Genomic DNA, 288358 nt, shown 5'->3' with positions numbered 1-288358 from the left:
CAGAACTTGTTTAAACCTTCTGTTTTAACTGCCCTTTTCTGACACTGTTCTAGCAGAAAAGAAGAGTTTGTCATTATTGCCCTGGAGTAGAAGTCCAGGTTCCCCACTTGGTTCTTGCTGACACTCAAGTAGGGGGTTCCTGTTATTCTGGCTCCACATTAAGCTACCCCTGAAACCTCCATTGCTGACAAGAGTAGGATTGCCTTGTTCCTGCTTCCAATGTGGCCTCTACCAACACCATGGAGGGGGGTGGTCTCATTACAGTGGGGCACTGGTGAAAGTCCTGACTCTACATTATACTTCCTCTGACATCCCCCTACAAGAGAAGGTAAGCAATGCCTCATTACTGCCACACTACCTATGTGTCGCTACTGACACTAGTGGGAGAGGGAACAGGACTTACACTACCTAGCAGGAATATCCCAGTTCCCTACTGTCAGCTTTCTCTGGCACTTCCTTGACAGCAGGTCTTCGGTGCCTCATTACAGCCTGGTGACAGTGGAAGACTAGGCTCCCCATTCTGCCTTTGCTGACGTGGATTTGAGGTAAGACCAGATTTTCTGTTGTATTTGCCTGCAACAGAATGATTATTGTTTAAAGGTTTTCTGTCTTGCTAGTTTGCCCTTTTCCTGGGGCTTTCTTTCCTTGGGACTTTTTGTGATTGCATCTGTTAGCATTCCTGGATTGTCAGCTTCTTTAACTCCACGTCTGGGATATATGAAACAAAAAGAAAGCAGAAGAGAACTCACCAACATGTCACGTTTTGGGTCCAGAGGTCCCTAGTGTGTCTGCCTTCTTTTCTTCACCTGTCAGGGCCTACTTATGTATGTGTTATGTATATCATCCAGAATTTTTAGCTGTGTAATGCTATAGACTGAATGTTGTATCCCTCCCCATTCATATGTTAAAACTCTAAGCCCCAGTGAGATGGTATTTGAAGATGGAGCCTTTAGAGGTAATTAGGTCATGAAGGTGAAGCTCTCATGAGTTCCACTCGAAGAGACACTGGAGATGCTTGCTTCCTCTCTCTTTCTACCAGCTGAGGATACAGTGGGGGAAAAAAGTGTCCATCTGCAAACCAGGAAGTGTGTTCTCACCAAGAACCAGATTGGGCAACACCTTGATCGTGGACTTCCCAGATTAGAGACCTCTAAGAAATAAACTTCTGTGTTTAAGCCATCAAGTCTATGGTACTTTTTTTTTTTTTTTAAAGATTTTATTTATTTATTTATTTGACAGAGAGAAATCACAAGTAGATGGAGAGGCAGTATGGTACTTTTTTAATAGATGCCCAAGCTGACCAAGACACATGACTTTTGAGGCAAAGTCTGAAAAGGTTGTGAATCTTCTGCATGTCTATCTTAGGATGCTTGCTCCATCTACTCTGAGTCCACCATACTGGGAAGCCACAAGTAGACACTCCAGTCAACCATCATAGCCAGGTTCCCAGCCAATAGACAGTATTAAATGTGAGCCAAAAAGTCAGCATTTTTGGCTATCCAGTCCAGACAAGCCTTCTGATAGAACTTTCAGCCATAGATAATAATATCTAATTGCAAGTGACTGAGAAATTACTCAGAATTACTCAGCTGCATTATTTCTGAAATACTTGCTCACAAATGCATGAGTAAAATAATTGCTTTTTTTTTTTAATGCCTCGAAGTTTTGGGGTAATTGAATGAGCAGCAATAATAACCAGAATACTATTTTCTAGAAGGAAAAATTGAAGTAATGGAGATTATTTGACTTTCTCAAAGGACTTTGGCAGTTTTTTCTATTACTGCTAAAACAAATTACCACAGATCTAATAATTTAACACTCATTTATTATCTCACAATTCTATAGGTTAAGGTCTGATATGGGTTTACTGGGTTAAATACAAGGTGTTGACAGGGCCATATTCCTTAATGGAGGCTTTGGGTAAGAATTTACTTCCAAACTCATTTAGATTGTTGCCAGAATTGAGTTCCTTGTGGTTGTAGGACTGAGGTTTACATTTCCTTGCTGGCTGTCAGCCAGGGGATGGTCTTTGTTCCTAATGGCTGCCTAATCCCTTCTCATGCTTTCCACCATGAGGCCCCCTATAGTCCTTGCATTTGAGTCCCCACATCTCAGATTTAGTAGTGTTGTTTCTGCTCTTCTTGCCCTTCAAATCTCTCCCTCTCGCCCTTCTGCTGCATCTGTCTTGCTTTCTCTTCTGTTACATATCTCTTCTGCTTCTAGCTGGAGAAAATTCTCTGCTTTTAAGGGTTTATGTGATTTGATTGGACCCACCTTCATAATCCAGGATGCTTTCCCTATTTTAAGGTCAACTGCAAAGTTATGTTTGCAGAGTTTCTTTGGTCACTTAAGGTAGTATATTCACAGGTTCTGGGGATTAGGGCATGGATATGTCCAGAGTGAAAGGGGGACATTATTCTGCTTACCATAGCACAACTAGAAAGGAAAATAGAACTCAGGTATACTAGCTCTCACCATTTGTGTCTGTCAATTTCTGTAGGGCAGAGCTAAATAACCTCCCTAAGTCCCTTCTGGTCAACTTTCTTAAATCTACCCTCCTGATATTTTTTGCCATCTCCCAGAATGATCTGTGATTAAGCCCAAGGCCATAAATTAAAAAGAAACAAGGTTGTGTTCTGAATACAAATACTTTAATCCCTGTGGCTCTGTTTCAGTCATATCTGTCCCCACCTTCCAGAGTGTTTAGAAAGGATCTGGTCATTCAGCATGTGACAATAGATTGGTAACAAGGAGAAGGAGAACTGGAGAGAGTAAAAAGGAGGGGATGGGGAAGACTAAAAGGAAAATGACTAGAGAAGAGGGAGGGAATAGAGGAAGAAGAAGGAGAAGAAGGAGGAGAAGGAGAAGAGAAGGAGGAAGAGGAGGAGGAGAAGAAGAAGAAAAAGGAGGAGGAGGAGGAAGAGAAGGGAGGAGGAGGAAAAGGAGAAAAAGAAGGGAAGAAGAGGAGGAGGAAGAGGAAGGAGAAGAGGAGGAGGAGGGATGGGAGGAGGAGGAGGAGGAGGAGGAGGAGAGTGGGCCAGGGAGGAGGAGAAGGAGAGGGGGAAGAAAGTCGTAGTATAAGGAGGTAGGGAGACGAGAGAACAGCCAGCTGATAAGATGCTATGGATCTTCTATCCACACATCTACCCAACCTGGCTGATAAGAGGCACAGACACACTGAGTGGACATAAGACCAATGCTAGCCTTTACAGAGTCTGTGTGACAATCAGAAAAGGCAGCCTGTCTGGGCAGATGCAGCACATGATTTGGCAAGTGAAGACCAGGCTGAGTTTCAGCCCTGACTGTGCCAGGTGCCCTTGGGAAGACACAATCTACATAGCTGTATGCAGTGCTCTGATAATGGCCTCCACAGACAGCTGCCTGCCCACTGTGTGTGTGTGAGGTACAGCATTAGCATTAGGCTCCTGGCCACTCTCACCAGGAACCTTCTCCTGCAATGTCTAAGGAAGATCTAAAGGCAGACAGGTCTTGCCTGGTTACAGACTGGATCAGAACTCTTCGATCATAAATCACCTCCTCTCCAGCCAAAAGAAGTCCCCAGTCCCCTCTTATGTTTGTCATTCTTCCTTGAGATTAGTCACCAGATCAGTTATTAAAGAAAGTAGAGAATTAGAGAATCTGGCTGTCTCTCCAGAATCCTCCACATTTACAAGAGGTTAAATGGCAGGGACAGTCCGGTCCTTGCTGGTTATTTCCTTTGAGACAGCAGCCAGAAGGAGGGGTGGCCGTTGAGGCAGGAAGGAAGAATAATGTTGTTGTTTAATACTGCCCAGCTCAGCAGATGAAAGCCTGCAGGCCTTTGGCTGAAGATAGCACAGAACGGGACAAGCAGAGCCAAACTTCAATCATTTCTCATCAGTGTTTACATCAGTGAGCCCTGGGCACTGCCCTGCTGGCAGCCTGGGTTCTAGTAGCTGTTGGCTCATGGCCTGACTGAAGAGAGATTCCAGATTTTGGAGGGAGTGGAGGGAAGTAAGAACAACATGTCCTGTTCACCCAGAGGGTATGGAGGCCTCTAGAGAGGCCAGAGGTACAGGTCACCTGGCTTTGGGTTGATGTACCCTCCCAGATCCAGTGCACATGTGCCAGGACAATCTCAGATCAGAGATGAAAGAGGCCTTACAATTAGGATATGGTTCAGTTTTCTGATTTCAGCTAGGGAAAATGGGATCCTGTCCATTTTATAGGTAAGCAACCAAACCTGGCCTTACCTTGGGATATATGGCTAACAAATAGATTGAAGGGAAAGGAGGGTAAGGTAGAAATGCAGTCTTTTGTCCCCACTGGTCCCCTCTTGGTAACACTTTGGCAACCTGTCCAACCTGAACCAGCATGAGCAGCACTCTGGAAATAATGCTTGTCTGTTTGCCCCTTATGTATCCCAACTCCTTTGTGGGAATTGCCAGAATCTAGTAAGCCTATTATCCAAGGCTCAAGTGTGTGGTGTTGATTATTTAAGGGAAGTCATTCCTATTAAGAGCCAGAATAGCCAGGGAGAAAGTAGCCATGGAAAAGAGATTTAATTCTCTGTAGGACTTGATGAGATGGAGAAGAAGGAAATGGACATTCATTTGAGGAAGCCTCATTTTTTAAAAGCATTTATTCCATTTATTAAAGCATTTATTCCATCTATTCCAGTATAAATGCATACAGTGCATACAATGTATGTACATACTATACATACATTGTCCCATTTAATCTGCACAGCAACCCTCAGAGAGGCATGAATTGAGGTAGCTTTATGGATGAGTTTAGGGCGTAAGCCTTATTTAGCATTGTTAGCCAATGAAGTGGAATTGGCTTCAAAACCAGCAGTTGTCCCCCTGAACCCCTATTCTTAACCCCTACACTATCTGCTTCTCATGGCAGAATAGGAGAGATGAGAGTTCTGGGAAGAAATGGGGAGAGGATTTGATTGGCAGATGGGTGAAATCTACATATATTTTCTGTGCTCAGACATGGGTTAGGTGCTCAGTACTTCTCTGGGCACCCGCTGATCTAAAATTATACTAATTTTATAGAAAACCCAGCTGTAACAACATAAATGAGATCCCCCAAATTCAGTTTTGTATTATCTAGGGTGAGCTCATTGTGAGGTTTATGAAATGACCTGGATGAGTCTGCTCATCACCCATCAGCCCTATTACACTCAAATTCCTATTATGATGGGTGTGGTGGTTACACTATTATTGTTTATTTGTCCGTGTCCTTTATTAATTTGTATGTCTCCTGGGGGTAGGAATTGCTAGTATGTAGCTCCATAAAGTTCCTCAGTAATTAAACTGAGTAAACTCTCTCCAGTTCCCTCAGTCCTCTCAAAAAGTTCTCAAGTTGAGTTAGTTAAATCAAATTATTTTGTGATGATCGTTTCACAATATAATATATATCAAGTCATCACACTGTACACTTTAATCTGACACAATATTTGTCAATAAAGCTGGAGAAGAGGAAAAAGAAAAAACTTCATCCAAAAGCGTTTTTTTCTAAATTATTTTTATTAACATATAATGTATTATTGGCCCCCGGGTACAGGTCTGTGAATCATCAGACTTACACACTTCACAGCACTCACCATATCACATACCCTCCTCAATGTCCATAACCCAACCACACCACCCCTTTCCTCAGCAATCCTGTTTGTTTTGTGAGATTATGAGTCTCTTATGGTTTGTCTCCCTCCCAGTCCCATCTTGTTTCATTTTTTCCTTCCCTACTTCCCAACCCCCCTGCTCTTCCTCTCAAATTCCTCCTATCAGGGAGATCATATGACAATTGTCTTTCTCTGATTGACTTATTTTGCTCAACATATGTTCCATCATTGTTGCAGTGGCAAGATTTCATTTCTTTTGATGGCTGCTTAGTATATATATATATATATATATATATATATATATATATATATATCACCTTCTTTATCCACTCATAAGTTCATGGACATCTAGGTTCTTTCCATAGTTTGGCTATTGTGGACATTTGGGTGCACGTGCCCCTTCAGATCACTACATTTGTATCTTTAGGGTAAACACCCAGTAGTGCAACTGCTGGGTTGTAGCTCTATCTTCAACTTTCTGAGGAAACTCCATGCTGTTTTCCAGAGTGGCTGCACCCATCTTGTATTCCCACCAGCATTGTAAGAGGGTTCCCCTTTCTCTGCATCCTCTCTAACATCTGTTGTTTCCTGACTTGTTAATTTTAGGCATTCTGATTGGTGTGTGGTGGTATCTCATTGTGTTTTGATTTGTATTTCCCTGACACTGAGTGATGTTGAGCACTTTTTCATGTCTGTTAGCCATCTGGATGTCTTCTTTGTAGAAACGTCTGTTCATGTCCTCTGCCCATTTCTTGATTGGATTATTTGTTCTTTGGGTATTGAGTTTGATAAGTTCTTGATAGATTTTGGATACTAGCCCTTTACCTGATATGTCATTTGTGAATATCTTCTCCCATTCTGTCAGTTGTCTTTTGGTTTTGTTGATTGTTTCCTTTGCTGTGCAAAAGCTTTTGATCTTGATGAAGTCCCAAGAGTTCATTTTTGCCCTTGCTTCCTTTGCCTGTGTGATGTTTCTAGGAAGAAGTTGCTGCAGCTGAGGTTGAAGAGGTTGCTCCCTGTGTTCTCCTCAAGGATTCTGATGGATTCCTGTCTTATACTGAAGTTTCATCCATACATTAAGTCTATTTTTGTGTGTGGTGTAAGGAAATGGTCCAGTTGCATTCTTCTGCATGTGGCTGTCCAATTTTCCCAACACTGTGTGTTGAAGAGACTGTTCCCCCGCCCCCCCACTGGACATTCTTTCCTGCTTTGTTGAAGATTAGTTGACCATAGAGTTGGGGGTCTATTCCTGGGCTCTCTATTCTGTTCCATCGATCTATGTGTCTGTTTTTGTGCCAGTACCATACTGTCTTGATGATGACAGCTTTGTAATAGAGCTTAAAGTCCAGAATTGTGATGCCACCAACTTTGGCTTTCTTTTTCAACATTCCTCTGGCCACTTGGGGTATTTTCTGGTTCCATATAAATTTTAGGATTATTTGTTTCATTTCTTTGAAAAAAAATGGATGGGATTTTGATAGGGATTGCATTAAATGTGTAGTTTGCTTTAGATAGCATAGACATTTTCACAATATTTGTTCTTCCAATCCATGAGCTTGGAACATTTTTCCATTTCTTTGTGTCTTCCTCAATTTCTTTCATGAGTACTTTATAGTTTTTTGAGTATAGATTCTTTGCCCCTTTGGTTAGGTTTATTCTTAGGTATCTTATGGTTTTGGGTGCAATTGTAAATGGGACTGACTCCTTAATTTCTCTTTCTTCTGTCTTGTTGTTAGTGTAAAGAAATGCAACTGATTTCTGTGCATTGATTTTATATCCTGACACTTTACTGAATTCCTATGTGAGTTCTAGCAGTTTTGGAGTAGAGTCTTTTGGGTTTTCCACATTAAGTATCATATCTTCTGCAAAGAGGGAGAATTTTAATTCTTCTTTGCTGATTTGGATGCCTTTTATTTCTGTTTGTTGTCTGATTGCTGAGGCTAGGACTTCTAGTAGTATGTTGAATAGCAGTGGTGAATGGACATCCCTGCAGTGTTCCTGATCATAGTGGAAAAGCTCTCAGTTTTTCCCCCATCAAGAATGATATTCAATGTGGGCTTTTCATAGATGGCTTTGATGATATTGAGGTATGTACTCTCTATCCCTATACTTTGAAGAGTTTTGACCAAGAAAGGATGCTTTTTCAGCATCTATTGAGAATATCATACGGTTCTTATTCTTTCTTTTATTATTGTATTTTATCACATTGATTGATTTGTGGATGTTGAACAAACCTTGCAGCCCAGGAATAAACCCCACTTTGTCGTGGTGAATAATCCTTTTAATGTACTCTTGGATCCTATTGGCTATTATTTTGGTGAGAATTTTTGCATCTGTGTTCATCAAGGATATTAGTCTGCAATTCTCCTTTTTGGTGGGGTCTTTGTCTAGTTTTGGCATGAAGGTAATGCTGGCCTCATCAGCCAAAAGAGTTTGAGTAAAGTTACAAAACATCTAGGCTCAAGGCTCCTATTGTCCCCTCAAATGGTTAAACTCCTTTTAAGAGTTTAAAGCAGTAATTTGAATTCATATTCTGGGACCCAGAGAAAATCTCTGAAGTGGCATTTCTTTCAACCAGTAGGTCCAGAAACATTTATGCATTGCAAAGATGGTAAAACTTCATCCTTTGAAATATCCCAAGACTGGTAAAGTTTGCTTTAAACCATATACTTAAAGTCTCATGATTTCTAAATTTGGCCAGAGAAGCATTAAGGCATGATTTAAAGATAAATAAGGAAAATCTCAGAAACCCAAGGTGGACAGACCTACTTTCCAGGGTCAGCTTTTCCACCGATTCTGTGACTTTGAATGAGCTGACTAACCTTTCGAAGTCTTAGTTTCATCATTATAAAATGGAAGAAAAAAGTAGAACACATCACAGGTGGTTGTTGTGAAATTTAATTGAGAAAATACATGCAAAGTATTTCCTGGAACAAGTGTGTCCCATAAACGTGAAAATAGGAGGTAAAATAAGCAGGATTGCTTTGGGTTTTTTCCATTCAAAGGCTATTTGTGTGTCCTAGGAAGAAGTAGGTGGCACAGTGGGTGGTTGGTTGGAGGAAGTACTGTGGTCTGTTTGCTGTGGGACAACCATAGGGAGAAGCTGTTTCAACAGGTTGCATGAGTCAGTGCAGGGAATTGCATAGGTATTGCTGTGCCTGAATGAAATTCACTGCTCCCCGTCCCACACCATTAAGGTGGAGCCTCACATTTTCTCTGATTAGCAGTTTTCCTTGTTTCTTAATATAGAAACCTGTTCTGTGAATCATTACACCACTTTATGAAAGACCTGAAATAGTCTACTCTCAGAAAAAAGCTTCTTTTCTTCCCCTTCAATTTTCCTTCTTGTATCTAGTAGGCAAGCCAATACTTTAAAGTGCTTTAATGTAGGGAAGGACTGACATTAATAATTCTCAGTGAATTCCACCTTCCCAAGTATTCACTCTGAAAAGATGTTGCCCTTGGAGACCTCCTGAAGTATTGGGTCATGGTAAACATAGGTTTGATGCTTGTTGAATGAACCTGAAGGCTCCAGATGTTGTTCTAGCTAGTCAGTTGTTGGGGACATTTGGATTTAATATAAGGCTCTTCATGTATAGTGTATCCAATTACCTGACATCTATCAAGGTCAAAGGAGTTATCTGTGGGATCAGGGTGGCTAAGGTGATCTTGATGAAGTGCCAGAAAATTTCCATATCCTTGACAAAGGATGGCAGCTCTTGATGTACTGATGGCTTTTGTGTAATGCCCAGTATCTCATTGATTTTTATCTATTTGTGGTTGGTTAAGTAGATGAGTCTCAACAAAAAGTTACAATATTATAACTTTCAAAGAATGTGGTGGAAATCATGTAGAGGCCAATAAGAGTAGCATGAAAAATCCAGAACAACATGGATTGGACCACCTATGTCTATGGGTAGTTAGCTTGTAGTGAGGATGAAGGTGTTTTTGGATGAGATTAACATTTGAACTGATAGACTGAATAGAGCAAATCACCTTCCATCATGAGAGTAGCCCTTATCCAATCAGTTGAAGGCCTGACTTGAACAAAAGTACTGGCTTCCCTGTGAAGAGAGAGAACATTGCCACTTGATTGATTTAGTCGGGATATTGGTTTTTCCCAGCCCACAGACTTAGATTCTTCCTGGATCTTGGATCTTGAATATGTTAGCTTTCACACTTGAACCCACGCAATTGGCTCTCCTGGTTCTTAAGGCTTTGGTTTTGGACTGAAACTGCGCATCAGCTTGCTTGAGTCTCCAGCCTGCCCATGGCAGAACTTGGACTTCTCAGCCTCCGTAATCATGTGAGCCAATCCCTTATAGTAAATCTCTTTTGATCTATGTAGATATACACTGATAGCCTCTTGGTCCTATTTCTGTGGAGAGCCCTGACTAATAATACACTAGGTAAATTAAACATGATTTTGTTTTTATTTATTCTGTTCAGGCATTTGATGAGCCATTTAAATTTGCTTTCCCACTTTAAGTAACTGCATCCCAAACTCTGGCCTGCTGCCTAACTGTGAGCTGCTATTACAAGAGGGAACTAGGAAAAAGAATATAGGTTTATAAAGATAAATTTATACTACCCCTTAAAATCCTCTATTTGAGAATTTATATGGATTTTTCTTTAAAAGTTTCTGTTAAAAAGTTTTGTATACGACAAATTACAAATTAGGTCTCCAGCCTGCAAAGTGTGAGTGTGAGAATGTGTTTGATCAAGTTTATGAATAAAGGTTTAGAGAGTACGTGAAAGAAGCATTAAATTTGAGAATCCGCCACATAAGAGTTGCTTTGAGGTCTGAAAATTAGAGTTAAGTCAAGTTAAAAGAAGTCTTTTAAGAGAGGTTGTCACTAATCAGTACCAATGCTTACCTGGGCACCAAACACATATCTCAAAAGAAACATTTTAGATTTCTTCTTCATCATCTGTAGTACCCTCCCCCACCATGCCTTGAGAGGCAGAGGGACTGCCAACATGAGGAAGAGATGGAAGGGAGAGGAGCAAAACAGGGGGGTAACAAAGAGAGACTGGTAATTAAGCATGCTTTGACCATGCTTACATTTCATCTGTGTACAGAAAAATAGAAGCTGTCTGCAAATGCACATCACATCCCAAGGGCATAAAGAAGGAGCAGCAACAACCATAAATAACCAGAGCAGCAAAAGTGAGGTTTTTATTTTTTGTTGTTGTTGTTGTTGTTTTTTTTTTTTGCCACCCTGTCTTCTTTCCTCTCCCCAGCCACCCTTTCTCTATGAAAGAAATTTCTTTCTAAAGGTGTATCTTTTTTTTTTTTTTTCACCTGTTTCTCCCAGTAGCTCCTCTTTGCACTTTCATAGTAAACTGGCAATGGAACATTATTCTGAGTGAAATTATTTCTCAACATCACGTTAATTTTGTTTTGTATTTAAATGATACATGTGAGCATATGCATGTACTTCACAAGCCTTGGATGTAGTTCTCTTGTGTTCTTTAGTAAATTTGGAAAATTTCTTCATATTGATCTTGTATATTTGTTGGAATCATTCCTTACTATTTTATTTGAACAAATAGAAAATCAAGCAATATTCTTAATTATGGGAGCTTGGCATTCAAAAGACATTAATTATGGGGCGCCTGGGTGGTTCAGTGGGTTAAGCCACTGCTTTCTGCTCAGGTCATGATCTCAGGGTCCTGGGATGGAGTCCCACATCGGACTCTCTGCTCAGCGGGGAGCCTGCTTCCCTCCCTCCCTCTCTCTCTCTCTCTGCCTGCCTCTCTGCCTACTTGTGATCTCTCTCTGTCAAATAAATAAATAAAATCTTAAAAAAAGATATTAATTATGCTCAAGTTTAACTATACATTTAATATGATCTCAGTAAATATATTAATAGATTTGGGGGGCACCTGGGTATCTCAGTCAGTTAAGTGTCTGCCTTTGGCTCAGGTCAGGATCTCAGGGTCCTGGAATAGAGCACTGCATCAGGCTCCCTGCTGAGAGGGGAGTCTGCATCTCCCTCTCCCTCTGTCCCTCCCCCTGCTCATGATCAATCTCTCTCAAATAAATAAATATGTAAAATCTTTAAAATAAATAGATTTTGAAGGAGGTAGTATCTGCTGAAGGGAGGGACTCACAAGCTGATTTTAAAGCCTAAATGGAAAATTATTCCAAAATTTCTATAAAAATTATTTAAAAATACAAAGAAAAAAATTGAAAAGGAAGAATGATAAGGGAGAACTATTATATTGGATACAAAAATGTATCATGAAGCTACAGGAAAGTTGAGCTTGCTCTTGAGTAAACACAGATGAATGAAAAGAACAACAAAGTCCAGAGACACATAAGAATTTCATATTTAATGAAACTGACATCTCAAGACAATGAGGAAAAGATGGATTTTTCAAACCAGCAGTATTGGAACAAGTAGCTAGATAACTGGGGAAAAAAAACAAAACAGTTATTAGCATGATTTAGCTGCTACTGGCCCTCTTAGACTACATAGCCCAAGAAAACAATGATGAGTTCTCAAGCAGGAGTAAAACGGAGAAAAAATAAGAACAAAAATTCCAGACAGAAGGTGCAACTAATTCCCACCTCTAACTAGTAAAATATACAACTGAGATAGACTTTTAGTGATTAGGACCAATTACAGCTAAACCTCCTGACAAGGAGCAAGTCAGCATATGGCCATCAAACCTGGTTGCTTAAACAACTAATTAAGGTTTTAAGTAAATCCTTTCAGTTATAAAAATTGCTCAGGGAAAAGAGGAGACCAAAGGTGTGGCTGTCCCCATGGAGCCTGAGTCCCTCAAGGTATCTTTTGGAGAAGAATGGGGGGCATAGCTATTGACACTAAGAGTTCTGTATCCAGTTCCAATGCATGTTGGGGGGGATGGGTTCCCCCACATGTCCAAGCAGTTTTTGGACACTAGCTGGGTGACCTACAATTTAACTCAATTCTGACATTGTCTATCTGGAGACAGCATCAGATTCCGTAGGTTAAGAGCTAGTCCCACAAGACTGTCCCCACACCCCTCACTTCAGATGCCAGTTGTATAACTCCAGGTTGTTATCTGTACTTATAAAAGACTGGCTATAAATCAGAGGTTCCCACCATGACCTTCTTGGGGTTGTGCAATTTGCTAGAGTGGCTCATAGAACTCAGAGAAACATTTTATTTACTAGATTACCAATTTATTATAAAAGGATATTACTCAGGAACTGCCAGCTGGAACTGATACATAAAGCGAGGTTTGGGAGAGAGCTGGAGCCCTCTCCTGGTGTGCCACTGTCCCCAAATCGCCACATGTTTGCCAACCTGGAAGCTCTCTGAAACCTGTCTTTTTGGATTTTTATGTGGGTTTCATTACACAGGCATGGTTGATAAAATCAATTGGCCACTGATTTAACCTCCTGCACCTTATCCCTTCCAAGGAGGGGTGGGGTAAAACCTTCTAATCTTTCAATCACTCAGTTAGTTCTCCTGGCACCCAGTGCTCCCATCCTTGGGTGCTAAACAAAAATTATCTCCTTAACATAAGACAGTTTTACTGCATTCATTACTTAGGAAATTCAAAGGGTTTTAGGAGCTCTGTGCCAGAAACAGGGACAATGTTTCTTATTAGTCACAGTATCAGAGGCACATAGAGCTAATTGGAATAAAACAGATTAAAAGCCAACTATGTTTTTAAGAGAGCTGTACTGTCAGGAGAGCCTCTGTTATACTAGAAGGGATTCTAGCTTCATTGCCTAAAGACACAAGCTTGGTTAGCACCTCATCTGCCATCCAACTTCACACAAATGTTTCACTGTATCCCATCAACCACCTCTGTTCTTTTCCAATAAGTTTCCTTGTTTCCCATTTGCCAGACCAGAAGTAAATGCTACAGACTTTCAGATTTCTCTTAAGAAAGACTCTGTCCCACTCTTGGTACCTTTTTCTGTATTAACTTAAGCTAATTTACACTGTACTAACAATTTCAGGATTTCAATTACTTAAAACAAAGAAAAAAGTTTATATTTTGGACACATAGCATATTTTAAGCAAATATTATCCACCACATCTACCGATGGACTTTAAAAAAAAAAAGATTTTATTTATTTATTTGAGAGAGAGAGAGAGAGAGATCACAAGGAGGCAGAGAGGCAGGCAGAGAGAGAGGAGGATGCAGGCTCCCCGCCGAGGAGAGAGCCAGCACAGGGCTTTATCCCAGGATTCTGAGACCAGGACCTGAGCAGAAGAGAGATGCTTAACCCACAAGCCATCCAGGCACTTTAATTCTTCCCTGGATATATTTGTATAGATATTGTATTTGTATAGATATTGTACTTGAAAAATATATTTGTATCACTTGGCACACCAGCAAGCATATTTGTAGGTTATATTTCTAGAAAGACAGGCATACGTTGGAGACACTGACAGTTTAGTTCCTTCCCACCACAATAAGGTGAATAGAGCAATAAAGCAAGTCAAATGAAATGAAATGAAAATTTTGGTTTCCCAGTGCATGTAAATTTATGTTTACACTACAGTCTACTAAGCATGCAATAACATTATGTCTAAAAATACAAGGTACATTCCTTAATTAAAAGTACTTTATTGCTAAAAATTGCTAACCATCATCTGAGTTTTCAGCCAGTTGTAATTACTGATCACATATCACCATAACAAATACAATGGAAAAGTCTGAAATACTGTGAGAATTACCAAAATGTGACACAGAGACAAGAAATGAGCAAATGTTGCTGGAAAAATTGGCACTGATAGATTTCCTTGATTCCTTGATTCAGAGTTGCCCTAAACCTTCAACTTGTAAAACATGCATTATCTGTGGAGCACAACAAAGGGAAGTGCAATAGAAGGATGGATACCTGTAGAATGGCTTGGCCAAAGGTTACATGCATTTTAAAATTTGATACAGAATTACTAGATTATAGGGGCGCCTGGGTGGCTCAGTGGGTTAAAGCCTCTGCCTTCGGCTCAGGTCATGATCCCTGGGTCCTGGGATCGAGCCCCACGTGGGGTTCTCTGCTCAGCGGAAGCCTGCTTCCCTTCCTCTCTCTCTCTCTGTCTGCCTCTCTGCCTACTTGTGATCTCTGCCTGTCAAATAAATACATAAAATCTTAAAAAAAAATACTAGATTATACACCCATTAGCTGTATAGGAGACTCTCTGTTTCCCCCCTAACTACAAAAATATTATCAATTCTTTTGATTTTTTCTCATCTGAGGGGTAAAAACTAACTTTTCCCCATTTTTATATATCTTAGAACTATTCATATCCTTTTTTGGTTTATTCCTGTTTGCCCATTTGATTCTCTGGTTGCGTTCTCTTTCTTACTGATTTATAAGAACTAATTACATACTCAAGAGTCATTTATGATATAAATCAAGGATATTTTTCCTATTACTTACTTATATTTGGATGCTGTTCACTGTATGTTTTGCCATGAAGAATTTTCCCCCCTTTTTAGGTAGTCAAATACCAACCTGTGTGTGATGTCCAAGTGATGGTCTTTCTTTACAAAAGGTCTTTTTCATAAATGAACATATTATTTAAAGTATACAGTGGAAACAACTTTTTTTCTTCTAGTATTTGTAGTTTCATATGTTGTTTTAAAATTTGTAATACAGTTAAAATTAATTTTGGGGTAAGGGAGGGATACATTCAATCTCTAACTGGTAATAATATTGAGGGTCTTTGTAGGTGATGATTTGGTGGTGGTGCAGCAAGGCATAGTGGAACCCAATTTTCCAATGAATATATTCTTGTAATTCTGACTTTTGCATCCCGTTTATATGAAATTTACTAAAATTTCACTGAAATAAGTAAATTCATTGTTGTTAGGAAAAAAGGAACAGGGAGGTAAAGAACTCCAGTCAAATATCACCCTAGAGGGATATGGAAACAATGTTGTCAGATCTTCTGATTTTTCAAAAGAAGCTGAAATCTGGATTTCCCTGTGAAATCCCTGATGTTTAAATGTTAGCAACCAATTCAGAGTTTTAAAAACACTGCATGGGCCAAGCAAAACACATGTGCAGGCCAGATGGGACGCACAGGGTGCCAGTTTGAGACCTGTGGTTTAGAGATTCTCACCCTTGGGGATACATTTAATTGCCTTTTCGATGGGCCACTACAATATAGAGTGGTCAGCTCTTATCACATGTATTTTAGCTGATTTTTGCTAGCCTAGTCTTTCTAGTAAGCTACAAGATCCTTGAAGGCACTGTATACAGATTTTTGAGGTCCCCATGGCCTAGGAGCATCTTGTACCTAGTTGATATTTAACATGGGTTGTTTGTTGAAAGAATAAATGGAGAAATGTTTGAACTCCACTGCACGCGGACTCCCTGCCAAGCATCTAAACAAAGTGACTCAGGGTCTCAGAGGTTACCTGATTCAGACCATTCCTTCTTTTTCACCCTCATGGCAACTAAACCTCTGTACCCTACAGGGATTTTGTGAACAGGTGGCCTTGTCCACGGATGCGAGTCTTGGCCACTAGGTGTCTCCCTTTGCCTAAAGCACGATCTGAAGCCCTGGGGTCAATTGGCGGTTTGCTAAACAGAAACACTTACGCAAAAAAGAATGTCTTAATCTTAGGCCACATCTTCAGATATTTGTCCTCAGGAGGAAGTTGAGCACAGCCACAATGTCAAAGCAAAAATGCCCAGGCATAGGATCAGATTTATTTTGTTCTGGGAGAGCTTCTCACGCACAGGAATTCTCCCCTGGAGGACTGAGTGACAATCTGTTGGGTTTCAGCCTCTAATTCTGCAGACCCTACGCTGGTCTTCTGGAGCCCCCTTTGGATTTTTCTGCTGTTATCGGCCAACGGAGAAGTGCGTCTTACTGTTAAGGGTCTGGGGTTCTACAACTTGCATTGTAAAAGCAGGATTCTTCTCAACTGTGTCAGATCAAGCTTCACTGAGGCTGCCCTGATGCGCATGCGCATTTTCCCACATCTCCTGGCTGCAGGGGCACGTGTTCCCTTGCCTGCAGCAGTGCCTTCCTTGCAGCCCCAGGAAGGTACCCCCAGCTTAGACAGGAGGATGCTTGATACTGTGTAATTCTCATCTTAAAGACAGGTAGACGGAAGAAAAAAAAAAAAAGCAAAATTAATTGCTTTTATTGTCCATGGCTTTCTCGGTGTTAGCTCTGGCATTCAGATACCCTACGCTCTGAACTGATGAAAGGCAATATTGCAATTTTGCCTGGTGCTGCTAAATTTGCCAGGCCTTGGATTTTAGTGACACTGGAAGCTTCCTTGTTGGACGAAATGGAGAGGTGGAATCTCTAGGGCTTTGGTGGCTCTGCAATTTACTATGCAAGGTTCAGATAAGAATGGTTGTCTTGGGACGCCTGGGTGGCTCAGTTGGTTAAGCAGCTGCCTTCGGCTCAGGTCATGATCCCAGCGTCCTGGGATCGAGTCCCACATCGGGCTCCTTGCTCCGCAGGGAGCCTGCTTCTCCCTCTGCCTCTGCCTTCCACTCTGTCTGTCTGTGCTCGCTCTCACTCTCTCTCTCTCTGACAAATAAATAAATAAAATATTAAAAAAAAAAAAAAAAAAAAAGAATGGTTGTCTCATTGGCACCTAAAACATAATGTCACTTTTGCCTTTTCTTTGGTTATTTTGCATGGGTTGGATACTCCTGTTTGCATTTCTCATCTGTATTTGAGAAGTAGCAGAGTACAGAATTTAATATATCACAGACTTTGAAGGTGGGCTGGCTTGGTACCCTGGCCCATCATTTGCTTAGCCTCTCTTATACCTCCATTTTCTCACCTGTGAAATGCAGTGATCGTTGTAGTGCCTCACAGGTTGCTGGGAGTATAAAAGCACATGGACACTGATCAGAACAGTTCTTGGAACATAGTAAGTGCTTAGTAAATGAGAGCTGTTACTAGGGGCTTGATCATTGATCCCTTCTCTGGTTTTCTGTCCAGGCCAGAGTTCATGTCTATAGATTGTTACACTCGTCTCTGATACCAATGGGAAAAGTTTTCCTACAGTTTTGTGAATTTTCCCTCTGTTTATTTGAATGTACTTTATTTTAAGGCTAAATAGCATTTACAATTATTATTAAATACCACCTCCCCCAAACAGTTTCTCATAAGTCCCTTCGACTAAGCTTTATCCTCAAATAGCTCAATAATTCCCTGTCCACCTCTTTTTATTTTAGTCCTAGTTCTGAGTGTTAAAAGACTATATCTTGCGGTGCCTGGGTGGCTCCGTCATTAACATCTGCCTTCAGCTCAGCTCATGATCCCAGAGTTCTGGGATTGATCCCCGTATTGGACTCCCTTCTCCACAGGGGACCTGCTTCTTTCTCTCCCACTCCTTCTGGTGTCTTCCTTCTCTGGCTGTGTCTCTCTCTGTCAAATAAATAAATAAAATCTTAAAAAAAAAACCCTAAATCTATTATGATAAAATCTTATCATATTAGTTAAGAAAACTTTCTTGCTATAATTTACATTTTATATTCAATTCTTCTTCTTTCTACGGTTCCTTTTAGGGTTTAAAAATATATATACCTGAAATATTTTCCTTTCCTTTCCTCTTTCTTTCTCTCTCTCTTTCTTTTTTTCTTTCTTTCTCTCTCTCTCTCTTTTTAGAGAAAGAGAAAGTAAGAATGAGTGGGGGAAGGGGCAGAGGGAGAGGGAGAGAGACTCTTTTTTTTTGTTTGTTCTTAAAAGGGAGAGAGACTCTTAAGCAGGCTCCACACCCAGTGTGGAGCCCAATGCAGGGCTTGACTTCACAACACTGAGATCATGACATGAACCAAAATCAGGAGCTGGATGCTTAACAGACTGAGCTACCGGGCGCCCCATACCTGAAATATATTTTTTAAGATTTTATTTATTTATTTATTATTATTTTTTAAGATTTTATTTATTGATTTGAGAGGGAGCACCAGAGAGAGAGCAAGCGCAGGTGGAGGGAGGAGCAGAGGGAGATGGAGAAGCAGGCTCTCTGAGGAACAGGGAGCCCAATGCAGGGCTTAATTTCAGGGACCCTTGAGCTAAAGACAGACACTTAACCGACTGAGCCAATCAGGGGTCCCTAAATTTTTTTTTTAATTTTTATCTATTTAATTACATATTTGAGACAGAGAGAGTGAATGTGAGCCGGAGCAGGAGGGGGGAAGAACAGAAGGAGAGGGACAAGCAGACTTGGCACTAAGCCTGATGTGGGGCTCGATCTCCTGATCTCCTGATCCCGAGATCCTGACCTGAGCCGAAATCAAGAATCGGATGCTCAACCAACTGAACCACCCAGGCACCCCTCAGATACTTCTTACTGCACTGAATCATTTCATAATATGGAATGAAACACCTAAAACAGCTCAGGGACCGTCTCACTCTTGAGTCACCATATCATTCAAGGTGACCAACTGTGTCTGCAGCCCCGGCTTAGACTGAGGCAGATAGAGGGATAGAGACTGCTGCTGGCTCCAGCCCCTTTGCATCCCTGGCTCCCCTTTGCTCCTGCTAAGGCCATGAAAAGACCCAATAGCTGTCCCCTTCGGTTAGGATAAGATAACAAGTCATAGCTCCTGCTGAGACAAGAGAAAAAGACCAGAAGCTTATCTGTTTGAATAAGAAAAGAAAAAGAAACGGTCCCCTGGGGTGATTTAGCACTCTCCTGAGACCCCTCCGCAGAGATTATACTGCCACAGGAAGGGGCCTTTTGGCCTTGGGAGACCCTGAAAACTTTCCATTACCATCCCCCATCACCCATAACGATAAAAACTCACTCCTAACCCTGTCGGGTGCTCAGCTTTTGGGAGGGGATCCCACTGAGCCCGCTGGTGATAATAAAGCTTAAGCTTTCCCTGCTTTCCTGGGTGCCCCTTGAGTTTCCTCGGTCACTTCAGATTTTCCGCAACAAGATCTCTGAGACCAAGGGCACAGAATGCCTAGCATCTCCGATGGATATACACTGTTGTCCAGAATCCTCTTCGGGTTCACCTGCTGACCTCATTCAGATAGCACCTCCACCCAGTGATAAGATGAGATGAAATTTAGGAAATGAGTTCTAATACTATGATTCTGTTTGCCAGTTCCTTTCTTCAGGGTCTCAGGTTTGTTGCTGTTTATTCCTGTAACTCTTCTCTTTTGCTGGGAAACCAAGCGGTCGGACTGTTCGGGAAACCAACAGAAACAAACAGATGACATGGCAGGTCTTAACATGCTCCTGCAGCCTCTGGTTTTCCTCCTTGTTCTCTTGGGCATCTACAGGATGCCAGGCCCTGCCTAATCAAGGAAGCTCTGTGGTCAGGATTACCAGGGAAGAGATGTAAAGTAGACCAGATGGACCAAAACACATTTATTTACCTGCTTTTGTATGCTCAGGTTAATACCTTTTTCCAGGTGAGCGTGTGTGAGATTTCTTAGCAGAATTATACCAGAGGAGCAAGCCTTCCTCAACTCTGCCGTCACGGAAGGTCAGCTCTTCTTGGGCACAGAACAATATGTCGCAATAATGCCACAGTGCTCAAAATCCATGTTGCTTTCTTTTGGTCTCTGTCTTCTGCAGGGAAGGGAGAGCCCCATAACCTGACCAGGAAGTATAGAGGAATTCAGCATCTCATATGTTAGTAGGTTATTAGGAGGAAACTAGAAGGGGATACGTGGCTTACTGGTGAGTCATCAGTAATTCAAAAGCACACCTTAAACATTGGGCATACACTATGATCTTCTTCCATTAAATATGGAATCAACAAGCAATTAAATATATTCATTTCTTTGGATTCAGCTCTTCCCCCCAAATCAATGTGCTCAAGAAATTATTAACGTCTATTGGTTGCCTAATTTTCTACTATCTGCTAAAACGTTTTTGATCTAATAAGACACTGTAGGGATCCCTTTGTTTCCTTGGGCCATAGACCAGCCCTTAGGAAGTTACTGGGCTTTAGAATACAATGAACTGGAGGTCAGTAACAGACCTTCTACTTGAGGTTCAAGGTTTCCCCACTTGAAACTCCACAGTGACTGGCCATTTTGTCTGCCTTACTGCTTCCCTTTATCCTTGTCCAGTTCCACAGTCACTTTCCTCCCTAAGTCATTGGTAGATTATTAGTCCCATTTTATAAACACACTGATACTAAGGTATCAGTCAGTGACTTCTGTGCTCCTACAGGCACTTAACGATTTTATATAGTTAATAGAAAAAGGCCAGCACTGAACTGAAAAGACAGCATCTAATCCTAGGACTTCAGACACTGGATCAACTGAGCGAAGTTCTTCCGGAAGCTCTCCATTCTCTGTGTTTGGTCTCCACATATAACTGGTGGATCAGGAAAGAGGCAAAATCCTACAGAAAGAGCACAGAGGAGAAAGGAATTAACTTGATTAACTTATGAGATCAGCTTTATTCTACCCAGGTTGGTGGGAGACAAAGGCTGTTGATGCCTTTGAACAGTTAGGGATGGTCATGTAGGCCTTGTTCTCCTGATAGCTTTTTCCTGGATTCCGACATGAGCATGAAAAACTGTGCTAAAAACCAAGTGGCTCAGCTGGAAACAAGAGGGTCACGTTGTGTTTGGGCCCTCTTAGCACAAAAGGTCTTCAACATGAAATTATGGGCTCCAATCTTATTTGGAGTATTGTTCACTCTATAAAAGATTTCTATTCCAGTTTAGTGCTCTGAAGATCATTTTCTCCTTCCTAAGAAGATGAATGTTTCCTCTTTTGTGATAAGAACAATATACCTGATTAGCTTCCCTTTCTCTTTGAATGCTAGGAAGCTCTGTCCCTGAAGGGAAGTTTCACATTTATAAAATAGTGTAGATATCTCATATTTGCATTATTTTTCTTAATTGATGCTCTACTTTTATAGACTTTTTAAAATAGTTTGTGTAGTTTATATAGAAATTTTGTAGTTTGTGTTTCCTTATTTCTATTCTTTTTTTTAAGGATTTTATTTATTTATTTGACAGAGAGAGAGAAGAAGAGAGAGAGAGAGAGAAAAGCAGGAGGAGGGACAGAGACAAAGGGAGAAGCAGGCTCCAGAATGAGCAGGGGGTAGGTGGGGGACTAGATCCCAGTACTCTGGAATCTTGACCTGAGCCTAAGGCGGACTCTTAAAGGACTGAGCCCCCCAAGTGCCCTCCCTATTTCTATTCTAATATAATTTTTTTTAGTGCACTGGCATTGTGAGCCATCCTAAGTCATTTGCAAAACAGGGAGTGGCTTAAGGCCACTTCAAGTCATTTGTAATACACACAGTGTTAGTTTTCATACCAGATGGGTACTTAGGTAGGAAAGAAACATTTATTGAAAAGTTGAATATACAGAAAGCATTCACCTTCAGCATCTACACTGTTACTCTGTTTCGACAGTCCTGGTTCCATGTTATCCCACCAGCGGGTCTGAGCTTCCTTTGTCTGGGAAAGAACCAAGTTGGGGTTCTTCAGCTTTGAGAGCAAAAGCCAGAAAAGGAATAATAATATGGACCTCTCCTTTCACTCCACTGGTATTGCCCACCTCCCCCAACTGGAATGATACATGAAGGTCACATTCCTTCTGCTTTATGCAGGTGACGGGGTGGGGGGTTAGAGGGGTGGGGGGTGGTGTCCTGAGGCTGGACTCAAAAGCTTGACAGAGCAGCATTTTGCAGCAGACAGATTTAGGACAGAAGTGTTCCGCATTCCCCTAGAGCATTTTTCTCCCATTTTCCTTTTGTGGTTTCTGAAATCTGTTTGTGTCAGCGGCAAGAATCATTAGGTCTTGGGCTCAGAGCTCCTTCCTCTTACCGGCCTGGTATTGACTCCACATGGGAGGGAGAGTCAGCAGAAAGGTATTTCTCTTTTCCTTCTGGAAGGGGGTGTGTCCTAGGCTTGTCTGCCTTCAAGGGCAGCCACAGGAACCAAGAGTGGCTTAGATGTCAGTGGATCTGCAGGAGAGCCCAGGAGCAGCTGTTCAGATGTTAATTAGCGATGTCTTTCGGAACATCATTAAGAAGTGATTGAACCCCAAGTACAGTGGAGGAAGGGCTTCCAGAGGCTGTGAGGAGAGGAGTCACCAGGTAAGCCCGACAGCTGTGATTTGATGCCTTAGAATGTGTATGACTATCACCAGTATTATCTGTTACTTTGAGATACCCTCCCCCCCGCCCCAGGTAAAACTCTCATTTCAAGATCCCATTTCTGGAGGAAGGTTGAATAAAGGAATAGGGAAGGAGAAAGCAATGAGAAGAGAGACAAAAGAGTTCATCCTCGTGGTGACTGTATTAACTGAGGTGATTTGCTGGTTCTGACTACAGGTTTTCTGACTCAAAGCACACAGTTCTCTCTATGCCTTAGAACGGAGGACCTCCTGTTCCTCAGGTGTGTGAGGTAGATCTACTGGAATAAAGAAGGAGCCACCAAGGATACTTGTTAAAAACATCAATTTCACGACTGCTGCTGGTCAGTAATACATTAGCTTTAGCAAACTCTTAAAATAAAAATATGCTGGGGCAGATTCAGTTTATTTTTACTTTAGATGAATTCATAAAGCTTTGCTGAACCAGTATAAATTTGAGAAGTACTTTCCAACTTAGCTCCTACCTTGGACTCAGAAAAATCCCCAAATCGGCCCTTATAATCATTTCTCCTGTTCCTTCCCAGTAATAAATACAAAGTGATACCCTGTATTTTCTGACAGGCCTTGAAAATTGGCAGTTTTTCCTTTTCCTTTTCTTTCCTTTTCTTAAAGAAAAATCCATTTGTGTAAACCCAATATCCTAGATGTTGGGAAATTACTGAAGAAAGTACACAAAGAAGATCAAAGTGGAAGAGATGCGGAGAAATGATGCCTGTGGATTTTCCACAATGATATCCACTAAATGAATTCTGATAATAACACAGATAGGTGGGAAATTACAGGTAGAAAAGAAATAATAAAAATAGATAAACATATATTTTATAATTTATTCAAATATTAGCACAGCCTTTTATGTTCTTTCCCTGTAATAGAACCACTGCTAATTATCCAGTCATAACCAAAATTCAAAACAGTATTACAAAATGGCTACAGAAATAACACTTTATTCAACTATTAGCAAGTAGAATGGTAGAACGTAGAATGTAGAATGTAAAATGGTGGCAATAAGCATCGAGATTTAAAGTAAGATCTAAATTAAGATTTGAAATGTGTGTATGCATACTGATGCTTCTCTGGCTGTCTTGCAGACCCTTCTATTTTGTGCACAGCCACACATTGATGGGAATTACTCTCTAAAAAGGGAGTAAATTTAATTTCTTTCTCAAGTAGGGATAGGGTTACCATTATAGGATTTATCTCTTATTGTGCTGAAGGTAAGGGGGAACACCAGACTTGCACCCATACGCCCTCTGATGTCATAATTAAATGAATGCAACTGTTCTCCTAGAAAAAAATAAATGAGCGCATTCATTTAAACTAGGGTATAAGCGACTAATTTTAGTACTTTGGTTGGGAGTGAAAGCAAGCTGGAAGCAGCAAGAGGGTCCAGGTTATTGAAGGTGAAATGCCCAAATTCCGAGACCCCCCCAAAGACGACCACCAGAGTCCAGAGTCAAAGCCAAACAGCAAGGGTCGTTCATTACAAGTTCGAACCCGGACCTCCACGCACTCGTTACCGGTGACGCTAAGAGGTCCCGAGATCGGGATCACAACACCTTTTATACATTATTTTTGGGGAGGCAGGGACTTAGCATACATCATAGTATCTTGTAACAAATCGCCACATACCGCGGGAAAATCATAAAGCAACTCTATAATATGACTGGCGCGCTACACAGCGGGAAAAGGCTGGGAACAGATTATTGGTTAGGTCAAAGGGCTGTCATTCTTTGAACTGCTTGGTTGGTGCTGCTAGGGTATGTGTCACCTCAGGATTGGTCGGGGTCTCCCTGTCAAGCCAGGGGGCGCCAGATGGTTATTATCTCTTGCACCCAGAGCCAGGTTGGGGGTCCGGGAGCAGTCATGCTGTCATGTCCAATTCTGGGTGGGGGTTTCTCTGGTACCAGATGGCTTGTTATCTCTCAGCCCAGAGCCGGGTGGGGGTCCGGGATTGGCCATTCTGTCAGGTTCAGTTCTGGGCAGGGGATGTGTGGTTACAGAGTGTCTATAGAAAGTCTGCTGGTATTTTTCCATCTCCTCATGGGTTAGCAAGCGAAGGTATAAAAGCAGAAATAGTGGTAATGGTCATGATTTTATTCCCTAAGCTTCTCAAAGGGTGTCACCAGTGGTAGGGGTGTGTCACGAGGGTGAAGAGCTCAGAAGATGGACAAGTGGCATCCTTGGGACAGTTTCGCTGAATTCTCAGTTTTGCTGAATGCCACTCCTTATGAAACCATGTTCCACCCAATCCAAACATGTATTTGCAGCTTTAACAATATTCTACCTTGTTCTCTTTCTAAAGTTCTTTGGCAGGAACTACCCATAACTCCAGAAAAGGGGAAACCCTGTTCCCAAACATGGCAGAGTTTGAGTTGTGTGCGAGCAGGGAAGTGCTCACGGGATGTCCAGGTCTCCATGTCCAGTCTGAGACAAGCTAGAAACCTGATCTTAATAGTTGTGAAAATAATCTAGAAACTTGGGGGGATGGTGCAAAAGGTCTATAGCATCATGGACTGACACATCATCTCTCACACGCCCCGCTGGTTCCAGCCTTGCTGAAATCTACAACCACAGTGTCCAAACCCATGGAAAAGGGAAGTTTTCCTCCCACACCCCTCCCCAGCAAGCCACAGAGAGTGTCAGAGGCTCCTGTCTGATAGCAAGTGGAAACCTGGAATTCTGCAATGTTGAGAATGAAAAGCCATGAGAATTAATAAGTGGGAAAGTGCCCTGGCATTTCCTGGAGTTGAAGTAAATTCCCCGTGCACAGTTGGTTGGGTAAATGGTATGTAAAGAGGAAAACAATGGTGAGGTATGCAGCCCTCAGACTGTGCACACTGGAATTAAATCTTGTTGATGGGGCTTCTCAGGCCCCCGTGAGGTCTCCAGATCCTCAGTTCTAATGTCCAGTTTTGATCTCTGTGGCCTACAAACCTTGGAAACTCTAGTTTTTTCATTTTGTTTTAAATAAAGCCCTTTAAAATGAAGACTTTAAAGTCCAAGATAATTTCCTTGTTTGCTTTTTTTATCCTAAGATAACATTTAAAAAAGCTGATTGTAGAAGTCCCTTGATTGTTTAGGGATAAGCAGGCATTACTATAAATTAGTGGTGTTAGGTAACTTGTCACAATGGAACAGATCCACACCTGCAAAATTTTGGGTAAAGAGACTTTGTATTAAGCAGATTATATTTTCCATGAAAACCCTGCATACTTGTGTTTGTAGTTTTGCTCAATTTTGCTTAAAGACTTCCCTGTGCTTAATGTCTTAGAAAATCAGGCTAATTGTTTCTCATAAGAAACTTAAGGATATAGTTCTTAATCATATAACACTGTATGATGTTGTTGACCAAGGTACTAATTAAGTAAATAGGAGAAAAAAAGACACAGCAGTAGAATTTATACATATTGAAGTCAGAACTTTATTATACAATGAAGGTGGCCTTTAAAACTGATAAAGAATTATCAAGTTATCTTGTTAAAGAATGGTTTAGTCAAGAAACGTAGTTGGGATAATTGGTTGTTCATTTGGAGGAAAATCAAAGTAAACACTTATTTCATACCAAAACCTAAAGTAACTCCAGGAGGATTAAAAGTTTAAATGTATTTTAAAGTTAAAGAAGGTTTAGAAGAAAATATATGTATATTTTTACAGTCCTTTTATAAAAAAAATTTTTGAGCATGATCCCTAGTTTAAAATACATAATGGAAAGGAGTGACAGATGTGATTTCATGAGCTCTTGTGCAGAACACAGGAAGTTAAAAAATTTTTAACAGAATTTATAATGGAAGTGACAAAGAGCTAATATCCATGTTATATAAAAGTTCCAAAGAAGCAGTTCTTAAGAAAAAGGAAACATTCCAATAGAAAAACTTAGAATAGTGACTTAAAAAGTCAAGCCAGAAAAAAACAAAAAACAAAAACAACAAATGACTAATAAACATCTGAAAAAAAAATGGCATACTCTTTGAGATAATCAGAGACATGGAAATTAAAACAATTAGACAAAAAATTTGTCTTTTTGTCGGCAAACATTAAAAAAGGTACTGGGGACAGTGTGATGACATTGGCATTTCTACGCCTCCCTGGAGTGTGTAGCTGGGTACAAATGGGAGGGCATTTGGCCATGCTGATCAAAATTTAAAAATGTGTGGACCTTTTGAAGCAGCACTTTACTCAAACCTGGAAAAAAATCCCAGGTTGCCCAGAATTAAGAACCCACAAGAAGAAGCTTAACAGGAGGAACATTTGAGGGCAGATTATAGGAGTCCAAATAACGAACCTGCCACCATAATGCGTGTGCTCTTTATCTGAACATAGTGTGGAGCCTGGAAAGCTTTGGAGTATGGACTGACATAATATTTGCAGGATAGATGGAATGCCAGGAAACTGGTTCTCTGTCTAGTAGAATAATTTAGGGAATATGATTGGGAAACTTAGTTTTATTCATTAGGAAGCTATGATGAAAATACTGTTAATAGGCATAGGGAAACAAAGAAAGAGTGTCTTTTAGTATACTTGAAATAGTTGAGATTTATCGGTCTAAGCCTTGAATGAAAGTTGGATATCAGTTTTACTCTTGTTTAGAAAGGTTACCCAAGAGGAGCCTGTAGCATCTTCAATCTGACAATTAACATAGAAGATGCCACAAACGCTATTCTCTGTTCTTTCCAATAGGCCTGATAAAGTGTGTTTTCATCCTTAGACACTGACGACACACATTTGCTAGGAGGATAGATTTGAAATGTATATTCTTCTTTTTCCTGAACAAAGAAGTTTTGTAAGGAACTCGGATGGACATTAGATAAACAATCAGGACCTTATTAAAAATCATATCCCAAACAACAAAAGGCACTGGCTCAGAGTCCAAGAGAAATATTAGATTCTTCAGGGAGAGAAATTTGAAGAAATAGTTGATAAATTCTTTTTATTTAGAATTTAAAGTCTACCCTTTTCATTTTCGGCAAGCGTGAAATGGAAATAATCCCCACTTTATTTACAAGATTGCCAAAATAACCAAAGGGATACATATACGAACATTTAGTGAATTACAAAGAATTTTTCTTGTTTCTTATTATGTAACCTAACCATCACCTCCCTCAAGAGCGATTCAAGTACTTTTTCAAGGGAACAATCTAAGAGGAAGTTCAAATTCCATGGGTTTTTACCTGTTCTAAGTAAGCAGAGTCATGTGGGGAAGATGGGAAAGAAACCTGACCTGGGGATTCCCGGTAGGCTGGGTCCCCACTGCTAAGCGGAAGGATTGGCTGGAAGAAACAACTGGCACGTTCTCTGGAATGCCATTAATCGTCCTTTAAGAGCTTGGTACTAATGTTGGCTCTACTGAACCATGAATGACAGGAGAATATCTTCAGTTATAAGGGGTTGGAAAAGAGCCAGCCCCTGAGGCTGGCAGTCAGGCTCTTACAAAGGGATTGAGCTGAACTTGGCTGTGGGAAATGAACTCTACCAGCACATGGGAAAAAGTGTTGGGTGATGAGCTAAGAACAATAGATCATCCTGTATCTTTGCTGAGATATAAAGTACAGAACCTTTGTTAGTGGGGAGCACACAGCCATGCCAGGCTGACAGCACCAGCAATAGGAGAAAGTTTTGTAGCCAAAGTTCCCACGAGTGAGAAAGGACACACAGACTTGTAAAAAATATTTCTCAATTTGGGGATCGAAGGGGATCCGGTGAAGATGTAGGGTCACACAATGACTCTGAAGGGAGATCCATTCAAGGAAATACTGCAGGGTTTAAAATAGGGAACAGGGGTGCCTGGGTGGCTTAGTGGCTTAAGCCTCTGCCTTCAGCTCAGGTCATGATATCGGAGTCTTGGGATCGAACCCCACATCGGGCACTCTGCTCCGCGGGGAGTCGCTTCCTCCTCTCTCTCTGCCTACTTGTGATCTCTCTCTCTCTCTTTATGAAATAAAATCTTTTAAAAATAAAATAAAATAGGGAACAAAGAGACCCCAGCCACCCAGCGGATGTCTTCAGAAGTGGGTCTGGAGAACAGCTTTTGCAGTTTCCCTTACTGGGTGGAGCTAGCGTGTGTGAACTGCCCGTGCTGTGAACTCCCCCACGTCTGGCATAGTGCCTGGGAAATTGGAGGCTCTCAATATCCAAATTAGAGTTTAGCAGATTGGTAAAATTAGAATTTAGCATCCTGGGGAAGGAATGACAAGCTAGGTCATTCCTTTTGTCTCATCCAGCCTTATGATTCTAAGATTTTTAAAAACCACACCTCTCTTCTCAACTCAAGGACTTTATTCTTAGTAGGTGCTCAGCGCATCTCAACAGATAGTGCAGAATTATAATAACCAGTTTGAGGAGAAAACAGGTATAAACCCCAGGAAAACATATTACCCTTTCCCAGCTTAGATGTAATGGCTGACAGACACTAAAGAAAAGAATAATTAAATAATTAATACCCAAAGAGAAACTGGGAAATGGGCATAGAATCTGAATGTGAGTAGATCTGAGCTCAGCTTATACTATTGCTTATTTTATAGAAGAGAAAACTGAGTTCCAACATTTTTTTTTTCCCTTTAACTTTCATAAGTTCTGACCCATGGGAGACAAACCTGGGGCTAGGTTCTAATTCATCTAGCTCCTTTCTGTTACGTTGCTACAACAGAAGAACACTAAAAACATGCTAAAATATAAAACATGTGCTTTAAATTGTACTACACACTCATATTTATATAGATACTCACAGATTTTCGGTAACTAAATTGTAGTTCTTCCAAAAGAAGGGTGTCTAGCTGAAGATTCACCAAACCTCCCAATATTTTTCCAGATGTGAATTGGTTGTCTTTTCTGTCCCCACCTACCTTTTCACCTGACTTCTACTAGATCTGTCCACTTAAAGGAGCATAAAGAAACTCTTCTCAAAGACAAAAGGCCCAAGGATTCCTCCACAAAGACAGAACCCAATGAAAGTGTTACCAAAACGTTATAAAATAAAACGTGAAATAAAACCAAGCTTTTATAGGTCCTCTGTTGGTAAAAACAATCGGTTCTATTTGAGTCATGATGTCCTTCAGATCCTAATTGAAGATCTGCTGTTTCCATGACTGTGTACATGCAGACGCTCGCATGTGTGTGTGTTATGCCCCTGTAAGTCCAAGACAGAGAGGAGGGAGACAACTATATTGGGAATTCTATTTATAGAGGAAGAAACAGTCCCATAAATATTAGTGCCAGGAAAGCGGCCCAAGTGTGCAACAGGGTCTAAGATTAGAATGTTGCTGCAAATGCTGGGAAGTGTAGGTGTGAGCAGTTCCAACTCAGCACCACTGTTGATAAGGTGACAACTGTTGACATGAATAAATAATATTTGGAGCCCATAAATACGTAACTGGAAGAATGGAGAGACAATGGACAGCCTTCTCTAGAGGCGTAGTAGCAAATCCTAATGATTGTTCTCTGCAAACTGAAGGACAGGGATTATCAAGAATGAATTCACTTGAATGAATTCAAGGAAGTGAGGGGGGGGGTTTACTGTGGCCAAGCCTTCCCACTGCAGCTGGTGCCAACACAGCTGTGGGTCAGGCATCATCGGCCCCCAGCTGCCACAGGGCGAGTGATATAAACACAGGTACTCTGATGTCAACAACAACTCCTCGTCTGCGGCAGGGGCACACAGATTCTGAGAAGGTTTTTAATAATCAGGACACTTTCCGCTTGGAAGGAAGTGCTGAAATACCCTGAGGATTGCCTCTAGTAAAGTCAAAGTTAGGTAGAATTTAAGATTACCCTAGGCACACACACACACAGACACACACACACACACACACACACACACACACACACACATTTCTTGATATCCACACTGTCCAGGACTCTCTTTTGAGTCAGATAATTCAGTTACTGTAACAATGTATTTTTATTACCTTGTAACTGGGGTCCATCTTTCCATTTATATCGTGTTGGCCATTGACCTGGAAGCACCTTTTATTTGGTGAGCTAATTTGATTCACAACTGAAGTCAAATTCTGCACAATTCAATAAGTAATTATAAATAATAGTGATGAATTTAAAATTTAGTAATGCTAGTATGAATCGCTAACCATAATTGAGGCTTACCACCTACGAGACATTGTTTTAGGTATTGTACATGCAATAATGCATTCAAATCTCTGAATTAATACCATTTCCTCCATAAGACAGATTAGTAAACTGAGGTATGGAAAGCCTGAGAAAATGTCAGGGGACGCCCACTTGATCAATGTCAAAGCTGGTACCTGAGCCCTGGGCAATCCAGGCACAGTGCTTGGGTCCCATTCGTCTTGAAACACTATTTTCCCACCTTTGACTAGTTGTCAAATAGAGGATGCCCGTTTACAAGTTAAATTTGAATTTCAGAAATACGACAGATAATTCTGAGCAATGAATATGGTCTCAAATATTGTGTGGCACATACTGAACACTAAAAAAAATTAGTCATTTACCTGAAATTGAGTCTTCCCACCTTACCCCAGAAGGAGGTGCATGTACCAAGGAAGCAAAGAAAACATTTTGATTAGTTTGAGCTTTGGTTCCAAACGCCACAGTAGAATCCAAATCACAGGCTTGGCCTTGGAGCTGAACTCCTGTTTTCTATCCCAGAACCAGTCTAGAGTAACGATTCTTAAACTTGCCTAGAGGTCAGCATCCCTCGGTTGCTTTAATTATGCACCTGGCTGGGCCTGGCCCGTCTAAGGTTTAGGGTGGAATGGGGGCACCTGTATTTTCTAATGAGCTTCCAAATATTTCTTTTCTCTCCCTCCTCTTTCTTCCCCACACTCTCCCCACGCCGCCTTCCTCCTCCTCCTTTTTTATAGTCCAGCTATTCATGATTGGCCTAGAGAGCAGTGACCGGGAATCACTGGTCTGAAACCCTGACCGTAAGTAACAATTTGTCATTTCTAGCAAGTCCAAGGAGACCACCCAGAATACACCCTCCACATGGGAGGCAGAGGGGATAAACAAACCAAGAGTATGAGAGAGCGTTTCCTCACAGTGCCCAGGCTGCCATCCAGGCCTCCTTGAGTTGGGTTTACTGTCTCAAGCCTAGACAACATGAGGGAGAAAGAAGGTTTTTCAGAGAGAGAGGGACTGAGAGAAATGATTGAGAGAAAGAACCGTAAAAGGGCCAGGCCTCTCATTGGGAAGCCTCCCTTCTCCTCCCCGGCATGAGGAGAAGATAGGTCACACCCACATGCATGGGTGGGCTCCAGCACTAAAGACCATGGTCTAAACAGTGCTCAGTGTCAGGAACTTACATTAAAACGTTTTCCCTGAAGTAGAGAAAAAGTGAGAATATCTTTTAACTAATTAATTAATTAATCATGCAAAGATTTTCTTTCTTTCTTTATTTATTTGTTTATTTATTTATTTATTTGACAGAGAAAGATCACAAGTAGGCAGAGCAGCAGGCAGAGAGAGGAAGGGAAGCAGACTTCCCAGTGAGCAGAGAGCCTGATGAGGGACTGGATCCCAGGACCCTGAGATCATGACCTGAGTTGAAGGCAGAGCCTTAACCCGCTGAGCCACCCAGGCACCCCTAAATTTATTTATTTTTATTATCTATGTTAGTCACTGTATAGTACATCGTTAATTTTTGATGTAGCGTTCTGTGATTCATTGTTTGCATTTAACACCCAGTGCTCCTTACAATCTGTGCCCTCCTTAATACACATCACCAGGCTAATACATCCCCCCACTCCTCTTCCTCTAAAACCCTCAGATTGTTTCTCAGAGTCTGTAATCTCTCATGGTTCCTCTCCCCCTCTGATTACCTCCCCTTCATTTTTCCCTTCCTTCTCCTAATGTCTTCCGTGCTATTCCTTACATAAATAAGTGAAACCATATGATAATTGATTTTTTCTGCTTGACTTATTCCACTCAGGATAATCTCTCCAGTCCTATCAATGTTGATGTAAAAGCTGGGTATTCATCCTTTCTGATGACTGAGTAATATTCCATTGTATATATGGACCATATGTTATCCATTCTTCTTATGGATAAGATGAATGGATAAGAAGGGAACACTCTTCAATTTCATAAAATCCATTCTCAAATTTCATAAAATTCATTTGCTGAAGGGCATCTTGGCTCCTACCACAGTTTTGCTATTATGGACATTGGTGCTATGAACACTGGGGTACATATGACCCTTTTCCTCACTACATCTGTACCTTTGTAGTAAATCTCTAGTAGTACAACTGCTGGGTCATAGGGAAGTTCTATTTTTAATTTTTTGAGACACCTTCACACTGTTTTCTAAAGTGGCTGCACCAAGTTGCATTCCCACCAACAGTGCAAGAGGTTTCCCCTTTCTCCACATCCTCTCCAACATTTGTTGTTTCTTGCCTTGTCAATTTTTGCCATTCTAACTGGTGTAAGGTGGTATCTCAATGTGGTTTTGATTTGAATTTCCCTGATGGCTAATGATGATGAACATTTTCCCATGTGTCTGTTAGCCATTTGTATGTCTTCTTTGGAGAAGTGTCTGCTCATGTCTTTTGCCCATTTTTTGACTTGATTATTTATTTTTGGGGTGTTGAGTTTGAGAAGTTTTTTATAGATCTTGAATATCAGCCCTTTGTCTATAGTGTCATTTGTAAATATCTTCTCGCATTCCGTGGGTTGCCTCTTTGTTTTGTTGACTATTTCCTTTGCTGTGCAGAAGCTTTTTAACTTTAAGTTCATTTAAGTTCATTCTATTTAAGTTCATTTTAAATGAACTTTAAGTTCATTTTTGCTTTTGTTTCCCTTGCCTTTGGAGACATGTCTTGAAAGAAGTTGCTGTGGCCGATGTTGAAGAGGTTATTGACTATGTTCTCCTCTAGGTTTTTGATGGATTTGAGGTCTTTCATCCATTTTGAGTTTATATTTGTGTATAATCCAGTTTCATTCTTCTGAATATAGCTGTCCAATTTTCCCAGCACCATCTATTAAAGAGGTTGTCTTTTTTCCACTGGATATTTTTTCCTTCTTTGTCGAAGATTATCTGACCATAGAGTTGAGTGTCCATATCTGGGTTCACTATTCTATTCCATTGGTCTATGTGTCTGTTTTTGTGCCCGTACCATGCTGTCTTGGTGATCGCAGCTTTTAATATAGCTTGAAATCAGGTAACATGATACCCGCAGCTTTGTTTTCTTTTTCAACATTTCCTTGGTGATTTGGGATCTTTTCTGGTTCCATACAAAATTTAGGATTGTTTGTTCCAAAACTTTGAAAAATGCTGATCGTATTTTGATTGGGATGGCATTGAAAGTATAGATTGCTCTGGGCAGCATAGGCATTTTAACAATGTTTATTCTTCCAGTCCAAGAGCATTGAAGGTTATTCCATCTTTTTGTGTCTTCTTTGATTTCTTTCATGAGTGTTCTGTAGTTTCTAGAGTTTAGATCCTTTACCTCTTTGGTTAGGTTTATTTCAAGATCTTATGGCTTTTGGTGTTATTGTAAGTGAAATCGATTCTCTGATTTTTCTTTCTATAGTTACATTGTTAGTATATAAGAAAGCAACTGATTTCTGTGTATTGATTTTGTATCCTGCCACATTACTGAATTGCTGTATGAGTTCTAGTACTTTGGGGGTGGAGGCGTTTGGGTTTTCCACATTAAGGATCATGTCGTCTATGAAGAGAGAGAGTTTGACTTCTTTGCCAATTTGAATATATTTTATTTCTTTTTGTTGACTGATTGCTGTTGCTGGGACTTCTAGTACTATGTTGAACAATAGTGGTGAGGGTGGGCATCCTTGTCGTGTTCCTGATCTTAAGGGAAAGGCTCTCAGCTTTTTCCCATTGAGAATGATATTTGCTGTGGGCTTTTCATGTATGGATTTTATGAAATTGGAGAATGTTCCCTCTATCACTATACTCTGAAGAGTTTTAATCAGTAAAAGAGGCTGTATTTTGTCAATTGCTTTTTCTGCATCAATTGAGAGAACCATGCAGTTCTTGTCTCTTCTCTTACTTATGTGTTCTATCACATTGACTGATTTGCAAATGTTGAACCACCGTTGCATCCCCCAGGGATAAATCCTTACCTGGTTGTGGTGGATAATCCTTTTAGTGTACTATTGGATCCTATTAGCTAGGATCTTGTTGGGAATTTTGGCATCCATGATCATCAGGGATATCGAATGAATGAAATTCTCATTTTTGATGGGGTCTTTGCCTAGTTTGGGGATCAAGGTAATGCTAGCCTAATAATCTGGAAGTTTCTTTCTGCTTTGATTTTTTGAAACAGCTTGAGGAGAATAGGTATTATTTCTCTTTTGAATGTTTGGTAGAATTACCCAGGAAATCTATTAGGTCCTGGATTCTGTTTTTGAGAGGTTTTTGATCACTGTTTCTATCTCATTACTGGTTATTGGTCTATTCACGTTGTCAATGTCTTCCTGTTTCAGTCTTGGTAGTTTATAGGTTTCCAGGAATGCATCCATTTCTTCTAGGTTGCTTAACTTACTGGCAATAGCTGTTGATAATAATTTCTGGTAATTTGTGTTAGTCATGATCTCTCCCTTTTCATTCATAATTTTATTAATTTGGGTCCTTTCTCTTTTCTTTTGGGTAAGTCTTACAATGGTTTATTGATCTTATTAATTCTTTCAAAGAAGCAGCTTCTAGTTTCATTGATGTGTTCTACTGTATGTCTGGTTTCTAATTCATTGATTGCTGCTCTAATTTTAGTTATTTCCCTTCTTGTGCATGAGTTAGGCTTAATTTGTTGTTGATTCTCTAGTTCTTGAAGTTGTAAAAAATAGTTTGTGCATTTGGGATTTTTCTATTTTTTTGAATGAGGCTTGGATGACCATGTATTTCTCCCTTAGGACCGCCTTTGCCATATCCAATAGGTTTCGGACTGATGTGTTTTCATTCTCATTGATTTCCATGAATTGTTTAAGTTCTTCTTTGATTTCCTGGTTAACCCAAACATTCTTGAGCAGGATGGTCTTTAGCTTCCATGTGTTTGAATTTCTTCAAAACTTTTTCTTGTTTCAAAAAACAAAACAAAATAAAACAAAAACAAAACTCTTCTTGAATTCCAGTTTCAAAACATTGTGGTCTGAGGATATGTAGGGAATAATCTCATTATTTGGTATGGGTTGAGACCGATTTGTGAACTCGATATGGTCTATTGAGGAGAAAGTTCCATGTGTGTTCAAGAAAAATGAGTATTCTGTTGTTTTAGGGTGGAATGCTCTCTCTCTCTCTCTCTCTCTCTCTCTCTCTATATATATATATATATATATATATGGTCCATCTGGTCCAATGTGTCATTCAAAGTTCTGTTTCTTTGTTGATTTTCTGCTTAGATGATCTATTGCTGAGAATAGAGTGTTAAGTTCTCCTACAATTAATGTATTATTATCAATGTGTTTCTTTATTTTGGTTAACAGTTGGCATCTGTGGTTGGCTGCTCCCATGCTGGGGGCATAGATATTTACAATTGTTAGATCTAGTTCTTGGATATACCTTTAAGAATGATATAGTGTCCTTCTGTATCTCTAACTACAGTCTTTAGCTTAAAATCTAATTTATCTGATATGCAAATTGCTACCACAGCTTTCTTTTGAGGTCCGTTGACATGAAAGATAGTTCTCCATCCCTTCAATTTCAATCTGGGTGTAACTTTAGGTTCAAAATGAGTCTCTTGTAGACAGCATATGGATGGGTCCCGTCTTTTTATCTGATCTGCAACCCTGTGACGTTTTATGGTAGCACTTAGGCTATTCATGTTGAGAGTGATTATTGAAACATATGATTTTATGGTCATCGTGTTGCCTGTGAGGTCGTTGTTTCTATAGATTGTCTCTGTAAATTTCTGTTCTATATCACTCTTGGGGTCTTTCTCCTTTTATAGAATCTCCCTTAATATTTCTTGTGGGGCTGACTTAGTGGTCATATATTCTTTAAGTTTTTGCCAGTCTTGGAAGCTCTTTATCTCTTCATCCATTCTAAATGACAGCCTTTTCAGACAAAGTATTCTTGGCTGCATGTTCTTTTCATTTAATACCCTGAATATGTCTAGCGAGTCCTTTCTGGCTTGCCGGGTCTCTGAATTTTTCCTGTGTTGAGGGTTCCTCTTCTTAGTCATTCTATTGAGGGGTGGTTGAGAGAATATATAGAGTCCAAGTTATTGACCACAAACCAAGCAAGATGTGCCTGTTTTAAAGGGACCTTAGGATTGTTCTTCTTGTTCTTCTAGCTTGTCTTCTGGGGGAGGGGCATGCCACACTATTACTCAGGCAATGCTATTTGGGCAGAGTTGACCTGCCCCCTTTTGGGGTGGGGAGTGAAAACTGGTTTGGGCTCAGTGAAAACTGGTTTGCGGGGGCTTTTGTTCTCGGTGACTTTCTTTGGTAGCTTTCTGACTCTCTTCCAAAAGTCAGAGCAGAAGTAACTGAGAGACCTCAGCCTGTTCTTCAGTAAGCACTGTAGGCCACACTGACTTCATTTTTGTCTATACTGCTAAAAAACCACAGTGTACTAGCTTGTGTGCCCTACAGCCACACTCCCAGCCTTCATTTCCAGGCTCAGGCACGTCTCTGCCCTTTGTGCTTCTAAAACTGCCAGCCACCCCCAGTTCACATGTGTGCCCCACAGATCTAGGTTTCATTCTGGGGGGCTGCCCCAAAGTCTGCAGGCAGTTCCCAGTGTGAGAGGATTTTGCCCTCTGGTACAAGATCCCAGAGGATCCCTCCCCCTTACATTTATCTTCTGATATCTGCCTGCAGAATCATCCCTCAATAGAATGATTTCAGGGTAACAGTTATGCAGACAATGGCTATGTTGGAGAAAACCACTAGTGGAAAAATAGATTCTCTAAGGGCAGAAAAGAGAACTTATCTGGCAGAACTTAAAAATGCTATCAGTGAGATCCAATCTAATCTAGATACTCTAACAGCTAGGGTAAACGAAGCAGAAGAATGAATTAGTGATCTAGAAGTTACTGTACCCAAACCTCTGTCTCAGAACAGAGAGTGGTGTTCACCTAAGGGGAGATGGGAAACATAAAAGTTGTATGTGTTTCATTGCTTGCTTTTCATGCTTCCCTAGAAAGCCCTGGAAAGGCTCTCTGCTGACATGTATGCCATTTCTGTGGTATTCTTTATCCTGTCTCTATCATCTTTTTTATTTTCTTGTAGATCAGAGAGCAAAGTGTGGGGTAGTACTTTCAGGCATGGCAGGGTTTTATAAGGGTTAAGGTATACCTGAGAAACAAGGGAAAGGCTGGAATGGAGGGTCCACCTTTGCATTTTCTGTGCTGCTAATCAAGAACACTTATTCTCGTGGTGGGTTAGTGAGTTTGGGAATTAGAGATTTTCATTTTTTCCCATGGAGAGGCCATAAGGATGCATTCCTTCATTTCTGTCAGTGCTGTCCAGTACAACTTTTCAAAATAGTATTAAAATGCCACATAACACAAATGTACCATCTTAACCATTTTTAAGTGTGCAGTGTCAGTAGTGTGAAGTATATTCATGTTGGGCATGATATCTCTGGAACTTTTTCACCTGATAACATTAAATAACAAGTCCCTGTTTTCCCCTCCTCCAAGCCCTTGGCAACAGCCATTCTACTTTCTATTTCTATGAGCTTGACTTCTTTAGATACTTCATAGAAGTGGAATCATACAGGATTTGTCTTTTTCCAATTGGTTTCTTTTTTAAATCTAATGCCCTTGAGGTTTATCCATGTTGTATCATGTGACAGGATTTCCTTCTATTTTAAGGCTAAATACTATTCCGTGACTAATACAACTTTTGGCAATAATGGAAGTGTTTTGGAGTGCCTGGGTGGTTCAGTCAGTTGACGTCTTGATTTCAGCTCAAGTCATGATCTCAGGGTCGTGGGATCAATCCCTGTGTCCCGATCTCCACTCAGTGTGGAGTCTGCTTGAGATTCTCTCCTCTCCCTCTGCCCCTCCCTTTGCCCTCCCCCTGTGCATGTCTTTCTCTCTCTCTAAATAGTCTATAAATAATCAATCAATCTTTAAAAAATAAAAATAATAAAAATATAAAATATTTAAAAATTTAAAAATAAAAAATATCTTAAAAAATAGTGGAAGTGTTATGTGTCTACACTGCCTGACATTGGTAGCCACTAGCTACATGGCCACTAGCTATTGAGCCCTTGAAATGTGGACAGTGTGACTGAGAAATTTCATTTCATTTTGTTGTAATTAAAATTAAAATTTAGATTGTCATATGTAACTGTAGGCTAGCATATTAGACAGAACAGTTCTAACTTACCATGATTTTAAATTTTTGTTGACACCAAATAACCTGGGTATATGCAGTTAATTTTGTGACCATAACTATGTGTTGAATTTTGTCCAAATTATTCTGATAGAAGCATAAACAAGGATAATTTGTTTATAATTACATCAACTATAAAGAAAGAAATTTGCTGGATTTGTTCATTATTATTTTTATGCTTAAGCACTCTGATTCTATCCTTATATTCATGGTTCTAAGGATCTTTGGTTATTTTAATGCTTGTTTTTCCTGAGATGAAAAGAAAACCTTGAAATATAAAAAGGCTGGATGTCAAATGCATTTGGTTGCAAAGTTAAGCAAGTCCTGATTTTAAAATAGCCTGTGTTTAGTCAAATGTGATCTTCGAGAAGAGAGCTCTTGAGCAATTTTCTAGGCAGTTTGTAAAGATGGAAATTTACGACTTCTGCTACTGGAGTGGAAGTAATGGTCTCTCAGGCTATATACTTGAAGTAGAAAAATCATCAATCACTCAGGGCTTCTGATACACTCAGTTAGGCCCTACCACTGTACATTTTTAAGTTTTGGCTTGAATTACTTGTTTTTGTGCCTCAGCCTTGCATGGTACATCCGTTTTCTAGCCACAGACTGTGGCCCCAGTTGTTTATGCTGAGTCCAGGAGAAGGAGGGAGGCCAAATGAAGATGCAAGTCCATGTGCTCTGGTTCATCTCTTTCTTCATCCTCATTGAAGGCCAAGATGGCTTCCTGGGGGTGAGTTGGCATATGCCCTGTTTTCCCTCTCTACCACTCTTCTTCTCCTCCTCTGTACTTTGAAAACCCATCAGGCTCTAGGCCACTGGAACTACATAATTTAATAGACTTGGCATCAGAAGCCTGGGTTCTTGTCTCAATGTGATCCACATTAGCTGCGTGTAACCTTAGATAAGCAGTTTCATCTCTCAGAATTTAGAGGACCTAACTACAAAATAAGGCACTCAGACTGAGCCATCTAGAGAACTCCACTAGCTCAGCACATTTCTTCCTATTGTTTATTTGACCAAGGAAAGACATAGAGATTGACATGGCCAATCCTTGGACTCTCTTTCCTAACTACACTCACATTCTTGACACTTTTATCTAGGATCATGGTTTTAATGTTCTTTATACCTTGATGGCACCCAAATTTACATCTGCATCTCAACCTTCTCCCCTGAACTCTACACCCATGTATCTACTATCTCTGTGGTATCTCTAATTGGGTGTCCAATAGGCCCCTTAACTGAAGATGTCCAAAATTAAATTCTTAATTTATTTTTCTCCACCAAACCTGCTTCTCCTTTCCCATCTCAGCAAGTGGTATCATTGTCCTTCTGGATGGTTGGGCAAAAAAAATGATTTTCATGTTTGACTCTTTCCATAATCCATATCTAAACCATTGGCTCTTGTTTCATTTTGCTTTGCTTTATCTTTAAAATACACCAATAATTCAAACATTTCTCACTCCCTCTATGGCTACCACCTTGATCCACACTTTCAGTATCTCTCACATGTGTTTTTCAATAACTCCTGAGATGCTCTCTCATTGCTTCTGTGCTTGTCTATTCTTAACATGGCTACAGGATTGAGCCTTCCAAAAAGTAAAGTAGAGCACTCTCACCTGTGTTCAGAACTTTCTGGTGGGTTCCTATCTCATTCAAATAAAAGCTAAACCATTGCCCTATAAAAAATCTACACAGCCTACCTCCTCGGAGATACTCTCTGACCTCATTTCCTGCCCCTCTCCTCTTACCCACTTCACAGAGCTACTCTGACCTCCTCACTCAGTCTTCAAATGCCAGGCATATTCTTAGCCCAGGGCCATTGCTGTTGCCTCTTCCAGGAAAGTTCTTTTTCTAGGGCTCCTCAATTCCCCACCTCCTTGAGAATTGTGCTCAAAAATTGTCTCAGGGAGGCCTTTCCTAGCCACCTCCCCATCATCTCTACCTTGGATTTTAGATCCATAATTTCCATTCATCCAGGAGATCCAACAAGGCCTTAGGAAGCCCTGCCGTAATTACTCTTTTCTTTTAAACAGAGAAATGAAGGCATCAACACAAGAAGAGGACTCATTGTTGATAAGAAAAAGCATCCAGGTGAGCCTCTCTTAGAGAGTGTGGTACAGTAGACCCTAATGCCAAGGGACCAGGGTTTCAACCTTAGAGGTGTTTCTGACTGGTTGTATGATTTTTTAAAATTTTATTTATTTGACAGAGAGAGAGAGAGATCACAAGTAGGCAGAGAGGCAGACAGAGAGAGAAGGGGAAGCAGGCTCCATGCTGAGCAGAGAGCCTGATGCGGGGCTCAAGCCCAGGATTCTAAGATCACGACCTGAGCTGAAAGCAGAGGCTTAACCCACTAAGCCACCCGATCCCCTGGTCGTATGATCTTTAACACACTATGAAACACCTCAAATCTGGGAAATGAGACAATCCCTACTAGCAAAATATTTGTGAAGATTAAATAATACATAAAGGCATGGTATCCTGCTCCATACCTGGCAAGTAGCTATTCCATACCCTTCCTTTCCTTCCTTATCTCAATCCTAACCATGTAATTAGTGGATACAACCCTCAGTGTACTAATAGGTTGTGTTCCTAATTTAATTTGTTTTTCTGATGTTTCAATCACTGAATGTATTTCTTCATGGAAAGAATGATGCAGACAGATGGTTGTTAGATTCCTGGGTCAGTCCACAAAAGCCTTTCTCCAGGGCAGGGATCTGTCATACGACAGTGTGCAAATAGTGTCATTGAACTTACCACCACACAAGGCTGCAGTTCTCCAGAAAATGAAATTAAAAATTCAATTTGGAATGCCATGAAAACATTTTCCCTGACAGTAAAAATATAGTTGGCATTTAGTGAGCTCTTCCTAGGTGCCAGGCACTATTTTAAGTGCATTAGGTGGATTAAATCCTTACAATGACCCTCTGATTTAGGCACAATGGTCATCTTTATTTTACAGATGGTGAAATTAAGACACAGAGCTAAGGAATTGGAGGAATAATTCAATTCTGGACAGTCTGGCTCCAGGACCAGCGCCATGCGCCTCTGACACTGACCATTTCCCCACTTCTTACCTGCTTGGGCAGTGGGAGCAAGAGTCCCGTTAGCTTTCTCTACTTGGTGTGGCTCCCAAGACCTGGGACAGGTTCCAGCCTGCAAGGAGAGGGGAGAGGAAAAGAGGGGCTGAGATTCCATGAAGTGAGATGGTAGAAGTTATGGCAGACAGAAAGCTCTTGTCCATGTTATGAGACATGTCAGACTCAACCAACTTCCTGCGGCCCTCTTGACTGCCTTCTAAAAAGTCTAGGAACTGATCCATTAATTTCCTTCTCTATAAATTTCCCTTCTGCCTGGCTCCCTGGGTCCCTAAGAACAGGGATGGTCTCAGAGAAGCTCCCCATCTCATTTGTCCTTGCAGAAAGCTTGGATGTCTTGAGAAGTCTGAGACTTCTAAGAGATTTCACCAGTGGCAGTCAAAGGAGACCCAGGATAAAAGGATGTTCACCTTTTCCCCCTTTTTCTCTGAAGTCCTTACATTCCTAATCTGAAGTGCATAGATATGTTTGGGATGATCTGGAAATGCCATGAAATCTCACATTGTGTTTCATGCAAATGTGCCTAAATGAGTTCTGGGAGGGAGAATACTACTAGAATTCATGGTCTCCTGAGCCTAGAACACATAACAACAAAAAGTGCTGTTAGGGAAACAAAAGGTGCTGTTCAGGAGTGATAAGACTGAGAAGGGGGTGCATAAAGTCTCAAGTAAGGTTTGGTTTGGTTTGGTTTTGCTTTTGCATTTCATGAAAGGTACTCAAAGTTGGCTAATTACTGAAACCTCTTTACAGTAGAAAAAAGTGGCTCTTTGGAGAGGAAATTGTGAGACTGGAGGTTTTTTGTTTTTGTTTTTGTTTTTTTGGTTTGTGTTTTTGTTTTGTTTTGTTTTGTTTTGTTTTGTTTTTTAACATCCTTCAAGGAGGCTGGAGCTGGGAGAGCAAGAGGCAAGAGTGACTAGGATTTTCTCACCTCTTCTCCCTTGGGTCTTGATGCCTGAATCTTGACCTTGGATACATCCTGAGGAGCTATGTAAGGTCAGGAGGGTGATTGATGCCAGGATGGGTCAGGGAGAGTGGGAGCCCCTGGCCTGTCAAATTGGGAGAATAAACATAGATCAGACACATATGAGGCTATCTGCAAGTTTTCCTCCAGATGCTCATTTTTACTTAATGATTGGCAGAGCAGAAGTCAGTAACAAGCACCATGGCAAAGCCCATGACCCCCAGATGACATGTGATGAACACTTCCTGGTGGCTTCCTTGGCAATATTTCTCTTCCAGACTGAAAAAGGAGGCTCTTGACTATCTTCCTCTCTTTAGGCCCAGTCCAGGAGTATGAGCTGCTGCTTCAGGTGGCCTATAGAGATTCCAAGGAGAAGAGAGACATGAAGAATTTTCTGAAGCTTCTGAAGCCTCCATCATTATGGTTACAGAAACAAGTGAAGATTATTAGAGCAAAGGCCACTACATGTAAATCTCCCCTCTGGGGACTGGGAGTGGAAGGGGGAAGGTGGGTAGTAAGGATAGGTTAGGTTATGCTATGGAGACAGTCATCCCCAGAATATCTGTGACTTGAAAGAACACATGTTTTATTTCTTCTTCACGCTCTATCTTTATTAAACTTTGGCAGTGGGGTTTTGTTGGTGTGGTCACTTGGGAATCCAGGCTAATGAATCACACGCTATCTCAAATATACCCAGTTGGAGTCAAGAAAGAATAGAACACGCACGGGTTTCACACTAGCAGTTGAATTCTCTAACTCAGAATTGACACACATTAATTCTGCTCACAACTTATTGACCCATGTTGGTTTCATGGCCCCACTCAACATCAGGGGGCCAGGATATGTAATCCTACTATGTGCCCAGAAAAGAGCAAGAAGTAATTGACAAACAGCACTAATAATTAGAACGCTCGGTTTCAGAGACGTTGAAAGATTGTCTAAAGCAGTAGTTCTCAATGTGTGGTGCCCTGATTAACAGCAGTAGTATCAGGGACCTTAATGGAAATGCAAATCCTTAGCCCCATCCCAGACTTACTGAATTAGAAATTTTGGGATGAAACCCTCCAGGTGATTCCCAAACATGACAAAGCTTGAGAATCATTCACTATATATCATAATGCATATTTTTGCAAAAATGTCTGATGGCTTTGTCCCAATTTTATTTATTTATTTTTTTTGTCCACTATAAAGGAAAGCCTTTGGATGGGTGTTTTAGGTCATTCAGTGGGAATGAGCATACAGATTTGACTGATGGAATTTTTCATCATCTCCTCAGTTTTGCCATCTTGCTTATGGGATCTACCTGAGAATGGTGGTAGTTGGGTAGGAGGAGCCTCCAATAAAATAGTGGAAAAATAATTTCTAGATCTCTCTTAAATAACTTTCAGGTTAGCACACCCTCTTCTGCTTCTCTTTCCCATTCCAAGGACTATCTACTGGTCATCCATCCTTCTTTTGGATGCTAGACCCAGCCACTTGATTTTACGTTTGGTATCAGGCTCAGAATCTATTAGGTTGGACATATCCTTACCTTAAACATACTGCCACCATAGTTTTATCCTTCTAGCTCTTGGTGAGACACACTTGGTTCAGATTCTAAGTCAAAGCCAAGGATGAGAACTCAGCGTGGGTCAGTTATAAACAAGATCCTGTGAGACCAAGTTCCGTTTTTTTTTGGTGCAGACTGTGGCAACCAGAATGGGGTTTTGCAGTGTGCCTGTGAGGATGGCTACACCTGGTTTCCACCCTCATGCCTTGATCCCCAGAAATGCTACCTTCACACAGCTGGAGGGCTCCAGAGCTGTCACTGTCATCTCAACAACCTTACCCACAGCATCAATTTCTGTGAAAGAACAAGTAAGGTTGGAAGGGTGCCAGGAGGAGAGCTCTGGTGTGGGGGAAGGAGGGGGGTGGTTCTCAGGCCCAACATGCCACAGGGAGGGAACTCTAGCTTCTCACCCACGTGTTAACTCTTTGTCTCCCTGAGCAGAGCTAGTGTTTGCAGGGTCACCAAAGGGCAATAACAATATACCTCACTAGGCTTAGCAGGACACAGCAAGAAGTTCACAAGTATAGAAAATTCAGAAATGCGAATTGACATTTGGGCATCAGTTCAACCTTCATCCAGCTCAGCTCTGCAATTCTATGATTTTATTGAGATGGAGGGGGATTCACAGAAATCTCAAGTAGGAGAAATGCTTGAATAAATACAATTTTTTCCCTGCCTTCTTTGCATTGCTTTTGCCAATATCGATTTCTAGAAAAGGAAAGTCTAGAGGTGTGAGAGCAGAGAGGAGCACATAATTATTATACTGAAATATATGTTCTAGATGGACAACAAGTATGTGTACTGAATGCATTACCAAAACAAAACAGAAGGTAAAGGTCTAGCTTAGGAAACCAGTGGAAGCTGAGGGAGCTAAATCTCCTTCAGTTTATGTTCAGTGGATGAAAAAGTGAGCCAAATGACATGGGCTCCAGGGCTTGAAGGACTTTAGGAAGTTTCCTCGAGGACTACATCAGTTCTCTTGAAACTCTGAATTTTGGTAGAGCTGTGCAAAGAGAGGGAGAATGTAAAATAACTCAGATTTCCTGGGCATTCCTGGTTCCCCTTCCCAGGACCATGCCAGTTCATGAAGGCCACACATATTTATTAGATGCCATCTTTACACCCAGATCTGAGGCAAATTATGGGAGGACACAATGAAGCATTTCTCTCTCCCTGTCTGAATTAGCAGCCCAGTTGGCGAGGATAGGCTATAATACAAAAAAGAAGACAGTGTAATTTCTTCAATAAATTTGAATGAAAGTCTACCTTTTGAAAGGTCTGTGTCTGATGCACCTTGAAGAAATAAAAAGATGGATCAGACAAGGATCACACTGTCTCCCCAAAGTGGAGTGGGTTCTTATAAACATGAGAAATGCTCATAAACAGGTATGTTGGTACAAGGGGTTGTAAAGAGGATATGAAAAGAGTACTGTAGGAATTTAGAGGTGGGAAGGAATCTTTGCATTTGGGGAACAGGAGAAGTCTTGCAGAGGAGGTCCATTTGCCTAGATCCTGAATGCAGGATAAACAGGGTTTGTCTATATGAAAATGAGCTACAATCGATCCCAGCACAGAAAAACACCAGCAATGGGAAAGCAAGGGGTATGTTGGAGTTAGCAAGTAGTGTTTACTGCTTTCAATGCCTAGATGGGTGCACATTTCAGTGTTAAGTAACTGCCTTTCTTAACCACATGTAGTTGACCACACATTTACCTACTTAAAAGGTTGCCTTGATCACCAGCACCTTCTCATTATATTCCAAATCCACAATTTAAAAGTCTAGTTTTGTGTACACTTCCTATACTATTTTAGGTGAACATTCACTACAAGAAGAAATTGAAATACTGCTGTTGAATAGATGGGCTTTAAATGTACTGCTATAATTTTATGCTGTGATAAATTCAAGTGACTAATTTTTATATCTGTAAACCTTTTTTATTTCCCATAGAGGTTTGGGGCACTTTCAAAATTAATGAAAGATTTGCCAAAGACCTTTTGAATTCATCTTCTCCTTCATACTCCAAATATGCCACTGGAATTGAAATTCAAGTAAGCACTTTCTACTTTCTACATAGGAAATTGTTGGCTAAACATGAGTTCAGATGTTTTCAATTCAGCATGTTTATTTAATACATATTCTTAATTATTCACGTTCATTGAGTTATTACAGAGCAGTTAATCACATTGCCCACAACTTACGTATGTTGAACATTTTCTTTCTGGGAGAGTTTTAGCCGTTGACTTCTTTCCATTTCTCTTGTGTTCACTTTTGCTCATTTATGTGAGTCATATTCTAGCAAGACTTCTTGGTTATTTTCTGTTTTTTATTTGTCAAAAGGAAATTTTTCATGCTCTAGGCTCAATTGTCAGCATTTTGGATTTGTTCCATAAAGCAGCCTTGCTTGTTAGGGGCTAAACAGAGTTACTGAACAGAATTCTGGACTATGTAATGAAGTCACAGAAAAACTAAATCACTGTCTTTCTATCTATAATGCTGATTCAGGTGTCATTTTCACTAAAGATATACACAAATACTTTCTAGATATTCAGCTTAAATTCATATGGAAATGTAGGGCTTATGTTTTTGAAGGAGAAAACAGATTTTGGAAAAATTTATATTATCTGGCACCCAATCCCTTATTCTAAGCAATTGATTCTTCAATTCTAAGCAGTTGGTTAGCATCTTTATTAGTCAACTCAAAAATAAATGACGTGTGTGTATGCATACAATTGTCAACTGTCATTTGAACTGTGTTTGTATAATATGCCTTTACCTCCTGTGGTATCTCTTTCTTTTCTTCAGTAGTTCTGTTGGTTTATTTATTGTCTGCATCAATTTTTTTGCTAAAATATCTTCCTTGTATGGGGACAAAAATCAACATATTGCCCCTTTTTCTCTTTATAAGCTTAAAGAAACATTCAAAAGAATTCAAGATTTTGAGTCAGTTCATGTCACCCAATTTCGGTAAGTAACACAATGGCCTTAGAAGGACATCCCCAGAGGGGTGCCTGAGTGGCTTAGTCAGTTGAACACCTGCTTCTTGATTTCAGCTCAGGTCATGATCTCAGGGTCCTGAAATGGAGCCCTCTGTTGGGCTCCGAGCTCAGCAGGAAGTCTGCTTGAGATTCTCTCTCTCTCTCCTTCTGCCCTTCTTCTTGTGCACTCTCTCTCTCTCTCTTTCAAATAAACAAATAAATCTTAAAAAAGAGAATGGCATCTCCAGAATTGTGCAGCCATCTTACAGAATGCCAGTCCTATTCCCAAATCACCTTGACAAACAAAAAAACAGGGAAGAACAGGTCTTTCTAGTAGGATTCTTACTAAAATTGGACAAAGTCTGTGATGCTTCTCAAAGTCAGAAGAGGAAACTTAAATACTGAATGGCATTCTCCAAAGTATAGATCAGAGGCTGGAACTGCAACCCCATAGTTGCAGAACTTGGGATGAAGCAGATCATGGTATGCATATATGGGAATGGACGAGGGCTGGAGGTAAGGGCTGTGGGTGCAGAGGGGTGGTTCTTCTCTGTCCACAAGCACAGCGGGGTATGATACAAAGATACAAAGTTGTATAATTGGGAGCCAAGAGGGAAGCCTGGGGGAAGCTATCATATTTTTGTATAGATACCATGTATGCACCATAGCTCAAAACCCAGTAGGCATTGTCTACAGCAAATAAAGAGATATTTAGTAAATTATCCTTTTGTTTATGCTTTCATTCCAAAAGTTATTTGGTTAGCCATGTGTGCATTGATACTATGAATAGTCTGCTTGATAGAGGAAGTGGCTTAGAGGTCAGAGAACTTGACTTCTTGTGTATATATATTTTTTCACGGTTAACTTATGGAACAGCTATAGGAAATTTTCAGCAGCATTGCTATAAATATACTGTCCTGGATATTAGCCTTCTGGTTATCTCATGTTCTTATATAAAGGCCCATGTGTATAATTTTCTTTATATTTCAATGCTAGGAAAGACACTGCTGCTTTTTTCTTATACCAAGTTCTATTTAATGAATTATATTTTCCTTTCTGACCTTGCAGTCACTGAATGCATAGACACACTTGAAACTCACAGTAATTTTTATTCAATATTCATATTTTTCTTTACATTGGCCCTGGCTTCCTACTTATATTTCTAACACATATTTCATTTCCTATATCTTATGAGCTGACTCCAATATTTGTAAATAAAATTATAAAGTAGGCATAAATCTATGAAATGCAATTATTTAGGTTTTACTCTTTATGTTTATGATTTAAAGTAAATCTTAATCTCTTAGTGTCTCAATTTGCTTCTCTGACCCAAATATCCAACTGCCTCCACCGGATTTTCTGGTAGGCATGTCAAACATAATGTGTCCAAAACAGAGGTCATCCCACTTTTCTCCTCAAACCTTTTTGTCCCCCCTCAAAACCATCAAGCTACTTCTCCCACTGCTTCATCCATCCCAGTTACAGGGACACCTAGTGTCACCCAGAGTGAGTGTTGCACACACTCAGACCTGGAGTCATCCTCTATCATCCTCTGTCATCATTTTTTATTGAGGTATAACTGACATACGGCATACGGCAATAGCTCAGGCCTTATGCATACAGTTTCATAAGCTTTGACAGATGTTTTTACTAGCTGCCTTTTAAGGATACAGAACATTTCATCACCGGAAAAGTTCCCTTGTGTTCCTCTCCAGCCAATTCTATGCCCACCCCTACCTCCCACCAGAAATCACCACTGCTTTTATTCGTATCATCGTAGGTCAGTTTTGTCTACCTAGAACTTCACATAAATGGAATCGCCCAGTGTGTCGTTTTTGTGTATGTCTGGCTTCTTTTCCTCAGCATGTCTCTGAGCGTCATCCTTGTTTTCGGAGTGTCAGGGGTTCTTTCCTTTTGCTATGGTTGTTTTTTAAGATTTATTTATTTTAGAGAGGGAGAAGGAGAGAGGGAGGGAGGGAGAGAGAGAGCGGGGGGCAGGGGGAGAAGGAGAGAGAGTCTTAAGCAGACTGCACAGTGAATGGGGAGCCCATCTTGGGACTCAATCTCATAATCCTGAGATCACGACCTGAGCTGAAACCAAGAGTCAACACTCAACCACCTGAACCACCCAGGTGCCCCTGGGGAGGGGGACAGGGGCTCCTTCCTTTTTATTGCCCAGTGCTATTCCTTTGTATGAATACACTGCAATTTGTTTTTCTATCCCTTACAGTCTTTTCTTGACTGGTTCCTTTCTCCATTCCCAGCATCCTTCACAATTCCCGTGGCTCAGTCTTCAAGTACAGCTTGACCACTTCTCCCTACGGGTACTGCCCCCAAATTCAAGTCACCATCACTTCTTTCCTGGTGGGTCCTCCTATTTCCCTGCTTGCCCCCTTCAGCCCATTATGCAGCAGCCAGAGTGACACTCTTAAGCAGTAAACATGAGCATGCCTCTGACTTTTCCTAAAGAAAGAAACCTTTTAATAAAAATAAAATTCAAACTCTAACGCCTTATCTGATCCACCTCCTGGCCACTTACCTAATATACCCTACCATTTCTCTCCTGCTCACTGAAACTTAGTTATGCTAAAATGAATTAATCAATTTTTGTCTTCTAACTAAAACTGATTTTATTGAATTCAATAAACTGAATTCAATTTATTCTCCCTAGGAAAATTCAAACCCACTCTGAAGCCTTTCTGCATTGAGAAACTCTGGTTCTTGACCTGGCAGCAGGTCTTCAAATTTGTTTAACTCACAGGCATTTTCCTGCCTCAGGACCTTCACACATGCTGGCAAACTACATTGATGTTCTTTGTAATTGTAGCCTTTTCTTCGCATTGTTTAGGCCTCAGCTTTCACCCTCTGACCAGCTTTATTTAAAGCGGGCCAACAAAAAAAAAAGTCACTCTGTAAAGCGGGCCTCATCCGGACACCTGGGTTTCTCAGTTGGTTACGCATCAGACTCTTGCTATTGGCTCAGGACATGAACTCATGCATCTTGAGATGAAGTCCTGCCTCAGTTTTCACAGTCATCTGGGAGTCTGCCAGAGATTCTCTCCCACTGCCCCCCTCCCACTCATGCATGTGCATGCTCTCCCTTTCTCTCTCTCTCTCTCTCAAATAAATAAATAAATAAATAAATCTTTTAAAAAGTGGGCCCCATCTCCACCTGCTATTCTATTCTTATCACCACATCTGTCTCGCGTAATACTTAACTAAACACATAGATATATTTTTTATATACAATTATATAATTACTTACATATGATAATTACTGGTTTCTTGCTTGCCTTGTCTTCTCTGCTAGAGTGTAAGCTCTATGAAGGCAAGGACAATACCAGTTTGATGTCCCCCCATGGCCCCAGTGACATGCATACACACGGCAGGCCCCGAGTGACCGACTGAATGAATCTCATTTTTTTTTTCACACAGTCATTCCAATGATGGAAGCATCATTGTCGGGTTTGAAGTTGTGGGTTCCAGCAGCACATCTGAGCTGCTGTCAGCCATTGAACAAGTGGCCGAGAAGGTGAAGGCAGGACTTTACAAGCTGTTCCTGCTTGAAGATGGCTCTTTCAGAGTATTTGGAAAAGGTAATTCTGAATTCCCATCCCCCGCTTAGGTTACAGGAGTCCTCTACTTAGTAGCTCATTTGTGTCTTCAGGAAGTAGACTGGAAATCTTTATGATACAGAATTGTTGTAAGACTGACTGAGACATAGGCAGTGATTTTCTCCCCCCACCATGATGAAACTCCATTTCAGTCTCTGATTTCAGATCCTTGCTGACCAGCGATGTGTTCTCCAGCTCCCAGGTTAACACTGTGGAGCACTGAGCTCTCTGCAGGCCCTGATGGAACTCACTCAGCAATAGTCTACTGCAACACATGCTCCAAGAGCCTTGGGGCTGACATATTCCTAAATCATAATCCAAGGAACCAAAGAAAGAATGCATTTGTCTAGATCTTTAACACACACACACACACACACACACACACACACACTCTCTCCACAGACACACACAGACACATGACACTCTACTACTTTTCTTCAGATTTTTCCCTTTCTTTTTTACATTCAATCTTAAGCCTTGTGCACCTGAATATGAGCCACTTTCAATAACATTTATTCAACAGTATTTACAAACTGTCTAGGCACTTAGGATGCAGTACTGGGAAAAACAAGCGTACCTCAGAATCCTGGAGGATCTTCCCTGCACAGTTTCCTTCTCCTGGTCCCAATCACAGTCAAAATATACTACCGAGGGCCAGCTGTGGGTGTAACTAGTGGCTGGTCACAACGTGAAAAGCTTTAACAAAGGGCAAAAAGTTGGGTATGTCACTCTAAAATGGCAGCTGTCCAATTTGTTACCATATCATTACTGCTATGTTCCATAGCTTCTTGCAGATTTTCTGATTTTCTGACATTTCCTTACAGAATGAAGCTCTTTCCCAAGAGTGATCACACCCTGTCTTTTTTTCACCTGGTGCTTATTAGTTTATGGCTCACTAAAAGCAAGACTGTTGGCACAGTTCAGACAACTGGAGGGCAAGGGGCTGGCCTTGGGGAGGGCATCAGAAAGGAGAAAGGGCGTTGAGAGGGATGAAGCTGAGCATCAAGGACCAATTTCTACTCCTGAATTTTGTATGGGTTTTGTCTCTGGAAACATGAATTCTACAGCACTGCCATATGCTTTGTACAAAGTGCCAGGATATTGACACATTTTTTCTTTTTGTTTCCATTTTTCCTCCCAGCCCAGTGTAACAGCATTGTCTTTGGATTTGGGTCCATGAATGATGAGTATATTCTTCCCTGTAGCAGTGGCTACACTGGGAACATTACAGCCAGGTGCCAGCCTTCTGGGTGGCGGATCCTCAGGGAGACGTGTGTGCATTCTCAGCTGGAGGAACTGAAGAAGGTAAAGCATCTGCGTCTTGTGTTCTTAGTTTCACCGTGGGCATCTCCCAGTGAGCATGGCTAGGTGGAGAATAATATATCAGTTTGTCTCATTGGTCAGTGCACAGAAGTCAAGGCTATTATCAGACCTGGTAATCATAGGCACTGTTGGAATGAGTAGCAGGGTCTAGGTAGAAGCCAAGAGAGACAGAAAAAGTCAGAGTTGATGGTTCCATTGGGGAGGGAGCTATAGAGGAATGAATCAGTGCCGAAGATGTCTATGATAGATGGTAAGACAGCAATTAAGCTGGTCTTAGAAGTCCAGAAAGCCTGGAAAACAAAGATCCAAGTAGAGATGTGAGTCAGCTCAGTACGAGTGAGGATGTACATATGTCAGAAATTTGGGCCGGGAGTGGCTCAGACAGAGGTGTACCAAATACAATGACAGAACTACAATGGATTTTAAGGGTCATCTGGCTTATCAACCTGTTTTTATAGATCAGGAAATGAAAGACTAAGAGGCTGATGGTCCCTCTGGTAACAGTAGTGTTGAACTAGAAACATGGTCACTTGATTTCCAGTCCAGAACTAGGAATTCCACATGACATTTTTCTTAGGAAGGTTCAAGTTCTTAAGGCAAGGCAGATATAAGGAAGGAAGGAAATGGTGAGGAATTCGAACTCAAGTCATGGAAAAGAGGGACTCTTGAGACTGTGTTGCAAATAGATGTCCATATTGAGCAGAACTCCTCTCCCAGCCAGGGACCCCACTATTGCAGATGAAACTCAGAATGGTATTTCCCAAGGGACTATAGAATGTTTACTGCTTCATTCTGAGGTTTTTCCTCTGTAAACTGGATGGGGGAGATTGGACCAGATGGCTTCTGGAGTCTATCCTTGTTCTTGCTTTCTTTGTGACGGTTCTAGACATGGACCATAGCTGGGACTTGCCCAACCCAGGGTGTGAAGGCAGGCAAGTCCCAGCTCAAAGTAGAGAACACAACAGTGAGCTGAGAAGAGCAAAAAGAAATACAGATGAGGGTTGCCTGTTTGGCTCAGTTGGTTAAGTGTTCAACTCTTGATTTTTGTTCAGGTCATGATCTCAGGGGTGTGAGTCTGAGCTCCTGTCAGGCTCTGCACTGAGCCTGGACCCTGCTTTAGACCCTCTCTCTCTGCCCCTCTTTGTCCCACTCATGCTCACACTCATGCTCTCAAAAACAAACAAACAACCCCCCAAAAAAAACAAAAAACAAAAAACCAGATGGGTTCTGGTTCTTGGGTTGACTTGTTTTGAATGGAAAAGACTGTCCCTTTTTTGGTGGCCTTCCAAGATAACTCAGTGTAGTGGAAACAGAGCGGAGCCTCAGAGAAGAAGCAAAACTCCAAGCCAATGACAAAGTTTAGTCAGATTTCCATGCATGTCCCTCTATCTTCTCATCCTACAAGGATTTCTCAGCATAGCATAGTTGATAAAACAGAATTTAGTACCAGGAGACACTAACTTTCCACTTCCTCGCTGGGTACTGTTTGGAAAGTCACTGAATCTCACTGAATATATATTTCTGTATAATTAGGATAATAATTTATATGAAAAACAAACATCCCATTGTTCTCTAGAACTTAACCATTTTTATTCCTAGAATTTCAGTGTGATCACAGGCAATGCTACCGAGACAGCCGTGTCATCCTTGGTGCGAAATCTTTCTGTTGTGATTCAGCAAAACCCATCAACCACAGCCGGCAATCTGGCTTCAGTGGTGTCAATTCTGGACAACGTCTTGTCTCTGTCACTGGCGAGCCATTTCAAAGTGTCCAGTTCAACAATGGAGGTATGTTCTGTCTGTCTGTGTTTATAGGACTTGCTTTAGAGGCTCAGTCTTTCAGGAGGAATGACAAAAACCCGAGCTGAAATCTCACTAATGGAAAAGAGGCAAGGGGTCATAGGTCAATTGTTGTATGAGACTTATTGTGTCCTCCACAGTGTACCAAAAATTCTTGGGATTAGTTATGTGAGTTCAAAGCAAGAGGGGGCTACCTCTAGGCAGGCTTAGAGGAAGGTGTGAGAATCTGCACCATATGCACTGTGTGACACCATATGATACCATATGACAACATATGACACGTGTTCACTGTTTAATGTCTTTGCAGTTGTCTTTCTTGTGGCTAAGAGCTCTGACTTCAGTAGTGTGTATTTTAAGAATACCCTCTTTTTGACTGGGGTATTCATGATTTAGTCTGGTATTTAAAAATTAGCTTAAATTTTATGCAAATAAAACTTGCTTACTAAGAAATGCAAATAGACAAAAAAAAAAAAAAGATATGTAATCTGGTCACCCTAGAATAGCTACTGCTTGCATTTTAGGTATCACCTCCAGTGCCTAGAAAATGAAAAGTAGTACATAGCAGGTACTCAATAAATACTGTTAAATGAATGTCCTTCCAAACATTTTGGATGTGTGCATTCTATATGTTAAAGTATATTATATTTTTGAAAAATTATATTATCGAATTGTATGGTTACATATCACACGATTATACTTTAGCTATATAAGGTGACATTATGTTAGAGATGACATTAAATATAAATAAGTTAAAACTCTGTGAACCAAAGAGAAGATGATCAAGTTTTTTTTTTAAGCCTGACTTTGTGTTGTTTACAAGAGACCAACTAAAACAAAATGACACAGAGAGTCTAAAAATAAAATGAAGGGCACAAACAGAGCAGGCAAACAAACCAAAAGAAGACAGAGGTTAGAGGGCAGTAGAAGAAGCATGCTATGGGACTCAGGGCCAAAAGCTGCAGAGGGCTCATTTAGGGTAAGACTCTGTCAGAGTGATGATGACTCTGAGGAAGAATGCCTGGGAACCAGAGCCATAAGCCAGAGACAGGGTCCTGCTGGGGAAAGTGGCAGCTTTCAAGGTCTTGTTTGGAAAAGGAATCTCTTCAGCTGAGACTGACCCTTAAAACCCACAACAGTTTGATGCTTCTCAGTCACTTGTCCAGTGTTTGAGGATTTTTGCTTTTGTATTCTCTTTTGCTTTATATTCTCTCCTATTAATTCATAAATTCAACTTGGATGTCCATGACATGAATTTAGAACTTCTGATGTTAGCAAAACAAACATAATGTTGGAAAGGAGTTCAATTTAATGTCTCACTCTCTGAGCCTCAGCTGGAGCAGTAAGGCAACCATGTTTGTCATCACTGTGGAAGGAAGTGAGCCTGATAGAGCACACACCACAGGATTCTTTCTCAGCCTTGCTAGAAACCCAGTGTGCATACAAATGTCCTGGGGAGATCACTCTGGAACTTATATGATTCTGCTGACCCTAGTTTCTTAACCCAAAACTTTCACTGCGCAGTGACTAAACTGATTTTCACTGATACATTTGCTATGGTCTTCAACTGGGCCAACTCTTTAGGCAATTGTGATATCCTTAATACTAATGACTCTCCCCTCCTAGTCCTCTTGAGCTGCTTATTCAAAACACAAACTGATTTTCATCCTTGTATTTCAGGATGTCATCAGTATAGCTGACCACATCCTGAATTCATCATCAGTAACCAACTGGACGGTGTTACTACAGGAAGAACAGCATGCCAGCTCGCGGTTACTGAAGACACTGGAAAACATCAGCAGCCTTGTACCTCCAACAGCTCTGCCTCTGAATTTTTCTCGGGAATTCATTAACTGGAAAGGGAGTCCAGTGTCCCCAAGCCAACTCAAGATGGGTTACAACTATCAGACTGAAATGTTCCCTCCAAATGCCTCCATTCCCATAAGAGGCCGTGTGTTAATTGAGTCAGACCAATTCCAGCGATCCCTTCCAGAAACCATCATCAGCATGGCCTCGTTGACCCTGGGGACTATCCTATCTGTTACCAAAAATGGAAATGCTCAGGTCAATGGCCCCGTGATATCCACGATTATTCAAAACTATTCCATAAATGAGGTTTTCCTGATTTTTTCCAAGATAGAGTCGAATCTGAGCCAGCCTCATTGTGTGTTTTGGGATTTCGGTCTTTTGCAATGGAACAACGCAGGCTGCCACCTGGTGAACGAAACTCCAGACATGGTGATGTGCCGATGTACTCACCTGACCTCCTTCTCGGTACTGATGTCCCCCTTTGTCCCCTCTGCCATCATCCCTGTGGTTAAATGGATCACCTTTGTGGGACTAGGCATCTCCATCGGAAGTCTCACCTTATGCCTGATCATTGAAGCTCTGTTTTGGAAGCAGGTCAAGAAAAACCAGACCTCTTACACACGTCATGTTTGCATGGTGAACATAGCCCTGTGCCTCCTGATTGCTGATGTTTGGTTCCTTGTCGCTGCCACTGGAGACTCCCCCGTAAACCTTTCCAGAGTCTGTGTAGCTGCTGTGTTCTTCATGCACTTTTTCTACCTCTCCTTGTTCTTTTGGATGCTCACACTTGGCATCCTGCTGGCCTATCGGATCCTCCTCGTATTCCATCACATGGCCATGCCTTCGATGATAGCCATCGGCTTCTGCCTGGGCTACGGGTGCCCTCTCATCATATGTGCCATCACGATTGCTGTCACGCAGCCAAGCAATGGCTACACAAGGAAAGACGTGTGTTGGCTTAACTGGTCCGATAGGAGCAAACCCCTCTTAGCCTTTGCTGTTCCTGCACTGACTATTGTGGCTGTGAATTTGGTGGTGGTGCTATTGGTTCTCAGGAAGCTCTGGAGGCCCACTGTTGGAGAAAGACCCGGTCAGGAGAACAAGGCCACTATTGTCCGCATGGGGAAGAGCCTTCTCATCCTGACCCCTCTGCTGGGGCTCACCTGGGGCTTTGGCATAGGAACAATAGTAGACAACCAGAATCTGGCTTGGCATGTTGTTTTTGCATTACTCAATGCATTCCAGGTGAGAACAATAAGAATAACTTCTTCTTTTTCTTCTTCTTTTTTTTTTTTTAAGAATAACCTCTTACATCATCAGGTGACTGGGAGTAATTATAGAGAACTGAGGTTGGTAACACCACTCTGGATGCTAACTCATCTCCCATTGCCTGCAGCAGGTCTGTGAGCAACACTGCCAGGCAGCAGTGAATCCAAGAGAAATAAACAAATAACAGAATCTGTATTTTCCAGCAGGTATTACTGAAGCAGAGTATTAGACTTGTTCAGGAATCCATCCCAGGATTTTAGATGTTTGAGTTTATAAACCTAATGTTAACCCTTTTTGCTGCCAGCTCAGCCCTCTTTCTCCTGGGCAGACCTCTGCAAAAGCACACGAGGAAAGGAAAAGGACTCAAAACCACTTGTTGACTCTGAATGGTTCACAGGATGTCTCCAGAGCACAACAGAGCAGGAGCTGACAAACTGTAACCAGCGCTGTTTTTGTCAATAAAGTTTTTTTTTTCCTTTTTTTGTTTTGTTTTGTTTTGTTTTGTTTTTTTTGACAGGCAGAGATCACAAGTAGGCAGAGACGCAGGCAGAGAGAGGAGGAAGCAGGCTCTCCGCAGAGCAGAGAGCCCGATGTGGGGCTCGATCCCAGGACCCTGGGATCATGACCTGGGCTGAAGGCAGAGGCTTTAACCCACTGAGCCACCCAGGCGCCCCTGTCAATAAAGTTTTATTGGAGCACTGCCATGCCCATTTGTGTAGATATGGTCTGTGGCTGCTTTCTTTACCTTGGCAAAGTTGAACAGTTGCAACTGTACCTCCTGAGAAGCCTAAAACACGTCCTATCTGGCTCTTTGCAGAAGTTTGCCTACACCTGCTGAAGAGCATGGGTTTTACATTTCACAATCGAAGAGTGTTCAGAGAGTAGGCAGAAAAAGTAATCTTTTGGTTTCTGTGAGTCTGGAAGAGAGTCTTTGATCTTGGTTCAATGAATGTTTGCTCGTCACTTCTGCATGATGTCTCAAGGAAGGGGTGGTTAAAGGCTTGAGCTGTGGGGTTAAATAGGTCTGGGCTCAAATATGGCACATTGTCAACTGTGACCTCTGAGAAATATTTAATCTCTCTTTCAGTTCTCTCGTCTGTTAGAGAGGGATAATATTATTACTTATATCATAAAATAATTTACATGACATAATTTAGCTCTCAGCACTGTGCCTGGCATGTAGGAAGTGCTAATCCATCTTCTAAAAGCAACTGGTTCTCCACCTACTTTTAGCACACCAGCGAACGTTTCATTGGTAAGCGCAAATGGCGAACCTTGAGAGCATATGCCTAATGGTGGCAGGTGTAGGGAGCTTTTGCCGAGAGCAGCTCCATGGTGAAATGCTGTAGGAATAGGCACCCACTGGGGGTGCTCTGACTGGGAGAAGGATCTCATAGTCCAAGAAAGCCTTGGCCAAGGGTTCCACAAGGACTGGACTTGATAGCAAGGGTGCAGATAGAATAACCCTCTGCTGAGGTTTGGACCTCAGTGCCTGCAGTTGTCACAGATTCACGTTCACTCCATCAATGTTGATTTAATGCCCACTCTAAAGGAAGACTAAGCTATAGAATATATTTGTTTGGTGTTTAGGATGACACAAAAGGGAAAAGAATGTTCCATATACACTTAAAACCTTATTCACTCATTTATTTGTTTGTACCTTCAAGAAAAACATTTTTTTTTTTTTTTGAGTGCTTTGTGTTATACCAGGCATGGTGGAATCAGCCAGTGTCCTTGCCTCTGATGAGTCCACAGACTAGGAGAGAGACCAGCAAGAAAATAATGTTGGGTGATAGAATAGAATTACACAGCCATGTTTTCTTCTTTGGCGGAGAAAAGACCACACAGGTGATTTCTTTCTTTCTTTTTTTTTTTTTTAAGGGTTTTTTCATCTTATGTTTTGGAATGCTCTTGGACAGTAAGGTAGGTGTATTCATTTCTCTCTTCATCTCTTTATTCTAATGCACGCGTTAGAATCCTTCAGTTCTAGGCTCTTATTCACATATAAGAGGTGAGACCTGAGTACTCTTGTCATCAAATTCTATAATTTTATAAAAGTCAGTGAAAACACTCACTGTTGATAAGAAAATATATAGAACTAATCACCACATATAGAATGTGCTGATAAGAAAACAATATAGAACCAATCACAACGTATAATGTGAACATTATAGAAAAAAAGGGAAATTGTTCTTACTTTTCATTTTGCTACTTTAATCTATGGTTTGGCAATCATCAAAGAGCAAAAAGTACATCCTGCTGGGGTGATTCTCTTTTCCTCCTTTATTAAATGTAGCATTTACATAGAATATGCTGAAGGATGTATCTACTTCTACATTCCTATGGTAAATATAAATAACTTTTAACATTAAATAAAATCCCTAAGGAAGGATGGCCAATGTAGGGAAAATTATGGAAAAAAAGTCTACATAAACTTGTTTCATTATTTTTCCCAAGGGTCGAGGAACTCTATTGAGAGAGGTAAAGAGAGAAAGTAAGCTAAGCGACACAGACTTTGTTTTTAATAAGAAGATAAGAAGATTTTATAATTAGCACAATTGTAGCACGTACACAAAATCCCTGTTTACAAAGAAGCAATTTGCTGTTCTTGGTTGGACTAAATAATTCTCTCAATGGCCCCATTCACATGGTTAGGAAACTCTTTACTTCAGAGATAAATTTTAATTTAGCAATTATTGCCAATTACTATTGTCTAGAATCTGAATTATTATGGTTTTTGGTATTATTGTTCTTTGTTTAATCCTAGGTCTGTTTATAGGTAAAGCAAACAAATAAAAGAAATCTTTTCATCAGATAGCCATGCTGATGGTCTATTAAGGGCTTCCAGGAAATACCTCTATTAAGTAACAGTTCCAGTCTGCAATTTTGTTCTGCATTTGTCTAGTATGATTGTGTATGTGCCTCTTCTCAGTATTTCTTTGTTGCCTTCTAGCTGCGACAATTGCTGTTCAGCAAATTGTCTCCTTTAAGCTCTTGGAAGCAAGCATCCAAGGTAATTATCTCCTGCTGCCACAGGTCCAACGCATGAAGTTCCGGTTTCGCACTTTTCTCTGTATGCAGTCGCACGGCGAGCCCACTTTTGTGTCATCCCCCTGAGCCTCTGTCGCCATTTTATTTCTGCTCCCTGGCATGGTGCCCAGCACAGGGTCACTACTCATAACGTTGAATGAGTGAGAAAATGAACAAGGGAATGAGTGAACGAGAAGCCACGGAAAAGTACAAAGATGCTCAGGCACTGAGGTCTGTGGGTGCTGTGGTGGGCAAACAACCTTTGGATGGTGTCATCTTCTTTAGTCAGACTTGCCTTTCAACATCTAGAGTCAGTGAGACCCTTTTCTCTGGCTGACTTTTGGGACCTCCTATAGATCATTTTGCCTTTGCAAAAGGAAAGTATGAAATCTTGGTCAACTTTTTTTTTTTTTAAGATTTTATTTATTTATTTGAGAGAGAGAGAATAAGAGAGAGTGAGCATGAGAGGGGGAAGGTCAGAGGGAGAAGCAGACCCCCTGCTGAGTAGGGGACCCTTTCACCCCCACCCCCCAGTGTGGGACTCAATCCTGGGACTCCAGGATCATGAACTGAGCTGAACGCAGTCGCTCAAGCAACTGAGCTACCCAGGTGCCTGGAATTCTGGTCGACTTCTAATCTGTGAGATGTTCTCTGAGTTTTCCCTCTTCAGCTGGCATGGCATAACTGACTCAATCCCTTGCAACTTGAGTACTTAAATCTACCAACTGAGACATTTGGATGGAGGCAGAGGATTCCTGGTTTGTTCTTTCTCATGAAAGTCCAGTCCATAGAAGGAGTGTAGAGTTAACAACAGACGCCCTTATGTTCAGATTTTGTATTTTTGAAGTTGGTTTAGATTTCTGCCCTTCGGCAAAACACTGAAGGCCTTTCAGAAGGAGCTCTACGGCAAAGATTTCTGTGTCTGATAAAAAATCAGCTGACTTAAGTGCCTGAAGAGCTACGTGGGTGTTTAGAGATTTTTACAAGGGGCACTATAATCTTTTGAAATAGTAATTTTTAAAAATTGAGGAAATTAACCTTTGACCTTAAAAATTTTTCCAGGGTCTGCGTTTCCTCATATGGGCCTGTGCTGTGAATTAGGCAGCATGGACCCCCTCGCCAGTTGACCTGCCCTGTTATTTCTGACTCAGTCAATGATTGGCTGAGTGATCTTAGGGAAGTCACACGGTACTGTTCAGTTTGGGGTTTTTTCCCAACTGTGGACATTAACTGTTGGACTCGTTAATTCAAAGCAGAGGTTCTGACTTTCTATAATTTTGAATTTATGTCTTGAAGAACTAAAATCTCTTGAACAGAGAATATGAAACTAATAAATCAGTCACTGTGCTTAAGAAAAGAAAGGAGCTACAGTCTATGTGTCTGCAGTATAGAAAAACCTGACCCTGATGGTGAGACAGGACACCCCCTGCCCTGCCAGGAAGTGAGCATTTTTCTCCTTTGAAAACCAAAGAAAGAAAAACACCCCAAAGTAAATTAAAATGAGAACAAAAGTAAGGATGCCCAGCAGTGTTTTTTCTCCGTTTCTAATGTCAAGTGTTAACACGTTCCTTTGCATCTTCTAGATTTGTACTCCCTTCCCTATGTCATTTTTAAATCAGATGATAAAAGTGGGACTTTGTTTTCAGGTTAGGTGGCTCATTTGGGTTAAAATAAATGCATATTTGGCAGAAGAGAAGATGGGTATTTGTAATTTTCTGAGGGAGTTTGAGTGTAAAACAGGAACCCAGATTATAGCAGTTGAGGAGAGAGAAGGCAAAGAAAAGATACCTCAGTAGGAATGTTCCTGTCAAGAGACTCGTGAGAGAAAAGAGAATGAGGGTGGAAACCAGACACAGATTCGGGACCAGCAGCGATGGTAGAGCTGAGTCACGAGGATGTGCAAAAGTCCATATGGTGGGAGGGATGAGCCAGCAAAGAGAGTCTTAGAGAGTCTGAAGACAACTGGGGGGGGGGGGTGGCTGAAGGAAGAGGATTCCTGGAAAGGCAGATGAAGTGAGTAGACTGAAGATAGAGGGATCAGCCTCTTCCCCGGACACAGGGAACTTCAGTCTGATGCAGATGGGGCAACATGGGCAGATTGGGTCACGGTGTGAGAGAATTCAGACCTGGACACCTTTTTGTTTTGTTTTGTTTTTAAAGTAGAGGAGAAAAGGCTATGCACTAAGAGATGGGAAATGGATGGTAAAACAGGAGTCTTAAAAGCAGTGAAAATTTGAGTTGTTGGCTGAAAGGAATGAAAGAAGCCAATGATGTTCTCCGTAAGGACCATCCCTCAAGGCACCGTGACACTGTATGGACCCACAGTGTGGTTTCTCTCAAAATCCTCTCCCTGTTGGGGGCGCCAGACCCCTTCCTAGCCCTTCCATTGTCCCCGGCTAAGTTCTCTGTGACTCTTCTCTGAAAGATAGACACTGGTGACCCCTACAGATTCTCTCTCCAGAGAGAAGAGGTTTATTTGTTAATGGTTCCAATGACTTGGGTCCTGTTATTTGACCAACAGCTTAGCCCCATGTCTGAAGATGCTGCTTTTCCCCAGACTGTGTAGAGTCCCTGGGTGTCTTGTAATCTAAGATTGTTCTCTCCAAATGGGATGAGATTCAGTTTTAAATGCAATGATGATGACTATAGAATTTGTCTTTAGGACTACAGTATTATATGTTTACTGAGTCCAAACTTACAGAAAATCAATTACTTTGCTTTAGAATTTTTAGACATTTCTCATTCCTGTCTCTGTGGTAATTCCCCCCACTACCCCAGGGCTCAATGTGGGATAGCCATTTATATATTTCAGTGAAAATTAGGAGTTATCATCAGGCTGCCCACTGCATATAATGAGAACTTATTTCTCCCATCTTGATTTAGCTTCCTTATGACATGGACTGTGGCAGGAAATGGAAGCTCATTCTTTCCAATATTCCTAGTGTCTAGCACATGGTGGAACTCAATAGGAGACATTAAATTAATGAATAAATCAATTATCGAATAGACAAAGACACAATTTTCTTAAACTTCCACCTTTCCCCAAAAGTATGATTTTTATTTAAATATTTTATTTCCATTAGAAAATTCAGTTTTCAAAATTTTGAACTCCGTTTAGCCTCTGCTCCAGTTACTAAAGGATTATTCACAAAGGGATTTGAATGCTAAGATGAGTGAGAATAAGGCAATTTATTTGAGACCATTTTTATAGAACTATTGTTTTTTCTCCATGGGTTCCTCTTCTAGAGATAAATGTGTAAACCAAATAAATTTAAGCATGAACGTACAAAAAGATAATGCCTTCCTTAAAACTATTTTCTAGTTTGTTGTTAAAAGTTGTGAGAATAAACAGGAACAAAAGATTCACTTAGAAATATGTTCTTAAGCATTTTAAATAGATTAAAGCCAGAGAAGGGGTAAGAAAGGAGTACTCTAATTTCTTGAAAAGAGAACAGGGCACCACATAAGTGAAGTAAAGAATCGCTAATGACATTAAGATGTCAGGAAATGCGGAGCGTGACTCAAAGAATACTATTAATGTACAAATGACTTGTTTTTCTTTGATGCAGCAAGACTCATCAGATGTGTCTGCCAAACCCAAATTCCCAAAAACTTTCAACCCATTGCAGCACAAAGGTGAGTTAACAGTAAGCCAAAGGTTAACAAAAAATAGAAGAGTGTGAATATATCATAGGAGGAAAACTGAAGGGCTACCTTTAAATTTATTTTTATTTATTTTTTATTATTTGAGAGAGAGTGTGTGAGAGAGAGAACAATGGGGGGAGGTAGGGGCAGAAGGAGAGGGAGAAGCAGACTCCTCGCTGAGCAGGGAGCCCAATATGGGGCTCAACCCCAGGACTCTGAGATCATAACCTGAGCTGAAGGCAGACACGTTAAGTGAGCCAACTGAGCCACCCAGGCACCCCTGAAGGGCTACTTTTAACAGCCTCATGGGAGAAGTGCAGGTGTATCTGCTGGTCACGTTTCTGGAGCTCATCGGGATGGTGCTCAGGGCTAACAGAACATGGTGGGGAAGTTGATGCTCATGGAGACCACTATTGTCCCTTTTAATTTCATCACTTCCATTCAGTCACTTAGACATTCTATAAATTGGTGACATTGATTGTCGAGGTCATGGGGTGCGGGAGTGTGGTCAAATACCAATTGTGTCACTGGAGAGTGACCCTTCTTGTGCCACCTGCTGAGCAGTGGGCATGGGCTATGTGTTTGTGCTCCATCAAATGTACTCTCCTGCCTTAAATGTCCCCAAATTCACCAAGGTGAAGCCATCACCTGCTATGGGTGAGAAAGCACTGTCCCCTCCACCTGGGACATGCATTGCTTTTATACTCACATATTGGATATTGCTAAAGTCAATGATATTCAGCTCCTGGAAGACTGTTATGTATGTAAGCATTGAAGATTGTTGTCCTATGCCTGGAGGAGAAGAGTGGAGCATGGGGGTGAGGAAAAGTCACTGCATGACAAGTCAAGCTGAAGTCATCTTTTAGTGCCTGAGTTCCATTTCCTGTTAAATTATGTTAATATCTTTATTAAAGCAGGGAAATGGGCCATTCATTTTAGATTGTAAGCAAAATTATTTGACTTCCAAAATAAAGTTCAAGGTTCTGAACTTGAAACAGCACTTCCCTCCCCAAATGTTCAGCATGCTCACCCAGAAGACTTGGGTCCCATTATCACTGTCACCAACCAGTCTGAGTGCTTTTTACAAACCTCTTAACCTTTTGGATGCATGTCCCTCATCAGTAAAATGAAAAACAAAGAGATCATGAAGTTTCCTTCTAGCAATAACATTTTATGATCTCACATCTACTTTATCTCATTTTCCACAGCATCTGAAAGATGTGATGCTTCTCTTCTCAAATGAGAGATGTCTGACAAATGCACGTCTCTTTGGCATTAATGAAATACTGCCTGTCAACCAATTGCCTTCTGTAGCTTTCCCTGCCATCTTCCTGGAACTGGCCAGACTTGCAAGGATTTGCACAGGCTTATTTTCATTTTGGTCTCATGCTTGATTCCGACGTAGAAACGTAACTCTTATCCTCTTTTTCCTCTCATAGGCATTTATGCACTTTCTCATGCTGGAGAATCCTCAAACGACATCATGCTAACTCAGTTTTTATCAACTGAATAAGGCTGCGAACCATAAACTCAAGAAAAATTTTTGGTTGCAACTTGACATTTAGAGCTAAATGTCAGTGAAAAAATTAGCTCAATCTTAAATGGAATTTTTTGGTTTAGGAGTCTGGAATAAAATAAGAAGCTTTCAGCAGCTTCATCACTGCTCTTTGTATCTTCAGTTAAATGGAACGATTTATTTCCATGTGGTTTGATTCAAAGGAATTGCATCATAAATGTAGAAAGTAGGTTTTATTGGAAATCACGTCAGTGGTACCAACTTTTCACTGCTACAACCTATGATTTCCTTTCTTATAAAATAGCATTATTCAAGTGACCTTTCCAGTTATCTGAATTGGAGTAAGAAAACTTCACGAAATCACCTTGGATAAACTGATGGGCCATGTGTACTTTCTATCAAAGAGTCATTGGTGCAAATTTCCTAGAGAAAGGGCATTTACCTCCCCAATTTTTCAGTTGAATTATATGCTTATTTTTGCCTTTTAGGTATAGTTACTTAATTTTGAAATGTAATCAGAAATCAAATGAAAAATTCCATTTCAGACAGCCTTGTAGGAGTTAGTTGGGAAGTACAGTAATATTTCATAAGTAATACAACCTTTTTCAGTCTACAAGGTGCTTTCATCTGGTCCCCAGTCCAGTGAAGTGAGGTGTTCAGGCTGATCTAGAGCAGGGATGAGGAAACAGATGTTCAGACCAGCAGAGTGATATGTGAAGACTGGGAAGCCAGTAAACGGGCCCTGGGACTTTTAAGACCTGGGGTCCCTAGTCCAGTTCTATAGCCCATAACAGTTTTTGGAAATCACTTGCAACACTAACAGAATTTATAAGGTCAGATATTAGATTCAATACTGCCATAATTCTCTCTGTGTAAGAGGAAAACTGAAGGAGATTTTGGTTGTCTATGGAGCTACCCTAATACATCCCGGTTTTCATTGTATTTTGGGATTCCTTGAATCTATAGCCAATGCCACTGTTGGATGAAATATAATACAGCAAGCAGAGAGACACTATATGAAACAACATTTCCTTTCCACACTTTCACCCCTTGGGCTCACATGAGTTTCAACCCTGATTGCTGGACCAGAAGAAAGGAGCCTTTTAATTCAATCCTGTTTCCAGAAATCTTAGAAATCCTAGAAATCTGCACAGGTAGTGTTTCAAGTAAGTGTCCACTATTCTAAGTGCCTTGCCTATAGTAATTCATTTAATCTTTATAATAAGTTTGTGAATAGAGAACATGAGTGTCCCTGTTTGACAGCTGCAGAAAAAGAAGCCACGAAGAGGTTAAAGACTGTGAGCAGGGCAGCATGGATGGTGAACAGGCAGTGCCAGCACAGTAGCAGTGGATGTTGAATTATAATGGGAAGCAGGTTGTATAAGTCAGACTAGAAGGAAATGGCATTGTTTATGTACTTGTAACTAGGATCCTACACTCTTTGGTCTGTAGAATCCTCTAGTGGTCTTGCATCATCTAGTTACTATTTTTTGTGTTGCCCTGATAGCCTGAACATTACAAGATGAAGTCATGTTCACTTTTAATGGCTCTCTACAGTAGTATATTAACTCAGACCACTGTAACAAAATACCACCAACTGGGTGGTTTAATCAACAGAAATTCTTTTTCTCACAGTTCTGGAGGTTAGGACATCCATGATCAAGCTGTCTTTAGGGTTATTTTCTGATGAGACCACTCTTCCTCATAGACTGCCACCTTCTTGGTGGGTCATCACATGGTCTCTGTCCTCTTAGAGGACAGAGGTTTCTGGTGTCTCTTCTTCTTATAAGAGCACCAACCCTATCAGATGAGGACCCCACCCTGATCACCTCATTGAACCTTAAATGCCTCCTAAATCGCCTTATCTCCAAATACAGGCACATTGGAGATTAGGGCTTCAACTTATGAACTTTGCGGAAACACAGTTTGGTCCATAACGATATCTAGAGTTCTTATTTGTCTCTTTAATTGAAATTAGGATTTTTCAACATGTCTTCCTAGTCATTTCTTAAAGTCTCCAAGGGAATGATGAAGGACAACCTGACAGTTTCATCACACAGGGCTTCACAGGCTGTGTAGTGAAGAGGGTGCCCCTCTCCTGCCTGCGCTATTAATGGTGCTACCGTAAGTGGTCTAGGCCATAATCTGCACGGTCATTTGTGATAAACCTGACTAGGCCCACCCAGCTTTGCCTCCCTTTCTTGTTCTGCCTTTCATACATTCACAGTTGCGGCTTACAGAATCTCTTTGGTGAAACCTCAGCCCCACATCTCTCTCTCTCATGGACATTCCAATGTCCCTCCCAAGAATTCTGATCCTAGATGTCTCTAAGGCTCCTGATGCTCATGGTGTCAGAGTGACTCAGGGTAGCTTCCTCCCCATCTCTGCCTCAGTTTGCCTGGGTATATCCCCAGGCAGCAGTTCTGTCTTTCAGGCTAGAGAGGTCAGATGTGAGTACCAGCACTTAGTCAAGAGCAAACCCATAAAGGTCAAACTCCAGAGTGGACAGTCTCTCCCCACATTCTTTCACTCTTCTCCTCCTGACAAGAGAGGAGATGTAGATGCATTTTCATAGTGCCCATTTGGAGTCACTGTTGGAGGACGGCAACAGAGTATGTGAATTTGTGCCAAACATTTGGTACTCAGGCCAGGCTCTTTATCAAAACATGTCCTACTCAGGGCAGTGCATCTTGAATTCAGTCCCATGGACACATTGAACATTCAGTAGGCATGTTCAAGTAGGGCAGAGAACAGATTTCTGAATGGGTCATTTTAAGAGTTATAAAGTCTGAAGTATCTGTTAGTCTCCCAACACGAGTAGCCTTCATAATATTCAAATGGAAAGGAAAGAGGGATTTCTAGTTAATGGTGGTAGATGAAATAGGCATACATACAGCAAGCGAAAATGTAAGGTTCCCCGTGGCACCAAGATGCAGCACACGTGAAATGCTAAAATGAGATAGTCAAAGGAAATGATGGGGGAACCAGTAGATGGTTTCATACTCTACAGAGATGAACAAATCAAAAGAAAAAAAAATTTTTTGAGAATTTCCTTGGAGAAAGCTGCTCCACAAACCTTCTCGTCTACTCCAAAAGGTGAGAGAAGAAGAGATGCTTGTCCCTTGACAAACTTAATGAAAGATTTCTCTGCCCTCCCTTAGATCACATGGCTGACTGGGAGGAGGAAAGGAGGGTTCTGATGCTTGCCTGGAACTGGGGCCATAGCTCTTAGCAGTGGGATCCTGAATGGTCTCTGCATTGAAACCAGTCTCCATGCCTAGGCTTTGGCAGGTGAAGCGTGTCTGTGTGCTTCCCCTACATGCGGTGCATGGTGAGACCAGCAAGTAAGAGAGAGACAATATGGGTTTGGCTTGAGTACTGTGTGACATAGGGCCACTCAAAGTGGTGGAGCAGCAAGAAGGTAGAGATGAAGCCAGATTAGGGGACAAGGAAGGAGTCCTAAGTGAGCACACAGAATACAGATGAATTTGCATGAGTTGAAGGAATTACATGTGAGAGAGGTCAGGGATCCGAAATTTCTGAAGAGCTCCCAAATGCACCTTCCCTTATTATCCAGAGAAACCTGACACTGTGTGAAGGCAGCCCAGTCTTGTAACAAGTCTTTCCTGAACTTGAGAGAAAGGAGGTCAGAAGCCTCAGTGCCCAAGATGGGGTAGAAGGAGCATAAGAAAATCTAAGCAAAAATGTCCATCAGCAAAGCTGTGCCAGTGCAAACAGTCAACCCAAAGCAGGACTCTGTTGGGGGAGAAGAGAAATTTAACACAACATTATTTGTATTTATTACTATTACATGAGATTGGACATGCTCATCACCAAACTGAGAGCATGTTAGCTATTGAAAGTGACCACAGTGCTGCGTTGGGCAGAACACGTTGGAGTGATAACTGGAACGTACCGGGTGGGAAGCAAAGGCTTTACCCACTCAATTTATTTTATAAGGATGATTTTTTTAAAAAGTGTGTTTGATCACATCATATGTCGTGTTTCTCTAACCCATTGATTACACACAATATTCACCTCAGCTCCTTCCCCAAATGCTACTAAAAACAATCAAAGAGTCCGAAAGAGTAAGACATTGCAATCGTTGCTATTGTGGAATTTAAAAATTGCTACAAGCTTACAAGCTTGAAACAACACATGTTTATTATCGCACAGGTTCAATGGACCAGGAGTCCAGGTGCAGCTAACTGGGTCCTCTGCTCAGGGTCTCACAGGACTGTAATCAGGGCTGCATTTTCAGCTGGAGGCTTGACTGGGAAACTCCAGCTCCATCAAGTGGTTGATATAATTCATTTGCTTGTAGTTGTGGGGATGAGAACCTTGAATTTTTGCTGACTGTTGCCCAGAGGACACCCTGAGACCCTAGAGGTCCTCTCTACTTCCCTGCCACATGGGATTCTCCTACATGGCTACGTATACCCTTATGCCTGCAAGAAGAGTCTCTTACTCCTGTCTGCTTTTAAAACAGAATATGGCATGAGGTAATCAAGGGAGTGACAGCACATATTTCTACCACATTCTATTGCTCAAAGTAAGTCACAGGTCCTGGCCACACTCAAGGAGTTGATAAGTGAAAATAGACCCAGGGTCTCTCAAGCGTTTGTGTCCCTCCAAATTCATGTATTAATACCTAACTCCCCAGCTGATAGTAGTAAGAAGTGGGGCCTTTGGGAAGGATTTGGATCATGGTGGTGGAGACTTTGAAATGGGATTAGCACTCTTTTTAAAAAATATCTTATTTATTTGAGAGAGAGAGAGAAGGAGAGAGCACAAGCAGGAGGAGGGTTAGCAGACTTCCCACTGAGCAGGGAGCCTGACACAGGGCTTGATCTCAGGACCCTGGGATCATGATCTGAGCTGAAGGCAGACACTTAACCAACTGAGCCACCCAGGTGCCCTGGTACTAGTGCTCTTATGAAAGACTCCACAGAGATCCCTAGCCCCTTCCATCAAATGTGGACAAAACCCAAAGTTGGCAGTCTGCATCTCAGAAGAGGGCCTTTGCCAGACCTGAAAATACTGGCATCCTGATCCTGGACTTAAAGCCTTCAGAACTATGGGGAATAAATATTGTTTATGAGGCACTCAATCTACGGTAATATCAGCCTGAACCAACTAAGACAACACCACTGTGAAATTTCAGGTCACAGAAGAGAAAAAGAAGACCCAAAGATTTTCATTGGGAAAAAAAAAAAAAGGTTTTGTGTGAAAGATCAAAATCAGAATATTATCGAACTCTTCACAGTTCTATTGTGAGCTAAATAACAATGGAGAATGGTTTCAAAATATTGAGAAAAAATTATTGCAACCCAGAAGCAATTAAGTGCAAGGAAGAAATAAGATCTCTTCAGACACAGAAATTCTCCCTAAATTCTGCAATTCTTCCTTTCCCAAAAGCTGTTGGGAAATAGACTATACCAAATGTGGCAATAAATCCAGAAAGAAAAAGATTGGGACTGCAGAAATGACAGATGTAAAGATGTGTTAGAAGAGAGAGCAGAGAGCCTCCAGGGTGGGGATAAAATGACTTGCTACCTGGACAACCGCCTGGGGCAGATCCAGGTTGGATCTGCAGGAAGATCACTCAAGAAGATGAAAATAATAGGACACCTAATAGATCCAAGTGTTATTTAGAAGAGATTTACACACCTGGGGGGGTGTTGGGATTAATTTTTGATGAGAATACAGAAATCCAAACAAATGGGGAAAAAAGTGTTACATCTTACAGAATCAAAATGTGCAGAAAAAAAAATTAAACATATCATCTAGCTCAGCTATGAATAGAATATACAGAATACCAATCACGTAAAGTGATTTTGTTTTAACCAACATAATAACAATATAAGTATTTGGGAATAGGATGTCTAGCTGGGAAGATGGCAGAAGAGATCTAAATCTTCTTTCTTTGTGTTTGGAAATCAGTTAAACTGAGAAAACAAGATGTAACACTATAATCATGAAACTTAGAAATATGGAAATAACTATCACAAGAATAAGATAAAATAATTAACAGATTTTCCTGAGAAGCAGGAAATCACAGTTTTTTGAGTCCTGAAACCATATCCATGTAGCCATGGTTAAATATAAATAAATGTGGTGTTTGTGTGTGTGTGTGTCTAAATTGGAGAAGGCATGAGATATCTTAACGTTGGAAGTCCCCTTGATTCATTTCCTTGATTTCAGAGGCCCCAGGGCTGTCCAAACTCATGCTGGCCAGCTGCTTCAGGTCTTTGAGATGCCTACAAGACCTCCAATTTGAGATGTCAAGGTGGCTGCTGGGTTCACTAGTCTATTGGGCTAAAGATGGTGCTTAAAGCTATAGGACCCAATGAAATCACCTAGTGAGTACAGGGCAGAAGTGAGGAAGTTCAAGAACTGAGCCTGGGCATCATCATCTAGACATAAAGAGAGGAGGAAAATCCAGGAAAGGCAAATGAGAAGGAGCAGCTTGTGAAGTAGAAAGGAAATCAGGAGAACGGGGCTTCCAAACAATTTGAGAGAGATTTCAAAGATGCAAGAGTCAAGGAAGATAAAGACCTCGACATGCTCATTCCAATCTTGTGTCAGGATATAAGAATATAACAGGCATGCAGAATAAGAAATCCCACTGTTGGAAGGTTTCACACTTAATATAGAATGGAATCGTGTTTAGACTTTGCCTGGTGGAACATTGGATTAGCTCTTCCAGATCTGTAACTAGAAATTTTGTAAAGATTAATTTTCTCCAAGTTGCTCTGTCTCTTTCAGAACAAATAAAGGGGCTGAGGAAGCACCTAGAAGGTCTCTCAGACTGATGCAGATTTTAGCAAGATTCCTAAATCTGTGTCCTTTCAAGCGATTCCGTAGTGGAAAGAGAGTTTGTCTTTTATTGAGAAGGTAGTGGGCTGTGCTGTACTTACCTTTCTCAAACTTCAGGGGGCGGACTCTGACCAAGAAATAATCCTGGACAAATTGCTCAAAGCTTCCATACACCAGACATGCACTCTGGAATCTAGGGGGAATAAAAGGTGTTTTAATCCAACTACTCTAATTAGGAAAAATTTGCAGTGTTTCTGCTGTGTTTTGTGCAGTAAAAGAGATTAGGGAGCTAAGAATATAATAGCTCTGTTTCCTGGGTTTATGCCCAAGGGTGCTGGTGAGGAGTGAAGGCTGCCTGTCTCTAAGCCAAGCAAGAATTAGCCACGGTTGGCCCGAGACTCCCACCTGCTAGAAAGGCAGTATTTTATTTAAATTTAGCCACATCGACGGGATATCTTTGGGTGCTTTGGGCAAATTCAGAGTTAATTCAAGAACGTGGTACAAAATAGATTGAGAATGTTCTGGGGGTTTTGGATGCTTCTCTTCCTTCAGGAGGAAGTCGCTTAGCATATCTTACAGTTTTGTCAGAGACTAGCGGCACACTCCGTGACTGAGCTATCACTCTTTACAGATTCCATTTTGTACCTAACGTCTTAGGGACAGATGGAACAAAACAACACGAACAAACATCAAACTGGCTGTATTTAGAGCAGGTATTTACTCAGCCCTCAGAGCTTCCTCGGGAAGGATCAGGCCACTTGCAGGGCACTCTTCCACCCTCACTTGAGCACCAGCGCTCATCTTAGCGCTCAGCGTGATATGAAGAAAGAATGGAAGAGGAAGCAGAAACTAATGAGCCTTCTGTATTCCAGTTTCTGCACTAGACTCAGCATAGATGACCTCCCTTGTTCCTCAAAACAACATAGCAAATTATACATCAATTTCCTCTCTTTAGAAGGAGGTCGGGGCTCAGGGTTTGGGTAACCTGCCTGTGGTGAGAACCAACATGGAGGGAGGAGAATCTGCTCCAAGGTGTCCTACTCTGCCTCACTTCCCTTAGTCAGAAAGTCTCCTGGCCTCCATCCACACAAGGAACAATGGTGCCTGATGTTTTACCAACAGAGATTTACCCCTTTGGGATCATTATTGGGCCCCCGAGGCTGTCTTTTAAAAGTGTACCATGGCTGGGATACCTGGGTGGTTCCCACGGTTAAGTGTCTGCTGTCGGCTCAGGCCATGATCCCAGGATCCTGGGATCAAGTCCCGCATCAGGCTCCCTGCTCAGTGGAAAGTCTGTTTCTCCCTCTCCCTCTGCTTCTCCCTCTGCCTGTGCTCTCTCTCTTTCTCTCAAATGAATAAACAAAACATCGAAAAAAGTTTAAAAAAAATAAATAAAAGAGTACCATGGTACCAAGATATCATGATGTTACTTTTCCAGACACTTTATTTCAGATTCAGTGAGGTTAGGGGGAAGGGCTGGGGCTTGAGAAATAACCCAAACCATAAGCGAAGAGTGCCCTGTTCATAGATGACAATGAGTTTCCCCAGAATGGGTCTGCATTTCACCTTGCTTGATCCCAACCAACCGAGCTAGTTACGTTTCCTTGATGGCGTCCTTGGGCGGATGTAGAGGGTTTTCTTTGGAAAGGAAACTTCCTGAGGCCAAGTCTTCAGCTGCCTAGGGCATTTCTCCCAGCTTCAGTTCCCTTTCAGTAAAACTACAGAGCTGCATTCATTAGATAAGCTCAGAGAATCCAGCCAGTCCTGCCTTTCTCTGATCCTGTGTCTCCTCTAGGTCACATGCTAAGAGAAGAGAAATTTATCACCAAAGAGTACCAGCCCGAGTGGGTTTGGCAGGACCTTATCTTGCTGGGTAGGAATCATAGATAAAGCATTGCCAATAGCTACATTTATGCCAACCAGATGGGAGGCAACACCCCTTTGGAATTCTGACCTGATGCTTGAAACCAGAGCAGAGGAGCGCCCCAGTGTGATGTGTTGCCAAGGGACACATTGGCTTTGTGGATAAGATTTCCTGGTTCTTAGATGTCAGCCATGTTCCCCAACTGGGCAGGAGCAAGGCAGCTGTGAATTCCATGACAATGTGCTGCTGGGCACTGCCAAGGACAACTCTTAGAGGCATGAGAGCTTTGCTGGCCCTGGCGATAATGTAGGTTTGTTTTCCTGAAGCTGCCTGGGTCCAGGAGCTAGTTCCACCTGTCCTCAGCCTCACCTGATGGTGGGGACCGTTATACGACCTCCTTCCCCATCGACTTTGAAAAGGAATAAAAACAAAGTCACATTTACAGAATCACTTGCAGAATTTACCTTGACAGTTGTTTACATGTGGAAGTCTGCCACAACATGAGGTGCCCAAGCCCTGCTCTCTCTCAGACCAGAGTGATGATTCTTCAAGTGTGTTCCCAAACAGCAGTACCAGCATGACCAGGAGCTTGTGAAAAAGGTTGTGTCCCAACCTTAGGACAGGCTACCTTATCTTCCTTTGTTTGTAAAATGGGAAAGATCCAGGGGTCACCGGAAGGCTCAGATCAAGTCTGTAAAGCAGCTTGTTTCGTGCCTATGTACTATAGGTGTTAAATTTTCTTTTTCCTTCCTTCCCCAAATTTTAAGAGGATGAAGGTCAGTGTGCCAGGGATTTAATCAAGCAAAATATTCATATGGGGACGCTCTATCTGGATGGCTTAGAAAATACTTGTTTGGGGAGGGCACCTGGGTGCTCAGTCAGTTAAGTGTCTGCCTTCGGCTCGGGTCATGATCTCAGGATCCTGGGATTGAGCCCTGTGTCAGGCTCCTTGCTCAGCAGGCAGTTTGCTTCTCCCTCTCCCTCTGTCTGCTGCTCCCCCTGCTTGTGCTCTCTCTCTCTCTCGTCAGATAAATAAAGTCTTTAAAAAATAAATAAATAAAAGGGAAAGGAAAGACCAGAGGAGGCCATGGAGGAGAGGACCCCATTATGTATATTTCTTTTTCTTATTCATTATCCTATAGAAAAATTTAATGACTCTTGATCTGTCAAAAGAAAAAAATCCCTAGGCAAAAGAAAGCTTTTAGAAAGAAGATTACTAAAGAGTTACAAACCAGAAGAAAGTTTGAATGATTTTATTTTGTTAATATAAAACAGACTTCAAAAGTGTATCAAAGGGCATTACTATAACTTCTAGTTAGGATTCCAAATGTGCAGTGCTCAGTTTCCTAAATTACAGGATCTTTCTAGCTCATCTCTCTCTCTGCCTTTTGTTTTCTACTTTAAGGAAGACCAACCAGCAGCCTCAGAAATCTTTTTCTGGGCTCTCTTGTTTTCTACCCCCGCCCCCAACAGATACGCATTGTCCTTACCCTGGCATGGCAGGTGCTGGGAAGGGTTTTGTAGCCCAGTAATACACATTTTTTTTAAAGAGTTTATTTATTTATTTGATAGACAGAGATCACAAATAGGCAGAGAGGCAGGCAGAGAGAGAGAGGAGGAAGCACGCTCCCCGCTGAGCAGAGAGCCCGATGTGGGGCTCGATCCCAGGACCCTGGGATCATGACCTGAGCCGAAGGCAGAGGCTTAACCCACTGAGCCACCCAGGTGCCCCCCCCCCCCGTAATACACATTTGAGTGAGTGTTGAAATAAACCAAACTTTACATTCCAAGTATAAGCATGAGAAGAACTGGAGGTGTGACAATGAGGTAGCAAGACTGACTCTTTGTTCTTCAGAAAGGAATTTTAACTTGTATTTATTTGCTCAGTTGAGGACATTGACTATGGCGGCCAGAAGGACAGACTCTGAACTCCACATTTGCACTCACTGTCTTCTACTCAGCCACGTGTGCCTGGCAAACGATTCAGCTCCTGCAAGACCTCATTTTCCTCGATGGTAAAATTGAGGCGGTGATGGTACCCGCTCACAGGGAATTAAAAGAATTAAATAAAATAGTGCGTGTAGCACAATTCCTGGAACATAGTATGCGTTCTGTATATGTTAGCTCTTCTTACTTTTAGCTTTTATTTTATTATAAATATAAAAAGTATATAAGATAGAAAGTAAAAAATCCTTTCCTTATTATACTTTTGCACCCCCCCCCCAATACCCCATCCTTCCGAGAAATAATCATTGTTAAAAATTTGGGATGTATTTTTTAAAAACTATCCTTGCCCACAAAGGGGGCCCCCTGTGTGTCTTCTCCCTTGTAAGCTTACATTTGATGTTTATTTCAAAAATTCACATAAAGGAAGTTTAGAAATTTTCTATGAGATTGAAATAGATAAGAAATACAGAGGGAATAGATCTTGTAGGTTTAGAACTTTAGAGCTATACCTGATTTTCAAAATAAAGACTGCCTTGTTTTACATGGCTACTTATATCCATAAAAGTGGTCTGGATGAATTTCATTTTCTCAAAACCTTCCCGCCCCTCTCAAAGCTGCTGATTTTGTTATCATAGCAGATATTCAGAAGATTGGGATGCTGACCTCGAAGCTAACTCCAACAGAAGTGTTAACTCCCCACCGCCTCACACACACACAGAAACACACACCCTACCTCCTCCCATCTCCATGCCAGGCCCAGCAGGGCAATCAAGTCCCCATTCCAGGTATTAACTCTGGGACTCCCCCTCCAGAGCAGCTGGTAAACCAGTTCACAAGCAAAAATACATGGTGAACATAGATGTAGGCAATGATCAGCTTTTCTTTTTTTTTTTTTTTTTAATTTGATAGACAGAGATCACAAGTAGACAGAGAGGCAGGCAGAGAGAGAGAGAGGAGGAGAGAGCAGAGAGCATTGATACCTGGCTCAATCCCAGGACCCTGAGATCATGACCTGAGCCGAAGGCAGAGGCTTTAACCCACTGAGCCACCCAGGAGCCCCTGCAATGAGCAGCTTTGATCAAGACCTGACATCCTCCACACCTTGGCAGGAGACAGCAACTTCGACCGCCAAGAGGTCAGACTTCATTACTGCATCCCAACATTTTCTTTGCAAATGCTTCTTCTGGATGAACTAATGTACGGTATACGTGGCTCAGTTATCTTATGACATTTCCAGGAGGAGGAGGAGGATTAGTAACAGGGAGACCAGAATAAGGCATCAGACACACACACAGACACCATTCTAAGACCTAGCTGTGCCTCCTGGTTGGACATGTGCCTAGGTACAGGTATATTTTCCTTGTGCTACCAATGACTGAATGTTCATGGTGATCATCTCTACCTTGTCCAGAAAGAGTCCACTCAAGTCGACTTACTAAAGATCAGCACCACATAGACTCAGTAAGCATTCTATTATAAATCTTCTGAGTCCCATTTACATGACTTTACACAGAGAGTGCCACTTACTCCTCCTTATAATTATCCTCTCAGTTCTATAGATGAGGGAACAGAGACAGAGTTTACCTAAAAAGTAACAACAGAGAGTTTTAAACTCAGAAACTCTTGCTCCAATACTGTTTTTCTTTCTGCTCCCAAACTACTCAAGATCCGAGAATCGCTAAAACGCTGGTAAGAGAGAGATTACCAAAATGCCTTATGATAGTTATCGCATTATTCTACTTTGATTAATGTCTTTCTGTCAATTGTTGATTTAGCCCTAGTCAGAAATATCATCATTTTAACTACTGAAACACTGACCACAGAATTCGTAGTTGGTGGTCTTCTGCTGGGTCTACCTACATCCTTCACGGGATGTGTACCCACGCCAGAGAGCACAGGATCCAATCTTTGCTTCCCCAACCTTACCTTCCACAGTCCGTGGACAGACGAGAATATCGAGAAGGCTGAATGTCCTCTGAGGAGCGTGAGGGCACACTCAAAGGCACCCAGGCTTCTAGGCTGAATATCCTGAATGGGAAGGTAATGTGGTTCTTCTTGCCCCAGGGGAGGAGTCAAAATGTGGGTCACCCAAGCCTCGGAAGTATTCCATGTTCATTCTCTGCCCTTTTCCTCAGATCCTGGGCACAGGGGCGACCTGCCAGCAAACAAAGGAAAAACAAACACATAAGTAAAAATCCTTCATTGGGTGTTGGAAAGCATGAAGGCATGAGCAGGAGAAAAAAATGCAAAAAGACAGAGAGGACAATGATTTATATTCTTACTGCTGCTGAGAGTATGTGGTGGAGAAATCACAAAGGGTTTCACATTCCTAGAAGAAAAACAAAACGCAGATATCGAAGGTTACTGTATGGAGGGCATGAGCGTTTCCTGAAAGGCTTGCGAGACCACACAAGAAGAAAGAGGTCTGTATTTGGGAGAATCTCTTTATTTCCTTCTATGTGTCAGAAGTTAAAGGTCTGGGTGGAAGAGGTGGAGAGCACGAGAAGATGAGGACAGCGTCATTTTCAGAAAACACAAATATCACAGTTACCCTTAGTTTTAGGATAAGGAATAAAACATGGTCTCCTTTTTATTCTCATCTTATGAATTGACACATCAACTCATTTCATGTTTTCTTAGGGCATTTCCTCCTCCTGAATATATCCTGTAAATCTTGGGACAGATCCTTTCTTTGCATTTAGTTGCAGCTAAATTCGGGAATTTGACTAGACTTGAAGCCATTATACACGACAACCTCTACCGCATATTCTCAATCCTCAGAGGGAACACGTGACACAGGAAAAATAAATAACCGGCTCGTTTGTAAAGGGCTGAACACTTTTGTGACCTTTATTAACACTGGTAGTCATGAGAACTTTGGAATGAGGAATCAAACTTCATTCTTCTGGGCCTGAGTGGGGAGTAGGTCAGCTTAGCAAAGGACATTTAGCTTCATGCACTTCTGAAGGGAAAAGAAAGAACACTCCTTGAGGTTTTTGTGGTTTTTTTTTTTTTTTTCACCTTTACTCTAATGGAGAAGTGGTCTGTATTTTCAGCAAACACAACTGAGACTAGTCCATTCAGGAAAACAAACATAACACTCACTCTGCAGGTTTCTAAACATGGTTCTGCTTGGAAGTACACAAACCTGAGACTCCCTTTGAGCCTTTCCAAGATTCATTCATTCACCTACTCCACAAAAATCTGCTGGGCTCATAGGATGGGTCAAGCACTGTGGTAGGTATTAGGGATCCAGTAGGGAGCACGACGAACGAGGCAGGTGAGGTTCCCGTCCATATGACATCTATGTGTTGCTCACCCTTCCTGCATTTCCACAGTCTGTCAGCCCATCACAAGCCTACAGCTTTGCAGCTTGCCTGGTTAATTTCTTGCTGTCTCCTAACCTCTGCCATCTTGCAAGGTGTTATTTGTATGGATTTGGAACATATAGTCCCCATCGATAAACAATGTAACCACTCACCATATAATTTCACCCACCTAAAAGCCCACCCCTCTCTTCCCACTGTAGCAAATCTCCTTGGTTCTTCAAGATGCTCATGGCACCCACATCCAATGGGAAGACATTCCTTCTGCTCCTGCCTCTGTCAGTTCCCCTCTCCTCTGAAACCTTGCAACACTCAACTAGGCTCCAAGATGTTCCGGGGGTGGGTATTTACTGCATCCCTTTTCTACATTTGCTGTTCTTTGTCTCCTCTAATGTCGTTTTACACGCTAGATGACACTCCTTCACAGCAAGGACTGTGCTTTATTCTTTGATGGTAGCTAGCTCATTGTATCAGATTTGCATATGAATTCTATACACTTGAAATATACATTTCCATTTTCTCATTAAAATCTTTTAATAATTGAGTTATGTTCTGAATCATTTGCATATATATCCTTTTAACATAGTGTAAGTTCCTGTTATGTCCCAAATGATCTGGTGCTGTGGGGGCTAGGAAGGAAATTGACAACACAATGTATGCCCTTGAGAAGTCGTATTTTCCAAAATGAGTCAAGAAAGGCCAAGGAACGATTCAATGACTTTGAAATTAAAAATAATCCTGTGTCGTAATTCTTGATTCTGGTTATCAGAAGTTGCGCGCGTGTGTGTGTATGTGTGTGAGTGTGCCTTCATGAGTGGGTGTGGTGTGCATTACACTTAGTTGATAAGAGGAAAGGCTAGCTTTAGCCCTATTTTGGTCAACTTTTATATTATGCTAAAATTGTCTACCAGAAAACCAGGCCATTGGATAAAAGCTAAAAATGATTCAGTTGATCATTAGATGTTGGAAATGTAGACAAGAATCCACTAGAAGACAGCCATATATTTTCTCAACACTGACCAATTAACCTGTGAGCTGGATTTAAGTAATTAGTCATTCACAGATATTTCTTTCTTCGTGTAACTTGAAAAATGGGCACCACTCTGGTCAAAATGATTTTTCTTTCTCTATTGTTTATTTGTAAATCTGGTATAGGAAAAAAGTAGCTCTGTGTGTGGCAGAAAAAAATATGGTCAAGAAGATGAGGAAAGTCCTTTCATTTAATGTGACTCTGTATCTACCTTAACACACCATGATCCAGAGCCCCTCACACCTCTCTGTTTTCCTTTTAAAACAGATGAAGGCTTCAAGTAGCTTTTTGGTTATTTTCCCATCATGATTCTCTCCACTGTTTGCCAAGCCCTCTGGACAAGCCAAAATGAAAAGCGTTTCCTTCTTGGTGGTTGGTTGGTATGTGGACCTGTGTTTGCGTGCACTTGTGTGTACACTGCCTGGCTTATACTAGGGATCTCAAAGCCCCTGGGCTTTGAATGGAGCAGAAAGGTGGAACTTGTTTTTGAACTTAGCAATAACAATGTTGACTTTTGGAGTGCTTGTGAAAACCCCCAACTCTGCATGGAAACAACTGACTTAGATACTATACACAGCAACTGAGACAGTCACTAGGAATGTTGCCACAGACAACTTTGAAGGGTCCTAGAACCAAATCATATTTGGTTCTATTTCCTCAAATAGGATATGCTGATTATTTCTATAGTCTTTTTTCTGAGGTTACGGTGTTTTCCACTTTGCATCTCTGTGTTATACTTGTATTTATTAAAGAATATTTATCATTTACTCCTTCAGTCAGTCATTTTGGTCAATGAAAAGAAACATGTATTTTCATTTTGTTCTATTTTTGTCATTATTGTGTTTTGCTTGTTTTATTCTAAAACAAATCTTAAAGCCAGAAATAAGGGTAAAGTACCATGAAATCACTGAGGATGAAATATGGAAACCCCACCATCAATTAAGTATCTCCTGAAGATGTCTGTCCTGCCTTCCTCATGTCTTGGATAGCAATGTAATGTGCCTTTTGAACATGAGGATTGAAAGGAGATCTGTGGTCAAACTCCAAAGTAAATAGAAATCGGAATCAGATTCTGTGTCCATACGGTAACAGACACTTGAGTCCCCATCCTACTATTACATCCTGGGATCCGGGTGTGGCCTGGAAGCTACAGGATAAGATCCACGGAAGAAGGACGGTTTTATCGTAAACGCCTTACCTCACACCAATTTTCTGAGTTTCTGGATTGGAACATGCTAGAGCAATTGGTTTTTTGTAGGGCAAGAAGACACCTTTGTCATTATGCAGTATCTTCTCCTTTATATGTTTCTTTCGGGCACCAGATTCCCAGCCCATTGGATGTAGGTTGTATATATGGCTCACTCACCTGTAAGCCCCTGGTCCTAACAAATTCTATTAGATTTGTTCTGTGAATGAAGGAATGAAAGATTACATTTAATAGGCAGAGAAACAGAATTCGTACCAAGAAACTCTCTTCTCCGTTCGAGTGACTTTCCAAGGTAAATTTCCATCCTTTGACTTTAAACATTGACATGAGGCCGGGTATGGGGATAAAGATAACAGGAAGGAAGGACACATCTCTGTTTTCCTGTAAGGAAATGCAAAACTTGAATGGGAGAATAAAAAATACGTTTCTTGGAAACTGAAGGTGACTGAAAAAAAAATCATTAATGCAGAAGAATATAAATATATCACAGTTGAGCTAAAAGACATCACACAGACACATGCACGCATACCCCCAATTTAGAAGACCTACATAAGACTATGCTCTGCAAATTTCCCCATGTCATAAGTTTCAAAACATAATTTTAATGAGCTGCATGCTCTCCCATCACGTTGTTGTGCTGGATTTAATCATTTAACCAACCCCTCATTTGCAGGGCTCTGGAGTAAAGAATTAATCTTACCCCAAAAGAGGTTTGGCCTTTACTTTGGCTACTGGGAAATATTCTTTTGGCTTCTGGAATGTCCTGCCTGATAAGGGTGTCTTTGTTTACCTTAGGGATTTGTGCCACACTGTGCAGTCTAACAGTGTGATTTATGACGGAGGTTTTAGGGCCATGTGGCCTCGGTTTTCCCTCCGGAGGGGCTGAACACAAAGTGGGACATGCCACACTGTCACACAGGTAATCAATCATGTATTCGTGCCTGAGCCCCAATAAAAACTCCAGACATCCAAGAATCAGTTGGCCTTCTCAAGTTGGCAATACTTTGTCATATTGTCACACGTTGTTGCCAGGGGATTTCACGCTGACCATGATTCTACTGGAAGGAGACAAACAGAAGCTCCCCATTTGGAATTTTCTGGAACTCTGCCCTAGGCATATCTTCCCTTGGCTGACTTTCACCTGTACTCTTTCATTATAATAAATCATTACCATAAGTATAACAGTTTTTGGTGAATTCTGTGAATCCTGGTTTTGAATTATCAAACCTGAAGTTGGCCTTAAGAATCCCCAGACTCTGCAGTTGGCATCAGAAACAAGGGTGATTTTGTGGTCTGTGCTCCCTAATTCCCCAGAAGCACAATTTTAAGTTCCTAATTCCCTTTAAGTTGTCCATGATTTTTAAATGAAAGATGGTTTTAAAAGAGCATTTTTTAGAATAAAGGAAAAATTACATTAGGTATGTGTCATTTTTAATATGTATTAGAGAAGTGAAAAAAGTACAGCTCTTAGAATTAGGAAAATAAAACAAATTGTTTCAACTTTTGTAATGTAAATAATATAGTAATACATAGTATGCACATATGTTTGTATCTTTCACCTTTTCCTTTCCTCAGATTCATAAAAGTAGAATTAATGAAATAAAATGCCTGGGCATCAAACTTAGAAAAGTGGAAGCATTTGAATGTGTAGCATGAGAAGGGGGAAAGAGAAAAGGCAAATGCATGGAGGCAGGGAGGCACAAGATTGTTTGAAAGTCAGTGAGGGAATGATCTCAGCTGCACAGATGAAAGCTTGAACAGGTGAGTATTTGAGGAAAAGGATTAAGAAGGTGACTCCATGATGACAGGCCTTCCAAGAGTCTAGCTGCCATGAAACCTCATTGCACAAAGGATTTGAGGGAGCTGAAAGCCCTATAAAAGGTTAAGCTTAAAAAAGTTGATTATTTCAGAACAACCAGAGGAGGTTGATAGCAAGCAGATTATATGTCATATGGGTAGAATCCAGACTCAGAGCCTAGCCTTTAAAGATTTTATTTATTTATTTGTTTATTTGAGAGAGAGAGAGAAAGAGAGAAAATGTAAGCGAGTGCAGGGGGGAGCAGAGGAAGAGGGAGACAAAGATAGAGAATCTGTCTTAGAATCTCAAGCAGACTCCTCACTGAGCACAGAGCCCAGCACGGAGTTTGAGCCCAGACCCTGACACCATGACCTGAGCCGAAATCAAGAGTTGGAGGTTCAACTGACTGAGTCACGCAAGCACCCCAGATCCCTCTGAAGTATTTGATACTTAATATAAGGGTAACGACTAAGACCTCAAAAGTCTTATAGTCCTTAGGCACAATTTGAAATAATGCCAGTCTTTCTTCTGAAAATTAATTGTAAGAAAATCTAAGCTTTCCCATGAGAATGGATTAACACTTTTTTTGTTGTTGTTTATTTAGAGATGGAGAGAGAGTGACCAAGGGCATGGGGTGGTGGCAGTGCAGAGGGAGAAAGAGAGAATTTTAAAACATTTATTTGTTTATTTATTTAGATGGAGAGGGAGAGAGATAATCTCAAACTGACTCCCCACTGAGCATGGAGATCAACACAGGACTTGATCTCACAACCCTGAGATCATGACCTGAGCCAAAAATCAAGGGTCAAATGCTTAACCAACTGAGCCACCCAGATGCCCTATACTAACACTTTTAATGAAAGCTTCTAACTAGTTCCCCAGCTCCCAGGATAGACTCTTGCACATAGCAGGTACTTGATAAATGTTATGTCAAGAAATTAACAGATGGACAGGTGGGTGGATGGGTAGATGGATGGATGGACATCATTATCCAAATTGTAAACCTCGGATCGGGGAGGATATACTTACTTTCCAAAAGTAAGTATGGTGTTCAAATATTGTGAGATTTCCAAAGATTCTTTTCCAAACAATTTGAGAAGATTGATGGAAATTACTAAATTTAAGAGAAAATGCTCAATGGGTCTAGAAAGTGATGGGAAAAGATGTGTAGCTTCCCTGTGATTTCACTCATTTCTAAGGTTCACTACCAATGTAGCCCAGAAAACAGTTCTCCTCTCTAGGTACTCCCATTAGGGCCAGCTTCACTGGTGTGTGAACTGTGAGTTGCACAGAGTCCTACATTTTGAAGGGCCCACAAATGGATTAATGTTCTGCTATCACTGTCTTAGAATTCTTTGAACCAGGAGTCCACATTTTCACTTTGCACTGGGATATGCAAATGATGCACCAGGGCCTGGCTCCTATTGCCAGGTGATTTCCCAAAGAGGAACTGAAAAGCTGTCAACAGTGGCTAATTGCTTAAAAACACCTCAAAGTTGGTGTAACCACCTGAAGAAACAAATAGCATCTTAACAAAACAGTTTTCTTTACTCACACTAACACTTCAAAATTTACTAAAGAGGTTATTTTAATAGTGTTCTCCCTCTCTTATCTCTTCGTGTCTGAATGACTTTCACTCTGTGTTTCTCTAGTCTACCTTTTCAGATCATTAAGCCAGGCTTTTAAGCATGGTGCAGTGATTAGAGTTTCTGAGAAGTCCTTAAGGTCAAACCTATTATCAACATAGCATTAAAATATAATTTGCCTTTTTTACTCTCATTTTCTTGTATTCAATAATGAGACTTTCCAAAGACTGCATGACACGTGATAGAAACCACAGGTTGAATACAGAAATAAGTATGAGGATCCAGCTTTCTTCTGTTAAACATAAAGAGATTTGCAAAAATGTAAATCAATGCCACTCTTGTCACTCAATTTGTTCTTGCTTTGGAAAACATAATTATTTTTCATGAAAATGTTGTTTTTGTTAACATGTGATGCATTGATTATTGCCATTTTAAATGATTTACCAAAAATGAAGAACAAAACTGGAGGTATCACAACCCTAGATTTCAAGATATACTACAAAACTGTAGTATTCAAAACAGTATGATACTGATACAAAAACAGACACATAGATCAATGGAACAGAATGAAGGCCCAGAAATAAACCCATGCTTATATGGCTAACTAGTGTACAACAAAGGAGGCAAGAATATGCAATTGGAAAAAGACAGTCTCTTCAACAAGTGATGTTGGGAAAAACTGGACAGCTACATGCAAAAGAATGAAATTGGACCACTCTCTTTAAATCATACATAAAAGTAAACTTAAAATAGATTAAAGACCTAAATGTACTACTTGAAGCCATAAAAATCCCAGAAGAGAGCACAGACAGTAATTTCTCTAACATTGGATGTAGCAACATTTTTCTAGATAGGCCTCCCCAGGCAAAGGAAACAAAAGCAAAAGTAAAACATTGGGACTGTATCAAAATAAAAATCTTCTGCACAGCAAATAAAATAATCAACAAAACGAGAAAACCATCTATTGAATGGGAGAAGATATTTGCAAATGACATACCCAATAAGGGATTAGTATCCAAAGTATATAAAGAACTTATATAACTTAATACCAAAAAATAATCCAATTTACAATCCAAAGTACAATAGGCAGAAGACATGAAGAGATATTTGTCCAAGGAAGACAAACAGATGACCAATAGACATATTAAAAGATGCTAACATCACCATTCATCAGGAAAATGCAAATAAAAACCATAGTGAGCTATCACCTCATACCTATCAAACAAGTATTGACAAGATAAGGAGAAAAGGGACCCTCATGCACACTAGAGAAGCTACTATGGAATACAGTTTGGAGCTGCCTCAAAAAATTAAAAATACAGTTACCATATGATCCAGTAATACTATTGCTGGGTATTTGCTTATTCAAAAAGGTACATGCATCCCTATGTTTATTGCAACACTGTTTACAATAGCCAAATTATGGAAGCAGCCCAAGTGTTCACCCATGGATGAATGGGTAAAGAATATGTGGCATACACACGCGCACACATGTACACACACACGGGATTACATATAATGGAATATTACTCAGCCACAAAAGAGAATGAAATCTTACCATTTGCAACATGGATGTATCTAGAGAGTAAGATGTGAAGTGAAGTAAGTCAGTCAGAGAAAGACAAATACTGTATGATTTCACCCATATGTAGAATTTAACAAACTAAACAAATGAACAAAGAAAAAAAGAAATAAGAAACAGATTTGTAAATACAGAAAATAAACTTGTGGTTACCAGAGGGGAAATGGGTTGGGGGATGGGGGAACAGATGAAGGAGATTAAGAGGACATTTATCATAATGAGCCCTGAGTAATGTATAGAACTGTGGAATCAGTATATTGTACACCTGGAGCTAATACTGTGCATTAATGCTGAACATTAATTATAATACTGCACATTAATTATACTGGAATTTTTAAAAAATACAAAAATAAAATGAAAAAATAAAACAAGATGAATTATCAAATAATTTTTACATTTCTGATTTAATTCCCAATATGGTTAATATTGATAAACATTAAGAGTACAAGAACATCAGCACAAACAAAGGCTCTAATTTTTAACATCAGGAGTTCCCAAGACTAGTGAGAGTAGCACTAGCTTTGACAAAAGAAAATGTTTCCAGAAAAACTTGCTAGGAGAAAATGTATGTCATCACAATGCTTCATTTGGACTGATAGACTTTTTTTTTTTTTTGCACTGTTAGCGTTATGGGGGGGGTGGAACTCATTCAATCGAGCTCTCTAGATGAGTGACTTATTAAATACTTCCTCACTTCATAGGCTAGAGAATAAAAATGTCATCAGCAGACTGTGCTTTTCCTGGAAGGTGGAAGCCTGAGAGCCAGGAAGAGACAGCCAGAACCACATTTGGAACCCAGGTCAAGTTTAAAGTGCTCCTACTTTGTGCTCCTAAGTAACCAGAGAGAAAATTCTCTTCTCACGAATTCGAGCCCCTTAACCCTAGACCTCTGTCTCAAGGGAAAGCTGTGTCTCCTCTTTTGTTTTCAGGCTCAGCTCTCTCTTGCTTTCTGAATATATTTCAAAGGGTTTGAGAAGTGACGGGTTTAAGGACTGCGTGAAGAATAGGACTGCTTTGTATAAGAAAGTGATACAGCCTTGAGTTTCCCAATTTGCATAAGAGCAACAGCATGTCCAAATGCCGGCTGCATCACTTACTGGGATGGGAGACTGACTTTGGGCAAATGTTCAATTTTTTAGAGCCTCACTGAAAATGCACATCCACACCCATCTTGAAAAGTGGTAATGAGCATTAAGTAAGAAAATATGGTATACATGAAGTGCTTATCAGTGTCTGCTTTGCAATATATTATAACTATTCTAATTGTAATCATTTATATTAAAAGAATATATAAAGCATTGTTCTTCATTTTATATCCAAAAAACATGCTACTTCATGTTAAATAGACTTAGAGACCGTGTCTCTAAGTCTATTTAAAAGTGAGTAGCGGGGGCACCTGGATGGCTCAGTGGGTTAAACCTCTGCCTTCGGCTCAGGTCATGATCTCAGGGTCCTGGGATCGAGCCCCGCATCGGGCTCTCTGCTCAATGGGGAGCCTGCTTCCTCCTCTCTCTCTCTCTCTCTCTCTCTCTTTCTCTGCCTGCCTCTCCACCTACTTGAGATTGAAATAAATAATATCTTAAAAAAAAAAAAAAAAGTAAGTAGGGGCACCTGGGTGGCTCAGTTGGTTAAGTGTCTGACTCTTGATTTTGGCTCAGGTCATGATCTCAGGGTTATAAGATCAAGCCCCGAGTCAGGCTCTGTGCTTAGTATGGAGTCTGCTTCAGATCCTCTCTCCCTCCCTCTTCCTCTCATTCACTCTCTCTATTTCTCAAATAAATAAATAAAATCTTTTAAAAAAGTAAATGATAACTATAATGATAATTACAGTCAAAAGTGTTGTATTGAGCACCTACTACGTGCTAGAAACGAATATAAGTACTTTTACATATATTAACTCATTTGATCTTCGCAACAATTCCACTGAGAGGTTTGCAGCACTTATCCCCATTTTATGTGTGAGGAAGCTGAGGCACAGAGCAGCTTAGAAACTTCCCCAATACCGCACGTGCTGTAAATGGTAAAGGTAGGCTCCCCTGATGGGCAGCCCTCTCCCTGCTGTATACACGATTCAGCCCAAGGTCTAGTTTTTCATTTTTCCTAGGGGAAAAAAAGAAAAACACCTTCCGAAGTCAGGACCTGTGCCTTACATGTCTCTCTTACCTCTTACAAAACTGAAGGCACTGTACACAATAACTGTTCTTGAATAATGGATTCTATTTTGATGTTATATTCAAATTTTAACTTGGGAGAAAAATCTGATTTTCAAAAAAATATGTTTATTAGCCTTAATAAGCAATTATCAAAACTAAACTTGTGAATCTTTAAGCTTCCCCCAACCCCGTACTTTGTCCATATATTTCTCATTCCTAACAGCCCTGGTTTATTCCACCTCTGAATTTTGCTCACCATCGTGATGCACATTCCTCTCTTTAAACATTTTTTGTGTGTGTGTGGTCTCATTTCTTCCTAACTTTGTATTCTCTATACCTCTAGAACCAGATAATCAACAGCTCCCAAATAATAGCTGACATAAAAGCATCAGAACCATCTTTCAGACAGAATAAAAACAGCCTTTATGTTTTCAGCAACGGACACCTACTTCTTTGAAAGCCTAGTTCTCTTTGAGTGTTTACCATCCTATCTTTTCAAACCTCCTTAGAAGAACTCAATTATTGGCCGTGTTGTCCTTCTTAAAGCAATGTTGTTTTTCCCAGTCTGTGAAAATCAGCCCTTACAGATTCAGTAACACTATCTTTCTCTTCAACAGCATGTTCCCAGGGGGCCTTGCTTCAAAGTGTCAGGATGAACCAGTTTCATCAGAAAGTGGCATGGCCTTCTCCTGAATTTCAAGGCACAGAAGCTGTAGTGCTGGGCTTAAGGTTGGTGCAAAGGCTCTTTTGTGACTTTTTATGGAACAACAGAGGATTCAATCCTCATAACAGGATTTTAGAACTTGAGTTTTTATTATATTTTCTTCCCCCTCTTTATATATAAAATTATTCATCCTATCCACAAAGCACCTGCTTGTCTGCCCCATCGATTCATCAGTTTTGAAGTGGGTAAGTGAGAGGGTTAATGTCAGTTGCCTTGGTCATTCTCAGCTGTCTTTAGGCTGGGAAAGAATAAAATATCTAAATTATCCCACCCATTAAAAAAAAAATTTTCTTCCAGTTAAAACCATCCCCAATTCATCGGAATTACAGTTTTTCCCTTCACCCTCTAATGAGTAGCCAAAGGGCTACTACCCTCAGCAAAATGCCTGGTGCTGGGGCATCTGGGTGGCTCAGTGGCTTAAAGCCTCTGCCTTCAGCTCAGGTCATGATCGCAGGGTCCTGGGATTGAGCCCCACATTGCATCTGGCTCTCTGCTCAGCAGGGAGCCTGCTTCCTCCTCTCTCTCTCTCTCTCTCTCTCTCTCTCTCTCGGCCTGCTTCTCTGCCTACTTGTGATCTTTGTCTGTCAAATAAATAAATAAAATCTTTTAAAAAATAATGCCTGGTGCTCATTCAGTCAGCATGTATGTGTGAATAGAGTAAAATTTAAATACAGTCAAAATTAACTTTGAAAAATACCTTCATGAGGCATACACAGCTATCTAAAAGCCCATATTGACAGACAGGTCAGACTGGGACAAACACAACACAGTGTCACAGTGAGTCCATCATGGCCTGTGATTTCTCAGGGTTAGAAATGATGGCTGTGTCCTACCTGGTATCGGGAGCAGTAGTTGACTTTCATTCAAGGACTTTGTGATACGAGTAATGTATCTCTTAATCCTAAAAACACAGACAGTGTGGCAAGAGTCACACTCACTGTCAGAGGAACATGGGCACCGAGCAACAGAGGAAGTGACCAGCCTAAATCTTCCTTCTCCAGACCCTCTCCTTGCTTTTTGTGACAACTGGGACAAGAATATAAATAGACGCTCACAGAACATATGTCCCTACATTTTTTGAAGTTATAAATCAAGCAAATAAACTGTCAAATAAAATGTATTTCATCTTTCTTCTTTGACCAGATGACTTTCATCATAATGGCCTAGAGGGAGGGAGGGGCGCCTGGGTGGCTCTGTCGATAACTGTCCCACTCTTGACTCTTGATTTTGGCTCAGATCATGATCTCAGGGTCGTGAGATCAAACCCTGTGTTCGGCTCCACACCTGGTATGGAGTTTGCTTGGGATTCCCCCTCTTCCCCTCCTTCTGCCCCTCCTCCACCCTGCTCACAAACACACTGTCTGCCTCTCTCTCTCTCTCTAAAAAAAAAAAAAAAAGAAAAAAAAAGTGGCTGCATGGACAGGTTCAAATTGAGAAATTTTCAGACTCCTTAAAGTTTTGTGCCAATGTGAGGCAGTGAAGAGAGAGGTCATCCTCCAACCACACCTCTCCTTAAAGGGCCCAAGGGACAAACCTATCCAGAGCCCATGACCCATACTCTCTAGACTTCACCACAGCAATCCAGGACCCTGGAACTCCCTGCCAAACACCTCACCCTAGCTTTCTGGGCTTGTGTAGCCTTTGTTACCAGAATGCATTGTACAACTGGTGTGCAGTACCCCACAGGGTGACCAAGCGTGTGTGCTTAGAGTCTAGATGCGCTAACCTGGATAGTCATACCCTTTTGTGTGAGGTCCCCTGTGGAGCGGGAAGGGGACAGGAGCGTGCGGTGGAGGAGGACACTCCTGCTCAGATCTGGGGGTCCTGTGCCCTACTGACTTATTAGGAGGCCTCTGTCAATTGAGCGGGGTGGCAGTTAGAATCCCCTCAACTATTTAAGTTCTTCTTTTTTTTTTTTTTTTTTAATTCCTCTGTGGTTGGTGTGTATTTGAATCAACCTAACTTTGTTAGATGTACTACAGATCCCCATGAGATGGGGTTGAGGGGACAAAAGTGGTGCCAGTGGAATCTGAGGTGTAGGGAACTTCCCGCAGTCTGACTGGGACAGCTGAGGTATCTCCTTAGATCCAGACTCTACATGAATGGCTTCTACTGCCATAGCTTAGGGAGGAATCTGGGATTCTTTCCTGATCTCAAACACCAAACTGCATCTTCCTTTCATATTCTCCTTCTCAGGAAATGTCTCCATCATTGGTCTCCTCAGTCCCTCTAACCACCTCGGGCCTGGTCTTCAGCACCTTCTACTTCCTCACCACACTCTCTCCCCACCAGTCTACTACCAAATCCTTCTTGCCACCCAAATTTTTCTCACATCCTGTCCCCCTCTCTTTAGTTCAAAGAAGGGCCCTGGAGATAAATGTACAAAGCCTGGCACCATGTAAGCCCCAGGTGCTCCAAGTGAGCTCTGGGTCTTCCTGGCAGTCCCCAGTGTGGTCAAGGATTGAAGAACAGTTCAAGGTTGTAATGTTCTTGCTTTGTTCCATTGTTTTTTACAGGTGTGTTGTACTGTTATTTCTGTAAATATTTTGTATTGTGTGAGAACTGTGTGATAGGGTCCTGTGTAACTCACACAGATAACAACGGACTCTAGACAGTTAAGATTTTTCATTTTATATTTAACATTACAGGTCGTGCTGTCTCAGAGTTTCTTTCCTCAAACTAAGAATGTTACCTAAGTGAAAATAGCTTTCTTTTCCAAATTTTTACAAAGTCCCCAATGTATCTGTGAATCCTCTCTTTTAAAACTTACTTTTCTGAGACTGATCTGTATGCGGAAAATCAATTTTGTGTTGGTCACAGGTATATTTCCTGATGGCTTGGGTAAATATTTGCCTTCATGTTTCAGAGGGGTAGGAGCAAAGTGTTGAAATAAAGGTATCACTTGCCTTCGGTGTGAATTGCCCTAGTAAATCTCAAAATGTTTACTTTCTTGACGCAGGGACTTCTCAGTTTGGACAGGTGAATCACATTTTATCAGGAGGTGTCTGTACTTTGGAGGCAAATGAGAACGTTGGAGAAAATAGTCACATTGGTGGAACAAGGATGGTATTTAGGAGGAATGAATTAATTATCCTCCATTAACAAGAAGTCATATTTATGGCTTTGCAAGACAATTAGTTTTAGGGGAAAAGATCACTTCCACTTTTCCCAGGCTCGGGCTCTGCTCTTTCTTTTTCTCTTTCTAGAGGACAGAATGTCCCTCAACATGAAAACAAGCAGACCAGGTAGGCAAAATATCTTAGAATATTCTCATTTAAACAAACAGGAACAAACATCCTTAGGGGGGTTTTCTCTAGTTTGATGTTAGAGTTCCGGTTGAGATTTTTCAAACAGAAGTTTTGAAAACAGATATACCCCACAGTCTCTTACCCTTGAAAAGCCGTAGTCATTCCTTTTTCTGCAGGTGTTTTCATGCCCATGAAAAACTGAGATCTTTTCCTGAATCAGCAATTAGATTATTACCCTTGTGTGTGTTCTTTCGGATCGGTCTGCCTAAACTAGAGATGCTAGTAATCAGTAATAACAGGCATAACTGTGTACGTGAATATAGACATGGAACGGGAGTAGACGTGAAGCTTCTCTGTACATTCAAAATTCTGGATTCTAGTCCAGTTTTTGTCTTCAGGGAGTAATGTATCTTAAAACCAGTCATTCCAACTTTCTGAGGTCCAGGCTTCCCACCTGTACAACAAGAGAGGTGAACTAAGGTTAAGTTCATCAAACATACTGCACACATGTTGTCCTTTCTCCTCCTATGTCCTTGGCAGATACTGCTAACCCATCACTGATCTCTTTACAAACTACGTAGCCTTGACTTTGTAATACATTCCTTCTCAACTAAATGCTATAGGCAACTGCTACCAACTGACAAATTGGGTAGACTTGGTATGCTGAAGATGTGATCCATTCATTACTTCAAGGCTAGATATTATCTAACAGCTTTTTCAATCCAAGATCCTATTTTCTTGTGTTAACAGAAGAAATCTTGGGAAAAATTTTAGTATAGTCTGTGGAAATTTTAGTGTATAATTTAAACTTAAACAACAGTATGCAGAGTGCAGGAAATTTAAAAAATGCTGGTTTAGTGGGTGGATGGATGGAATTCTCACTTTCCATTTACAAATCTACTTCACTCTTTCAAAATTAGCTTATTAATACCGGCTCGATTAACTTACAGATGCTCTGAGCATCATCTGTGTATGGAAATATTTTGGGGTCTCTTTTTTTAAGTTTTTATTTTAAGTCCGGTTGGTAACATATAATGTTGTATTCATTTCAAGTGTACAATATAGTGATTCAGCACTTCCGTACATCATCGCTGGCCCATCGTGTCAAGCGCATGCCTTGATCCACACCGTCTATTTCACCCATCTGCCAACCCACCCCCAACTCTGGTAACCCTCTGTTTGTTCTCTGTAGTTAAGAGTCTGTTTTCTGGTCTCTCTCTCTTCTTTCTTCCTTTTCTCTCTCTTTTTGTTTCCTAAACTGCTCATGTGAATGAAATCAGTATTTGTCTTTCTCTGACTTATTTCACTTAGCATAATACTCTTTAGCTCTATGTCATTGCAAATGGCAAGATTGCATTCTTTTTTATGGCTGAATAATATTCTGTGTGTGTGTGTGTGTCCCCTTCCGCATCTTGACTATCGTAAATAATTCTGCTATAAACATAGAGGTGAACATATCCCTTCAAATCAGTTTGTTTTTCTGTATTCTTTAGGTAAATACCCAGTAGTGTGATTGCTGGATTGTAGGGCTGCTTTATTTTTAACTTTTGGAGGATTCTCCGCATTGTTTTCTATAATGGCTGCACGAGTTTGCATCCCCGCCAACACCACCATGAGTGCTCCTTTTTCTCCATATGCATGGCAACACCTGTTGTTTCTTGTGTTGTTGATTTAAGCCATTCTGACAGATGTAAAATGATAATTCATTGTAGTTTTGATGATTCTAAGTGATTATGAACATTTTTTTAATGTGTCTGTTAGCCCAACGGATGTCTTCTTTAGAGAAATGTCTGTTCATGTCCTCTGTCCATTTTTAAAATGAATTATTTGCTTCTCTGGGTGTTAAGATTTGTAAGTTCTTTATATATTTTGGATCCTAACCCTTTATCTGATATACCATTTGCAAATACTGGGTCTCTTAAATGAGATAGAATAGAATTGTAAGGTATATCTGTTATCTTGCCTTCATATTTGGAGGACTGAGGAACCCTATTAAGGGGTTCCAGTAATATTTCATCTCCACTTCTCTTCCCTTTTTTGTAATGCTGAAGGAAAGACAGCTCTAAGTCATTTCTGGTTACAACTTACAACTACACTAATACATTAGGCTAGAAAGTTTGTTCACAGGTCTGGAATTTGAAGGATAGTCATATAATGGGGAGCTGTAAAGAAAGATTGCCTTTAATTCCTTAGGAGAAGTTCTATTCGACCACAAATTTCTGGATATTCCAGACAAAGAAAATTTTTTTCATAAAAATTTAATCTGAATAAATATTAAAATGGGCTCCTTTAGAAGAGGAAACTTCTATAAATCTCTGTATAATTTAGCAAATATTTAGTATATATAGTATCATGTCAAGGACACAGGGGAGATAAAGAATAGGAAAACCAAGAATTTGACCACAAGAATTTATAGTTTAGTAAGGGGAATAAGAGAAGTAATGAGACAACAACAAAGCAAGACAAAATGTTCTTCCCAGAGGAGATTAGGGGATTCAAGAGGGAGTCATCCTCTGGTTGAAAGGATCAACTAAAGCTTCATGGAAGAAGAAACAACTGAATTTGATTTTAGAAAATGTATAGGATATCCACAAACGAAAATCAGGCTGAGATTTTTGAAGAATGAGTGTGGTACCAGTGCATGGTTTGACTTGAACAGGAGAGAGTCTGGGAGAAGGGTACCCAATTTGGGAAATAATAATGGCCCAAACTGGGGAAGAGTTAGTAAAGACCAGGAAACAGGGGACAGATAGGAAGGAAAAGGACTGCCAGAACTTGGAAACTGACATCCATCATGAGGTGAAAGGGAGTTAGAGACAGCCCCATGTGTCCAGTCCAGGGACTGGAGGAATAGCCACACTGTCAGCAGAAGGGCTAACCTCAGAGGAGATTGGCTTCATTAACACATTCGGAGTAGGCTGAAATGTTAGCATTATAGGCAAAATAATTTTAAAGGAGGACATTTTGTCTCTGCAAAGAAATAGAACTACCACTGCAAAAGCTTGTCACTTTTGCCTTAGTCCTTTTTGATAACTTAAGTGGTATGATACAGTGGCTTTTGTCTTCAAAACATATTTCTTTACAGATATACATATTGGAATGGATGCTAATGCTCTCAATGAGAGATGTCCTTTAAAATTTTAATTTATAGGGACCCATGGGTGGCTCAGTCGGTTAGGCCACTGCCTTCGGCTCAGGTCATGATCCCAGTGTCCTGGGATCAAGTCCCACATCAGGCTCCTTGCTCGGCAGGGAGCCTGCTTCTCTCCCCCACTCTGCCTGCTTATGCGCTCTCACTCTCTCTCTCTCTTTATGACAAGTAAAATCTTTAAAGAAAATTTTTTTAATTTATAAGTATTTTTGCATGAAATTTTCTGGGTATTTTAATAAAACCAATAAAACTGAAATATGCTTCTAGCTATTATCTAATTGGTTTTTATTTTTTTTAAAGATTTTATGTATGTATGTATGTATGTATGTATGTATGTATTTGAGAGAGAACATACTGGGGGGGGGGCACAGAGGGAGGGGGAAAAGGGACAAAAGAGACAAAGGATGGACTGAGCATTGAGTCCAGCATGGGACTCAATCTCAGGATCCTGAGATCATGACCTGAGCGGAAATCAAGAGTCAAATGCTTAACTGACTGAGCCACCCAGTTGCTCCTCTAATTGGTTTTTATAATGAAAGTTCAAAACGAGAGTGTTTTGATACCACTGGTACATGTTGTGCAATCCATTTTCAAGGTCATCTTTGGCCAATGAAGATATCTGTGACTGGAAATTCTTAAGCTCTCAAAAAAATAACATAAACAATGCAAACCCCCCCCACCCCTGAAAGCAAATAGTAATCAGAACTAAAAAAAAAATTTAAAGGTTGAATAAATGGGAAAAAATTGCTAATATTTAATCACTGAAATAGACCATTAGGCAATAGGTGATATTATTAAAAGAATAATGGTGTATCCAGTATTCATCCAAGCATGATGATTGTTTTTGTGGCAATAATAGAATAATATTTACAGAAAACACTGGAAAACTTTTAGGTTAAGCAGGAATGATTTTGAAATTTGATGCTAAACTGGACAAACAGATAAAAACCCAGATAAAAAAATGATTAAACAAATGATCACTACCTAGAATGGAAAATTTGGGGTTTTTAATTAATTAATTTTTTAAAATTTTATCCCTTCTCAGCTATATATTAATGTATAATATATTATTTGTTTCATGGGTACAGGTCTGTGAAATCAGTCTTACACACTTCACAGCACTCACCATAGCACATACCCTCCCCAATGTCCATCACCCAGCCACCCCATCCCTCCTACCCCTACCCCCTTCAGCAACCCTCAGTTTGTTTCCTGAGATTAAGAGTCTTATGGATTGTCTCCCTCCCCAGTCCCATCTTGCTTCATTTTTCCTCCCTTTTCCCAAATCTACCCTCCTCGAATTCCTTATATCAGTGAGATCATATAATTTTCTTTCTCTAATTGACTTATTTCCCTTAACATAATACCCTCTAGTTCCATCCACCTCATTGAAAATGGCAAGATTTCATTTTTTAATGGCTGTATAGTACAATGTATTCCATTGTAGATATATACCACATCTTCTTTAACCATAGAATGAAAAATTTTAAAATGGAATGCTAATCGTGAATAATAAAATAGGAAATTTTAATACATAAAATTTTAAAGTATGCATACTTCAGGTCAACTAGATTATATAATGACAAGGGTCTTCTTGTATCCCTACATTTATCGTATAATTTATGAAAGACCACTGGATGAAAAAAGAAAGAAGTCAAAATTTATAAGTGTTTTTACATCTTTTGTTGTAAGTGACAGTTCTGGCTTTTACAAAAAAGCTGAAAGAACCCATTTCAGTTTTAGGCATTGATTTAGAAGTTTGTTGAGGGGCGCCTAGGTGGCTCAGTGAGGTGAGCAGCCATCTTGATTTTGTCCCAGGTCATTAACTCAGAGTTGTGGGATAGAGTCCCACATCAGGCTCCATGCTGGGCCTGGAGCCTGCTTGGTATTCTCTCTCCCTCACTCCCTCTGCCCTTCCCCCTGCAAAAAAAAGTTTGTTGAGAATTATATTCAGGTAAAGAAAAACATATCATCAAGTATTCAGTGTAGTTTGAGTTTGTTACCAGAAGACAAAGCATTAACTTCTGGATAAAATTGGCATTCTATGGAACAACAAAAAAAATCACATACACTATTGTCCATATCCATTGCCAAAAGATGGAAAATGGAAGAAACCAATGTCAAATTTGGCCATGCACCCGTCCTTAGACACATCATGGCAATGCTGACTGAACGCTGTTGAACAGGAAGGTTTTATTTGGGAAAAATATCAGATGGCAAGATATCGGATGGTATATCAGATGGTAGGGAAGTGAAACAAGAAGATAACTTCAAATAAACTGCAAACATGGTCTTCAGCAAAAATACAGGTAATTTTGAATATGAACTGCACCCGTTATTTTATTATTTGGAATGAACTTTGTTGTCTCGGTATGAACATATGAAAGAGAAGATCAGAGTTGCACCATTTCACTTATAAGAGGGTCACAGATGTTTTTTAGAAGTTTTAAAGAAAAAATGTTTCTGGGAATCAAAAGAAACTGCACATGACCTGTACAGCAAAGTGACCTTCCAATAAAAATATGTTAATTAAACAAGAAAACAAAAATGTGTACATGAATATAAACATTTATGCACAAATAATTCCAAAAGAAAGCCCTGTAAGGATGATTTTCTTGTCATTATGGATCAAGGTATGCTCCCTACCAAAGAGAGATTTGAACAAATGTAGCAACATGGGGATATTTTTAGTTTTCTTTACACTATGTCAGCTTTGAAACACTCGAAAGAAAATGAAATGTAAAAATATCATATGGATATAAATTCGGGTTTGTGAGATGGTTAAAATTGCAATATGTGATACAAAATTTATATGATAAAATTAAACTGTATTACAGTAGTTTCTATGATAATGCTAATTTCTTCTACATGATTATATCATAATATTTGAAAAAGACATGTGAAGTTCATGGTCATTTCCCAATCTAAAAATTTCTTTAAGACATTTTGTTATAATTCTAGCATTACCTCCCACACAGAGCAAAAACATTATTCAATCCAATAGTAATCTAAGTGTTTCCCTGGAGGTATTTTTGTAGATATGATTTATACCTATAATCTGTTGATCGTAAGTACAGGAGATTATTATTGATAACCTAGGTGGGTCTGATTTTATCCACTGAAAGTCCTTTAGAACAGAATTGGGGTTTCCTGAGGTAGAAGAAATTCTGCTTAGGGAAGGAAAAATTCTGCCTGGGGACTGCAGGGTCAGAGTTTGACCTCTTCTCTTTGACCACCTGCCCTACAGTTCTCAGACTTACCTAGCCAGTTTCCACAATTGCATAAACCAAATTTTGCAGTAAATTTTTTAATAAATGTCTCCATCTGCTTCTCTTTTGCTGTTGAGGTCCCGACAGATACAGTGAGCTTAATTTATGATTTTTAGATATTGAAACCTAGAGGATGTAACACTCCATGTGTACTCTTGCTCAGCCCTGCAAGCACTTGGCCCTTTTCCTCAAAATGGCTTCTCCAAATTTGACCTGAAATAGCTCCTTTTCCTCTTTTTTAATCATCTCTTCACTCTTTTTGGTCTTTCTTGCCTGCCAGTTGGATTTTGACCATTGCATTGAGAATCTACATATTTTAAGCTCCTCTCTGACCTCCACCCCATCTAGCTTTCCCAGGACTGGGGTGAGCCCAGCAGCCAACGCTCCAGAGCTAAGGTTCCTCAGAGGTGAGTGATGAGTGGGCAGCAGATCATCTTGAAAGCTAATTCCATTGCTCACTTGTAAACTAGGTATGAACAGTTAGGCTCTTCTGTTTATTCATTACTTTTCAGCTTCTAATAATATTTTGCTTTCCTCTCTACCAATTCTTTTGCAAAGACACTTGAAGAATTGGTCCTTCTCCTTCTTTTGACATCAACAGCCTCAAGCTGGGGACCCTCAGACCACTTGCATTGGAACTGCGGGAGACAGGTAAAGGCTGTTAAAAGATCCAAGGTCAGTCTTCCCCAGGTGTGCAGGACTCAGTGGCTAGGGCTGCAGGCCTGTTCATTGTCTTGCCCACATGCTTTCTTAATTCAGGTGACTCTCTTGGAACTAGCCAGAACTGGAACTTGGCCAGACCTTTGACCACTCATCAACCTCTATCCTCCTCATCAGTTTTTGAATGCTTGTTGGGCCTACTCTCCAGACCTATGACCTCATGGATCCTATTTTTTTCTTTTTATCAAACTGCCAGTCTGTGCCTGCCCTCCTCAGTGCAGTGCCTCCAGCTCCCGAGTTTTGATTCTTCGTGGGCTCCCTGAGAGGTATGGTGAAGGGATTGAAGAAACCGGCAATTGCACTCCTGGGTCTTTACCCCCAAAGATATAGATGTAGTGAAAAGAAGGGCCATCTGTACCCCAATGTTCATAGCAGCAATGGCCACAGTCGCCAAATGTGGAAAGACCCAAGATGCCCTTCAACGGATGAATGGATAAAGAAGATGTGGTCTGTATACACTATGGAGTATTATGCCTCCATCAGAAAGGATGAAGACCCAACTTTTGTATCAGCATGGATGGGACTGGAGTAGATTATGCTGAGTGAAATAAGTCAAGCAGAGAAAGCCAATTATCGTATGGTTTCACTTACTTGTGAAACCTAAGGAATAACATGGAGGACATTAGAAGAAGGAAAGGAAAATTGAATTGGGGGAAATTGGAAGGGGAAATGAAGCATGAGAGCTTGTGGACTCTGAGAAACAAACTGAGGGTTTTGGAAGGGAGGGGGTTAGTGGGATGGGTGAGCCTGGTGGTGGGGGTTAAGGAGGATGGGTGTTGTATGTAAACAATGAATCTTGGAACTCTACATCAAAAACTAACGATGTATGGTGATAACATAACACAATTTTAAAAAAAGAGTAGGTCAGATAAGCATAATCAGTAACATTAAAGAATTAATATCTCCTCCAAACCCACATATACCTAAGAAATCATCAGTACAATTCTTGATAACTTAAAGGAAATTTTGCTTGCCTTTCAGTCAGAATAATACATTTTTTAAAAAAATAGTTCTGTCATACATTTTAAATAATAGAATTATCATTTCAACTACTAATGAATGTATTTGTTTATTTTTTTTGAGCTATAGCAAATATAGCTATATAATATTTTTGGAAATTTCTATACACTTCAAATGAAAGATTAGTAAAGATGAGTATTTATGAACATATTGATGTCACTACTGGATGTAGAGGACTGGAGGAAGTGGGATACCTGAGAATTTTGTTCCTATCAGGATTTGATGCAGAGTCTCTAATAATGACAAGGGATCATAAGATATAAAATGTGGAGTCACCGCCCTTGAGTTTCTGCCACCTGTAATTAGGGATGTTTTATTTTGTTCATTGTGACATCTAAAAGAAAATTTGTCATGATGGTAAAAATAAAAGTAGTGAAAAGAAATACTAGTAGCAAGGAAATGTAAAGCCAAACTTTCCAAGCAAAATTTAAAGTAACGAGAATTATCTCCTCAAACAGTTCATCTCCCCCTGCTTTATTTGTACCAGTTCGAGACGAACACCAGACTTCAATGTAAAAATCTGTTTTATCCCAAATTACTGATTTTCTGCACAATTTTATTATTAATATTATAATTATTCTTTTGTGCTTATTTTTATTTGCAAAAGAACAATTACGTAGGTAGTGTGGGTCATTTCAGGAAGCCACTGGTTCACATACCTAGTCATTCTTTCCTTAATTTATTTATTCGATATTTACTATGAGAGCCAAAAAATAAACTACATTTTTAAAGCACAGCTGAGTGACTGTGAGTAAGTTACATAACCTCTCTGAACTTTAGTTTCCTATCAGAGAAGGAAGTCTTTGTACCCACCTTTCACAGTCGTTATTGGAATTAAGTGAAATATCATTCAACCTAGCATTACCTCTGGTACGTGATAAATATTCAACAAATGACAGCAATTATTTTTGTTGTTATTTTAGGAATTTTGTTTTTTCTTAAAAATACATCCTGCATATCCAAATAAATGACTGTTTTTGGAACAGAACACTTTTTTGACTTCTAAACTGTCTTACCCACATTTCTATCCTATTTTCATCACATAAGGGACAATGGGGAGGACAATTGAGATAAGAGCAAATAGTTATTCTTTCCAGATGACGTGAAAGTTGTATTCAGACTCTCAAGGAGGTTAAGGTTCTGAAGTTCAGGTGTTTCTAAACTTAAATAGTTAAGAAATGATTTAATTGCTTCAACTGTGAGCCCCTGGAGTCTTCGGTGCTGAGAACAAAACCTGACATGGAGACTGGAATCAGACTGTCCGGTCTTTGATGGTGTCCACAGATTTTTCTCCCTTAATGTAGCTGGGGATGATTAGGAACTAAGTCTGTTAAATGCATATTCTTTGTGATTCTTAGAGAGTAATAAAGAACACTTTTTAAAAAAATAATTTCCAGTTGATTTGAAGAACTAATAGTTGGGGAATTTATTGTTTCTGTGAAAAGAAATGACAGTTTATTGAGGCGGGGAGAATGGGAGTCATTCCCCTGGGAATGACCTGAATGTTAGCTTTAGGGCCATGTCAACAATGATAAACCAAAGGAAGTGGTTCAACCAATTGCTGCCCACACCCTGACACGAGGGTTCAGTCCAGGGGGACCTTGGTGGTGGCTTATTTTTCCTACATTTCTCATTCCAGGAAAAAAAGGGAGGTTACTGAGGAAGAATACCTCATGTCATTTTCTAAAATATTCAGTACTCAGAGAATACATTTTGTAATCTAGGCCAAGTAAAGAGGCAATGTATTCCGGAAATCACAAGGAACTTTCAAGACCTCACTGAACTCTGTGCCCTATTCTGTTTTCCAGCTTTGGGTCATCTGCAACCATGAAAAAGAGGCATCTATGTTTTTCTAATCTTCAATAGAAATCAATCCTTCCTTCTCTTTATCCATCTTCAAAGGACCTCTGTCCTTATGCCTTCTATCATTCTCTGTCTTATTTATTTCTTCAATAAGGATGTGACACAATGAAGGATATGAAGCTGGTAAGATACAGTCAAGATGCTTACAATATAGTATAAAAGAAGATAAGCCATGCATATACTAGGAAGATAAGCTAGGCACAGGTGAGTAGGAAAAGAAAGTGTTGCTATTTAAATCAATAAAAGTATTGTCACCTTCTAAGGGAGGGAGCAGCATAAAGATGAATGCTATTTTATTTTATTTTTTAAAAGATTTATTTATTTATTTGAAGAGGGAAGGGGCAGAGGGAGAGGAATTGGGCAAGGATCCCGTTGTGGAGCTCTATCTCAGGACCCTGAGATCACCATCTGACTCAAAATCAAGAGTCAGATGCTTAACTGATTGCACCATCGAGGCTCCCCAAGATGGACACTCCCTTAGAAGATATCTTCCTCAGGTCAGTTTGGAAGTGAAAGCTGAATCCCCCAGGCATTTGGATGAGTGGGTGCAAAACTAAGAAGAGAGATAAGCTGTTCTCCAACATGGAACGAGAAGAATGAGAAATTTTCACAGCAGTGAGAGGAGAGGACCCAGGGGAAGGAGAAGAGGGAGCTGCCAGGAGGCTCCGGAACAAAAGAAGAGTCTGAGCACATGATGTAGATAGAGGTTTCAGGAGAACATCAGTTAGAGAAATTCCCTGTGGGGTGGTGGCAGAGGGACTTAAGGACCCTGCCTCCAGTCATCAATGTAAGTTGTTTTCTGGGCTTTGATGTACTCACCCTCTTCCTTTCCTTAGATCTTCAAAATATCTGACCCAAAGTCTTATGTTGATGGGGTTTGGGGAAATTAAGGACATGGGGTTCAAAGGCAAGAACCAAGAGCAATGTCTTGGCAGCAAATCATTTGGTGTGGTTTTCAGCTCAGCCTCCAGCCAGGATGGCTCAGAAGAACTCAACTGTCCCTCCCACACGTCTTCCTTGAAGATCCCAAAGGAATAAGCTGGGCTTTGGTGGATTTCCCATGTGATGTGGGAAAGAAAGCCCAACCATTCTTTTGGAAAGAGCTGAAATCATCCCACAGAACTGTTTCTTGGGAGAATGAAATGGGTTAATCTGGCAATATGATAATATGTTCACTTAGCATATAGGAAACACTCAATGAGGTTTTGGTATTATTATTTCTATTATTTGAACAGTTCCTTGATGAAATCATAAATGGATAATATATAAGACAAAGAAGAGCACTTACAATGACACAGACAATATGTGTTCCAGGATTTTGGTGGCGGGAAAGATTACTTCTGGTCTCACTTATCAGAGAAAGTTTTGTGAGGGAGCTAGACATAGTGATGGGTGTGTGGACTTGTTTGAGACTAAGAGATGGCTTCAGCTGGAAGCCTAGCTCTCTGCAGAAAGGAGAGACAAAGGGGTCTGGAGCCAACACTTATGAGAAAAGTAAAGTTACACTGGAAAGGCAGAATGTGTATAACTGGGAGGGTCTGGAATGGCAGTCTACAGAGTAAAGCGCCTTGGAAGGCCGTGTGTGTATGTCGTGTGCCTACAGGTGTTATGGGAAGAATGGAGCATCAGAATCATTGCTTTAAGGGAATGAACCTGGGAGGAAGGAATCCAAGGAAGGAAAGACTGAGGAGAATTTTTCAGTAGCTCAGGCTGGAAAAGGTAAATACAAGCATGGAGAGATGGCAATGGACATGCAAAGAAAGAGGCATATGGGAAAGATGTGTCAATAAAGTAATAATCAGCAGGTTCTGGAAACTGACGGGTTCAGGGAAAGGATGGGAGCTAAGAAAAAGAAGGTAGAAGGAAAGCTAATTATCATACCCCGGATTTGAACCTAAAGATCTGGAAGATTGGTGGTGTGTATGGACAGAACACAGGGTGTGAAGTACTTGGGGGGGAAGACCCTTACTTAAAGAGGAATGAGGAAAGGCCAGACCAAGAGGGAGGGCATGGGAGGTCCGAGGATACAGCATTCAGGTGGTACAGAGGCAAGGGAAGAAGAGAGAGGAGTTTCAAGAAAGAATTGGTCGACATGTTAAAAGTTTCAAGATGAAAAAGATAAGACATGAGAAAAGTCCTCATTAGCCTAAAGACATGGGTGACTTTCAAGAGGGTGCTTGAGAGAGAGAGAGATGGCTTGTAGAGCTTCACAGAGAGGAAGAAGAGGCTGGGTGATTATCTATGAGTTTGGTCACAAGTTTGGGTGGAAATGGAAGGGAAAAGAAAGGATGGTGATTGAAGAGTAGGCAGAGCTAAGGTAAGGCTTGTTACTAAAGTGTTTGTGGAATAAGAAATATGGATGCATTTTCAGGCACAAGGATTAAGGAATAAGTACAAAGCAAGAGACTGCACATGCTGGAAGAGGGTATTACACAGGACACACCTTAAGAGCACAAGTAGGCTGAGTCTTGCAAATCTTTGCCAAGCAGCTCCGAGGGTCCAGCTGTGTCCCATAGTCAGTCACAAAGAGAGCAGAGAACATGGATATGTCAGTCCGCCCATCCCAGTGCACGATGGAATGTCACAAAAAAAAATACAATGGAAAGTTGGCAAAGAAAGCATTTAAATAGCTATCTATGGCCTCTCTCCCACCCTCTCCCTCTCCCTCCTCAAAAAAAAAAAAAAAAAAGGAAAATAAAAATTTAAAAAGGGAGGCGCCTGTGGGGCTCAGTAGGTTAAACATCCAACTTTTGATTTAGAGTTAGCCTCAGGATGAAGATCTCAGAGTCCTGAGATCAAGCCCCGCACTGAGCTCTGCCCTGGGCAAGGAGGCTACTTAATTAAGATTCTGTCTCTCCTTCTCCCTGTGCCCCTTCCCCTTGCTCTCTGTCTCTTAAATGAATGAATGAATAAATGAACGAACGAACGAATGAATGAATGAATAAATAAATAGTTATCTATGGCATCTAAGTTTGATAGGAAATTAAGAGTAATTTGAAACAGGTGGAGACTAAGGATGGTGGGGGGAGGGTGTAGAAGAACAGAGGCAGACACCCAGTGGAGTGAGGAAGAGGAGGTAAAAGGGTGTGTCATCCTGTCCCCCCACCCCTCAACCCCCGGCCAAATTCAGACTTAGATTCATGTTTTGAAATCAGAGCGGTTCCAGATGTCAGCAACAGAGGGTGGCAGCTCTTACGGAAACACAGAATAGTTCCTAAGGAGCAGTGAATGTCATTGGCGTTGCCTTTGCAGGAGCTCCCAGGAAAGGAGAGGCCGGGGCCTTGAACGTGAGCATGCAGAGATCACAGGGACGGCTTGCAGAGTGGAGTGTGAGCCGAGTGCCGGCCTTCAGAGTGCAGTGGAGGAGCAGCAGTGACGGATGAGCATGGCAGGAGTGAAGGGATAACAGCGAGAGGGGAGGATTTGTGCCTGGGGGGCAGGCATGGTGACCAGGAGGACACCCAGAGAGAGAAGAAAGGGATCTTGAGAATGGAGGAGGCCTTTAACCCCAAGCCAGGGCTGTGGGGAAACCAGCCTCGGGGTGCAGATCCGCGAAGGCTCGTGTCATCGCCAGGGACTGTGATGTCATCGCAGTCGTCTCCTGGCCCACCAGGCGATTTCCCTCATTTTTAACGAGACCTGATCTCTGTTTGTTTATTCACTTTTCCATCTGAGATGTTGAATGGCAAGGTTGGGAGTGAGTCTGAAACAAGGACCACCCCTTACCTCACAGGAAACTCCGAGGGTAGAGAAATTTAGGTCATTTCCACAAAGCCATAGTTGTCTCCATTATCCCTATAACTAGGAAAAAAAAAAAAAATTCCTCCATGTATTCTCAACTCACATCGGTTTGTTGCTAAAATTCCCCCAACCAAACCAACCAAACCAAATAGGATTTGTAATCACGTGCTGAATGCTTCAGTTTAACTTTTTAAAACAAGGTCTGCTTTATATCATCCAAATAAAATAATTTTTTTTTCAGACTTCCTAAGATACATACATTTTTGAAGCCAGTTGTTAAGGGGAAGTTTTTAGGTAAATTCATTGAGGCTCCACGCTTTCGCTCAAATGGAAGAGCATGCGCAGTAGAGGATGCTGACCTGTCAGTCAACACGCAGAACCCTGGAATACACCACCCTTGAACCGACCCCGGAGAAGACAAGGTTTCATTTCACTTGGAAGAAGTGAGCAAGTCTGACCTTGATCCAGGTATAGCACTGCCAGTTTGGGGGAAAAAAAATAGATTTTATTTATTTATTAATGAGAGAGTGAGAGAGAGAGAGAGAGCGAGCACAAGCAGGGGGGGGCGGGGCAGACCTGAGCAGAAGGCAGAGGCTTAAGGACTGAGCCCACCCAAGCAGTCCAGGCAATGTCATTTCATTAAAGACTAAGGATAATCATGATTTCCCCTAGAGTTCTTTCACTAATAACTTTTTCCCCCAATCTCAGTTCCAGGTGGAGGATGTGAAAAGAACATGTTTAATCTATGACTCAAATGTCACTTTTTAAAAATTATTATTTTAGTGACTTTGTTTTCTTCTCTTTTTAAAAGACAAACTATGGAGAAAAATGATCCTCTGTATTACATGCCATATAGAATCAAAGTACTGATATTTTGCCATTTTTTTATACTGAAGATAAAATAACATGAGAAATCTTGTTTATTCTCTTCTTAGTCCTAGTCCATACCTTCCTTTTTGTGGGCTACATTGTGTATTCTTTCATTATTTATCATTTGTACATATGTTTCTGCAACTGCCTTTTCTCCCCACTTTTAAAAATATTTATTCATCCATGTAGATACACATAGATCTAGGGCATTATTTCTATAATAATACTGATTTTTAAAATCCATTTCCCTGACTGATTACATATATCTCTTTCTTTGGATTCTAACTCTTAATAATAAAGAGCATAATGGATATGCTCATGTTTTCTGCTTGTATATACAGGCAAGGCTTTTTCTAGAATGCATATAGTGAGCAGAATTTTGAACCCTCCTGGATACTGCCAAATTGCTCTCCAAAGTGATTTACCAAGTAACACCCAGCATCGTGAGAGTTCTTAATTCTCCACAAAACACTCTAGAGTGTATGAGAATTCCTAGTTTCCCTGAACACTTGGACTTGACATTTTTCTTACGATAGTAGTCTTACTTAAGGTGAGCTTTTTTCCCCCACAGAACAATCCTACTATGTTTCTTGTATATGCTCTCTTTTTTTTATTTTTTAAGAATTTTTTTATTTATTTGTCAGAGAGAGAGAGGGAGAGAGAGAGAGCACAGGCAGACAGAATGGCAGGCAGAGACAGAGGGAGAAGCAGGCTCCCTGCCGAGCAAGAAGCCCAATGTGGGACTCGATCCCAGGACCCTGGGATCATGACCCGGGCCAAAGGCAGCTGCTTAACCAACTGAGCCACCCATATGCTCCCTCTTTGACAGGTTTGGTATAATGGAATACACCAATCCATTGGTGTTATCTCTGTGAAATACAGGAGGTCACAGAACTCCTTACTAGTCGCCTCTTAGCACCCCATCTTCAATGACGAATGTGATGTTGGTAGTTGGCAAAGCGAGAAACACCTAATGGAACAAGACTAGCCTCACCTCTGAAGTAGTTGGAGCCAAAGCTGTCAGGACTGATTCCCCCTTCCAAAGACACTTAGAACTCCTGTAGAAAGAGCTGCATATTTGCAACAAGTGATCTCTGAGCATCTAACAGATCACATTTGTTCTGTTACTTGCCATGACTGTTAATACTTCTCATGATTCCTCCCAAATCAAGCATCATTCTTCTCAGAAAAACATCCATACTTCCACACTGGACTTTTAGGACTGTTATTTTTTCCCCTTCAAACAATGGAACTAATAACTTTCATTTAGGAAGTAAAAACCCAAAAAGCCTTTATGTTTCTGTGCTTATCGGGCATCAAGAAATTTAGGCAGCAGACTGAACTGACCAGATCATCCCTTAAAGATAAATTATTTTATGCCTTTGATATTACAAATCTATATGGCAATTTACAGCAGTTAAAAAGTATAACAAATATTAAAATTAAAGAGAAACCAGATCACACAAATATATTGATACTTTCTGGTCTCTTCCTGGCCAAGTGCCACTGACCCCTTTGTTGAAGGATTTGCTATAGCTGATTGATAGTGAGATATTTCTGGATGGTTGTCTGTGCAGCTAGAATTTCTGAAAATTCTGTTTGTTTTTTTTTTTTAAAGATTTGTTTATTTATTTGAGAGAGAGAGAGAGAGAACATGCATGGGGAGGAGAAGCAGACTCCCCCCTGAGCAGGGAGTCTCACTCGGGTCCCAATCTCAGGACCCTGGGATCATGACCTGAGCTGAAGGCAGACGTTTAACTGCCTGAGCAACTGAGGCGCCCCCTGAAAATACTGTTTTAAAGAACTATCAAATATCCTTTTGCTTATGAAGGTCTTCTCACCTCCAAAGTACTAGTTTCCAAGAGTCCAGACTTGTGAACCTGTGTCCAGCTATGGCTTCATACATTCCCACTTGGGGCTTTTCCTATACTTCTGCCCTCGCTGAGATGCTGTACTCTCCTAATTGTTCTGCTGAAGCAGTTCTGTTATTTACTTTGACAGTCAACATGCTTCATTTATTCCCTGTTTATATTTTACATTGCAGGGAATATATACAACTAAGCAAAATATTGAGGGAAACAGAATTCTGCCACTGCAAATGCTCAATACAACTTACTGTATTCACTGATTGTAACCTGATTCCTGTTAAAAGATCATTTTCCAAAAGGTGAACTCATCACTCTCATACAATATAAAATGAACCTGAGGCAAAGATTTTTTTTAACTCATTAATTGATGAAGGGATGGTAAGATGTTAAAAGTGGATCAAAGAAAAATGTCAAAAGTAGCTATATTTACAACATAGGCCATCAGGAATGCTAAAGTGAATTTTCTAATAAATACAAAAATAATAACCTATAGAGTGCTAAAATGTGATACTTGGGATAATCATTTCTACGGGGTGGAAATCAATGGTCTTTATTAGAGAAAATTAATTTTCATTTCTCTGACTGAGAATCATTTGCATTACTATGTATCTGTATCTTTCAGAAGTATAAAGTAGCTGCGCAACTATAATGAAAGGTATAGACTCTTACGGATTCAGTTCCTCCCAGAGGATCTGGTAGATGGCACTTGACATTCTGTGACAGTCGTCTTTTCCCACTTTAAATGAAGTCTCTATTTCCTTGACATTTCTTTTTTTCCCCCAAATATTTTATTTATTTGTGTATTTGAGAAAGCATATGCACAGGGGGAGGGGCAGGGGAAAGGGACAGAGGGAGGGAGAGAGTCCCAAGCTGACTCCCTGCTGAGCATGGAGCCTGGCTCAGGGCTGGATCCCAGAACCCTGAGATCTTGACCTGAGCCTAAACCAGGAACTGGATGCTTACCTGACTAAGCCCCCCAGGTGCCCTGATAATTCTGTTTTTAATGGAAGTAACACTCATCAGTTAGAAACAATATTGAGGGTCTGTGAAGAAAATTCAAACTATTTGTCTGATAAATGTTTCCTTTCTTATAGATATATGTGTATATTAAATTTCAATTAATTGCCCCAAACTAGATATTCAAGATCCAGCATCTTTAGGTTATTTTTATAGACGTTTGATTATGGATCTGTTACCATAGTTTGCACTTTAATCAGAGGAGATCAACAGGGGCTTCTCAGACAAATGCAGCCCTTGGACATGCATGAAATGACTTGTTGGTTCAGAGGAATCACGAGAATGCACACTTGGCCATTCTAGTAGTAGCATTCTCGTACAAGTGTTCAAAACCATGACTAAAAATGTCTCCAAATCCAAACAACCCTCAGAACTTGATTTGTGTCCTAATAGCAACCCTGTGGCATGTCCCTTGTGCCCCTTATGCCTTTTGATTTTTAGAAAACACAGTTTGATCCAATGAGGGAGCTGAGAAAGTCACGGGCATCGGGAAGGTAGCGTGGAGCCCGCCTTGGGTGCTCTGCTTCTGGGTGAACTGCCGGCCCACCCTGTTATCTTTCCCGCTGTCCTTCTCCCACATCCGTTTTCCAGCCTCTGATGGATCTGTTGTCACCTCACCCGTACTTACTTGCCTCCCGTTCTTGCTCCCACGTTCCCCTCCTGTCCCCTCCCTCCTCTCCCTTTCCCGCATCATCTTCTCTCCCTCTCTCTCCTCACCTCCAGCATCTTCCCATTTTCCTTCACCCCAACTAACTTTGATCTTCCCGGATGGCGGGTCTAAAGCTTCATTTTTTGGAATAGAAGTCATTTCCTCCCCACAGTACAGCCCAGTGAGAACGGGGAGGGACATCGCATGACAAACGGGCGTCTTAATGAAGACTGAGCAAGAGCACTGTGATATCCCCTGTGGCACTGCTCCATTCTGCTGGGGTTTCAACTATAAAACCCTGATGATGATCTTCTTTCTTCCCCTGAGTCCTCTGTTTCTCCCTTTGCCTAAAGGGAGCCAGCTCTCTCCTGCTAACACTACACTTGCACAAAGCCCACCCTCCTGGGCCCTGGGTCCAGGATGAAACAGACACAGTCCGTGACTTCGCAGAGTTTACAGCTTAGCTTTGGGCCAGTGACAGTGGATGGGTCTTCATCAGTTTGAGAGAAGCATGGTTTGCTGAAGAAGAAAAGTAAGGGGGACCTGGGAATCAGAAAAAAAATGTTACCGGAAGGATGAGAGATTTGAAAGACTGGGGGTCGGGAGGAGGGCGTTCTTCATAGAATGATTCCCAGCAGTGGGGAAAGGTGGGGGAGGAGGGAATGAGAAGGGGGCAAGGGTGGAGGTGGGCTTTGAGGTGAGGCAGGAGAGGTTGGCCAGCACCAGGTGCTGAAGGGGCTGGAAGCCTTGCAGAAGGACTTGGCCTTGGATCCTAGGCCACAGAGGGATTTTAAGCATTTTAAGCATGGACTTAAAATCCAATGCAATCGCGAGGATTGCATTTGAGAGAAATTATTCTGACTGCAGAGAGGAGAACAGATTGGAGGTGAGCCAAATTCTGCAAGAACACCCTGGTGTGATGTTTGTGGTCTGGTCGTGCCTGCTCACACCCCCCACGCAGCATTTTCTACCCCTCCCCCACACCAGCCTTTAGTGCACTGCGTTTGAGGGCTGACTGTCACTTCTCCGGGCAAAATGTCGATGGTCCCAGACTCTTGGTCAGCTGGACCACACACCCATAGTTCTAGCCTTCTTAGAGCCTCCTGGATGTGCAAGATGTGGAGTTGCATAGAGGCCATATCAAAAGGGTCCTCGGACTGCATTTCATGGTCTGCTGTCACCAACCTGAAATCCTTAGTTTGTGGGCGAGTGGCCTTGCATTTTTATTTTTTTGCACTGAGCCCCACAAATTATGCAGAGGGTTCTGCTCCCAGCAATCTGTGGATGGCAGCCTTCGGATCATTCTTTAAACCCTAAGGCCAAATGGCCAGAGAACTCCACCAGTTGTCCCAAGATGAGGCACAGAAGGTCACCAGAGTCTTTCCTTCTAATGGCAAACAGACTCTTCAGGCCTGCTCTGACCTTCCTCCCTTCGGTGGCTCTGTAACACAACATCTGGACTGTGGCCAGAAAATGCTTCAGCCCAGTGGGCGAGGACGAGGGCATTCTTGACTTTTGCGGAGTTAAACACTTGGAGAAATTTCAGGAAGAAAGCACTTGGTGAAAGGTAAAAGCTAGCTGGCCGGTCAGCCCCCTGCCTGCTGCTCCGCTCATTTGGATTTTCATGGGTCTTAGCGTGTTTATTCTTGTCTTTCCAGTGGCCAAAGGATAAGTTTAAATTTCTTATTTCCTCTAGGGAGCCCGGAAAAAGGCAACAGGCACCAAATACAGGAAATCATGTGGAGAGGATCTCTTATTTATTATGGTTCCCTTATTACTTCCCCTCCCCCAGCCTCCGCCCCCACCTCCAGCCACACTGTGTCTTCCAGCTTTTTCCTGCTGCAGAGAACAGAAGGCAGTTCACCTCTGCTCCCTGAGGTCTGTGTGAGCCCTGAGGCTCTGAAGTCTGGTCTTGGAAACCCCACCCTCCTGTGTCTGTGTGACTGAATGGGAGGCCCTTGAGTTTCACCTCACCTAAGAGGTTCTTGGGAAGATCTCCAGGACTGGGTCAAATTTTAGGAGGCTGCAAACCACAGAAGAGAAAGGTAGGTCCCTGAATTATTTTGTTCTGTCTTGCTGTGGATCGAGCTGCTCTGAAGTAGATGTGTGTGTCCATATGGCTTCTCCAGTTGGGTGTGGGGTTTCAACATGTGTGTCTTGTTGAGATTTACTGATATCTGGACTGTGAGAAAAAGTTGTGAGCAGGGAGGTGACATTTGGGTTTTTTGAATTTGAAGGTCTTTGGATAAAGAAGACTAACTAGCATGGTACGTGAAACATGAAGGTGATTCTTATTTTCTTCAGAGGGCAAATCTCATTAGAAGTTGAATGTTTTGGGTCTCTGCATAAGGGGAAAAAGCTTACCGCCTGCCTTTTCTTTTCAAAACAGACCCCTACCATGATTTTTTAAAAAAATTTCTTTCTAAGACGAGCTTCTTTTTTTGTTTTTATTTTTTATTTGATTCTGATTTTTTTTTTTTTTTTGGAGTTAAAAATGTACCAGAGTTCACAAAGGATTTCTCATAGGAATAGAAATAGGTGTTTGTTTGTTTGTTTTAAGATTTTATTTGTTTATTTTAGAGAGAGAGAGCATGAGAGAGGGAGAGAGAGATGGATCATCAATGGGGGGAGGGGTAGAGGGAGAAGCAGACTCCCTGCTGAGCAAGGAGCAGGACGTGGGACTCTATCCCAGGACTCTGGGATCATGACCTGAGCCGAAGGCAGACGCTTAACCAACTGAGCCACCCAGGCACCTGAAACAGGTGTTTCTAATTTAGAGTACCTGTAAGTTATAAGTAAATGAACAAGCATTCTGTTCAGGATCTGGTGGACTTCCATGTTAATTTTCCATGTTTGAAAATATGAAACCATTGCTCTCTCTGCTGTTTCCTGAAATCAGAAGTGTGTAGTGACAATGTCTATCAACTGGTGGCTGGGAGGCTGATTTTATTTATCCTGCTGTGATAACTGGTTGCCAGGATGGTGCTCACCCCTTGGCTGGTGGCTTTCATTGGTCACTATTGAGAGTCAAGATGATGTGTCAACCCAGACCTAGAGAGGGGTCAAGCTTTATTCAAATAATAGGACATATTTCTCTGGATTATTTTTTTGCCTTTCCTGTTTCTGTTGTTTCATTTTTGTCTTCACAACTGTGCCTTCTTCTGGAAGAAATATCTTCTGGTGGCGTCACAGAATATTAGCCAGTTTATAGTCATTTATTGAATACTGGCTATTCTTCCCAAGCTTATTCAGTTCAGATGCTTGTGATTTCTTGCCACTTACGAATTCTACCTTAGCACAGTCTCCCTCCATTCCATCCTCCATCCTACTACAGGGTTCTTGGGAAAATGCAATTCTGATAATGTCATTCTCCTCAGTGAAATATTTCCTCTTCACCCCATTGCTTACATCCTTGCTACTTAAAGGGTAGACCGTTCTGAGAACAGCTGTATCACCCATCATTTGGAGCTTGTTAGGGATGCAAATTCTCCACTCCCCAGATTTAATGAATCTGTATTTTAACCAGGCCCCTGGGAGATTCATATGGACATTAAAGCTTCAAAAATTCCAACTTAAGAAAAACAGACAAGACCTTCTAAGTTTGTTCGTTTTCATCCCATCCAGCCTTACCTCTCACCACCTGTCTTTCCTGCCATACTGAACACCTTCTCTTTCCCCAGGATGTGAGAGCTTAATGCCTACCTACACCTTTGTGTGCTGTTCTCCCTGTCCAGGAGGTCACCATTCATCTTCATCTGCAGCCTGCTAGGTCCCCCTCCATCCCCTCACCCAGTCTGCCTCAGACCAAGTGTCTCTCCAGTCCATGCTTTATAGCACTTGGTGAATTGCTTCTGTCATAGCCCATAGCATGCTATATTATGACTGCTATGCTTATTTTCATCTGTGAGAGTTATGGGCTTTTATTTTTGAATCTAGAACTCTTGAAGCAATGTCAAGTGTTTACTGAATTCATGAAGAAATGAATGAATAACCGAATGGACATATTGACTGAAGAACCCAAATTAATTACCAGACTGAGATCTATAGTTTGAAGTTTTCCAAGGAGATTGCCAATCCCCATAATATTTTCCCATGCTGCCTTTTATGACACTTTGTTGGATTTTCTTCACCAAGTATTTTGAGTACCCACTGTGTGCCATACCTTTCAGAATCTATTTTTTCTAGAGAGAAAGAGAACATGTGTGAGTGGAGGTGGAGGGGGCAGAGGGAGAGGGAGAGAGAAAATCTTAAGCAGACTCCATACTCAGTTTGGAGCCCAACATGGGCCTTGATCTTATGACCCTGAGATCATGACCTGAGCCAAAATCAAGAGTTGGATGCTTAACCAACTGGACCACCAGGCGTCCCCAGAATCTTTTCTCTATGCCTCTATGGACAGCCTCTGCCATTAGGTGTTTCTCTACCAGTGCCCCTGTTGTCCACCACTCTACGTCAGAGACTTACTCATTTTTCAGCATCTATGTACCAAGCACATGACACCTACTGGACACTGTGCTGTGCGCTTGGGGTATGATGGCAAGTGACACAGATGTGACTACTGTCTCCATGCAGCTCCTCTTGCAGAGAGCACATTCTTGATCATCCTCTACCCCACTTCTCCCTAAAAGACGTTAAAGAAAGCTGAAGTCTGATCTCTAATCCATATTGGAACATCCAGGGAAAGGCATTAGGCTCTGGAAGGCAGCAGGATTTAGGAGAAAGAAAGCTGGGTTGTGTTTTGGGGCCCTGATTCAGTCCTGTACCTGGAACTCACTTGCCATGTGAATTAGGGTGGGGCCATACCCATTCTCTGAACTTTGATTTTTCTCGAGTGGTGAGCAAGATACAGAGTCATAAGAAGAGAAGCTCTTGCCTTTAAGGGCACATGGAGAAGATGATGTCCAGGGAGTCTCTGTGCTCACCTTCTCTCTTGTTGCATGTTGATTGAAAGCCAACGCTCTGTAGTACTCTGAGTCAAGTGGGCAAAGAATAGATCTTAAAGGAGTCGTGGCGTTGTTCTGCTGTGTGCTCAGCCAGCAAGCACAGTGTGGCAGTGTTTCCTAAGGAGCAGTGCCCTGCAGCTTGAAGAAACCCACTTGACATTAGCTGTTGGGTACAGAGCTGGCTGAAGTAGGGCAACTAAGGAAGGAGACAATGTCATTCTCAGGCAATCTCTGTCTTTGGAAAGCAGCCAGAAGGGAAGGATATAGCTTTACCAAGTAGTCCAGGATGAATCTAAGAGTTTCAAGACATCTAGCCAGTCCCTGACCCTCACTGTGGCAGAGCTACAAAGATTTCTTTTTTCTTTTTCCACCTAAAGATCTGTGTCTTAAGCAGATGTCACCTAGAACTCAAGGTTGGGCAGGACATAGTATACGTTGTCCCCATGCTTGGTGCTCCCATGGGGCACATGGTCACCCTGTCTTTGTTATCCAGACACAACCAGCAGCTTAGTCTATGGCAAACTGCTTGGGCAATCCAGATAATGACTCTTTCAGTCTTCAAGCCCACTTGTGTTGCTCCCTGATTTTCTGGAGCTTCCAAAGGAAATGTCCCTAGATCTCCTGGATTCCTTCTTGCCACCTGTTACTCATGCATCTCTTTGCCTCCACCTTCCTGCACACCCGCCTTGTCTTTTTTCACCTTTCAGCAGCCAAAGTGTCTTCTGCTGGTCATTTCCTAACCATTCAAGTTAACATTAATCTCTATAAGTAAGCACAAGTTGTAGCAACAAAAGGATGGTCAGCCTGCATAAGAGGTTTCTAATGGCCTCCCACCAATCTCACAATGTACCAGAGATCAACCTTGACCATACCTGGTCAACACTTCTTTTTAAAATCAGAGGCAGACCTGGTTTTGAATCCCCCTTCTGTCACTTCCTTTCATAAGTAACTACATCTTGCCAAGTTTTAGTTTCATTTTTGGAAAAGCGGATAATCTTTTGCACACAAGGTCGTAGAGATCAATCAGTTTCAGTACCTAATGTGTTGCCTCAAGGCACACATCAGATCTTAAAAGAGGAGGCTGGTGAACATGATAAAAATGAGGAAATTGTCATTTGCAGACTCTTTGAAGGAATGAGGTGATATTCAAAGTAAAAAGTTGGTCTCGTAGCAAGTGGAGGTTGTCTTCAAATATTTAAAGATTGCTCCATGTGGGAAAAGAAGTCAACAGAAGATTGATGAGTGAAAATTATAGGGTAACAGGTTTTAGTTCAACGTGTGGAAGTATTTACCCACCGTCAAGACTGTCTAAAACCGGGTGAGCTGCCTTGCGGCGTGGTGAACGCCCTGTCCCAGGCAGTGTGCCAGCACCCTGTTAGCCCGTGGCCGGGGTGTTCCCGAAGGGATGCCCGCACTGGGTGGGGTCCGGGTGATGACCTCTAGGTCCTTCCCGCTCAAAGCTACCAGGACTCTTGTGATGTCAGGTTCCCAACACAAACCACCAAAGGAGGGTTACCAAAAAAAAAAAAAAAAAAAAAAAAAAAAAGCGTCAGGCTGTAGAGTGATCATAGCTGCATTTTTACTAGCTCACCTAACGTATCTGAAATGATCATTTCTAAATAGGGTCTTTGCCACAACAATAGAGCTACAATGGACTTCCAGGAAAAGCAAAAAAGAAATGAGAACAATGGAGTGGGAAAAGTTCACCCCAAACCACTCTTCTTGGGTTACTCTTTAACTAGATTGTGGGTTCCTCCTTGTGCTGCAAACACATTCTTATTTGATGGAAAATTGTCATATTTTGGTACATTTTCTACCAAACTAGTTTCAGGCAAGCAACAGCAAACTCATAGCTTTGTCTCTGATCTCTGCCATATCCAAGAAACAGAAGCACTACTCTATGGAGATGTATTCTTAGCTGTTCAGAAATCTAATTTTTATATCTTCTTTTTTTTTAAGATTTTATTTATTTATTTGACAGAGAGAGAGATAGAGAGCAAGAGAGGGAACAAAAGACAGGAGAGTGGGAAGGGGAGAAGCAGGCTTCCTGCTGAGCAAGGACCCTAACACTGGGCTTGATCCCAAGACCCCGGGATCATGACCCGAGCTGAAGGTAGACGCTTAACCAACTGAGCTACACAGGTGCCCCCAGAAACCTTATTTTTTTTTTTTATTTTCAGCATAACAGTATTCATTATTTTTGCACTACACCCAGTGCTCCATGCAATCCGTGCCCTCTATAATACCCACCACCTGGTACCCCGACCTCCCACCCCCCGCCCCTTCAAAACCCTCAGATTGTTTTTCAGAAACCTTATTTTTGAAAGTGCTAAATAAATGGTGCTACTTTCCTCTAAATGGTAGGGACCATAAGCAGGATACATGACTCTTGTTGGGGAGAGGAGAACCAGGCTGTCTGCCTGCTCTAAGTTGAGGTCTTTGGTCATTGTTCCCACCCACCTTTCTTTTCTGCTGAATGAGCCACATTGATCACAGCCTCTCTGCCAGTTAAGGACCTGGAGACTTAGAGTCGGGAGACGTTAGCTCAGGTGGGTCCCAGGTGCGTCCTGTATTGCTGAGCTACCCCAGTCTTCTTTGCTAGTACTTTAGCTTCATGGACTCCAAAGAACTGGCTGACCAAGTGTTTTTGAAACCTCACATCTTCTGCAGTAGGTTGGGGAACAAGTCAGTATGCCAGGCTCTTTTCAATCTTGTTTTAGGATCCCAGAGCAAAAGAGCAGTTGTCCTCGCCACAGAAATGGGTATCAGCAAATGCTCCGTTCTGTGAAAGCCAATCGAAACCGTGGTATATTTTATTCTCCAGGTTTACCTAGGCTTGCTCTCTTAAAAACAAAGTTTAAAAAAATCCCTTTGAAATATAAAGAACTGTGCATGGCAAAACCATAGACATCCATGCAGACCAGTGTGTTTATTTTTAGATGAACATCAGCCTGGCCAGCACAGCAAAGCAACTGTCTAATGTCCAAACTATGGCCCTGGGAATTTCCTCTAACAAGGCTGTGTTTCCGTGCATTGTTACAGTACAAAGGACAGGAGGCCTGAGTGGAAGGCTCATGGTAACCCCGCCCAGCGAGAGATCTGGAACCTGTCATTCCCTCAATCTACATGGTCCTTAGTGCCGGGGTCAACATGAAGGTCGCCTGCCAGCTCTGGGCAGATGCAAATGAGTAGACATGTATGATTATTTCATCTAAAAATATCCCAGAGACCCGTGAGTCCATTTCAAAAATAAAGGCTCAGCTTTCTATCAACAGCCAAGGATCTAATCCTTACCCGGGCCTGAAGTGGATTCTGGTCTAGCCCAGAAACAGGGATGTCATTCAAAGGTTCTGCATTTGACTGCAATTAATAAAGGGGTTGTCAAGCATATTGTAGTACAAAAGCATCTGTGCCGCATACTACAGCCACACACACACACACACACACACACACGGAGAGCAGGTATCAGATAGTTATCTGAATCACCCTGATCTTTACTGCTCTCTTAGGCCAGTTTCTGTTCCTTAATTTATCTATCTGTGAAATGGGTGCAACAGGCCTCATGTCCTATTAGTTTTGGGGAGAAATAAGGTACAGTATTACAAATCAACTGACTCAAACTAGACTTCTGCTAAAAGTTTTACATTTGGGGCCTAATATGCTTGGTGCACCTTACAAGAAATTACTGTCAGAATTTTGACCATCAAGGCTATGGGGGGGATTTGGTTGTTGCTGTTTTGAGGGTTGCTTTTTTGTTTTTGTTTGTTTGATCTTCTATTATTGTTATTGTTATTATTGTTATTATTATTTGCCACTATAAAGAAAGAAACCTAATCTGTGACTTCATTCGCAGACTTTGCTAGTCGAGTTGTCATGGCATTGCCAAGCTGTCCCTGCTGCTGGGGAAGGTCACTGCATTAAACTCAAGGTCACAACACTCAGGGTTTTATCTGGGGGTCACTGCGGAAGATGAAGGGGTAGGTCTCAGGTCAGCGTGTAGCGGCCCCTGCCCACTCTCTGCAGGGTCTTCGACCTGCATTCCAGCAGCCTGTGTGGGGATGGGGCCCTGGTACTATCAAAGGCCAGAGGGGCAAGGGGACCGCACTTACACAGGGCAGCCCTGAGCTGGGATTGTAGGACTCTGTTAGTAGGTGGATGTCCAAACCCCTTCAGGTCTGCAGATGCAGGAAAAGGTGTTGTAGCCCTTTGAAGAAAATGCAAGAATGTTGTTAAAAACGCCTTTATGGATTGTTTTGTTTGCAAGTGTTTATTATCAGACACCCCTCAGGGGTTCACAGGGCAGGTTGCAAATGTCCGAAGTGGGGCCTGGGAATTTCCTTCTACAAAGGCCCTGCTTCCTCTCTTTGTTAATCCTCAGAGAACAAGTGGAAGCATTACTAGAGATCCTGACTTAACCCCTTCTCCTGTCCACCGCGCCTGGGTCCCCACTTCACGGAACAATCAAACCTCCATCCTGTTGAGGAGCAGAGAGATCTCAGGGTGCATGGGTGTGCACTTGTAGGGGTGTGTGTGTGTGTGTTGGTGAGAAATAGATAATAAAGCACAAAGCATAGCATTTTAAAAGCTTTCATTCAGTATCATAACATGCACCCAATCATGGTTTAGACCAGGGAAAATTTCTACTTTCTTTACCATATATGCTTCTCTATGAAAAAGGCTGATCTAGTTCTAGTTTCCTGTCTCTGGAGCCACGACCCTTCTGGAATGACAGTTGCTGTTCTCTTTTTGGGATCCACTTACTGCCTAACGTGGAACACCACGAATTGAAGATCTTCCAATCAACCCAGTGGTTTTATGCTAAGACCTAAATTCTACTGGGCACCAAGGAGAAGTAGACATTCTGCCTGCAAGAAATGTCAAAAATATGTAAATTTTACAGATATATACAGATCTGGCAAAGAAGCCAGATAACTGTAGAGTCTAAGTTTGGGGCGATCGGAAGAGATACATGAACTCTCACCCAGCTGAGATTCTAAATATCCCCAGAGACATTTTCAGTGTTTCCTTTGCTCACAAATCTCCAAACACCAGCATGAGTGAGTGCATGAGTACACATAGACACACATACGTGCATTCATGCGCACCCACACACACACACACACACACACACACACACACACGCACATATCAGTCCCAGGAAATAACTTTGCCTTCCCAGAGGAAATAACTCCCTTGCTTTCTCACACCAACTCCATGAAAGGATCAGCTTCAACACCCACCTCTTCCTCCTCCTTTCCTGTCTCCAGAGATGACCTTTCCCAAATCCAGAGCTCTGCTCCCCTCCCCTTCCCATCCCCCCCACCCCCAATGGCCTCACTACTCTCCTCTCTGATTGGTTCTTTCCCATTATCCTCGAATTCTACACAGGTCCTTCTCATTTCAAAACGATAGGAACAGCAAATCTTCCACAATCCCATATTGCTCCTCCATCTTCTTTTTCTTTTGCCAAATATATATATATATATATATATATATTTTTTTTTTTTAAAGTGTTTTGCCAGTTTCCAGTCCCTAGTTCTTGATTCTGAAATTTTAGTTCTGCAGCTCTTCTTTTGATTTTTTTTAAAAAAATGTTTTCTTTATTTATCTGACAGAGATCACAAGTAGGCAGAGAGGCAGGCAGAGAGAGGAGGAGGAAGCAGGCTCCCTGCAGAGCAGAAAGCCCGATGTGGGGCTCGATCCCAGGACCCTGGGATCATGACCTGAGCTGAAGGCAGAGACTTAACCCACTGAGCCACCCAGGTGCCCCTGCCAAATATATTTTTGAAGAATTTTGGTCGTGTCCACCTTCATGTCATCACCAAGCACTCAGCCTGCAAACCACAGGGTTCTGTTCCCCCACCTGCGCTCCCTGGTACATGCTGGAGAATGTGCTTGCCCAGACTCTCTCTAACCTCCATGTCCCTGAACCCGTCGCAGTTCCTTGCCCATGACACCTGTTGTTGATTACGGCCTCCCCCAGTCTGGTCCCTGCTTGCTGGGACCCCACAGTCTCCCTCCTCCTTCTCTTGCTGAGCCTTCCCCGTTTTCTTTGTAGGTCCTTCCCTCCTGCTGTGCCCTCCCCTTCCTGATGGCTGTGATCTGGACCACCTTCTCCACCTGTACCACCTCCCTGCCACACTCTGTTCCTCTGTCTAAAGTCCTCTTTTCTCCTTTCTCTGTCAACTAAACATGGGTCCTCCAGACCCCGTTTTAAATGTTCACACAGCGACTTGATTTGGGGCGCCCCCATCCATGTGCAGAACTCTCCTCTCTTCCAGCTGTTCGCACAGCACTTCCCCAAGCCTCTGCTAGAGGCCTTGTGTATTTGCATTCGCAGCAATTGTTCTCCTGCATGTTCTCCCAGGAGGCAGGGATGCCATCTTATTCATCTTTTTACTCCTGGCCCCTGGCATGGTACCTGGCACAGCAGGTTTTCAATCAATGTTTGATAGAAAATTGGGAAAGAAGTGTCCTTTCACAGACATTTTGGTATAAGCTTATCCCTGAGTTTGAATAACACCTGTACTGTTATGCGATGGCTGTATTAAGAAGCCTTGATATTTTAAAAAGATTTATTTGTTTATTTATTTATTTGACAGAGAGATCACAAGTGGGCAGAGCAGCAGGCAGAGAGAGAGAGAGAGAGAGAGAGAGAGTGAGAGTGGGAGAAGCAGGCTCCCTGCTGAGCAGAGAGGCCAATGCAGGGCTCATCTCAGGACCCCAAGATCATAACCTGAGCTGAAAGCAGAGGCTTAACCCACTGAGCCACCCAGGTGCCCCCAAGAAGCTTTGATTTTAATATAATTTTTTAGAAGATTTATTTGAGAGAGCGAGAGAGGAGGGGGGGCAAGGGAAAGGAAGAGAGATAATCTCCAGCAGGCTCCCCTTTGAGCATGGAGTCCAATGAGGGGCTCAATCCCAGGACCCCGAGATCATGACCTGAGCTGAAATCAAGAGTCGGACGTCCAACCGACTGAGCCACCCAGGCACCCCTCTTTTAATGTAATTTTTAAAACTAAGCTATGCACATTTAAGATACTAACAATACTTCACTTTTTCTCAAAACTGAAATCACAATTCTTATCACTTCTTATCTGAGGTTTCAAACCCTGTTTAAATGACAACTTGGACTTCATGTTGAATTTAAATTTCCCCTTGGGGAGAGTTTCTGATTGTGTCATGAATGACAATGTATTTTCATGCACCTGAAGTGGGGTGGCCATGTCAGAGCAGGACCAAGAGTTTGCCAAGGTCACTGCTGCTTCGCTGGGAAGCGGGTGTTGTGTAAACTGCACCTGCAGAAGCCAGAGATGGATTTGCACAGTTGTCTGCAGGAGGACTGGGGAGGCCCCAGGAGAATGAGGCTGAGCCCAGTCCGTGCAGAATCCAGCCGACCTGCAGTCTTCTGGCAGCTTGCAGGGCAGGTCAGCGCTTCAAGGACAGAGCCTGAGGTGGCCCAGCTCTGCAACCTCCCTGGGGCCAGGAGGAGAGAATAGGTGAACAGTTCTCTATTTTCAAGAATCTCAACCCTTTAAAAATCACTGTATTGGGTTTTTGTGATAATGGGTGTAAAATATTAGCACGAGAGAACTAGCCATCACCCGCAGACAAACGGAATGGAGCACGGATCACAGTGCAGATTGCCGGGCCCTGCCCAGACCTATTCCCACCTGTGTGGGTAGGCAGGTGGGAACGGGGGCTGGGAAGGCGGCAGTCTGCAGAGTACGGGCTTTTCAAACAGCACATGAGATGAGGCTTCTAAGGCCTGATGCACACTGAGCTGTGCATAAGTCACAATATTTAGAAAGTATCTGCCAGCTTGTGTTGAGAAAAGCGCTGACGCTGATGGCATAGGGGGCCCTCCCTGCATTCCTCTTGTAGGTTAATAGTTTTGCCATCTGGGCTCATCTTTGCAGGGACCCTCTTCCTATCAAAGTTGCAACCCTTCTCTGAGCCGCAAGTTTGGAGGAGAATCCTACACGGCTTTGTACCATTGCTCATACTATCACGTGTTTAACTTTTGGTGTGTTTATGTCGTGGCAGCTTGTTCAGGGCACAATGGAGTGCAGGGACAGGAGCCGCATTTGGGGTTCAGATTCTGCCTCAAATTCTTCCATTTGTTTGCCCTCAAATCTGTATAGGGTTTTTTTTTTAAGATTTTATTCACTTACTTGACAGAGAAAGAGATCAGAAGTAGGCAGAGAGGCAGGCAAAGAGAGAGGGGGAAGCAGGCTCCCCGATGAGCAGAGCGCCCAATGCGGGGCTTGATCCCAGGACCCTGTGATTATGACCTGAACCAAAGGCAGAGTCTTAACCCACTGAGCCACCCAGGCGCCCCTAAATCTGTATAGTTTTTAAACGAGGCTTGGCAAATTGATGGACTGTTCTAAGCCTCCCTCTCTCAGATGGGAATAGCTAAGGAGTTCATAGAGTGTTGTGAAAATTAAATGACATCGTGCATGACCCATTTCTTTAAAGTGCTCAGCCCAGCCCCTGTGGTGGAGTTGGTTCTCTCCCAGAGGCAGCGATTAATAATAAAAACAAAAGTATCATCGATGGACTCTGGCAACTGAGGAACAGAGAGAATACATAATTTACCCGAATTTACATAGCTAGTAAGTGGTAGAACTCGGACTTGAACCCAGGTACTCTGGTGCCAGATCCCACGCTCTTGACCTCTTAGAGCACCTCCGATTGTGCGCTCACCATTCGTAAGCACTGGCCTACTCTGTGCCCAATGCTATGCTAGGTGCCAGGCATTCCACAATAGACAGATGGGGTCCTGCCTTGGGGCTGAGAGTGAGGAAAACATAGACCATGCCAGCACAGTTCAGTAAGGGCTCTGACAGAGGGCTGTGAGGGGCAGAGGTGTACACACAACTAGAGGGAGTCCTGAGGGGCAGAGGTGTACACACAACTAGAGGGAGTCAGAGACAGCCTCTTGCACAGAATGACCTTGACTCGGACTTTGAAGGACAATGGGAGTTAGACAAGTGAACATGGAGGAAGGAGGCAGTTCTGGACAGAGGCTGGAGAACACAGTGGTTGCAGGGCACTGAGGGGCTTCAAGGGGAGAGAAGAAGATGAGGACAAAGTGGCAGAGGGAGGTAAAGCTGGATAGGTAGGCAGAAGCCCTACGGTTAAGGGTTTTAGCTGAAGGTAATTTGTCATTTGGAGAAAAGGAAAGACTCTCCATGAACTAAGCCAGCAGCTCCCCATCTGTCAATGTTTCTCTAAACAAACACGGAACTTTTGATTCAACAGGCCTCGGCCTGGGGACCAGGCAACAGTATTTTCCTCCAAAAAAAAAAATCATGTTCTATCTTAGTGCTTATTAAACTTTTGTGTACCTCAGAGTCACCTCGGAGAGCTTGTTTTAACGCTGATCACTGGGCCTACTCCCCAGGATTTTTGGAACCTGGAGGTCAGGGTAGTCTCAAGAATTGGCATTTCTAACAAATTCCCGAGTGGTGTTTGTGCTACTGGTTTGTGGTCCTGTAGAGCACAATCTCCAATCATATAGTCAAGAACTTAGGTTTAATTACTTATTTATGTGATTCTTTTTTTTTTAATTAAATTCAATTTAGTTAACATATAGTGTTTCATTAGTTTCGGGGTAGAGTTTAATGATTCATTAGTTGCATATAACACGCAGTGTTCATTACATCATGTACCCACCCTAATGTCCATCACCCGGTCCCCCCATCCCCCCACCCCCACCCCTCCAGCAACCCTCAGTTCCTTCTTTATAATTAAGAGTCTTTTAATGGTTTGCCTTCCTCTATTTTCATCTTATTTTATTTTTTCTTCCCTTCCTCTACGTTCATCTGTTTTGTGTGATTCTTTTCTTTTTTAAAGGAAAGGTTTTGTGTCGTTCAAAGATTTTATTCATTTATTTGTCAGAGAGAGAGAGCACAAGCAGGGGAGGAGGGAGAAGCAGGCTTTCCACTAAACAAGGAGCCCAAAGCAGGACTTGATTCCAGGACCTTGGGATTGAGATCTGAGCTGAAGGAAGATGCTTAACCAACTGAGCCAGCCAGGCATCTCTGTTTTGTGTGATTCTTCAGCTGTATTAAAATTTGAAAATTCCTGCAAGGAAGAATGACTAAATCTTTTACCTTCTTTTCTCTAATGTTTCTTTAACTTTTGAATATTTCTGTAGTTGAAGAAAATTTAATCCAAATATTCCTGAAATTCTGGTTGATTTTGATCGGTAAGTGCTCAAAATATGGTGACTTGTAGGTTTCATTGGAATTTCAAAAATCAACCTTTGAAACTTCTATTTGCAAAGCAGGAAGTCGCTTGTGGCCCAGAGCAAACACTTGAGGTGAAGGGTTTGCCCGTTTGGAGGCCTTTAGAGTCTCAGCTTTTGAGCGTGTTTCTCTGCCTTTTAAAACAGTGTGATTCTGGGGCGCCTGGGTGACTCAGTGGGTTAAAGCCTCTGCCTTCGGCTCAGATCATGATCCCAGGATCCTGGGATCAAGCCCTGCATGGGGTTCTCTGCTCAGCAGGGAGCCTGCTTCCCTTTCTCTCTCTCTACCTGCCTCTCTGCCTGCTTGTGATCTCTGTCAAATAAAAAAAACAAAAAAACAAACAAACAAAAAAACAGTGTGATTCTGAGTCTTTACAGAATGGGCTGTGGATGTGGAAATAGGCAATTGGTGTCTTTGAGTGTGACCAGCTGGCTAAGAGCAACATATATCCCGATGGTTGTTATTTCCTCCTTGATAGATAAAGCAGGAAGAGGCTGGGAAACGCAAAGTCACCCCAGACAAGGGATCCTTGAAAGGATGGATGGAGAAGAAAGGATCTTGGAAGCTTCATGTTTCTCTTCGCTTACCAAACCAAACCGAAAAACTTACCTTTTTAAATGTCATAGTCACAAACTAAATTTTCCACACCAAAGATTTGGAAGAAAAAGATAGATGTGAAAAATAGTAAGTGGCCTTAACCAGGCCTTAACCATGATTAACACGAGTGATGGATCCAAGTGAGAGTCCAGGAACAGAAACAAAAAAACAAGTTTCTGTGAGGGTTTGATGACCTATCCAGTAGCTTAAATTCCTCTATCTGTAGTATTAAAATGCAAACACCATTCTGGATATCTGGGAACATCTGGACATCCTCATCCATCCAAAGCAGATTCAATTCCATTAACAGTCTCTGTTGCAGATAGAAGAAATGGGCTAAATGTGTATTTCAGGATTTTTTTCGATCCTACCCAATTTTGCTCCTGAGTTTATCAATGAAATACATTAACTCTGCCTTCCGTATCCTCCCAACAAAATTCAACATTTAATGAAAGTCACCTTTGAGTTTTGAAACGATGAGTTCGAAGGGAACTTACTAAAAATAATTGAAATTAACAGCAATTGTATAAAAAGGAAATAAGCAGAAATGACTTTCATTGAGCCCAAGAAGCAATGAATTTGTACTGATGTGCTCTTTCTCCTTATTTATTTAATTTCTACATAGGGATTTTAGTTGATGTCCCCCAGATTTATCAGTGTGGTTGTCTACTCAGTTGCTCAGAGCTCCCCCAAGCCCTTGGGGGAGCCAGTGCCCTCCCATTTCCTGACGTCCCCACCACACCTTTGTGCTACCTCGGTCCCAACCCCCGCCTGCACTCAACCCAGACAGGTGGACCTTGGCCAGTCAACATGCATGAAAGCAAGACTTCCACCCTTACAGGTAGAAAAGCTCACACACATACACATACATGCATACCTTATTGCCCTTACTCTGCTTTATGTTGCTCCACAGCATTTTTGCACATCTGATATATAACTTATGTTTACTGTCTATATTACTGGCAGAAAAGAAATGGCGGTGTCAAAGGCTAACTGGAAAACCATAGTCCGTTAAGTCAACAGAGCACGAGCGGGTAACATGAAGCCCTCGGTTGCCCCCCACAGGGCACAGAGAGGCAAGGAGGTTGATGCTGGGGTGTCAGAGAAGCCTGGCAAACCCTGTGGCTGAGGTAGAAGGAGTTCCCCAGAATTAAGCAGAGGGTGGAGGACCGTAGCCTGGCAAGGAAAGTAGGGAGCAAATACCTGGCTCCCCTTTCTTTCCATCCTGCGTCTCCTGCTGGGATCTCTCCCCTTCCCGTTCTTCTCATTGCCCTCCAAGATGACAAGGCACTGCAGGATGTAGGGTTGGCCTCCTGGGCACAAGAGCAGGGGAGAGAAAGGTAGAGGGGGAAACCTGGAAGTTTGTCAGCACTCTTGGCCAACAAGATCATAAGCTCCTATAAGACCCCTGTTTTATTTATGGCTTATCTCCAGCAGGTGAGTCTGGAACATTGGTTTTCATCAGTATTTGCTGAATGAATGAATGAATGAATGAATGATGCATGGGTTTAGAAGAAGCAGCATGCGCAAGGAGGATCTGAGTAACACGGAGTATGTGAGGCAAATCCACACACCATCGCTATTACCATATTTAAATCCATCCTTGCTCATAGTGCTTTCATGGGAAGGGATATTTTGAAGGGCAGGCAAACCTGGAAGAAAAGAACGAGAGGATACCTGGCATCTGATTGTACGCATATTATACTAAGAAGTTATTCAAAAGTTCACTTTATACATTTCTAAAATCTTGTTCGTCGCGCAGCTAGGTTTGACAAACGAGGGATGGTCCTCTGTGCTGTCCATCCAGCAGCACAACAACCATGATCTGAAGGTGATGCTCTGGGATCCACAGACGCTGCTGTCCTGAATGGGGTTCAGCCCCGGCCAACCCCACCCTAGGCAGGACACGGGGCCTCAGACATGGGGCAGTTCTGTGTTCCATCCTCTCCAAATCAACTCTAAGACAGAGTTTTGTTCTCCCCCCTCTTTTTTAAAATATAAATTCAATTAGCCAACTTACAGTACATCATTAGTTTCAGATGTAGTGTTCAATAATTTACCAGTTGCGTAAATACCCAGGGCTTATTACGTCACTAAATACCATCGCTCAGTTACACCATCCCTCCAACTCCCCTTTATTTGATTCCTATGGTTAAGAATCTCTTATGGTTTCTCTCTCTCTCTCTCTCTGATTTCTTCCCATTCAGTTTTTCCTCCCTTCCCCTATGATCCTCTGCGCTGTTCCTTAATATCCCACGTATGAGTGAAAGCATGTGCTAATTGTCTTTTTCTGCTTGGCTTATTTGGCTCAGCATAATAGCTTCCAGTTCCATCCATGTCGATGTAAATGGCAAGAGGGCATCATTTTTCATGGCTGAGTAATATTCCATTGTGTATATGAACCACATGAGATGGAGTTTCTAGTCTGTAACATGGGACAACAATTGCTCCTCCCTCACAGAGTTTTGAGACTTGCTCAGGGCTTGACCCTCACTGCCTGACAGGGTATAAACAGTAGTAACCAGAAGGATCATTTCTTGTGCAAGATGCAGTCTTTAATCTCAGAAGTGGAAACTGGAAGGCAGTGCAGAGGCTCGGCTTTCTGTGCTGGAGCCATTCCTGCATGTTCTTGATTAGAGAGGGGGTCAGGAGGTAAGAGGACGGCTGGCCCTAGAGGATGGCTTCATCCCTGGCCCCTAGCAGGACTTCCTGCTTCCTTCCTTCAAGTCAAGTGAAGTTGAAGCTGGTTTCCCTTCTGAACCCTGGTCAGAGTAGCACACCGCCCTTTATTTTCAGGTGGTCTGGGGAGGGGAGATGCTCAGAACTGTGCTGAGAAAGAGGAGTGTGTGGCTCTTCCTTCCTCTGGCCGGAGAGCAGCCTCCAAATGGAGCTGAAGTGAGAAGCAGGTGAGGACCTCGGGGAAGGGGAAAGGCGAGGTCAGCTTCCCCTGGAGGAGATGGGAAATGCCTTAGTGAGTCTTGGAATTCATATGGGCTTCTTTCTCCGGCTCTCCCCCACTTTTCTTAGCCAGTGGCTTCCTCCACCTCCTTTGGGGTCTGTACCCCTAAAAGCACTGCTCCAGGTTAAAGAGATGAGGCTTGTGAATAAAGAGAGAAGGAGCGACCCTCAGACTCCCAAGTTCTCCCAGGGTTCTGTGAGGACCTTGCAAGAGACCCCCTGAAATTGGGGGCCCCCGAGGGTGGCATGTGGGGAGAGGATCCCCTAGTTGCTGGCAATAAGGTGGTGTGAAATCTGTAGAGAATTTAAAATCGATAATAAAACCAACTAAAAGACTTTTAAAATATTATCACTGCATGGTAGCAATTCCAAACGCTGTCAGTGACAAAATACTCTTCCTAGAAAATCTTTTGTTGGTCTAACTTCTAGACAAGGGCTGCCATCACTGGTGAATTTCAGCAATATAAACTCCTGATAATCAGACTTCTATTCCTTATTTTTAAATAAAGATTGTATCCTACACAGAAGTGAACCTGCTAAGGGCACTTGGGTGGCTCAGTGGATTTAATCCAATCACTTGGATTAAAGCCTCTGCCTTTAGCTTGGGTCATGATCCCAGAGTCCTGGGATCGAGCCCTGCACAGGGCGCTCTGCTCAGCAGGGAGCCTGCTTCCCCACCCCCCTGCCTGCTTGTGATCTCTATTTTCCTCTCTGTCAAATAAATAAAATCCTTAAAGAAAGATAAGTTAGAATAAGCTTTTTTAAAAAATAAAAAATAAATAAACAAGGTTAGCATGGTGGTTGTATAGACCAAGAAGCGGAACAGAAGCTGATTCAACTCTGTTATTTTTTGGAACCACCTGAAGTTTTTATTTGCATTTAAAATTTTAAACAGTGAAGGGCTTGCCTGGGTGGCTCAGTCAGTTAAGCATCCAACTCTTCAGCTCAGGGCATGATCTCAGGGTCCTGGGACTGAGTCCCACGTCGGGCTCTGAGCTCAGTGAGCAGTGTACTTGGGATTAGCTCCCTTTCCCTACTTAGGTGTGCGTGCTCACTCTCTCTCTCTCTCGTAATAATATCTTTTAAATTTTTTAAAAATAAATTAAAAAAAAAGATTAAAACCATGAAGTAGAATACAACCCACAAATTACACTCTTTTTCATTTGGCAGGTACAAAACTTACCTCCCCCTTACATGTTTTATTGAATTTTAATGTTTTAGAGTGAAATGTTTTCTTTTTTAGCCATTCTAAATCTGAATAATTTCATCAAGAAAATAAGGATTATTACTGAAAATAATGTTCTCATGTACAAGAGGGAGGAGTTAGTAAGAGATCTGGTAGAGATGTCAACTATGCTAGATACCTCCATGGTCCAGAATTCCCAGCACTGACTGCCACTTTCTTCATTCTGCTTTAGCAAAGCAGAGAAGTGGCGGGACGGAGGTGGGGGAGAGAGAGAGAGAGAGAGAGAGAGAGAGAGAGAGAGTGTGTGTGTGTGTGTGTTAGCAGGTTTAGGAATCCACTTCTCTCTTTTCTTGGTTCCTGGAAATTTTCATTTTAAACATAGGTCTCTGCTCAAATATTGTTCCTGTTAGTGCACATAAATAATCCCTGGTATCCTGGGCAGGTACCTGATGTAGAAGGTGACTCTAGAACTTGTGAAGGGACAATATCGGAGCACTTCTAACTGACTAGCAAGTGATCCGTTGGCCAGAGGTCATTCATAAGAGTGCCCATATTTAGCAAGAGCTCAGCAGGTTCAAATAAACAGCCCCAGACAGAAGAGCACCTGAAGTGTGTACACGTATTGTCCCGTAAAGCACAAAGCCAGATCTTGATGGCCCGGATGAAAATGGAAAGTTGAATAGCGTTAGAGGAATTCAGGAAAAGACTAAAAATAATACGTGGTTTTTCCCTCTGTTAATGTTCCAGGTCAAATGAGGCAAATTTAAGGGGTGTGGGCCTGGAATAATCATGTAATTGTTGATATGTAGCTGTGTTCTGTGTGCTATGTATCAGGACTAAAAATAATTTAGTGGTCCCTAGAGGCAGACTTTAATTTGTAGAAGGCAATGTAGTTAGGAGAGGTTTTGAACTTGGAAACTTGGACCCCTCGTTGTCTGGAATGGGCCATTGGAGTTGTGGGGGGATGGGCAACTTCCACCACACAGGGTGACTGTGTGCCCGATAGTAGTCCATTTCAAAAAGCAGTAGCAACCACCATGAGCACCTTTCCCCTAATCTCTTACCCATCTCTTCCTGAAAAACTCAAAAAGTGCAGGCTAGACCCCAGGGCACCCTGCCTTTGGGTTCACCCAACTCAACTACCAGGCCTACTAGAAGCTCGGACAGACTCTGAGTTTGCCATAGTGGTGTGGGAAATGGGAACAGATCGGTGAGTAAACAGGGTGCCAAAGTGGTGCCGTATCCACAGCTTAGATTTGAGGAGACAGGAAGTTGATAAATCTATGCATAAGCCACTCAAAGTAAACAACTAAGGCTTTTCCCCAACACTAAAACAAACAAGTTTTTTGAACATGAGCCATTTTCCTGAGTAATACGCACTATCTGGGAATTATGAGCCCTTAACATTTTCTTTAAAAGTAATTTACTACAGGGGCATGCGGGTGGCTTAGTTGGTTAGGCATCTGACTCTTGATTTCAGCTCAGATCATGAGCTCAGGGTCCTGGGATCGAGCCCCACGTCGGGCTCCTTGCTCAGCACTGCGTCTGTTTGTCTCCCTCCCCCTCAGCTCCTCCCCTCGGTTAGGCTCTCTCTCTTTCAAATAAATAAAGAAAATCTTAAAAAAAAAAAAAAAAAAAAAAGGTAATTCACTACAGGTCATTTAAAATGTGGTGTCCTCGGTCTAACCAGACATTGCTAAGCGTGGAGTATTTGGGTTCCCCAAAGCTCAGTCATGAGTTCTGTTGTTCTCTCAGCATTCCACATCTCTGTGCTTTTCAAAGGCACATTCTTCCTTTCCCCAGGGAGTTGAACTTAAGAAGTTTTGATTAATTTTCGTTTGTGCTTCATTTTCCATTCTCACCACTGCTACCCCCAATTTTATGCTTCTCCTCAGCGGGGCTGAATTTCAGAGGCTTTGTTGTTCTTCATAGACATAGGCGTCAGCCAGTCTTTCTGATTTCTTTCTCAAGCAAACACTGTCATTGTGCCTGGCATATTATGTATTCTTGAAAGGACATTTAAAAAGAATGCATTATTCTTTTGTAGATTTGGGAGAAGTGTTAGTCCAGGGACATAACTGTTGGGTGTGATGTAGAGCCAGGAGTGGTGACTCTGGGTGAGAGGTGAGATGTACACTTGTGTGGGGGGTGAGTGGTACCACAAAGTGGCCTTCTGTGGCTGACCAGAGCTGGTATTGTCCTATTAGTGCTACCTCCATATTGCAGGTCTTGGCAATTTTACTGAGCACCAGTTACGTGCCAGGGATTTCCAGCTCTACTTCAGAAATTACTTCCACTCTTAGGCCAAGATGGTAGAGTTCCTTCCCGTCCATGTAGGGGGACTTCTGTAACCCTATTAACAAGCATGACATCATGCAGGGGGGGCATTATTGTGCACAGTATTAGCAAAACCATGCTGGGACTTTGCTTTTGGAAGTACTAGATTCCCCTGACGGTGTGTATCTAGACCATCATGTTGCCATTGACAGTACTTTTGGTTCATCTACATTCCAACATGTTAGAAAGAATTGCTTAACTTTCTCCCATGAAAGAGCATAGGTATTGGAAAAATTGGTCTACTTTATGATTTAGGGCATCATTTCAAGCACTAATTAAGTTGTGAACTGAGCATGATAAAGAAAAGTCTACAAATTTAACTCAAGTATAATATCGTCTCTTTCTCTACTCAGAAATCACCACTAATGCCCTACCTCTACAATGCACTTGTTCCAATTTAGAAGTAGGAGGAGAAGGATCTGCACAGTATCCAGTGGGGGTGAGGTGAGGACACGCCCCAGGACAAGTTGGTGAAAATTCTGCATGGGAAGATAGAAGGTCTAAATTCCAGTTCTGGCTCTGACACTGATGGGTGTTGTGACCTTGGTCACCTCCCAATGTTCCTCTGCCACTAGATAGTTGGGATGAATGATCAGTGGGCCCCCGCAGTATAACATTCTTTGATTCTTACTTTTCTCCTAGCACGTGTGACTCCTTCACTCATATTTCTCTAGTGGTTTTGGCACCATGGCTGTTCACCAGTCAACTTCAGAAGAAGTGTGGCCCTGAAAACAGTAGAGAGCGATGGCAACTGGATGGGAGTTGCCCTTACAGGGACAGGGTTTTGCAAATCCAAACTCGGGGCTGTCACATATTTGCAGAGGACACTCTCTGCTACCTGAGGTACCTGATATCTGCTGATGCAGATCAGAGACACAAGAAAGGAGCAGAGGTTAGAACAGGAGTGACTGCCCAGTGTGCATGGACAGAAGAAGATGTGCAATGTAGAAGAAATGCAGCTTCCTTCTACATAGATTTCTGCCAAGACCAAGATAGGAAGGGATGCACATGTCCTCAAATAGCCTGCTCTTCACCATGATGCCTACAGAAGTGGTGGGCAGAGCAAGGAGGGCTGAAGGAGGAGGAATCCATGATGAATTTAGTCAATCGATGACTGACCTCCTGTCCATCACAGCTGGATGTGTGGGTGACGTATGTCATAGTGGGGGCATCAGCAAGCACTTCCTGTTATATGAATAGCATGTCACCTGTGTGAACTGAGGGCGAACCTGAAGGCTGGGGATGACTCCCAGGCCATTGATGTCAACCCTCCCCAAGGAAAGGTCAATAAAGGTCAAAAGAGAGCTGTTGATGACACCTCTATGGAGCCTGGTCCTGAATCTGCCTCCATTTCCCCATGTGCTGTCCTTCCTTCTGGGAAAATGTAGGAGAGTTAATGCTGGATGTGGAGTCCAAAACAGGGTTCCATATGGGGTGTGCTTTGGATTTCTGAGAGAAGCCAGAGCCATCTCTGGGAGCCTAAAAAGGAAGGTACAATGAGGCTGTCAACTGTATCTAATTGGTTCAAAAGATGGAAGTTTGGAATCTTCCGTAGCAATGTAATATCACTCTCTGGAAATTATGTGCACAGAGAAGGTGTAATAACTCTGTTTATCTGTCTGTTGGTGGAATGGGCTCAGGAACAGTAAAGTGCAAATTAACCTGAGAGGCTCTAGCTGAGTGCAAATATGACCAACTCCAATTATCAGAGACTCTGCCAAGATATACACACAAAAGATAAGAATAAGACCATTTGTATACTATAAAACTGCCCAATTATTTGTTGGTTCCTTCCTTGCATAAGGACAGGTCAGTGCCGGAGGGGAATTTTCCTGGCCTTGATATAGAAACACCAAAAGAGAGCTGACCCTGGGCTGCAGGGGGTCAAAAGGGTTACCCACATCTGGTTGTAGATTAAAAAGAAAAAAACAGGGCTTATCCTGCCAAGAGGTGGAGGTGGGAGGTTTTTGTAAATTGAACCGTTGTGCACTTTTGTATATAATTCTGCTGTGTATGTGCTAACGCTGTAACATACACGACTTTGTATGTTACACTTTCAAATACTGTTGTTTAGTGAACAAACTAGGCGTCTCTGCCCTCCAGGAGCTTTCATGCTAGTGAAGTAGATGGAAGGTGGAAACAGACAATAAACAAAACAAATAAGTACATTATAGGATATGTGAGGTCATATGCAATATGGGAAAAAAATAGGGAAGGAGGATTGGGAAATATGAAATAGGGCATTTAGCAAAGCCCTCAGTAAGAAAGCGTTGTTTGGACAACGGTGAGAATGAGGTGAAGGAGGAAGGCGCAAGGATATCTGGGCAAAGAACATTCCAAGTAGAGAGCACAGCAAGTGCAAAGACTCTGAGCTGGAACTGTGCTCGCAAGGAGGCCAGCATGGCTGGAGGGTTGTGAGTGAGGGGACAGAACTAGGGGAGGAATCAAGGGAAGAAACGGTGGGAGGAGCAGAGGCACGGGGTTGGAGGCAGATGTTACAGGCCACTGAAGGGCCTTGGACTTGGACTGTGTGAGGTGAGTATAGGTTAACCTCACACAGTGTACCTTTTATGAAGACCATTCTAACTCTGGTCTTGCACAGAGACCAATTAGAAGCCATAATAATAATGCAGCCAAGGGATAATGATGGCTTGATGAGAATGATGTTAATGGAAGGGGTAAGAAATGCCCAGTCATGCGCATATTTGGAAGGTAGAGATGATGGGATTTGATGACAGGGAGAGCTCAAGGATGACCCTCAGAGCTGTGGTCTGGGCAACCTGGAAGGATGGCCATGCCCTTTACTAAGATGGGAGAGATGGTTAGAAGAGCTAGTTTGGGAGGGCAGATCAGGACCTTAGTTTTGGTCACATTCAATTTGAGATCTTACTGAATATCCAAGCAGGCAGATATCAAGTAGGCAGTTGGATATGGGTCAGGAATTCAGGAGAGAGGTCCATGATAGAGACGTACATTTGGAAGTTACCAACACAAAGTTTGAAACCATGTTGGAACTCACCTGGTAAATTAGTATCAACAAAGTAGAGTTGCAAAGACTGAGCCAATTAGGACACTGGGACATTGGGACACACCAATGTTAAGAGAGGGAACCAGCAATGGATGAGATGGAGCACTTTCATTTTATTTTTGCTTTTATTGATCACCTACTATATGTCAGCAAGATACTAGTTGCTAAGCATACAATAAATAAGACTAGTTCCTGCCCTCAAGGTGCTTACAGTCAATGCATTAAAATAATCATTTGGATGCGTGTGGTAACTGCAAAAAAAAAAAAAAAAAAAAAAAAAAAAAAAAAAAAAAAGACATGGACCTGGAATTATGGGTCCAGGGAGAAGGAACGCTTGTCCCAGACTGGGAGGGATAGGAGGGTCCTTGGAAGAAATAACACCTATAGCTTAAAAGGAGACTACAAGTTACCAAGGTGAGCAAGAGGGAAGGGCTGGGTAGTGAAGCAGTCTGGAACATGCTGGAAATACATGTTAATTTGGTGCCAACATTTCTGCCTGAGAAAACAGCTCTGTGTGGAATGAGGGGATATGCTCAAGTCCTAAGAGACAGGTCGTGCCTACAAACACATATAACATGACTGGTGCATTAGTTCGTCTGAAGGCATCACCACAGTCTGGTCGAAGAAGCTTGAGTTTGACGTGCCACTGACTCCAACATCTTAGAATTCAGGAGAAGGGCCTCTGACACAGCCATTGGAAGCCTCAGCCATGACAGGGCAAAGTCTCCCCATCAGCAGCTAATTCTGGGTTGCAGCCGAGACCATATGGTGGTTCCATTTTTTATTTGTCTTTGTTTTCATTGTAAAGTGAGTGGGACCAGCACAGAGTGTTCCTAGCAACAAGCGGGACTGTGGGTGAGAGAGGAATTGCTCTTCAGAGAAGCGAAGGGACAGCCACCTTGACAACGCCCGGTTCCATGTCCGAGAGCCAGCTGTGCCCACAGCCCACCCACAACTCAACCCAAGCAGGAAATCTCAGAGCAGTGAGTCCTGGAGCTCACTCTGACCGGGGGTATTTCTTCAGGCAAGACCTTGGTATTTACAAAAAGAAGAACAAAAAGACCTGGATATCAAGCTCCCTGACATTGTTACTCTTTTTTTAAGTACCAAGGTCTGAGAACTTCTCTTTCTCCTCCAGTGCCTTCTAACTGGCTATGGGGCATTTAGTTCTATCCTACAATTTCTTTTCCAAAGAGGTCTTCCCCCAAAATTCTTTTAGTGTTCTTTACTACCACATTAATGTCCAGTGACCTCCTGGTTTTTCTTCATTCCTCCCCCACACAGCCGGTGTGATTTATCTACATTTATCCTAATCCACGCAAGTTATCCCCAAAGGAACCAATCTCATGCCAAAGATAAGACATATTTCACAGGCATCTTCAAAGGGCCAATCTCTGCTGAAGTAGAGGCAAACCTGGCAGAAAGCAAATCCATACAGGCAGCCGTATTATAACCGCAAAAATTTCCTTTCCATGGAGGTAAAAATAACCAACACCTACACACGCTCCCTGTGTGCCAGGCACTGTTACAAGCATTTTAATCTTCACAGGGACCCTGAGGTAAGTACTATTCTTACTCTAATTTTACCAATGAGGAAACTGAGGCATAGAAAGATTAAGTAACATGTTGAAGTTCCCCGGAGCTACTGGTGGGCAGATCCAGGGTCCATACTCTCAACCCCCGGCTCCTTAAGGTTTTCAAGACTTGGGGGATTTTCCACTATTTATATTTAATATTGTAGATTTTTTAAAAGGATTTTATTTATTTATTTGACAGAGAGAAAGAAAGAGATCACAAGTAGGCAGAGAGGCAGGCAGAGAGAGAGGAGGAAGCAGGCTCCCCGATGAGCAGACAGCCCGATGCAGGGCTTGATCCCAGGACCCTGAGATCATGACCTGAGCCTAAGGCAGAGGCTTACCCACTGAGCCACCCAGGAGCCCCTAATATTGTAGATTTTTTTTTTTTTTAAGATTTTACTTATTTATTTGAGAAAGAGAGTGAGAGAGAGAGCATGAGAAGGGAGAGGTCAGAAGCAGACTCCCTGCCGAGCAAGGAGCCCGTTGTAGTACTCAATCCCAGGACTCCAGGATCATAACCTGAGCTGAAGGCAGTCGCTTAACCAACTGAGCCACCCAGATGCCCCAATATTGTATATTTTTAATGTAAAAAAGAATCTGGGGTATCTTTGTCCATTTCCTATAGAAAAATAAGTTAATATCTCCAATATCTAGCATGGGAAATTATTTTGGAGTATTTCAGAATGCGATTTAAGCCATCTGGCTCTGTGTGTATGTGTTTTAATGCTCTTCCTCGTATTTTTGGCGGGGGGGCAAGAGTAGTATTTTATATAGACTCAAAAGATTTATTCTTCATTGTGATTCACCACGTTACTATTTTTAGCTTTTAGCTACAGACAACAGAAACCCCCACTGGAATTGGATTACATAATAAGGACTTTTACTGTGCCCTGAAAGGTAAATCCGGAGGTAGTGAGCTACCACAGTCGGCCTCACGTCCAAGCACAGGCCGTTGCCCGGCAAGGAGAAGGAGATGAGCGTGTTTTAGACCAATCATGATGCCCCCAGAACCTAGGGAGCAGGCTGCCTTCCGTGGGTTCCCCAGCCAAACTTTGGGCAGGCAGCAAGGAGGAAGTGGGAAGTCAGCGGGGTGGGCAAATACCACATCTCCCGGTGACAATATGGTAGGATTTCTCTGCCTTCAGTGCCCATGGGTCTTGGTCACGCCGCTGTGAAGAAAGAAGAAGCAGACCAGACGAAGAGTGGTGGGCAGCAAAGCAGAGTTCATTGAGTAAGAGCACAAGCTCCTGGAGAGGAAGGGGGGCCCCAGAGGGCTGCCCCTGGAGTTTCTAAGTTTACAGGTTTTTATGAGCTTTTTTGCAGAACTGTCTTAAGCAATCAGAGTGTGCTGAGTCGTGCCAGTCAGGGCTCTGGCCACGTATCTGTTTAACTGTTAGGTTCCTGTCTACATGCTGATGGTCTTTTTTGCTGACAGCTGGTGGCTTAGGTCTTCACTGCCCCAGGCCCGTGATATTGACCAATGCCTTGTGGTTAACTGTCTTATTTTAGGCCATTTTGCAGAAGTCATTTCTGCAAAGGCTGCAAAGCAAAATGCTAGTGCGCTCCTGTCTGAGCGGCAAACGGGTTGTCAGTGCTGTTTGATCTTAGCTGTCCTGGCTCTGTATTTTCTTGCTGGGGACCCTGGCCCTGACTGCCTAACCGTCCAACCACGTCCTAACCAGGACATGGAATGAACTAGAGAGTGTAGTTGAGAATCAGCCCCAGAAGTTCGAATGACATTGTGAAGGGTCATCCTCTTTTTTCTCTCTCTCAAGCCTGAGTACCACTGGCAGTTGTCAACATGCCTAAGGGTGAGAGCTTTGACCGAATGGAAAGGTGGGCTAAAAGGAGAGAGAGGTGGTGTGAAGCAGGACAAGAGTATGAGCTTGTAGGATTAGAGCCCAGGTCCCCAGAGAGTCCCAAAGAGTTCTTGATCTCCTCCTCTCTGCCAGGATCCCACTGGAACCTGTAAACTCAGCAGGACGGGTATCCACTCTCCACTCTCACACAAAATAAACCAAGTCTCAGGGAAGCGTTGTAATGTGTAAAAGGCCTCATAAATAGAAACCTGTGGGGCTACAGTTTGAATCCCCGTAGTCTGACCCTGGAGTCCTTGCTCTGACGTTTCAGGGGTTTCTCTAAACACAGTCTGGGGACTGCCTGCATCAGACCCACCTGAACCCCTTACTTGCAAGGCAGATTCGTCAACTTCCCCGTGGGGCCAGGGTCCGGAGTAGGAAACTGACCGTTGCCCACACTAACATGTAAGAATGAGTGAACGATACTCTGTTCCTTCTCATCTGTGTTCTGACCTGGGGCAATCACCGTTTTTCCTTGTATCCAAGTTTCCTGACATGCAAAATGAGGATGGGTAGGTCACCTCCAGCTAAAAATCTCTGATTACAATTCATCTTTAAACCCATCAATCTGATTGCAGTCTGCCAACTGGCCCTTTTCCATGTTTCTTCTTACCTTGAAATATTAGTGTTGTTATTAAGATGATGTTTTAAGCATCACAGTATTTGAAGCATAAATATCCATAGAGTTTTCCCAGAAATCTGAGAGAACCAGCCATCCCCTTCATGTGGCAGATTTGAAGGGCAGCTGTCTCTAAAGCCCAGGGCTAGGACTAATGACAGTTCTAGGTCTTCTCATACTCTGCTGCGTATTTTTTTTTTTTTTTTAATTTTCTGACTTCTTGACACTTCCAGAGACAAGGACTCATCACTGTTTTCCTCCCACTCTGAAAACATAATCCAATTTAGTGAACATCTCAGAAGGTCTAAACAAGGCATCCTATACCACCCCCTTAGCCCTAACCCATTTGGGGTTTGCTTTGGTTTCATTTTCCTCATTTTTTTCTTTGGTAAAAGGAAAGCAAGGACCAGGGGCATTGGCCAAACAAGTCTGGCCACTCAGTGGAGAGGTTTCCAGATAAGAAGGATCTGAAGGACTTCCCATGGGCGTAAGGGAAATCGCACACGCCATCCGGGGAAGAGGACCAGGAAATCACTTCTTGTTTTTCAAACAGCAGCGAGCCTCTCACGGATGGCGCTGTGAGGCTCGGAGGACCACAGCAGGGGAGGCGTGGGACAGCGGTGAGGCTGAGCTCGGCACGGAGCTGCCAGTCCTGCCTGAGCCCTCACAATGAATCCTGCTCGGCTTTGCCTTCAACGGGTATAGGTTTTCTTGGAGACCGTGGGGCAGATGGCCTCATAGGGGAAATCTGGATGGTTTTAGGCGTCTGATCAGAGCAGAAGACAGCCTGGGGACTGCGGTGGCGGACAGGTAACATGTCTTCTGCTGTGGTTCACCTCCCTCTGTAGCAAGACCTCAGGGGCACCTCAGTCACTTCCACACTTCTTTTAAGACGTCGCCCAGTTCTGATCCTCTTTGCCTGATTTCCTTCTGTGTGGCTGTGACATGGATGTTGCCTGCGTAAAGCATATAAAGCATATTTGGTCAAGAGTGTTTGCAGGCTGTTGGCCAAGTTGATGAGACTGTGTTTAGGAAGACTAGGTATCATGTAACCAACTGGCATCTTTTAAGGGTTTCCGCTATAATAAAGAGCTTTCTTTGTCTTCCCTTTTCTTTCTTACTTTCTTTCCTTCTTTTCTTTTCTTTTCCTCTTTCTTTCCTTTTTTTGTTTTTATTTTTTTGTTCAATGAATTTTCCCATCCCTGAGCCAGAAAACACCATAAAGACAAGAGCATTCATGAACGCTGCCCTGAGTGTGTCCATGGCCAGGCAGCCATGTTGTAGTTGTGTGCTGACAAAGCAAGAGGCTACACCGTGAACTCTGTCAGCTCCCAGGCATTCACCGGGACAAGGGGTGATCTCCGAAGTGTTCAGCAGTCCCTTCTCACCCATGACGGAGGGGAAGAGTTTACGGTCAGTGCTAGGAAGGAAGATAAGAAAAGTGCTGGCTTTAGGAGATGGGCAGACTTGTCTTGAGCGTTCTAGAAGGAGGAGAGTCTCTCTGAAGTGTGGCTTGCTTAAACCATGTTTTCTTATGCTTTGTAGAAAGCCAGCCCATGCCACTTTACTGGCACTCAGTTTTTCCTTTCATGAAGGGCTCGGGTTTTTGGTCTTTCATGTTCGGATGGTACCAGTACCACATGAATATATTCCTGCTGTAACAATGTCTCATGCTCTCTAGTACCCACTCTTGGTGCTCCTGGGTGGCTCAGTGGATTAAAGCCTCTGCCTTCGGCTTTACGCTTCTTCTCCCCACAAATACCCCATCAATAGTGTGTCGTGCATCTTCCCAGTTATTTCTGTCTTCTCAGCTCTCAGGACAAGCCAGGGCACAGAGTACAATAAATTCCCACTGTCAGATTCATTTACCTCTCTTTAACAGCACCGTCTCTCACTCAAAGATCAAATGACAAAGGGAGGGTGCAAACAGCACTTTCAGCACTTAGACGAGTCTGAAAGAGTTGTACTCATTTTTATCATTATTACTTTTGTGTTGATTTTGGCCTCATCAAGTAATATTAATAATAGTTCCCCATGGATTAAACTCTAGATTTTCCAACTGGAGGTTTGGTCCTCTCTTGAAGGCCATCAAAGGCAGCCTTGTTTTGGAAATGAAAGATGAAAAAGAAAGGAAAGGAAGGGAAAGGGAGGGGAAGAGAGGAGAGGAAAGAAAAGGAGAGGAAAGTGAGTTAGGTAGATGGATGAACGGATAGCTAGGTAGCTAACTAGGAGCGACTGAGATTAAGTGGTTCATCCAGGGAAGACAGGATAGGATGGGAGAGATTTCCCTTTTTATATAATTGATGATAACTTTTTTTTCAAAAATTTTTTTTAATTTACTTATTTGACAGACAGAGATCACAAGTAGGCAGAGAGGCAGGCAGAGAGAGAGAGAGAGGAGAAAGCAGGCTTCCCGCCAAACAGAGAGCCCGATGCGGGACTCGATCCCAGAACCCTGAGACCATGACCCGAGCTGAAGGCAGAGGCTTTAACCCACTGAGCCACCCAGGAGCCCCAATAACTTTTTTTTTTTTAAACAGATAAGTTCACTTTCTACCTCTTCTAGCCTTCTGTACAAAAGGGACCTTTCATTTTTTTCCCCCATACAATGTTATGAGACAAGTGAAGAATTAAAAATCACTATGAACAAGTTGGTATGGGTCATGGAGAGAGAAGGTTTGGAAAGAAGTTACATATAGGCACTGTCAAATTTAAGAGTAGTTACAAAATACTTTCAGTTGTTTTTTGGTAATTTCTTGGCCTTCTCAAGGTTTCTGTAACCCAAAAAAGATGGCCTCTTGGCCCTGCTGAATTTGGACATTCTGTAGTGCTTCTTAAGCCTCCTGTTAAATTTGTCTGCCGGAACTTCTCTCCCAGGCCTGGCTAATCCAATTAACGTCTTCACTGTATGCCAGGGCACCAGCCCTGGCAGAGACCAGCCCCTTCTTTCACTCCACCACAGGGGAAGCAGATGTCCGATCTCATTTTATGGAACACAAAAATAAAAGGTTCAGAAACCAAGTGGTTTGCCCAGCATCACACAATGGATCTTTTGGGGGCACCAAGATAAGGAAAAAACCCAGGTCTCTGGCTTTCCCACCCCATTGTTGGGTAGTAATGTAAGGATAGGAAGCATGTTTAATAGAGAATTAACTGATCGGCTGGATCCTGTCAGCTCTGGAGCAACATGGATTCTCAGGTTTGCTGGAATTCTGTAGATAATTCTGTAGATAAATCTATTGCCTGGACCAGATCTTTGTGGATTCCAACACTTGCTGTCCATTAGTATCACCCCAGAAATTAAAAAGAAAAGAAAAATGCCTAGGCACATCCCTGGAACAACGAAATCAGAATCTCTGGGCATTGTATATATTTTTTAATCTCTGAAGTAATTCTCTCATATAGCTAGATGTAAGAGATAAAGGGGCTAATTGGAGAAACAGAAGCCACCCTTCTTCGTGTGCCCGAGAAGCTGGGCCCAGGAGTGCCCGCGCTGTGAGCACGTGTGCAACGTGTATTAGGATTCTGGCTGCTGCTGCCTACGGCAGAAGCAGACCCATCTCACACTCACACATGAGAATTCAGAGTTTTCCAGCTCGCCGACAAGGGCGATGCCACACCCCTGACTTCACTGCAAATAGACTGGTCCTTGCGGATTTTTCAAAACCCAGATTAAATGTTCTAGGTAAACAGGATGTGCTCATCTAGTGCCAAATGATTATGGGGCCATCCACTTTATTCCATGTGACTTTAACACGAGTGTCCCAATCTCCAGAAAGAGAAGAAAGACTGAAATACTAATTATCCTTTGTGTGATCCGCCACTTTCTGGACTGATCTACACATGGATAGACAATAAATCAGGGTTGTTTTTAAACCATAAAACGTGCCCCTAGAACCTTCTCTCCTCCCCACCAACATCTCTCAATATAGTTCAAGCTAGTGTGGGTCCTTGCTGTCATGTTTGTGTCCCGTGTAGAGAGCGCTGGGAAGGGCTCTCCCAGCTTAGGTCCATGTCCCCGGGGCCTGTGAGTTTTGGCACATAGTAGGTGCCTCAGGAAGGCTTGTCAACCAAAATACCTGCGTGGGCTGTAGGTACACTTTGAATTCACAAGTTATTTACCCCCTTGGCGTTTCAACTCACATTGCATGATTCTGGTCCTGAAGGTTCGATAACTGACATCTTGCCAATTTCCTAAAAGTCATCGCCTAAGTAAAAACTTAAGAGGCAGAGTTTGGAGGAAACATTTGTGCTGGATAGACTGGCTAAGTGCTAGGGAATTACGAGGCAGAGAATCCTTTCCTTTAGTTAACGTACACGTTTTTGTTTTGTTTTGTTTTTTGGTTGTTGTTTGTTTGTTTTTTAAGATTTTATTTATTTGAGAGAGAGCATGAACTAAGGGGAAAGGCCGAGGTTCAGACTCGCCTGGTAAGCAGAGAGCCCGATGTAGGGCTCCATCCCAGGACCCTGGGATCATGATCCGAGCCAAAGGCAGATGCTTAACCTACTGAGCCACCCAGGTGCCCCAGTTAGCTCACACTCATAGCAGGAGGCAACACACAGGCATTGGGAATTTTAATAATAACTGGTAATATTTGCTGAGCATTTACTATGTGCCATGCTGCTCAGTGCTTTACAAAGACTGTTAACTCAGTTAGTTAGTTGTTCAATAACCTATACAGCAGGGGCTATTATAGTAGCAATCTTATTGATAAAGGGACACACGGTTGTAAGTTGCCCGAGACACGCAAAAGCAGCAACTAGTGTGGTCGAGACTGCAGCTCAGACAGTCTGACCTGAGTCATGCCTAATGACGATGTTATGCTATGACACTCACAAGAGCACTGCAGAAGGACATGCACAGCAGAGACTTGCAGGGCGGTCGGGAGAAAGTCACGTCTCTGGAGGAGACGAGCAGAGCGGCAGTGTGCTCTAAAGATCAAGAGTTCAGACTTTGGCAACAGAATTACCTATTTTACTGTGTGACCTGGGGTGTGTTATTTAATTTACTCATGCCTCAGTTCCTTCACCTGTAAAGTGGGGACCACGGTAGTTTTACCAATATAGAATTTGAGGATTAAATGAGCCAAGTGCTCGCAGAGTGCTTAGTCTAATGCCTGGCATGTAGCAAGAACTTGATAAATGACAGCAACTGTCGCTGTTACTAAGGAAATAGCATGATCTGGAAGGAGTAAAGCTCAGAAAGGAGGAATGGGACATTTCAGTGGCCAAGGATGGTTTGAGAAGCAATCTATTCGACCAACATTTATGGTTAACATTTATGACGCCTTTTGCAAGAAAAGGCACAATGAAAGCTTGTGAGTGGTCTATCTGCTCTGTATCCAAGTGTGGTGGAAGAAAAATGTGGCAGAGCTGGGTTCACATTGGGGTTATGGTGATCATGCTCGCCAGGTAAAGGAGCTCAAATATTCCTCGGTCACTTGAGAAAGTTTGAAGAATTTGAATGCGGTAGACAGCAATCTATGGAAAATAGCGTTCCATGCAAATGCATCTGCTGATGGTGTGTTGGGTTATTGAGCAGGTGGAGGCAGAAGTGAGGAAGCCCATCCAGATGGCTGCAATCAGCCAGGTGTGGGATGATCACGTCCAAACCAGGGTGGTGACCAGGGTGTAGCAGGCAGCAGCAGAGGCCAGGACAGGACTCAGAGGCTGGTTGAGTTGCTGCTTCCTCTCCTGCTCACTACCTGTGGCGTGGTGCATCCGGGAACCTGGAGAGTGAGTGAGTCCAGCCATTGGCAGATCTGGGAAGAGATAGGTTAGGAGGTAGCAGTGGGAGAGAAAAATGACATTCAGTCTCGGGTGAGCTGAATTTTGACCGAGGTGTGTGATATGTAGCAAAGAGATCAGGGTGGAAATAAAGCTTTGGGAATTCTCATGTAACTTGATAACTAAGACTACAGAAATGGGCAAGCTCCCTAAGAGAAAGGGTGTCAAGGGAGGTGAACCAAGGACCTAGGACAGGTTTTGATGGACTAATGGTGGAGCAGTTGCAGATGGTGAGGAGGAGGGAAGGGAGGACAGAGGAGAGAAGGGAGCAAAAGCTGGAGTGATAAGAGACTGGGGTGGGGTAGGGGGAGGTGCTGCAAAGGAAGAGGCGCTAAGTGACTTCAGAAACCAAGAACCCAAGGAGGACAGGGACTCGTGAAGAATGGCATTGATGATTAGAGAAATCTTGGAATGTTCATGATTTCTCAGGGTACTGTATTTTGGGGGAAAAAATAATAGTTTTTTCATCTTGAATCATATGCATACTTTATTCTTGAAGTCTAAAAGAATCCCTAGAGGGGAAAATGAAAATTTCAGAGAAATGAAATCATTGGCCAAGGACAGCAATGCCTTGTTTCAGGAGACAGAGGGAGTAAGGGCTCCTGAAAGCAGGAGACACAGAGAGCTAAGGTGGTCCTGCCAATTCTTAAGATGTTGGAATATTTTAAGTTATGTTGTAAATGGCTGCCTTGAGCCCCTGGAATGCCCAGTGTGGTTCCTGCTCACATCCACCTCAGCCACCCAGCCCTCAGACCCTCCCACAGACCTCCCCACTCTCCAGAATGATGGCCTCCAAGCCTCTGCTCCTGCAGAGTGACCAGAGACTGCTCCAGTTGGTCCATTATTATTATGAGTATTACTCCAGTATTCTTTTGCATCAACTTGCTGAAGAGTAGAACCACAGAACTGGAAGGTTTGCACCCATACCCAAGCCCTCTGATGCTCTATCCAGCGCAACAGTCAACCACAGGGCTACCCTCCCTCGCCCCTGGAATGCACCCCTGGCATTGTTTTCCCGGGGCTTAGGGAAACCCCTCCACATGGCAAATGAGAGTAGCAAGATAGATGAGATAAGAGCCGAGTTAGGAACTTCGTGTTTTCATCAAGATGGCAATCTCTTGCTTAAAGGTTAAAACCCTCCAGGGATTTACAACAAGGGAAGAAGTATAAAAGGTTATCAACGCGGCACACATGTGCAGTGTGTTTTGGAAAACTTGACCCCATTGTGTACAAACAAATGTTCCTCTGTAATCTGAGAGTCCTGAGCCACCCAACACAATGCTGCTGCAGGACCTTAGTTCAAGGCAAGGGAAAATTAAATAGAAAAAAAGGTTTCAAGGCAGTCCTTTAATTGGCATTGTGATTCGTGTTCGTGTTAAATAAATATTTAGCTTCTCGTTCTGCATGTGCCAGGGATGAATCATTTAATTAAATAATGTCAGCAAAGATAGGTCTTATCGCCTCTGCAGTTGAAAATACAGATCTGCGAGGGCAGCTCTTAAAGTTATACTTGAGGATTTTTAATCTGTATTTCTGCAGTTCGGGACAGAGGTTACTGATGGTACCCTGTGCCTCATGGGATAAACCAAGAGCAATAATCCCAGAAAAACTCGCGACTCCTCTGAAATTTGGTATTACCATTTTGCACGTACCGTCAAAAGGAATCTGCTTTGAATTATCCTCCAGTCATAGAATGATGTATGTTTATATGTAATTTCAGTCTCTCGCCTACTATTTGATCAGAAGTACATGTTTAAAACAATAGCTATATAACCATGTAGTCTGTACCCCAGAACGGGCAAAGCAGGGAAGAGGGAAACACACCAGGGGCTTCTTTCCAAGGGGATAGTAGCTTGTCTCGTTAGCCAGTCACAGGCCATGTGTTAGTAGGAGGCATGACTCCCCTTGGTAGAGTCCTCGCGTGCAATGCAATCAGCTCCTTTCTTAAAAAGAAAGTCACAACTATAACGGGAGAGCCAAGCTGGTTACATATGGGAAAAATCTCCACTCTCTCTTCCACCTTGCAACCAAATTTCTTAAGGTCTACACACTCACTGACTCTATGCCTTCATCTCCCACTCACTGTAAAACTGCCCTCATTGTGGTTTCCTCCCCACTCACTCCAAGGAGAGGCCCCTTGCTGAGAAGACATCGTGTGTCCAAATCCAATAGGCAATCATATCCCCTTTGGATGCTCCTTTCAGCACCAATGGATGTAATTGACCACACTCTGCTACTTAAAACCTGACTCTCCCTGGTTCCAGACCCTCTTCTAGTCCTGGTTCCTTCCTGCCTCCTGGTCTCTCATTCCCAAACATCTTGGCTCAATCACTTTCTTTGACAAGACCTATGTTTGTTGGAATTCTGTGGGCCTCAGTTCTAGGCTGTCATTTCTACTTTCTCTATGGTCTTCCTAATCAATCTTACTACTCTTGTGGCCGCAATTATCCTGCCTTCCCTGGGTTCTGCTCACCTCAGAAGCCCTCCCATAACCATCCTCTCCTTCCTTTTGGTTTTCCAGACACTCTGGCCCATTCACAGCTCCTTGAATGTGCCATGCATTTTTCTACCTCAGGCCCTTTGCACAAGATCTTCCTTCTGCCTGGAACCCTCTTCCTCCTCTCCCTCTGACCTCTCTTTTGTTTTCAGCTAATTCCAACTCACAATTCAGATTTCAACCCCCTTAAATACTTTCTCCAGGATGCTGACCACAGATCCCCAGAACTAGGTCAAGACCCTGTGTTAACAAGCTTTATTAGACATTTGAGCACGGTGGTTAAAAGGGGCTCTGCAGTAACATTTCTCTGGTTCACGTTCTGGCTCTGCCACTTACTAGCTGTGTGATTTGGGGCAAAATACTTAACCATTCTGTGGCACAGTTCATTTCATATCATACTGTTCATTAGCTACCATACTACGCCCCTTGCACTGGAATTGCTGTGAGAATAAAAAGATTTAATATAGTCAATGCTTAGCTTGGTGCCTGGCACATAATAGGTTCTCAGCAATGGACTAGTGTTCTGATTGCTCTCCTTGGTCACACTTTCACGATCATAGTGAAACAATGAATTGTGTCACTGCTTCCACAACGATGCTTATCTCTTCCATTAGACTCTTAGCTCCACAGAGACAAGGAACAGTCCCTTGTTTTCTATTGCTTCCTCTGCACCTAGCAGAGGGCCTGCACTTAACAGGGCTTAATCAATGTTTGTGCAGTGAATGAATACAGAAAAGGATACACGAGTAAGGGAATAAATAGAATTGCTCCATGATATACTTAGAACAATAAATAGAATACAAGGAGGAAGGTTAGGGCCTAGATTAAGAGCAGGTGTTAGGAGGAAGTAGAGACTATTTATAGCTGAAGAGTTCAAGGAACCTTCAGCCAGGAGGATAGAAGTTGAATATGCAGTGATTTTCCTGAGTTTTAGAGGCAGAGAAAGTTGGAAATTACCAAACCAAGTAAATGGCAGGATTATTTTGGTTTTGCCAAACACTGAAAAGTAGTTTGACAATAAGACCTGCCCCTCCCCACTGCCAGGATTAATTCTCAAAGATCCATTTTTGCATTTCCACTTATGTAAGGACACTGGAAATCCCTTACACTCTTTTCAATTATGAAAAATCAGCCCCCTTCAGTGGTGAAAATCTGATCGATGCTTATTAACTATGCCTGCTCTGGAATATAAAATCCAGGTCCTGGAAGGTCTTGAGCATCAATGAAAGCAATTGCTTCTGGGGAGCTGAACAGGGAACATGCGAGAAGAGCACTTTTGGGAGATTAATCCTGTATCCATGTAGACGATGGAGGGAAAGAACGGAAGCCGTTGCAGTGGTGCAGGTGAGGGGCAGTGAAGACCTGAACTGTATCGTAAGTCAGCGGTGGGTGGGATAAATCCAAGAAAGAGTTATGTTTAGGCTCAGATGTCTAAGTGAGGTTACCTTGCTTTTGCAATAAACATGAGAGATTTTACACTCTTTGAACAGTAATGGGACCTCAGAGGCCAACTCCCATTCCACGGTACAGTCAACTCTCTTGTCTTTGCTGATAACACAGTTGAGACCCTGAAAGATGAAGGGACCTGCCCCAGATCACACAACTGGTTAGTGGCAGAGCGAGGCTAGAACTTGTAGTTCCAGTTGCCTGATCCATTGTCCATTCAGAGAAAGTTTTCCATTTATTCCTCTTGATATCCCACCAGGAAGGCCTTGCAACCCAAAGGGTGACCTGTGAGATGAACTGCTTAGCTTATAATTTTGTCACTACTGTGTGTCAACTGTGTGGCCTTGGTGAGTTACTCTTCCTTCTAACTTTTCATTTCTACCCCTGAAAAGTGGAGAGGATTGAGTGGTACCACAGAATCATTGAGAGGGTTACGTGACGTGATCCTTGGAGGGAGCTCAGCATCCCTGGATAGAGCAAGCACCTCATAAATTACAAGGATTGACTTATGTACTTCTCAGCATCATCTTTGATGACAATTACTGTCCATAATTGTATTAGAAATGGCTTGTCCGACTCTAGGACACTATTATTGTCTAGAATTTTAAGAATGCTCAGCTGACCTCCTGAGTCCTGACTTTGAGGCTGAGAGCCTTTGCAAGGCCTTAGCTTCCTCGTCTGAAAAACTAAGGGGTGTGGGAGGCTGGGGGCAGTGCTGAAAAGAGAGATGAACTCTAATTTGTCTCCCATTTTGGACAGCGTGTGTTTATGCTCTGTTCAGATAAACCAATAGTTCAGTTTTCAGTTTTCATAAAAACATACTCCGTATAAGCGCTCAATAAATGTTGAGCAGCAGACCAGAGGTCACACTCACCCTTTCTAAATAAAAAATAGGGGTGTATCATGTTTATTGAATTCTAATTAAATTTCCAGAGCTGCCGTAACAAAGTCCCACAGACTAGACGGTATGAACAACAGAAATTTATTTCCTCACAGACCTGGAGCTTAAATTCAGAGACGAACAGATCAGCAGGGGTGACCTCCTCAGAGGCCTCCCTCCTGGGCTGGTAGATCGTCCTCACCCTCAGAGATCTTCCCACGCACCTTCCTCTGTATCTGCGTGCTAGTCTCCTCTTCTTACAAGGTCAATGGTCATATGAGATGAGGGCCCACTGTAATGATCCCATTTTAACTTAATTACCTTTTTTAAGACCCTATCTTCAAATCAGGTCACATTCTGAGGTACTGGGGGTTAGACTTCAGCATACCAATTTTGTAGGGACACAGCTCAGCCCACAACAAATTACAATGAGGACCAGGCCCTTTTGTCCTTCACGGATATGATCCCCAATGTCCACATCGATGCTGCAGTGTGAATGCTTAGATCCTTGTCATTCCTCCCAGAAGACCGGGGCTTTGTGGGGCCAAGTGTCTCACCCCTCATTAAGGCTGGAGCTCGAATCAGAACACCAGCCTGTTTCGCTTTGAAGTTGGTCCTCTTTCCACTCCAGTCTCCTACGGGAAGGAGGGAATCACCCAAGCCCTGATGCCACCAAATTCTCTTTCCAGATCACAGCAGAAATAACTCTGCCGTCTTTGGGGCCAGTTATTGTTTGGGAGAACAATGCCCTCCTGGGGACCATGGCTGGGCCTACGTCACCATGGTTGGGCAGGCCGCTCAAGGGAACTCCCAGGAGGCGCACAGGGGACTGCTAAACCTCACCCTTTGTTTGGGCTTTTTTTGTTCCTCTGCTGATGCTGTTGTCTTACGCTTGAGGTTCTCTTTCCTTTCTTCATTACACATGAAAGCATCACCCATCCTTCAGAGTCTGGCCATGGACCCTAGACATTCCCAAACTCACCCCACTTTCCCCCAGTCCTCAGCTCTAGCCATGCTTATCACTTGCATACTGTGGCTCACTCGGGAGACAACTTGGGGACGGATCTGGCTCTGTTCCTTACTAGCTGCGTGTCCTAGGCGAATTCCACTGGGCCCTCGTTTTCTCATCTATGAATTAGGATAAAAATACCTATATCACGGGATCATTGTGAGAGGCAGGCAAAGCAAGTTAACCCATTGACTGCACTGAGCACTGTGCCTGGTATACAGCGCATACTCAGTACATAGTGGTTTTTATGTTGTTGTTTTTCAGGCTATGTTTGGCTCCTTCCCGATGAGACTGAGAGCTTCTTGGGGGCAAGGACCATGACTCCTTTCAGTTTGTGATGCAGAGCACAATTGGGGGCTGGAGAAAACACTCTGTATTTGTCAGTGCCTAAGTGTGCAACATATTTGATACTAAATGAGACATAAAATACAATCTCACTATTGGATTGTATTAGAAACTATTGAGTAAGGAGCACCTGGGGGGCTCAGTCTCTTAAAGCGTTTTGATTTTGGTTCAGGCCATGGATCAGGTCATGATCTCAGGGTCCTGAGACTGAGCCCCACGTGGGGCTTTGTGCAGAGTGTGGAGCCTCTGCAGGGGAATGCATTCTAGACTGCTGCATTAGATTGCTGAGGATACAGATCTGCAGACCTCAGACCTCTCTGTGCACCAGAAACAGCTTGGCTGGATACAGAATTTTGGCTCCCATCCCCCAGATGTTTTAGCTCAGTGGGTCCAGGGTGATTTTAAAACAACAACCAAGCAAATGGAAAAAGAAAAACACGAAACTCCCCAGGTGATGGTTCTGGAGTACAGCCAGGGCCAAGAACCACTGGAGGAGATGAGGCACAAATACCCCAGGGAACTTTTTCACCCAGGCAATGCTAAGGGAAGAAATGCATGCCAGGCTGAAGTGGGGAGCAGAGCCCTGGGCTGGAGGCAGGAGGAGGCACCTGCTCAGAGATTGAGCCAATGTGGATTCACATTCTTGCCTCTCCTTCCTGCTACCCAGGAGGAGCCAGGAGACTATCCAGGCTAAAGTTCCCAGGCGAGAGGGGCTAAGGATATCAGAGGGCATGAAAAGGCAGAGCTGTGTAGAGCTTAGGAAATAAGTCATTTCCAGAATGAGTCCCACTATTGCCCTACTTACATGGAGCTGGAAGTCACAACTTGATGATGACATTGGGGCACCAGACCTCCAGACGTGGCCATTGTGTGAACATGCTTCTAACCTTGCAAAGGCACGTGAGCTCATTTGCTCCTCTTCACTACTCAGCACCCCCACCCCCACCCCTGCTTCCTTGCCAATAAAGTCTGGGCAGGTCAGTGCTGATGAAGGGTTTCCAGGAGAGCAGTTGATTTGGAGCACTGGTGGTACCTAAGATCTGGGAGAACCATTCCCTGGGCTGTTTCAGGTCATTTTCACAATGGCGGTTCCTGATGTGTAATCACTCCGCAAGAGAATGTCTTCAAGGAAGACGAACCCCCACCCTACAAATGTGGTGCTGCTGGGAATCCTGAGGACTTATTCCTGGCATATGACGTCAGGACACTTGATTTCCCTCTCCTTGTCTTCTAACTTCGCAGACAGAAAAATAGGGCCAGAGAAGATGGGAAGTTGCTCATCACCCCGGAGTTTGTACTGAGCATGAGATCATAGTTCCCAGCTTTTTCTAATAAGCATAAGAAGCATATGCTTCTAAGAAGCATAAGCTGGCTCATTCATGTTGGTAAGTTTTAGTAGAGACTATCCAGGATTTACAATTTAAAAAGAGAAGGAAATTGAGAACAACGTCAGATCATTTTCTTACTTCTTTGCTGTTTGTCTCTGCGTTTCTCGTTTCTTGGAGGTTGTCTGCCATTTAATCCAGGAATATAGCATGAATAGGAACTTCGAGAGGATTTACAATTAAAGGGACCCTACTGACGATATATTGTCTTCAATATATCTATTCTACTAGATATATTAGGATCTACTCCCTGCTTTTAATTGGGTGAACTGGGATCTTTTTTTTTTTTTTTCACCATTAGCCAAGTTAAACTGTCCATTGGCTCCTCATGGATGAGAACAGCTGTGAGCTGAGGGTTAATGAAAGATTGTTGATATAGGTAAGGGAAGTTTGTCTTCAGATATCTCCCAAAACCTAGGAACCCTAAAAGCTGAGCTGATCTTCAGCTGATATCACTGTTCTGATTGGGCAGGCCAGTGGTATGACCAAACAAACTGGTTGTCAAGTATTTTTAATATTATCTTTCCATCAACATGGTGACATCCTTCTACAAGTAGAGAACTCCCCCCTCACCATTACTGTGGAAGCAAACCCTATTCTCCTTCTCCTGCATCCAGAGAACATTCCCTTCCCCATAGTGGGATCTCTATTGACTTGTGGTACATTTCTATTGACTTGTGAATTTGTTGTCACTAAATAGGTCAACAGAGAGACGAGTGTTAATTTCATCAAAAACTGTCCCTAGGGAAGCTGCGGGAACATGGGGACAGTGGGCAGTATTGGCCAGTAGCCTATACAAAAGGACTAGATGTGGCCATCTGGGGACGGTATAATTCCTGCTAATTCTGACCCCAAGGCCACCACTGGGAAACGGTGGAGAGGATATACAGTTCATCTAACACCTGGGTCCCTCCCTGACTATCAGAGGTCAAGGGAGGCTCCTTAACCCTTCAGTTACTGTTTCTCATTCCCTCAATTAACTGCCTCTGTCTGGAAGCAGCTAGTTTAGCGCACTAAGGTGGGGCCTGAAAAGGTTCAATTGCCTCCTAAGTATCCAGTTCATCCCAGGAACAGTTGTTATCACCAGGCTGGGTCCGCTCAATACCCACAAAAGCCTGTTCCCTTCTAACAAAGACCCAGATGCATCTGGTTGAGATTCATCTATTCTCGTAACCTAAATTGCAAAGCATTTTCCAAAAGCGATTGAGTTGCAGAATTTTAAAAATGTATTTTGATTGCCAGATCTGCAGACTGGGTCAGTTTTCCAGGGCCTTATGCTTCCCTCTTTTCCACTGGGGAAGAGGAAAAGGAGGCAGCCAGCAGCTGGTGATTGAAACGCAATTCTCCCTGGCCTGTAAGTCTCGGCTCCCATCTGTGCATTATCCTGGCCACGGCCCCCGGCACTTGCTGCAATGCCTGGGCTAAGGCCTGCCCTTCCTGATGGCTGCCCTCTGGACTCTACCAATGACCAGCGTGAAACCACTGCAGCTTTGCACCCCTGTGGCCCTTCACGGTCTTTAATCATTTGAGCCTCAGGAAAGTCTGTGAGAAAATAGGAGGTAGAACTGTCCCCATTTCGTAGATGAGGAATATTGGGCTCGGTGAAGATAAGTGACTTACCCAAGGATATGTAGTTCATGGTGGTCTTAGATGTCTTAGATCTTAATCTGTATCTTCTGTCTCTTGATTTCCTGCTCTTTTCACAAAAGAACATGGCTGTAAAAAAAAAAAAAAAAAAAAAAAAAAACTCAACAAGGAAAGAAATCTATACGAAGTAGATTGTCTGAGTCCCCAGACCCGCGAGGGTTGGAATGATGCAAACTGATACTCGACTTTTTTTTTTTTTTTTAAGATTTTATTTATTTATTTGACAGAGAGAGACACAGCAAAGAGAGGGAACACAAGCAGGGGGTGTGGGAGAGGGACCCTGGGATCGTGACCTGAGCTAAAGGCAGATGCTTAACAACTGAGCCACCCAGGAGCCCCCGATACTCAACTTTTTAAATGCAGTAATGATCAATCTAGTCACCAAAAAATGTCATCTTAATCACCAGCATTATACAGAAGTAGCTATCAAAAATCAGTGTATAAGATGGGACCCGTGATATGAATATTCTATGTTGTGTACCATATTATTATAAAGGACTATAAAACACAACTTATATTTTTATGATGGAGTCTAGGATTTTTCATACTAATGAGTCGTAGTCCATTAATATGCATCATGAGGTCAATTTTGATGGGTTCCTATCAGAATTTGAAGGAAAAATAGGGTAAGATAAGATAGGCTCGAATTGAAAATATCAGAGTGTGAGGCATGTAGCAAAGGTAAGTATTGTACTCTGAGTTCTTTTGTCCAGTTACTGTGTGTAGTGGATCACGACGTTTGAAGTATTTCTTGCTCAGTAGTCTTTCTCTTCTTCCTGCTCTGCCCCTTCCCATCTTTCTCCTTTCTCTTTTATTCCCTCTCTCCTTCTCTATGCACATAGGAAAAGTACCCAAACACTGATACCTTTGTCCTCGGTACACAGCCATCCACAATCCCCATCCTTCCCGACCCGACCATTTCCTCAGCCCCGGGTCTGGAGCAGAGGATGTTTTCTCCAGTTGATACCGTCATGTTCCTTCCAGTCTCCTCTTTTCGTCTTGTGACCTTCGAAACGGGGTTTGCTTGTTCTCCCTCTGTTTGATAAACAAATTCTTCTATCTCTAAACTCCCATATTTACTTTTCAGGCAAAGCAACTCAATCCTAAAGAAATGAAATCCCCAAGGAGAACCACATTGTGCTTCATGATTGTTGTGATTTATTTTTCCCAAGCTACGCTGAACTTGAATTTAGAGTCTATTGTTCATCCCTTGGTGAGTACACCCATGTCTGCTCTATTTTTCCTTGTCACATTTTTCTGATTTCCTGGGAATGTCACAGATGGAAATTGCTTTAAAAAAAAAAACAAAACTTTTTTTAGGGCTTTTGAGGAAATGTTGCAAATGTGGGGGAGGGAGTGGACATAAATGGATGTCAGTGTGTCTACTGGGCGACCACTTAGCACACTCTGATATCAGTGGTGCTCAAGAGAACGTCCCCCATCCTCCCTCCTCAACTAAATGCCGCCTTTAAGCCTGAAAGTCCATTCTGAAACTGATGACAATGACTCTAAGACATTAGAGTCATTTAAACTTGAGCATCACACTAGAACACATTTCAGAAGGGGTTTGTGTGTGTGTGTGTGTGTGTGTGTGTGAGAGAGAGAGAGAGAGTGTGTGTGTGTGTGTCACAATCACAAAATGATAAAGATGATGGGGCCATGGATGTCATTTAACTTTTTGCTGAGAGATTATCCAGGTGGTTTTGTTTGGGCTATGGGAAGTCCATGGGAGATTAGCTTAATGAAAGAGGGTGATAAATACACCTTTACTCCTTATAGGAATTATTACTTACTCCTTTCTGAGGCCATCTCAGGTCCCAGAGACAGGTCATGTTATGAAATTTTGAGAAACCGGTGGAATTCTGTGTCTCCGCTTTTTCACCTGTAGAGTGATGATAATAGTACTGATTTCCTGCTTGCTAGAGAATTAGATCTGTTAATATTTGTGAGACGCCTTAGAACAGGGCCTGGCACATAAGTTTTTTGCTTTTTTTATTTATTTGTCCCACGTAATGGCATCTTTTGCCACTGGTTGTTAGATAAGATATCTCAGTCTGTCACTATTGTTAGAGCCTCACTGGTACTTTTTGGCATTATAGAATGTCACTATTTGCTTTGCTTTGTACTTTTTAATTTTAATTCTTTGTCATATATTCCAATGACCAATTCTGGTTTTTTTTATTTTTGTTTTTTGGGTTTTTTTTTTTTTTTTTTGGTAAGGTATTTCTCTCTCTCTCTATTTATTTAGAAAGAGCATAAGCAGAGGAGGAATAGAGGGAGAGGGAGAGAGAGCCTCAAGCAGACTCTGCCCTCAGTCCCTACTCAGAGCTCAATATCATGACCCTGACCGACATCATGACCTGAGCCAAAACCAAGAGTCCGACGCTCAATGGACTGAGCCACTCACACACCCCCAATCCTGTTTTTATATTTATGTTTGCCTGATCTTTGTTCTTTGTTTAGCCTTTACCATAGCACTTTGTGTTAATGGTTCTCTTATAACCACATGTGCTTGAAGTTTTTTTTCTTCTAAACCCAACCCGAGTAAATCTGACTTTGATTAGGGGAACACAAATTTATTCACATTTCATGCCATGCCATATATAAGATGCTTGATCTTACTTTCAAGATTTTCTTTTTTAACTTTCTATACATCCTTCCTCTTTCCTGCTTTCGTGTCTTTCATTTGACCTCGGTTTTCTTCATCTTTTTCATTATTTCTCTCATGACTTGGGAGCTAGATACGGTGTCTCTCTCCCCTCAGACTCCTATGTGGGCTTCCCCTTGTGTGACTGGATGCGGCAGCTGGCTCAGATAAATAGGAGAGAAACCCTTACATGTCCTGTGAACCCACAGGGTCAGTGTAGAGCTCGCGTTACTCAGGTCTGTGAGGAGAAAGCCCAAGCATGAGGTGATCTCAGCAGTGGGGTCAGCTGTACCTCTGTTTCAGACTTTCCTAGCATTCATGGCCTACCGCTGTGCCCTACAGCTGTGCCCTACCGCTCTGCCAGGTTGGTCCTCACTGCGGTGGCTCTAACAAAGCCCTTCTATCTGCCCAGGGGGCAGAGGCTGGTCAGGGGATAAGCCAGTGACCCCCAAAACTACTGGTGGAGTTCAGACTCCATCTTCTGGGAAACTCCCACTGCCACTCCAGAGGGCCCCACTTTCCCTCTTTAGATCTGCCTTTGAGATATAATATCTTCGTACAACCCAAAGGCCAAAGACCCCCTCATTGGAGAGATGAACTCCAACCTCCCTCATCAGCTTATCGTCCCCTAAGCTGCCACTCAGTTCCCAAGGCTGACCTTCTACCATTTTAAATGCAACATGTAGTAATGAGCTTTTAAAAACATGTCTGTGGTAAACGTGTACGCAATTTACCATCCTAACTGCATTTAAGTGAATAGTTCAGTAGTCTTAAATAGATCCACATTCCCATGCAACCTATCTGCAGAACTTTTTCACCCTGCAAAACTGAAAATCAGAGTGTCTGGGTGGCTCAATCAGATGAACCTTTGCCTTCAGCTCAGGTCATGAGCTCAGGGTCCTGGGATTAAGCCCCACATTGGGCTCCCTGCTCAGCGGGGAACCTGCTTCTCCCTCTCCTCCTTGCTTGTGCTCTCTCTTGCTGTCTCTCTCTCTCAAATAATAAAGAAAATATATTTTTTAAAAAAACCCTGAAAATCACTACCTATTAAACAACTTCCCATTTCCCCTTTCCCCCAGCTCCTGGCAACTGCTATCGTACTTCCTCCCTATGACTTCGAGTACTTGAAGTCCCTTGTGTGAGTGGAATCATACAGTATTTGCCCTTACGTGACTAACTGATTTCACTTCGCAGAATGTCCTAAAAATTTACCTCTGTGGTAATAGGCCTGAGAATTTCCTTCCTTTCTTAAGTCTGAATAATGACCCATTGTATGTATATCCCACATTTTGTTTACCCATTATCCATTCATGGACACTTGGGTTGCTTTCTAGGCTATCCTGAATGATGCGGGGCTCTGGGTTTGTGCGCGCAAATATGGGGTGACGGGCTTTGAAAGTGCGATAATGTAGTTTCTCCGACTTCGGTGTGTGCATTAACCCATTTGCACACCCTATTAAGATGCAGAATTCAACTCAGGAAGTCTGCGGTGGGACCTGGATGTGGCCTTTCTGACAGGTTGCCCTTGATCCTGCTCGCATGATGGCCCTTTGAGCAGCTGTGGGCCTTCAACCTCAATATTACAGGAGTTTGAAGCCTGGCTCTGTCAGCTTTGGAAATTTCTTCATCCAGTTTCTTCATCTCCCTGAACCTGCCTCCTCTGCACACAGTGAGAGTAAATAGTATCTCTTCACTGGTTTGTCATGAGGATTAGATATTCTCATACACAAACGTACGACTGGGCACAGTGACTGGCGCAGAACAAGAACTTCAGACTTGGGGGTCACTTCTCCTATGCTAGTACTAATCAACCCATGTTAGTACGCCTCTGTGAGGAGACATCCTGCCGAGAGCTTGGCTGAGACAAATATCTAACCAGAGGCAAAGATGTTATATGGGGGATTCCAAGAAAAAGAGGAGCGAGTGACAGGGCCTTGGTGAAGAGGACTGAGATCTGGCCACCTCCGGAGACCTTGTTTGTCATCCTGTTCCCTGGGATAATGTTTTCTACCCATAAAATGCCACCTCTTCATTCCTGACAGATTGTCCACGCCCACTTCAGGCTCCTCTCTCTCCCTCACACACAATTATTTGAAAGTTATCATGTCCAAAAGGTGGGGCATTTCCTGGAATTGGTGACCTTGTGTCTTCCAGCTGAGACTTGGCCATAAGGAAATCCCCTTTGCACAGAGGTGGCCATTGTCCTCAGCTACTCATCCGGGTACCTCCATGTGGACAAGCAGAGGGAGGCCCCCTGGATGTTCTGTTTTCTTGTCTGAAGTAAATACTTCATCTGGCAAGATCTATGCTCCCTGGAAAGTTCTTCTCAGCACCCGATGTTTAAGAAAAAAGACAAGTGCCAGAGTCACAGATGCCCCCGAACTGGGGTCACATGAGGACTCAGGAGGGCAAGGATGGCCCCTGGCGAGCCTCAAGCTGGCTGGACACACGCCACTGCCAGAAACTGTCCAAGCCTCTGGTATGCCTCATAACAGAGCCTTCCATAGCATAAGACACTGAGCCTTAGAGAAAGTGAATGACTTTTCCAGCTACGAAGGAGAGGAGGCTCTGGGATTCCAGAGCGGGTGGGACTGTCGCATTTGCCTTTGTTGAAATCCAGGCCCCATGACCGGGCAGCCCCTCTCTTTGTACCTTCTCATATCTGGGAGGGCCAAGGGTATGCACCATCATCACCACCACTAGGGGTCTCCTCAGACACTTGATCACTTTTAGTTTTTTCCTCCATTTTCCCCAAAGACTGCAGGGCTTAAAGTAAGCAAGTAGGTTATTCTCACAAGAAGTTGTGCCTCCTCACTGGACAATAGAGGCCATAGGTGACGAAGCTGCAGGAGCCCACTTTGCGGAGACGTCCCTTGATGCTTCCAGTTAATCACCATCAGGATGCGGAGAAGAAAGAGCAAAAAAGTAACATTTCTCAAAAGATGGCCTCATGTTTAAAAGGCGGCTTTTGTCACCATACCCCAGCCCTGCTCAACTGGATTGGGGAGTGGAAGGAAGGGATCCTCATGGTTGCAGATTGAAATGCTGTGTACCAGGGAAAGGACTGCACCTTGATCTTTTTTAACCTCAATTCTTTAGTCCCCCAGAGATTGGAGAAGATGAAATCAAGACGTTGGCAAGGTTCCCAAAGGTGACCGCCAGTGGTCACCTTCTCCTGGGCTGAGTCCCTCAAATCACAGCCCATGAAGAGTGCACTGAGAGGTCTTCCTGGTGGCTCCCCCCTCCTTGTGCCCAGGCCCCAGGGAGGATGGACACAGGAATGCAGCGGAAAATCCTTTCCTTCTGCCTGGGAGCAGAGCCAAAGCAGGCTCCAGGGGAAGCTGGACAGGAACCAGCCCTATGCATTGATTTTGCTCCCTCTTGGTTCCTGTGCATTTAAATATGGCTAAAAAAAAAAAAAAAAAAAAAACCATTACAAACGAGATAGCAACTGGGCTTTGTAAATTCCAATCGTCTTGCATCATTCCTCTCTTTGTTGCTCCAAGGACATTTGTGAACTGTCGGGTATGTGGCCCCTCTACAGATCATGGATGTTAATACTGTCATTGAAAAGCAGGAGGGAATAGGAGGAGGCAACAGAGAAAGGATAAGGTTCTGAGACAGACCCACAGTTCCTTGGGGTGTCTCCTGATAGATCACTCATTGCCTGTATGGACAAATGTAGACTCTGGAGCCAGACTAGGTGAGTTTGAGTCCTGGTTCTGCCCTTAAAGTCTGTGTGTGCTTAAGCGACTCATTTGACCTCTGCCACTGTGCTTTCTCATCTGTGTATGTGGATAATAATAGTATCAGTGTCTTAGATTGTCGTGAGGATTAAATAGCTCAGCACACATCAACTTAACAGTGCCTGGCGCAGGGGTGTTGAATACATCTCAAAAATTATTATTTTGGGGGCCCTTGGGTGGCTCAGTCAGTTAAGCATCTACCTTTGGCTCGGGTCATGATACCCTGGTATCAAGCCCCAAGTCAGGCTTCCTGCTCAGTGGGGAGTCTGCTTCTCCCTCTCCCTCTGCCGTTCCCGCTGTTTGTGCTCTCTCTCTCTCAAATAAATAAATAAAATCTTTTTAAAAAAGAATTATTTATTATTACTATTATTTATCATGATAATTATTATTATCATTGTCATTATGATGAGAGACAACTAGGAACTAATGGTAGACATCACAGATGCTAGAACGAGCTCTGCCCTGGGGGGTGTTCATAGGTATGTGGAGTTTGTGGTAAAGGACACACCCCAAAGGGTAGGGGCTATCTGGCTCTTCCATTGAGCCTTGAAGGGAGTTTGTATTAGGAAGCACATCCTAGCAGGGATAAACTAGGAAGGCATGGTTGGGTCAAGGTGTGGTTACCTGCTGCAGAATTGGCACAGATCCCAATAGCAAAGCCAGTCAAAGTCAGTTCTTTGACTTTGACAAAGAATCTGCATGACACCAGGAGAAGAGCTTTCTAGAGACAAAGTCAATGGCAGTGTGCGTGAAGGGGTCCATGTGAATGGTGCCCCCAGAAGAGTGTGACATGGTCCCAGAATAGCACTTCGGACGTCTTCCTAATTTCTCAGTGCTTTACATTTGTTAATCATTTGATCCTTATGACAACCTCGTGAGGTAGACTGTTCCTCTCGCTATATTATAGATGAGTGCTGAAGCACAGAGAGGTTAAATAACTTGCCCACTGTCACATAGCCATTTTATGGCACAGCTAGGATTTGAACTCAATGTCTGCAGAGTCCTTGCTCTTAACGATTCTATTATATGATACAATTCAACATGACTAGAGGCTAACTATGTGTCACATGGCAGTTCATTTAATTCTCATAAGAGTCCTATGAGTGCACTAATTTTATTATTCTATTTTGCTGAAAAGAAAACTGAGGCTCAGAAAGAAGTTCCTTGAGGTCTCAGATATGGTGATTTGGGGTTCGTCTCCTGCGTCTGGAGAACGGTCTCTAAAATGAATGCCAGCTCACATTACAGAATACCTGCCATTCACAGGACACAAGCTTCTTCCTGGGATCCTCAGCCCTCCGCTCAGCTCTGACATTTCAGGCCATGTGAGCAGAAAGTCATGAAGAAAAGATACCTCTGACATTAACTGATGGTTTCCTAAAATGTTCTTTCAGATTCTCCATGAACATGAACCAGCAGGGAAGGACTCACTAAGGCAGAAACGAGCAGGTATGTAACCTCTTTGCTTGGCAGTTTCTTCTAGTAAGTCTGACCAAATGACATTTTACTGTGACTTTCCCAACCCTGTCATCCACATAATTCAGTCTGCAAGTGCATCATGGTTCAATTTCTAGAAGTAATTAGAAGGAACTCCATTCCCTACTCGACCCTAATGACATTCAGTGGACCTCAGCAACACATTATAAGCCCCTCATTTCCTCCCTCACTGCTCTCCTGAAATCCTGAAGAGTCTGTTTCCAATGGCTCTCTCCTCAGCTCCCAACTTCCTCATGGTAACCTTTCAAAGCTCCAATCTGATTCCACTATTTTCCTGCACAAAATCTTCGATGAGCTCCCAGTTGCCTTGGAGAGAAAAATCCAGTCACCTGTTAGCCTTGCCAGACATCACGTGACCTTCCCACTTGTTCTCCTTCTGTTTCCTTTCACATGGTCACTGCCCCACCCGCCACCTACTTTGTTGTCTGGGGGACTCCAAGCCGAGTCTCTATTCACACGGTCTCCTGCCACGTAAGGCTTTCCACTGATGCTCCAGACAGGGAGGGGCTGTTTCTCTGGGTTCCCACTGCCCTTGTTACATTCCCAGAGCACAAGATCTGTCCCAGGGCATTGTAATTATTTTACTTCCTGTGTGTCATTCCCAGGAGACAGGCATTCTCTTGAGCCCTCTTCATCACTGTAACCTGGCATTGAGCCCAGTTTCTCAGTAACTGAGTTAACAAATGAAGAGAGTGTGTGTCCTTGTCACAGCTGCTCCTTTGTGAGTTGAGGACACGTTCCTATCGCTAAAAGTCCGCTGTCTTAATGTCGGTACTAACTCTGGAGAAGGTAGAACTTCTTAACTTTAGGATTAGGACTGATTCAAGTCCAGGTGTGCTGTGGCTTGGTCTGTTCAGTCTTGTGGTCCACAAGAGTCCAGAAGCTGCCAAAGAGAGTGGGCTTACCCTGAGGCTGGGATAAAGGTGTCTCTTAGAGCCTTCCAGAACAGCAGCCAGCTCCAACTTTGCTCCATTGCTTGAAATGACAATTTTTTTTTTAATTTTTTATTTTTTATAAACATATATTTTTATCCCCAGGGGTACAGGTCTGTGAATCACCAGGTTTACACACTTCACAGCACTCACCAAATCACATACCCTCCCCAATGTCCATAATCCCACCCCCTTCTCCCAAACCCCCTCCCCCCGGCAACCCTCAGTTTGTTTTGTGAGATTAAGAGTCGCTTATGGTTTGTCTCCCTCCCAATCCCATCTTGTTTCATTTATTCTTCTTCTACCCACTTAAGCCTCCATGTTGCATCACCACTTCCTCATATCAGGGAGATCATATGATAGTTGTCTTTCTCTGCTTGACTTATTTCGCTAAGCATGATACGCTCTAGTTCCATCCATGTTGTTGCAAATGGCAAGATTTCATTTCTTTTGATGGCTGCATAGTATTCCATTGTGTATATATACCACATCTTCTTGATCCATTCATCTGTTGATGGACATCTAGGTTCTTTCCATAGTTTGGCTATTGTGGACATTGCTGCTATAAACATTCGGGTGCATGTGTCCCTTTGGATCACTACATTTGTATCTTTAGGGTAAATACCCAATAGTGCAATTGCTGGGTCATAGGGCAGTTCTATTTTCAACATTTTGAGGAACCTCCATGCTGTTTTCCAGAGTGGCTGCACCAGCTTGCATTCCCACCAACAGTGTAGGAGGGTTCCCCTTTCTCCGCATCCTCGCCAGCATCTGTCATTTCCTGACTTGTTGATTTTAGCCATTCTGACTGGTGTGAGGTGCTATCTCATTGTGGTTTTGATTTGTATTTCCCTGATGCCGAGTGATATGGAGCACTTTTTCATGTGTCTGTTCGCCATCTGGATATCTTCTTTGCAGAAATGTCTGTTCATGTCTTCTGCCCATTTCTTGATTGGATTATTTGTTCTTTGGGTGTTGAGTTTGCTAAGTTCTTTATAGATTCTGGACACTAGTCCTTTATCTGATATGTCATTTTAATTATATTTTGTTGAGGTCTCAAAATGTTCACTGGAAGGTCACACCTTCATTTTTTCTTCTTTTGCCTTTCTTTCTTTCTGCTTTAGCTCTGTGTTATATCCACACACCTTTGCTCTCCCACTCCCCTCCTTCCCTAAAGCGATCTGAAGCACACTTTCCCTGCTTTAAACAAGCAACAGGACATGGACTCCAGTCCCTGAGTCCCCCTTGCAGTCTGTGACATCAACAGAGCTGGAGATGTCCCCATTCGGTATTCTGAAAGACTTTTCTTTTAAGATCAGACTGTTTGTGGATGAGTTCTAGCCCCAGGCTTCTACCAGGCTCTTGCGGGCCTCAGCTTCCTCGGGGATAGTTGGTGACTGTTGAGTTGTAAAAGGAATGTCTTCCTGTCCTTCCTGGCCCGGCTATTTATGACTGTGGTGACATCGTGAGAGGTTAGCCTTTGGGGGAGGAAACCACTTCTACGTCTAAGGATTTTGACATACCAAAATTTTCCAGATGTGCTTTCATTAAAAACAATCATCATGATGATAAATTACCATAAAAACCTGTTTTCTATTTATTGGACATGATCCTCTGTGCTCTTTGGCCTCTGGAGTCATTATAGAAGTGTTAATGGCTCAAGGCATTGTCTGCAGGAGATGAGTTGGCTTTGGTACTTTTACAAAATCTCCAAAGAAATGGCCATGGAAAGACCCAGGCGTTAGACCACACAGAGCTGGGGTGGGAGTTGAAAGAGAGAGCACGGCTGTCCCGGAAAACCATGAAAGAAACCAGCAGAAGGATTACAGTTAGCAGATGCCTCACGGAGGTGTCTGTGTTCTACTTGTTGTATTAGCTCAGTGAGGCGAGAGGATTGAGCTCTGATTTTCAGGGTGATAACCCCTTTCACATATAAACTCATCCTCCCCTTCTGGGACTTAAGGCCAGAAAGGGACAAACAAAGATTCCAAGAGAAAGAGGATCCTCAAAAGGATTGTCCTTTTGAGGCACTGGATCAGATCCTTAGGATTTGGGATCAAATCATCCTGAGAAGTAGGATCAACCCTCCCATTTATGCTCAGAGCCCTTTAGACTGCTTTCTAAGTTACTCTGGTTAGCTGTGTAACTTCAGGGTCCCTTGATACACACACATGGGTATATATGTGTATTACGTATATGTCATATATATATACATATTACACACAGACATATGTATGCATACAAATATATATGAGTGATTATTTTACAGGGTTGTTGATATTGGATAGTATTATGTACTTACTATTTAAATGTTACTAGTGTTATCTAGGGGTTTGCTTGATTTGGGGATTTTTTAAAAATATAAACACAGGGGCTCCTGGGTGGCTCAGATGGTTGGGTTACTGCATTCTGCTCAGGTCATGGTCCCGGGATCCTGGGATCGAGTCCTGCATGCATCAGGCTCCCTGCTCAGTGGGGAGCCTGCTTCTCCCTCTCTCTGTCTCTCATGAATAAGTAAATAAAATCTTTAAAAAAATAATAAGATAAAAGAAAATTTTTTTAAAAACTAGAAACAGATTTATTTATAAATATACTATTGAATCTGAAGGAGCCTGAAATATCCCAGGTACAGAGAAAGTCCCATATAACCACTGAAGGCAGGAGGAGGAATGCCGGGAGATACAAGTTAGTGTTTTTGGAAAAGTATTTCAGAACTCGGTTGGGGAAGAGAAGTCTGCACAAAAACCCGGAGGCCAGAGGCCAGAAGAAGGGTGGACCGGCCAGTTAGAGCAGAGAGGCCTCAGGGGAGCAGAGGGAAATAAGAATGGGATGGAAGACCATCCCTGGCCCTGGCCCCTCGAGGGAAACAGGAAAGGAGAAAGGGGAACGCTTGTGAAGGATATTATGACAAGTGGATCAAAAGGACTTGGAGACAGCTTTGACATGGGGTGATGGGTAGCAGTGATCCATGTGACATTCCGGGAGCGCACAGACCTGAACATCTGGGGGATGTGGAGACCTGAGGTAGAATCCGGTGTTGGAATGGAGATCTCATCTTGGAGGTTTGTCAGTCAGCTCCCAGTTGAGTCTTACCGGTATTCTTCCTAGGGGAGCAAGAGCAGAAGTTTCTTCTTGGTTAGCAGTAACACAAGTGTGTTATCTAGGTGTCTTTGTGACGTTCTCCATGCCAGGTTTCCAAGCTTTGTTGGGAATGTTCTTGGGTCCTGGGCAGAAAAGCCCTCATGGGTTCTTCTTTGGCTTCAAAAGGAATGGCTGACAGCAGACCCATTTTCGAGAAAGGGAGGAAGAGATGTCCTATCCTCATGCTGGAGGTTCTTCATGCTCATACCTGCCTAGTGAGAGAATTGGGTGGTTGGCTGCCGGGGTGGGAATCGCGATCTTTCTGCAGACCTGGCAGCCCCAGCCTGTGCTGGCCCTTCTTCATCTGGGTCCATGAAATGCTGTGCATTTTCCAGTTAAGGAACACATTTGGGGGATTTGTGGCCTTCATCTTCCTTAGGATAGCATGTGGTATTTTGTACACTTAACCCAGAGAAGGATGACAAGGCTAAGAAGCCGCCACCCTCGGTGGTTTGAGGGTTGACCCTCCATGTGCTGGGAATCCTTCTTTCTTTTAATTTCTGAATAGTGTGGTATGTCTGCTTACCCATCTCAAAGGTGAGACCCGACTAGAATAGCATTAGCTCTTCTTGTCCTACCAGCAGACATCTGCGTGCCATATGGCCATCACATTTATTATAATTTATATTCTTATTTCTACCTGCTGTTTCAGACTGATTACTCTATGCCATACAACTGGCTAGGGGTCTCCATTCCAACTTCTTAGCATCAACTCTGCAAAGAATATATGACCCCTGTTTGACACATGGCAAAGAGTGGCTCACAGAGGTTTAATGGCCCAGGAAAGAAGACACTTGACCCCATCTCACTCTGACTCCAAAGTCCATGCTTGCAAGGCAGACTTAAGAGTTTTCAACATGGGTTTCTGGCTCTTGCCTGCGAGATTCGAGGCCATGATTATGAGAGCAGCTTTGTAGGGGAAGGAGGAAGGAGCACTGTCTTCATCTTCGTAGGAAAAGAATTTTACATAGGACTGACTTTGATGACTCGGGTATATGACAAACTGGGAGAATTGATTACTTTCTCCATTACAGCCCGATGGTCTATGACACACTGTGCCGCCTATGCTCTCCTCCGTCGACACCTGCCAGCGAGCCCAGCCTGGGGGTTCTGGTAGTTTTCCCGTGCATGAACAAACCTTTCTAAAGCCTAAAGGGAGGACATGATCCTCGGACTCTCTCCTGACAACGGTACAATAGGATACAGGTGTTCCTGCCAAATTGCTCCCTACTAGAACATACTAAGAAACAAGCAGAAGAACAGGCACCTTTTAATATTTACCCACTATGAGACTAAGGGTGAGAACAACAGGGCCAGATCTTCAGTGATAAAGAGGCATTGTCTCTTTGGGTCAACAGAAAAAAATCACATCAATCTCATTTCTCTTGTGTGAAGTCAGCAGCCTTCATTCTTTTGCAGGTGGGAGATTAATTTACACATAGACTTAGGCTCCAACTTCTGAGAAGCTGTAATTCCCATTAGAGTGGCCAGGCAAAAATACGATTGTTTGCTTAAACAGCTGTGATTAAGACCCAGAACTACTTGTCACAGTTTGGGGCCAACTTTCCAGAAATGTGTCTTTAAGATAAGTGCTGTGTGGCGGGCAGCGGTTTCTGGGAAAGGAGAGGGGAAATCCTGGCTGGTCTGTGTCTCGGGGCCTGCCAATAGGCTCTGTTTGTGACACCAATGACACCTGGAATGTGCTACCTTCACTTGGGGCACCGGTGGGTCAGAAAAGTTCAGGCAAACAGCATCAGACCACAAGAGCCTGAGAAAAAGCAAACATGTTAAACTCTCTGGAATCAGATGCTCCAGGAGGAGGAGCACAGAAGGACCTCTGAAGGACAGGTTCACCCAGAGGTGGGAAAACCATCCTCTGTTCTTCACGAGTCCCTTAGTAGCCTGGAGCAGCACCCAGAACATCACTCTCCCCAGCTCTGAAGTCCTCAGATTTGGGAGACACCAGGCCAGCAGGATGTGGCATTTTTTTAATCCCAAACTATGGGCCTACCTTGGGGGCTGTGAGCAGAGTGTGCCTCCGGGCCCATCCCCAGGGAGGTCACACTGACACCTGAGCAGCTGAGCTACTTTCCTTGAAGTCAGACACTGGCCATGTGACCTTACAGGGGCAAGAGGCCCGGTGGCAGCTCCATGTGTCTTGCCCGTGGGGCTGTGACACTGGAGACCACCTGGATCGGGAAGGACAGCTTGCTGCTCCTCAGATGAGCTGTGGAAATCACTGTCCCCGGGGTTTTTGTGCTTACTTGTGCTTCCTGGGGACATAGTCCCCAAATAACCCCAAGGCACCTTGTTTCATCTGCATCTTTGGCCAGCATTTACTGCTCTAGAAAAGTCTTATCTAACCTTTTTTTTTTTTTTAAGATTTTATTTATTTATTTATTTATTTATTTATTTAACAGAGAGAGAGAGAGAATGAGAGAACACAAGCAGGGGAAGGGAGAAGCAGGCTTCCCTTCGAGCAGGGGGCCCTGGGCGGGGCTGGATCCCAGCACCCTGGGATCAGGACCTGATCAGAAGGCAGGTGCTTAATGACTGAGCCACCCGGGTGTCCCTTGTCTAAGCATTCTACAAAAAAACCCACTCTACCCTCATTGTGCCTGCCGCTCTGTTTTCTTACCCTGCTTTATTGTCTCCATGCCCTTCAGAACTGCCGACACTGAAGTTTCAACTTACTTTTACCTCCTTTCAACCTTACTTTTACATGAGAATGGAAGATCCATGGAAGGAGAGATTCTCCTCTTTTATTTACCCCATGCACCCAGGATCTAGCACAGTGCCTGGGAAGCAGGCACTCAATAAATAGTAAAGTTACTCTGACTCAATATATCAATAAATTAAGGCACAAGTGCATAAACCTAGCAAGACTTCACGTCAAAATTCATGAGTGCCAATGGCAATGAGTCACTGCCTTCTTCCTCAGTGTGGATTTCTAAGACATTGGTGATGCTGAAACAAAAAGAACAAAATTTTAGGTAATTCTTCCATTTATTATGAATAGTTTTGCCTTTGAATATGCTGTTAATTTAAAATTCACTTTGAGAATTGTGCACTAGTTCTAAAGATACGTTTAATAATAATGCCTTACTTTTTTTTTCTGTTTATAGTACAGAGGTTTATAAGGGGTTTACAAAGCGATCACTTTCATTATCTTCTTCCATTGGAACTGTGGCAGGGAATGGTTAAAACAAAATGGACTTTAGAGTCAGAAAGATGTGGTTTCAAATCCCAGTTTTTAAGGTTTGTTATTCATGGAGCTTCATGAATAACATTAAACCTCAGATTTACCATCTGCAAAATGGGTACACATGCACTCTCCTCATGACCCCAGAACCTACTGGGCAGTGAATACATGGCAACTGCTGTTATGATTATTACTTTTATTATGAGTACTTTTGATCCATCTGGTATGACGGAAGAAAGAGGTGAACACATATGCTTGGAGACCATGTTGTTTATCCCCATAGAAGCAGCAGCAGGAGGCATCTAGGGGGAAAAAAAAGGCAAAGCAAAAGTAAAAACAAACCGAACAGACAATAAAACACACACACACAGACACACACACACACACACACACACACACACCAGAAACAAGTTTAGGTGCTAATATTGACTCTCCAGGACTACCTTACCTTCTTGGTTTCCTCATTTGGATTAAAATATTAAATCCCAACCTTGTCTGATCACCAGAATCACCAGTGGGAATTGGGGGGAAAAATTACAGATTTCTGGGCCTCATCCATTAAGATATTTACTTTGGCTTGGGGTGCCTGGATGGCTCAGTGGGTTAAAGCCTCTGCCTTCAGCTCGGGTCATGATCCCAGGGTCCTGGGATCGAGCCCCACATCGGGCTCTCTGCTCAGCAGGGAGCCTTCTTACCCCTCCCCTCTCTCTCTGCCTGCCTCTCTGCCTACTTGTGATCTCTGTCAGTCAAAAATAAATAAAATCTTTAAAAAAAAAAAAAGATTTTACTTTGGCTCACCTGGCTTGAGGTTCCAAAGTATGTATGTGTGTTGCACTCCCTAGGTGTGCATAATCGTCAGTCAAGTGTGCTGATGACTGAAATAGATGACTTCCAAGAGCAGGCTTGTAGTCTTCTGAGTTACTATGGTGGCATAGAGTCTGTTTTGAAGAACTGACTATTTCATGCTGAAGACTGTTCCTTCTCTAGTGGAGATCCCCATCCTTGCCTGTCTCTAGGGGGCAGTGTCGCTTAGGTGGAAGGTTCCTCTGAAACTCCTACAGAAGTTGAAGAACATAAAAGGTAGCCAAGAGGAAGAGGTTCTTGGAGGCTGCTTCTTTCATTAGAATTGCACAAATCCCCTAGAAGAGAATTTGCTCAAGTCACAGGAACTGTCCTCTTAGTATGTTAAGCTTTTGGCTAAGCTCCTTGTAAGGTCTCACCGGAAAGACTGCCTTGGTTTCCGTGGGGAGTGAGGATATGGGTGAATCACCATGGGTTTTCCAGGCACAGGTTTGTTCTGCGATTACGTCTGAAAAGAATGCCAAGAGGTGGGCTCGTGGATGAGCATAGGAATGGCGCTCCGGCCGGGGCTGAGCCATGCTGGGGTCAGACCCTGGGACGCAACCACACAGGTGGTGAAGTGGGGGATGTGGGATTGTTATTGACTTCACTCTTCCAGAAAGCCCTACCGTCTAGGATATCCTGTTTACATTCCGGGGACGAGATAGACTGCCTAGGGCAAAGAGACTCTTGGAGCCGAATCTGCTGCAGGGTGTAAACATTACTGCCTTACTTTTCAGGAAAAAGAATGTGCTCCAAGGCAGACCTTGTAAATATGCCACCACCCCTCCTCACACGTATTCCCAGCAGGCAACATACCATGTCTAGAGTTAAGATCACATGAATTAAGATTAACGGTTCTTCCATAAGCTTGTTTTCATCACAGAACCATTGAATCAGAAAGAAAACAGGAAATTTGAGACATGGCCATGGTATCATGACAGACTGTGCTTCTGCACTGGGTTTTAAAAGTCACTTTGTTCTACTTGTAATTACATTCTTGTGAGCAGGAAATATACCTTAAGATATATTCTTTATTCTGAAAAAGTTAGCAAAGACTTTTTTATTTTTTGTATATTTTTGTATTTTTTTAAATTTAATTTTATTTTTTCAGTGTTCCAGAATTCATTGTTTATGCACCATATCCAGTGCTCCATGCAATACGTGCCCTCCATAATACCCACTACTAGGCTTACCCATCCCTCCCATGCCCCTCCCCTCCAAAACCCTCAGTTTGTTTCTCAGAGTCCACAGTCTCTCGTGCTTTTTCACAGTTTGAATTAATTACAGCAAGTTGAGTGATGCATGTCAAAATGAAATAATTCTCAGAAAGATTGATGAATAAAACCAACCTCTAAGACATAGTTTAACCCTATAAGTAAACAGATATAAGAGCTTTCCACAACAAAAATGTATTCATTGGTATTTCCCATAACAAACTTACTCTATTTTAGTGCTTCTCATCAATATTTCTAGGGAAATTTTAAATAAATCTGGCAATATTGTGGGAAAATTCTTTGCCCTTTTAGAAAACAGACCTAGAATTTTAATTTATGGCAAAATATACATCACACTTCCAGATTTGACTTAAATTTTGAAGTAATAGTTTTGCAAGTATTCACTAAACATTTCCTTATTTTGGCTGACAAGAGAGAATAAGCTGCAACTTTTCTTCTTAATTCATCTGTGTAAAAAAATTCTCCTAAACTTTGAAGGTTCATCATGAACTATGAAACTAGCCCTTGGCTTCTGCTCCTGTTATGTATTTCAGCCAAGAATGAGCCAAAGATTCTGGCAGGGACAGAGAGGTGAGTGTGTGGCTCTCTCAAGAGGGTCATAATTTTAACAAGAACTGGTTGGGCACACATTTATTACGTGGTGAGCTCCATGCCAGATGGAGTAAAGCCAGGAGAACTGAGAGAAATAGTTCCTGCCCTTGCGAAGCTTACCATTAGTGAATCAGACATGTTGTAATACAGGAAACTATGAAAGAACATTCTTGTATGTATATTGTCTGGCTTGCCTGGGGTGGGTATGTGTTGGACATCAAATGTGTCTAGGACACCAGTCCATCAACCTGGAGACAATTTGGAAAGGCAATGAAGAGCAGGAGATATCTTTTATTTTACATTCTGACTTGTGAATTTTGCTTTCATTGAGTGCCTATCCTGTTCTGGACACTACAGAGATACACAGTAAGAAGTAAGAGCTCAGGCTGTGTGCATAGGCAAAGAGCAAAGGGAATTAACTGGATGACTTTTCCCAGAGGTCTTCAAGCCATGCATAGTCCAGGTCTCAAAATGCATATATGTCAATTGAATGGTGTAGAAAACATGCTGACTCATTCTTCTGAGTCAGGATCATGGCTTTATTGTCTAAACTGTTGCCTAGGTTCCCCTGCTAGATCTCCCTCCTTCTATTCTGGCCATTTCCGGTCAAGTTTCAACACAGCAATCCTTGACCTTGGACACCAAGGAGGGTGAGAGATTGGAGAGGAAGGACAAGTTCTGAACTTAGCCTGTAAATCTCTCAAATGGCCAGAGACCACTACACTGAGACCAGACAAATCAGTTGTAAATAGTAAAATCATGGGGCACCTGAGTGGCGCAGTGGGATAAGCATCTGACTCTTGGTCTCAGCTCAGCTCCTGAGATCAGGGTGGTGAGATTGAGCCCTGAATCAGCTCTGCACTCAGCTCAGAGTCTGCTTAAGACTCTCTCTCTCCCTTTCTCTTTGCCACCTTCCCCCACCTCCACTTTCTCTCTCTCTCAAATAAATAAATCTTAATAAATAAAAAAGTACATAAATATAAAATCATAGAGAGGAAACACCACGAAGGGGATATTTGATGGTGTAAATTGACAAACTTCTTTTCCTCTAGGAAGGTTCATTAGAAATCTCTCAAGGCTGACATGTCCAGCATCCACATAGTCCCATTACTGCCTTTAAATGTTGACCTGTCCACCATGCTCCCTCTTGGCCACCCATGCTGAGTTCTCACAGCTTCCTCTGCTTTCCTTTCAGTCGCCTCAAGCAGCCCAACAGCTGAAGAGTACACCGTTGATGTGGAGATCAGTTTTGAAAATGCCTCCTTCCTGGAGTCAATCAAAGCTTCCTTGTACAGCCTCAGTTTCCCAATTCAAGGGAACAGCACTGACCAAGCCACCACCATTTTAAGCATTGAGGTGACAACAGGTGAGTCAAAGACCTGTTACTTCAGGACAGAGGGTCGGACATACCAGGAGGAAGGCTGTCTGCACTCCTTACTATTAGAGCAGATTGTACTTCGTAGGCAAGTGAGATGACCCAAAAAGGCCTGAGGTATGATTTATGACTCCACAGACTTCCAGAATGAAGCCCCTACTGGCAAACCCTGCAGCCAGTTTCCTTATTTCAAATGGTGGCCAAATGTTTGCTTGGTGGTTTGTGTATCACTTGTCACAAAATATGTCCCAAGATACTGCCAGGTCCTTCATGACAAACTGCTGGTCCCCATTCCTCTGGGTAATCAATGGGTATAGCAAGGACCGGTTCATGTATTAGTAAGTGGCAAGTTCCTTTCATTCTGGCATCATAGGTCAGGAAATAGGAACCAGGCACACTCCTGGGTTGGAAGCAAGACATAACACAGAAACCCCCAGGCTATGGGATTGGACATTCTGATCACTGCCTCCCTTTTGAGGTGACGCTGGGTGTCCTACCTCTCAGGCACCATCACCTGGGAAGCTATGATAGGGGACTCCGCTTTGTCCTAAACAAGGTTACTGTCTTGTAAGCACTAACAGATGTTGGATTTTATGATTCTTAAATGGAGGCAAGCATAAAATTCTTATTTTTCAAATTTCTTTTGGAATTCTTATATTTCAAATTGTCCATCAATATCATCTATGCATTCCAATTTTTTATTCTTAATATATGCAAGCGGAACCTTAGGGATTGCTTCATAGCTCCCTTTGGGTGCCCCTTCCCACCAGTGTTGAAGCTTAGAACTGTACCAGTGTTCACAGATTCCTTGGAGTTTGGGTGTCCCTCCTATTTCAGGAACAATGATCTGATGGCTCTCCTTTGGGTAGTCACTCTGTGCCTTTTTCTAGGAGCTGATTCTTAGAATAGACAATTCCCAGTGATACGGCTTTAATTGAATTTTAGAAATAAATTCAAAGTACTCTGTTTTCAGAGCATTTGCCAATGTCCCCACTTGGGTTAGAAACCATAGTGCATGGAGCACAGGGTGTGGTGCATAAACAATGAATTTTGGAACACTGAAAAAAATAAAATTAAATTAAATTAAAAAAAAGAAAAAGATAAAAAGAAACCGTTTTGGTTGTTCACATTGGATTAGAAACATAAAAGGCACAATTGCATTTGTACTTGGTATTCGTTATCTGTTGCCACTTAACACATTAGCTCAAAACTTAGCATCTTAAAGCACCAAACATGTATTGTATCCCATAGTTTCCAAGAGCCAGATTTGGGAGGAGCTTGCCTGGATGGCTCTGGCTCAGGTCTTATGAGGTTGTAGTCAAGCTGTCAGCCAGAAGGGTAGTCCTCTGAAGGCTCAACCAGGGCTGGAAAATCCACTTTGAAGCCCACTCCTGTGGTTGTTGGCAGGACCCAGCTCCTCTCTAGCTGTTGGCTGGAGGCTTTTGTTCCTCACCATGTCAGCCTCTCCATGACATGTCCTCAAGCAGTGGCAGCTGACTACCCCCATAGCAAACAATGAAAGAAAGGGGAGAGAGGGAGAGAGAGAGATCACAGAGGAAAGTCACAGTACCTTTTATATCCTAATCTCAGAGACGATATATCATTACTCGCACAGACCAAGCCTAGTACACTATGAAAGGGAGTCACAAGAGGGTGTCAGTACTCAGAAACAGGGGTGGAAAGGAACAATGCTGGAAACTGGCTCCCATACGCTTCATGTCCAAGAATCTGTTCATCATGGTGTCATTGTAGGCATCCACTGAGATAGTCAAAGCCATCACCCTGGAGGTGGCCATGCCTGACGGCATAGTGATGTATAATGGGAATCACGTGAATCTCATGTAATACTATTGAACTTCCCAGAGGGCCATATGCAGTCAAGTTAGGATTTTCTACAAGTATAAATACTTACAGTCTATAAATGTAAAAGTGGTGACCACCTTCTCTCTCCTCGCTGTTCTACGTAATGCTAGTCTGCAGACCTACTGGAAATGAAATCTGGTGCTCCTGTGAGACAGGCTACAGGTGGCCCCGGGAACGCTGTCTCCAGAACCTCACTTGTCAAGAGCGTGACAGCATCCCTGCAGGGCATCAGTGCAGTTGCCTTAAAGGACTACCTCCCAAGGGACCTTTTTGCCAGCTCCAGGGAGGTAAGTAACTGTTCATTAAATGTTTCTTTGTTGAGTGGCTATTTGATAGAAATTCAGGCAAATGTTTCTCTGTCCTGTGTGTATTCATTTGTTAACATGATATTTTAAAATATTGTCCTGGTTTTTTTTTTTTTTTTCAGCAGATGTTACCCTGAGAATGTCGGTCAGACTCAATGTGGGCTTTCAAGAAGACCTCAAGAATACTTCCTCTGCTCTCTATAGGTCCTACAAGACTGACTTGGAAACAGCGGTAGGTTTTGGCCCTGGGAACCTCTTAAGCAATAAGTTCTTCAGGCTGAACTGAATCTGTTGCATTTACAGTGATAATTTGCTTAAAGCTGTCAGAATTTATGGATGTGGGGATCAGAATTATTCCTCCAAGTGTGGGATGATGAATTAAGAAGTGCTCAAGTCAAATAATGTTCATGATGCTTTGATATCATCTTGACCTAGGTGGAATTTTTCCCAGGGTAGGATTGATTCAGAGGTGATCTGGTGGCATCAGCTCACCAGATCCTAAGCAGAGGTCCTAGTACCTGGTCTAGAAGTGCCTGATGGTGCGTTTCTGCTTGTCTTCACACACCGCCTAGATGAAGCCCCTAGCATCTTTCAGGCAGATCAACCTAAGGCTGGCACCGGGGGTTTCAAAACATTCTATTTTAGAGGTACCAAGGCATTGTCCCTTATGACAGATTTAAATTTATTCATATAAAAATAACGAGTATTCCCTGAGTGCTAACTGTGTGCCAAACACTATTCTAAATCCTTTACATTGGATTAATTCATCTGAACCTAAATGCTTTGCTTGAATTAACTCATTTGGAGTAGAGCTTCCCAGTTGGAGTGCTACAAATTATTATAGGTGGGGTGAGATAATGACTTCCCTTAGTCCTCTGGGCAGCCAAGCCCCTCCGCTTACCCTTCTATATCACAGAAATTATTTTCATTTTCCATGGGCGCCATGCTGAAATGCTGGAGAACTCCTGGACATCTGATTTGCATATCTGGCATGTAATATTTCTGCACAGCATGAAAAGCTTCCATACACACACACACACACACACTGCACACTCAATTACATGCATTGGAGGGAAGAGAGAGTGGCATATTCATCTTTGATCCCACCAACCCATGTACCTGGCACAGTGCTTGGCACTCACCATGCTTTGTGTGTAACATCTACCTGCAGAGGAGACTTGAATGGAGATGAATCTCCTGTGGGTTGGCATTCAGAGAAACCTCCCCATTTTCTTTGCTAGGCATTTCCCGGAGTAAAAATTTTGCCCATGTAACTGGCGCTCGGTTCTTGGAGAACCCAGCCTGACAAAGGCAGATAGGAATTACTTCTTCAAAGATCTGCCTGTCCCAGCACTATTAAAATAGACGGGAGAAAGGTTTACCCGGGGTGATAAAGAATATGTGCTTTTTACTTGGCTTTAAATCCTTTGGCTTATCTCTTGCTGGACCTTGATATGATGACACTTGTCTCACTTTGTTTTCCAGTTTTGGAAAGGTTACAGCATTTTACCAGGCTTCAAATTGGTGACTGTGACAGGATTCAGGTAAGAAGCTATAATCAGGTCATTTCTAGTGGCAGAGACCAACACATTAGCAAAGGAGAAAAAGCCCATTGGGAGGCCGTCATGTGGGCACACAACAAGAGTACTTTGGTAGAGAGGAATACAGTGTCGAGTGGCTGTGGCTTAAAGAGGGAGGCAATGCTGAGAACAAAAACTTGCTCCCTAGAGATGTACCTACTTAGATGGAAAGGGAGCAAAAACCTTGTGTTTATTCTGTGCATGCAAGAGTTTTGCAGACAGATACAGGATAAGTTTGCTGTCTGGCGAGTTCCAAGATACAACAATGAAATAATGTCACCCATGATGCCTTTATTCAAGAAAAGCCATCCGCCAGCCACAAGCACACAGTTGCACACAGCTGTGTGAATCTTTCCTCCTGGAGTTGGGCACCATGGCAGCCCTGAGCGGGTTAGCAGGGGGTTTCAGAGAGTTCGTTGCCAATTTTAAAAATAAAGAATGCTCACAAAAGCATTCAGGAATTTGGCTTCACTTGACATTCAGCATATCTGGTATCTGACATTCAGCGGAGGGAGGGTCAATAATGCTACCCCTGGGAGCAGCATGGCCATGTGACGGGTCTCTGAGTTGTACCTGCCCCCTGCCATGACCAGCTCCTGTGATTCACTCCACTTGTTCCTATCTGGCTGTTTCATTCAGTCATGTCACCTGTCTGCAGACATATGAGAAGCCAGAGTGTGTGCCTCAGGCTTCCGACTAAAGTTTAATGACAGGTTGATTTGAGTGAACCTTTGAAGACTGAAGTACCCAGGCTGTTCCTGCCATTTTGTTTCTCCCACGCAATGCAAATCAACCATAAGCATCTAGACTCTTCCAGGTCAGTTACCGCCTTACTGAACCAAGTGGTCTCCATCCAGGCCCGGAAGTGTGGTTGTGACATATGAGGTCCAGACGACGACACCATCCCCCGACTTAATGCGTAAAGCAAATGAGCAAGTAATGCAGAACCTTAATCAGACCTACAAAATGGACTATGGCTCCTTTCAAGCAGTTACTAGCAGTAAGTAGGACATCTCCACATTTCCCTATACATGGATTTTATTTAGATATAGTAAGGGTGTTTATAGTATGCTTAAAACTAGGTTTATGTGCCCACCCCTTCTCCCATCTGAGGTGCCGGTGCAGAGCCTCCCAACCAGGCCAATGTCACTGCAGTTGGAAGGGAGGATTGCAGGGGAGAGAGATTTGACCAAAGAGTCACAGAGCCATCTGGGTTTATGGATTTTTTAATAAAAAATTAGAAGACCCCAAACATCCCAAAACTGACATTACTTTGGGGGTTGGGATATTCATGAAATGCATTGATATTGAACAATTGATACTGTTATTTTGGAGCAGGAGTTCTTGAAGCTGGGCCCCCAGACCCAACCACATCAGCACTGCCTGGGAACTTGTTAGAAATACAGGGCACCCCAGACTAACCAGGGTGATCGGCATTTCAACAAGCCCTTCAGGTGATTCTGATGCATAGGGAAGTTTGAGAACCCTGGCTCGGGATCATGTAGAGCAGGGATAAAATCCTGGAGTGTTAGATGCTCTTCCCCGTTTACAAATGGGTACAGAGCTGTGTTCTGTTGTGTGATTAGGTGGGTGGACCTATTATGCCTTGGGAAATAGAGAGGAGAGCCAGCTGGGCAGAGAATTGGAGGGTAAGAATTTGCTGGCGAAAGTCCTAACTAACTCCGGTCCCTGGTTCCGGGCTCAAGGTGATTCCCTTTTTGGAGGGACACTGTCTCCCAGTGGGGAGTGCTCTGAAAGGACTGTTGCAGGCACACCTGGGAGAAAGGCACCCCTTCTCAGGGGTTAGGATATCCTCACAATAGGTTTATAAGTTTTGTCTTTACATTTTCTGATATTGTTGAATGTCAGATCATTTTTAAAAACAAAATACCAAATGATAACGACACATATATAATGGTAAGAAGGTGTTACAACGTAAACAAGAAAAAAAGCAAAATAAAAGTTCAGAATACATAAGACAGCAACAACACAGGTGGAAATTGGAAAATTAAAGGAAGTGGCCTAAAAGTATGGGCTCCCATGGAAGGCATCCAGCAATGCCACCCCCTTGTGGCCCCTAACACCACCCCCAACAAACCCATGTTTTACCTCCCCAAATTCCTTAAGTTTGTGGTTCTGAGGGCATAGGTGAACATCAGGCTCTGGCCTAGGTAATCATCGGTTATGATTACTCCCCCCAAATTTCCTTTGTGTTGAGGATAATCAACCATTTAAAGGAGTTGGTAACCAGCAGTGTTACCGATCAGTGGCTGACTGTTGGTCAGAAACATGGTGCTGATAGTATGGTTCCCCAAAGCGCTTTGGAGATTGTGGCTTATTCTTCCAAAGAGCCATAAAGTCATTGTGAATGGTACTCAGCACCACTTCTGGAGAGCGTCTGCAACCATCTCTGCCCTCCTTGGGAGAGCAGAAATAACTCTGTGATATGCACAGTTTCCGAACGATAAACAGGAACGTAGGTCACGTGCATTTCCACGGGAAAGCTCCCCCATCGACCTGCTCTCTATAGCGTCGGTGCTATTTACCTAGAGTATACATATCCAAAAGGTCAAGAGACCGGATTTTGTTTTGTTTTAATTATAATTATATTGGGGGGGGCAGAGGAGAGGAAGAGAATAAGAAAGAAAAAAAGCTGCATGCATGATTTGGTATCAGAAAGTTATTTCAAATCTTTATGAAATACCAAGGGCACAGAATGTTCAGAATATCTCCATTTATTTGGTCGTATATTTATCCTCAGAATAATTAATGTTGGATGAATTAGCAGGGGCTCTTAACCAGAATGCCCTTTCTTTAATCACTGCCCACAAATTCATGGTCAATTCCGTATAACCCTTTGATACCAGTGGTCTTACTAAGCCTTATTGTTAGCCACAGTGATGTTGAAAAGAGACACATTGTTACTGTATCTTTTCTCTGTTTAGCCTGGCGTGTTACACAAATTGTGTACTTGTATATCCCGTGAGATGGGTACTGTTTTCTCCACTTTACAGGGGAGGAACTAGAAGCAGAGGGAGGGTGAATAATGTGCCCAAGAACACAGAGGAACTAACATAAGTCTGTATGACTTCTGAGTCTGGTGGCTACATTAACTACTCCCAGGAGGCCTTGTTTCTTAACTGTTGGGTGTGATATTTTAAAATCTTCTATTCAGGAGTCTTAAAAATGTGATAAATATTTAGATCCCTTGATACTTTGACTAGAACATCCTAGCTCCCAAAATTAATTTTATGGTATTGTGCTCCCGTGATCACAGTATGGAGAGGGACTGGGCAGAGTATAAAGCCCTCTTAGAGCTTCCTTATCCAGCACCTGTGATCTTTTCAACACATGGAATTCCTGCAAGTTGTAGAATGAGAAACACAGCTTAAAGGGGGAAAAAGCACATGTTGTGTAAACAAAGGACAACAATAAACACACACCCACACCCACAGAAATAGCAAATGTCTGTGAATTGACTTGATGCTATGGTTCTCCAGATTTGTATTATGAAAACAATAATTGCTGCCATTGCCCCAAATCACCTCCACCATAGCTCTTACAGCTCCTGTTTTCCAGACAATTGAGCTGAGGCTCAGAGAGGCTGAGTAAATTGCCTAGGGCCACACAGCTAGATGTGGCACAGAACCAGTATTCAAATCTGGACCTGTGTGTCTATAAAGTTCTCCTTCTTAAGGGACCATGGGTATGAAATCTCTTTAAAAATTCTAAATTCTCAAGAGACTTTATTACAAGAAATTATTTTTCCCCATTTATACTTCATCAAAGCCATACAACAGAGCTTTCAGAAATATAAGATACCGGTTATTAGCAAGAGGCAGTTGATAATATTGAGTCAGTAGCAAAGAAACTTGAGGTTTAAATGAGCTGGTGTGGCTTTTTTATAAGCAACTGAGCATTTTCTACCAGACTATGCAAAATATTAAGAATAGCTTTGGAATCCCCATCACCACTGATGAGGCCAATTAAGTATGCACAGACTCCAAACTTGAAACCCTGTTCCCAGTATCTGGCAGGTGGCAACTCTTTGGGCTTCAAAGACCAGCTGTTAGGGGATGGAATGAGGAAGACATGTTGCTTCCTTCTAGAAGCACCATAACCCCACGTAGTGGTGGTGTCCGGTGGGCAGTCTCAATTCCATTCATTTGCTTTGGGGTCTTAATACCTTTTCTTTGGGTTCCCAGATGAAACGAAGTTCACCGTCATACCAGAAATCATTTTTGAAGGAGACACAGTAAATTTGGTGTGTGAAAACGAAGTTTTGTCCTCTAACGTGTCCTGGCACCATGTTGAAAGGCGCTTTGACATCCAGAACAGCAGCAGATTCTTGGTTTACACCACCGTGCTCAACAACATGACCTCCATATCTCGCCTCACGATTTACAACATCACTCAGGGCGATGCAGGTGGGTTTCTGTCTAAGAACTGGTGCAGAGAAAGGAGTAAAGGGCTTGTAAAGAAGCAAGCCATGGAATATATGTGAATGTGTGTGTACATAATTTTATTATATATATATCTAAAATAAATAAAAATATAAATAAATAATATATAAATAAAATTTATAAAATTTTTATTAAAATTCATAAAATTAATAAAATTATTTAAATATATATAAGTAAAAGAAAATAAATGAAATATATATAAAATAAAATATAAATAAATAAATAAAAATAAATATTATACATGTGTGTATATGTGTGTGTATATAGATACACACACAGTGTTTTCCTCTTTTTGAAAAGAAGTCACCAGTCTCAATTTTTCAAAATTAAAAATGAATCCCATGGTATATAAGTAAGAACTACATCCTTGGAGACAAAACCAGATTTCTACATTTACCAAGGCTTATGAGTTGGAAACAGAGACAAAAATATGACTTTTGTTTTTAATCTTCAAAAAATTTTCAACAGGTTTGTTGGGATATAATCGACATATAATGAGCTGTACATATTTAAAGGGTACAGTGTAATATGTTTTGACATATGTGTACACCTGTAAAACTATGCCCCGCCTCAGGAGAGTGAACGTAACCGTTACCCTCTGCCTAGTTTTCTTGGATTCCGTTGTAATCTCTCCCATCTCCCACTCTCCTTCCCCAACACACCCAGAAACAGAAGTTTTAAACCTGACACTCCAGAATTTAATAACCCCATTGTAACCCAGATACCAGCAGGGGAATCTCCTTTTCCCTGGCAGAGAAGTTGGGTTGCAAACCACGGGCCCTATTACATCTTTGTGGATTCTGATTTTGCCACAGAGTGAAATAGAACACCAAAATCATCCACAACCTTCTAATTCTCTGAGGTTTTCCAATTTTTCCTTTCTACCGCTTCCATCCTCACAGCTTTTATCTCATCAACAAAGACTGAGATTTCTGCTCCTTCCTTAGAACATCTCTCTACTCATTAACCCGTAGCATCAGAAATTATCTGCATTGAACTTCGACACTTCCTGAATGTTTCTTTAGAGTTGTCTAGAGCTTGGATGATTTTGAAAACGATGCTTCAGGAAGTACTGTCACCACACATGAGATGAGACTATTGTTCTTTTAAGGAATTCCACATATGTAATAATAAAAAAACACGATTGTAAGGGGAGCTGGGCGGCACAGTCGTTTGAGCTGGTTGACTCTCATTTATGGCTCCGGTCGTGATCTCAGGGTCTTGAGATGGAGCCCTGTGTCAGACTCTGCCCTCAGTGAGGAGTCTGCTGGGAATTCTGTTTCCCTCTCCCTCTGCCCCCTCACCCCGCTCGCTTGCACACTCTCTCTCTCAAATAAAAAAACAAATCTTAAAAAAATACATGTGTGTATTCTGTGCAGGTGAATATATTTGCAAGCTGACATTGGATATCTTTGAATATGAGTCCAGAAAAAAAATAGATGTCACGCCCATCCGAATTGTGGCAACTGAAGAAATGAAGGTGACATGCGACAACAATCCTGTATCCTTGAACTGCTGCAGTGAGATTAATGTAAATTGGAGCGCGATAGAATGGAAACAGGAGGGGAAAATAAACATTCCAGGTGAGAATGTTAGGTGCCCTTTCACATATACGTTTTTGCCTCTTGGCCAAGTAAAAGTGGGAGATGGACTGGGTGGGAGAGGAAATGTTAGGTGACTATTTTTTCCCAAACTTCAGACTATTAAAATGGAACTAGGCTTGATGCCAGCTCCAGCTTAGCCATTCTAGAACAACATTCCAAAAATATATGCATACAGAGGTCATGCTTGGGTTGTGGACAAGATCTTGGCTGAGAAGACCTGATGACTTGCGTCCACAGTAACTCCCGCCTGTAGAAGAGCTGGCCCCCCATCTTCCCTCCCTCTTCATCTTCAGCAAAGAGCTAAGGATGAGGTCATTGACTTTGCTTTGGAGTCTGGTTCTGAACTTCTCTTTTCTGTGTGTCTTCTCCTGGTCTCTGTCCTTCTCACGTCTCTGCCTCTGTCCCACATCTTTCTGTATTACCTAACTCTGTGTCTTTGTGTTTTGGTTTTTTTTTTTCCCATTTTTCTGTATAGACCCATTTGTCTCTCAATTGTTCCATGTCAATTTCTGATCCTACGTGGCTCCTTTCAGATCTGAGATATTACCGGAAGTTCTCCACCCTCCCGTTTATACTCATGAATGATAATAATAATATATTAAAAGAGCAACTCTGACCCTGTTTTGTGTAACAGCTTATGATTAATCAATGTTTTAAAAATATGTTATCACTTTTGATCATATTCAACCCTGATCGCAAGTTTGAAGCTGGTATTTTTTTGCCTCCAATTTGCAGATAAGGAAATTGAGGGTGACACAGACTTATCCAAGGTTGTCAGAAAGGAAAAGAAAGACTCACCTCAGGTCTGATTTCCCAAGACGAGTGTTTGCCTTGGCAAAAGTATGTTAGCCATGCCTGAAGAGCCGGGGCTGGGGCAGGCTGATCTGGAAGAGTTTGCTCTGGAGCAGGAGACTTTTCTGTCTGGAGACTTCACATAACAAGACCCAATCCTTCCCTTAAGAAATGACAGCTTTATGTGTTCATCTTTACACAAAAAATCATTTAAGTAAAACGTGGCTTTACTGGTAAAATTCATCAGTGCTATAAAGTTTAACAGTACAGACTCTTTGCCAGCAGACTATATTAATTTATAAAAAAATAAAATAATGATTAATTTACATGCAAGTCATCCTGAGCCCATCTATTTACAAAGCACATTTCACCTGCTGCTTCTGTATTTTACTTTAAATCCCCCATGAAGGGGAAAAGCATCTGGTTACTGTTGAAAATGTTGACACAGGAGATGTTTAGTCGCTTCCTTAATTTTTCAGGAAGAGGAGGTTGTAGGCACCCTGGAGGAGCGGCCAGATGGGAGAAAAATCTTGCAAAGTTCCCTCGGTACTAACTTCATACACTTACAGCCCCGAGAGGTGAAAGCCTCGCCCTCTGGCAGAGGAACCAGGAAGTCTCCACTAAAAACGGTCAGGGACCTCTCCGTGGTCACCACTGTTTCAGACATTCCTAATGCCCAGTGTGGGAGACAGAACAATGGATTTCCTGCCATGGGGCTGGCCACCTGGGGACTCGCACTGTCCATTCTCTGATGAACTTAACCTTTGCCCTCGGCACCTGGCCTTCTTCCTCCCCTCGTAGCCTCCACTCTGAAGTGCATGCTCTCTCTCTCTCTCTCTCTCTCTCTGTGTGTGTGTGTGTGTCTCCAAATTCCATGAGCTCTTTAGCACCCATTCTTCCAGGTCAATGGGAGACAATCTAGCAGAATAACTCACTCCAAAGCACGAGGAACTGAATGACCTACCTCATTTCAAAAACAGGTGCATTTCATTTTCAAAATACAAGGGATAAGAGAAGGAAGGTAATCAGCAGTGGCAGAATTTCTAACATGAAAAGGGTGGTCTTTTTTGAATGAGGGGGTGCTTCCTGGAGTTTTTCAACTCATTGGGCAGCAACTAATAATATAAATAGTAATAGTATCAGTAGTAGTAATAGTGGACGTGGTAATAGTTACTGTTATTGGCGCAGCATCTCGCCTGTCTAGTGTAGTACTAGCTAGCTTCACCTGCACAGAAATGGATGGACAAACTGGGGGAAATTAACAGCAGCAGAGTTTGTAGTCTTGCTACAGCTGTTATGTGGTATGATGATAAAAACTAACGGAGCCTTAGCTCTCTCCTTGCACACAAGTTAGAGCAGTTCCAAAAGAGTTCATTAACTTTTCGTGGCCCTGCCTACCATACTCCAGTGGCTGTTGATTAGCAGAGTATTCATAAAACAACTGAATATTTACAGGAGGGTGTGACCTTGACTCTGGCCTTGGGGGACATGAGAGGGAAGAGCTTAGAACTCCACTGTCCCCTTACTTGCATCTTTTCTTCTGGATTGCCCCACTGAAATATTTAAGCCCATGTTACCATGTGTGCCTGCAGTCCATCTCAGATGGATCTGGTTTGGTTTGGTTTGGTTTGGGGCTTTTTTGCAGCCAGACAAGACATCAGTCAGTTATAAAGAAGGGAGACTGGCTGTTTTTCTTTCCTGAGTAGAAATCAGTCTGTGGCTTTGGAGTCCCTTGATGAAGTGGCCCTAGAGGCAGGCTGGCTTCAGGGTCTGAGGTGAGCCCAAGGAGAGAAACGGTAGGAAGTGGTCCCTAGCACCCTGGGAGGCGGTGTTCTCCTTCCTGGCTGCATGTGAGGGTCTCCCCAGGGGGTTATTAGACAGACCAGCTGTCAAGGCTCTACCCCAGAGCAGCCAACATCAGGATCTCTGGGTTTGGGTTCCAGGTGATGTGGTTTGTAGTGGCATCCATGAGCCAACCACCAAGAAAGAATAATTGAGTCATTTTTGGTGCTCCGAGATGGTTTTACTAAAGTGGGGACAGGACTCCTGGGCAGGAATCACCACACTGGAGTTATGAGGAGGACTTAAGTATATTTTTGGAGTTAGGGGAAATAAAGCCCAAGGAAGTTTCCAAATTGGATTTTCATATGTTGAAAAAGACTCTCTCTCTCTCTCTCTCTCTCTCTCTTAATTTTTAATTTTTCCTACCCCAGCGACCATCACTAATGGTCTGTGTGAGGGGCAGGCCCCGACTGGATGCTGTTCTAAGTGTCTCTGTATCTTAACTCATTTGACCTGACTACGCAATCCGAGGCGGTAGCTATGATTTTTAGTCCCCGTTTTCCACCTGGAGAGACTGAAGCACAGAGCAGTTGGGTGACTTTTTCAACCATAGCCTGCCAGTAAGTGGGAATTTGGGATCTGCAGCCAGACTGCCCAGTCCCAAGTCTGCAGACCTAACCACCGCACAGTCCTCCCTCTCTAAAGAGAAGAAATTGGATTTAAATAATAATTCCTTTTCCCGGATTGGGCCTCTTTGCTCCTACATGGAAGAGTCAGCCAACTGTGTGACAGTGAAGGAACTGCTTCTGTCTCTGCAGGCAACCCAGAAACTGACCTAGAGTCCGGCTGCAGCCGATACACCTTCAGGGCAGATGGGACTCAGTGTCCCAGCGGGTCCGCTGGAACGACAGTCATCTATGAGTGCGAGTTCGTCAGCATCCATGGAGCCAAAGGCAGTAAGAACATAGAAGTGACATTCACCTCCGTGGGTAAGGACTCTTTGCCTCCAGCCAAGGGCTGTCAACCCCCTGGGAATATCTCTGAGCTAGCTGGAGTGTGGTTGGGGTAAATCACAAGCGGGAGACAGAGGGGGGGTGTCCCTCTCTCCCATCTGAATTTAGATAAGGTCTTTAGAAGACAGAAAGATGGGGGGAGCCCAGGCCTGCCGGGGAGGAAAGGTCTGCCCGGCACTGAGAAGGCAGGCAGGGACCGGAAAGGACATTTTCACACTCGGGTTAGTTCTGTTTAAGTCATTGAGTTCATGACGAAGGTGGTGCCCCAGATTTTCCCTTTTCCTTCCGTGAGCCCATTCTCCTTTCCTTGGAGGCCGGTAGTAGTAGCCAGGCTCAGGGCCCACCGCCAGCAGGCGAAGACACGCTCTGTCCTCTCTCCCCTCCCACTCTACCTATTCCAGCCAGAACCTTGCCGGAAGCTTTAATAATTTGAGACTTTATGATCATTTTACAGTTATCCTGAGTGTGTGTTAGTCTTTGACTAAAGGCTTTCAACTGAGCTGGTCCTTTTTTAAAAAAGTATCATTTCTTCTCCTCATGTAATAAAACATCCTAACTTCACCCCTGTTTGCAAAAATGGGGCAGTCACACTTGTTTTTCTGCCCATTTTGCAAAAACTGAACCACTCCGATCAATCACCAGACCACTTTGAACAATCTGGAGGAAGGACTAACACCAACACGACTGATGGTCCTTGTTCCCCCTTGCTACCCTCGTGACTTGGGGTTTTTTACAAAGATCAAGATGGCGCTTATCTGAAAACATGATGGCCATAGAAGAGCTCGTGGGTCTTCTTTTTTTTTTTTAATTTTTTATTTTTTATAAACATATATTTTTATCCCCAGGGGTACAGGTCTGTGAATCACCAGGTTTACACACTTCACAGCACTCACCAAATCACATACCCTTCCCAATGTCCATAATCCCACCCCCTTCTCCCAAACCCCCTCCCCCCGGCAACCCTCAGTTTGTTTTGTGAGATTAAGAGTCACTTATGGTTTGTCTCCCTCCCAATCCCATCTTGTTTCATTTATTCTTCTTCTACCCACTTAAGCCTCCATGTTGTATCACCACTTCCTCATATCAGGGAGATCATATGATAGTTGTCTTTCTCTGCTTGACTTATTTCGCTAAGCATGATACGCTCTAGTTCCATCCATGTTGTTGCAAATGGCAAGATTTCATTTCTTTTGATGGCTGCATAGTATTCCATTGTGTATATATACCACATCTTCTTGATCCATTCATCTGTTGATGGGCATCTAGGTTCTTTCCATAGTTTGGCTATTGTGGACATTGCTGCTATAAACATTCGGGTGCATGTGTCCCTTTGGATCACTACATTTGTATCTTTAGGGTAAATACCCAATAGTGCAATTGCTGGGTCATAGGGCAGTTCTATTTTCAACATTTTGAGGAACCTCCATGCTGTTTTCCAGAGTGGCTGCACCAGCTTGCATTCCCACCAACAGTGGAGGAGGGTTCCCCTTTCTCCGCATCCTCGCCAGCATCTGTCATTTCCTGACTTGTTGATTTTAGCCATTCTGACTGGTGTGAGGTGATATCTCATTGTGGTTTTGATTTGTATTTCCCTGATGCCGAGTGATATGGAGCACTTTTTCATGTGTCTGTTCGCCATCTGGATGTCTTCTTTGCAGAAATGTCTGTTCATGTCCTCTGCCCATTTCTTGATTGGATTATTTGTTCTTTGGGTGTTGAGTTTGCTAAGTTCTTTATAGATTCTGGACACTAGTCCTTTATCTGATATGTCGTTTGCAAATATCTTCTCCCATTCTGTCAGTTGTCTTTTGATTTTGTTAACTGTTTCCTTTGCTGTGCAAAAGCTTTTGATCTTGATGAAATCCCAGTAGTTCATTTTTGCCCTTGCTTCCCTTGCCTTTGGCGTTGTTCCTAGGAAGATGTTGCTGCGGCAGAGGTCGAAGAGGTTGCTGCCCGTGTTCTCCTCAAGGATTTTGATGGATTCCTTTCGTACATTGAGGTCCTTCATCCATTTTGAGTCTATTTTTGTGTGTGGTGTAAGGGAATGGTCCAATTTCATTTTTCTGCATGTGGCTGTCCAATTTTCCCAGCACCATTTATTGAAAAGGCTGTCTTTTTTCCATTGGACATTCTTTCCTGCTTTGTCGAAGATTAGTTGACCATAGATTTGAGGGTCTATTTCTGGGCTCTCTATTCTGTTCCATTGATCTATGTGTCTGTTTTTGTGCCAGTACCATGCTGTCTTAAGGATGACAGCTTTGTAATAGAGCCTGAAGTCCGGAATTGTGATGCCACCAACGTTGGCTTTCTTTTTCAATATCCCTTTGGCTATTCGAGGTCTTTTCTGGTTCCATATAAATTTTAGCATTATTTGTTCCATTTCTTTGAAAAAGATGGATGGTACTTTGATAGGAATTGCATTAAATGTGTAGATTGCTTTAGGTAGCATAGACATTTTCACAATATTTATTCTTCCAATCCAGGAGCATGGAACATTTTTCCATTTCTTGGTGTCTTCCTCAATTTCTTTCCTGAGTACTTTATAGTTTTCTGAGTATAGATTCTGTGTCTCTTTGGTTAGGTTTATTCCTAGGTATCTTATGGTTTTGGATGCAATTGTAAATGGGATTGACTCCTTAATATCTCTTTCTTCTGTCTTGCTGTTGGTGTAGAGAAATGCAACTGATTTCTGTGCATTGATTTTATATCCTGACACTTTACTGAATTCCTGTATAAGTTCTAGCAGTTTTGGAGTGGAGTCTTTTGGGTTTTCCACATATAGTATCATATCATCTGCGAAGAGTGATAATTTGACTTCTTCTTTGCCGATTTGGATGCCTTTAATTTCCTTTTGTTGTCTGATTGCTGAGGCTAGGACCTCTAGTACGATGTTGAAAAGCAGTGGTGATAATGGACATCCCTGCCGTGTTCCTGACCTTAGTGGAAAAGCTTTCAGTTTTTCTCCATTGAGAATGATATTTTCAGTGGGTTTTTCATAGATGGCTTTGATGATATTGAGGTATGTGCCCTCTATCCCTACACTTTGAAGAGTTTTGATCAGGAAGGGATGTTGTACTTTGTCAAATGCTTTTTCAGCATCTATTGAGAGTATCATATGGTTCTTGTTCTTTCTTTTATTGATGTGTTGTATCACATTGACTGATTTGCGGATGTTGAACCAACCTTGCAGCCCTGGAATAAATCCCACTTGGTCGTGGTGAATAATCCTTTTAATGTACTGTTGAATCCTATTGGCTAGTATTTTGTTGAGTATTTTCGCATCTGTGTTCATCAAGGATATCGGTCTATAGCTCTCTTTTTTGGTGGGATCCTTGTCTGGTTTTGGGATCAAGGTGATGCTGGCCTCATAAAATGAGTTTGGAAGTTTTCCTTCCATTTCTATTTTTTGGAACAGTTTCAGGAGAATAGGAATTAGTTCTTCTTTAAATGTTTGGTAGAATTCCCCCGGGAAGCCGTCTGGCCCTGGGCTTTTGTTTGTTTGGAGATTTTTAATGACTGTTTCAATCTCCTTACTGGTTATGGGTCTGTTTAGGCTTTCTATTTCTTCCTGGCTCAGTTGTGGTAGTTTATATGTTTCTAGGAATGCATCCATTTCTTCCAGATTGTCAAATTTATTGGCGTAGAGTTGCTCATAGTATGTTCTTATAATAGTTTGTATTTCTTTGGTGTTAGTTGTGATCTCTCCTCTTTCATTCATGATTTTATTTATTTGGGTCCTTTCTCTTTTCTTTTTGATAAGTCGGGCCAGGGGTTTATCAATTTTATTAATTCTTTCAAAGAACCAGCTCCTAGTTTCGTTGATTTGTTCTATTGTTTTTTTGGTTTCTATTTCATTGATTTCTGCTCTGATCTTTATGATTTCTCTTCTCCTGCTGGGCTTAGGGTTTCTTTCTTGTTCTTTCTCCAGCTCCTTTAGGTGTAGGGTTAGGTTGTGTACCTGAGACCTTTCTTGTTTCTTGAGAAAGGCTTGTACCGCTATATATTTTCCTCTCAGGACTGCCTTTGTTGTGTCCCACAGATTTTGAACCATTGTATTTTCATTATCATTTGTTTCCATGATTTTTTTCAATTCTTCTTTAATTTCCCGGTTGACCCATTCATTCTTTAGAAGGATACTGTTTAGTCTCCATGTATTTGGGTTCTTTCCAAACTTCCTTTTGTGGTTGAGTTCTAGCTTTAGAGCATTGTGGTCTGAAAATATGCAGGGAATGATCCCAATCTTTTGATACTGGTTGAGTCCTGATTTAGGACCGAGGATGTGATCTATTCTGGAGAATGTTCCATGTGCACTAGAGAAGAATGTGTATTCTGTTGCTTTGGGATGAAATATTCTGAATATATCTGTGATGTCCATCTGGTCCAGTGTGTCGTTTAAGGCCTTTATTTCCTTGCTGATCTTTTGCTTGGATGACCTGTCCATTTCAGTGAGGGGAGTGTTAAAGTCCCCTACTATTATTGTATTATTGTTGATGTGTTTCTTTGATTTTGTTATTAATTGGTTTATATAGTTGGCTGCTCCCACATTGGGGGCATAGATATTTAAAATTGTTAAATCTTCTTGTTGGACAGACCCTTTGAGTATGATATAGTGTCCTTCCTCATCTCTTATTATAGTCTTTGGCTTAAAATCTAATTGATCTGATATAAGGATTGCCACTCCTGCTTTCTTCTGATGTCCATTAGCATGGTAAATTCTTTTCCACCCCCTCACTTTAAATCTGGAGGTGTCTTCGGGCTTAAAATGTGTTTCTTGGAGGCAACATATAGATGGGTTTTGTTTTTTTATCCATTCTGATACCCTGTGTCTTTTGACAGGGGCATTTAGCCCATTCACATTCAGGGTAACTATTGAGAGATATGAATTTAGTGCCATTGTATTGCCTGTAAGGTGACTGTTACTGTATATGGTCTCTGTTCCTTTCTGATCTACCACTTGTAGGCTCTCTCTTTGCTTAGAGGACCCCTTTCAAGATTTCCTGTAGAGCTGGTTTGGTATTTGCAAATTCTTTCAGTTGTTGTTTGTTCTGGAAGCTTTTAATCTCTCCTTCTATTTTCAATGATAGCCTAGCTGGATATAGTATTCTTGGCTGCATGTTTTTCTCGTTTAGTGCTCTGAAAATATCATGCCAGCTCTTTCTGGCCTGCCAGGTCTCTGTGGATAAGTCAGCTGCCAATCTAATATTTTTACCATTGTATGTTACAGACTTCTTTTCCCGGGCTGCTTTCAGGATTTTCTCTTTGTCATTGAGACTTGTAAATTTTACTATTAGGTGACGGGGTGTGGGCCTATTCTTATTGATTTTGAGGGGCATTCTCTGAACCTCCTGAATTTTGATGCTCGTTCCCTTTGCCATATTGGGGAAATTCTCCCCAATAATTCTCTCCAGTATACCTTCTGCTCCCCTCTCACTTTCTTCTTCTTCTGGAATCCCAATTATTCTAATGTTGTTTCGTCTTATGGTGTCACTTATCTCTCGAATTCTCCCCTCGTGGTCCAGTAGCTGTTTGTCCCTCTTTTGCTCAGCTTCTTTATTCTCTGTCATTTGGTCTTCTATATCACTAATTCTTTCTTCTGCCTCATTTATCCTAGCAGTTAGAGCCTCCATTTTTTATTGCACCTCATTAATAGCTTTTTTGATTTCACCTTGGTTAGATTTTAGTTCTTTTATTTCTCCAGAAAGGGCTTTTATATCTCTCGAGAGGGTTTCTCTAATATTTTCCATGCCTTTTTCGAGCCCGGCTAGAACCTTGAGAATTGTCATTCTGAACTCTAGATCTGACATATTACTGATGTCTGTATTGATTAGGTCCCTAGCCTTTGGTACTGCCTCTTGTTCTTTTTTTTGTGTTGAATTTTTACGTCTTGTCATTTTGTCCAGATAAGAGTAAATGAAGGGGCAAGTAAAATACTAAAAGGGTGGCAACAACCCCAGGAAAATATGCTTTAGCCAAATTAGAAGAGATCCAAAATCGTGAGTGGGGAGAAAGGGGATAAAAAGAGGTTCAAAAAGGAAGAAAGAAAAAAAAAAAAAAAAAAGAAAAGAAAAAAAAAAAAGAAAAGAAAAGAATTTTTAAAAAAAGAATACACCTTTCAGAAAGTGGTTGTTTTTCTGTTTCTAGATTTGCTGTTCTTCTTCTCTTCGATCTGCCGATGGATTTTCAGGTGTTTGCAATCTTTAGATAAGCTATCTAGCTGATCTCCGGCTAGCTGAAGCAGTCTCAGCTTGCTACTTCTCCGCCATCTTGACTCCTTTCATCGCTCGTGGGTCTTCTAAGCAATTTCATTTCAGTTTTCTGTAGTGAGAGCGGGTGGACGCTTCAAGTTTCAACTCAGAGTTGTATTGATTAGGTGGGATTTGGGTTGTCACAGAAACCTACTGAGATTTCACTGAAAACCACTGGTCTGGTGGTTTGGACGTTTTCTGAGAATCAAGAGAACCAGATTCATGGTTCCATGAGCCTCTCCCTTTTCACTCCCAGAAGCTGCCGAGCCGTCAAAAGGCAGCTCCACACCAGATCCCGACAGCCAGTGAGGCCCATGGGAGGGACACAGCAATCCATGCTTGTGTGATTGAGGACTCTATCTGCACGTTGGGATCCCCGCTTCTAAAGGGCACTGTGGGCAGGCCTGATTTCTTTTTATTGTGATGAAGGGCAAGATTTTACACTGGTGGGGAAAGCTGGCCGGCATCAGTGGGTTCCAGGTGTGAAACCATTCACCTCTAGGAGATAAAAGTGAATGGCATTTTGAAATGTCAGTGACATGCTCAAAGAGGGGTGGAAAGATAGAAGCAGAGGCCCCCAAAAGTAGACTGTCCATATAAGCCTTTACCTTTGTAAGGGTCTTGTTAACATTTTTGAGGAATAATTCCTCATGAATTTATGAGGACATTCTCATAAGGAGGAGTAAATGTAGAGAGACTTAGAGTTAAGGTGTCTCTCCCTCCCAGTTTGCCTGAGATGGTCCTGGTTTAATTATTGGGGCAGTACATTCTAGGATGCCTGTACCTCAAATGTTGTTCCAGAAATCACTCTTTGGCTTAGTAAGTGTTGGATGTGTACTATAGCCAGTGGTAAGCCCTGGGGGATGCAAAGACATAGAAAAGAGAGCCCTGCTCTTAAGGGGTTCACACTTTTATGAAGAAGAGATACAGAAAGAGAAATTAAAATACAACACGGTGTTATTTAAAACATGTTTTAAAAGGGTAGAGAATGGTGTTGTTTCAAGAACAGAGCCATTGGGCATGGAAAAGGTTGAGGGGAGCTTGGATTATGTCAACAGCCCTAAGTTTGCAACCTTTTGCCCTGCCGATCATCAGGAGATAATTCCAGCCACAACAGGGAAGTGCACCAGCTCCCAAGGCAGGAGATGGAAATGAGTACAGTTGAGAGCACCACCGGGAACAGCCTAGAAACAAAGAAAGCCCAGGAGCCGCAAGGTACCCATCCCGCAATGACACCAGTGGAGTCAGGACGGCCCATGCTCTCTGCCTCTGTCTTAAATTTCACTCGTGTGTCGATGTCACCAGAAAGACTAAATCTTGTGCTTGTTGTTGGTTTTTCTTTTGTCCGTTCTGTGTGCGTTCTTTCAGCCAACCTAACAATAACCCCGGACCCAATTTCTGTTTCTGAGGGACAAAACTTTTCCATAAAGTGCATCAGCGATGTGAGTAACTATGATGAGGTATACTGGAACACTTCTGCTGGGATTAAAATATACCAAAAGTTTTATACCGCCAGGAGGTCTGCTGCTGGAGCAGAGTCGGTGCTGACCGTGGAGACGGCGACCCGGGAGTGGAACGGTGGGTGCGAGACCCCAGACCCTTTCTGTTGCCATGCTGCCCGGGGCCCTTGGGAACACCCTGAAAGTGGGACCAGACCTGGAGGGGCTGTCCTGAGATGTGCCTGCACCCCTGCACTCCATGAAAGAGCTCTGCAGGGGAAGATGTCCCAAATCTCCATTGTATAGATGTGGAAACAGAGGCTCAGAGAGAATAACACATGCACCTGGGCTCCTCCTTCTCACGGTGCAGAGTCAGGACTGGAACTGGGATCTCCAATTCAGGAGCCTGCGCTGCTGCCATGAAATTAAGAGGATTGTTTTGCTGCTTATGTTTAAAGATGTATTTGTTTATTTTAGGGAGAAAGGGAGTACAGGCGGGAGGGGCAGGGAAAGGAAGAGAGAATCCCAAGAAGATTCCCTGCTGAGTGCAGAGCCCCATGCCGGGTTCAATGTCACGACCTGAGCCGAAACAGAGTCAGATGCTTAACTGACTGAGGCGCCCAGGTGCCCCAAGAGGATTGTTTTTAACAGTGGTTTTACCAGAATTTTAGGAGTTTTTCACCCAATCGTGATTAAAAAAAAAAAAAAAAAAAAAAAAAAAAATCTAGGTCGATTTATATGCCTGGTTCCAAAGAAAGGAATATTTGCATTTTGTATTTATCCCTACATGTTACTCATGTTGGAAAGAAATGCAGAGACTTGGAGGGTGGAAAATGATTTGCTATAATTGCTGCAATAAAAGTTGACATGTATTGAACCCTTCGTTATGTGATAGGACCGTGCTAAGTGTTTGAGTGGATTATTTCATTTACAACATAAACTTAGAGGATGCCTGTGTGGCTCTGTTGATTAAGCATCTGCCTTTGGCTCAGGCTCAGGTCATTCTCCCAGGATCCTGGGATCTAGTCCCACATTGGCGGTCCTTGCTTAGTGGAGAACCCTGCTTCTCCCTCTGTCTGCCACCGCCCCCCCACTTCTGCTCTCTCTCCCTCTCTGAAAATAAATAAATAAAAATAAATTTTTAAAAACCCAGTAAACCTAGAGAACAGTGTTATTAGTATCCTCATTTTACAGATGAAGAAACTGAGGCCCAGTGAGGCTAAGTAAAATATCTGAGGTTATACATCTGGAAAATGGCAGAGCCAGGGTGAAATGGAGATTGTCTGGCCAACCCTGGACCACTTCCCTCTGAATGCTTTCATTAGTTATAAGTTTAATCAGTCCAGGTCCTACAAATCCCAGGTCTTTATTTGCTTGTGTAAGGCCTAGGTATCATTGTAGAAATACCTGGTCACTGTGGCCGGCCTTAGTAGAATATAGTCAGGAGGCAGAGTAGTGTTCCCCTGTGCTGAGCTTAACCTAAACTGTCCAGTTGCTCTTCCCCCTGAGGAGTCATAACTGAGGAGGAGACATGGCTTTTCCAGGAACGTAAACTATTTGACTGTCCCATACTTGGGTAGTCAAAATCCCGTTCTCACCTAAATTAACTATACCTTCATTTCATATTGGATTTATATTTCCCTCCCTCCCAGCAGAAACAGAAGGGGGTTTGTTCTCTGTCCTTGTTCTCCCTGTTTTCCTTCTGGCTATGTCATGGCTCTAGTTCCTCCAGAGTTGGGGCAAGGAGAAGGAATGCTAAGAAAGTAAAAGGGTCTTACTCAACTGTAGGTGCTTGTTACCATCTTCCTGCCCTGTCCCCATGATGGCTGTTCAGGTCATGCCTCATCTTGCGACGGACCCTGGTATAAAGACCATTGGGATAGGGTCCTCTCTAGAAGCTCAACCCCAGGACCATGCTCAGCCCCATCTACCTCACCAAGCACAGGCTGCACAGCCTACTTTTGCTGTAGCCTTCCCTCAGTCCTCCAGAAAGACCTCTCATCCTTAGACTTTCCTAGATGGGAGTCAGACATCTAACTCTAGGATCCACAGGGGAAGCTCCCTCAAGAATTTCAGCCTAACCCCTTCCACACACTTTGATGGTGTCGTGGTGCTGGCATGCCTACTCACTCACAGAGGGGGCAAGGGACACCATGCCACCACGGAGCTCTAGCTCACTGACAACTGTCTTTGAAGAACTCCTCAGCCCTACACACACCCAAATTCCCATGTTTCTCCCTGAGTTAAGGAAAGAGACTTGGAGTAAGTAATGGGAGCTTGGTTTGAATTCCAAGGGCATCTGGCTCGCTCAGTTGGTAGAGCATGCAACAATTGATCTCGGAGTCCCAAGTTCGAGCTCCACATAGGATGTAGAGATTACTTGAATAAATAAATCCTTTTAAAAAAGAAAAAGAAATGCAATTCCACACCTAATAGGCTGTATAACTTTAGATAAGTTACTTAATTTTATTTAAAAGGAAATGACTATTTAGGCAATGGGTTAGTCCTTCAAATACATCGAGAATCCAGGAGGAGAGTTGATCAAACATTTTCTCATCCAGTGTTTTAGGAAGGTGTGACGTGCTCTTGCCCATGCTTGACAGGAAAAACTATATCTTAACCTTCCCAGCCAATGCATTTTTGGAGCAGTGATCACATTCCATCTCATTTTTGCTTCCTTCCACACAGGAACCTATCACTGCATATTTAGATACAAGAAATCGTACAGTGTCGCGACGAAAGATGTGATGGTTCACCCACTGCCTCTAGAGCCAGACATCATGGTGGACCCTCTGGAGGCTACGGTTCCATGCAAAGGTTCCCGTCACTTCAGGTGCTGCATTGAGGAGGACGAAGACTACAAAGTAACTTTCCAAGTGGACTCCTTATTCTTTCTTGCAGGTAAGGACACGCATTGCTGCATTGTGGGATCTCAAAATTTCCTCTGAAAATAGAGGTAAAGAGACATAAGGATTGCCTCAGAGACAGAATGTAACAGAGGGTACCTCATGAACTTTATTACCTTCTGTTGTGCTGTGTGGCCCATGGCTTGTTGGTTTTTGGCAGGAGTATATCCAGTACTCTGGTGGTCCCTCTCTCCATGCTATGCATCAGTGTGTTATAAAAGCACCACAGAAATCCTTTCAGATGCACAGCTGAGGATCCAAGAAAGTGAAATAACCAAGGGCCAAAAACATAGAGAAAAAGAAAAATAGAAATGCTTTAGCTTCTGGTGGGGCTTCTCTGAGACTATCAGTCAGTATGAGAAACCCAGAAACCTGGGGTTGTGTGTCCTAAAGATTTTATTTATTTATTTGAAAGAGAGAGAGAGAGCACACAAGCAGGGGTGTGTCAGAGGGAGAGGGAGAAGCAGACTCCCAGTTGAGCAGGGAGTGTGACATGGGGCTCAATCCCAGGACCCTGAGATCATGACCTGAGCAAAAGTCAGATGTTTAACCGACTGAGCCACTCAGGTGCCCCAGAACCTTGGGTTTGAAGGCTCTGAAGGGCATGGAAGAAAGGCTTTGCTCTCTATGCAATGATTAAGGGGGCCTGTGTCACAAGCACAATGTCAAGACTCTCAAAGGGTGACATGTTCACTCAGAAGAGGATAAGCAAAAAAACAAAATTTGTCCGCCAGAGTTCAGAGGTTGGCCTCCTTTCCAGGTGGGCACCAGTTTCCCCTGAGAATTACAACCGTCCTGCTCTCAAGCTGCAGAGTAATTAATGTAAAGTGGTCCATGGGTAGCACCCAATGGTACCTGGCCCGCGTGCACACACACAAACACACACACACACACACACACACACACACAAATCAAATCCTCTAAGGTAGAAGGTACCCTCAACCCAGAGACATCAGGGTTCCTACAGATTAGGGTGAACCTAGTATGAGCTCGCAACCCCAAATCTCACAACAGAGACACGTTCATGAAGGATTTGCAAGCTCATTCATTCTTTGAACAACTATTCGTGGTGACATGCTCAATGCAAAACACCACAGGAAGCAATGAAAAGGGGACATGAGAGTTGGGGCACATGTGTTACTAACTAGCTGGAAGGGTTCTTGTCCTAAAGGACCATCCATATAACGTTAAATTTCCAAAATGAACACTGCAGATCAAAAGAACCCCAATGTTCAGAAAAGCAGGACCCAGTAGAGACAAGGACTTAGAGAAGGTGTGTGATAGGAGGCTATAGACTCCCTCTGGGTACTGGAGTACTGAAGCATTTCACCATCCCGTGTTTAACATGCATGTATTTGGTGCTCTCTAGGGGCCAAATACTAAGCTAGGCACTGGGAGATGCAGTGATAAATAAGACCAGGTACCTTCTCTCCAAGACTTTATCAATCTAAAGGAGGAGACAGACCCATAAAGAAGGGACACTAAACCAACGTGGAAAGACAGGACAGGAGAAGTACACAGAGCATGACAGGATGTGGAAGAGAGGGATGCTGAGAGGCATTCTGATTGTCCAAACTGTACAGGCACAGATTTGGAATCATGAGTGGTGGAGGTAGGGGTTAGGGGAGCACCATGTAAGGGTGGGCTGACTGACTTACTTGTAGACTGGGGGCATTTTAAAAACCATATCAGAAATGAATGTGGCACATGCCTTGGAAAAGTTTAGACACATTATCCATATTGGATCATTTCAACAAAATGTGTGCTTTGGAGTCTCATCTTGTGACTTAGTTCTTCCAATAATTCTATCTCAGAAAAAGAAGTTAATGGAAAGCAAGTGTGTTACAAACACAGTTTCTCAGCAAGCTCAGTTTCCTGGTGTCCAAAGAAGCTGGACATTTTTTGTCACTTTACCAATGCTGCTAACAATTCAGTCCGGAGCTCAGCTATGAAGATTAACCTGGTTCCAGGTAAGAGCATTTGAAATTTTTTAAAAATGTGGTAGTCATGAGCAGGGATTCATTTATTCATTTGCTCCCTCATTCATCCATTCAATAAATGGATATTGTGCACCTGCGTGTGGCAAGCCTTGGGCTAAGGGTGGAGGGTCTGGAAGAAACAACCACAACCACAGCAACAACTAAGCCATGGGACTAACCTCAGGTGTAGGGGAAAGATGTGTGTGATGACATCTAATGTGGTAAGGGCTGAATTAGAGATCATGCGGGAGACCAAGGAGGCTGCCAGGTTTCATTCTACTGGTGAGAGTCAGGAGGAAGTGATCAAGAAGGCCTTGTGTATGAAGCTCGATTTCAGCAGTGTCTGGGAGGCAAAGCACTGGACTGGGCGGTGCCTAGTGTCTTTGCGGGACTGAGACCCCTTTGAGGTTTCAGCAAAGGAAGGGTGTCACCACTAGACAGGGCTACATGAAAATATCAATCTAAATAATAGGCAACCATCTTTCCCATCCTTTGTCATCACCAAGCCTATATCCCCGCCCCCCCCCCCCCCGCATAATATTTTCAAGGTAGAAGGTCATGGTTTATGGCTATTTCTGTAATAGCCTATGACCAAGAACTCTCCTCAGGAGCAGCAGAGAGGCAAGTGAATAAAGCATGGTCCAGGGCTTCCACTAGAAACAGTCCTCTTCCCCAGAAATCTTGTCTGTACCAGGACCTCTGATATCCAAAGAACTCATGACTCTATCACCAGCGATGTTTGGTTTACTGAGTGATCTGTGGTAACTTTCATGAATTGGTAACTGAGCTCTGGACACCAAAGTGGGAAGCAATTTAGAGTTCCCTATCTCCCTGAGTCACTGTTCCCTGACCCTACCAAGCACACCTCTTCCAGGGGCAGCCAAGACCCCTTCTTCACCGCCCCCCGTGCTGCCATCTTCCCCCCGGCACAGACATGTTTTATTCGTTTATGTTTGTTCTTCTCTTCCCTCATACTAGGTCTGATTCCTCTTCCTTTTCCCAGTAGAAATTGCTTACATATTTCAAGATTTTATACAATGACTGAGAGCTCAGTTGATGTTAAATTTATAAGTTGGTGAGAAAGGATCTTATCATCAGAGAATCAAAGTCCCTTGGAGATCAGAGATTCTGCAACAAATGTCATTTTCTCATTCCAATCTGGTCTTGAGTTGACATGAAATAGATTAAAACTCTAAGGGCAGCCAGAAGGAACAAATGTTTACAAATATTGCTTAGAATATTCAGGTCATGGGTACCTGGAATTCCCACTATTAATTATATATGTGAATTAAGGCAGTGCTTCTCAACCTTGGCTGCATGCTAGGATCACAGGGGAAAGTTAGAAAATAGCCAATGCTTAAATCTCAGCCCCAAGGGGTTCTTATCTATTTGGGCTGAGTGAACCAGGACATTGGTATTTTCATAGCTCCCCAGGTGATTCGAATATGCCAGAGTTGAGAATCCCTTGGATTAAGGCATATTGTCCCTGAGATTCCTGGAAACCTGATTATCTCTTATCAGAATGAGCACACATTAAGCTCTCATGATTTTTGCATGGCTTAGATTTAACAGACAGCAGAGAGAAGATTCCCAGGGACTGGAGGCAGGGACGAGGCATACAGGAAATAAATTGTTAGAAAAGCAAATGCATGTGAAAGATTTGTGTCAAGCACTAAAAGGGGCTTTGGAAGATCAGGAGCAAAATAAAGAAAGTGGGTCACTCTGAAAAGGTTGCGGAAAACTGAAGAGAAAAATGAATTCAAACAGCAACATTCTAGCTAGGCCTGACCTTCTTTTGACTATCCTTTTTCCTCCTTTCAAATGGTCCTTTTTATTTCCGTTTCCAATGCAGGAGAGAAGATCATGTGCCGAGATCCCACAATAGGTGTTGGTGAACCAGGGAAAGTCATCCAGAAACTATGCCAGTTCTCAGATGTACCCAGCAGCCCTGCGGGTCCCACCGGCGGGACAGTGACTTACAAATGTGTAGGCTCCCACTGGGAGGTGAAGAAAAATGACTGCATCTCTGCCCCAATACATAGTCTGCTCCAGCTGGCCAAGGTGATCTTTACACCTCTTTGACTTTGAGCTCTTGGTGGGGAGATTCGTCTAGCTTATCATATTTCTTAGCAAATGGGCCTTGGCCTGGTTGGTGTTGCTCCCAAAGCTACTTTTATTTATTTATCTATTTAAAAAGAAGAGACAATCCTAGAAATGCTTTATGTTTTTCTTAAGTACAAATATGGAGACCACAAAATATGTATTCTGCTCTGGGGCCAGCTGCGTACCTTCACCTTAACTTCTCAGTGCCTTGTTTTTATTACCTCTAAAGTGCAGGTGGAGTTATCTTCTCTTACCACTCTCCTTTGAGTAATCTTGATTACCAAGCAAGTAGCTCTCATCTTTTCAGAAGGAGGAGATACATTAAAAAAATAAGGTTCATCGGTGTAAAAAAAAAAAAAAAATATATATATATATATATATATATATATATATATATATATATATATATGCTTGGGCTTTCTGCTTTTATAGGTCTGAGATTTCTTCCACCCTTAGAGGTAACCTTTAGTTATGAAAGATGGAACTAACCTGCCTCTCTTACCTAGAAGAGAGATTCCTGCCACGTGGTAGGGGGAGGTTTCTCCTTTCATCAGAATAAATAAATGTTACCCCATACTGAAGTTGTCAAGAGTAGAGACCTCTAAAATGCCTTGAGTCACACGAAACAAATACTGACGAGGCCACTAGTGGAGTTCTACTGAATGACATTGTTAGACAAGCCGTTCCAAACACTCTCACTGTTGGAAGAAGAATTAAGGAAAAGGAGTGGTACTGATTTGTGTCTCATCTAATTATCTTCTGCTCTCCTCTTGTCTTGTCCTAAATTCACTAAAATACTTACTAGGTGTGAAGCATTATTGCAGGTGCTCTCAGGGTAAGGCCACCAAACCAGAATTCAGTTTCTGATTTGCTAGAGGATGTAATCCTGTTGGGTAGTTCAATACACATTAATTTTGCTTAGGATAATCAGGAAGCTCTGCTTGAAGAACTTGGCCTCTGAGTTGGACCTTGATGAGGATGCACCAGTGATATGAATTTCCCTAATTGAGAAAGATAGGAATATTTAATTTGAATTCAACGTTGGGCCCTGGTCCCAATTCTAGATACTTAGATACATTTTCAGTGGAAAGGTTGGCCCGTTAGCCTCTCAGATCTATCCATTCAACGTATATTTATTGGATACCTACTATGTGCCAATTTATGACTTATACTATATCAGGCATTATAGCATATCAGACAGAATATAACATGTTTCAAATTGCTAAGGAGCTTATAATTTAATTGGAGAGATATTGAAAGTCAAACACAAGATGACATTGGTAGAAATGTCACAAATGGGGGCATCTGGGTGGTGTAGTCCATTAAGCATCTAACTCTTGGTTTCGGTTCAGACATTGATCTCAGGGTCGTGAGATTGAGCCCCACATTGGGCTCCATGCTGAGCATGGAGTCTGCTTGAGATTCTCTCTCCTTCTGCCCCTCCCGCTCATGCTCTCTCTCTCTAAGATAAATAAATAAATCTTTTTTAAAAATAACAAATACTTAGGAAGTCAGAGGAGGAAACTCCCCTGGGTTGGAATACTCATCAAAGCTCTTTATGGATGAGGTCGAATTGGAGTTCATCCTTTAATTGTAAATAAGGGCTCTGGAAGTAATTGGGTAAGTAATTAGGAAACAGAAGTGGGGGTGACCGTATAATTTACCATCCAAACCAGGACACATTTTTAAAATAAAAGAAAGTGCTAGTAATAATTACACTGGGTCAGCAGATATAAAACAGAACTGTCCCAGGAAAATTGGGATGAAGGGTCACCCCCCTAATGGTCAGCAAAGTAAATGACGAGAAAAAGCAGAGTAGCAAATGTGTTTCCATACAGACAGACCATCAAGGGATAATTTTACTCAATTTTAATCTAACTCTCTAGGAATCAGATCCCCTTTCCTTTTTCTTTACCTAGTAGTCATTGGGTTGACATGTGTTTTACTCTTCCCCTTCTGTGTGTGAGGTCTTATTTTATTCTGACTAGCACACAGATTAGGAGATCAGTTATTTTATAGGGTATATTTATAAGAATGGAGAAAAAAAGAAATCATTAATATAAGATATTTTCATCATGGGTAGATCAGCAGGATTTGTTGACAGGACTGACTGGCAAGGTTTTTGAGTGTCTGTTTGTGTTGACTTTTGTTTTACTAGGCTTTGATCAAGAGTCCCTGTCAGGATACAAAACTCCCAACATACCTGAAGGATCTTTCTGTCAGCACAGGCAAAGTGAAACATGAAGTCAGCTCATTTCCTGGGAGCCTGGGAGCCATCATTAACATCCTCGATCTGCTCTCAACAGTTCCAACCCAAGTGAACTCAGAAATGATGACGGTGAGTTGGTTGAGACCTTATAGGAGTTTTGGGTCCCCTCTTCACCCCTTGGGACTTCTGGTCAAGAAACGTAACTTGTCGCCATTACAGCTCCTTCTTTGTCTTCTCCAGAACAATACTCTGGATTTTAGGGTCACAGAGTATGCTTTGTGTTTTGTCAGCTATGGTTTTTAGGGTGGAGGGGGTTGTTTCTAGTATTCATTTGGAGATCAAAAGATTTCTTTAGTGAATCTCCATCTCAGTTTCCTCATTAAAATAGAATGGATACTTATCTGCTTTCTAAGAAAACCAGGAGGGAAAGGTTTTCAGAATATGTACAATGGAATGGTTGGAATGGATGGAATTCTCAGTGGTCTAGAACTAAACATGAACTTGAGGCAATCAGGGTTCTGAGAGGAGTCACCCAGAATTCAAATGAAGAGTTCAAATGATGAGACTTTAACAAAAGGATACTTTCAGAGGTCAATCTGGGGATTAAAAAAAAAGAAGAAGAAACCAGTACTACCCTGAGGCCTAACGGGGAAAGGAGAGGAAAGAGTGCACCTAAAGTGGAGGAGGAGGGATCACTAGTGGGAGCAACAGAACTATCACCAAAGATGTGCAGAAGACAGTATGTGTGTAGAGGGGAGAAGGGGTGACTACGGTGGGTCGTAGGAAAGTATATTTCAACTTCTTCCTTCTCCTATCTTCCCATCTCCTGCCAGTGCTTCCCAGTGGCCAAACACAGCCAGAAGTACCTGGCAAGAGCTTGGGGAGCAAGGGTCCAAAGAGTTGATGTGGACCTCCTATGGCAAGGGTAAAGGAGTGCCACCCACTGGGTGGCTTACCATGACAGGAACTTATTCTGTCATAGTTCTCAAAGCTAAAAGTCTGAAATCAAGGTGTCTGCCAGGCCACGTTCTTCCCAAGACTCCAGGAGAGACTTTCTCTGTCTCTTCCAGTTCTGTGTAGCTCCAGCACTCTTTGGCTTGTAGCTGCCTCAGTCCATCCTCTCTGTCTTCATGGGACCTCCTCGTCTCCATTTATCTTCTCCTCTTCTGTCCCTCATAAGAATTCTTGACATTGGAATTAGAGCCCACCTAGGTAATCTGGGATGATTTCCTCTCAAGATCCTTAATTTAATCACATCTACAAAGACCCTTTCCCCAAATAAGGTCACATCCTCAGGGTCTGGGTATTAGGACATGTTCTTTTGGGCACCAACATCCAACACACTACAAGGCTCATAGTTTCAGATTGAACAGAACAAGGCAAAGGGGGGGCAAAGAAATTATATTGAGAGATTGAGAGAAAGCCCAAATGGAAAATGACAAGCCCAAGTTTATGGGAGAAAAGATAAAAATTATTTAGCAAAAAAAAAGGGGGGGGGTGGGAATGATGCCTTTGCCAGCAGTTTGGCATTCAGCTTTGGAGAGGGTCTTTTGAAACAACTTCACCCTTATTGAGAAAATATCACGCTCTACAGGCTTGAGATTTAAGATAATATAAAACAGTGAATACATATCCCTACCAGTCTGCTGAATTGGCCTTAGTGGGTAATGGGGGGTGCTACTTGGCAAATAATTAAAGAGGTCTCCCAGCCTTGGGGATGTATCCTCTGCTAATTCCCTGCCATAAGAAGGAGGGACACATGGGCGCCTGGGTGGCTCAGTGGGTTAAAGCCTCTGCCTTCAGCTCAGGTCATGATTTCAGGGTCCTGGGATTGAGCCAGGCATCAGGCTCTCTGCTCAGCGGGGAGCCTGCTTCTCTTCCTCTCTCTCTACCTGCCTCTCTGCCTACTTATAACCTCTGTCTGTCAAAGAAATAAATAAAATCTTAAAAAAAAAAAAAAGAAAGAAAGAGGGACACAGAGCCCCATTGCCTGTGATGCCTCATTTTTCTCTTATCTTTTCCTCTCACCTGTTATCACACAACAAGCTTCCAGGGAGATGTTATTTTTTCTCTTTTGTGATTGAAAGAATTTGGTTGGTTTGACCCCATGTCATGTCAATTACAGAACATTCTCTCTACGGTTAACACCATCCTCAGCAAGCCCATGTTGAGTACCTGGAAGGTGTCCCAACATCAACCGACCAACCAGAGCTCACAGCTTCTGGATTCAGTAGAAAGATTTTCCCGAGCATTATGGTCTGAAGATAGCACTTTTTTGTCCATCAACCAAACGAATGTGCAGATGAGGAGCATAATAATAAAACCTGGCCATCCAAAACCCTACAAACAGAGCTTTGTTTTCTCAGACTCAGACCTCTGGGGCAACGTGGCCATCGAAAAGTGTGAGCTAGGAAGCCTGCCGTGGGGTTCGTCTATTGTCACTGTGGCTTTCCCAACTCTCAAAACCATCCTCACCCAGGACAGCCAAGGAAAGAATGTTGCAAACAGCTTAGTGATGACAACCACAGTTAGCCACAATATAACCATGCCATTCCAGATTTCAATGACTTTTAAGAACATCAACCCTTCAGGTGGGGAACCACAATGTGTCTTCTGGAATTTCAGCCTCGCCAACCACACAGGGGGGTGGGATAGTAGTGGGTGTGAAGTGAGACGAGTTGATGGGGACAGTGTTTCCTGCATCTGTGACCACCTGACGTCATTCTCCATCCTCATGTCCCCCGACTCTCCATACCCTGGTTCCCTCCTGGAAATACTACTGGATATCATCTCCTACATTGGGTTGTGCTTTTCCATCTTGAGCTTAGCAGCATGTCTAGTGGTGGAAGCTGTGGTGTGGAAATCAGTGACCAAGAATCGGACATCCTATATGCGCCACATCTGCATCGTGAACATTGCTGCCTCCCTTCTGGTGGCCGACATCTGGTTCATTGTGGCCGCTGCCATCCACGATCATTTTTATCCTCTCAACAACACAGCCTGTGTGGCCGCCACCTTCTTCATCCACTTCTTCTACCTCAGTGTCTTTTTCTGGATGCTGACTCTAGGCCTCATGCTCTTCTACCGTCTGGTTTTCATCCTGCATGACACAAGCAAGTCCATTCAGAAGACTATTGCATTTTCTCTTGGCTATGGCTGCCCTCTTGTCATCTCAGTCATCACGGTGGGGGCTACCCAGCCCCAAGAAGTCTACACCAGGAAGAATGCCTGCTGGCTCAACTGGGAGGATACCAAGGCCCTGCTGGCCTTCGTCATCCCAGCGCTGATCATCGTGGTAGTGAACATGACCATCACAGTTGTGGTCATCTCCAAAATCCTGAGACCTTCCATTGGAGACAAGCCAAGCAAGCAGGAGAAGAGTAGCCTGTTTCAGATCAGCAAGAGCATCGGGGTCCTCACACCACTCTTGGGGCTCACCTGGGGTTTTGGTCTTGCCACTGTGTTCCAAGGAAGCAATGCTGTGTTCCATATTATATTTACGCTCCTCAATGCCTTTCAGGTAAGTTCTGCAGGGCAGGACTCTCAGGAAGTATCTGAACTGGTGGGACAAATTAATGATAGAAACACAAACAGGGGTAGGAATGGGGAAGGATTTTAGTCCAGAGGAGGCCCTAGCCCTAACGAGGGGAATTACAAGAACCCAGTGAGATAGAAGGGACCCATTCCTCTGCTCCCATGGAACCTTATACCTCTTATCACCTGCATTATAATTTAGCCGTACGCATGACTTACTTTGAAAAGCCCTAATAATACAAGTAGGAGGAAAGTCCCTTCCCTACACAGGATTTTTCTATTTACCCAACATTATCACGATGCCACTTATTATCTCCTAAATGAAAATGCCACTATTAAACCAAGTCATTTCTCCACTTAATTTCCACAAGCATTAAATGAGCACTATCTTTGTGAAGTCAGGGATAGCATCTGTCTTCCTTATCACTTTATCCCTAATATTACCTAGTGGTGCAGTGTAGGTGCTTGATAACCTTCTGGCAAATAAAATGAATGTCATGTGCCACATAGTATGTTCTCTAGAAACATTTGCTGAAGAATGAGAGAACAAATGCCCCACGTAAGGTAGACATTCTGCTCTATTATGCTAAAATGAAAAAGACACACCTTTTGCTCTCTTGCAGTACATAACAAACTGTATACAAGCCACATTGTTAGAAGAGCTTTAGCAAAGGTACAGGCAGCAAGGAAGGAATGCTTAACTGTGATTCAACCACCAGGTGGGGGGTAAGCGTGGGCTCCCATGAGCATGGGAAACAGACATGGTCCCAGATGCTCTTGCCAAAGCCGCACAAGACCTAACCTCTGCTCCTAGATCTGGCTTCAAACTCTAAGGCTCATGTCTAATGAAGTGTACAGCATGGCCTGACTAGAAGGGACCGGTTATTTTACCTGAGGCCCCAGGTCCGCATCACAATGACGTGAACACATACTGCAAATGGAAGAGGTGTTTTCAGCTGCCCAAACAGCAAGCCCTCCAGTCCACAAGGAGGCAGGGATAAGGAAATAGAATAATATCCTTCTCACACGATAACATTTAAGGTCCCCTGATGTGGACCTACTACATCCCTTTTAACATTACTATCCGCTGTATTCATTCCATCAATACAGCTGTGGAAAGAGGTAGTAGAGATTCAATGCCACGCTAACAATACTTCCTATTTTTCTGGACAATAGGCTAAGATTAAAATATCCTTCTTCCCAATTCTTTTTTTTTTTTTTCAGGGATTATTCATTTTACTCTTTGGATGCCTCTGGGATCAGAAGGTAAGAACTATAACCGTTTCATGCTTCTAGAAACGTCAAAGTACTTGTGGCATATTGAACTCACGATGGCTTCTTTTAAACAATGGTAGGTTCAGGAAAGCTTGTTAAAGAAGTTTTCACAGTCAAGATGGTCTTCACAGCACTCAAAGGTCAGTCTTTCCTTTTAGAGACTTTTGAAAACCTCTCTCTCCACACCCAGGTTTAGCATAGATTATTATGCTGTTTTTGCTTTGGACTTGATTCTGCCTATTCAAGTCAGCCACAGAACTACCATTAGGATACTTCCTGTCCCACATCTTTTAGTAGGAATCGGATAGCACAGATAATACCAACTGGAGGTTGAAAATCAAAATTCACTGAGAAATAAGAAATCTTCTGGGGAAATTTAAGGCACCAGAGAACACAACGTAAAGAATAACGATGAGTATATTTTCCGTAATTCCTCTTGGAAAGTAACCATTGCGCTCAAACGTATTTGACTGTCGTCACATGTCAGAGGATACCAAACCCTATCAAACAGCAAAACATGCATTTGAAAGTTATTTTCCTAAATCTGATGAGAGTCCAGTATTTCCAAGTGGCTTTTCTGCTTGATTTGTTTGAAGTAGTATATGTGCTGCCGAAGCGAGCACGATTTGTTTGAAGTAGAAATTCAACTTTCATCCAGGCTTTTTCATGGGAATGAGAGATGCAGACAATGACCACTAGTGGGAAGCAAATGAAACATCCAGGAGATAAAGCAGAGCTTTGGTTTAACATTTGCTTTGTAACTGTCTTTCTTCTCTTTTTTAGTCAACATCCCTAGGTTCATCAACACCAGTATTTTCTATGAGTTCTCCCATATCAAGAAGATTTAACAATTTGTTTGGTAAAACAGGTATGTAGTGACCTCTAGGTCTCTCCCTAGAGCACTTACTTACTCTGGGTTGACTCAAACAAATTTGCCCTGATTGGGGAATCTCACACCCCACCCCTACCTTCCTACTCCCCACTTTATGACAATCACCAACAATAGCCTCATTTGGGCGCAGAGGTTAAATATAGGAACTTGCTTACATTTTCCCAAACCACCAGGAGGCTGGTACAGAGGGCAGCTAATAATAACTTAAGGATAACTTCAGTGGGCAGCTAATAATATAACTTGAGGATAAAATTTGGAGAATCTTGACAAGCCTGTGGAGAGCTGTGTGTCAAAACTCCATCAACTACAAAAATGAGAACTGTAAATTGCTGGCCTTGTCAAACATGGAGTTCTTTGCTATTCATGCCTTTTTTTTTTTTTTAAAGATTTTATTTATTTATTTTTGCAAGAGACAGAGAAAAAGAAAGAGAGTGTACAAGAAGAGGGGAAGGCGGGGCAGGAAGAGGTGGTGCAGAGGGAGAAGCAGGCTTCCCGCTGAGCAGGGAGCCAGATGCAGGACCCTGGGATCATGACCCAAGCCAAAGGCAGACGCTTAACCGACTGAGCCACCCAGGCACCCTCTTTGCTATTCCTGTTAAATAGAAATAGGAAGGTCATGTTTATGGACTCGGGTGTAGCAAAAAATAGATTTAAAAAGGTCTACTATAGGATCCCAGGCTGTGGGCTCCTTTCCCCTTTTTGTTTTCCTTTCCTTTTTCTTTCTTTCTTTCTTTCTTTCTTTCTTTCTTTCTTTCTTTCTTTCTTTCTTTCTTTCTTTCTTCTTTTTTGGAGTGTGCTTGTTGTACACATTGATGTTTACAAAACTGTGCATAAATGCAGGAGGAATCACCCAAGTTGTAGTCACTCCTATTCTATTAGGAACATGCACAGCTCAATCCCTACCTTGGCCGTATAAAATCAATAATGTTAATGACTTTGGGCAATGGGTCTCAGCTATGCTGGGAAATTGAAACTTCTGTCCACCATTCCCCTACCTCCAGGAAACTAAGTACCAGAATTGCTTCCAGCTTCTTGGAAATCAACTGGTCTCATAAAGGCAGGACCCAGAAATGTGTCTATATTCCAGACTAAGGCTTTTCCTGTAAAATCAAATTTGGGGGCACCCGGCTGGCTCAGTGGGTTAATAAGCCTCTGCCTTTAGCTCAGGTCATGATTTTAGGGTCCTGGGATTGAGCCCTGCATCAGGGTCTCTGCTCAGCGGGGAGCCTGCTTCCCCCTCTCTCTCTGCCTGCCTCTCCGCCTACTTGTGATCCTTCTCTCTCTGCCAAATAAATGAATAAAATCTTAAAAAAAAATCAAATTCAGAAAATGCCTATCAATTGCTAGAACTCCAGAGGACTTGGTGTTTGGGGCTTCGGTTTGATACATTACTCATGAGAGTGGAGAGGCTTTCCTTTTGATGTTGAACATCAGTGATTAGGCCTGCTGTGAAATGATCCGACCTTCAAGGGTAGAGGACCATCATGGCACTTGGCCAACACTGTCACTGGAACATGCCGACCATTTACATCCAAGTGGAAACCCTACAGAATGAGTTTACTGAATCAGAATTATGCAATCTGAGGCCCCCAAAAATGTGTTCTTTTTTTTCTGGATCGGTCTGATCAAAGTTGGAGTTCAGGCTGTGTTCCTGAAGTCCCAGGGCCTGAGATTCCCAGTCTCTGTCATTGCGTCTTCTCCAGGGTCATTCATGCAGCTCCGTGTTGGCCTGCTTGAGGATCCCATAATCACTGTAACTTTGGTTTATGTTGTCAGCAGCCCCAAGGGGCCCCCCAGGCAGTGATGGAAACCTTGTTAGCAGTGGCAGCTCACCAATCTGATGGTAGGGTGGGCACCGTGTCCCTTCCTCACCCAGCACCCCGACCCCACTTGGCCATGCTCAGTCCCTGCCTCCTGCTGATGCCAGCCCATGTGTGATTGCTCCATGGCTGCCCCCACCACCCCGCTGCACTTTTGTTAGCAGCCCCTGACCTCCACTTCTTTCCTGGTCCTGCTTTCTCTTCTCCTTTAATTTGCTACTTTCTTTCCTTTTCTGCCTTTCCTCCCCTCCCCTTCCCCTTACCTTCCAGCTCAGCCCTTGGACCCCTCCCAGGAGCTTCCCCAAGTCATGCCCACCCAAGGGGACCAGGGAGCTTCCCTCACTTGATGTTCCCAGGCCCGTGCATGTGGTGGCATGTGGAGGGCTGCCCATGTTCACATTCTCCCTGTCCTGTAGAAACCTGGCTGCTGGTTTGATCGGAAGTAGTTAGTGCTTGTCTTGTCGGCTGCCACGCATGCTTGAGAACGACGGCTGTTTGTTCTCTGGCCCTTCTGGGTCCTGGGAAGGGGGTGGACATGGGTTTGTTTCCAGGTATGGCAGAGCCTACCTGGCTCTCGAGCGAGAGCTCCCCTCGGGCCACATCGGGAAAGGCGCATGCCACCGTGATCATTAAGTCTTGCACTTAAGCCTGAGCTGCTGCTCTGTTTTTCAGGAACATACAATGTTTCCACCCCAGAGACAAGCAGCTCATCCCTGGAAAACACATCCAGTGCTTACTCCTTGCTCAACTAAGAACAGGAAAATCGACCCATGTGTGACTTCTTTAAAGGACAGTGGATATGCTCAGGAAAAAAAAAGAAAAATCTTTTCAAAGCCATGGGTAAAATGTTTCCTCCCCAGGCTTTCTGGAGCAGATGCTGAAGAGACTCTCGCATTAGGGAAAAGAAGCTTTCTTTCCTAAAGACAAACTAAATGTAATTGTTACATTTATTTGCTGCCCCACCTCCACCACTTGTGTGATACTAAATGTGTACAGTATTTAAGTGAGACTCAAAACCCCTGAGGCCCAACTTTCCTGTATTGTAAAATAGAATTTCAAAGAGACATTTTTCCTTGTCATACGTTGGGCACAAAAATAAGCTTTGATTCAAATAATAAGCATAAGGCTAGTACCTAGGAAATACTTCCGTGAACTCTCAGAAGGAAGGAAGGAAAGAAGGACACAGGAAAAAAGAAAAAATAGAGAAAAAGAATAAGAACCACATTTTTTAAAATTTCCATGTTAACATAATAATTCTGATACTGCAACATGGGGAATACAAAAATGGCTCAAAAACAGAAACTGAAATAAATCATGGAGAAAGTTTGGTATTTTCTTGATATTTTCTTAGCTACATGAGAAAAAAAAATTTTAAAGGCAGTGGGAAGAGATTGGGAGGAAATTGTAACATCAGCACGCTTGCAAGTGGATAATAATATTGACAAGAAATGCATGGAAGAAGATGTAATTCTCCTGATGTTAAACGCACACAGACATATGCTGGTGCATGTGAAGGTTGGAGCTCAGGACAGGGAGCAAGCAAAGGAAATGGGATAGCCACGCTTCACCAGATCCAAGCAGATCCAACTGCTAGTTACATTTTCTACCATTTATCAGAAAAGCCTTACCTTTTGGTTTGTTCCATTTTCTAAAGGCAAAAAATACATATATTTTTATATCCATCACTTGCCAAATGTGACATATGGTGATCTAAATGTGATATATTGCACTGGAAACAGATCGCAACTGTTGTATATTGCATTTAACAGCTTTAACCAGGTACTTCTCTGTGCATCATAGGATAGATTTTCATAATCTTATGGCATTGTTTATCATTGTTGTTGCTACTGTGGATTTAGAGACCCTTGGTGTGTGGTCTAGCCCCCCATGTATTAGCTCTTTCAGTCCTTAAGTTCCAAGACCAACATACGGTAAGAGTTTTGTATTGTCTAATTTGTGTTCATTCCAACCACTTGGAAATCCTCTGAAATGAAATGTTACAGTTGGCTACTCTAGGCTCCCAATGACACTGACCTTGATGAGTAGATGGTGGAGCTTTCCCTGAGGATTTGGCTGTCTGTGAATTACGTGCAAGTGTGTGTGTGTTGCTGGTGGTGTGTACATTTCATAAAAATACAAATATTTATTAAAATTGTACCCATATTAAAGTTAAGCATGTGCTGTAGCCACACAACCATACATTCCAAATTGAAGTCTGATCCTAGAGACACAGTGAAATGGAATAAAAATATGGGGCTACTCGGGGAATGTGGGCCGTGTGGTCTTCGTAAGGACTGAGAACCAGCAGGGATCCAGCCATCAGGAAGGTGGACAGAAGAGGCTGGGATGTAGCAACCTTTTTTTCATTGAGTTTTGAAGGAGTTTTCTTGTAACATTTTAATTCTTTAACATTTCTTCTTTTTATTTCTTATTTTAAATTCTACTTCTGCCTCTCTTTTCCTCATGGAGAGAAGCAGGTGGGGCAGATAGAAGTCTTAATAGTGTTTCAAGTAAATGAGCTGCTCGTTTCAACACATTCACCAATGATGTAGACATCTACTCCCACGTTTGCCTGGAAATTGTCACAAAGGAAATGATGAAGCTATAAAATTCTCCAGGGATGGTCAGCTTGGGGCAGAAATCAGTACCAAGCTGACAGAGCCGGAGGCTAGGTTGGAGGATCAATGGGATGAGAATTAGAGGTTTGAGAGAATGGCTTTGACCAATATGGTTCCTGGAGTGATCTCAAGGATAACGGAGGCAAGGTTATGTAGTACAGTGTGTGAGCCTGGCCATCATGACACGATAGGCCAAAGAAAGCGGAGCCTTCAGGAGGAGCTCCAAGATGACAATGGGACAAGAAGCACTGACCTTCCAGCCATGACAGTAGGATCCTTTGGGAATCATTGTGTTGTGAAGGAACCTCTAATGGCAGGAACCTTCCCAGAATTCATAGGATGTGGGTTTGGCCCTTTGCCCACGTCCATTTACCGAGGCACGTTTCCTTACCCCCAGCACACGTGCGTGCACAAACACACACATATGTGCATGTGGTTTCTAGCTTTCAAGCTACCACACCAGATCGAAATTCCAGAAAACCCATGAAAACAAAAACTTAGAGATGTACTTGCTTAATTGCAAGATATTTAACCACAGATGTTGGCCAAGAATATCCTAAAAGAAACAATAGAATTCAATATTGTGAAAAGAGAGCCATCCGTGAGTCTGTGAGGTCCGTGAAAGCAGGAGCCCTGCCTGGTCCTGTGTTCACAAGTTCTCCATCAACAATGACTGCAAGGATTTTAGCAGCAGATTTCTGAGGAAGAGGAGGAAGGAATGTCAGCTCTGATGGGGGTACAAAGTGAGATATATGGTCTGCCCTGCTTGCAAAGTGCTCAGGGCTTCCCCATGTGCCTGACCTGTCAGTGGCCAAAACTTAACTTGCATTAAAGGGCCTTCTATTAAGTCAGTTTCTTGCAAAGGGGTCTGTGCTAATGCTTCAGAGGATGTGAGGTGAGAGCGTTCACAAAGGAGCAACTAATCTGAGCTATAGAAATATTCTCTGGGAATACTGTTAAGTCCAGTGTGACACTCATGTCTTGAAGGAGTCGTGTCTGCCATCCTCCTCCCCTTTTCTTATAGATGGAAAAGGAGATAAATAAGACCCATGGGGTTTTCAGAATATAAGCTGCTAAGGCCAGAAATTAAGAAACACTGGAAAATTCTAGTCTCTTGTCATTTGTGTAGAGAACTTCAGAAAGATCAGTGTAAGGAAGGTAAAAAAAAAAAAAAATAAATAAATGACATGGAGATGAGAAAGAGCATAGTGACTGTCAGTGTAGACCCAGGGGAGGGAGTTATTCTGAGGTGAGAGAAGAAAGTCACAACCATTGGAGAAGACGAAACAAGCACGGTCCCAGAAATCCCATGTAGAGGGAAAGCATTTGATCTGTGGCACATGAAGGTGATGTCAGACAGAAATTGTGCACCCCAAAGAGAGCCATGACCCAAGCCAATGGAAGTCTGTTTCCCTGAGTGCCCAAAATAAAGGAGGGGCTTACAATGGATGTTCTCTTTCTTATGTTTTTTTTTTTTTTTTAATGTCTACGAAAATAGTGTCTCATCATTTGACAGATGTTAGCTTTGGAATGAGAGGCTATAGATTTCTAAAAGTGTGACTTGAGATATGAAATCATGTCATCATAGTACGCCAGCGTACAGCTATGTGTCCTATCCATGCTTATAACAATAAAATATCTAGTGAGATCTCATGAAGCTTTCTTTATATAAATTGTCTGCTCTGTAACTAGGCCGGTGCTGCTGTTTCAGGCTTCCCTACCAGAAATCCAACCAGCATTTAACTGCTTTCTTTAAACAGTGAATGGCTGCTTCCATTCTCCAGGCATAGTGGGGGGATGGGGGAGGGCAGGGGAACCAGAAGCTTCCAGCTGAGCTCACTTGGTTGACAGCGCCAATATCTTTCCTCCCGCCATCCACACTCCCGTGCACCATGTGAAGCCTGGAAGGTTACAGGGGGTTGAAAGGAGGGACCTTGAAGCAACACTTTCAGGACCTAACTGTCCGGGAAACAAATAAACAGATATGTGTTCTAACATTTGTGTATGGCTTGGTTGGAATTTTCATGGACGGCTGAAAACAGAGCCCTGTGAGCTCTGCTAGCCACAGACTCTTTCTGCAAGGTGGGTCCATATTTCCTGTTTTCATATTCTATTGCTGCGTAACACGTTTCCACAAAACGTAGAGGCATAAAACAGCACCCATTTATGATTGCATGGTTTCTGGGGGATCAGAAGTCTGTGCATGGCTTCACTGGGTCCTCTGCTCGGGGTCTGGCAAGGTGGAACTCAGGCTGGCAGTTGTAGATTCATCTGAAAGCTGAGATCCCCATCCGAGCTCATTGGTTGTTGGGCAAAAGTCCATTCTTTGGAAGTAGAGGACAGAGGTGCTCAGCAGCTAGAGGCCATCCCCTGCCATCCCCTGCCATGTGGCCTTCTTTGCTTTTTTAGATTCAGCAGCAGAAACCCTGTGCTGCTTTGAATCTCTGACTTCTTCAGTTTCTTATCCTAAACTTTCTTTTAAAGGACTCACCTGATTGGGTCAGGCCCACCCAGGGTAATCACCCTGGATGATTCAGGTGATTCAGGGGCCTTGATTACATCAGCAGATTCCTTCACCTTTGCCATATAATATATTCTAGTCCTGGGAGTGACATGGCTGCAGGTCCTGTCAACAGTGAATCGGAGAGGACTAGACAGGATATTTCAACAGATTGTTTAAACAAACAACTTTAAGGACACAATGCTGCTCTGCAGATTCTGTCTGAGATGTTCGCTGTGACTCTGTGACCTGTAAACATTTCTTTATTCACAGCACTCATCACACGGAGAAGGGGCTCTCTGGCTGTACCACGAATAAACCCCGTGTGATGCAAATACTGTAGCCTTGAGTCTGTCTACTGACTATGCAAATGGGAAAGAAGTCACCTTTCCAAGGGGACAGCATCCAGCTCTGTGGGGATTCGGGGAAGGGGTACTGTTTGGAGAAACCTAATTTGTTCAGCTGAAAAGAGGCCCCCCAACGCCAGGGCTGAAGACCTTGCCCAGCCAGTGGACCTTGCCGAGTGGTGTGTGTCTGGACTGCAGGGGTAGTCAGTCCAGGAGCTGATGTTCCCTGGATGCTCAGGCCAACGGGTCAGAGACCGAAGGAGACAGGTGCCAGCCGGTCCTCTACACATTGTACCTCTGACCACCCCCTCCTTAAAAATAAAGTCAAAATGCTGGCTTCCCATGAAATGCTGCCACCGGCAGCCCACAGGTCATGCCCGGTGCTGGGAAGGCTCCTCCCTAACAGACCCACACACCCTTCCTATGCTCACCTGGGTTGCAGTCCAGTCTTTGTCTGGACTAGTCTGCTCTTTTGCGCTGTTTTTGTTTTTGTTTTTTTCTTTGTAAGATAACATATACATCATTCAGAAGGAAGAGGTTTATTTTTGTATTTTGAAGACTTCCCCCTACCCAGGCCTCATGAAGTTTATACTTTCTTCATATAAACAGGAAGAAAAGCATGCTTCCCATGAATACTTTCTGTAACATGAATGCAGCTTTCTTTGAACTATTCAGTGACTCCGTAGAAGCTGCATGGTCTAGAGGAACAAAAACGTGGGTCACAAGCTTTTAAATTTTGAGTTAGCCACATTAAAAAAAAGTAAATTGGTAAAACCAATTGCAATAATAATTCTATGTAACCAAGTATATCCAAAATATTATTATTTCCAGATGTAACTAATGTAAGCTTGCTAAAGAAACATTGTACACTCCTTCCTTTTTTTTTTTTTTTTTTGTACTAAGGGTTGGAATTCCAGTGTGTAGTTTACACTGACCAGACATCTCCATTGTCCAGCCACATTTCAAATGTTCAGTAGCCACCGGTATCTAAAGGCTACTGCATTGTACAACAGAGCTTTAAAGATTGTATTTATTTTTTTGTTGGAGAAAGAGAACACAAAAGGGGAGTGGCAGGCAGAGGGAGAAGCTGACTCCCCACTGAGCAAGGAGCCTGATGCGGGACTCAATCCCTAGATCCTGGGATCGTGCCCTGAGCGGAATTCCGGCAGACGATTAACTGACTGAGGCACCCAGGTGCTGCCCATCAGAGCTTTAATGTAACCATCAGAGGGAAATGCCTTCTGCCATTCTGCCTTCTGTGTACTGACAACAGCGTTGGAGAATGAATTTAAAACAAGGCCTATACCACTCCATCCTAGCTGGTCTGTGCAGAGACCCTACACATACTGGGGGGTGGGGAGAGGGAGTTGTGGGTAGAAATCCATAAGGCCCCAAATACCTCTCTTCCATATGACCCCCGCCAGCACCGTTCCCCCCCAGCTGGCCTGAAAGCCACACTATTCAAAACTCTCCTCTGAGATTTCTGACAAGCATGGGGCATGAAATCACAGTCCCACATCTTCTCGAGGAAGGAGGAAGTGTCTGGAATCACCGTTAGCCTTCTTTCTTGGAGAATGACCTTACAGTCTCATCAGAGCAGTATGGCAGAAAGAACATGGCTCCTGGAACAGAAAGACACGTTTCCTCACTCACCTGAGCCTTTCCCTACACACTCTGGTCTTTGCTCACCTAAAGAACAGGGATCATTCAAATTCCTACTCAAGGCAGTTGTCAGGCTCAAAAAGCACAGTTTATATCAATGGGTTTCTCACACTGTCACATATTATGCAAACAAAAAGACTATTTCCAATCTCTCTTTGAAAGGCAGATAGAGGCTAACCACAGATAGCCCTGTGGGGCATTAAGCTCTGGTGACTCCAGTGGGATTCCAGGGGTCTTGTAAAGCCCTGGGCATCGAGGTGGTCATCAGGAGGACCATCGAGGTGGTCATCAGGAGGACCCTGGATCAGGAAGGGGAGGACACAGTTCATCAGGCATCTATGAGGAAATGAAGCAGTCCTAAACAACTTACTGACCCTGCAGATGTCCTTCAAGACAATCTTGTAACAATATGATTTCTTTTACCAGGCCCCAAGCACATCTGCAGACAGGCCTCCACATAGACCCTCTGTGCTTCCTGCAACAGTCCAACCCCCAGAATCTGGGTCACAGGTCACGACTCAGCCCCTCACACACACAGCCCAGATGGGGCACAGGGATCCCTGCTGTCGCATGAGTATAGGAAGACCAAGACCAGTCCCAGAACCCCAGGGGTCTTCAGAAGCCCTCGAGGGTAGGGACGCCCCTGCAGGTCAACTTCCGGCTGCAAAGCCTTCCAGGCCCTTTGAGCTCCAGCCTGGAGACCAGATGGTCCTGGAGGACGACAGTTTGGGGAAGCAGGAAAATTTCGCAAGTGTGATTAGAGCGTTCCCAAGGGAGCCCTGCTCCAAGGAAGGCTCTCCTGGCATCACATGGGTCTGCGTGGCAGAGTTCCAGGTGTCTCTTTCTTCGAAGTGGCACCTAGACACAGCTCTGCCCCTGCGGACACTCAGGGGAAAGTACCCCTCATGACAGCAGGTGCCAAGCCAGTGGGCTTTGAGAGAGTGGACCCAGCCCCCTGGGCCAGGCCTATCATGTACCCACCCCCTCTCTCCATTCCCTTCAGTCATTCTGCAGCAGTCAGAAAGCTCCTGATTCGTTCCCATTTACCAACCTCAGGGCTTAGGGCTCCATCCACTACCCCTCCACCCCACCCCACACACACCATCTTATGTACTGATAGATGGATACTGAAGTTTATCCTCTAGCACATTCCTAAAGAGGGAACCGCTTTTCCTAAATTTTCTGGGCTCAGTGACTATGAGCTCACAGTACAAGAAGGGAGGGGAGGCGGACGATCACTGATCACTGAGACATGTCCTGTGCCAGATCCCTGTTCTTTCTCTGCAAATACCATTTTCCTGTGGGGGGGCCACGACTCAGCTGAAGTCGCCTTGCTGCTTTCTAGACACCCCTTCCTAAACTATTCCCTTTAAACTTTGAGGGGAGGAGTCACAAGGTCCCCCGCGTGCCCTCTGCACACACGGGCCGTGGGTCTGGGAGACGTGCAACCCTTCACACCGCGCGGTTTTCCTTCTTTCATGCAGAGCCAAGTCCCAAGGAGGAGGTATGCGGGCGACTGTTAGAAACGAAACAGTAGCAACCCAGGAGCCCGGGGCGGGTGGGGGGTGTGGGGGGGGAAGGCTTCTCAGCATGAAAATCAACAGGAACTGATTGGGCAAGTCGTGGGAGGGCGGCTGTTGCAGCCCACTTCCTTCGCAGGGCTGCGCGATCCAAGAGCGACTGTGGGCCCTGCCTCCTGGGAAGCGATGGTAATTGGTCCCATCTTGTGTCCTCCATCCCGCCGGCCAGCCTCGCCCGCCCCCGGGCGCGGTGGAAGGAGGTGTTCGATTTGGAATCCCCGGGGAAGAATCGCACATCCACTCACTGTTTTTCTGGAACAGCGAGCTGTTCCCAGGCCCCGAGGAGCTCTCTCGCAGCTGTCCCAAGTCAAAGCGGAACCTACAGGAATCTCCAGCGGGGCCCCTGAGTGACCGGGGGCAGCCCGCGCCGGGCTTTCCTCGCCCGCTCCCCGGGCTTCTCCTGAGGCTCGATCGCCACCTTGTGGTCATCGGGGGGAGCGCCGCCTCCGGGTCCCACCTTCAAAGAGGCAGGAGCTGATAGGCCGCTGTTGTGCCTGGAGGGCGACGTGTGGGGAAGTAATTTGGTGCGAAGGTGGGATGGAGGCCTGCTAGATGACAGACACCAGGAATGCAAGGATCACCCTCACTCCCTACCTCCTGACACGTTTTAGGCTATGGTCCTTGCAGGAGATGAGGAAGCCAGAAAGCTTTGAGGAGATAAAGGGAGAGCGGACATGGCAGTCACAGAGTTCAAGTGTGCCTGATGGATTTGCAGACAGGTGTATCTTTCTGAGAGAAACTTGCCAGGATAGCTCCCTCCTTCTGTTTCTTTCCTCCCTACTGACCGAATCTTATTTATGGAACCAAAGGCAAAGTTAAAGGCAGCCCCATGCCATCACCTGGTTTCCCCGTTCCAGAAGGGAGGTAGTTTGAAGAAACAAAACGGGTGCCTTCCATGTGTCCCAGGGCCTTAAACACTTTCCCCATCAATGCACCTTCAAAAGGATGAACTAGGATGAACCCCTTCCCTATTCTAATTCATCCATAGGGAACTATTCCTGCGAAGCTGGGTTTTCGTTTTTAGTTCACGCTGGACCCGCAGCTGCCCCAGGGCTGTCTGATACACCAGCCCATCCTGAGGCCACCTGGGAAGTTTCTAGTTGAGGCTCTGGACACACACTCAAGAAGACCTGCTGGCTTTGCCAGCCAAAGTGTGATCCAGAGAGACCCAGAAGAAGTAAACAGTACCCACAGCCAAGAAGGCTGATCCTTGGAGCAGAGGGACGTGCTGACCTGCCTTATGTCATGGCCACACAGCTTCTGAACATCCAAGAATATCATATGCTTTGGGATACTGCTCCCCCCAACCCACCAAAAAAAAAAAAAAAAAAATAGCTCTCTCCCCTTCTCCCTTATATTGGACATCCATCTAATAGGAAACCAAATCTCAAGGGGAGATGAGGTTTACCATGCAAAAACTTCTGGGAGAGAGGTGCACAGCAAAGGAAATAAAATTCACCCTCCAGTGAAAACGGCTGATCGCTATGTCACTAGGCCAACCTTTATTGAGCTGTTTACCATGTATCTGACGCCTGTCCTAAACTTCTTCATGCATATAATCTCCTTTAAGATTACATCTTAAGATTATGTCAACCCAGGCTTGAGAAGATGCTCTTTTTTATTTTGCAGGTGAATAAACCAAGCACAGAGAAGCTAACAACTTGCCCAGGGTCGTGTAGCTCAGGAATGGTCGAGCCAGGTGCCGAGTGCAGACAGTCTGACCTGGAACATGGGCACGTCCCCACCTCACTCTGTCCCCCTTCATGCAGCCTGATGCAGGTATCCTCTGATGGCTCGGGGCAGGGGGCAGTTCTGGGTACCCAGATTGAGAGAGGGAGAACACAGCCATGGGAAGGGTAGAGAAAGTAAACTATCTCCACCTTTAGTGTCACTTTATGATGGCACATAGGGGCAACCCAGAACACAGTGGCCGGTCCTCTGGGCCCTCTTGGGGCTTGGCCCTCTTCCCTCTTCAGTCTCTGATGGAGCATGAAAGGACTCCCACCGTGTTGCTTGAGTGAAAGTAGATCTCACATTAGCCGCCTACTTGACCCCCAAATGGGGCAGCCTGATGGCACCTGCCATTTTTATCCTTCATCTTCATTCAAATGAATTTTCACGAGGTTCCCATCGCCCGTGGATGTACTTTTCCTCTTGCTGGGAGTCTACTGAGCATTCTCACAGTGTTGGATGTCACTAAAACATACACGAGAAAACTAGGAGTCCTCTGAAACGACCCATGTGTCTAACGTGGTGTTTAAGCACAACTGAGGCATTGAGGCATTCGTCCTACGCCGCTTGGCTACGTGGTAATGGCCATGGTGAGTGCAGACAGTCGAGCAGCTGATCTACTAAGAGAGTTATCTGGGCGTTTTGCTTCCTTCTACACGGGCCAGAGCATGGTGCGGTCTCCGGCACTGACTGACAGCCATCTGAGGGAGTAGAGAGGGGGTGAGCCCACTTTTCTATTTTCCTTTAACTCTCCTGACCAGACAGAAATCTTGAAATGTTACTGATGATTTCCACTGAGCTGTCGAGTCATGCTTGGGTCAAACTGACATAAATCTGTCTAGGCCTGAGGGAATCTGTGTCCCACATGAGGCCATGTCTCAGTCCATGCTAGGGCTACAGAACCAGCTCTGGGCCAAATTGTGAAAGGTGGAGAGAAGTGGGCCTGGTCTACACTATCTTTCTGACCTTTAGGTCTATCTCGTACATACAGCAATATGCACATACGTGTGCCTGCGCACACACAGACACACACACAGACACACACGCGTACTCATACCCAGGAACCAGGTTAAGCTGCCTCGTCCATGTCAAATCTCTTCTGTCGTTTCTTTTTTTATTTTTATTTTTATTTAAAACCAATTAATAGAGAGCGTGTTATTAATTTCAGAGGCAGATTTCAGCAACTCATCAGTTGCGTATAACACCGAGTGCTCCTGCCATCATGTGCCCTGATAAATGCTTGTCCCCCAGTAACCCATCCTCCCACCTCCTTCCCCTCCAGGAACCCTCAGCTTATTTCCTGTGATTAAGACTCTCTTGGGACAGCTGGGTGACTCAGTCCCTTACACAACTGCCTTCTGCTCAGGTCATGATCCCCAGGTCCTGGGATTGAGTGCAGCGTCAGGCTCCCTGCTCAGTGGGAAGCCTGCTTCTCCCTCTCCCTCTGATGCTCCACCTGCTTGTGCTCTCTCTCGTTCACTCTCTCTCTCTGACAAAGAAATAAAAACCTTTTAAAAATAAATAAATAATAAGTAATAATAACAAAAAAAGAGTCTCTTATGGTTTGCCTCCCTCTCTGATTTCATCTTTTATTTTTCCTTCCCTTCCCCGTGTTCATCTGTTTTGTTTCTTAAATTCCACATATGAATGGAATCATATAATATCTGTCTTTCTCTGATTGACTTATTTTGCTTAGCATAATACCCTCTATTTCCATCCACATTGTCATAAATGGTAAGATTTCATTCTTTTTGATGGCTGAGTAGTACTCCATTGTATGTATATAACACATCTTCTTTTTTTTTTTAAGATTTTATTTATTTGACAGATAGAGATCACAAGTAGGCAGAGAGGCAGGCAGAGAGAGAGGAGGAAGCAGGCTCCCTGCTGAGCAGAAAGCCCAATGCGGGGCTCGATCCCAGGACCCTGGGATCATGACCTGAGCCGAAGGCAGAGGCTTTAACCCACTGAGCCCCCAGGCGCCCTAACACATCTTCTTTATCCATTCATCCATCAAAGGACATCTGGGCTCTTTCCATAGTTTGGCTATTGTGGACACTGCTGCTGTAAACATTGGGATGCATGTGTCTCTTTGAATCACTATGTTTGTATCCTTTGGATTAATACCTAGTAGTGCAATTGCTGGGTGGTAGGGTAGCTCTATTTTTAACATCTTGTGGAATCTCCATACTGTATTCCAGAGTGGCTGTACCAACTTGCATTCCCACCAACAGTGTAAGAGGGTTCCCGTTTCTCCACATCTTTGCCAGCAATTGTCATTTCCTGTCTTGTTAATGTTAGCCATTCTGATAGGTGTGAGGTGCTATCTCGTTGTGGTTTTGCTTTGTATTTCCCTGTCTTCTGTCATTGCTTCTGCATCAGTACTTATCAGAGATTGCTACCACCCCATCCCAGCATCTCCCATCCCCCGCCCATTAGGGTTTGTGATGGTTTGCGAACAGTACTCATAGCTAAACACAACACCTGTCTTTGAGAACTAATTTTGCTTGAAGATTTTGGTAAAAAATATTATGTTTATATAAATAACATGGGAAAGCCATTTTAGCCATATTTATAAATATGTGGAAATGTGAGTAGATGGCCAATTAGACGTCAAATGATATTTGTAATAAAGAAAACCAAGCAAAAAAGATCTTCCCATCACATTCGATGTCCCACCCCCCAAACCACTCACTGGTCTTAGTAAACCTCCCTGGTAGCCAAAAGGGGATAATAGAGTCTCCTTCTAAATGGACCTTGGAGCTGACTGAAGCACTCAGTCTCTCTAGAATATGCTCACTTTATTCAAATATCTGAGTAGAACTTCTGGATCCCCAAGTCTGCCTCAAGCCATGAGATGAATGATGTAATGCATCAGGAAGAAGGACCAGGAGAAGAGAAGGTGTTCGACGGGCTGTAATTTGCTTGCAGAGATGCATCAGTATCATACTACACTCGATACGGTATCCAGGTCCACCGTAATGCAGAGCTGGAGGAGGTTAGATTCTTGTCGAAGGATTCGGCAACGTTCCCACGGTCCTTAGTACTGAGGCACCCTAAATAAAAGTCTTTGCAGCAGAAATATCCAAAATAAAAACTTTTCAACATTACTATCCTGGGAAATCCTGGGTTGGCTCAGTTGGCTGAGCGACTGCCTTCGGCTCAGGTCATGTTCATGGAGTCCTGGGATCGAGTCCTGCTTCGGGCTCCCTGCTCTGCAGGGCGTCTGCTTCTCCGTCTGAGCCTTCTCCTCTCATGCTCTCATTCTCTCTCATTCTCTCTCTCTCAAATACATTAATAAAATCTTAAATAGTATATATTGCTATCCCACACCACAGCAGAGGGTTTTCCTTAGTTTAAAGGATGCTAGAAACCATCTTCGCATTAATAACCTGGGATTCTCAAACAGCTCTAGGTACAGCATGCCAGCAGGCCCAGTGAACTAACTTTGCCATGGAATCTTGGATTACAGCTCAATTTGGTTCTCACCTCCCTCACTTGCTAGAACATTCCATCAGCCGATCCAGTTGGGCAGGTGATTCTCAATCAGGATGACTTCACTTCCCCCGCCCAGGGACATTTGGCAACATCTAGAGACGTTTTTCATTTTTGTAATCAGGGAGGTGGCACTGCTGACATTTCGTGGGCAGAGGCCAGGATGCTGCTAACATCCTACAGGGTACAGCACAGTGATCATGAAAAAGAATATCTCGTTCAAAATGTCAGTAATGCCCAGGATGAGAGACCCTGGGGTAGCCGATTGTCTCTTCCTGGCTGCCAGATTCTTCGGTTGCACATGACTAGAGTGAACATTTAATCCAAGATGTTTGTTGGAAAGCGAAATCACGGAGCAGAGAGTGTCTTACATTTACAAAATAGGGTTGGTGACTTTTATGGGGCTTGATAGATAATAAATATGTTCAATGTTCACTGTGGCCTTTGGGGTAGGGGTAGGGGTCCTACCCACTTCTACTATCACAGGCTCCAGATAGTACCAAAGAACTTGACATTAAAGAATGGCCAGATTGGCTCAGGCCAGTTCACAGAAGGAAACAAGACAGAGAAGGAAAAGGATGGGGTGAGGGGAAACGTGAGATATTTTTCAGACTTTCAAACTACTCTGACTCCTTCCCACTATGTTGACCCACTATGTTGACCAAGGAACCAAGCACCCAGATGCAGAGAAAATTTCTTCCTTTTTCACATCACTCATCTAAATCTCAAATACCACAATGCCTAGAGATGATGTAATGGGTATTTGTCTCTCTCCCAACAAGAACGCCTACTTTTCCATCACCACCCCAACACCTCAAAAGAGAAAAGTATCTGCTAATTCTCCTGGAATGACTGAGAACTTTGGGCTCGAAGAAAAGCTGAGTGCAGTGCCCCATCTATGATGTGATGGGTTCTTAATCAGTCAATCAACAGAAATGCCCATTAGTCATCAACAGAGTTGCACGTGAGTAGTGGGTGTGTTGCTGGATCTGAGAACCTGCAGAGAAATAACAAAATATTTGGCCCTCAGTCTGGTACTTCCTTATCATTGTTTTGACTTGCTGTTTTAATTTAGAGTACTAGATCAAAATCCTAGATTACCCTTGATATTTGAGCTTCTGCTGCTTCCAGAGAGAACTCATGTGTACAAGCAGTGTTGTCTTTGGCTTGGAAGGGGGCTTCTGCCTTTGAACTAGACCACATCTAAGTCAGGCATAGCCCAGAGCACATTTCTTTCTAGTAAAACTAAGGAAAACAACAATAGTATTTACAGCCCGGAGCCTGGAGTTCCCTTCCACAGTGAGACAGTGTGAGATTGTGGAGGCCACAACTTTCTCCAGGCCTAGCTGGGAAGGCGGTGTGGGCTTACAGACTGTGAGGCCCATGGAGAAAAAGCAGTCTATTTTCAATTTGGTCTTGGAAGACAGAAGTCTAGCCTGGGGCCTGGATAGTGTCTCGTGTAGTCTGAAAATTGAACAGTAACATTTGCATGCTCAAAAATATGTTCTTACCCACTACCCCATTTTATTACTCTGCAACTCCGGACGTGTTAAAGTGGGGTGGGGGGAGGTGGCTAACTATTACTTCCATTTGACAGATTAGAGAACCATGACCAAGAGCTGATGTGATTTTACAAAAATTGCTCAGTTGGTTGGATGTGCCTTTCTGGCCTACTTGACTTCCAAACTCATTTTCCATTGGAGCAGGTGGTGCCCTCAACCAGCCCTCCAGGGGATACCGGTGACCTCAGGCTGGAGAGTTGGGCCCTGAGGGGTGCTGGTTGCACCTATTACAAACTCTCCTCACAACGGAGTCTTCTTAACCCATCATGTTATTTCCAGAATGGCCATCAAGTGTGTACTTGGGAAGCTGGTACCCTTAAGCCTGGGGCTACTCAGGCTCCTTGAAACATTTTCTTTTATTTATTTATTTTTTAAGATTTTATTTATTTATTTGACACAGACAGAGATCACAAGTAGGCAGAGAGGCAGGCAGAGGGGGAGGAGGAAGCAGGCTCCCTGCTGAGCAGAGAGCTCGATGCGGGGCTTGATCCCAGGACCCTGAGATCATGACCTGAGCCGAAGGCAGAGGCTTAACCCACTGAGCCACCCAGGCGCCCTGAAACCTTTTCTTTTATTAAACATCCAGAGCCATCTCTCTGTGGAGCTTGTACTGACCAGATTTCCTTTGACTTGATCTATCTTAGAAACTTCTTGCCTCAAATAGTTTTATCTCCTTAGGAACTGTGGAAAGAAAGTGTGCTAAAGCTACTTCTTTGAAACTTTCTTCTACTAGCTCCTGTCAGTTTGCTAATATAATAATTTTCTACATGAATAGTATGTAAAATATGTTTTAGACTTAAAAAGATCTGAGGAAGAGCTTTGGAGAGCTCTCCCTCTACACACACACACACACACACACACACACACACAATGCTGGAACACAGACGGTACCGACTAAATATTTATTGAATTTATAAATATTTGAAGACCTATTTTTAGAATCAGAGGAGAAGGAGATCAAATGTCTGAAAGTGCAGCTATAAGTAGGAATCTTTCCTCTAACACATAAGCCCTTAAAGAATACTATCATGGGGGCGCCTGGTTGGCTCAGTGGGTTAAGCCTCTGTTTTCTGCCCAGGTCATGATACCAGGATCCTGGGATCAAGCCCCGCATCGGACTCTCTGCTCGGCGGGGAACCTGCTTCCTCCTCTCTCTCTGCCTGCCTCTCTGCTTACTTGTGATCTCTGTCTGTCAAATGAATAAATAAAATCTTAAAAAAAAAAAAAAAAGAAGAATACTATCATGTCTGACGCAAAAGTATTTGATTTTAATATAAACAACATGCAGTTTTCATCACATTTATTTTATTTACAGTGGAAAGGAGAGTTTCTATAACTTAGTTCTTCATTCATTATCAGTTCATTCATTCACATTTTTTTGAGTTCTCACGATGGGACCGCCAGGCACATGTCCGGGCATTAGAGCAAACATGGTAAATTCAGGCCCGCCCACATGGAGTTTACAGTCGTTGGGAAAGACGGTCGATTAAACAAGGGATTGACAATAAAGTGTAATGAGGACTGTCCCAGGCCACATGAGCTACATTTGGAGCACAGAGCAGGGCAACAGAACCATGTGAGGATGGGCGGGCAGTGGGGTGGGCAGAATAAACAGAATGATCACCCAGGAGGCTGGAGGCCACGGTCCTTGGAGGCCTATTCAAAGCAGAGTTGTCGAAAACCGCCCCAGTCTGCACTCAGGCCCAGAAAGGAATGGCTGAGGTCAGCAGGCAGGTCACTGCCTTGCCCTTTGGGAAAGCATGGAGATGATGGCGAAGGTCAGGAAGATCACACCGGCCGTGCCCCCGATCAGCAGGCCCAGGATGCTGCCGTGCACTTGCATGGCCTGGCAGCGCTCCCCCGTGTAGAAGAAGGCATGACTGGAGACACACCTGGGGGAACAGGACACAAGAGGAGTGTGGGACACACCTGAGCCTCGAGCGCTCTATAGCAGCCAGCACTGACTGCCACAGTGGCAGGGGACATGGAGTCCGTGGCCCCATATGCCTGGCCCCATTCCAAAGGCTTTGTATGAGTCAATTCAATATTGCAACAGCCCGAGGAGGGGGTGCTTATTACCCTTCTCATATCCTCATTTTGCAGAGAGGTTAAATCACATGCTCAAGGTCACAGGGTTACACTTGACGTCTAATCCCTGGAAGCCTGTCTCCAGACCAGGTGCCCTGGCCTGAGTGCGAGGCTCAGGAGGAAGGTTTGGAGCATTTAAAGAGTGTGTGGCCCCCACCGCTTCAGACTGTAAGTTACAAGGGAAATTCTCCGGAGAAGAGTCTGACCCTGAGCATCATTTGGAGCTTGAGAACTTCCAGACGGTATCAATTAAAATGTTGCCGTAAGGTGAGGATCCTGCCGTCCATCTCCAAGGCCACCCCGACATCTGTGAGCTCCTGAGCACACTGTCTCCTGCCCTGGTTGGTACACAGACGCACAGAGGCCACACCTTGGGTTTGCTTGTTTGTGTTTTAATGTCATCTGGTCTCCACGACAACTAATAAGATCAACTAATATCAGACCCAAGGCATGGAGGGTGATGTTTCCTCACTTCTGGGGCAATGGCACCCTTTGCTTCAAACAACATTCTCATCACAAAGTCTAGCCACTGAGCCAAATGTGACAGAAGTAAAAAAGTTACTCCTTTTACTCATTCTGGCACTATTTTACCTCCCTCATCACTAGCCTAGACATCAGCTTCTTAAAAGTCAGTGTGTAATAGGGGCTCCTGGGTGGCTTGATCAGTTAAACATCTGTGTTCCACTCAGGTCATGATCCCAGGGTCCTCAGATCAATTCCTGCATTGGGCTCCCTGTACAGTGGGGGGTCTGCTTCTCCCTATCCCTCTGCTGCCCCCATCCCAGCTGTGCATGTGCTCTCTCTTTCTCTCTCTCTCTCTTTTTTCCTGTCAAATGAAATAAAATGAAATAAATGAAATAAAATGAAATAAAATCTTTTTTAAAAAAATCAGCGCATAATAACAAGTTTGTTCAATTTTTCTCTGGCCTAGTCCCCTCCAAAACACAGTTTAATGATATTCTCGAGGATTCCCTTAGAGGAGCTTATCCCGCACACTGCAGGTTTGTGGAAAAGGCATGATCTGGCTGAGTAGAGGGTGATACACAAGTAGGAACCACGGCCTTCCTTACTCTGAGGGTAAAGCCAGCTGGGACACATATGGAAATCTAGTTTCCAAGGCCCCATCAGCTGAGAGGCACAGACCCACCGCTGTGGAACCCTCAAGAAACAACGAGGGCATTCTCCGATAAAAGAAACAAGCACTGTTTAGAAAAGTGGTTTATTCCTGGGACATGGAAAACAAAAGATAAGCCTAGAGTATTCTGTGATGCCAGAAAGTAAGACTGTTCACAAAACAGGGAGCGGGTGCTGAGACAGCACAGGAGCCAATCTAGAAGAGCCGCCAAAGGTCAAGGCCGGGACGCCATGAGCAGCAAAGGCAAGACTGGCATTACGGAACTATGGCCCGGGGAAGAAAGTAAACATTTATGCGCCCTTTGTGATATAAATAACGAGTTGCATGAATCAATGATTCGGGAGGAGCGGACCCTTATTCTTTCCAGCAGAACTTCACTTACTGAACACAGAGGGAGTGGGGGAGATGGAAAATCGCCACTGGACTATTTCAGGGCGATCATGGCAATAGGTCCGCCAATGGACAATGACATTAGCAGGTGAAAATTCTAGAAAAAGCAGGATGCCTGCATGGTCTCTGAATGTCTCTCCCAAGACATGTCTTAACAGCAGAGTGGGGAATGGATACCCCATTGCCCGGGAATCAAGGTCACAATCACCAGTCGTAACTTCTTGGACATCACATGCCCCTCATATGGCCCACCGAGAAGGGGTGTACCTCATCTTTGCTCTTCTTGCCAAAAATGTATGATCTCAATATAATCATGAGAAAACATTAGACACACCCAAATGGAGGAGCAATTTACAAAATAACTGAGCAGGACTCTTCAAAAGTGTCAAGGTAGTGAGAGAGGGGGGAAGACTGAGGGGTTGTCCCAGCGTGAAGGAGGTTAAGGAGACGTGAAACCGAATAAAAGAAGGGTCCCTGAATTAGATCCCAGAACAAAAAAAGGACATTGGCAAAAAGAGTGGAGAGATCTGAATGAGGTCTGTGGTTTAGTAAATGCTATTGCTAATTGCATTCAGTTGCATTATTGCTCATTTCTCGGCTTTGCTAATTTTGCCAAGGTTGTGTCAGATGTGAACATTTGTGAATGGGAAGGTCCGCAGTGTTTTGGCAAATGTACCTGTAAATCTAAAATCATTTCAACATGAAGCCTAAAAAAGAAGAAACAAAGTGGAGATCGAAAAGGACACCGAAGAAACCTAGGTCTTGTGAGCCAAGAAGCCAGTCGCTACCTCTGCCATTATTTTGCCACATGAAACTGATGCTTTCAATATGTATATCCTTTTATGAAATATTTTATGCAAACAACAAACATTATGAAAAGAAATATTAAACCTAGCAAACTGTGCAGACAGACACGGATGCAAGTCTCAGCTCTGGTATTTGCCATCTGGGAAATGTTAGTCTTATTATTTAGCCTCTCTAAGCTTCAACTTCTTTATGTGCCAAATGGGGAGAACAAGGGTCCTTATGTCACAAGGTGGTCGTGAGGAATAACTTCGATCATGCATGTGTACTGTTCAGGGAAGCACATGACCTATATAGCAAGCTGTCAAAAACTATCAGATATTCATATTACTATTATTGAAAACATAACTATAATCATAGTACAACAGAGCAAATAGATGATAGAAATAATAATTAATCATAATTAACAAAAACACTGGCAGTCAGTAAAGATTTAAGCTTGGTCTTCATTTCCACTGAGGCAGGTCATGCTGTTCCTGGGCTAAAAGCTCTGGAACATTTGTGACCACTGCAGGGGAGTTCAAAATCCCAACAACATTCAAGATGTTGTTGACCACATTCTAGAGGTGGGCAAGGGATGAAAGCCAAGAGTTGGGAGATTTAGGACCCCTCTGCCCTGGCAGGACCCGGGCTATGCTCTGACAGCACAAGCCCACTGATTCAGAGCACAGCTTTGTGGGGTCAAAGTGACCCTCTGATGTAGTCATTGCCCTAACCTGAGAACAGTGTCTTTTCCCAGGTGAGGCAAATGTTTGGCTCACCTCTGCTGACCCACTCACTACCTCCCCACCGGCCACAGAGCCTACCTGCAGCTCGCCATCCCCTTCACGTTCACACAGATGCCTTCATTTTGGCAAGGGTTTGGGTCACATGGATCTCTGAAGTACTGTGGCCAGTTGTGGTCTTCCAGAGGGCCTGTGTTCTCCACTGATCGCTTCTGTCGGCCTGGCTGTCCCTGGTCCAGGCTGCTGGGAAGTGCATTCTCTAATAAGACCTTTCCTGAATATTCTTCTGAGATCTGCTGCTCCTGATCCTGGAGAACAAGGCCTTGGGGAGACAGCCTTGTGCCTTGAGCTGGAACCTCAGTCTGGTTAAGGTAGGTTATATCTTGAGGAAATAGAGGGTGGTGAGGAAGAAAGACAATTAACATCTGATTAGATTAATTTTCACTTCTGGAGAAATTTCCCTCCCTCATGGAAGCCACCTTCAGTGACATGGAAAGGTGGCTGGAATCCAGCTGATTCTCATGCTAGCTATTTTTATTTTCAAAGTAATCCATTCACATTTTTATTTGTTATAACTTAGAAAAGGAAGCACAAAGCTAGCAGAGCTAGAGTGATCAAAACTAAATTGAAGTCAGCAAGCTATCATATTTGATAAATTATCAAAAAGATGACACCAAAGTTTTAGCTTCTCCCAAGAACAGTTAAAGATGTGAATCCTTGAGCAATAGCTCTCCTAAAGGCCATCTTTTTTTTTTTTTTTTTAACCTGGTCCTCAAAAAAAAAAAAAAAATTTCCCCACCCTCCATGAGATGCTCAAAAATCGGTGCAAAATCAGTAAAAGTCCCAAAACATAGGATTAGTTATTCAGGAAGATCTGCAAAAGTACCTTCAAAGTCCACAAAAAGTATAAGGTCATCATTTTTGAGGAAACTCTTCCTTTTTAGCATTTGGTGGGAGATGACATTACTCCAGCCCCAGTCGATGCTTCTAAAACAACCACAGTCGTTATCGTAGTTTCCCACAATGGATGGCCTGTCCCAGATGACGGAGCCATTTATTGCTGCAAAGTTATAAGTAACATAACATCACATTATCTCTTTACACTTCATTCTCCAACTGCCCTTTAATGAGTAGATAAGTTTTGTTAGAAAAAAAATATGTTGGAAAAATATCAGATTATTTATATTTTCCAGGAAAATTAAAACTCAGAAGGGTAAGCGGGAAGGGCAAAGAACCAGAGCTCTGAAGGGTCAAATTGTCCATTACCAAGTTACTTCCTCAGTGAAGACAAAGGGACAATGAGTGCTCTTCCTTTTAAGGCTTAAGACTTCTCATGTGAAAAATTTAAAAATCTGCCCATTTCTTTTTTTAATTTTTTAAAATTATTTTTATTAATATGTAATGCATTCTTTGCTCCAGGAGTATGGGTCTGTGAATCATCAGGTTTACACATTTCACAGCACACACCATAGCACATACCCTCCTGCTCATTTCTTTTTGATATGAGTTTATCCCATTAACATACCGATGATCACTGGTATTTTAGGAGTCAGTGCATTAGTTTTGCATGGAGGCTAGCAAATTCTGAGCAATTGCTAAAAGACAAGCAGTATCTATCTTCTCATGTAGACTGCATTCGAGGAAGCAGGAACTGCCTGGTTGGCTTATATTTTAGGTACTGGCACTGAGTTTGGCAGAGTGAAAGCCCTTAACAAATGCTTGATAAGTGAATTTGGAAAAGAGAAGGGAGATAAGATAACGTTGAAAATGTGACTTAACATTCCAGCATGACTATGGTGCTGATGTACCCAAAAAGGAAATGCAAGAGGAATGTTCATCTCTTGTATCCACATGGGAATCACATCCACTGGCCCTTTCCAGTGGAGCAGCAGATTTTAGAGCACCTACCTGAAGATGTATGGGACCTGGAGGTAGTGAACACCATGCTCGAGGACATTCTATTTCTAGCATCAGGTTCCTGGTCGAGGATGGTCATTACCGCCTGTCTGTTTTCCACTGGCCACTCCAGGATAGCATCATTCTCCCCACTGTACAGGTGAAAAGTAAGTCCTAGGTAGCCAGGGCTACTGGAGTTGAGTCTGCCATTGGGGTATAAGGTCAACCCAAAACCATATCCCTCTGAATTGTAGAATCGAGGGCTCCGGAGCATCTGCCCTGGAACCGTGTTCTGAAGGACCTGGGAGATATTCCGTATGGTCCAAACGCCTGCAGGACATGGGGTTTCCGTCAGAGTGATATCATCCAGGTAAATTCCCCCATTCGAGTTCTTGGGGTCGCCTTTTGTGCCCTGGAATAGATAGCGAAACTTCTTTTCTTCTCTGAGCGTCACATGGGCAATTTTCCAATTTTGGTCCAAATCTCCTGAGGACAGAGGAGAAGGTTGGTGACAATTGTGTTCAACATTTAAGTGTGGCCTATAAGCCTGCTAGCACGCCAAATGCTTTAAAGATTTTATTTATTTATTTGTGTGAGAGAGAAAGAGAGTGAGAGAGAGAGCTGGGGCGGAGGCAGCAGAGGGAGAGGGACAAGCACACTCTGCACTGAGTAAGACCATGAGATCATAACCTAAACTGAAATCAAGAGTCAGACACACCTAACTGACTGAGCCACCCAGACGCCCTGCATGCCAACTGCTTTATATGAAGCATCTAATTTAATCCTCACAATATCCCTATGAGACAGGTACAACATGTTATAAACTGGTTGAGAAACTTTTCCCTATGGTTTATTTTAATATTCAGATTTAAATCTTTTTTAAAGATTTTATTTATTTATTTGACAGACAGCGAGAGCAGCAGGAACACAAGCAGGAGAAGCGGGAGAGGGAAAGCAGGCTTCCCACTGAGCAGGGAGCCCAATGTGGGGCTCGATCCTGGGACCCTGGGATCATGAATTGAGCCAAAGGCAAACGCCCAAGGACTGAGCCATCCAGGCACCCCTCATATTCAAATCTTAATCAGAATTTGTTTTCCATTATCATTCAATTCCAGAGGTTCAGTGTTTCCCCCTGGGCTTCATAGTATAAATGCACCCCATCCCCTAATGTTTGCACTGAATACCCAAGTAATAGGCTGAACCATAAAAATAGCCATTTTGTAAGCTCAAAGTCAAATAATGGTGATTTCATATGGTCCAACCCATGACTTGATGCCAGAGAAATATATGGTATGTTCTGGAGTGAATATTCACATACAGGACAAATTGGATCTCCCCTCCGCAAGACCAACTCACCCACTAACATCCAAGTTTTTCTCTTTATATTATCTGAAATCCCACCAAGTAGGGGATCCATACTTTAAAAAATAATAATAATAATACAAAAAAAGTTGCCACTATCCAGATAGTCACATTCTAGTGAAAATTAGGTCTACTGGTTTTTTGTTTTTTGTTTTTTCCTGAGACTGAGCTGGAAGTGAGAATTTTGAATAAAGACCCAAGGTAAGAAGTTGAGAAGGCTGTTCTCGAACATGGGTTCCTGTTGCTCAGCATAAGAAACCAGAAAAGAGCTTGAAGGTCTAGGCAGAGGAAACCTCCAGGCCACAGCAACTCAGAATTGATTAAGGATTTGCCCCTACTCTGGCAGTCAGACAGTGTGCCTTAGCCCTGGACTCGGAAAGGAAAAGAAAAATGCTAGATCCCAAGTGGGGATCCTGTTGGCTAAAATGAATTTCAACAGATGAATTTAAACAGATGAGTGTTACAGAAGTTTAGTCTGAAATGCAATTGGCCAGAGGGCTTCGGAAGTATTTTTCCTCCTTCTGTATGTTATAACCAGAAATCTACGTACAGAGCTCTGCTCTCACCAGACTGAAGAATGCCTTTAACTCCCTTTGTGGTCAGTCACTCTCTCTAAGGATGACTTCAAGGGACAGGTCTAACATTGTTTTCTGGAGTGGAGCTGGTTATGGCCTGTGTGATTAGGTTACCTGCACACAGAGGAGAGGGCTTGGGAGGGCACATTGACCACATCTATAACCTATAAACAGATGTAAGTACCATCTCCTGGGGACAGGACTGTAGTCACATGGAGGATGCATGGATCTGAGAAGTAATGGGTGTAGGATGTCTGGAATAAGGACAGACATACAAGATTTTTACAATTTACTCAACAGGGTTAAACCATCTTCATATGGATTGTTACCTTGAGATTGAAATGTGGGAACATGGTACTAGAAGGAAGACCCAAGGGCCCATTACCATGTAGGCAGAGACTTAACTGTAAAGTCTTTAAGAATGCTTCCTTTCCATGCTTCCACGGAGCTGCTGAATCAGGCAGATGATAAGTAATACTAAGATTATTTGGGACACAAATCTCATCCTTGTTTGTTCCAATTTGTCACCTATAAGGGTATCCTAGCTTCAGTAAAAACAGAAATGTGTGCGTTCATACACATATCTGTATGCAAACATTTTGCATTTAAGATCGCACATAAACATCGATACGTGTATATACATGGAGAGAGGTAGACACATTTTTATGTAAGTATTTCGGTTAAAAAATATGACTTGCTAAAGTGAAGAGCTATTCAAAACAAGCCATAAATACTCTTAATGATAGAGAACAAACTGAGGGTTGCTAGAGGCAGGTGGGCGGCAGAGGGCCTAGAAGGATGATGAACGTTAAGGACAGCACTTGTGATGAGCACTGGGTGTTCATGTAAGTGATGTAAGTGATGTAAGTGATGAATCCCTGAATTCTACTCCAGAAACCAACATTGCACTGCATGGTAACTAACGAAATTTAAATTTAAAGAAATAAAACAAATAAAAACCTGGAAAAAATATAAATAAAGAAATAGAGTCTCCATATATTTAAAATTTTAAAAAGTTGTAACTATCTTAAGTTGAATACCACACAAACATTAAATGATATTCAACTAATATTTTAGAAAAGCTTCATTTACAAGTCAGGATCAGAATGAGCTACTTTAGAAATCCACTCCCGTGGCGCTCTTAGGAAACTCTGAACAGAGACACACTTTGAAGTCAATGGAACTCAAAGCAGAGCAGTGTCAGGAAGTAAGTGAAGTGTGAGAAGGTTGTTTGGTTGATTCTGTGCTTACGAAGCTGACATTGCCAGCTTTATATAGAAGTGAGCCATAATAGATCCCATCAGGATTACTGAGATTTTAATTCATTGTCTCATTAAAAAAGTACAATCTTTGGGGCGCCTGGGTGGCTCAGTGGGTTAAGCCGCTGCCTTCGGCTCAGGTCATGATCTCAGGGTCCTGGGATCGAGTCCCGCATCGGGCTCTCTGCTCAGCAGGGAGCCTGCTTCCTCCTCTCTCTCTGCCTGCCTCTCTGCCTACTTGTGACCTCTCTCTGTCAAATAAATAAATAAAATCTTTAAAAAAATAAAAATAAAAATTAGAAAAAAAAAGTACAATCTTTGGTAACAGCAAATTCCCAACTCTTGAAGAGCACCTAGCTGTCATCCCTCCATTTGATAGAGATGCTCTATACATTTCAGCCAGAAAAAACCATTATCTGTTGCACTCCCAGGTAGCCTACGGAGGGCCTGGGTAGAAGTCACTCAGACACCTGTTCTCTGGAGTGACCTCTAAGGAAGCTTTCATGCTTCAAGAGCAGCAGCTTCTTCTGGAAGTACTCAAATGATGCTTCGTCTGTAGGGACTCCTTTTATTTTATTTTATTTTATTTTATTTTATTTTTTAAATATTTATTTATATATTTGACAGACAGAGATTACAAATAGGCAGAGAGGCAGGCAGAGAGAGGAGGAAGCAGGCTCCCCGCTGAGCAGAGAGCCCGCTGCGGGGCTCCATCGCAAGACCCTGGGATGATGACCTGAGCCGAAGGCAAAGGCTCAACCCACTGAACCACTCAGTCACCCCTGTCGGGACTCATTTTAATGGAGAACTTCTTCATTGAATGGAGATGAATGTGTGTCTCTTCTGGTTGCAATGAACCCCACCACCACAAAAGAATGTAAAAATGAATCTCTATAACCCTGGATCTTGATTTACACCCAGATTAACCTCAAATCCAACGATCTCCCTTAGTATTTTAAGGTTTTCAAGCTGACCCTCTTGTAGAGATACATAAAATTATCCTTAGGAGTATAGAAACAACATAATTAAGTTAATATTTACACACATCCTGTTTCCCTCCAACTTCACAAGTAGGCTTCACATTAGTCCAGTGTATTAAATAACCGTACTCGATGTTGGCTAATTGAACGTAATAAAATATAATAAATAACTAAATAAATGAAACAAGTGAAGAAACACTTTTGTCAACTACCAAACCATTCTCTCTAGCAGCACCATCTCCCGCTTCCCTTTTATTTCCAGCTCTTCCAGAATCACCCATTTTCTCTTCCCTGGCTGTCTGCAGAGCTGTAGTGGAAATCCGATTTCTGTGTTCTGATTGGCCTCTGTCAAAAGTATATTTCAGCCTCGCCCGAATTTCCAATGTGGTTTCTGATTTCTGAGGGCTTAAAATATTCTTGGAGGGCTTAAAACATACCAGTTATTATAGTGGGCCCTTCGGTAAGGAAGAGGGGGCTGGAAGAAAAGGAGGAAAAAGGGGGAGAGGAGGAGGAAGAGGAGAAGAAGGCACGAAGAGAGGGAGGAAGGGAGCAAAGGCAGGGGAAGGGAAGGAGAAGACAGAGCAGGAGTCCAGACTGAAGCCGAACCAGCCCCTGCGTGAATGTCTCCAGGCACCTTGGAAGGTCTGCAGCTTCACCAGCTTGCGAACATTGCCTGTGCTGTCATCCCTCTTGACCCAGACGACGAGTCGATCTGAAGGGCTTCCCGTCATTTTATAGAAAAACTGCAGGCACTGCTGCTTCCTCTTTGGGTAAAGAATCCGGGACTCGAGGAGGGCTGCCTCTTCCGCCATCCCCGAGCTGGTGCTGAAGTGCATGAAGTAGCCAGCGCCTGTTGGGAGGAGCAGCCCAGTGAGCCATCTCCGGTGGCCCCCACCCCAGGGCACCCTGGGCCCCTGTAAAGTGAATCAGTGAGCAACAGCCATTACCCAGGCAACAGAGCCAGAACCCTTCTGAAGAAAACTAAAAGAAATGAAAAGAAAGTGGTGTGTTTTCTTTATGCCTCCATGGACAGACTCCCTGGTGAAAGCCCCAGCTCCCCATTGCCTTTGTCCCCAAGCTCATGAAATGTTCTCCTCTGACTTAATGAGATAATGGACTTCAAGCAAAGCTTGATGGAGTTTAGCGTCTTTGAGCTGAATGCTTATTTTCCTTATCTGTTTTCTTGTTTAGAGATCCATGCCAAGGAAAAGAGCCGATTTCCTAGCTGTAGAAAGACAATGGGATTCCAATGTTTAGTGACTGGAATTGAAATATTTGCAATGATAAGGGTTCTGTCTCTCCTGTTTCTAGCCTTAACTGGATGCATTATCCAGTGGCAAACTCATCTTTACCATGAGGTAAGAAGGGCATTCAAGGCTTATTATGGGACTAGTTGAGGATTTGTCCTGAACATAAAGAAAGCTTTGAAAGAACACTGAAAAGAAGGGTGAGAAGTGTCTGGGTTTATAACCAACCTGAGGTCTGCTCAACCCCTATATCTTAGAGCTCTCTTCCTGCAAAATGGCAGGCAGCTAAAGGAATACATCATTTGGAAAATCGGCACATCACAGGGAAGCACAAAGAATGATTCTTGCGTATAAAGAAGTCCTTTAAATTGTACTCCAGAATTCAGCTTCTTACCAAAGTATCCACTCAAAATATCTCATAAAGTAAAAACAAAGTGAGCACCTAAGACAGTTTTAGATACTTTGGCCCTGTGGCTCTCCACTTCATCTTGCCTCATATGTGGGGCATTGTACCTTCCATGATGGCAACAAGCATCACTGTTTGAATGGGCTCTCTACAAATCTTTAAAAATATCTAATGGCTTTAATATTATATTAGGAAAAATTATACTTTCTTGCATGTCATTCTCGATACTTGAGCTTACTAGCCTGAGCTCTCGGCATTGTGAATTACTGAGTGCTTCGGTCAAATAAAACCAGTGCCTGGGTTAGCTCACATGGCTAAGAAGGTCTCCAGATGGTCCTTTCTGAGGAATTCCACCCGGGTGTACTGAAGGATAGGAAATGAGAGCCTAATAACCCAGGTTTGGGTGCTGGGAGACCTGAATTCTTGCCCACCCTGGGCCACTAATTCAAAGGTGTCCATGCATCTCTCATGGTTTCAAATGGGAGGTGGCTTCTATCCCAAGGACCCTTCATGCTCTTTGAGTCTCTACATCTACTGCAATACCACCAGTGCCCAAGTTCACCTGGTAAAACTTTTCTAGATATTTCTCCCGGGGTGTAGTCCCTTCCTTTCCTATTAAGGTGCTGGAACACTGTTCTAACACGTTTCCCTCATAGGACGGTCACTCTTCTGTTCAGCTGGAAATTGTATAGTAGCCTAGCAAAAGTCCGCAGGAGAGATTGGATGAGATACTATGATGGAAATTTAGAGGGAACTTCAGACTGAGATCACCCTTTGGACACTGGAGATTATGTGTTTGATAATATGATGGGTGGCATAGACTTTCACCCATTGCCATGACCGGAGGAAGAGAAGCCATTGTTTGTGACCTCTTACCCCAGTGGCCTGGCTTCTGGGTGACCAGCTGGGTCCCTTCTGTGAAGGAAATCCAATTGACTCACATGGGCAGAGACTGAGGGACTTTGTAACAGCCTAATCTTTAAAAACTGATTATGATCTATAGGGCCAAGATTATATCTGAGACGGGCACAACATGAAAGGATGTTAAATAGAAATAAAAAAAAAAATAAATGGAACCTCTAGACAGAAAGGGAAGATGGGAAAAAATGGAGAGGGAAGTTGCTGGTCTGCAGCTGGAGGTTTTCTATACGTTAGCTTCTTCTATCTTTGCTGGTAAGTATCAATATCCTGGACCAGTTAGAGAGATTTACAAAAGCGAAGACTTAAAAAAGGACACCGACAAAAACAACTACCCATGGTTAGAATTAGCAAGGGGTGGAGCCAGGTTTCGAATCCAGGTCCATCTGATTTTGTGGACTTTTCACTACACAAACCACTCATAAGAACTATCTGAAGTCAGGCCATCCAATAAGGGGTACCCAACAGATGTGGCCACTGAGCCCTTGAATGGTGGCCAGTCCAAACTGACATGTACTATAATACCGAGTATAAAAAATGTGGAGTAGCTCATTAATAACTTTACTATTAATTACATGTCAAAATGCTAATATTTTGAATATACTGGGTTAAATAAAATGTATGGTTAAAAAGAATTTCTCTTGTTTCTTTTTTATGTGGCTCCTAGAAATTTCACATTGCGTATGTGGCTTGCCTTATAGCTGTATTGTAGGGTACTGCTCTAGAGATGTTACCTTTATTTACAAAACCATGTCTTATCAACCATATGTCTATACTAGTTTTATCATCACTTAAAGGCATCTTTCTTTTGCATGCCCAGAAACTACATACTTTTTACTGAGTTGATAATTAAGGTATGAGAAATGTTCTTTGTGCTTGCCTGGATTTCCAAGTTTGATAACTAACATTGCATTTGAGGCAAAACCTGCCTGTTGTCATTCCCTAATTGAACCAGATGAACCACTCAGTGTGCTTAATTTCCGCCTTCACTCACCTCTGCATTGTCCCACCAAGGTATGATCCACTTGTCCAGACTGAGTGCCGTCCTCATGGACCCAGTCAGCATCATCTCTGGTACCCTGAATCATCCCACAAATGTTTGCTTTCTCAAAAGCACAATGGTCCAAAAGTGTGTGAGTTGTAGCTGCAAATGATATTTTTGTCCCTCGGTTAAAAATTTAAGTCATATTATTTCACAGACCTAATGTTTTAAGCTAAAAAGACCTCATTGTTTAGACACAGCACATTTTCTTGACTTTTCCTTAATGCAAATCCTGCTGTCACCCGTTACTCTTCTGTTCAGTTGGAAATTGTATAGTAGCCTAGCAAAAGTCCGCAGGAGAGATTGGATGAGATACTATGATGAAAATTTAGAGGGAACTTCAGACTGAGAGCACCCTTTGGACACTGGAGATTTTGTGTTTGAAAATATGATGGGTGGCATAGACTTTCACCCATTGCCATGACCGGAGGAAGAGCAGCCATTGTTTGTTACGTCTTAGAACATCCAACATAGCTGCAGCCCTACCCACCTCCCAGAGTCAAAGGATAAAAAGGCCTGTCATTGTGCTTTGCTGTAAATGTCAACCAAGACCTCCTTTAGGTCAAGAAGAAGGAACCTGGTAGATCTTTGTATTTAGTACATCTTCTGTCCATGCATACTGAACAGAATTTAAAAATGTGTCCCGGAGGGGGTGACTGGGTGGCTCAGTGGGTTAAAGCCTCTGTCTCCAGTTCAGGTCATAATCCCAGGGTCCTGGGATCAAGCCCCTCCCCCGCTAATGGGACTCTCTGCTCTGCAGGGAGCCTGCTTCCTCTTCTCTCTCTGCCTGCCTCTCTGCCTACTTGTGATCTCTGTCTGTCAAATAAATAAATAAAATCTTAAAAAAAAAATTCTCTGAAGACTAAAGGGTCATTTTAGAAAACAACCCATCTCTGAGCACTAGAAGACTCTAGAACAACTAACTTGGGTAAGAACTTTTCAGGATAAAAGATACTTTCAAGACCATCCCCTATCCTGAGCTTTATACAAGGATACGCCCTTCAAAAGGACACTGAAGAAGCTGGACAATTACAGACCCTTACTTCATCGGTCCAATACTTTTACTTTGTAAAATACGACCACATAATTTTCATAACCCTCCTGTAACAAGGCAGGTGTTACAATTTTTTTCTACTCCAGAGATAAACTAAGGTTATGTGGTTTGTCCATTTTCCTTAACTAGAACAGGAAGGAACAGCGAAGGGAAATGTAGGGGAAACTGAAGGGCTGGGCGGAAACTCTGTTGAGGTCTGTTTACCTACTTCTCAGACCCAGAGGTACTCACTGCAATTGTACATTCGGTTCAGCCTCTCTAAATCAGTGGCACTGAAATCCAGACGCTGCCCAATGATGCTGTTGAACTCAGGGATCTTGGCCGTGATGGTAGGAGCACTGTCGTTCTTGTTAAATGAGAAAGGCTCATAGTGCATCAAAGATTCATAGTCATAGGGCGTATTGAGGTCTGTGATGAAGGTGTCATCGTAGGTGTTAAAGTTGTGCTCAAAACCTAACAGAGAGAGAAGCCACAGGTCCCGTTCAATTACTTTGTTTCTTCTGTCCTTCCCTCTTTAACTAGATTTTAAGCAGAGACCTAGTGACTCAAAAAAAGAAAGAAAAGAAGAGAAAATGAATGAATAGTTGATTTAAATATATATACATATTTAACATGTTTTATAATTAGCATGAGGTACATGAAATTAACACACATTAATAGTAACAAATAATATGATGATACTAAATTCTATAATAGTATATACACTTATTAAAAATTAAAACTATATTAAAATAAAAAGACATGTTATAATTAATGGATAAATTTTACGTACAAATTATTAAATATATGTATATACATATATTTTTAAATTTTTATTTATTTTTTAAATTTCTTTTCAGTGTTCCAGAATTCATTGTTTATGCACCACACCCAGTGCTCCATGCAATACGTGCCCTACACAATACCCACTACCAGGCTCATCCAACCTCCCACCCACTGCAAATAGATGTATATGTTTAAATCAAAGATTCATTTTACAAATAAACAAATAAATGAATAAATGTGTGTGTATGTATATGTATAAGGCTTTAAGGAAGAGAGGATAAAATGTCAAAGTGATGGTATGTATTCCCAACAGGAGGAAAAGGAATTTCTGAATTCAGGAAAATACTCAGGATTGATACATCTTGCTAACAGGCAAGTACCTCATCCACCAAGAGCTGTACCTGGCCAGCTCTTCCATGGGTTAGAAAAAGGAAATCCAAGGGGCAGAGGGAAAGGGAAACAGCTGTCAAGAAAGGGGTATCTTGGCAATCAAGGTTCAGACACTTTTTCAGAAATAGCCTCTTACAGAGAAAAATAAAATAGGAAGAATAAAACCGACTTTCCTTTCAAAATAGAAAAGGAAAATACTTTTAGGGGATTGGCCCAAGGTAATATATGCTGCCATGTGGAATGCTGAAATGAGAAACCGGTCAGATATTCTTTTAATCCATGAGCCATCAGGACTTTACTGTTTCAGTTGCAATAATGGGAAGTTCACAGATTTTTAATTTCCTTCTTAGGGAGTGACAGGAAATCTTAGTGAGATGTTTCGACTCCCCCATCATGACTTCCCATCTTCAGGGTCTTCTTTTCTAGCTTCCCATCCAGCTGTTTGTAATAATTAAAGGGAAGAACATGTAACCACCATGGAAAGACATCAACGCAGGTGCATTTAGGACTGAAGATGAGCCACACAATGTGGACCAGCAAGTGCTAGAGAGGGAGTCTCTAAATACTTTTGGAAAAGCCAAAGAACCCTGTTGATCAACACTTGAGCTGTAAAATGAGAATACCAGTGCTTCATCCTCCTAAATCATGGGATTTCATGGAGACTGCTCTTGGAAGGGATCAAAGCATATTCAAAGTTGGCACAGGACTGTAATAAATAAATGACCCAAACGGGGAAGGGAGAAGCATTTGGTCCTAGGTTGTCCTACCCTAAGGGATACAACCATAAAGAATATCTGACCAGCATGAGGACCGGGGCTTGGTCTGGGCTCTGCTTGTGACTCCTGGTGAGATCTTAAAACAGCACATTCGAATTCACTAGATAGTTTTTCCTTAACTTTCACTAAAGTCATCAGGTTAGGGGCACCTGGGTGGCTCAGTGGGTTAAGCCACTGCCTTCAGCTCAGGTCATGATCTCAAGGTCCTGGGATCAAGTCCTGCATTGGGACTCAGCAGGGAGCCTGCTTCCCTCTCTCTCTCTCTCTGCCTGCCTCTCTGCCTACTTGTGATCTGTCTCTGTCAAATAAATAAATAAAATCTTTAAAAAATAATAAAAAAAATAAACTGATCGTTCCATTTTTTAAAAATTAAATAAAATCATCAGGTTAGAATGGATCCTTTTATTCTTTATTATGCAAGGATTCTTATCCGAAAGCTTTACCAAATACATGTTTTGAATAATTTGTTAAGATGTTAGGCAACACCTTTTTGCTGTGCCTACTGTCTACATACTGGGAGCTGTGCTCAGTGGTGGTGGCCCCTGGCAGCAACAGGACAGGCGAGATCCTGTTTTCAGGGAACTCGAAGCTGAGAGCCTTGAAGAGGAAGTGACATTATAAACCGGAGGCCAGTCGGCAAATCCTTTGTATAAAGGAAAATATTTTTGACTTTGCAAGTCATGTGGTCTCTGTCACGCTACTCAACTCTTGTCACTGTAGCACAAAAGCAGCCATGGAAGTATGTAAATACATGGGCATGGCTGTGTTCCCATGAAACTTTATTTACAAAAAAGCAAGAGAATATGAACCACGGGCTGTAGTTTGCGTAGTCTTGCTGGACCCTAGAAATTGAAGTCTTTCCTTGGTTGAAGAAAACAGATCCAAAAAACACAATTCTGGCTTAAGAGATGGAGATATAGTTGGGGAGAGAACTACGTTGCCAACACTGTATCCTCTTCGGTTGAAGGGTAATATTGTCATCAACAGAAGACAAGAGGCAGTAAATGTTTTAAGTTACCCTGAGCAATAATACTGCCCGTGCTTACCATCTTAATAATCTGACATCTCATTGGAGAACAGTTCTCCAGGGATAGCAGGAAATTTAGATATATGGAATTATACCTGATGAAAATATAGGTAAGAGATAAGCAATATATGTTGAGTAACTCATGCTCAACCAAGAACTGAGCAAGTCTGAAAATTACCTGGGCAAATGTGCTGGTTCCCTCTGAGAAAGGGAAACTCATTTGGCTGAAAATCATTCTAAAAGCACTAATCATTGTGTTCTTCAAAGCTTAAAAGTGTAAGTGTTCTCTACATCGTGACTTAATGCTCAGAAGAACCAAGTTTTTGTACAGGAGGGTAAGAAATCCAAGCCTCTAGGCAAATAGAGACAAAATCTAATAGTGCCCTGAGTCTTACAAGGGGATATTAGATCCTATCACCAATGACCCCACTCTCCTTCTCCACCTGCACAGACACAGTTATAACACAATTACATCCAGGAGACAGCTACATTATATTTGATATATTGTTTCAAGTAAGAAGAATATTACTTGATTTCTAGCTCAGTGTCGCGTGGTAGGACGGGTGAAAGTGTGTGCGGGGGTGGAGGTTCAATCAGGTTGTATTAGGTTGTATTAGGTTTTTACAAAGGATACGGCTTTCCTCCTTCCCCCACCACTTCACATTCATAGACATATCAGAACATGAGGGACCCGGATCAAGAAACCTCTGAGGTGATTTTGACCCACCATACTTCAAAATGAGCTATTCCGGCAGAAGTCCTTTGGGGATTTGTATTTAATTTTAATGTACGACAAGATCTTACGAGTCCCTAAAAGTAAAACTATTATAGACGCGTTGTTATATATGAACCCATATATGAAACTGGAATCTTAATAAAACAGATAATCACTCGCCTCATGAAAGTCACATATGGTAATAGTTAAGACATTTTAATACATCAAGGTTTTATTAATCTATTGCTACCAAAAAGAATGTTTTTCTATTTCCTCAACCAATTCCTAATTAAAATCTAGGTGTTTTCAGAAATACAGTATTGATTTTTTTTTTCCTAGCACATTGGGAAACTGTTCAATAAAATTGTTTTACTCTCCCTTCCTCACAAAAATATTAAATAAAATCTTTAGAAAGGAGGGAGATGGGGGTGCCTGGGTGACTCGGTTGGTTTAAAGTCTGCCTTGGGCTCAGTTCATGATCTCAGGGTCCTGGGATCAGCCCCACCGCATTGGGCTCCCTACAAATCCGGGAGTCTGTTTCTCCCTCTGTGCCTCCCCCGCTCATGTGCTCTCCCTCTCTCTCTCTCTCAAAGAAATAAGTAAAATCTTTCAAAAAGAAATGTTTTAGTATATTCAAAAGCTATCTACTTATTTGTCTCAAACAACTAGGAAAGGTGGTGTCCAAGGAAGTCCAAAGAAGCTAGAGAACATAGAAATTGTTAGAATAACACCCCTGCATAACAGTAAGTAAAACAAGACTGTGCTATCCTTTGCATAATATGGCTGGAGGCAGAAGGATAGAGGTACTTACAAAAGAGGACGGAAGAAGACTGGAGGAAGAAAGGCAGGCAAATTTTGATTAACTAGAACTCAGACTACCAGTCAGAATGAACACAATCAGGGTGACAATTTCAGATAAAAGAATTCATTTTTATTGTCTTTTTATTTTGTTTTTAAACACCTGTCATTGACTTGGCAAAGCACCGAAAAGATTCTTGAGTATATATTAGGGTGATCATATGTTCAGCTAAACTCCATGCAGACTCCTAGGCCTACATGTGATCTCACATCCAGAAAAATGACTATGACATCCTCAGGGGATGTCAGGTGACTATGACAGGAAAACAGCATTTTAGGTAGATTTACAACAAAAACACTGAAACAAAGCAAAGGCTTCTGATCAACTTCCAATTAACATTGAGTTAGCCAATATATACCATTCCCTAAGGCCCTTATCTGGGGTCAGTTATGATCAGATGAGCACAGGTCCCAGGGAATGCCAACAAATCATACCCTTTTCCTATTCTGTGTTCCCAGCTGAGGCTTCTATCCACACACAGATACTTTCCAGACATCCCAGGGTCGGTCCCAGCAAGTGATAAATGTAACAGCAAATCCCATCCAAGTTCCTTGGGTTTCTACCCACCTGGAAGAATTTCATCCCACCAGATGTTTACATAGTCATCTCGGTCAGTTCTTGACTGCTCATGGTAAAATCCCAAAGCATGGAGGATCTCGTGCTCAATGATGGCCTTATAGTCACATCCCTGGCCAATGGAAAGGTTCTGTCCCACGTGATGATCACCAACCTCAGACCAGCACCTTCAAAGAAGAGAAGAGGGAAATTTTCTCCTCATGAACTCTCAAGTGGCTGTAATTCACAGGGTTCCAGAGCACAAATTTGAAGGAAGTTAGGTTTGATTAGAAAAAGAAATTATCAATAGCATTCTCATAAGCTAACAGTTCAAAATAAGGGACTGGTTAAATGAACAACATTTCCTAAAGGGAATAATAAGTAGAATTTAAAAGTGGTGGTCCATGGGTCCATGGGTGGCTCAATGGGTTAAAGCCTCTGTCTTCAGCTCAGGTCATGATCTCAGGGTCCTGGGATCAAGTCCCGCATCGGGCTCTCTGCTCAGCAAGAAGCCTGCTTCCTCCTCTCTCTCTGCCTGCCTCTCTGCCTACTTGTGATCTCTCTGTCAAATAAATAAATAAAATCTTAAAAAAAAAAAAAGTGGTTGTCCATTATAGAAGTAATAATATACTCCAAGGCAAATCAATCCTAATACTGCACCAAGTAGAAAGATGTAAAAATTGGCATTCCTTCTCACCTTCACAAGCCCAAAGGGCGTTCTACAGAATAACATATTGTTTTGTACCACAATATTAAGTTGTCTCTGGGTGGTGGCTATGGTTGATTTAAATTTTCTTCTTTATACTGAAATGAATTTCCAAATTTCCTAAAGTGAACACGTGTAAGGTTTATGTTCATGAAAAAGAACCTCATTAAAGAAGCAAGTCCATTTCTTTGGCCGATGCACAGCATTCTGAAAGCACAGAGCTGGCCACCTATCATTTCTGAAAGGCTCGGGCGGGCCAGAAGGACCCATCACTTCCCGCAAAAAGACAGTAGACTCAGGAGCTCCTGGCAGATTCTCCACCTTCCTCATAGTGCAGCCTCTTGTCCCCTTTATTTCCCAACTATTTTTTGTCTTTTTTCATGAATCCAACTTTCCTCCTCTGTTAAGCAAATCTGAAGCTTCCCACGAATTGATTCCTCATCTGCTTTAAGTTGTGGAAGAGGAACTATTCTCGAACCAGTGCTCAACAGAATCAGAGATTGGCCCATACTTTTAAATGTGACCGATGGATTCCAAGTTCTTTGGAATTGTCTTACCTGTCTTTTCTTACCTGTCACACTGTCTTACCTGCGTTTTCCCGGAGATTACTAATATCATATGCCTTTAAATGCTAATGGATCTGACTTTTACTCAAAGGCATATCTTAATTATCTTCTAACAACATTTTGAGGGATAATTTACATACCATGAAATTCAGCAATTTTAAGAATACAATCAATGATCTTTTGAAACTTCACTGAGCTAAGCAAACATCACAGCCAACAATTTGCCTCTCTGACAGCGGCATTTCATTACCAAATCGGTCGACTCTGAGATAGCCAATATCCAGAGGAAGCATTTACTATTTATCTTTTTTTAAAAAGCATCCCTTTTAAAGGGATGAAACGTGTAAGGAAACGTGTAAGTTGCAAAAACGCCACAACTCTGCAGCTCTCAGTCTTTTCCCTGGACTTTCTAAAAGAGCCCCGTTAACTTACCACTTCCAGCAACCTTAGCCCTGAAGAGTTTTGGGCCAGTTTAGGGCAGTTTATTGCCCCAGACCATCTTCCTCCCTTTCCCTTCTCCTAACTTACATGTAACAGAGACACCTACTGGCCATGGGCAGTCAGAATCTCCCAGACTCAGGGTTTCCAGCCAATGTCCCTCAAAGCTGACCTACCCATTCATCAAGTACTTGGGGATTAAGTTACAAACTAAAAAGAAGCCCTGAGAATTTTACTAGGAAAAAGAGAACTTTTAGAGAGTTATCTCATTAGCTTTGTTTAGTTTTTAAGAGAAAAAGAAAAGAAAAGAAAAGAAAAAGTGGTAGCTAAAAATGGAAACAAAAATGTTAAGAAAATGAAGGGTTTTTTTTTCCTGAAATCTTAAATAAATAATTAAAGGCTTTGGTACTTTCTAGAAGCACAAAGGTTGCCAAGGAACAAGATGAAAAGGTCCAAAACAGAGAAACTCTAAAATCAGTGCACTTGGCAAGGCCCAAGGTATAGTTTACATGATTTTCCTTCACATAAAAAGAAATGTGCAAATACTATTGGTTATCTTCACTTATGTAAGCCACAAGAACCTCAGCACATGACCGGAAATACATTCACTATCTTACTGCCAAAGTGGTTCTCCTGGCAACATTCCCAAACTCGGCGAATAAAGTTACCCCTTGCCCATCACTGAATCAAAAATCAGAGACTTCTTTGATTCCTCTTTCTTCTTAACCCCTCATGTAGACAGGCAGACAGCTTTTGAGAAGTCTCCCTGTTTTCATAGTTCTGAAATCCATTCACTCCTCTTCATTTCAACTGCCTCTTCTTTCGTGTGGGTCCCCTTTTCTTTCTGTCCTGGACAACTGAGACATTCTTTCATTGGTCTCCTGCCACCACTCGTGCCCATACAGCAATTCTTTTTCCACTGTTGCTAGAGTAATCTTTCTAAAATGGAAAACTGAACATATAAGGAGTCATGCCCTAAATGGTGGATTCCCTCACACGTGGTTTGTCTTTTACCAGACTCCTGTTTATCATCCTGGTCCCGTGGCTCACCCCTCTGCCCCTTACACACTCAGAACCGAATGAGTTCTCCAAGTAAGCCAGATTCGTGTTTAGGTTTGTTTTTCCCTTCTGTCGCTCTCTTCCTTTTTTTCTTCCTTCTTCTGCCTTCCCCTTTCTCTCTTCTCCCGCTCTCTTCCCATCCCCCATTCTGTCCTTCCCTTTCCTCTGCCTCCCTGTCCTCTGACAGCCCATGCACTCCCTTCAGTGTGTGGAACTATTTACTCACTGTTGCTCCACCACTCCCAGGTGCCTACTCTAAACCTTGTGAGGTCTAAGACCGTCTCTTGCTTCTTTGTATCCAGAGATGGGCACACTTCCTGGCACTTAGTAGCTGTACAAAAATTTCATTTGTAATAAGAGTCGGAGCCAAGAAAGCAATTACTCAAGTAAGTAAAGGTACTTGACCTTTATCTAAGGTCTTTATCTATCATCACAACTTAACTTTTGTTACTACTATTTTGGGCATTTTTTTTTTTCTTAAGAGGCTAAATTATGCTCTAAGTTCCTTCCTCCTCTGTGTCATCCATCCACAATGAACAAAAATGCTAACAGAACTAGACAACCAAATCCAGGCAACTTCTAGAGGCAGTGTGGGGAACTGCAGCAGGAAGAAATGTCCCCAGGTGGGCCTTAAAGACACACACATTTGCAGTCACAGCTGGTGGTCACTTGGCTTCCCAACCTCATCTAGCCCAGGTTCGTTGACATAAATATCACTGAAAAAAAAAAAAAAAAAAGAACTTCTTTCTTGATATACCCTTTATTTCTCCTGGGAAATAAATAACTACGCACTACATCTAGAGCTTTTCAAAGAGGTCCAGCCAACAATGCACCGTAATTTAAACGAGTACCATAAAAAAGGCTGTATAATTTATACTTTAATACACCTGACTTAGAAGAAAAAGTACTATAATTTAAAACATGACCTAAACCCAGGAAAAAAATTGAAATGAATCTTCCTAGGCCCAGAGGTATCGAAAAAAAAAAAAAAAAAAAACCCTCATTTTCCATCTAGATCATTAAAAACATTACAGACTTTAAAAACTCACAGAGAAAGATTCGATTTTGCTTTTAGCTTCTTTCCAGTTTCTTCTTTTGAAAGGCATGTATCACTTTTATAAACAAAAAGAGGTATAACTACACACTTCATAAAATTTCATCCTTACCCTTCAAACTTCTGAAATATGATGTATGAGCTTTCTCCTTCATAGGGCTTGAAATCCACACAGGACTTGAGGCGGAACATTTCAAAGGCATAAAGAATGGCTCCTTTAGCATTCAGCCCTGCAGAAATCAGTAAAAATATCAACGAGCATTACTTAGATCTTAGATAATATACATAACATAGTTGGAGAAAATCTTGCCGGCACATGAAATCCACAGAGGTCCATGATACCATTTTTTGGTAGTAAGCAGATTCCTTGGAAACTAAAACTATAAAACTAATCACTTACATAAACATTATTTATGACCTTTAAATATGCAATGTTAATATACTAACAAAGTAAAAATATACACGTGTGTGTAGCTGAACAAAATTATGAACTCACTTCCTCATTTCCTCTCTTCCCCTTCCCAACTCACGGGGAGATCCTGAGGGCACTGCCCCAGCAGAGTTAAGCCACAGAACAGAAGACAGAAGGGACTGCAAGCCATTTCTCTCTCCTGAGTGAATAAAGCATCCAGAGAGAAGCAGTGAGAATGGTGTGTACACCAGTTTAAAAAGATACACCCTCCTGTGGGTGGAAGAGAGCAGAGATTAGAAAGGTGTACGGGGTCTGAAGGCACATGGAGCACAGATGGTATGTCACCCTGTTTCCCTTTAAGACCCCTGGGGAGATGGCAAGACTACACAGGTAGCCCTGAAAACAACCTTGGAAAAGATTTTTATGACTCAGTCTTGGATCCAAAGCAGCAAAAGCCTAACGGATCTGAAGTAGCTAGAACGGTAGATGCTTACCAGTAACCTGTAAGTTAGGACCAGTGACCAAATATCAAATGTCTTTCTTTCCCATAACATGCATGTGCTGTGGCATTGCACAAGACAAGCATGGGGTGGGGAGGAAAGATAATCCAGAGGAACAGAGATTACGTTTCACTTAGTATGTGGTTTTGGTATTCTTTTTTCTCCCTCCCATCAACTCACTGAAGGTGGAGCTCTAAGTTAAAATTTAAGCTCAGTTATATAAAGTTAAATTGTATTTGTTGTATGTTTGATTTTGTGCACTCTCTCAAAGAGTTTATAATTCTTGGCAGTTTACCAAGTACTTACTTTATGTTTTCCTGGCCCTTATTTCATTTAATAAACCATGAAATTGGAGATTCCATAGTTCAGATGTCATAGAATTATACTAAGGTCATTAAATAAATCAGTGGAATGATCAGTAAATGACTTGTGGACACAACATGGGTAACAACAAGAATATGCATTAGGCCTACTGAAAGACTTTTATGAAATTTTACCTATTCTTTGTGGCATCTAGAATATAAATATTTATACCAAGACAGATTAATTGTCACAAAAGTTTAAGAAAAAAGACCAGAAACAATGTAACTGGGGCAAAATATTTGCAAAATACAAATCTGACAAAAGACTTGTGTCTAGAATATATAAAGAACTACAACTCAAAGGAAAATAGACAAATAAATTTTTTAAATGGTCAATCTGTTTAAACAGATATTTCACAAAGGAAGACATACAAATGACCAATAAGCAAACAAAAAAGAAAGTGAAACAACAATAAGTAAACTAAAACAACCATTAAATACCACTACATGTCCACCAATATGGCTAAAATTGAAAAGATTACCAACTTGGCAAAGATGTGTAGTAAATGAACTTTCATTCATCATTCATGGGAGTTTGTAAAATGGTACAAGCACTTTGAAAGAGATCCAACACTAAACCTACCTCTATATTATAACCCAGCAATTTCACTTTAAATGTTTACACCAGAGACATAAAAACATATATTCAAAACGGGAATGTACAGGAATGTTCATAGTAGCTTTAGTCAAATAACTCAAGCACAGAATCAACCCAAGTGGCTATCAATAGGGGATCAGTTGAACATGCTGTGATATTCTGTATTCAAGCAATAGAATACCACTCAATAATAAGAAGGAACAAATTACTGATGTCCATAACACTGGTGAATCTCGAAAACATTTTACTGAATAATCAAAAAAGGAATAAAAAATGATTCTATTTGTATGAAATTCTAGAACAGGCAAGACTCACCTATGATTAAAACAATGAAAAAGTTATTTCTGGAAGGGTGAGAGTACTATGAAAGTAGGTGGGAGAAATTTCTGGGATAATAAAAGGGCTCCATATCTTAATAGGAGTTGTATGAATATTTTTACATTGTATAAGTGTAATGTATAAATTATAAGGTGTCTAAATATTTTAAAACTCATTGAACTGTATACTTAAGACTCCATGCATTTTACTGTATGTATATTTTACATTAAGAAGAACCATAAACAAACATTAAACTTTAGTTAAAGATACATATGCTGCAGTGTCTGGGGTAAGGCACACTGGTCCATGAAATTTACTTTGAAATGTGTCAGGAACAGAATGTATTGATAGAAGGATACAAGGATGGACAGGATGTTTCCATAAGATAGAGCAAATGTAGCGGAATGATGTTTGTATAATGTAGGCTGATGAGTACACGAGTGTTCACTGAACAGTTGTTTTATATATTTAAATTTTTTCATAATAAAATGTGGGAAAAAAAGTACAATAATTACAAACTTTAAAGAAGGGGAAAATACCTGTTAAATTCTATTTCCAGTGGGGGGAAAAATTGCCCTTCGAAATGAAGGCAATAAAGAAGTTATTTTGGAGAAAGAAGAGAATTTGTCACCAACAGTTTTAATCTATAAGAAATGCTAAAGGAAGGGGAAGCTGGGTGGCTCAGTCAGTTAAGCATCCAACTCTTAATCTAGCTCAGGGCTTGATCTCGGGGTTGTAAATTCAAGCTCCATGTTGGTCTCCGTGCTGGTTATGTAGCCTACTTAAAAAGAAAAAATATATATTGCTAAATGAAGTTCTTTAGGCTACAGAGAAATGACACCACATAGAAACTTAAATCTCTAGGAAGAGTGAGCAACACCAGAAATTCCAAGTATAAAAGTAAATATAAAGACTACTTTTCTTCATTAATTACATTAAGTGACAACTGGTTAAAGCAAAAAAAATGATAACACTATTATGAGGTTTATAAAATATATAGTTGAAAAGTATAAGCCAACAATAGTACAAAAGAAAGGGGTATAAATGGAATTATAGTGGTGTAAAATGCTTACATTTTATGCAAAATGGCATAATATTAAGTCTAAGAACACTGTCACATGTTAAGGTTACAAATTATAATCCCTACAGCAAAACCTTTCAAAATGATACAAAGGGATTGAGCTAAAAAGCCACTACAAGAACCAAATGAAATATTAACTTGTTGGATCTAACCAAAAGAAGCCAGAAATAAGAAGAAATAAAAGAAAAATAGAAGGCAAATAATAACTGATAGTTCTAAATCAAACTTTATCAATTATTACATTAAATATAAATAAGGGAAGAGAGGAAAAAGTAAAACAGGACGAAACCAGAGAGGGAGACAAACCGTAAGAAACTCATAATCTTAGGAAACAAACTGAGGGTTGCTGGAGTGGAGGAGGGTGGGGGGGATGGGCGTAACTGGGTGATGGACATTGGGAAGGGTATGTGCTGTAATACGCACTGGCTATGATATAAGACTGATGAATCACAGACCTGTACCCCTGAAACAAATAGTACATTATATGTTAATTAATTGAATTCATATTAAAAAATAAATGGGAAAAATTAAAACTTAAAAAAACAGAAAAAAAAGTAAATAGACCAAATGTTTCCATTGAAATTCAGAAGTTGATACACTGGATAAAAATGTGGGACCCAGGGGCGCCTGAGTGGCTCAGTGGGTTAAAGCCTCTGCCTTTGGTTCAGGTCATGATCCAGGGTCCTGGGATCGAGCCCTGCATCGGGCTCTCTGCTCAGCGGTGAGCCTGCTTCCTCCTCTCTCTGTGCCTGCCTCTCTGCCTACTTGTGATCTCTGTCTGTCAAATAAATAAATAAATAATCTTTAAAAAAAAAAAAAATGTGGGACCCAGATATATACTGCCTAAAAAAGAGACATCTTAAATATAAAGACAACGATAGGTTAGGAATAAAAAACTAAAAAAGATACACAGTGAAAACAGTAAGTTTAAAAAAAAAAAAAAAACTGGTGTAGCTATATTTAAATTAGACAAAGTAGACTTCAAAATAAAGAGGATTACCAGACATAAAGAGAAATTTCCTTAAACAATAGGTCAATTTAGCAAGATGATAGACTAATGTACTTGTCCAAAAGAGCAGTTTCATGAAAATGCTAAAATAATAAATAAACACACAATTATAGTTATTAACAACTCTCTCTCAGTAGCAGATAAAACTATCCAAAACTCCTTGTAGATAAAAATATTTGAACAACACAATCACCTTGACCTATTTGACTTGGATAAAATAATACACCCACACCAGCCAAATATAAGTTCTTTTCCAGCACACATGGATCAGTCACAAAGATAAGCCATAAAATATGTCTCAGTAAATTTCAAAAGACCAAAATCTTATAGAATATGTTCTCTGACCTCAACAAAATTAAACTAGAAATCAATAATACAATATCTAGAAGCGCTATAGACACTTGTAAATTTAAAAAACATACTTCTAATTGACCCATGGATTTCAAAAAAAATGCAACAGGTATTAGAACATATCTAAACTTTAGTGAAGATACAACCATATCAAAATTTGTGAAGAACAGTTAAAGCAGAACTTTAAATAAAATTTACAGCTTTAGATGCCATATTATAACATATTTTATTAGAAAAATGAAAGTTTAAAATCAGTGATATAAATTTCCACCTTTAATCCAAAAAAGAAGAGCAAAATAAACTGGAATTAAGTAGAAGAAAGGAAATAATAAAGACAAACAAAAAGCAACCAAATAGAAAGCAGAGAAGAAAGGGAAAATTAGCAAGTCAAAAGTTACTTCTTTGAAAAGATTAATAAATACACTGCCTAAAAAACAAAAACAAAACAACAAACAAAAAAAAGGAAAGTCACAGACTGAGAGAAATTATTCAAGATATCTATCTACCTATCTCTGACAAAAGACTTCATCCACAGTATATGAAGTTCTTCTACAAATAATGAAAAGACAAACAATACAATAAAAAAAGCATAATAAGAGTTGAACAGACATTCCGTAAAAGAACATACACAAATGACCAACAGCACATGAAAATGTGGGAAATACCATTAGTCACATTAGGGAAATGCAAATTAAAATCACAGTGAAATTCCATTTTGTAATCACCAGAATGTCTACAGTTAAAAAAGATTAATTCCACCTATGCTATTGAAAATGTGGAGCAAATGGGACATAGCTACATTGCTTGTGAGAGTGAAAAATGGTATAGCCACTTTGGAAAACTGTTTGGCATTTTTTACTAAGGTTAAACATATACTTGCTGTTTAATCAAGTAATTCTATTTCTAGACATTTGCTCAAGACAAATAATAATTATATATATATATATATATATGTAACTTAGCACAACCCAATATCCATCAACTGAAAAATAGATGAACAATTGCCCTATTACTGAGTAGTAAAAAAAAAATAAAAAAATTAACTACTGATCTACAATGATATGGAAAAACATAAAAAACATGTTACACAAAAGAATCCAGATACAAAAGAGTGAACACTGAAGGATTCTATTTACCTATAAATCACATAACACTAATTGATAGGGAGAAAAATTAGAATGGTAGTGTCTTGGAGAGGAGGGTAGGGATTGGCTGGAAACAAGCACATGGAAATTTCTGGAGTGACAGGAGATTGGGTCACATACGTATGTGCATTTATCAAAAGCCATTGACTTTTACACTGAGTTGTGTATTTTACTCTGAGTAAGTTTAATTTTAATTTAAAAATTGTATACAAATATGAAACTCTGCTATGTCTGCTTTCTACAGTGGTATAGACTTGGGCATCTGCCCTTATTTTAACACTAAAGGTGATTCTCACGTGGTGCTGAGAACCACCGCTGTGTCCTTACTGTTGTTACCGTATTTCAGGCCACCTGTCTTCCATCTTTCTCCCTTCCTCAGTCACCAGCTACAGCTAAAGACACCTGCTACTCAAGCTGGGCCCAGCCGACTGAAAGCATCAGCATCACCTGGGGGATTGTCCAGAATCCCAGACCCCAACCCTGATCTACTCCACAGTTTCAGAAGATCCTCAGGGGAGCCTTATGCACACAAAAGTCTGAGAGGCACAGACCTAACGCCTCACAGAGGCCTGGTGAAGCCTCAACCAAATATTAGGTGAAGGCACATGTCTGGCATATACTGGTGTGCCTGTGTCTTGATGGAAGGGGGACTGATGTAGGTGTGACAGGCAGGGAGAAAAATTGTCGTGGGGGAAGTACCCTCGCGAAAGTTGAGCTTTCTTAAATCACCTTCCAGTGAATATGGGTGTCTGTGAATTTGCAGAAGTGTGGGCAATCCTGGGAAATGGGAATAAAACCTCAAATTTCCAAAAGATTCACTGAGAACAACAGCATTTGCATATATCTAGCTGTCCTCCAGAAAAGGGACCGGCGCTACTAACAGTGATGGAAAATACTGACACATGAGCTGTGTCTCCTGAGGGCGCAGCCTCGCAGTGCCTTGAGATCGAGCGGGCTTGTCCCAGCTTCCCCTCTCCTCTGATCCTCCTGCCTCCATGTGAGTTGGGCTTCGAGGGCATTGCCTCATCTGGCTGCCCAGCTGTCAGTCACCAGCTTGGGGTCAGTCAGTGTCCACGCGTGGCTTTGAATAGTCATTTATTTCTCCCGAGTACTATTCCCAACAATGAGTGAACTATGACTTAACCAGTCCTTCATCTTGAGAGAGAAAAGAATTGAAATTATTAATACTGAGGAACAAGGGCTCCTAGCATGGGAAATATAGACTTTTCTAGCTCTCAAAAGTGTGGAATGTTTGTCTCCTAACGAAAGGGGATGAAATCAGGATGCTGAAAATCTACGTAGATTCACCCAAACGAACTATTACTTAAAGCGTAAATTTGTTGTGGTTGTGAAGCTAAATTATATTTCATTGCATTTTTGTTCTTTGGGGGCGCTTTTGGTTATATTCAAACATTAATGTGTTCTGTACTTTTAAACTTATTATTTGATACTCTGTAACTTTTAAAATTACTATCCGATGCGCTGTATCTCAGACTCTTTAAGTAGCACTGGGTCAATATAAGGTCATGCCTTTCATCCCATGGGATAAAGAATTATCAGGGCTTGGAAACCCCCATATGCATTGGTGTTACTCCCCGTCTGAAACCTATGAACTAGAGGAGTGCAGGGATAGAAGAGCAAAACCCCAAATTCCTAATTAAAACAATTAATATTACCCAGATTGTCAGCCAGAATGTAAGGAATGGGGAACTTCCACCTGGTGCTAGGGTCTCTCAGGCCATTTCTGGAGTTCTGTGGAAAAAGACAAAGATCACTGGGAAGGTGAGTCCTCTAGGCCCCCTGGCTTCTGTCTTCGCTAAACTTTCACACCACAAACAACCTATCATACAATTCAAACAATAGCATTTGTATTCTGATTGTACAACAATACAAGTTCATCACAGACAATTTGGAAACTTCAGAGAAATCATTAAGAATAAAACTTCAAAGATCCGCAATCTCCAAAAACTGAGATTGCCACTTTAAACATATTGGTGCATTTCCTTCTCTCGTTCTTCACTTGCTAGGAAAATTGGGTGAACAAGTAATGTGATAATTATAGATTCTTTGTACTGTTTGCTAATTTTTCATCTGTTTTTGTCATCATCAACCAAAGTGGAAGCCCTTGTGGGCACAGATGATAGATTAGGTTCTTTCATGTCCTCTACGGTGTCTAGCCCAGGGCTGGACACAGCGGAGCCTCCCAGTCATAAAAAACAGCCAGTCCTGAGGAATATTAATTGTGTCCTTGAGAGATACTCACCTGCAGGAGGATGTCTCCTTGAAAGAGGTCCAAGCCCGCAGCTAGACACAGATTGAAAAAAAGAAAGAAAGAAAGAAAGAAAGATTTGAACGAGTATTACTAAATGCATTTCTCATAATAAAATTAATATTTTCCATTTCCAAACTTTGCATTGTTAATCTTTGGCCAACATCTTTTCCAAACAATGCTAAATTCCCTCTGAGTAAATGTAAATAGCCCATCAATATCATGTATTTTCACATCCTCTGTCTTCATTTTGGAACAAGAAAACTCATCCAAGAATCTTAAAAGTAAGAAGTGAGTTAGGAAGGATCTTTTTGATCATCGACTCCAAACCTCTTGTACTTTAGGGGGCGCAAGGGAGTCTTGAGACAAGAAGTAATGCACGGGGTCATCAGCCGGTGAGTGGGCTTGAGAACTCCTGACCTCCTATCCAGTGCCTTTCTGCTCTCGTTCCATCCTTCTTCGTGACTCTAGGTAAATGGGTTGGTTTTGCTCTGTCTCGTGAAAAAACATTGGTACCCTCTAAAAGCCAAGTTCGAAGTTCGAGATAATGCCCTTGCAATAAAGACCAGGCAAATATGGATGGATCCACTCAAACTGTATCTCCAGATACCTGCTATCAGGATCTTAGCATGATAAACTTCCTCCCTTATGCTATTCCTTGATTCCGGGCCTCGTAGTGTTTTGCAAATAGAAGTCTTAAAAGGAAAAATCTTTAAAAGAATCTTTAAAAGAATGTCTCTTTTTATGACATCCCTCATGTTTGACAAACAGCCTTCCCTGTAAATCACAAAATACTTCAAACAAGGTCAGGGGATTGTACTTGATTCTGAGAACAGCACCTGATTTACAGCAGGGGAATCTAGCTAAAGAATTATCACCACGGGGGCACCTGGGTAGCTCAGTGGGTTAAACCTCTGCCTTTTGGCTCAGGTCATGATCTCAGGGTCCTGGGATCGAGCCCCGCATTGGGCTCTCTGCTTGGCGGGGAGCCTGCTTCCTCCTTTCTCTCTGCCTGCCTCTCTGCCTACTTGTGATCTCTCTTTGTCAAATAAATAAATAAAATCTTTAAAAGAAAAAAAAAAAAAAAGAATTATCACCACGGCCTCACATGGCCAAGTTGATGGCTCGTTCATGGTAAATGACATCATTGGGGTTTTAGGTATTAGGAGAAGTCATGGTTTCCCTTGCTAATGACTAACTACGGTATCACGATCCCTTTCCCCATGCCCTTATTTCTTAAGCTCCATAAACCTCACCTATGTACTTGAAAATGGAACAATTAAACAAAAACAAATAGCACTGATACCCTGCCCCATGGACATTAGGGCCCAGGTTTTGAATTGCCTTTTCAGTAGGAGTAATATACACATGTATACATACTTACATATGCATGTGTATATGTAGCAAGTGATATAATCACCCACTTTTGTTTTTTCAAAATAGAAACAGGAAAATCAACATTTTTTTTTTCTGAGTAGTCTTTTTTTTTTTTAATTTATTTGACACAGAGAGAGACAAATCACAAGCAGGCAGAGAGGCAGGCAGAGGCAGGCAGAGAGGCAAGCAGAAAGAGGGGGAAGCAGGCTCCCTGATAAGCAGAGAGCCCAATGCAGGGCTCCATCCCAGGACGCTGAGATCATGACCTGAACCGAGGCAGAGGCTTAACCCACTGAGCCACGCAGGCGCCCCGAAAATCAACATTTTTATAAACAAAAATCATGTGATGCATTTCTAGATCCATGGAACACTCACTAGTTCCTCTAGAAAATTTGGTCTAACCATCATTCTCTTTCCACATTTCCATTTTTCAGAAACTGCAAAATTCTAATGAAGTACCAATAGATATTTCTCCCTTAAAGTTACCCAATACTCTATCATGAAGGTAAGAGCTTTACAGCAATTGTAGCACAAGATTTAAAAGTATTTCAAAGCATTAGTAAGGCAAAAATTGAACCCACCTAAGTTGATTTCTGAAATACCCTTCTGTTCATGAAACTCTTCATCATGTTCTGTTAAAAGTAGGAAGCAAATTGTTATTAATCTTGATGAACGAAAGAAAGTTCAGAAAACTCTATGCATTTCAGTTGATTCTTACCATTTCCTTTAGAGAGATGATTAATCTGGAAGAAAATGAACATATAGAAAATATGTAACATATACTTGAATTAATATTTCTAAATATCCAGAAAAGCAGAACTCTACTTACTGATACAGCTGCTATGTGGGCAACAAACAAGATGAAAGAGAGAACACAAGTGAATTTCATCCAAACCATTGTTGCGAATGAACAGACTCACCAAAGACAAAGACACCTTGTGATAAATGCTTTTTGGACCTTGCCCTGGCAGTCATCTTAGAAACTTTGACCCTCCCATATGTACTGTGGCATTACAAAAAGTAACCAAAGAAAATGTCATTGACCCTTTTAAGGACAGATATCAAGTTTAACATAAAATCTCAAGCTCCCCAGACTGGGAAAGTTTTGAAAAGGCTAATGCTGAGATGAGCATATAAAATCAATGACGTTTCTGTACACCAGCAATAACATTCCTTGACAGCATCAAAAACTGCTCGTATAACAGATAAAACATACATTTCACAATAGAAATAAAAATAATCTATAAAATAACCATAAAGTATTTAAGTCCAATAAAGAATGAATAAACACTTTATGGGAATATTTTAAGGGGATTATCAAAGGACATAAAAAAGAAAAAATGTCAGTTCAAATGCAAATGAAGTGCTACCTCAAACTCAGATTGGCATAAATGAAGAAGGCTGGCCATACCAAGTGTCAACAAGAATGGGGGGAAACAGGAAATCTTACATACTGCTGGTAGACCAGCCATCTGATGCTATCCTGTAAATTGAAATGTGTGTAGTTTAAGAGTTAAAAAGTTAACTTCCAAATATATACCCTAAAGAAATACACACATATGTATATAAAGTACTATATAACATATTCATCGTGGTATTGTTTTGTAATAGTAAAGAACTAGAAAAATGTATTCATAGTGGAAGAAAAGAATGGGGTATACTCAGTCATGCACAGATAAATGTTCAACAATCAGTTCTCAGAGGGAACAAGACCTTATATGTAGTGTTTGCTGATTTCCAGGGTATAAAGGCCTCCACTGTGGTGGTCAATTTCAAGCTACCAATGTCATGTTACTGAATGCAGGCTGGAAAGAGGTGTGCACAATGGGCCCTACCTGCCCAGCATGATACTGTGTGTACTTATACACCCTCCTACTCTTGCATACAAGAGGTATGGTAGTCTGCAGTCAGTATAAGGGCAATCTTCAAGGTCCAGGCCCTGCCTACCTCCACCTCAGACCTACTGTGTGGCAGATGGGCCAGTCCTGTGGTCAGAAGAGCACTTTCTGTCAGAAAAGCATTTCCCAAGGCAGAACATGCGGCTTCCTGTGCTGTAAAATAGGAGGCATGACAGCAAGAGGCTCACCTCGAATGGGCTGAGGAGATCTGCGATGGCTTCCTTTCCACTATTGCCACAAACCGTGAGGTTGTAAGAGGGTGTAGAGAGACATCTCCCACGATCTCCAACCATGGGAAGCCACCAGAGTTCATCAAAAGAATCTGAACTTGCCCAACAGCTAACCGGGCTTATGTCAGCAAATACAATCTTAATGATTAAAAAATGGTTGGGGATGGACCTGATGAACATCACCTTCATGAGAATAATGGCTCTAGGTATATGGGAGGAACACCCAGGAGACTTTTAGTTCTTAAATGTAATTGAAAGAATGGATATCCAGGAAGCAGGGGTTTAGGACTTTGCTGTTTTGTTTTCTAAAGAAAAGGGCAACACTCTTGCCTTGGTACCTTTCTGCTTAATCTCAGACTTTAGTTCTTCAAACAGGCAGTCGAGGGGCTGTTGAATTCTCTTCACCTTTCCCTGCCCTCTGATACGCTTTTATCTTTCCTTTCCTTCTCAAACTTACCTAAATGATATACTATAGCAAAAGCTTTGGAGTCAGATGGACAGGAGTTTAAATCCCACTTCTGCTGCTCACCAGAAGGGCGGTTTTGAGCACCTACTTTCCTCATGTAAATTGGGTAGTGGTGCCTATTTAATGGGATTAGTATAAGGATTCAGTGAGATAACCTATGGAAAACACAGGTGCAAGAAACAGAGGAAGGTTTGGGCAACTATAGCTCTTTCTGTCCATGCACGCTGTCTTCTGGTAAAAGACAGGCAAGAAGAACACCATGCTCAGCACACTTCTTACTCAGCCAAACGTCCACTAATGGGATCATAGGTCTTCAACAAACATAACCTGCCCCAGGTGATTTTCATTTATGATCTTGACTCTGGGTGTTAATTAGTTACCAGTGATTTGCAATCCTAGGCACTTTATGTCCCAGGGTGTCCAATGAGCAAGGCTGGAGTCTTAAGTCCTGGGTTTGAAGAGTTTATGGCTTTGCAGTTCAAAGATAGATTAGGGACTCCATGGGGCAAGGGCCAGGTTTTATTTTCTGTACCTGCCCCAGGGTCAAGCACACGGTGGGCACTTACTAATCATGCTGGATGAAATACAGTAAAATATCATTTTCTTTGAAGCTATTGGATGTGGTGGTTTGCTCTGATCTCAGTGAGGATATTTTAGAAACTGACCAGTTGAGGAAGTGATATGAAGATTGGAAGAGAGAAGCCATTGGTAGGTGGAAAAGGAACGCCCTCTCTTGTTGTCAGGTAGGCTCCAGCCTCATAAAAGCTGAGGCCAGGACCCCCTTGAGACTGGCCAAGTCCTATCCCTCCAGGCTCTTCTCAGGGATGTCCTCTGCCCTCTGCTTCATCCACCTGCTGCTTTCTGCTTCACTCACAGGGCTCGCCCTGAACAGACTATCAGACTATCAGTTAACCTCTGACACAACCGCCTTTGCTGTTCCTTTGGGTGATCAACATTTAAGAGGGGCTCAAAGGCGTTTAGAGCAAGAGTTGGTAAGCTTTTTCTGAAGGGGATCAAAGACTAAATATTTTAAACTTTGTAGGTCATGTGGTCCTTGTGGCAACCATTTAACGCTACTGTTGCAGCAGGAGAGCAGCCATAGATGATAACATAAAGGAATGGGCATGGCTGCATTCCAATAAAACTTTATTTACAAAAACAGATCAAGGGCCAACAGGTAAATCACCCATGATTCCTGGGTTTTAGAGGACAGACATCCTAGGCAGTGGAGAATGGAATAATAATTATAACAGACATAGGAGCAGCAGCAACGGATGTGTACATAGTTTTTCCTGTGGGCTGGACACTATTGGGAGGATTTAAAGCGTATTATACATTTAGTCCTCACAACAATTCTATGAAGCAAGCACTACTATTATGCCTGTTTTAAAGGTTAAAAAACTGACACAGAATGATTGAGAAACCTCCCCAAAGCCACACAGCTCCTGGCAATGTTTCTAGAATACCACCTGAGAGGCAGCTTTCTGCCTACAGCTGGCTGGAGGAGCCCAGGGGCGAGGCCTTCGCCACCAAGCTTCAACATGCAGGCCCCATGTTCCATATCATCCATCTCCACCATTTACTAAAAAGACTCAGCCCAGTGGGAAACAGTTCTCAAGCTATAGGGTCTTTCAAACTCCCCAGGAAAGTATGTTAAATCACAGAATACTGGGCCTGGAATTTGCAAATTCCAATTCAGGTCAGGGCTGAGACCTAGGAATCTGCATATTCAATAAACACTCTCATGATTCCCATCCAGACCATCTCTGGAATTTCCTGTGATAAACAGGGCTCTAGCAAGTCGATGTTAACCAGATGCTTCCACTCTGATTGCGCTTAGCAGTTAGCTTACCTCCAATTTCTGTTTTATAGGAAAACCAAAAAATCATAGCAGCCCTCAATTCCTAGTGGGGATATGAAAGACATTAAGAATTAGAAAGATCTTCAGTGCAAAAATCCACTACAAAACATCTCTAGAAACATCCTCTCTGGGAGGTAGCTTGAAAACTCACTTTTTGACAAGCATGAAGATGAACCCTATGTGGGAAATGGAGACCCACTCACCTTTGCAGGCAACTCCATTTTGCACCGCACCAATTCCAGCGGCCTATCCTGGAGAGCCAAGCAGAGACTTCCTATGGTCCTGGGCACCGAGATCCCTGATGAGCTCCTCTCCATGCCCAGGTGGGCATTCAGTGGATTTGGCTTCAGCTTTTCCTCCTTTATGGGACCTAAAGAGCACATGGTCACCCATATTTCATGCTTTAGGGAAGAATCAGACAGGGGGCTTACTTCATTGTTTGCCAATTCTTTTCCCACTTACTGAGCCCTCGTAGAGTACTTGCCATCAAAACAGACTCCGTGGAGAGCTACAGGATTGCCTCCTGATTTTAGAAAAAGTCTATAACCTCTGCTAATTACAAGGGTCATCACTGCCCAAGTTTGATGATGGCATCTGGGAGAAAGACCAAACACATGGGAACTTTGAGTAAAGGGAGCCACAGTTGGGAATGGGCTTTCCTTTGAAAGGAAATGCTATTCTAAAGAGAAAGAGGTCCAACTGTTTTCTACTGTCAAATGCTAAAACCAAAACAATTGAGCAATAAGTTTTGAATAAAGTTTCCTCTTTATTCAAAGGAAAAAGGCCCACAGATTGGGGGAGCACTGTGTCTCATAAAGCAGTGGAATGCTATTCCCAATGGATTTGGGGACAGGAACAAGTTTTACAAAGCCTTAGAAGCAGCAACACAGAAACAGGGCATGATCAGCTGGGGTGGCATATCTGGCCTTATTTAGAAAGATCAAGGCACAAGGAAATAAGTGTAGAGCCCAGAGTTGGCTTGGGCTTTGGGGATTGGCTAACTGGCCACACTGCATTTCTGGTCAAGTGAGACACTTACGGATCACAGAAGCTGGGTCTACTGATGTGGCAACCTGGACGAGAGTGGCACCATTTAGCCTTGGAAATTTATTTCAACATTATTGGCCCCGAAGTTAAGGTACAAAGAAGTCAAGTTTAAATTGGGACATTTAATTACTAGCTATGAAGACCTTCCTGGTCATCTGAGGATTTTTGGACTCTAAAGCATTTTAAGGAGGGAGACAGTGTTAGTCCTGGAGAATGATGCTAAAGCTACAGGTGGGGTGAGGCAAGCACTGATATATGAAATTCTTCAGAAAGACATGGTGTTGGAGAAAGGATGCGTGGGCTTTGTTTTGGGTATTTTTCTTTGTTCTGGGAGAAGTCATTCAGTTTTGAGATCATTTAAAACTGATGGGAAGGAACACGTGTAACTTGATCCAGAGAACAAGAAAGCTAACCCTCTTAGAAAACAAATGGGAATTATAATCCCACTTCCCCTTGAAAACCACAAAATTATTTTGGGGACAGCAGATTCTTTCATGCAAGTGGCCAGCAGGCTCTGGTCAGGGCCAGCTGTATTGTCTGACACCTTAAAAAGAGTCTGAGTCAGCACAGGGGGAAGGTAATAGGAGGGCCTGTGTTGGGCGTTATTGGAAACTCTAAGGGTCATTAGTCAAAGTAGACTAGCTAAGAAGTCTTCTTGAATTAGCAGCAGGTCTGCTCACAGTCACATGCTAAATCAACTTTATAGAACATAAATTCATCTTCTAGTCACCAATGGTGAGAACAGGAAGACTACTGTGGCAACCACTTTGCAAAGCACACATGAGGACAGCTCTGCACAAATGCGCAAGCAGGGAAGCCAGTCACTGACGGCCTGTGAATGGATGGGCTAAGTGACTCTACATAACAGGAAAGGAAGAACACTAGAAAGCCCTTGGATTTTTCAGTTGAATTTCTGGAAAGAGCAGTTTGCTAACTGACTATAAAGTTTCCTACCTTGAATGCCTTTTCTTCTTAGGTAAATAATAGTAATTATTATGATAGTAACCAGATGACCTGGTAGGCACTCATCCATCCCATGGCAGGCCCTGTATAAGATGCTTTATGTAAGCCATTTCATTAAATCCTCATAACAAACCCATAAAGTAAAAATTATTGTTCTCATTTATAAGACTGAACTCAGAAAGGTTGTATATGGTACCCAAAACCTGAAAAATATCAAAATGAGTTTAATGTGGTTCTTTTTCTGGGGCGGTCTCCCTTCCCAGTTGATTAGGTGGATTTCCATACTGTGTTCATTCATTCATTTGTTCATCCAGACGTTTGTCCACAAATTTTTTACTGAGCATGTCTTCTGTGCCAGGCATTGTGTTACGCCCTAGGAAAACAGCCATGAACAAGACAGGCACTCTCCTTGCCTCATGGAGCTTAGACAGAGGTGAACATCATGGGGGAGGGAGCTCAAACATCCCTCAATATGTTAGGAGATCCCAAAGTAAAGATGAATCAAAGGTAAACAGATGAACAGATAGTGACATATTCATAGATCACAATAGACTTCTACTAGAATAAATTAGAATGCACAATAAAATAAAATACTGTCACCATGGACTACTACTAAGCAGTAAAAAACAGTTGGACTACTGACACACACAATAACTTGGAGAAATCTCAAAAGTGCTATGCTAAGCTCTCGAATGCTATATGATTCCCATATGCTGTATGACTCCACTTACATCAAATGCCAGAAAAGGCACAACTCTAGTAATAGTGTCCAGTTCAGCAGTTGCCAGGGAGCAAAGCATGGGAGTAGAAGGAGACTGGCTACCAAGGAAAAAGAGAAACTTGTGTGGTACTGAAAATATTCTGTGTCCTGTGTTGGTGGTTATGTAACTGTATGAATTTTCAAAAATCAAGGGATTGTATGCTCAAAATTCATAGATGTTATTGTATATAAATTATATCTCTGTACAACAGACTTAAAAAATCAGGAACTCTGGGATCTACATCCCACCTCTTCCACGAATGTACAAGACAACATTGGACAAAATACTCAATCTATATTTTGGTTCATTCTTTTATAATATGGGGCTAGTGAGATTTGTTCTGCCTCTTTTTTTTTTGTACTGTGTCAAGAGAATTTTAAATATGGAGAAATGTTTTCCCATGTATCAAATGCTTTGTAAACATATACTTTAACTGTTACTGTTTCTACATTGAGGACCCTGCTGTCTCATATCAGAGGCCTAGGATGAATTTGATTTCATAGGTCTTGTAACAGCTTGGATCTTGATCTTCTTGTGAGAAGGACAGCTTCTGAGGCTCAGATGGGGTTTCGCGGTCCTAGGACCACATGTTTTAGAGAAGACCCAACCATCTGCTTCAGATTTGGACTGTTACATGGCTGAGCAAATGGAAACAACATGTTCCAAAGCTTTTTCCCAATCACCACACATCCCTACATGATTACTAAGTCCATGTCCCCTTTTCTGGCTGGATGAGAGACAAATGCTGAGGGTAGACCCATGGATCCTGCTCACAAAACCAAATAAGCAATTGATGTCTGGCTGTATGTTTAGAAAAGCTCTTGATTCTTATCAAGGGATGTATCTCTTTACTGCCAGATATTTTCCTGAAGAAACAGAAATGTTCTATTCTTAATTCTGAAAGCAATACTCAATGCTACTCATTTTTATTTTATTTTATTTATTTTATTTTTCAGATTAGACTGATTTCATAATTCCACACATTAAGAAGGAACATGAGTAGCACATAAATCCAGCTTAATATACTAACCATCCAGGTGGTTCTTGACCCAGTTATCAAAATGCACTTGGGTCCATGGTGGATGCCGAGGAGAAAACCATGAAGAATAGTGCACATATTTGTCCTCAAGGCCCTTAAGTTTAGCTTTTCATGAGAGATCAGCCTTTTCATTTATAGGGTCAGGAAAAAAATATATATTTATATTGTAATAACATGCTTATTATGGAGTATTTAATATTTAAAATTTTAAAATACATTAAAGAGAGGAGAAAAATCACCGCAAATCCCACTTTCAACATATAGTCATTTACCTTTCATTTTTAAAACTTCCATATGTATATTTCACAATAATATAAATTTTTATTTGCTTAAATTTTGGCCATTAGGTCTTTCAAGAATACAGTGAGTTATAATGTCATCTATTTTTCCTAAATTATCCTTCTTAAGAATGTTTATCAGCACCCAATCTTCCTTCAACTGACTCCCATCAATGCCCTGCCCCACCAAAAAAAACTAAGGGTCCTCAGATGCCTCAGCTTTCCAGAAATAATGTTCATTCGGTTTTCTTTTAAACTTAATTGATAGTTAGAAAATTAATTAATAGTTTATTTTATAAACTTAGTAGATATTCAATATAAAAAAACTCAAAAACACTATAGGAAAATGTTAACTTTAATCCCACCACCCAAAATAATCATTGTTAGCATCTTGGTATCTGTCAAGACTTTTCTCCATGCTTTTTTTTTTCCATACAAATGCTAGATAGCGTGGCTTATAAATGTTTCCCCGTGCCAGCAGATATTTTTTAACAACATGCTTTTCAGGGGCTACATATAATTCTGCTGAATGGATATACTGGATTTAACTTACCAGGTCTGTGTTGTGGATAAAGAGTTTATTTTCAGCTGATTTTGCTTATCACAGTCAATGCTACAGTAAATACCTTTGCATTTGCAATTGTATGTACTTTAGGTTATTGCCTTAGAACAAATTCCAGTAAGTGGAATTGTGAATCAAATGTATTAAGCTGTTTTGTTTTTTTAAAAGAATGTAATTTTAAAATGATCTCTAGGGACGCCTGGGTGGCTCAGTGGGTTAAGCAGCTGCCTTCGGCTCAGGTCATGATCCCAGCGTCCTGGGATCAAGTCCCACATCGGGCTCCTTGCTCAGCAGGGAGCCTGCTTCTCCCTCTGCCTCTGCCTGCCATTCTGTCTGCCTGTGCTCGCTCTCTCTCCCCCTCTCTCTCTGATAAATAAATAAAATCTTTTAAAAAAAAAAATGATCTCTAATTTCCCCACCCTGTGGGAGCATGTCCCAAAGGTAAAGGTGGTTTGAACTCCTTTAGCCAAAACCCTAAGAATGCAGAATTAACTTTAAGAGGGACACAGGATAAGACTTTTTAAGGCAGCACAGGAAGATTCTGAACTCATCTTCTCCTGTAGACAAGATGAATCTACAACTACATATGGATCAATTCTCTCTGAAAAAGACTTGAAAACCAGCAGATCAGCTCCTCACAACAAACAGTAAAAGGGCTACGTCCAAATGGGTAAGAGTGACAGAGACTCTCATCTAAAACCCCACCCAACATGTGGCAACCCACAGTCAGGAGGGGTCTCACAAATTCAGAGCTTCTCCCTGAGAATTAAGGGGTTCATGCCCCACATCAGACCCCCCGACCCTTGGGACCTTCAGTGGAGGGATGAGCCCCCTCTCCCAAAATGTCTGACTTTGAAGACCAAGGGGGGCTCATGATCAGGAGATACATTTCTGAAGATGTTTGTGCACAGACTCCCTCACCCTGGGTCCCAGTGCAAAAGCAGCCCTTTGATAGGCACCCAGACTATATGTGAAAGAGATTTGTTTACTATCTTAAAGCATCTTCCAGAGGAGCAGAAGCCTGCTGATACTCTCTCCAGGGATGGGGCACTGGCAAGAATCATTTTTGTGCTGTCCCTCTACTTTAATAGTGCTGGTGGGCGAGCCCCAGCCCTGCATGCTCCCACAACCTTGCTAGAGGTGGTGGGCATGCACAGCCCACACAGGGGATGTTTCTTGATTGCCTGGCTCTGGGGATCGAGAGGCTTGTGTTCCTGGGCCCCAAGGGACTGTAACTATAATTAGAGAGAGAGTGTTTGTCAGGTTAATACCCTCCAGGGCACTACATAAGCAGCAGACTAAAAACATACCTCCTTTTCTATGAGAAAGGCCTCTATACTTGTCTTAGAGCTTCAGCCCAAGAAATCGAATTGAGGATTTCCAGATATCTAGAGATTATGGAGGAGCTGTCAGGGAATATAGGCTGGGACATGCCATGTTGGTGTTCTCCCTTGGCCTTGCCACAGCTCCTGGCATCTCCTAGAAAGGAGCTTTTCCCCCTGGGGGATGTACCCAGATCTCTGGTCTGGAGGCCAGCAGGGGTTACTACTACAGTCCCACAGGACTGTATGTATTTGCCTACTTCAAAAGCTTCTGCTAAGGTCTGGCTTCCAATCAACCTGAAACTAGGTACTGACTGAGATACACCTTGCCCTCTCCTTGGAAAAATTAGGTCTTGGCACATCCTCCGCAACTGGGACCTATCAAGAATAGATCAAGCTGTTTAGACAATCCAAAGGTTTGTCTAAGAGCTAGGGCAAAGTTGAAAGATAAGTCTCATCTCCTCTATAAGGCCACTCCTTGAAGAATGAGAGACATAGCTGTTTTGCTTAATAAATAAGGATAAACACAGAGAGAGTAACAAAACAAGGAAACAGAAGAATATGTTCCAAATGAAAGAATTAGATGAAACCTCAGGAAAAAGCCATAATGCAACAGAGATTAGCAATTTATCTGATAAAGATTTTAAAGCAACAGTCATAAAAACGTTTACTGCACTTGAGAGAAAAATGAAATATGGTGAAAACTTCAATTGAGATAGAAAATATAAGAAAATAGCAAGCAGAAGAAGCAGAACTGAAGAATAAAATAATCAAACCAAAAACTATGCTAGAAATGTGTAAGAGCAGATGGACGAAGCAGAGAAAGGATACGTTACCTAGAATGCAAGGCAGTGGAACTCACCCAAACAGAGCAGCAGAATGAAAAAAAAGAATTCAAAACAGTGAAGAGGGCTTAGAGTCCTATAGGAAAATGTCAAGCAGAAAAACATTTGCATTATAGGGTTCCTGGAAGGAGAAGAGAGAGAGAAAGGGATAGAAAGCTTATATGAAGAAATAATTCCTGAAAACTTCCCTCACTTGGGGAAGGAAACAGACATCCAGATCCAGGAATACCAGACAGTTCCAAATACGATGAACCCAAAACAATTCACATCAGGACACATTACAATTAAAATGTTAAAAATTAAACAGAGAATCTTAAAAGCAGCAAGAGATAAAAGCTTGTTACACACAAAGCAGTCCCCATAAGACTGTCAGCAGAATTTTCAACAGAGTCTTTGCAGGGCAGAGGGAATGGTAGGATGTACTCAAAGTGCTGAAAGGGAAAAACTGCCAACTGAGAATACTGTACTTGGAAAGATTATTATTTGGAATTGAAGAAAAGATAGAGCTTTCCAGATAAGCAAAGACTAAAGGAGTTGATTACCATTAAACTGGCCTTACAAGAAATGTTAAAGGGACTTCTTTAAGTTGAAAAGGAGAGACATAATTAGTACTAAGAAAACATATGAAAGTATCAATTTCACTGGCGAAGGTAAATATACAGAAAAAGTAGTGGATTAATCACTTATAAAGCTAGAATGAAGTTAAAAGACAAAGGTAGTAAAACTAACTTTACAATAATCAGTGAAAGGATACAAAAAAATAAAGATGTAAAATGTGACATCAAAAACATCAAGTGAGGGATGCCTGGGTGGCTCAGTTGGTTAAGCAGCTGCCTTCAGCTCAGGTCATGATCCCAGCGTCCTGGGATCGAGTCCCACATGGGGCTCCTTGCTCGGCAGGGAGTCTGCTTCTCCCTCTGCCTCTGTCTGTCATTCTGTCTGCCTGTGTTCGCTCTCTCTCCCTCTCTCTCTCTGACAAATAAATAAAAAAAATTTAAAAAAAAATCAAGTGAGGGATTAAAAATGTGGAGTTTTAGAATGCATTTAAACTTAAATCACTATCAACTTAAAATAGCCCACCATATACATAGGATGCAAGCCTCGTGATAACTATAAAACAAAAACCTATGGAGGATACACAAAAGATAAGAAGAAAGAAATCTGAGCCTAACACTAAAGAAATCATCAAATCACAAGAGAACAAGAGAAGAACAGAACAGAGAGAAACTGCAAAACAAGCAGAAAACAAAGAACAAAATGGCAATAAGTACATACCTATCAATAATTATTTTCCATGTAAATGCACTAAATTCTCTGATCAAAAGACAGAGAATGACTGAATGGATGAATTAGCGGACAAAATTTCAAGATCCATGTATATGCTGCCTATAAGAGATGCACTTGAGCTGAAGGACACACACAAACTAAAAGTGAAGATATGGAAAAAAGATGTTCTGCACAAATGGAAATGAAAAGAAAGCTACGGAAACTATACTTATATAAAAAAAAATAGACTTTAAAACATAGACTGTAAAAAAGACATAGAAGGGCATTATACAATGATAAAGGGGTCCATGCAACAAGGGATATATTTGTAAGTGCTTATGCACCCATCATAGAAGTACCTAAACATATAAAGCAAATATTAACAGATGTAAAGGGGAAGAAAGTGACAACAATACAATAATCATAGAGGACCTTACTACTCCACATATATCAATGGATATATGGATCATCTAGAGAATCAATAAGGGAACATTGGCCATAAATGATACATTAGAATAGATGGATTTTTTTTAATGATTTTATTTATTTATTTGACAGATAGAGATCACAAGTAGGTTGAGAGACAGGCAGAGAGGAGGAGGCAGGCTCCCCGCTGAGCAGAGAGCCCAATGCGGGGCTCGATCCCAGAACCCCGGGATCATGACCTGAGCCGAAGGCAGAGGCTTTAACCCACTGAGCCACCCAGGTGCCCCAGAATAGATGGATTTAATAAAATACAGATTATTCCATCCCAAAGCAGCAGAATACACATTCTTCTCAAGTGCATATGTAAGGTTCTCCAGCATAGCTCATGTTAGGCCTCAGTACAAGTCTCAATAAATTTAAAAAGACTGAAATCATATGGAGCATCTTTTCCAACCACAGTGATATGAAATAAGAAATCAACGACTAGAGAAAATGGGGGAAAAAATCACAAATATGTGATTAAACAACATGCTACTGAGAAATCAACAGGTTAATGAAGAAATCAGAGATGAAATAAAAAAAAATACCTTAAGACAAGTGAAAATGGAAATATATATATATATATATAATTATATTGAACACCTGAAACTAATATGACACTGTATATTAACTAACTGGAATTAAAATAAAAACCTTTAGAACAAAGTTTACAACACCCAAATATGGTTCAATGCAGTCAATATTATTTAATATCGTCAAATTACAGCAAATACTATTAGAGCCATTCTTTCCTATGCCAAAGTTTAAATGATGAACTAAATAAGAGACTTTCAGTTGAACACCCCAATTAAAACTACACATGAAAAATGTTTAGTGCCATATATGAGTTGATTATCATGTGATGTTAAACAATTGAAAAATGATTCTCAATTGTATGTGTTATGAAAATTCTATGGAATCCTGGGGTGCCTGGGTGGCTCAGTTAGGTAAGCAACTCACTCTTGATTTTGTCTGAGGTCATGATCCTGGGACTGTGAGATCAAGGCCCATGTCCCCCAGCTTAAGATTCTCTCTCTTCTTCCCCTGCATTCTTTCTCTTTCTCTCTAAAAAAAAAAAAAAAAAAAAAAAAAAAGGAAGAAAAGAAAATCCTATGGAGTTCTGAGTCACAAGTTTTCATTTGTTAAGCTGCCAAAAATTCCACTATTAGCACGCATAGGTTGCTAAAGCAGTCCATCATGCTGCATAGGGATACTGCTAAAAAACTACCAAGGCTTAAAAACTCTGAAAATGTTCAGCAATTATTATCACAGGCTTGGGTTGTAAAGCAAGCACAAAAGACTATTCAGAATCTGGTTTTAAGTAAGGAAGCATTGTTTTGAACTACTCTTACAGATCCCTTTGGAAAAAAATGACTAGAAAGCAACTTTTTAAAAAAAGAAAGAAAATGTAAAGACAACCAAAATCTTGCGATACAGCAAAAGCAGTTTTAAGAGGGAAGTTCACAGTGATAAAGGCCTACCTATAGCAATAAAATCTTAAATCAACAATCAAATTTACACCCAAAGAAAAGAACAGAGCCCAAAGTTAGTAGCTCTTGTTTTGTTTTTTTTTTTTTAAAGGAAAGAAAAAGGGGAAAACAAAATAATTGCACAATGGTTTTGTGGCTTGCAAAAGGTAACACAAAGTGAGGAATATTAGGACAAATAACATGAACAAAGCAAGGTCCATTCTTCCATTCTCTGTTAGATGCTATGATACAAGTAATAGTACATTCAGCAGGAGTGGCAAAATGTGTTTCTTGTAGTAAATCCTTCAAATGAGCTAAGAGGTTGAAACACAGCTATGACAGATCTCTTAAGGAGCAAAAGAAGTCAGCTTGTGTTATCAGTGTGTCACAACCAGAACAGAGCCAGTTTTCAATATCATTACTTCACTTGATCTTCACTCAAGCCCTTGGATCTATGCTATGGACTGAATGTGCGTGTCCACCACCACGGCCCTTAACGTCAAAGCCCCTAGCCCTAGCCCTAGTGTGGCTGTGTTTGGAGATGGAGCCTCCAAAGAAGTAATTAAGGTCAGGCTAAATCCCAAGGGTGGGGCCCTGATCTTTAGAAGAGACACCAGGGAGGCACTCGTTCTTTCTCTGAATGCAAGAATCAAGGTGGGGTCACATGCAGAGAGAGCAAGAAATTAACCATGCACAGTCTAGGAAGAGCACTCTCACCAGAAACCAAATTTGCCAGCACCTTGATCTTGGCCTTCCCAGCCTCCAGAATGGTGAGCAAACAAATTTCTGTAATTTAAGCTCCCCAGTCTGGGTGTTTGGTTATAGCAGCCCCAAAAGGCTAATAGAACATGGGTGTCATCACTATCACCTTATGTTATTGATGAGAAAATTTTGACCAAGAAAGGTGAAAAATTTGTACAAGGCTACATAATAAGCCATAACCAGCTCTCAAATTCAGTTCTGTCTGATGCCACAGTCCATGTTCTATCTGCTTTAACCGCTTCGCTCTACGAGAGGAAATGGTGATGATTTCAAGAGTGATTTGAGACACTGTATTCAGCCCTTCTAAGCCCCAAGATATTCCTTCATCAGGTTTCTCAGTTCCTGAATATCTACTATTAAGCAATCTTTGTCTAGTGGACCAAAGTCTTCTCCCTCTTTTTGGAGCCTCCTATAATATTCTGGAACCCCTAGAAAGCAAACATTGTAAGAAAGGAATCAGACACGTAGCCCCTCTCCAAAGTTATAGCCCACCTGAAATGTTCAGAATACTGCCTCTAAGTATCAAGACTGTGGAAAAGAAGACCAACTGGGCCTAACCAGCTGCTCCCTAAGGCCGTGATGTTACAAACGTCAAACATGGAGGAGTGACCCAATCAATGATCACAATTAAAACTAAACATAATCCTAATGGAATTTAGAGCTATTGAATTTTATTACAATTTCATCTTGAAACTAGGGTATAAAGAAATTTCGTTGAGGAAAAATAAGAGAAGAACAAATTCTCCATTGTACCCGTGACTTTTTTTTAAAATCTCATCAACACTTGCAAGCCTGGCACAGACTTTCTCTAATCCCTTTGTTATTAGTTACATATCCACACGGACACACACGCTCACAAAAGATTTTGTGCGGCTTAATCCTACAGAAACATGTAGACGACCCAGCCATGAACTTTCTTGGCCACCATTTCAAGCCACCATCCACTTAAGTCTGCTCTTGCTCTTTTGTTTCCTACCATCCACCCAATGGCCCCAAACCAGAAACTTAGGCACCATCCCTGCCTTTCCCCACCTCCAGCAATTAATCTCAGTCAGTCTGTGGATTCACCCTCATAACCAGCTCTCAAAATTATCAGCTTCACACCTATGCCAAGACACCCCTGCCCCCGGCATCCCACTTCAGGGGGGATGGAAGTCCCTTCCACAACTGCTTCACCCCCTAACCTGCTTCCCCACAAATTCACTCTATGTGGGGCAGGAAACCTCAAGCCTGTTTAAAGAATGCAGAACAGTTGAATATTAATAAATGTTTTTATATTTGCCCTACTATCGATGTGTGTTTCTCTTGACACGCATCTATGTGGTTGATCAGTGTAAGAATGCTGTTTTCATGAGAGGTCTTCAATTCTTGTCAGCACCTCATGGTGTAACGTTTTATGGTGTGAGGACAAGTCACTTAAATTCTTTGAGCTTTGGTTTCCTTTTCTGAAAAAAACGATGTTATACCTCAACATCTAAGGTTATACCAACATTCTAAGGTTCTATGACAACCACCCACTTTCAAGGTTTTATTTATTTTTTTGTGATTCAGTGTGCACTCTGGTGAGGGACGCTCATTGTGTTTAGACTGTTTAGAACTTCATGACTGAGATCTTTCTTTGCTGTTCTATAGGCCACAAGGGGGCACCCACTTTCTACCAAGTTGAACATCAGCGCTTTGACTTCGCAGAAATCATCTCTTAAATTTCTGGGAAATTCCAGTGAGCACAGAATTATGAATAATTTAAACTTTGCCTATTAACTCACTGAGATATTTCAAAACATAATTGTTAGTACAGATGGATTTCAGTTTTAAGTGTCTCCACAAATGGGTTGAGTGTGTGATTTTACCCATGATGTTGGAGTTCTGAAGTATATGAAATTTGTATGAAGTTGGACTTGAGGTTTTATTAAAAAATATAGAGAATCCCCATTCTTTAGCCAAGTTCCTACTTAATGGCTGTGTTTCCCATTTAATTCTTCTTGATCTACCTCAGAGGGTTTTATGGAGATTAATTTAGAGTATATGGAAATGATTACCTGAATGTATTCTTAGAAGACAGCATCTTATTTCTTATGTTACATGATGGCTTTACCAAAATAAGGACACAGAGTCAAACACTTTCATTATAAAAATTATTCTGGGCACAATTCTTCACAGAACAACAAAATATTTTGGAGAGCAAGTAAGCAGTTTTGGGGGGAGAGTCTTCCAACCATTGAGAGAAGTGGACTCAAGGTGCATGTTTATGGGCCCTAGGTTTGGTGGTAGAAGTGTGGTGATGATGAAAGGGTGGTATGATGGTTAGGGTAAGGGAGGAGAAGGGGGGAAAGTGGGGAGATCAACTGGAAGGGGTCAGAAGAGGGCAAACAAACTAGTCAAAGGGACCTTGTCAGGCCGGCAAACAAGGTCAGCACTTCCAACACCAGAGAGCAGCTGCCAAGCAAAGGTGACTCAAAAAGAACTCAGAAAGTCCCATCAGAGACACAGTAGCCACCAGAAGAATGGTCAGGGCATCCTTGTGAAAGATGATGTCCCCAGGAATCCTTATATAGGAGGTAGTATAATTAGCTGAAAAACGTAGGTGTTTTCAATTTGGGTTTAAGTGATCTTGAGAACACTGATTAACATTCCCTAGCCTCAGTTTCTTTAACTGAAAGAGGAGAACAAATAATACCTACCTCTCAGGTTGTTGTAAGAATTTAATAAATTAATACATAGAAATCCAAAAACACCACCATTATCATGGTCCTCCTCTCCTCCCCTTCATCAGCATTTGTATCTTTATCTAATTATCCCCATGGATCATTTCCCTTCATTTCCTCTGATGAGGAAAGTTCTTAAGAGGATGTCCTGTGGGCCTTCCCACACATGAAGGCTAAACTGAACAAAACTCTAATAAAAATTTAACATACACCTTCCCTGTGACCAAGCAATTCCATTCCGGAGTATTTACCAAGGAGAAATGAAAATATGTGTCAATAAAAAGTCATGTACCCAGCATTCACTGCAGTTTTTTCTTTTTTATTGTAGTAAAAATATTTAACATCAGATCTATGCTTTTAGCAAAATTTTAAATGTAAAAAAGAAAGTATAGGTAACCACAGGCACAATGCTGTCCGGGAGATCTCTAGAACTTACTCATCATGTGTAACTGCAACTCTTTTCCCATTGAATAGCAATTTCCGCCCCCTCCCCAGCCCCTGGCAGCCACCATGCTATGCTCTGTTTCTATGACTTTGCCTAGTTTAAATACCTCACATGAGTGGTGGAATTATGCAGTATTTGTCCTTCTGTGATGGCTTATTTTATGTAGCATAGTGTCCTCCAGATTCAGCCGTGTTGTCCCATATCGCATGATCTCCTACCTTTGTAAGGCTTAATAATATTCCCTTATGTGTATACACCACATCTTCTTTATCCATTCATCTGTCAGTGGACATTCAAGTTCCTTCTGTATCTTGGCTGTTGTGAATTATAATGAGCTCAAACTGGAAGCCACTCAAATGGCCACCAAGTGGTGAATTAATAAGCGAATTATGCTATATTCATCCAGGGAACAAGCTGCCAACGGAATCGATGACATGGAGAAATCTCAAATACATCACGCTGAATGGAAGAAGCGGTCCATGAAATAAGACAACCTAGTGATTTCTGTATATTAATTGAATACGCCAAACTACTTAATGGTGACAGATACCAGAACAGGTTTGCAGGGACAGGGACACAGACAGACTGGAAACAGACGGAGAAACAGATGGGGGGTGGTGGTGGGGAGGAACAGACGGGGAAACTTTTTTGGGGAATGGGAATGTTCTAATACTGGTTTTGGTGTAGATTTCACAGGTACACATTAAACTGTTCACTAAGCTTTGTGCATTGGCCCTGTATAAATTATACCTCAATGACATTTGAGTGTTTTGGAAAAACAAGACAAAACCAAGCAAACAAATCTATGATATGAGCCAAAAAGCTCTCACAACGCAGAGCTGAGCGGCCAAGATAGAGTGAAGGCTTGCACGTGCAGGGCTAGCTCTCCTGGTGAACAGACCGAAGCATATAGTGATGAATAAAGCAAGAGCAACTTTCCAGAAGAGTGAGCACATCTATAGCCATTCAGAAAAGGAATCAGCTGACAGAGGCCACCCCAGCAAAAGGATTCCCTCTGTGAAAAGTGGATTGTCATTAAGCATAGTCGAGGTTTGTGCAAAGGGTTGATGGGGCAGCCATCCCAAATGCATCCCGAGCATTTGTCAGTTTTCCATTAATGTGTCTATGAATGTGTCTATTCACTCTCCCAGCGGGTCCTCTGCTCTCCCTCCAAATATGGCCACAATCCAGCGGCTTCTCACGGACTTCACTACAGCCTACATCAGCATCATCTCTAGCCTGATTATGGCAATAAACTCAAGTGGCTCGTGTCCTGACTTCCACCCTCACCCCTCTGCAAACTATTCTCTACACAATAGCCAAGAGATGCGCTTAGAACTCCTCAATAGTTTTCCGTGACCCTTAAAATGAAATGCCCAATTTTCACTGGGGCCCACAAGGTTCACAGGAACCTGCTGCTGACCACCTCTGCAGACTCAGCCCCTCCCCTAAGGCATCCCCCACTGGCTCCCTGCTCCTGCTGTAGCAGCTTCTCACCCTAGCTCAGATATTCTGCACTGGCCCTAGATACTTCTTATTCCCTCCACCTGGAAGGACACGCCCTCAGAGCATCTTGTTTTTACTTCATTTAAGTCACTGTTCAATTGACCTCTCCTTGGAGATACCTTCCCTGACTCCCCTTTATAAAATGGCACCCCTACCTACCCCTTTTCCTATTACCCCGTACGATGGTTAATTTTATGTGTCAGTTGGACTGGACCATGACGTGCCCAGGTATTTGGTAAAACATAATTCTGGATTTTTCTGTGAGGGTATTATTTTTATTTTTACATTTGTAAGTTGATATTTTTATTTTAAAAATTTTTTTTTAATAAACATATAATGTATTTTTATCCCCAGGGGTACAGGTCTATGAATTGCCAGGTTTACACACTTCACAGCACTCACCATAGCACATACCCGCCCCAATGTTCATAACCACACCCCCCCTCCCTCTCCCTCTGAGCAACCCTCAGTTTGTTTTGTGAGATTAAGAGTTGTGAGAATATGAGATTAACATTTAAATTGATAGACTGAGTAAACAGATTGCCTGCTATAATGTGGGTGGGCCTCATCCAATCAGTTGAAGGTCTGAATAGAAGAAAAGGCTGACTCTCCCCCAAGTAAGAGAAAATTCTCCTGCCTGATAGAATTTTAACTGAGATATCCACGTTTCCTGGTACCACGATAGCCTGTCACCTTTTGGACTTGAACTGGAACGTTGGCTCTTTGGATTTGCCAGCTTTTGTAATTGTGTATGACAATTCCTTATTACTTCTCTCCCTGCAACCCCAGTAACTGTTACCCAACTGTATGTCTTCTTTGGAAAAAGTCCAGAGCTTTTAACCACATGGCAATGCTGCCTCCCAGTGGCATCTCTTGCTTGGATAATTCTTGCCCTGCTTCCATTCATTTGCCAGGTCACAGCCAACCCTATCTAAAGCTCCTCAGAGGTCTTTCACTGACTTTAGAACACCAGCCAAGTGTCACACCATGGCCAGTTGTGACCTGGCTTTACGGCCCCTCCAAGGCCACCCTCATGGTTATCATGTCTCCTGGCCTTCCTTGCTCTTTCACACACATTGTTTTTCAGCCTTGTCAAACCTGCTTTGGTCCTTCAGCCTCAACTCCTAACCTCCACCGCTGGCCTGCAGAGTTCTCTCCCAACTCTCCTGCTTACCTCTAGCCTACCCTTCCATTTTTCATTCATATGCCGCTTTCTCCAAGAGGCCTCCCGGGACTTCTCCAGGCTACTTTATGAGCTCCGGATAAGCTTTCCCAGAGAGCAACTGTCCTCCCCTTTCACAGACCATCACCTTCCCTGGTTTTAGTTGTTTAACTTCCTGCCTTCCTAGCTGGACAGGAACTAGTCTGTTTCACTCACTTTAGGACAAGCAACTAGCATGTATGATATATATTGTTAAGTGGTCGATTGAATTTATGAGTAATAGAGATACAATGATCTGCCCTTAAGAGCCCTTCCATCCATTTCTACACAATTTCTAGAAAAAAAGATATCTACAGAGAAAGAAAACAGATTGGTGCTTGCCAGGGACTGGGAGTGGGAATGAGGAGTGCCTGCCTAAAGGGCAGGCAGAATCTCTTTGGTGTGATGGAAATGATTTAAAATTGGATTGGGGTGATAATTGCGCAACTCTAAGTTAACTAAAAAGTGCTGAATGGTACACTTGAAATGAGAGCCATGGGTATGGAGTGGTAATTTATACTTCCATAATTTGTTTTTCAAGGAATGCATCTAGTGTCTACTGGCTCAGTGCCAGCCAGATCGAATTTTCCTGATGTCAGGAAAGACACCCCAAAATCTTGTGTAGCTTAACATTTTCCTAAAAGCAGTAATATTCAGACTTCACATTTCAGGATTTCCTATGCCACTCTGACTTCTCCATGGAACGTATTTTGCTACTTTAAGTTCTTCAGGGTCTGCCATCGTCGAGTTTCATGGCAACTGAGAAGGAAGCCCAGAATCATAGAGCCATGAGATTTCCCATACTGAACAATAAAAAAGAAATCTTTGAAGAGGAATTTTCTCAAAGACTAGCACGATGTGTGCATGTGTTAGATAAGGCCAGAAAAATGTCCCGGTGTGAACAGACCAGAGATGGGAAAATGATTCAGACCGTAGAAGCTGTTTTCTCCAATTTCTGAACCCTTGGTATAAAGTTGCTAAACAGTCATGTGGTTGAAAGGGTACAGAAGTTCCCTGATTTCCCTTCTGCAAATGGAACAAGAATTTGGAGTTCTCTAGCCCAACATGGGGAAGCCTATGTGGGAACAGGCAAGCTTAGGACCCCAGTCATATTCCAGGAGGAGCTGCTTCTTTGCTCTGGTCTGGCCAAGAGATGGGACAAGGAATAACTTGCTGGGGTGGGGGGTGGGGCGGGGCTTGGCTGCTGCTATCCCTGTGAAGGTGTGACATGCCATGACACCAGGCCACAGTGCCCAGACTGAACAACCATGCTGCTTTTCAGCTCCAACGTCCCCGGATGGCACAAAGCAGGCTGCCCCCAAAGTCTCTTCATCCTGTGGAATCTGGGACTGCCTAAGGATTGAGGCAGATCAGCTAAGCCAAATGGGGAGGGAACACCACCCCTACCCTCCAGCTTTGGGTTGTCTCCTACTGGGGGGAACACCACCCCCACCCTCCAGGCTTGGGTTGTCTCTTACAGGGCATTTGCTCTTTCGCATAGGAATTTTTGATGACACCTGATTGCCATGGAGTTGGTTCATGTCATTTTATAAGATGGAAGAAACAAGTCTCAGGAGAAAGAGTGATTCGAGAGACAGATTCCTGGGCTGGAGCACAGAAGATCTGAATTCAGATTCTGGTTCTATGATTAATCAGCTTGTGAATTGGGGGAAATCAGTTTTCCCTTCTGAGCATCTGCTTGTGCATCTGTTAAATGAATTTTTCAGGGTTTGTTTTTTTTTTTTTTACTCTGATAATAAGAATAATAATAAGAATAGTACTAATTCTGATTTCCTAATCATTTGCCTAATCAGAGATGCCAGGTACATTTGCATGCAGTCATCAGAAACAGGCATAATTTTCACTATTTGTAGACAATGAAAAGGACGATGAGGCAAGCTAGCCGAATTGCCCAAGTTCAAAGTGCTTAGAGACAGAATTACTTGGGCTTGCCCAAACATGTCTTCTCTATACCAGGTCCTGAGTCCCAACTACAGAACAGAATGTTGAGGCCACTTTCCCTCATTTCCTGGGCTCAGGGACACCACCGTCTTTTCCAAAGGCTCTAGAAAAGCCTCTAGATTTTCACCCCCAACCCTGTATTTAGAAAACTTTTAAGCACATGAAAAAATTGAAAGAATTTTACAGTAAACACTCTTCTACTCGTTTCCTATGAGCTCGCACGGCTTCCTTTGCTGCACATTAAGACACCTAGCCCTCTCTCCCTCTCTTCCTCCATGGATCAACCTTACTTTCTATGGAATCCTTTGGTTTTGATTAATTTTGAGAAAGCCTTCTCCCATCAAATTTTCTCACTCTTTTCTCCCTGGTCCCATACCATTCAGTCATTTCAGGAGCCAGCGTGGCAGGCAGGATCCTGCCCTATGAATGGACAATCGGGCTCAGGAAGGGAAGCCGCCAGCTCAGCATTGCTTCACTGGGAAGCACTGGTCCAGCTCTCTCAGGCTAAAGCCTAGGCTTTTAGCCTTACGTTCTCATCTTTTATAGCCAAATGAAACAGGATCAACAACAACAAAAAACACCTCAGGGCTTATTTACTCTGCTATGACCAGAACATTTTTTTTTTAAGATTTTATTTATTTGTCTCAGAGAGAGAGAGCTCCTGCACATGCGAGCAGGGGCAGGAACAGAGGCAGAGGGAGAAACAATCTCCCCACTGAGCAGGAAATCTGACATGGGACTCAATCCTAGGTCCCTGGGATGGTGACCTGAGCCAAAGGCAGACGCTCAACTGACTGAGCCACCCAGGCACCCCTGTGATGACCAGAACTTTAAATACGGTTAACTTAAAAGAGAACATCTAAATGATGTGACCCTTCTTCCCTAAAGTTTAATATTTACAGTTTGATTTTGTGCATGTGTTTACACGTGTGTGTGTGGGGGGGGTACGTGTGTGTATTCCATAATATCTACTGCTTTTACAGATCTGTGCCTCTGAACTCAGTTTACAACCTTGACTGCATTTTATTTATTTCTTTGTTTTGTTTTCGTATTCTTGAAATAGGGCAAGAAGTTCCATCAGGTGCATATGTGTGAGTATGGACGCTCGTGTGATATGGGATGGATCCCTGGCTCAGTACCTCTCAAGACCCAGGCTTATAACCCTTAACCCATCAACTTGGCTCGAACAAGTAAACAAATTCCCTTTACCAATCTGACTGAGCAGAAGGGTGTTGTTCACCAGAAATACCTGAGATGACCCAAGATTCAGTCACTCTTTCTATTTTAGGCTAGTCTTCCCCTTTGCTTTCATTTAAATACGGGTGTGTCTGCAGTTATGGGAACCATCATAAATCAAATCAGGAAGACTTACCATCGAAGTGCGGAAGTGTTTTGTGCCATGAGCCCCTATGGCCATCTGGTGAAGCACTGGACCTCTTCTAGAAAAAGTATTTTTAAATGAAGAAAATAAAATGCAGAAGGTAATAAAGGAAACTAATTTTATTTAAATGCATTTATCAAAATTTAGAATAGTAGTTTATGATATAATATATATATTATTGTATTAAATGGCTAGACATAGGGATAATTCCAAAAGTTACCATAATTTCCAACTAATCACAAGTGTTAATGTTATTTTAAGATACCTGAAATGTCATTGAGATATTTTGTAATTTGAAATTCCATGATTTATAAGATAATGTTAATATTGAGTGAAAATATATGAGATGTCTGTGCAGGAAAGTCATAGAAACTGCTAATATTTGAATTTTGTCACCCAAACTCACAGTTGAAAGAAATGCTAAGTATCAGTTAGTATTAGTAAAAGTAAAGATGGCTTTTTCCTCTCCCGGCAAAGTTTACACACATCTGAAATTCTATGCAGTCACAGGAATGCTTAGTTTGGAAAGGACATTAGCAATTCTGTCTCAGGAGTTCTAAACCTAGATTCACAATAATTTAGTGACTATTGAAGAACTAGAAGTTTCTGGGACCTAACCATGACTTACTGAATTAGAGTCTCTAAAGCAAAATCCATGTATTTTTTATAAATTCCAAAGATGATTCTGATGCACAGCCAGTTAAGGAATTCATTGAACTCTTAGTATTTCCAAAGAATTTCTCTAAGAATTTCTGAGGTATATTCCCTTCCTGCCCTACCACCCCCCCCCCCACGTTCATGGACCTCCTGGTATTTTGCAAGGCTTTATCTCAGTGTATGAGTTAAGTAAACATTAATTCCTTCCTCCCACAAAAAAAAAAGCAAGGCATAATTTACATACAGCAATGTTTATACGTTTTAGGGTATCCTATAATCACACAACTAGAACTATCAAAACATGAAACAGTTGCATCACCCTAAAAACTGACCTATGCCTCTTCAAAGACAGTCTTCTCTTCTATCTCCAGTCCCTGGCAATCACTTTGTTTTTTGTTCTACCTGTGTCTTCTCTGAATTGTCCCATAAATTATTTAAACAGGCCTTTGAGGGCACCTAGGTGGCTCCGAGGGTTAAGCCTCTGCCTTCAGCTCAGGTCATGATCTCAGGGATCTGGGATTGAGCCCACATTGCATGGAACTCTCTGCTCAGTGGGGAGCCTGCTTCCCCCCCCCCCACCCCGCCTGCCTTTCTACCTACTTGTGATCTCTCTTTCTCTGTCAAATAAATAAATAAATAAAATCTTAAAAAAAAAACAAAAACAAAAACAGGCCTTTGAGTCTGGCCTTCTTCCATTTAGCATAACGGATTTGGGACTCGTGCATGTCGTTGTGTGCATCAGTCTGTTCCCTTTTATTACTAATACACATTTCATGGTACTGATGGACCGAGTTTGTTTACCCACGCACCCCTGAAGGACATTTAGATCATTCCCATAATTTCTGGCAATTTGGAATAGAACAGCTACAGATAACACACAGATTTTATATGAACATAAGTTTTATTCTACTTGGGTGCATACCTAGGAGTGCAGTTGCTGGTGTATATTTAACTATATAAGAAATTGACAAAATATTTTCCCAAGTGGCTGTAGCATTTTGCATCACATACACGTGTGCATGCACGCACATGCACACACATACTCAACAAACATGTTCATAACAAACTAAGAAGGAAGACACGTGACAATCCCAGTCCTTGTCTCAATAACCGATCTCGGGCTCACAGCTGGTATTGGTTACTACCTACTTACACTACCCATTCTGCATTTCCTTTGCCTTCAGCAAGCATCTCAG

The 288358-nt window shown here is 42.3% G+C and overlaps 3 protein-coding genes and 3 long non-coding RNA genes across 16 annotated transcripts; 2 read left to right on the top strand and 4 right to left on the bottom strand.

Moving 5' to 3' along the window:
* The first annotated feature begins 22450 nt into the window (after positions 1-22450).
* Positions 22451-65698, top strand: ADGRF1 (adhesion G protein-coupled receptor F1). 3 transcript variants are annotated; one of them, XM_059178193.1, is made up of 16 exons: positions 22451-22627; positions 31523-31580; positions 39529-39685; positions 40989-41046; positions 43332-43481; positions 44698-44871; positions 46512-46612; positions 47470-47528; positions 50975-51135; positions 52295-52458; positions 54076-54264; positions 55954-57327; positions 59233-59274; positions 60305-60364; positions 63951-64017; positions 65466-65698. In XM_059178193.1, exons 3-16 carry the CDS (start codon positions 39611-39613, stop codon positions 65537-65539), a joined length of 2748 nt encoding a protein of 915 aa, XP_059034176.1. In that variant the 5' UTR covers positions 22451-22627; positions 31523-31580; positions 39529-39610; the 3' UTR covers positions 65540-65698. The 3 variants fall into 3 exon arrangements, with proteins under 3 accessions (XP_059034176.1, XP_059034174.1, XP_059034175.1); XM_059178191.1 differs by having other exon boundaries at positions 31518-31580; XM_059178192.1 differs by lacking the exon at positions 31523-31580.
* On the bottom strand, positions 35975-78364 carry LOC131834070 (uncharacterized). 2 transcript variants are annotated; one of them, XR_009354738.1, is made up of 6 exons: positions 78099-78364; positions 72463-72554; positions 51731-52517; positions 42982-43368; positions 42033-42111; positions 35975-36792 (listed from the first exon to the last, which is right to left on the bottom strand). It is a non-coding gene; the product is annotated as an uncharacterized LOC131834070 (long non-coding RNA). The 2 variants fall into 2 exon arrangements; XR_009354739.1 differs by having other exon boundaries at positions 51731-51849.
* Positions 78365-112824: 34460 nt separating this feature from the next.
* ADGRF5 (adhesion G protein-coupled receptor F5) lies at positions 112825-216634 on the top strand. 7 transcript variants are annotated; one of them, XM_059178187.1, is made up of 23 exons: positions 140859-141164; positions 156438-156563; positions 163138-163192; positions 174380-174550; positions 176533-176709; positions 176850-176959; positions 178213-178271; positions 179165-179307; positions 182513-182734; positions 184150-184353; positions 187767-187937; positions 195302-195421; positions 195575-195784; positions 198334-198546; positions 200366-200521; positions 202383-202591; positions 204792-204971; positions 206968-208362; positions 209601-209642; positions 209732-209791; positions 210435-210519; positions 212320-212386; positions 213036-216634. In XM_059178187.1, exons 2-22 carry the CDS (start codon positions 156462-156464, stop codon positions 212382-212384), a joined length of 4149 nt encoding a protein of 1382 aa, XP_059034170.1. In that variant the 5' UTR covers positions 140859-141164; positions 156438-156461; the 3' UTR covers positions 212385-212386; positions 213036-216634. The 7 variants fall into 7 exon arrangements, with proteins under 7 accessions (XP_059034166.1, XP_059034170.1, XP_059034169.1 ...); XM_059178183.1 differs by lacking the exons at positions 140859-141164; positions 212320-212386 and adding an exon at positions 112825-113039; XM_059178186.1 differs by lacking the exon at positions 212320-212386 and having other exon boundaries at positions 140863-141164; positions 176853-176959.
* On the bottom strand, positions 198452-203765 carry LOC131834067 (uncharacterized). The gene is made up of 3 exons (XR_009354737.1): positions 203436-203765; positions 198668-198800; positions 198452-198589 (listed from the first exon to the last, which is right to left on the bottom strand). It is a non-coding gene; the product is annotated as an uncharacterized LOC131834067 (long non-coding RNA).
* Positions 213652-221464, bottom strand: LOC131834066 (uncharacterized). Of its 2 annotated transcripts, XR_009354736.1 has the most exons (3): positions 221316-221464; positions 218885-219450; positions 213652-218843 (listed from the first exon to the last, which is right to left on the bottom strand). It is a non-coding gene; the product is annotated as an uncharacterized LOC131834066 (long non-coding RNA). The 2 variants fall into 2 exon arrangements; XR_009354735.1 differs by having other exon boundaries at positions 213652-219450.
* A 7677-nt stretch (positions 221465-229141) lies between these two features.
* On the bottom strand, positions 229142-263005 carry MEP1A (meprin A subunit alpha). The gene is made up of 14 exons (XM_059178190.1): positions 262901-263005; positions 262790-262814; positions 262653-262703; positions 260689-260729; positions 260102-260177; positions 252762-252879; positions 248839-249014; positions 243971-244192; positions 242638-242787; positions 239707-239922; positions 234909-235382; positions 233887-234060; positions 233082-233382; positions 229142-229750 (listed from the first exon to the last, which is right to left on the bottom strand). The coding sequence occupies exons 1-14, from the start codon at positions 262967-262969 to the stop codon at positions 229594-229596; spliced, it is 2250 nt and encodes a 749-aa protein (XP_059034173.1). The 5' UTR covers positions 262970-263005; the 3' UTR covers positions 229142-229593.
* Positions 263006-288358: the final 25353 nt, after the last annotated feature.

The sequence above is a fragment of the Mustela lutreola genome, chromosome 6, assembly GCF_030435805.1.
Source record: "Mustela lutreola isolate mMusLut2 chromosome 6, mMusLut2.pri, whole genome shotgun sequence".
Lineage (NCBI taxonomy): Eukaryota > Metazoa > Chordata > Mammalia > Carnivora > Mustelidae > Mustela > Mustela lutreola.
The sequence above is the reverse complement of the archived record's forward strand: the minus strand, read 5'-3'. Positions and strand labels throughout refer to the sequence as shown.

Bases quoted from the DNA above. Each gene is read 5' to 3' on its own strand.
- ADGRF1 (XM_059178192.1), top strand. From the start codon at position 39,611: ATGAAGATGCAAGTCCATGTGCTCTGGTTCATCTCTTTCTTCATCCTC. The intron at 57,328-59,232 runs GTGAGAACAATA...TTTTTTTTTAAG, and splicing joins CATTACTCAATGCATTCCAG to GGTTTTTTCATCTTATGTTT. The intron at 59,275-60,304 runs GTAGGTGTATTC...GTTGCCTTCTAG, and splicing joins GAATGCTCTTGGACAGTAAG to CTGCGACAATTGCTGTTCAG.
- ADGRF5 (XM_059178183.1), top strand. From the start codon at position 156,462: ATGAAATCCCCAAGGAGAACCACATTGTGCTTCATGATTGTTGTGATT. The intron at 178,272-179,164 runs GTAAGAAGCTAT...GTCTCCATCCAG, and splicing joins GTGACTGTGACAGGATTCAG to GCCCGGAAGTGTGGTTGTGA. The intron at 179,308-182,512 runs GTAAGTAGGACA...TTGGGTTCCCAG, and splicing joins CTTTCAAGCAGTTACTAGCA to ATGAAACGAAGTTCACCGTC.
- MEP1A (XM_059178190.1), bottom strand. From the start codon at position 262,969: ATGGTTTGGATGAAATTCACTTGTGTTCTCTCTTTCATCTTGTTTGTT. The intron at 262,704-262,789 runs GTAAGAATCAAC...TACTTTTAACAG, and splicing joins TCATCTCTCTAAAGGAAATG to AACATGATGAAGAGTTTCAT. The intron at 233,383-233,886 runs GTACTTTTGCAG...TATTTCCTCAAG, and splicing joins ACTTTTTGTGGACTTTGAAG to ATATAACCTACCTTAACCAG.